Source organism: Embiotoca jacksoni, unplaced genomic scaffold (assembly GCF_022577435.1).
Source record: "Embiotoca jacksoni isolate LCO1_2020_lvr unplaced genomic scaffold, fEmbJac1.0.p SCAF_11, whole genome shotgun sequence".
Taxonomy (NCBI): domain Eukaryota; kingdom Metazoa; phylum Chordata; class Actinopteri; family Embiotocidae; genus Embiotoca; species Embiotoca jacksoni.
In genome coordinates, this window is record NW_027185241.1 from 1 (window position 1) to 235,000 (window position 235,000).

At 38.3% G+C, this 235,000-nt stretch overlaps 26 protein-coding genes and 12 long non-coding RNA genes across 49 annotated transcripts; 2 read left to right on the forward strand and 36 right to left on the reverse strand.

The window, feature by feature from the left end:
* Positions 1–4,202: 4,202 nt before the first annotated feature.
* On the reverse strand, positions 4,203–9,092 carry LOC138191735 (C-type lectin domain family 10 member A-like). Of its 3 annotated transcripts, none has more exons than XM_069138724.1 (6): positions 7,322–7,601; positions 6,954–7,148; positions 6,694–6,860; positions 6,454–6,566; positions 6,240–6,377; positions 4,203–4,336 (listed from the first exon to the last, which is right to left on the reverse strand). In XM_069138724.1, the coding sequence occupies exons 1-5, from the start codon at positions 7,434–7,436 to the stop codon at positions 6,254–6,256; spliced, it is 714 nt and encodes a 237-aa protein (XP_068994825.1). In that variant the 5' UTR covers positions 7,437–7,601; the 3' UTR covers positions 4,203–4,336; positions 6,240–6,253. The 3 variants fall into 3 exon arrangements, with proteins under 3 accessions (XP_068994825.1, XP_068994833.1, XP_068994817.1); XM_069138732.1 differs by lacking the exon at positions 4,203–4,336 and adding an exon at positions 8,716–9,092 and having other exon boundaries at positions 6,105–6,377; positions 7,520–7,588; XM_069138716.1 differs by lacking the exon at positions 4,203–4,336 and adding an exon at positions 8,716–9,092 and having other exon boundaries at positions 6,105–6,377; positions 7,322–7,588.
* A 2,412-nt stretch (positions 9,093–11,504) lies between these two features.
* On the reverse strand, positions 11,505–15,630 carry LOC138191754 (asialoglycoprotein receptor 1-like). Its single transcript, XM_069138744.1, has 7 exons — positions 15,158–15,630; positions 14,826–14,903; positions 13,748–13,852; positions 12,689–13,015; positions 12,432–12,598; positions 12,191–12,303; positions 11,505–12,114 (listed from the first exon to the last, which is right to left on the reverse strand). The coding sequence occupies exons 1-7, from the start codon at positions 15,219–15,221 to the stop codon at positions 11,991–11,993; spliced, it is 978 nt and encodes a 325-aa protein (XP_068994845.1). The 5' UTR covers positions 15,222–15,630; the 3' UTR covers positions 11,505–11,990.
* A 2,927-nt stretch (positions 15,631–18,557) lies between these two features.
* On the reverse strand, positions 18,558–21,215 carry LOC138194605 (C-type lectin domain family 10 member A-like). The gene is made up of 5 exons (XM_069143505.1): positions 21,196–21,215; positions 20,114–20,218; positions 19,060–19,383; positions 18,803–18,969; positions 18,558–18,674 (listed from the first exon to the last, which is right to left on the reverse strand). Exons 3-5 carry the CDS (start codon positions 19,337–19,339, stop codon positions 18,558–18,560), a joined length of 564 nt encoding a protein of 187 aa, XP_068999606.1. The 5' UTR covers positions 19,340–19,383; positions 20,114–20,218; positions 21,196–21,215.
* A 1,377-nt stretch (positions 21,216–22,592) lies between these two features.
* LOC138215902 (CD209 antigen-like protein A) lies at positions 22,593–26,332 on the reverse strand. The gene is made up of 6 exons (XM_069178387.1): positions 26,269–26,332; positions 25,922–25,999; positions 23,757–24,101; positions 23,500–23,666; positions 23,259–23,371; positions 22,593–23,181 (listed from the first exon to the last, which is right to left on the reverse strand). Exons 1-6 carry the CDS (start codon positions 26,330–26,332, stop codon positions 23,058–23,060), a joined length of 891 nt encoding a protein of 296 aa, XP_069034488.1. The 3' UTR covers positions 22,593–23,057.
* A 5,923-nt stretch (positions 26,333–32,255) lies between these two features.
* LOC138192768 (C-type lectin domain family 4 member C-like) lies at positions 32,256–33,958 on the reverse strand. The gene is made up of 7 exons (XM_069140416.1): positions 33,932–33,958; positions 33,661–33,729; positions 33,509–33,552; positions 33,014–33,289; positions 32,757–32,923; positions 32,516–32,628; positions 32,256–32,439 (listed from the first exon to the last, which is right to left on the reverse strand). The coding sequence occupies exons 2-7, from the start codon at positions 33,690–33,692 to the stop codon at positions 32,316–32,318; spliced, it is 756 nt and encodes a 251-aa protein (XP_068996517.1). The 5' UTR covers positions 33,693–33,729; positions 33,932–33,958; the 3' UTR covers positions 32,256–32,315.
* Positions 33,959–35,998: 2,040 nt separating this feature from the next.
* LOC138192762 (CD209 antigen-like protein A) lies at positions 35,999–48,914 on the reverse strand. The gene is made up of 7 exons (XM_069140403.1): positions 48,806–48,914; positions 48,472–48,549; positions 47,389–47,493; positions 37,121–37,291; positions 36,864–37,030; positions 36,623–36,735; positions 35,999–36,545 (listed from the first exon to the last, which is right to left on the reverse strand). Exons 1-7 carry the CDS (start codon positions 48,867–48,869, stop codon positions 36,422–36,424), a joined length of 822 nt encoding a protein of 273 aa, XP_068996504.1. The 5' UTR covers positions 48,870–48,914; the 3' UTR covers positions 35,999–36,421.
* A 3,028-nt stretch (positions 48,915–51,942) lies between these two features.
* On the reverse strand, positions 51,943–53,095 carry LOC138191764 (uncharacterized). Its single transcript, XR_011177748.1, has 2 exons — positions 52,821–53,095; positions 51,943–52,430 (listed from the first exon to the last, which is right to left on the reverse strand). It is a non-coding gene; the product is annotated as an uncharacterized lncRNA (long non-coding RNA).
* Positions 53,096–53,930: 835 nt separating this feature from the next.
* On the reverse strand, positions 53,931–57,296 carry LOC138215924 (C-type lectin domain family 4 member G-like). Its single transcript, XM_069178442.1, has 7 exons — positions 57,233–57,296; positions 56,895–56,972; positions 55,814–55,918; positions 54,794–55,078; positions 54,537–54,703; positions 54,296–54,408; positions 53,931–54,219 (listed from the first exon to the last, which is right to left on the reverse strand). The coding sequence occupies exons 1-7, from the start codon at positions 57,294–57,296 to the stop codon at positions 54,096–54,098; spliced, it is 936 nt and encodes a 311-aa protein (XP_069034543.1). The 3' UTR covers positions 53,931–54,095.
* Positions 57,297–61,734: 4,438 nt separating this feature from the next.
* On the reverse strand, positions 61,735–64,495 carry LOC138191768 (uncharacterized). The gene is made up of 3 exons (XR_011177751.1): positions 64,330–64,495; positions 62,005–62,149; positions 61,735–61,803 (listed from the first exon to the last, which is right to left on the reverse strand). It is a non-coding gene; the product is annotated as an uncharacterized lncRNA (long non-coding RNA).
* Positions 64,496–65,165: 670 nt separating this feature from the next.
* On the reverse strand, positions 65,166–66,652 carry LOC138191775 (C-type lectin lectoxin-Phi1-like). Its single transcript, XM_069138771.1, has 4 exons — positions 66,303–66,652; positions 66,046–66,212; positions 65,805–65,917; positions 65,166–65,727 (listed from the first exon to the last, which is right to left on the reverse strand). The coding sequence occupies exons 1-4, from the start codon at positions 66,598–66,600 to the stop codon at positions 65,604–65,606; spliced, it is 702 nt and encodes a 233-aa protein (XP_068994872.1). The 5' UTR covers positions 66,601–66,652; the 3' UTR covers positions 65,166–65,603.
* A 524-nt stretch (positions 66,653–67,176) lies between these two features.
* Positions 67,177–69,420, reverse strand: LOC138191783 (uncharacterized). The gene is made up of 3 exons (XR_011177752.1): positions 69,387–69,420; positions 68,466–68,543; positions 67,177–67,483 (listed from the first exon to the last, which is right to left on the reverse strand). It is a non-coding gene; the product is annotated as an uncharacterized lncRNA (long non-coding RNA).
* A 115-nt stretch (positions 69,421–69,535) lies between these two features.
* Positions 69,536–78,449, reverse strand: LOC138192775 (C-type lectin domain family 12 member B-like). 3 transcript variants are annotated; one of them, XM_069140438.1, is made up of 10 exons: positions 78,284–78,449; positions 73,066–73,210; positions 71,893–72,864; positions 71,588–71,656; positions 71,318–71,386; positions 71,115–71,204; positions 70,708–70,941; positions 70,451–70,617; positions 70,210–70,322; positions 69,536–70,132 (listed from the first exon to the last, which is right to left on the reverse strand). In XM_069140438.1, the coding sequence occupies exons 3-10, from the start codon at positions 71,954–71,956 to the stop codon at positions 70,009–70,011; spliced, it is 930 nt and encodes a 309-aa protein (XP_068996539.1). In that variant the 5' UTR covers positions 71,957–72,864; positions 73,066–73,210; positions 78,284–78,449; the 3' UTR covers positions 69,536–70,008. The 3 variants fall into 3 exon arrangements, with proteins under 3 accessions (XP_068996539.1, XP_068996549.1, XP_068996530.1); XM_069140448.1 differs by lacking the exon at positions 78,284–78,449 and adding an exon at positions 73,553–73,831 and having other exon boundaries at positions 73,066–73,207; XM_069140429.1 differs by lacking the exon at positions 78,284–78,449 and adding an exon at positions 73,553–73,831.
* A 670-nt stretch (positions 78,450–79,119) lies between these two features.
* Positions 79,120–80,606, reverse strand: LOC138192838 (C-type lectin lectoxin-Phi1-like). The gene is made up of 4 exons (XM_069140523.1): positions 80,257–80,606; positions 80,000–80,166; positions 79,759–79,871; positions 79,120–79,681 (listed from the first exon to the last, which is right to left on the reverse strand). The coding sequence occupies exons 1-4, from the start codon at positions 80,552–80,554 to the stop codon at positions 79,558–79,560; spliced, it is 702 nt and encodes a 233-aa protein (XP_068996624.1). The 5' UTR covers positions 80,555–80,606; the 3' UTR covers positions 79,120–79,557.
* A 524-nt stretch (positions 80,607–81,130) lies between these two features.
* LOC138192859 (uncharacterized) lies at positions 81,131–83,374 on the reverse strand. Its single transcript, XR_011177838.1, has 3 exons — positions 83,341–83,374; positions 82,420–82,497; positions 81,131–81,437 (listed from the first exon to the last, which is right to left on the reverse strand). It is a non-coding gene; the product is annotated as an uncharacterized lncRNA (long non-coding RNA).
* Positions 83,375–83,489: 115 nt separating this feature from the next.
* On the reverse strand, positions 83,490–98,787 carry LOC138192790 (C-type lectin domain family 12 member B-like). 5 transcript variants are annotated; one of them, XM_069140479.1, is made up of 11 exons: positions 89,343–89,617; positions 87,508–88,963; positions 87,021–87,162; positions 85,848–86,819; positions 85,543–85,611; positions 85,273–85,341; positions 85,070–85,159; positions 84,663–84,896; positions 84,406–84,572; positions 84,165–84,277; positions 83,490–84,087 (listed from the first exon to the last, which is right to left on the reverse strand). In XM_069140479.1, exons 4-11 carry the CDS (start codon positions 85,909–85,911, stop codon positions 83,964–83,966), a joined length of 930 nt encoding a protein of 309 aa, XP_068996580.1. In that variant the 5' UTR covers positions 85,912–86,819; positions 87,021–87,162; positions 87,508–88,963; positions 89,343–89,617; the 3' UTR covers positions 83,490–83,963. The 5 variants fall into 5 exon arrangements, with proteins under 5 accessions (XP_068996580.1, XP_068996571.1, XP_068996588.1 ...); XM_069140470.1 differs by having other exon boundaries at positions 87,021–87,165; XM_069140487.1 differs by lacking the exon at positions 87,508–88,963.
* Positions 90,149–91,169, reverse strand: LOC138192853 (uncharacterized). The gene is made up of 3 exons (XR_011177837.1): positions 91,050–91,169; positions 90,809–90,921; positions 90,149–90,732 (listed from the first exon to the last, which is right to left on the reverse strand). It is a non-coding gene; the product is annotated as an uncharacterized lncRNA (long non-coding RNA).
* A 723-nt stretch (positions 98,788–99,510) lies between the features above and the next one.
* LOC138192816 (asialoglycoprotein receptor 2-like) lies at positions 99,511–120,923 on the reverse strand. Its single transcript, XM_069140499.1, has 8 exons — positions 120,649–120,923; positions 117,597–117,665; positions 117,400–117,489; positions 116,990–117,226; positions 116,733–116,899; positions 116,492–116,604; positions 101,434–101,571; positions 99,511–99,530 (listed from the first exon to the last, which is right to left on the reverse strand). Exons 1-7 carry the CDS (start codon positions 120,734–120,736, stop codon positions 101,448–101,450), a joined length of 888 nt encoding a protein of 295 aa, XP_068996600.1. The 5' UTR covers positions 120,737–120,923; the 3' UTR covers positions 99,511–99,530; positions 101,434–101,447.
* On the reverse strand, positions 105,049–106,290 carry LOC138192862 (uncharacterized). Its single transcript, XR_011177839.1, has 2 exons — positions 105,932–106,290; positions 105,049–105,538 (listed from the first exon to the last, which is right to left on the reverse strand). It is a non-coding gene; the product is annotated as an uncharacterized lncRNA (long non-coding RNA).
* Positions 106,894–110,601, reverse strand: LOC138192825 (natural killer cells antigen CD94-like). 2 transcript variants are annotated; one of them, XM_069140515.1, is made up of 7 exons: positions 110,388–110,601; positions 110,045–110,122; positions 108,962–109,066; positions 107,905–108,057; positions 107,648–107,814; positions 107,407–107,519; positions 106,894–107,330 (listed from the first exon to the last, which is right to left on the reverse strand). In XM_069140515.1, exons 1-7 carry the CDS (start codon positions 110,449–110,451, stop codon positions 107,207–107,209), a joined length of 804 nt encoding a protein of 267 aa, XP_068996616.1. In that variant the 5' UTR covers positions 110,452–110,601; the 3' UTR covers positions 106,894–107,206. The 2 variants fall into 2 exon arrangements, with proteins under 2 accessions (XP_068996616.1, XP_068996608.1); XM_069140507.1 differs by having other exon boundaries at positions 107,905–108,084.
* LOC138192846 (uncharacterized) lies at positions 112,275–115,324 on the reverse strand. The gene is made up of 3 exons (XR_011177836.1): positions 115,027–115,324; positions 112,733–112,877; positions 112,275–112,531 (listed from the first exon to the last, which is right to left on the reverse strand). It is a non-coding gene; the product is annotated as an uncharacterized lncRNA (long non-coding RNA).
* Positions 120,924–127,078: 6,155 nt separating the features above from the next.
* On the reverse strand, positions 127,079–129,229 carry LOC138191787 (natural killer cells antigen CD94-like). The gene is made up of 6 exons (XM_069138792.1): positions 129,221–129,229; positions 128,202–128,486; positions 127,945–128,111; positions 127,704–127,816; positions 127,489–127,627; positions 127,079–127,213 (listed from the first exon to the last, which is right to left on the reverse strand). The coding sequence occupies exons 2-5, from the start codon at positions 128,446–128,448 to the stop codon at positions 127,504–127,506; spliced, it is 651 nt and encodes a 216-aa protein (XP_068994893.1). The 5' UTR covers positions 128,449–128,486; positions 129,221–129,229; the 3' UTR covers positions 127,079–127,213; positions 127,489–127,503.
* A 9,769-nt stretch (positions 129,230–138,998) lies between these two features.
* Positions 138,999–139,618, reverse strand: LOC138192899 (uncharacterized). The gene is made up of 3 exons (XR_011177842.1): positions 139,512–139,618; positions 139,271–139,383; positions 138,999–139,194 (listed from the first exon to the last, which is right to left on the reverse strand). It is a non-coding gene; the product is annotated as an uncharacterized lncRNA (long non-coding RNA).
* A 187-nt stretch (positions 139,619–139,805) lies between these two features.
* LOC138192888 (uncharacterized) lies at positions 139,806–148,395 on the reverse strand. Of its 2 annotated transcripts, XR_011177841.1 has the most exons (4): positions 148,172–148,395; positions 140,355–140,423; positions 140,159–140,248; positions 139,806–139,985 (listed from the first exon to the last, which is right to left on the reverse strand). It is a non-coding gene; the product is annotated as an uncharacterized lncRNA (long non-coding RNA). The 2 variants fall into 2 exon arrangements; XR_011177840.1 differs by lacking the exon at positions 148,172–148,395 and having other exon boundaries at positions 140,355–140,772.
* LOC138191798 (uncharacterized) lies at positions 141,544–144,424 on the reverse strand. Its single transcript, XR_011177753.1, has 3 exons — positions 144,150–144,424; positions 141,824–141,968; positions 141,544–141,622 (listed from the first exon to the last, which is right to left on the reverse strand). It is a non-coding gene; the product is annotated as an uncharacterized lncRNA (long non-coding RNA).
* LOC138192878 (natural killer cells antigen CD94-like) lies at positions 145,351–146,587 on the reverse strand. The gene is made up of 5 exons (XM_069140563.1): positions 146,552–146,587; positions 146,117–146,332; positions 145,859–146,025; positions 145,618–145,730; positions 145,351–145,541 (listed from the first exon to the last, which is right to left on the reverse strand). Exons 2-5 carry the CDS (start codon positions 146,283–146,285, stop codon positions 145,418–145,420), a joined length of 573 nt encoding a protein of 190 aa, XP_068996664.1. The 5' UTR covers positions 146,286–146,332; positions 146,552–146,587; the 3' UTR covers positions 145,351–145,417.
* A 2,613-nt stretch (positions 148,396–151,008) lies between the features above and the next one.
* LOC138192868 (C-type lectin domain family 10 member A-like) lies at positions 151,009–154,692 on the reverse strand. The gene is made up of 7 exons (XM_069140554.1): positions 154,590–154,692; positions 154,255–154,332; positions 153,179–153,283; positions 152,124–152,447; positions 151,867–152,033; positions 151,626–151,738; positions 151,009–151,549 (listed from the first exon to the last, which is right to left on the reverse strand). The coding sequence occupies exons 1-7, from the start codon at positions 154,651–154,653 to the stop codon at positions 151,426–151,428; spliced, it is 975 nt and encodes a 324-aa protein (XP_068996655.1). The 5' UTR covers positions 154,654–154,692; the 3' UTR covers positions 151,009–151,425.
* A 3,274-nt stretch (positions 154,693–157,966) lies between these two features.
* Positions 157,967–159,994, reverse strand: LOC138191807 (C-type lectin domain family 12 member B-like). Its single transcript, XM_069138838.1, has 8 exons — positions 159,887–159,994; positions 159,582–159,650; positions 159,311–159,379; positions 159,111–159,200; positions 158,725–158,937; positions 158,468–158,634; positions 158,227–158,339; positions 157,967–158,150 (listed from the first exon to the last, which is right to left on the reverse strand). Exons 1-8 carry the CDS (start codon positions 159,948–159,950, stop codon positions 158,027–158,029), a joined length of 909 nt encoding a protein of 302 aa, XP_068994939.1. The 5' UTR covers positions 159,951–159,994; the 3' UTR covers positions 157,967–158,026.
* A 2,157-nt stretch (positions 159,995–162,151) lies between these two features.
* LOC138215932 (C-type lectin domain family 1 member B-like) lies at positions 162,152–165,425 on the reverse strand. The gene is made up of 7 exons (XM_069178454.1): positions 165,362–165,425; positions 165,022–165,099; positions 163,927–164,031; positions 162,851–163,024; positions 162,593–162,759; positions 162,353–162,465; positions 162,152–162,275 (listed from the first exon to the last, which is right to left on the reverse strand). The coding sequence occupies exons 1-7, from the start codon at positions 165,423–165,425 to the stop codon at positions 162,152–162,154; spliced, it is 825 nt and encodes a 274-aa protein (XP_069034555.1).
* Positions 165,426–174,975: 9,550 nt separating this feature from the next.
* Positions 174,976–178,253, reverse strand: LOC138215941 (C-type lectin domain family 10 member A-like). The gene is made up of 7 exons (XM_069178466.1): positions 178,190–178,253; positions 177,850–177,927; positions 176,751–176,855; positions 175,675–175,848; positions 175,417–175,583; positions 175,177–175,289; positions 174,976–175,099 (listed from the first exon to the last, which is right to left on the reverse strand). The coding sequence occupies exons 1-7, from the start codon at positions 178,251–178,253 to the stop codon at positions 174,976–174,978; spliced, it is 825 nt and encodes a 274-aa protein (XP_069034567.1).
* A 5,427-nt stretch (positions 178,254–183,680) lies between these two features.
* On the reverse strand, positions 183,681–184,944 carry LOC138215948 (C-type lectin domain family 10 member A-like). Its single transcript, XM_069178479.1, has 6 exons — positions 184,935–184,944; positions 184,812–184,901; positions 184,404–184,640; positions 184,147–184,313; positions 183,906–184,018; positions 183,681–183,830 (listed from the first exon to the last, which is right to left on the reverse strand). The coding sequence occupies exons 1-6, from the start codon at positions 184,942–184,944 to the stop codon at positions 183,707–183,709; spliced, it is 741 nt and encodes a 246-aa protein (XP_069034580.1). The 3' UTR covers positions 183,681–183,706.
* Positions 184,945–188,870: 3,926 nt separating this feature from the next.
* LOC138215957 (asialoglycoprotein receptor 1-like) lies at positions 188,871–192,577 on the reverse strand. The gene is made up of 7 exons (XM_069178491.1): positions 192,514–192,577; positions 192,179–192,256; positions 191,096–191,200; positions 190,042–190,362; positions 189,785–189,951; positions 189,544–189,656; positions 188,871–189,467 (listed from the first exon to the last, which is right to left on the reverse strand). The coding sequence occupies exons 1-7, from the start codon at positions 192,575–192,577 to the stop codon at positions 189,344–189,346; spliced, it is 972 nt and encodes a 323-aa protein (XP_069034592.1). The 3' UTR covers positions 188,871–189,343.
* Positions 192,578–193,574: 997 nt separating this feature from the next.
* On the reverse strand, positions 193,575–197,974 carry LOC138192906 (asialoglycoprotein receptor 1-like). Its single transcript, XM_069140587.1, has 7 exons — positions 197,208–197,974; positions 196,862–196,939; positions 195,771–195,875; positions 194,737–195,033; positions 194,480–194,646; positions 194,240–194,352; positions 193,575–194,162 (listed from the first exon to the last, which is right to left on the reverse strand). Exons 1-7 carry the CDS (start codon positions 197,269–197,271, stop codon positions 194,039–194,041), a joined length of 948 nt encoding a protein of 315 aa, XP_068996688.1. The 5' UTR covers positions 197,272–197,974; the 3' UTR covers positions 193,575–194,038.
* A 907-nt stretch (positions 197,975–198,881) lies between these two features.
* On the reverse strand, positions 198,882–201,716 carry LOC138191817 (uncharacterized). The gene is made up of 3 exons (XR_011177754.1): positions 201,442–201,716; positions 199,124–199,268; positions 198,882–198,922 (listed from the first exon to the last, which is right to left on the reverse strand). It is a non-coding gene; the product is annotated as an uncharacterized lncRNA (long non-coding RNA).
* Positions 201,717–202,246: 530 nt separating this feature from the next.
* Positions 202,247–204,939, reverse strand: LOC138192928 (natural killer cells antigen CD94-like). 2 transcript variants are annotated; one of them, XM_069140625.1, is made up of 7 exons: positions 204,297–204,939; positions 203,992–204,060; positions 203,797–203,886; positions 203,408–203,623; positions 203,150–203,316; positions 202,917–203,029; positions 202,247–202,840 (listed from the first exon to the last, which is right to left on the reverse strand). In XM_069140625.1, exons 1-7 carry the CDS (start codon positions 204,358–204,360, stop codon positions 202,717–202,719), a joined length of 843 nt encoding a protein of 280 aa, XP_068996726.1. In that variant the 5' UTR covers positions 204,361–204,939; the 3' UTR covers positions 202,247–202,716. The 2 variants fall into 2 exon arrangements, with proteins under 2 accessions (XP_068996726.1, XP_068996734.1); XM_069140633.1 differs by lacking the exon at positions 203,992–204,060.
* Positions 204,940–205,195: 256 nt separating this feature from the next.
* Positions 205,196–207,979, reverse strand: LOC138192940 (uncharacterized). Its single transcript, XR_011177844.1, has 3 exons — positions 207,815–207,979; positions 205,479–205,623; positions 205,196–205,276 (listed from the first exon to the last, which is right to left on the reverse strand). It is a non-coding gene; the product is annotated as an uncharacterized lncRNA (long non-coding RNA).
* A 626-nt stretch (positions 207,980–208,605) lies between these two features.
* LOC138192920 (asialoglycoprotein receptor 1-like) lies at positions 208,606–214,571 on the reverse strand. The gene is made up of 8 exons (XM_069140614.1): positions 214,484–214,571; positions 213,510–213,587; positions 211,906–211,983; positions 210,828–210,932; positions 209,749–210,090; positions 209,492–209,658; positions 209,269–209,363; positions 208,606–209,191 (listed from the first exon to the last, which is right to left on the reverse strand). The coding sequence occupies exons 1-8, from the start codon at positions 214,545–214,547 to the stop codon at positions 209,068–209,070; spliced, it is 1,053 nt and encodes a 350-aa protein (XP_068996715.1). The 5' UTR covers positions 214,548–214,571; the 3' UTR covers positions 208,606–209,067.
* On the forward strand, positions 212,200–212,658 carry LOC138215914 (nestin-like). Its single transcript, XM_069178414.1, has one exon. It carries the CDS (start codon positions 212,200–212,202, stop codon positions 212,656–212,658), a length of 459 nt encoding a protein of 152 aa, XP_069034515.1.
* A 1,532-nt stretch (positions 214,572–216,103) lies between the features above and the next one.
* Positions 216,104–225,666, forward strand: nes (nestin). The gene is made up of 4 exons (XM_069140600.1): positions 216,104–217,089; positions 218,462–218,586; positions 221,474–221,547; positions 222,208–225,666. The coding sequence occupies exons 1-4, from the start codon at positions 216,259–216,261 to the stop codon at positions 224,946–224,948; spliced, it is 3,771 nt and encodes a 1,256-aa protein (XP_068996701.1). The 5' UTR covers positions 216,104–216,258; the 3' UTR covers positions 224,949–225,666.
* The last annotated feature ends 9,334 nt before the right edge of the window (positions 225,667–235,000 follow it).

Below are 235,000 nucleotides of genomic sequence, written 5' to 3' on the forward strand. Positions count from 1 at the left end.
GCATTACATCACATGTTAATTCATTACATCACGTTAATTCAAACTTTGAACCTGCTCAGGTTGAGAAGTAAGTCTTTCTCTTTCACTGATGTCCCTCCTCCTCCTCCTCGTCCTCCTCCTCCTCCTCCTCCTCCTCCACATGTAGTTGGGCTCATTTACCCCGACCGGTACCGGTACATGTAACCGAGAGGGTCGCTGATTGTAACGTTACACCGGAGTACAAAATCAACAACCCTCATTAATGGGGAGGACTAGATCTCCTCTGGTCCATGTTTACCATCACCCCGACATGTAAAATACAGAGTTACATATATTATAGTTCCTTATCGGAGCTATATTGACACGCGTAAAAAAAATCTGCTGTTTTCGGAGCATTTTCCTCTGAACTCTGCTACGAACTCAATAGAAGCTAATTAGCACATTAGCTCCCATTTCATGAAAATAAAGTTATTCTACACCGAGTAAAATCACGTTAGCGGTTTGCACCGAGGACTAAATGTAGCAGAGTCACTGTGGAAAAGTTATCTGGTATAATTATAACAAGCACACAGAACTTCCGCTGAGTGGTGGACTGCTGGCGGCGGCGGACGGTGCCGGTGCGACCGGAGGACGAACGGCCGGGAGGGTGAAGCTCGGTTCGGCTCCGAGCTGCAGGAGAAGCCGTGTGTCCGTGAACTGCATCCGTCTCCGGTCCAAGTTGAAACTGTCCTCTGTGAAACGGTCCCTGCAGAGGCGGCTGTTGGTGTCGATCCTAACGTCTCCTTTAGCGAGGCTCTTCACGAAATCAATCCGCCTCTTTTTCCTTTCTTCATCAGTAGGGAATTTAAACAGCGATGCGGCGCTGCTTTGGAGGTTCTTGCTTCCAGGAAAGATTCACTTGCGGGTGGAGGGAGACGTCCTGTAGCAGCCAGCTGATGGACAATAACAATCTGACTACGGCAGAGTGGGATGACCTCTTATGCAAATGAGCTCCAGGCTTTTATAGCCTTTCACCGTGAGAGGAGGAGCCATGCAGAAGGTTATATAAACCGTCTGTGCGGTAGATCGGTGACGTACTGAAGCGACCTTTTAGCCTCGCCTAAAAAAACATGAGCTGAAGACGGATGAGAAACTGTTTAAAGGTCCAACTTACAGCAACTTTAACTCAAATAACTGCGTAACAAAATTGGATAAACAACCATTGAATTGCATATTATGTCAAATAATGTCACTGAAATCAGGTATAAACCTCTGAACTCTGTTAAACCCAAAATAATTCAGTTGTTAGATCTTAATAGTCTGTTTTAGTCCTTTACAGTTGTCAGTCAAAGTAGGTCTCATTTATATCTTTGGAAGTTCCTTAACGTTCAACAGTTCACCATTAGTCTCTTCCAACGGATTTCCGGTTGTTTGTTTGAATCCAAAACAACTCTGAGATCTCAGAAAACAAAGTGCCAATAAAATTGGATCCTTTATATTTCTCGGTGAAGATCCAGACAGGATAGCAGATGAAGCAGCTCGTAGTCACTTGATGAATGTTTTGAACGGTTTTCTCTGTTGAATTTTACTTCTAAAATATACAGTTTTTTATTTCATCTAATCAGAACTCGATCAGTAATATGATTGTGTTGCATGTTGTTTTTCTGACCAATGATGATTGAATAAATGTCTGAATTCAGGTAAGCTGACCAGCCTGGATGGACTGCCATTTAAAATTCAGACACAGAACACATCCACACGCTGATCTCCAACGGCACCGATTAAACACAAATGTTTAAATATCTGCAGCAAATTAGTCCGTATTTATAGAATCACTCCCAATGTGCTCGGCAGCCTGGAAAAATCATGGTAATAAATGTAAAGATGAAAAGGATTTATTTTTTAACTCTTCAAATGTAATTGCTACCAAAGTTACACTGTGTTGTTGTGCTTTAAAAAGGCATCATGCATTACAGAAATATGATTCTGCTACACAAAAGAGTGTAGGTGAAAAGCGTGAGAAATGTTTACTCTCCTTGCAGATAGAGGAACGTCTGGACTTTTTAAAGTAAGTCTGAGTTGTGTAGCAAGTTTAAAATACCAGTTTTAATCTTGATAGAGAAGGATGTGGTTTTTAGTTCTGTTTTGAAGTTGCGACAGTTGGTGTTTGGTGAGAAACTAATGCCCAGTTGTGATGAGAAGTCTTATTTATAAATAGTTTGAACTCACACAGTGTGTCTCCAGCATCTTCTCAGGCTGCTGCAGTTCATCAGTGCTGGAAGAAGTATTCAGCTCCTTTACTTAAAGATGCTGTAAAGTAGAAATGAAAATGAGTTTTAAGCTCATCACACCACAGAAGGCTGCTTTGGAGGTTCTTGCTTCCAGGAAAGATTCACTTGCGGGTGGAGGGAGACGTCCTGTAGCAGCCAGCTGATGGACAATAACAATCTGGCTACGGCAGAGTGGGATGACCTCTTATGCAAATGAGCTCCAGGCTTTTATAGCCTTTCACCGTGAGAGGAGGAGCCATGCAGAAGGTTATATAAACCGTCTGTGCGGTAGATCGGTGACGTACTGAAGCGACCTTTTAGCCCCGCCTAAAAAAACCTGAGCTGAAGACGGATGAGAAACTGTTTAAAGGTCTAACTTACAGCAACTTTAACTCAAATAACTGCGTAACAAAATTGGATAAACAACCATTGAATTGCATATTATGTCAAATAATGTAACTAAAATCAGGTATAAACCTCTGAACTCTGTTAAACCCAAAATAATTCAGTTGTTAGATCTTAATAGTCTGTTTTAGTCCTTTACAGTTGTCAGTCAAAGTAGGTCTCATTTATATCTTTGGAAGTTCCTTAACGTTCAACAGTTCACCATTAGTCTCTTCCAACGGATTTCCGGTTGTTTGTTTGAATCCAAAACAACTCTGAGATCTCAGAAAACAAAGTGCCAATAAAATTGGATCCTTTATATTTCTCGGTGAAGATCCAGACAGGATAGCAGATGAAGCAGCTCGTAGTCACTTGATGAATCCCTAAAAAAAAAACAGCCTGTACACAAGTGTGCAGAACATCATCATATAGTCAGAGTTTCCTCTTTTTCCATCACCTTAGATTTACACAAAACTTTCACAACTTTAAACACTTGTGACTAAATTATCTCATTTGGCCTCAATTTCAAACAATACACTTGGCAATCAACATACTTTTACAACATATACAGAAACTTTAACAAAAATTCAACACACACACACACACACACACACACACACAGTTATGTGCTTCATTCACATCATCCAAAATGTTGTTATCCTGGCTGGTTTTGCTTCGCTATGTTCCTCAAAGTAAATTACTCCCAATTCTCTGACACAAACTTAGTTAACAAGATAACCTCAGGTAGCAACTCACCTGGATAATCCACTTCATTGAAGAAACGCCCGACGGAGTTCGTCCCGGTGAGAACTTCTCCCTCGACAGCTCCGCTGCAGCTCAGCATGTAACTCACTTACAATACTGTTAAATTCACTCGATATCTCTTGGGAATCTCAAAATATCTGACTTTGCTCCAAATCTTGTCTGCCTCCTGCACCTGTCTTAGCTGCGGGGTCTCCGGTAGGTGAGTGCGTGGTTCAGAGAGTGGGAGGGGGGGCTAAGGGCTCTGCTACGTTCAGACCACCAGCTGGTTTGGTGAGACGTTTAGGGAACGTCTGTAAATTGGGAAACTGAATGTTGCCTGGGTTACGTGAACATGGGAGAACACGTGACCTCGACGGTGAAGAGCTTCCATCACCCTCAAATCCAGGACCCCCGGTGTACAGTGACCACTGATCCTTTTTGATGACCAGGAAGAAAAATTAGTGCAAAACAGGTTTTGACTTGATCAGCATTTTAGGTAACAGCACTGAAAAAGATATTCAAACATGAAATCCCTCTTTGTAAAACACACAATATGTGCTTGGCTGATAAATTGAACTTCCTGTTGTAATCTGGAGATTTGTTGGACCTGATGTCGACGGTGTGATTGATTAATGAGGTCCAAACGAGGTGAACATACTGAGACCAGATCTGTTCCTGCCTCATACTGATTGAACTTGTTATATCATCCTGAAGAATGCAGTTCATCCTGACTTTATCAAAACTTAATGACATTTTTAATGAGAATGTTTTGAGATTAGAAAAAAAAAAAGAAAACAGAAATATTGCTGTTCAGTTTAACATTTTTATTCAACATAACAGGATAAAAACATGCATTTGCTTCTAAATAGATATCTAACATTATCTGCTGCCTCAACGTGTGAAGACTTATTTACATCAGAATACAAATGTTGAAGAAAACAGCTTTGGGAGCATTTTGTTGAGAAGTAATGCAGCGCCCTCTGTTGGCCAATTACAAAACAACAGTGTCAAAAATTACAGACAGGAAACAAATATTTTCTAATACAGATTACAGTGGGTACGGAAAGTATTCAGACCCCTTTAAATTTTTCACTCTTTGTTTCATTGCAGCCATTTGCTAAACTCAAAAAAGTTCATTTTATTTCTCATTAATGTACACTCAGCACCCCATCTTGACAGAAAAAAACAGAAATGTAGAAATTTGTGCAAATTTATTAAAAAAGAAAAACTGAAATATCACATGGTCATAAGTATTCAGACCCTTTGCTCAGTATTGAGTAGAAGCACCCTTTTGAGCTAGTACAGCCATGAGTCTTCTTGGGAATGATGCAACAAGCTTTTCACACCTGGATTTGGGGATCCTCTGCCATTCTTCCTTGCAGATCCTCTCCAGTTCCGTCAGGTTGGATGGTGAACGTTGGTGGACAGCCATTTTCAGGTCTCTCCAGAGATGCTCAATTGGGTTTAGGTCAGGGCTCTGGCTGGGCCAGTCAAGAATGGTCACAGAGTTGTTCCGAAGCCACTCCTTTGTTATTTTAGCTGTGTGCTTAGGGTCATTGTCTTGTTGGAAGGTGAACCTTCGGCCCAGTCTGAGGTCCAGAGCACTCTGGAAGAGGTTTTCTTCCAGGATATCGCTGTACTTGGCCGCATTCATCTTTCCTTCAATTGCAATCCCTGTAGCTGAAAAACACCCCCATAGCATGATGCTGCCACCACCATGTTTCACTGTTGGGATTGTATTGGGCAGGTGATGAGCAGTGCCTGGTTTTCTCCACACATACCACTTAGAATTAACGCCAAAAAGTTCAATCTTGGTCTCATCAGACCAGAGAATGTTATTTCTCATAGTCTGGGAGTCCTTCATGTGTTTTTTGGCAAACTCTATGCGGGCTTTCATATGTCTTGCACTGAGGAGAGGCTTCCGTCGGGCCACTCTGCCATAAAGCCCCGACTGGTGGAGGGCTGCACTGATAGTTGACTTTGTGGAACTTTCTCCCATCTCCCTACTGCATCTCTGGAGCTCAGCCACAGTGATCTTTGGGTTCTTCTTTACCTCTCTCACCAAGGCTCTTCTCCCATGATTGCTCAGTTTAGCTGGACGGCCAGGTCTAGGAAGAGTTCTGGTCGTACCAAACTTCTTCCATTTAAGGATTATGGAGGCCACTGTGCTCTTAGGAACCTTGAGTGCTGCAGAAATTATTTTGTAACCTTGGCCAGATCTGTGCCTTGCCACAATTCTGTCTCTGAGCTCCTTGGACAGTTCCTTCGACCTCATGATTCTCATTTGCTCTGACATGCACTGTGAGCTGTAAGGTCTTATATAGACAGGTGTGTGCCTTTCCTAATCAAGTCCAATCAGTTTAATTAAACACAGCTGGACTCCAATGAAGGAGTAGAACCATCTCAAGGAGGATCAGAAGAAATGGACAGCATGTGAGTTAAATATGAGTGTCACAGCAAAGGGTCTGAATACTTATGACCATGTGATATTTCAGTTCTTCTTTTTTAATAAATTTGCACAAATTTCTACATTTCTGTTTTTTTCTGTCAAGATGGGGTGCTGAGTGTACATTAATGAGAAATAAAATGAACTTTTTTGATTTTAGCAAATGGCTGCAATGAAACAAAGAGTGAAAAATTTAAAGGGGTCTGAATACTTTCCGTACCCACTGTATATGTGTTTGTTTTTGTTTTTTCCAAATATGTACACAAAGTACCTTAAACAAACAGCTATTAAAAGTAGCACGCTTTAATTTTACTTCTAAGTTTTTGTTTTTACAAAAATATTAAACGTGATATTTCAAGAAATCTTCATATTTTGACATTATTAAGCCAGTTGGCATTATCTTACATAAGATTAATCTTTGCAGACTATCAAGTTACCTTCTGAATTTGACTCAAACAGACAAAGACTTCTGTTCACAGATCCAATTGTTCCTGTTGGTGCAATTCACTGATTTCCATCCATCGTTAGTTACAGAAATTGCACAGTGACCATCAGTCGGGTTTTCTGTCCAGGAGCTGAGGAAAACAAAACATCAGTTAGATCCAGAGTCAAGATTTTATCATTCAAAGTGTTTAGAAATGTGTCTCTTACCTGTCAGCCAGATCACTTCCATCGACCCACTTCCATTTTCCACCATCAGCTTTCAGTCCAATCCAGTACCCTTCGTTTCCTGGACGGTTATAGCTGTTATCACGGACATATGTCTGAGGACAACAGAGGAAAAGGATCAGAGATATTTACTTACTTTAATAAACTCACTGTGACCAACAGACTCGGCGTGTTTTCAGATCTTCAGAAAATACATTTTCATTTAATATATGCTGTCATTACCTTTTCTTCTGCATTATCTACAACCACCAAATCAGAATTCCTTATTGTGCAGTTTTCTCGAGCTTCTTCCCAGGTTTTCCGATCGGTAGAAGACTGATAGTTTAAAACCACATAACAACTAGACTGGAACAGAATCCAGCCTGGCTGACAAGAGTTACAATGTCGTGCTGAAATAACAGAGATCAACTAATAATCAACTTTACTGTCTCGTTATATCAAGATTCAATATTTTTATAACTAATTGGATCCCAACATACCACCACCATCTTTTCTGGGACAGTAGGCATCAATGCTCCACTGAGCTCGACTGATGTTGAGCTCATTCCCCTTTGCCTCCATGTCCTTTATTTGATTTGTAAGGTTTCTCTTCTCCATCTCCAGCTCCTGGTTTTGTTTCTCCAGGTTCATCTTTTCTGCCGTCAGCTTGGCGTTGTTTTCAGAAATGACCGAGGTAACTAAAAGTCAAACGTACAGGAAGATAGTTGGCAGTGAGCTGATATTGGATAACAAATTAACAAAAATCAAACAACTTTGACTTACACTGAAAGTCAGATAAAATGCATTTTTGTTCAGAATTATTTCACAATAACGACATAGAAATATTTGTTTACGTATGAGTTATACTTACAATATATTTGAAGGGCTACAATAACAAACAGTATCAACCAACTCACTGCTATTGTTGGAAAAGAATAAGTGAAAGAGGAAGACTTCTTGTCTGACAAAGAAATAAACAAAAACATTTAGCTGAAAAAAAATCAACATGAAACTTTAAAAAAGTTCAATCTGCTGTTATAATATTTGTGCAGTAAATTGTGTTAATAACCTGCAGTGGCTGTTATTTTGTCCACAGTACAAACTGCTGCATTTTCAAAGTCACCTTCCTCAAGTTCCTCTGAAACAAATCAAACATAAGTTCTCAAAGATCTGCAGTAAATTAAACATTATTTCCAGAATCAGCAGACTGAGAAAATCATGATACAAATTAAAACAAAGTCAATCGTGACATCTGAAATTAATTTGACCAAAGTGTCGTGATGATCATCATTATGAAAATGAATAAAATAAGATTCTGCTTCACAAAAGATGAGACGCTTGTGAAGTTTGAATCTGTCAGAAAGCATCCTACCTGCAGATAAAGAAACATTTGGATTTCTAAAATTGACCGTCAGCGTCTGTGTTTTTCTGTTCATCCTGGAAAAAGCATCAAGTTCACCAGCGATCGAGCTGCATATGAAGGCTGAAATGGAAACGCTGGTGCAGTGATGTTAAACTTTACAAGGAAGTTTGTGGGTTTTTGGGTGTGTTTTGAAGTTGAGCCTTTTTTTAAAAACTTGTGGTCAGTTGTTGTGAGGGGAAGTTTTCTCAGTTGAATTTTACTTCTAAAATATACAGTTTTTTTGTTTCATCTAATCAGAACTCGATCAGTAATATGATTGTGTTACATGTTGTTTTTCTGACCAATGATGATTGAATAAATGTCTGAATTCAGGTAAGCTGACCAGCCTGGATGGACTGCCATTTAAAATTCAGACACAGAACACATCCACACGCTGATCTCCAACGGCACCGATTAAACACAAATGTTTAAATATCTGCAGCAAATTAGTCCGTATTTATAGAATCACTCCCAATGTGCTCGGCAGCCTGGAAAAATCATGGTAATAAATGTAAAGATGAAAAGGATTTTTTTTTTTAACTCTTCAAATGTATTTAATGCCAAAGTTACACTGTGTTGTTGTGCTTTAAAAAGGCATCATGCATTACAGAAATATGATTCTGCTACACAAAAGAGTGTCGGTGAAAAGCTCGTGAAATGTTTACTCTCCTTGCAGAAAGAGGAACATCTGGACTTTTTAAAGTAAGTCTGAGTCATGTACAAAGTTTAAAATACCAGTTTTAATCTTGATATAGAAGCGTGTGGTTTTTAGTTCTGTTTTGAAGGTGCGACAGTTGGTGTTTGGTGAGAAACTAATGCTCAGTTGTGATGAGAAGTCTTATTTATTAATAGTTTGAACTCACACAGTGTGTCTGCAGCATCTTCTCAGGCTGCTGCAGTTCATCAGTGCTGGAAGAAGTATTCAGGTCCTTTACTTATGTAAAAGTAGCAACACAACGTGTATCTACTTCACGACAGGTAAAAATCCTACATTCAAAACATTGCTTTAGTAAAAACATGAGTACTAACAGTTAAATTTACTTAACATATCAAACAGTAACAGTTTAGAAAAGACTCCCTGTTAGTGTTTTATGATGGGTTTGGATTAATATTACTGTTCTATCAATGTGCATTTTTAATGCTGCTGTTATTTAAACTTGAACTAATTTGTACTACTTTACTGTTGGGGAATTTAACGTACAGTTACGCATTCTTTTCTATATAGTCATCATGTGTTTGTAGTACCGCTGTCCTGTGAGAACCACTCATCTCTAAAAAAAACAATCTGAGGAAAAACATCCCTGTTTTCAACTTTGTGACGATGTGGTTTTTTTTAAATACTTTATTTAGAAGTAGGAACATATAATCCTTCACTTTTTCTGAAAAGTTCCAATTCGATTCACCAAAATTTGGAGAGACATGGTTTTCACTGGACAAGAAGGGTATGAAAAGTTGTAATCTTAAAAGTAATTAGTAACTAAAGCTGTCAAACCTCTGATATGTGGTCGAATAGAAGTATGAAGGTTCACAACAGGAAATACTAAATTAAAAGTACAAGTATCTCAAATTTGTACTTAAGTATTTGAGTAAATGTACTTGGTTACATTCCACCACCATCTTTTATCAAATGCAAGTGACTTTGATCATCAGAGTTTATCCCAGCATGCACTGCATAACAGGCAGGAAAAGAACAGCATCAACACGCAGACAAACTGACTCACCTGCAGACACATGTGAATGTAACCCTTGCTGTTGCAGCACGTAATCTTTTACTAAAGGGTAATCTATGATGCTAACCCTGGCACTACTATCTATGTAACATCAGTATCTGAGGTTCTTTAACAGTTCAGGCCAAGATTTTTTCAGGTTACCTTGGTTATGGTTCACTTCATTTCAATTACTCGGTTGGGTAAGGAGATTGGTGGTAGCAACTCTCTACAAGAGCAATGAGACCTCCAGCCCACAAAGCACACACACAACCAATGATTCAATGATGAGGGAATATATTTACAGAATTATTTAAACCATTTCACTTGAACAATACCTTTAAATCTCACATTAACTCAACTTCATCTCTTAACAACAAAATGAATTCCACTTAACTCAAATAACTGTGTAACAAAAATTGGATAAACAACCATTGAATTGCATATTATGACAAATAATCACTCAAATCAGGTATAAACCTCTGAACTCTGTTAAACCCAAAATAATTCAGTTGTTAGATCTTGATAGTCTGTTTTAGTCCTTTACAGTTGTCAGTCAAAGTAGGTCTCATTTATATCTTTGGAAGTTCCTTAACGTTCAACAGTTCACCATTAGTCTCTTCCAACGGATTTCCGGTTGTTTGTTTGAATCCAAAACAACTCTGAGATCTCAGAAAACAAAGTGACAATAAAACTGGATCCTTTATATTTCTCGGTGAAGATCCAGACTGGATAGCAGATGAAGCAGCTCGTAGTCACTTGATGAATCCCTAAAAAAAAAACAGCCTGTACACAAGTGTGCAGAACATCATCATATAGTCAGAGTTTCCTCTTTTTCCATCACATTAGATTTACACAAAACTTTCACAACTTTAAACACTTGTGACTAAATTATCTCATTTTCCCTCAATTTCAAACAATACACTTGGCAATCAACATACTTTTACAACATATACAGAAACTTTGACAAAAATTCAACACACACACACACACACACACACACACACACACACACACAGTTATGTGCTTCATTCACATCATCCAAAATGTTGTTATCCTGGCTGGTTTTGCTTCGCTATGTTCCTCAAAGTAAATTACTCCCAATTCTCTGACACAAACTTAGTTAACAAGATAACCTCAGGTAGCAACTCACCTGGATAATCCACTTCATTGAAGAAACGCCCGACGGAGTTCGTCCCGGTGAGAACTTCTCCCTCGACAGCTCCGCTGCAGCTCAGCATGTAACTCACTTACAATACTGTTAAATTCACTCGATATCTCTTGGGAATCTCAAAATATCTGACTTTGCTCCAAATCTTGTCTGCCTCCTGCACCTGTCTTAGCTGCGGGGTCTCCGGTAGGTGAGTGCGTGGTTCAGAGAGTGGGAGGGGGGGCTAAGGGCTCTGCTACGTTCAGACCACCAGCTGGTTTGGTGAGACGTTTAGGGAACGTCTGTAAATTGGGCGACTGAAAGTTACCCGGGTTACGTGAACATGGGAGAACACGTGACCTCGACAGAGAAGAGCTTCCCTCACCCTCAAATCCAGGACCCCCGGTGTACAGTGACCACTGATCCTTTTTTATGACCAGGAAGAAAAATGAACTCAAAATAGGTTTTGACTTGATCAGCATTTTAGGTAACAGCACTGAAAAAGATATTCAAACATGAAATCCCTCTTTGTAAAACACACAATATGTGCTTGGCTGATAAATTGAACTTCCTGTTGTAATCTGGAGATTTGTTGGATCTGATGTCGACGGTGTGATTGATTAATGAGGTCCAAACGTGGTGAACATACTGAGACCAGATCTGTTCCTGCCTCATACTGATTGAACTTGTTATATCATCCTGAAGAATGCAGTTCATCCTGACTTTATCAAAACTTACTGACATTTTTAATGAGAAGTTTTTGAGAGAGATTAGAAAAAAAACAAGAAAACAGAAATGTTGTTGTTCAGTATAGCATTTTTAGTCAACATAACAGGATAAAAAAAACACGCATTTGCTTCTAAATAGATATCTAACATTATCTGCTGCCTCAACGTGTGAAGACTTATTTACATCAGAATACAAATGTTGAAGAAAACAGCTTTGGAAGCATTTTGTAGAGAAGTAATGCAGCGCCCTCTGTTGGCCAATCACTGGCAACAGTGTTAAAAATTACATTCAGGAAACAAATATTTTCTAATATCTATTTATACATTACATCTGAAGTTTGTTTGTTTTTTTCCAAATATGTACACAAAGTACCTTAAACAAACAGCTGTTAAAAGAAGCAAACTTTAACTTTATTTCTAAGTTTTGTTTTTTCCAAAAATATTAAACGTGATATTACTAGAAATCTTCATATTTTGACATTATTTAGCCAGTTGGCATTATTTTACTTGTGATTAATCTTTGCAGACTATCAAGATACCTTCTGAAGTTTGACTCAAACAGACAAAGACTTCTGTTCACAGATCCATCTGTTCCTGTTGTTACAGTTCACTGATTTCCATCCGTCGTCAGTTACAGAAATTGCACAGTGACCATCAGTCGGGTTTTCTATCCAGGAGCTGAGGAAACAAAAACATCAGTTGGATCCAGAGTCAAGATTTAATCATTCAAAGTGTTTAGAAATGTGTCTCTTACCTGTCAGCCAGATCACTTCCATCGACCCACTTCCATTTTCCATCTTCAACTTTCAGTCCAATCCAGTACCCTTCGTTTCCTGAACTTCCCCAGCTGTTATCACTGACATATTTCTGAGGACAACAGAGGAAAAGGGAACAGATATATATACTTACTTTAATAAACTCACTGTGACCAACAGACTCAACGTGTGTTCAGATCTTCAGAAAATACATTTTCATTTAATATAAGCTGTCATTACCTTTTCTTCAGCATTATCTACAACCACCAAATCAGAACTCCTTATCGTGCAGTTTTCTCGAGCTTCTTCCCAGGTTTTCCGATTGGTAAAAGTCTTGTAGTCCAAAACCAGATAGCACCTGGACTGGAACAGAGTCCAGCCCGACTGACAAGATTTACAATGTCGCGCTGAAATAACAGAGATCAACGAATAATCAACTTTACTGTCTCGTTATATCAAGATTCGATATTTTTATAACTAATGGGATCCCAACATACCGCCACCATCTTTTCTGGGACAGTAGGCATCAATGCTCCACTGAGCTCGACTGATGTTGAGCTCATTCCCCTTTGCCTCCATGTCCTTTATTTGATTTGTAAGGTTTCTCTTCTCCATCTCCAGCTCCTGGTTTTGTGTCTCCAGCTCCTGGTTTTTCATCGTAAGGTTGTGCTTTTCTGCCGTGAGATTTGTGACCTTGCTCTCTAAGACAGCAGAGGCTCGTGTCAGATTGGTGTAGTCCTCCCTTAAATCGTTGTTGAGGTTTGTCAGGTTGCGATTCATTTCCAGAAGAGTCGTTTGGCTGTTTTCCTGACTGAATGTAGCAACTGCAAAATGAAAATGAGCATCTTAAAGTAGAGTAAGCAGTTTTGGTATTGTTGACTTTGCTTTTGTTATTTCATCACAGATCAAAGCTGCTTCCTGTCTGTTATACTTCAGGTTTGCCATCCTTTTGGGAGCTATAAGCTAAGATTGTGTTTGTTCTTTTTCAGAGAACAACAAAAAACCCACAAAAAGACCAACACTCACAATGTGTTAAGCCATCTTTCAATATTTCACAGCTTCCCCCATTGGTTCATACAAAATTCACTCAAAACAGCTTAACAATGAAATTTTAAGTAAAAATGACTGAAACAAAACTTAATGGTAAATATGTTGTGGACTTTTTGTTTATTTTAGCCAATGATTTCGTTTTCTAAAACTTTTCAATGTTACCAAGAAACCCAACAGCAGGTGTAGTTTTATTATTTGGCCTGATGTTTCCCAACATGGTGAATTACATGGCTATTATTAAGGCAAAATGTGCAATAATTGGTTACACAGTACTGAAAATATATATTGTATAAAAAAAACCTGTTATACTATCTTCATACATTTGACCATGAATTATTGTGTCTAGTAATTCACTTTGTTCTTGACAGATTTAGAAAACTAAAAGCAGAAACTTATAATATGTAAAACAATCTGATATCACATGATGGTAACAGAAGAAATATTATTCTATAAGGGCCTGCCTTGTGTCTAAGTTCGTGCATGGACTATCTGTTTTACATACTTACTGTAGACACAGATTGCTATGATGCCCAACAGCAAAATGACACAGAAAGTCACCAAGCAACAAGCCAAGAGCCGATAGTGGCGACGTCGTCCGTCTGCTTTCTTGTCTGGCAGGAATCGGATAGACAAACATATAAATACGTGGCTTTAGAAGTCGGAGTTCATGAAATAACGTGGGTAACCAAAGTTACAGTCTTTTTCAGTCCAACATTTCCTCTTTACCTTGCCATTACCAAAGAAGGTATTTTAAACTTAATAAGTTTAAAACAGGAAGTATAAAAACTTTTAAATCAGACTGTGAAAACCTCAAATTAACTTAAATTCAACATGAGATTGCATTTTTACACAAAACAATGTTTTGTAACAGAAAATCATCAGAAAGGAAACGCTTCATGGCCATTATGTATTATTAATGTTCACGTGGGACACTGAAAGGAAAGGTTTACAATTTCTCAAATGTTTGATATCAATTCTTTCAGACATTGTGCTACAGATGAACCAGGTTGTAGGCAGAAGTGGACATAGCCTCCATTCCTATTAGGCCAACCCAGTAATATTGACTAATATAACGCTGTAATGTATTTAAGCGTCTCATTGTTTGTTTATTTTTTGCGAAGTAATCTGTCCTTCAGATATGATAAGAATTGATAGATGTTGAAAATATAGTCATCAGTTGTCATTCAAGTAAAGGTGATAATCTTAAAAATATATATTTATAAGAACATTTGTAAAACTCTTAAATCATATTTCAATCGTATTTTGGGTTTCCGGTCGATAAGGGTTCACTAAAGTTTACAGATTGTGACCCGTCCAAACACATATTTTGGAGCTTGCCTGACTGAATGTTTAACAAATCAACTACTACACAATCATACACTTTTGACTTTTCTTAAATGATTTCTGTTGATTTAAATAAACCAATTTATTACAAACAACAATTATTCCACAACGTGGCGGTCAGTCAGAAGTTTTACATGTGTTTGTTTGTTTGTTTGTTTGTTTGACTTCACAAAGCCGATATCAGCACCAAATGTTCTCAGACTCACCTGTGTTTTGTTTTTGTGTTCTTTTACAACTTACCATTTGTGTCTGGACTTTGTTTGGTTGAGTTCTTTTTCACCTTCACTTCATCGTACACAGTTTCCTCTTTGTTTTTAGCTGAAAGGTTAAATAGTGTACAGTGGTTAAATATTAACAGTTCACTATAATCAACAATGAGATAAAAGAAAAAAAAAATCAAGAACAATGACAAACTGCTTGGTTTAGTGAGCTAAATATGTAACCTGCTCCTACACCAGAACAATAAATTAATATTTAATATGAGGAGGGCCACATAAACAAAGACTCTCTTCTGAAGACAAAGTCTGAGAATATCTTTTCTTGTCGCTCTGTACTTTTAAAAGTTGATTTACCTTCCGGTCGGGATCGGTTCTTATTTTTGAATACAACTGAAGCGTAGTTAACGTCCTCCGCCATCACTACAACCTTTCTGTTGAGTCTATCCGAATTGTAGTCAAAGAAGTACCACTGTAATTGAGCCACAGAGACTCACAAGAAGAGAAGTGGTTGTTTCTTCTGTTGAGGCGAATCTGTCACATTCTTGAAATATATCAACTTCTGCTTTTCCTGAGAAAGTCATTTGCATGCACGACAGTCCGGATGTCAACTTCAAGCCAACACTGTGTTCCTGTTCCATAATCAGCTTGATATAAAAGATATTATTACAATGAGTATATAACATGGTATAACAAGATTACTAATATGTAACTAGGACTTTGGAAGTTTGCTTGGTTTTGTGTAAAACACCAATAACCAAATGAATTTACCCATCTGCTGTGTTGTGTTTTTTTTTTTTTTTCTCTCTGCATCATTACTCACATGGTCTCACACCTTTACTGCAGATTGCTCCAGTCTGAACTCTTTTGTGGCCGTCAATGCACGTATAAATGTTCCTGTAATACTGAGTATAGCAGTGTTAAGAGATACACTCACCTCATCCCAACACGTGGAGGCAGATGGCCGCCCACCTCGACAGAGAAGAGCTTCCATCACCCTCAAATCCAGGACCCCCGGTGTACAGTGACCACTGATCCTTTTTGATGACCAGGAAGAACAATTAGTGCAAAACAGGTTTTGACTTGATCAGCATTTTAGGTAACAGCACTGAAAAACAGGAAGGGTATGAAAAATTGTAATCTTAAAAGTAACTAGTAACTAAAGCTGTCAAATCTCTGATACGTGGTCGAATAGAAGTATGAAGCTTCACAACAGGAAATACTAAAGTAAAAGTACAAGTATCTCAAATTTGTACTTAAGTATTTGAGTAAATGTACTTGGTTACATTTCACCACCATCTTTTATCAAATGCAAGTGACTTTGATCATCAGAGTTTATCCCAGCATGCACTGCATAACAGGCAGGAAAAGAACAGCATCAACACGCAGACAAACTGACTCACCTGCAGACACATGTGAATGTAACCCTTGCTGTTGCAGCACGTAATCTTTTACTAAAGGGTAATCTATGATGCTAACCCTGGCACTACTATCTATGTAACATCAGTATCTGAGGTTCTTTAACAGTTCAGGCCAAGCTTTTTTCAGGTTACCTTGGTTACGGTTCACTTCATTTCAATTACTCGGTTGAGTAAGGAGATTGGTGGTAGCAACTCTATACAAGAGCAATGAGACCTCCAGCCCACAAAGCACACACACAACCAATGATTCAATGATGAGGGAATATATTTACAGAATTATTTAAACCATTTCACTTGAACAATACCTTTAAATCTCACATTAACTCAACTTCAGCTCTTAACAACAATTAGTCTCTTCCAACGGATTTCTGGTTGTTTGTTTGAATCCAAAACAACTCTGAGATCTCAGAAAACAAAGTGCCAATAAAACTGGATCCTTTATATTTCTCGGTGAAGATCCAGACAGGATAGCAGATGAAGCAGCTTGTAGTCACTTGATGAATCCCTAAAAAAACCAAACAGCCTGTACACAAGTGTGCAGAACATCATCATATAGTCAGAGTTTCCTCTTTTTCCATCACATTAGATTTACACAAAACTTTCACAACTTTAAACACTTGTGACTAAATTATCTCATTTTGCCTCAATTTCAAACAATACACTTGGCAATCAACATACTTTTACAACATATACAGAAACTTTAACAAAAATTCAACACACACACACAGAGTTATGTGCTTCATTCACAACATCCAAAATGTTGTTATCATGGCTGGTTTTGCTTCGCTATGTTCCTCAAAGTAAATTACTCCCAACTCTCTGACACAAACTGAGTTAACAAGATAACCTCAGGTAGCAACTCACCTGGATAATCCACTTCATTGAAGAAACGCCCGACGGAGTTCGTCCCGGTGAGAACTTCTCCCTCGACAGCTCCGCTGCAGCTCAGCATGTAACTCACTTACAATACTGTTAAATTCACTCGATATCTCTTGGGAATCTCAAAATATCTGACTTTGCTCCAAATCTTGTCTGCCTCCTGCACCTGTCTTAGCTGCGGGGTCTCCGGTAGGTGAGTGCGTGGTTCAGAGAGTGGGAGGGGGGGCTCAGGGCTCTGCTACGTTCAGACCACCAGCTGGTTTGGTGAGACGTTTAGGGAACGTCTGTAAATTGGGCGACTGAACGTTACCCGGGTTACGTGAACATGGGAGAACACGTGACCTCGACGGTGAAGAGCTTCCATCACCCTCAAATCCAGGACCCCCGGTGTACAGTGACCACTGATCCTTTTTGATGACCGGGAAGAAAAATTAGTGCAAAACAGGTTTTGACTTGATCAGCATTTTAGGTAACAGCACTGAAAAAGATATTCAAACATGAAATCCCTTTGTAAAACACAACATGTGCTTCGCTGATAAATTGAACTTCCTGTTGTAATCTGGAGATTTGTTGGAGCTGATGTCGACGGTGTGATTGATTAATGAGGTCCAAACGTGGTGAACATACTGAGACCAGATCTGTTCCTGCCTCATACTGATTGAACTTGTTATATCATCCTGAAGAATGCAGTTCATCCTGACTTTATCAAAACTTACTGACATTTTTAATGAGAAGTTTTTGAGAGAGATTAGAAAAAAAACAAGAAAACAGAAATATTGTTGTTCAGTATAGCATTTTTAGTCAACATAACAGGATAAAAAAAACGCGCATTTGCTTCTAAATAGATATCTAACATTATCTGCTGCCTCAACGTGTGAAGACTTATTTACATCAGAATACAAATGTTGAAGAAAACAGCTTTGGAAGCATTTTGTAGAGAAGTAATGCAGCGCCCTCTGTTGGCCAATCAGCGGCAACAGTGTTAAAAATTACATTCAGGAAACAAATATTTTCGAATATCTATTTATACATTACATCTGAAGTTTGTTTGTTTTTTTTCCAAATATGTGCACAAAGTACCTTAAACAAACAGCTGTTAAAAGAAGCACACTTTAACTTAATTTCTAAGTTTTGTTTTTTCCAAAAATATTAAACGTGATATTACTAGAAATCTTCATATTTTGACATTATTAAGCCAGTTGGCATTATTTTACATGTGATAAATCTTTGCAGACTATCAAGATACCTTCTGAAGTTTGACTCAAACAGACAAAGACTTCTGTTCACAGATCCATCTGTTCCTGTTGTTACAGGTCACTGATTTCCATCCGTTGTTAGTTACAGAAATTGCACAGTGACCATCAGTCGGGTTTTCTATCCAGGAGCTGAGGAAACAAAAACATCAGTTGGATCCAGAGTCAAGATTTTATCATTCGAAGTGTTTAGAAATGTGTCTCTTACCTGTTAGCCAGATCACTTCCATCGACCCACTTCCATTTTCCATCTTCAACTTTCAGTCCAATCCAGTACCCTTCGTTTCCTGAACTTCCCCAGCTGTTAACACTGACAAGTGTCTGAGGACAACAGAGGAAAAGGGAACAGATATATATACTTACTTTAATAAACTCACTGTGACCAACAGACTCAACGTGTGTTCAGATCTTCAGAAAATACATTTTCATTTAATATAAGCTGTCATTACCTTTTCTTCTGCATTATCTACAACCACCAAATCAGAACTCCTTATCATGCAGTTTTCTCGAGCTTCTTCCCAGGTTTTCCGATTGGTAAAAGTCTTGTAGTCCAAAACCACATAGCACCTGGACTGGAACAGAGTCCAGCCCGGCTGACAAGAGTTACAATGTCGTGCTGAAATAACAGAGATCAACTAATAATCAACTTTACTGTCTCGTTATATCAAGATTCGATATTTTTGTAACTAATGGGATCCCAACATACCACCATCTTTTCTGGGACAGTAGGCATCAATGCTCCACTGAGCTCGACTGATGTTGAGCTCATTCCCCTTTGCCTCCATATCCTTTATTTGATTTGTAAGGTTTCTCTTCTCCATCTCCAGCTCCTGGCTTTGTGTCTCCAGCTCCTGGTTTTTCATCGTAAGGTTGTGCTTTTCTGCCGTGAGATTTGTTACCTTGCTCTCTAAGTCAGCATTGGCTCGTGTCAGATTGGTGTAGTCCTCCCTTAAATCGTTGTTGAGGTTTGTCAGGTTGCGATTCATTTCCAGAAGAGTCGTTTGGCTGTTTTCCTGACTGAATGTAGCAACTTCAAAATGAAAATGAGCATCTTAAAGTAGAGTAAGCAGTTTTGGTATTGTTGACTTTGCTTTTGTTATTTCATCACAGATCAAAGCTGCTTCCTGTCTGTTATACTTCAGGTTTGCCAGCCTTTTAGGAGCGATAAGCTAAGATTGTGTTTGTTCTTTTTCAGAGAACAACAAAAAACCCACAAAAAGACCAACACTCACAATGTGTTAAGCCATCTTTCAATATTTCACAGCTTCCCCCATTGGTTCATACAAAATTCACTCAGAACAGCTTAACAATGAAATTTTAAGTAAAAATGACTGAAACAAAACTTAATGGTAAATATTTTGTGGACTTTTTGTTTATTTTAGCCAATGATTTCGTTTTCTAAAACTTTTCAATGTTACCAAGAAACCCAACAGCAGGTGTAGTTTTATTATTTGGCCTGATGTTTCCCAACATGGTGAATTACATGGCTATTATTAAGGCAAAATGTGCAATTATTGGTTACACAGTACTGAAAATATATATTGTATAAAAAAAACCTGTTATACTATCTTCATACATTTGACCATGAATTATTGTGTCTAGTAATTCACTTTGTTCTTGACAGATTTAGAAAACTAAAAGCAGAAACTTATGGTATGTAAAACAATCTGACCTCATGATGGTAACAGAAGAAATATTATTCTATAAGGGTCTGCCTTGTGTCTAAGTTCGTGCATGGACTGTCTGTTTTACATACTTACTGTAGACACAGATTGCTATGATGCCCAACAGCAAAATGACACAGAAAGTCACCAAGCAACAAGCCAAGAGCCGATAGTGGCGACGTCGTCCGTCTGCTTTCTTGTCTGGCAGGAATCGGATAGACAAACATATAAATACGTGGCTTTAGAAGTCGGAGTTCATGAAATAACGTGGGTAACCAAAGTTACAGTCTTTTTCAGTCCAACATTTCCTCTTTACCTTGCCATTACCAAAGAAGGTATTTTAAACTTAATAAGTTTAAAACAGGAAGTATAAAAACTTTTAAATCAGACTGTGAAAACCTCAAATTAACTTAAATTCAACATGAGATTGCATTTTTACACAAAACAATGTTTTGTAACAGAAAATAATCAGAAAGGAAACGCTTCATGACCATTATGTATTATTAATGTTCACGTGGGACACTGAAAGGAAAGGTTTACAATTTCTAAAATGTTTGTTATCAATTCTTTCAGACATTGTGCTACAGATGAACCAGGTTGTAGGCAGAAGTGGACATAGCCTCCATTCCTATGAGGCCAACCCAGTAATATTGACTAATATAACGCTGTAATGTATTTAAGCGTCTCATTGTTTGTTTATTTTTTGCGAAGTAATCTGTCCTTCAGATATGATAAGAATTGATAGATGTTGAAAATATAGTCATCAGTTGTCATTCAAGTAAAGGTGATAATCTTAAAAATATATATTTATAAGAACATTTGTAAAACTCTTAAATCATATTTCAATCGTATTTTGGGTTTCCGGTCGATAAGGGTTCACTAAAGTTTACAGATTGTGACCCGTCCAAACACATATTTTGGGGCTTCCCTGACTGAATGTTTACCAAATCAACTACTACACAATCATACAATTTTGACTTTTCTTAAATGATTTCTGCTGATTTAAATAAACCAATTTATTACAAACAACAATTATTCCACAACGTGGCGGTCAGTCAGAAGTTTTTCATGTGTTTGTTTGTTTGTTTGTTTGTTTGTTTGATTTCACAAAGCCGATATCAGCACCAAATGTTCTCAGACTCACCTGTGTTTTATTTTTGTGTTCTTTTACAACTTACCATTTGTGTCTGGACTTTGTTCGGTTGATTTCTTTTTCTCCTTCACTTCATCGTACACAGTTTCCTCTTTGTTTTTAGCTGAAAGGTTAAATAGTGTACAGTGGTTAAATATTAACAGTTCACTATAATCAACAATGAGATAAAAGAAAAAAAAAATCAAGAAAAATGACAAACTGCTTGGTTTAGTTAGCTAAATATGTAACCTGCTCCTACACCAGAACAATAAATTAATATTTGATGTGAGGAGGGTCACATAAACAAAGACTCTCTTCTGAGGACAAAGTCTGAGAATATCTTTTCTTGTCGCTCTGTACTTTTAAAAGTTGACTTACCTTCCGGTCGGGATCGGTTCTTATTTTTGAATACAACTGAAGCGTAGTTAACGTCCTCCGCCATCACTACAACCTTTCTGTTGAGTCTATCCGACTTGTAGTCAAAGAAGTACCACTGTAATTGAGCCACAGTGACTCATAAGAAGAGAAGTGGTTGTTTTACTCTGTTGAGGCGAATCTGTCTCTCACGGCATTGAAATATATCAACTTCTGCTTTTCCTGAGAAAGTCATCTATATGCACAACAGTCCGGATATAAACTTCAAGCCAACACTGTGTTCCTGTTCCATAATCAGCTTGATATAAAAGATATTATTACAATGAGTATATAACATGGTATAACAAGATTACTAATATGTAACTAGGACTTTGGATGTTTTCTTGGTTTTGTGTAAAACACCAATAACCAATTGAATTTACCCATCTGCTGTGTTGTGTTTTTTTTTTGTTTTCTCTGCATCATTACTCACATGGTCTCACACCTTTACTGCAGATTGCTCCAGTCTGAACTCTTCTTTTGTGTCCGTCGATGCACGTATAAATGTTCCTGTAATACTGAGTACAGCAGTGTTAAGAGCTACACTCACCTCACCCCAACACGTGGAGGCAGATGGCCGCCCACCTTGACAGAGAAGAGCTTCCATCACCCTCAAATCCAGGACCCCCGGTGTACAGTGACCACTGATCCTTTTTGACGACCAGGAAGGAAAATTATTGCAAAACAGGTTTTGACTTGATCAGCATTTTTGGTAACAGCACTGAAAAAGATATTCAAACATGAAATCCCTCTTTGTAAAACACACAATATGTGCTTCGCTGATAAATTGAACTTCCTGTTGTAATCTGGAGATTTGTTGGATCTGATGTCGACGGTGTGATTGATTAATGAGGTCCAAACGTGGTGAACATACTGAGACCAGATCTGTTCCTGCCTCATACTGATTGAACTTGTTATATCATCCTGAAGATGCAGTTCATCCTGACTTTATCAAAACTTACTGACATTTTTAATGACACTGTTTTGAGATGAGAAAAAATAAAATAAAACAGAAATATTGTTGTTCAGTTTAACATTTTTATTCAACATAACAGGCTAAAAACACACATTTTCTTCTAAATAGATATCTAACATTGTCTGCTGCCTCAACGTGTGAAGACTTATTTACATCAGAATACAAATGTTGAAGAAAACAGCTTTGGAAGCATTTTGTTGAGATGTAATGCAGCGCCCTCTGTTGGCCAATCAGCGGCAACAGTGTTAAAAATTACAGACAGGAAACAAATATTTTCTAATATCTATTTATACATTAGATCTGTGTTTGTTTTTTTTCCAGATATAAACAAAAAGTACCAAAACAAATAGCTGTTAAAAGTAGCACATTTTAATTTTATTTCTAAGTTTTGGTTTTTACAAAAATATTAAATGTGATATTACTGTAAATCTTTATATTTTGACATTATTAAGCCAGTTGGCATTATTTTACATGTGATTAATCTTTGCAGACTATCAAGTTACCTTCTGAAGTTTGACTCAAACAGACAAAGACTTCTGTTCACAGATCCAATTGTTCCTGTTGTGACAGTTCACTGATTTCCATCCTTGAGTTTGGCGAGAAATTGCACAGTGACCATCAGTCGGGTTTTCTATCCAGAAGCTGAGGACAACAAAAACATCAGTTGAATCCAGAGTCAAGATTTTATCATTCAAAGTGTTTAGAAATGCGTCTTTTACCTGTTAGCCAGATCACTTCCATCGACCCACTTCCATTTTCCATCTTCAGCTTTCAGTCCAATCCAGTACCCTTCGTTTTCTGGACGGTTAAAGCTGTTGACACTGACATATGTCTGAGGACAACAGAGGAAAAGGGATCAGAGATATTTACTTACTTTAATAAACTCACTGTGACCAACAGACTCAGCGTGTGTTCAGATCTTCAGAAAATACATTCTAATTTAATAATAGCTGTCATTACCTTTTCTTCTGCATTATCTACAACCACCAAATCAGAACTCCTTATTTTGCAGAGTTCTTGAGCTTCTTCCCAGGTTTTCCGATCGGTAGAATTCTTGTAGTCCAAAACCACATAGCAACTGGGCTGAAACAGATTCCAGCCCGGCTGACAAGATTTACACCGTCTTCCTGAAATAACAGAGATCAACTAATAAACAACTTTACTGTCTCGTTATATTAGGATTCAATATTTTTATAACTAATTGGATACCAACATACCGCCATCTTTTCTGGGACAGTAGGCATCAATGCTCCACTGAGCTCGACTGATGTTGAGCTCATTCCCCTTTGCCTCCATGTCGTTTATTTGATTTATAAGGTTTCTCGTCTCCATTTCCAGCTCCTGGTTTTGTGTCTCCAGCTTCTGGTTTTGCATCGTGAGGTTCATCTTTTCTGCAGTGAGATTTATGACATTGCTCTCTAAGACAGCAAAGGCTCGCGTCAGGTTGTCAAACTGGACTTTCAGATTGGTGTAGTCCTCCCTTAAATTGTTGATGAGGTTTGTCAGGTTGCGATTCATTTCCAGAAGAGTCGTTTGGCTGTTTTCATGACTTAATGTAGCAACTGTAAAATGAAAAGTAGCTTCTTATGGGAAAGTAAGCAGTTTTTGTATTGTTCATTTTGCTTTTGTTATTTCATCACAGATCAAAACTGCTTCCTGTCTGTTGTACTTCAGGTTTGCCAGCCTTTTGGGAGCTATAAGCTAAGATTGTGTTTGTTCTATTTCAGAGAACAACAAAAAACCGGCAAAAAGACCAACACTCACAATGTGTTAAGCCATCTTTCAATATTTCACAGCTTCCCCCATTGGTTTACACAAAATTCGCTCAAAACAGTTTAACAATGTAGTTTTAAGTAAAAATGACTTCAACAAAACTTAATGGTAAATATTTTATAGATTTTTGTTTTTTTTAGCCAATGATTTCGTGTTCTAAACTTTTCCCTGTTACCAAGAAACCCAACAGCAGGTGTAGATTTATTATTTGGCCTGATGTTTCCCAACATGGTGAATTACATGGCTATTATTAAGGCAAAATGTGCAATAATTGGTTACACAGTACTGAAAATATATATTGTATAAAAAAAACCTGTGTTATACTATCTTCATACATTTGACCATGAATTATTGTGTCTAGTAATTCACTTTGTTCTTGACAGATTTAGAAAACTAGAAGCAGAAACTTATGGTATGTAAAACAATCTGACCTCATGATGGTAACAGAAGAAATATTATTCCATAAGGGTCTGCCTTGTGTCTAAGTTCGTGCATGGACTGTCTGTTTTACATACTTACTGTAGACACAGATTGCTGTGATGCCCAACAGCAAAATGACACAGAAAGTCACCAAGCAACAAGCCAAGAGCCGATAGTGGCGACGTCGTCCGTCTGCTTTCTTGTCTGGCAGGAATCGGATAGACAAACATATAAATACGTGGCTTTAGAAGTCGGAGCTCATGAAATAACGTGGGTAACCAAAGTTACAGTCTTTTTCAGTCCAACATTTCCTCTTTACCTTGACATCGCCAAAGAAGGTATTTTAAACTTAGTAAGTTAGAAACAGGAAGTATAAAAACTTTTAAATCAGACTGTGAAAACCTCAAATTAACTTAAATTCAACATGAGATTGCATTTTTAGACAAAACAATGTTTTGTAACAGAAAAACATGAGAAAGGAAACGCTTCATGGCCATTATGTATTATTAATGTTCACGTGGGAGACTAAAAGGAAAGATTTACAATTTCTAAAATGTTTGTTATCAATTCTTTCAGACATTGTGCTACAGATGAACCAGGTTGGAGGCAGAAGTGGACATAGCCTCCATTCCTATGAGGCCAACCAAGTAATGTCAACTAATACAACGCTGTAATGCATTTAAGCGTCTCATTGTTTGTTTATTTTTTGCTAAGTAATCTGTCCTTCAGATATGATAAGAATTGATAGATGTTGAAAATATAGTCATCAGTTGTCATTCAATTAAAGGTGATAATCTTAAAAATATATATTTATAAGAACATTTGTAAAACTCTTAAATCATGTTTCAATCGCATTTTGGGTTTCCGGTTGATAAGGGTTAACTAAAGTTTACAGATTGTGACCCGTCCAACCACATATTTTGGGGCTTGCCTGACTGAATGTTTAACAAATCAACTATTACACAATCATACACTTTTGACTTTTCTTAAATGATTTCTGCTGATTTAAATAAACCAATTTATTACAAACAACAATTATTCCACAACGTGGCGGTCAGTCAGGAGTTTTACACGTGTTGGTTTGTCTGTTTGTGTGTTTGTTTGTTTGTCTGATTTCACAAAGCCGATATCAGCACCAAATGTTCTCAGACTCACCTGTGTTTTGTTTTTGTGTTCTTTTACAACTTACCATTTGTGTCTGGACTTTGTTCGGTTGAGTTCTTTTTCACCTTCACTTCATCGTACACAGTTTCCTCTTTGTTTTCAGCTGAAAGGTTAAAAGTTAAAATAGTGTACAGTGTTTAAATATTAACAGTTCACTATAATCAACAATGAGATAAAAAAATTAAAAAACAATACAACAACAACAATGACAAACTGCTTGGTTTAGTTAGCTAAATATGTAACCTGCTCCTACATCAGTACAAGAAATTAATATTTAATATGAGGAGGGTCACATAAACAAAGACTCTGTTCTAAAGCCAAAGTCTGAGAATATCTTTTCTAGCCGCTCTGTACTTTTAAAATTTGACTTACCTTCTGGTCGGGATCGGTTCTTATTTTTGAATACAACTGAAGCGTAGTTAACGTCCTCCGCCATCGCTACAAACTTTCTGTTGAGTCTATCTGAGTTGTAGTCAAAGAAGTACCACTGTAATTGAGCCACAGTGACACACAAGAAGAGAAGTGGTTGTTTCCTCTGTTGAGGCGAATCTGTCTCTAACGGCTTTGAAATACATCAACTTCTGCTTTTCCAGAGAAAATCATTTGTATGCACGACAGTCCAGATATCAACTTCAAGCCAACACTGTGTTCCTGTTCCATAATCAGCTTGATATAAAAGATATTATTACAATGAGTATATAACATGGTATAACAAGATTACTAATATGTAACTAGGACTTTGGATGTTTTCTTGGTTTTGTGTAAAACACCAATAACCAAATGAATTTTGTTGAGAAGTCGTTTTTTTGTTGGCCAATCAGTAGCAAGAGTTTAAAACATTATACAGGAAACAAATATTTTCTAATATCTATTCATACGTTAGATCTGCGTGTTTTTTTTTCCAAATATGCACAAAAAGTACATAAACAGCTGTTAAAAGTTGCACACTAAGTTTACATCTCAGTTTTTGTTTGTACAAAAATATTAAAGGTGATATTACTTGAAATCTTCACATTTTGACATTATTAAGCCAGTTGGCATTATCTTAAATGTAATTAATCTTTTCAAACTATCATGTTACCTTCTGAAGTTTGACTCAAACAGACAAAGCCTTCATTTCACAGATCCAATTGTTCCTGTTGTTACAGTTCACTGATTTCCATCCTTCATTTTTTACAGAAATTGCACAGTGACCATCAGTCATCTCTTCTATCCTGAATATATGAAATGGAAACGCTGGTGCAGTGATGTTAAAATTTACAGGGAAGTTTGTGTTTTTTTGGGTCTGTTTCTAAGTTGAGCCTCTATTTCAAAACTTGTGGTCAGTTGTTGTGAGGGGAAGTTTTCTAATTTGTCCTTTTCCATCTAAAAATATATAGTTTCTTTGTTTCATCTAATCAGAACTCGATCAGTAATATGATTGTGTTACATGTTGTTTTTCTGACCAATGATGATTGAATAAATGTCTGAATTCAGGTAAGCTGACCAGCCTGGATGGACTGCCATTTAAAATTCAGACACAGAACACATCCACACGCTGATCTCCAACGGCACCGATCAAACACAAATGTTTAAATATCTGCAGCAAATTAGTCCGTATTTATAGAATCACTCCCAATGTGCTCGGCAGCCTGGAAAAATCATGGTAATAAATGTAAAGATGAAAAGGATTTTTTTTTTAACTCTTCAAATGTAATTGCTGCCAAACTTACACTGTGTTGTTGTGCTTTAAAAAGGCATCATGCATTACAGAAATATGATTCTGCTACACAAAAGAGTGTAGGTGAAAAGCGTGAGAAATGTTTACTCTCCTTGCAGATAGAGGAACATCTGGACTTTTTAAAGTAAGTCTGAGTTGTGTAGCAAGTTTAAAATACCAGTTTTAACCTTGATAGAGAAGCATGTGGTTTTTAGTTCTGTTTTGAAGTTGCGACAGTTGGTGTTTGGTGAGAAACTAATGCCCAGTTGTGATGAGAAGTCTTATTTATAAATAGTTTGAACTCACACAGTGTGTCTGCAGCATCTTCTCAGGCTGCTGCAGTTCATCAGTGCTGGAAGAAGTATTCAGGTCCTTTACTTAAGTAAAAGTACCAACACAACGTGTATCTACTTCACGACAAATAAAAGTCCGACGTTCAAAACATTGCTTCAGTAAAAACATGAGTATTAACAGTTAAATTTACTTAACATATCAAACAGTAACAGTTTAGAAAAGACTCCCTGTTAGTGTGTCATCATGTGTTTGTAGTACTGCTGTCCTGTGAGAACCGCTCATCTCTAAAAACAACAATCTGAGAAAAACATCCCTGTTTTCAGTTTTGTGACGATGTGTTTTCTTTTTTAAATAGTTTATTTAGAAATAGGAACATATAATCCTTCACTTTTTCAGAAAAGTTCCAATTCGATTCACCAAAATTTGGAGAGACATGGTTTTCACTGGACAAGAAGGGTATGAAAAATTGTAATCTTAAAAGTAACTAGTAACGAAAGCTGTCAAACCTCTGATACGTGGTCGAATAGAAGTATGAAGCTTCACAACAGGAAATACTAAAGTAAAAGTACAAGTATCTCAAATTTATACTTAAGTATTTGAGGAAATGTACTTGGTTACATTCCACCACCATCTTTTATCAAATGTAAGTGACTTTGATCATCAGAGTTTATCCCAGCATGCACTGCATAACAGGCAGGAAAAGAACAGCATCAACACGCAGACAAACTGACTCACCTGCAGACACATGTGAATGTAACCCTTGCTGTTGCAGCACGTAATCTTTTACTAAAGGGTAATCTATGATGCTAACCCTGGCACTACTATCTATGTAACATCAGTATCTGAGGTTCTTTAACAGTTCAGGCCAAGCTTTTTTCAGGTTACCTTGGTTACAGTTCACTTCATTTCAATTACTCGGTTGGGTAAGGAGATTGGTGGTAGCAACTCTATACAAGAGCAATGAGACCTCCAGCCCACAAAGCACACACACAACCAATGATTCAATGATGAGGGAATATATTTACAGAATTATTTAAACCATTTCACTTGAACAATACCTTTAAATCTCACATTAACTCAACTTCAGCTCTTAACAACAAAATGAATTCCACTTAACTCAAATAACTGTGTAATAAAAATTGGATAAACAACCATTGAATTGCATATCATGACAAATAATCACTCAAATCTGGTATAAACCTCTGAACTCTGTTAAACCCAAAATAATTCAGTTGTTAGATCTTGATAGTCTGTTTTAGTCCTTTACGGTTGTCAGTCAAAGTAGGTCTCATTTATATCTTTGGAAGTTCCTTAACATTCAACAGTTCACCATTAGTCTCTTCCAACGGATTTCCGGTTGTTTGTTTGAATCCAAAACAACTCTGAGATCTCAGAAAACAAAGTGCCAATAAAATTGGATCCTTTATATTTCTCGGTGAAGATCCAGACAGGATAGCAGATGAAGCAGCTCGTAGTCACTTGATGAATCCCTAAAAAAAAAACAGCCTGTACACAAGTGTGCAGAACATCATCATATAGTCAGAGTTTCCTCTTTTTCCATCACATTAGATTTACACAAAACTTTCACAACTTTAAACACTTGTGACTAAATTATCTCATTTTCCCTCAATTTCAAACAATACACTTGGCAATCAACATACTTTTACAACATATACAGAAACTTTGACAAAAATTCAACACACACACACACACACACACACACACACACACCGAGTAAAATCACGTTAGCGGTTTGCACCGAGGACTAAATGTAGCAGAGTCACTGTGGAAAAGTTATCTGGTATAATTATAACAAGCACACAGAACTTCCGCTGAGTGGTGGACTGCTGGCGGCGGCGGACGGTGCCGGTGCGACCGGAGGACGAACGGCCGGGAGGGTGAAGCTCGGTTCGGCTCCGAGCTGCAGGAGAAGCCGTGTGTCCGTGAACTGCATCCGTCTCCGGTCCAAGTTGAAACTGTCCTCTGTGAAACGGTCCCTGCAGAGGCGGCTGTTGGTGTCGATCCTAACGTCTCCTTTAGCGAGGCTCTTCACGAAATCAATCCGCCTCTTTTTCCTTTCTTCATCAGGAGGGAATTTAAATAGTGATGCGGCGCTGCTTTGGAGGTTCCTGCTTCCAGGAAAGATTCACTTGCGGGTGGAGGGAGACGTCCTGTAGCAGCCAGCTGATGGACAATAACAATCTGACTACGGCAGAGTGGGATGACCTCTTATGCAAATGAGCTCCAGGCTTTTATAGCCTTTCACCGTGAGAGGAGGAGCCATGCAGAAGGTTATATAAACCGTCTGTGTGGTAGATCGGTGACGTACTGAAGCGACCTTTTAGCCCCGCCTAAAAAAACATGAGCTGAAGACTGATGAGAAACTGTTTAAAGGTCGAACTTACAGCAACTTTAACTCAAATAACTGCGTAACAAAATTGGATAAACAACCATTGAATTGCATATTATGTCAAATAATGTCACTAAAATCTGGTATAAACCTCTGAACTCTGTTAAACCCAAAATAATTCAGTTGTTAGATCTTAATAGTCTGTTTTAGTCCTTTACAGTTGTCAGTCAAAGTAGGTCTCATTTATATCTTTGGAAGTTCCTTAACGTTCAACAGTTCACCATTAGTCTCTTCCAACGGATTTCTGGTTGTTTGTTTGAATCCAAAACAACTCTGAGATCTCAGAAAACAAAGTGCCAATAAAATTGGATCCTTTATATTTCTCGGTGAAGATCCAGACAGGATAGCAGATGAAGCAGCTCGTAGTCACTTGATGAATCCCTAAAAAAAAAAAAACAGCCTGTACACAAGTGTGCAGAACATCATCATATAGTCAGAGTTTCCTCTTTTTCCATCACATTAGATTTACACAAAACTTTCACAACTTTAAACACTTGTGACTAAATTATCTCATTTTGCCTCAATTTCAAACAATACACTTGGCAATCAACATACTTTTACAACATATACAGTAACTTTAGCAAAAATTCAACACACACACACACACACACAGTTATGTGCTTCATTCACATCATCCAAAATGTTGTTATCCTGGCTGGTTTTGCTTCGCTATGTTCCTCAAAGTAAATTACTCCCAATTCTCTGACACAAACTTAGTTAACAAGATAACCTCAGGTAGCAACTCACCTGGATAATCCACTTCATTGAAGAAACGCCCGACGGAGTTCGTCCCGGTGAGAACTTCTCCCTCGACAGCTCCGCTGCAGCTCAGCATGTAACTCACTTACAATACTGTTAAATTCACTCGATATCTCTTGGGAATCTCAAAATATCTGACTTTGCTCCAAATCTTGTCTGCCTCCTGCACCTGTCTTAGCTGCGGGGTCTCCGGTAGGTGAGTGCGTGGTTCAGAGAGTGGGAGGGGGGGCTACGGGCTCTGCTACGTTCAGACCACCAGCTGGTTTGGTGAGACGTTTAGGGAACGTCTGTAAATTGGGCAACTGAACGTTACAGAATTAAGCGAACATGTGAGAACACGTGACCTCGACAGAGAAGAGCTTCCATCACCCTCAAATCCAGGACCCCCGGTGTACAGTGACCACTGATCCTTTTTGATGACCAGGAAGAAAAATTAGTGCAAAACAGGTTTTGACTTGGTAAGCATTTTAGGTAACAGCACTGAAAAAGATATTCAAACATGAAATCCCTCTTTGTAAAACACACAATATGTACTTGGCTGATAAATTGAACTTCCTGTTGTAATCTGGAGATTTGTTGTATCTGATGTCGACGGTGTGATTGATTAATGAGGTCCAAACGTGGTGAACATACTGAGACCAGATCTGTTCCTGCCTCATACTGATTGAACTTGTTATATCATCCTGAAGAATGCAGTTCATCCTGACTTTATCAAAACTTACTGACATTTTTAATGACACTGTTTTGAGATTCGAAAAAACCCCAAAGAAAACAGAAATTTTGTTGTTCAACTTAACATTTTTATTCAACGTAACAGGATAAAAACATGCATTTGCTTCTAAACAGATATCTAACATTATCTGCTGCCTCAACGTGTGAAGACTTATTTACATCAGAATACAAATGTTGAAGAAAAGTTTTGGAAGCATTTTGTTGAGAAGTAATGCAGCGCCCTCTGTTGGCCAATCAGCGGCAACAGTGAAAAATTACAGACAGGAAACACATACTTTCTAATATCTAAATTAACACATTGTATCTGTGTTTGTTTTTATTTTTGCCAAATATGTACACAAAGTACCAAAACAAACAGCTGTTAAAAGTAGCATACTTTAATTTTATTTCTAAGTTTTGGTTTTTACAAAAATAGTAAATGTGATATTACTGTAAATCTTTATATTTTGACATTATTAAGCCAGTTGCATTATCTTACATAAGATTAATCTTTGCAGACTATCAAGTTACCTTCTGAAGTTTGACTCAAACAGACAAAGCCTTCTGTTCACAGATCCAATCGTTCCTGTTGTTACAGTTCACTGATTTCCATCCTTCATATTTTACAGAAATTGCAGAGTGACCATCAGTCGGGTTTTCTATCCAGGAGCTGAGAAAAACAAAAAATCAGTTGTATCAAGAGTCAAGATTTTATCATTCAAAGTGTTTAGAAATGTGTCTCTTACCTGTCAGCCAGATCACTTCCATCGACCCACTTCCATTTTCCACCATCAGCTTTCAGTCCAATCCAGTACCCTTTGTTTCCTGAACTTCTCCAGCTGTTATCACTGACATATTTCTGAGGACAACAGAGGAAAAGGGATCACAGATATTTACTTACTTTAATAAACTCACTGTGACCAACAGACTCAGCGTGTGTTCAGATCTTCAGAAAATACATTTCAATTTAATAATAGCTGTCATTACCTTTTCTTCTGCATTATCTACAACCACCAAATCAGAACTCCTTATCGTGCAGTTTTCTCGAGCTTCTTCCCAGGTTTTCCGATCGGTAGAAGTCTGGTAGTCAAAAAACACATAGCAACTGGACTGGAACAGAACCCAGCCCGGCTGACAAGATTTACACTGTCTTCCTGAAATAACATAGATCAACTAATAATCAACTTTACTGTCTCGTTATATCAGGATTGAATATTTTTATAACTAATGGGATCCCAACATACCATCTTTTCTGGGACAGTAGGCATCAATGCTCCACTGAGCTCGACTGATGTTGAGCTCATTCCCCTTTGACTTCATGTCGTTTATTTGATTTGTAAGGTTTCTCTTCTCCATCTCCAGCTCCTGGTTTTGTGTCTCCAGCTCCTGGTTTTGTGTCTCCAGCTCCTGGTTTTGTGTCTCCAGCTCCTGGTTTTGTTTCTCCAGCTCCTGGTTTTGTTTCTCCAGGTTCATCTTTTCTGCCGTCAGCTTGGCGTTGTTTTCAGAAATGAACGAGGTAACTTAAGGTCAAACGTACAGGAAGATAGTTGGCAGTGAGCTGATATTGGACAACAAATTAACAAAAATCAAACAAGTTTGACATAAATTGAAAGTCAGATAAAATGCATTTTTGTTCAGAATTATTTCACAACAACGACATCGAAATATTTGTTTACTTTTGAGTTATACTTACAATATATTCGAAGGGCCACAATAACAAACAGTATCAACCAACTCACTGTTATTGTTGGAAAAGAATGAGTGAAAGAGGGAGACTTCTTGTCTGAAAGAAAAAGGGATCTTTTTTTTTTTTTTTAAATAAATCAACACGAAACTTTAAAACAATTAAATATGCTTTTATAAAATTTGTGCAGTAAATTGTGAAAATAACCTGCAGTGGCTGGTTTTTGGTCCACAATGCATACTGCTGCATTTACATTCCTGCCTTTCTCAAGTTTGTCTGAAACCGTTCAGAACAAACACAAGTACTTAAGTAATGACAGTGAATTAGCCCAATCACTCCCGATATGAAAATTGGAAAAATAATAATGCAAGATAGAAAAATGAAAAAAGGTTAAAAAAAAGTTAAATTAAAGAAATGGCAAAAATTATTAATTTAAAATACCAATTTACACTTTTATCTTGATGAAGTAATAACATACCTGAGGTGGCTGTTATTTTGTCCACAGTATAAACTGGTGAATTTTCATAGTCACCTTCTTCAAGTTCCTCTGAAACAAATCAAACATAAGTTCTCAAAGATCTGCAGTAAATTAAACATTATTTCCAGAATCAGCAGACTGAGAAAATCATGATACAAATTAGAACATAAAGTCAATCGTGACATCTCAAATTAATTTGACCAAGGTGTCGTTATGCTCATCATTATGAAAATGAATAAAACAAGATTCTGCTTCACAAAAGATGAGACGCTTGTGAAGTTTGAATCTGTCAGAAAGCATCCTACCTGCAGAGAAAGAAACATTTGGATTTCTAACATTGACCGTCAGTGTCTGTGTTTTTCTGTTCATCCTGGAAAAAGCATTAAGTTCACCAGCGATTGAGCTGCATATGAAGGCTGAAATGGAAACGCTGGTGCAGTGATGTTAAACTGTACAGGGAAGTTTGTGGGTTTTTGTTCTGTTTTAAAGTTGTGACAATTGAGCCTCTGTTTTAAAGCTTATGGTGAGTTGTTGTGAGGGGAAGTTTTCTCTGTTAGAAGAAGTTGTTAGAACTTAATAGTCTGTTTTAGTCCTTTGCAGTTGTCAGTCAAAGTAGGTCTCATTTATATCTTTGGAAGTTCCTTAACGTTCAACAGTTCACCATTAGTCTCTTCCAACGGATTTCTGGTTGTTTGTTTGAATCCAAAACAACTCTGAGATCTCGGAAAACAAAGTGCCAATAAAATTGGATCCTTTATATTTCTCGGTGAAGATCCAGACAGGATAGCAGATGAAGCAGCTCGTAGTCACTTGATGAATCCCTAAAAAAAAAACAGCCTGTACACAAGTGTGCAGAACATCATCATATAGTCAGAGTTTCCTCTTTTTCCATCACATTAGATTTACACAAAACTTTCACAACTTTAAACACTTGTGACTAAATTATCTCATTTTGTCTCAATTTCAAACAATACACTTGGCAATCAACATACTTTTACAACATATACAGTAACTTTAACAAAAATTCAACACACACACACACACACACACACACACACACACACACACACACACAGACACACACAGTTATGTGCTTCATTCACATCATCCAAAATGTTGTTATCCTGGCTGGTTTTGCTTCGCTATGTTCCTCAAAGTAAATTACTCCCAATTCTCTGACACAAACTTAGTTAACAAGATAACCTCAGGTAGCAACTCACCTGGATAATCCACTTCATTGAAGAAACGCCCGACGGAGTTCGTCCCGGTGAGAACTTCTCCCTCGACAGCTCCGCTGCAGCTCAGCATGTAACTCACTTACAATACTGTTAAATTCACTCGATATCTCTTGGGAATCTCAAAATATCTGACTTTGCTCCAAATCTTGTCTGCCTCCTGCACCTGTCTTAGCTGCGGGGTCTCCGGTAGGTGAGTGCGTGGTTCAGAGAGTGGGAGGGGGGGCTAAGGGCTCTGCTACGTTCAGACCACCAGCTGGTTTGGTGAGACGTTTAGGGAACGTCTGTAAATTGGGTAACTGAACATTACCTGGGTTAATTGAACATCGGAGAACACGTGACCTCGATAGAGAAGAACTTCCATCACCCTCAAATCCAGGACCCCCGGTGTACAGTGACCACTGATCCTTTTTGATGACCAGGAAGAAAAAGTTGTGCAAAACAGGTTTTGACTTGATCAGCATTTTAGGTAACAGCACTGAAAAAGATATTCAAACATGAAATCCCTCTTTGTAAAACACACAATATGTACTTGGCTGATAAATTGAACTTCCTGTTGTAATCTGGAGATTTGTTGGAGCTGATGTCGACGGTGTGATTGATTAATGAGGTCCAAACGTGGTGAACATACTGAGACCAGATCTGTTCCTGCCTCATACTGATTGAACTTGTTATATCATCCTGAAGAATGCAGTTCATCCTGACTTTATCAAAACTTACTGACATTTTAAATGAGAAGTTTTTGAGAGGTTAGAAAAAAAACAAGAAAACAGAAATATTGTTGTTCAGTGTAACATTTTTATTCAACACAACAGGCTAAAAACATGCATGCTCTCCTAAATAGATATCTAACATTATCTGCTGCCTCAACGTGTGAAGACTTATTTACATCAGAATACAAATGTTGAAGAAAACAGCTTTGGAAGCATTTTGTTGAGAAGTAATGCAGCGCCCTCTGTTGGCCATTCAGCTGCAACAGTGTTAAAAATTACATACAGGAAACAAATATTTTCTAATATCTATTTATACATTAGATCTGTGTTTGTTTTTTTTCCAGATGTAAACAAAAAGTACCAAAACAAATAGCTGTTAAAAGTAGCACACATTTTATTTTATTTCTAAGTTTTGGTTTTTACAAAAATATTAAATGTGATATTACTGTAAATCTTTATATTTTGACATTATTAAGCCAGTTGGCATTATTTTACATGTAATTAATCTTTGCAGACTATCAAGTTACCTTCTGAAGTTTGACTCAAACAGACAAAGACTTCTGTTCACAGATCCAATTGTTCCTGTTGTTACATTTCACTGATTTCCATCCCTGAGTTTGGCGAGAAATTGCACAGTGACCATCAGTCGGGTTTTCTATCCAGGAGCTGAGGAAAACAAAAACATCAGTTGAATCCAGAGTCAAGATTTTATCATTCAAAGTGTTTAGAAATGCGTCTTTTACCTGTTAGCCAGATCACTTCCATCGACCCACTTCCATTTTCCATCTTCAACTTTCAGTCCAATCCAGTACCCTTCGTTTTCTGGACGGTCATAGCTGTTAACATGGACATATGTCTGAGGACAACAGAGGAAAAGGGATCAGAGATATTTACTTACTTTAATAAACTCAATGTGACCAACAGACTCAGCGTGTGTTCAGATCTTCAGAAAATACATTTTAATTTAATAATAGCTGTCATTACCTTTTCTTCTGCATTATCTGCAACCACCAAATCAGAACTCCTTATTTTGCAGAGTTCTCGAGCTTCTTCCCAGGTTTTCCGATCGGTAGAATTCTTGTAGTCCAAAACCACATAGCAACTGGGCTGAAACAGATTCCAGCCCGGCTGACAAGATTTACACCGTCTTCCTGAAATAACAGAGATCAACTAATAAACAACTTTACTGTCTCGTTATATCAGGATTCAATATTTTTATAACTAATTGGATCCCAACATACCGCCATCTTTGGGACAGTAGGCATCAATGCTCCACTGAGCTCGACTGATGTTGAGCTCATTCCCCTTTGCCTCCATGTCCTTTATTTGATTTATAAGGTTTCTCGTCTCCATTTCCAGCTCCTGGTTTTGTGTCTCCAGCTTCTGGTTTTGCATCGTGAGGTTCATCTTTTCTGCAGTGAGATTTATGACATTGCTCTCTTAGACAGCAAAGGCTCGCGTCAGGTTGTCAAACTGGACTGTCAGATTGATGTAGTCCTCCCTTAAATTGTTGATGAGGTTTGTCAGGTTGCGATTCATTTCCAGAAGAGTCGTTTGGCTGTTTTCATGACTTAATTTAGCAACTGTAAAATGAAAATTAGCTTCTTAAGGGAGAGTAAGAAGTTTTGATATCGTTCATTTTGCTTTTGTTATTTCATCACAGATCAAAGCTGCTTCCTGTCTGTTGTACTTCAGGTTTGCCAGCCTTTTGGGAGCTATAAGCTAAGATTGTGTTTGTTCTATTTCAGAGAACAACAAAAAAGCCACAAAAAAACCAACACTCACAATGTGTTAAGCCATCTTTCAATATTTCCCAGCTTCCCCCATTGGTTCACACAAAATTCGCTCAAAACAGTTTAACAATGTAGTTTGAAGTAAAAATGACTTAAACAACATTCAATGGTAAATATTTTGTAGATTTTTTTTTTTTTTTTAGCCAATGATTTCGTGTTCTAAACTTTTCAATGTTACCAAGAAACCCAACAGCAGGTGCAGATTTATTATTTGGCCTGATGTTTCCCAACATGGTGAATTACATGGCTATTATTAAGGCAAAATGTGCAATAATTGGTTACACAGTACTGAAAATATATATTGTATAAAAAAAAACCTGTGTTATACTATCTTCATACATTTGACCATGAATTATTGTGTCCAGTAATTCACTTTGTTCTTGACAGATTTAGAAAACTAAAAGCAGAAACTTATGGTATGTAAAACAATCTGATATCACATGATGGTAACAGAAGAAATATTATTCTATAAGGGTCTGCCTTGTGTCTAAGTTCGTGCATGGACTGTCTGTTTTACATACTTACCGTAGACACAGATTGCTATGATGCCCAACAGCAAAATGACACAGAAAGTCGCCAAGCAACAAGCCAAGAGCCGATAGTGGCGACGTCGTCCGTCTGCTTTCTTGTCTGGCAGGAATCGGATTGACAAACATATAAATACGTGGCTTTAGAAGTCGGAGTTCATGAAATAACGTGGGTAACCAAAGTTACAGTCTTTTTCAGTCCAACATTTCCTCTTTACCTTGCCATCGCCAAAGAAGGTATTTTAAACTTAGTAAGTTAGAAACAGGAAGTATAAAAACTTTTAAATCAGACTGTGAAAACCTCAAATTAACTTAAATTCAACATGAGATTGCATTTTTACACAAAACAATGTTTTGTAACAGAAAAACATGAGAAAGGAAACGCTTCATGACCATTATGTATTATTAATGTTCACGTGGGACACATAAAGGAAAGATTTACAATTTCTCAAATGTTTGATATCAATTCTTTCAGACATTGTGCTACAGATGAACCAGGTTGGAGGCAGAAGTGGACATAGCCTCCATTCCTATGAGGCCAACCCAGTAATATCGACTAATATAGCGCTGTAATGTATTTAAGCGTCTCATTGTTTGTTTATTTTTTGCTAAGTAATCTGTCCTTCAGATATGATAAGAATTGATAGATGTTGAAAATATAGTCATCAGTTGTCATTCAATTAAAGATGATAATCTTAAAAATATATATTTATAAGAACATTTGTAAAACTCTTAAATCATGTTTCAATCGCATTTTGGGTTTCCGGTCGATAAGGGTTCACTAAAGTTTACAGATTGTGACCCGTCCAAACACATATTTTGGAGCTTGCCTGACTGAATGTTTACCAAATCAACTACTATACAATCATATATTTTTGACTTTTCTTAAATGATTTCTGCTGATTTAAATAAACCAATTTATTACAAACAACAATTATTCCACAACATGGCGGTCAGTCAGAAGTTTTACACGTGTTTGTTTGTTTGTTTGTTTGTTTGTTTGTTTGATTTCACAAAGCCGATATCAGCACCAAATGTTCTCAGACTCACCTGTGTTTTGTTTTTGTGTTCTTTTACAACTTACCATTTGTGTCTGGACTTTGTTCGGTTGAGTTCTTTTTCTCCTTCACTTCATCGTACACAGTTTCCTCTTCGTTTTTAGCTGAAAGGTTAAAAGTTTAAATAGTGTACAGTGGTTAAATATTAACAGTTCACTATAATCAACAATGAGATTAAAAAAAAAAAAAAAAGAACAATGACAAACTGCTTGGTTAAGTTAGCTAAATATGTAACCTGCTCCGACACCAGTACAATAAATTAATATTTAATATGAGGAGGGTCACATAAACAAAGACTCTGTTCTAAAGCCAAAGTCTGAGAATATCTTTTCTAGTCGCTCTGTACTTTTAAAAGTTGACTTACCTTCCGGTCGGGATCGGTTCTTATTTTTGAATACAATTGAAGCGTAGTTAACGTCCTCCGCCATCACTACAACCTTTCTGTTGAGTCTATCTGACTTGTAGTCAAAGAAGTACCACTGTAATTGAGCTACAGAGACTCACAAGAAGAGAAGTGGCTGTTTCCTCTGTTGAGGTGAATCTGTCTCTCACGGCATTGAAATATATCAACTTCTGCTTTTCTTGAGAAAGTCATTTGTATGCACGACAGTCCGGATGTCAACTTCAAGCCAACACTGTGTTCCTGTTCCATAATCAGCTTGATATAAAATATATTATTACAATGAGTATATAACATGGTATAACAAGATTACTAAGATGTAACAAGGACTTTGGATGTTTTCTTGGTTTTGTGTAAAACACCAATAACCAATTGAATATACCCATCTGCTGTTGTGTTTTTTTTTTTTTTTCTCTGCACCATTACTCACATGGTCTCACACCTTTACTGCAGATTGCTCCGGTCTGAACTCTTCTTTTGTGGCCGTCGATGCACGTATAAATGTTCCTGTAATACTGAGTATAGCAGTGTTAAGAGATACACTCACCTCACCCCAACACATGGAGGAAGATGGCCGCCCACCTCGACAGAGAAGAGCTTCCATCACCCTCAAATCCAGGACCCCCGGTGTACAGTGACCACTGATCCTTTTTGCTGACCAGGAAGAACAATTAGTGCAAAACAGGTTTTGACTTGATCAGCATTTTCGGTAACAGCACTGAAAAAGATATACAAGCATGAAATCCCTCTTTGTAAAACACACAATACTGTATGTGCTGAGCTGATAAATTGAACTTCCTGTTGTAATCTGGAGATTTGTTGGAGCTGATGTCGACGGTGTGATTGATTAATGAGGTCCAAACGTGGTGAACATACTGGGACCAGATCTGTTCCTGCCTCATACTGATTGAACTTGTTATATCATCCTGAAGAATGCAGTTCATCCTGACTTCATCAAAACTTCCTGATATTTTTAATGAGACTGTTTTGAGATTCGAAAAAAAAACAAAGAAAACAGAAATATTGTTGTTCAGTTTAACATTTTTAAACAACATAACGGGATAAAAACACACATTTTCTTCTAAATAGATATCTAACATTATCTGCTGCCTCAACGTGTGAAGACTTATTTACATTAGAATACAAATGTTGAAGAAAACAGCTTTGGAAGCATTTTGTTGAGAAGTAGTTTTTTGTTGGCCAATCAGCAGCAAGAGTTTAAAACATTATACAGGAAACAAATATTTTCTAATATCTATTCATACGTTAGATCTGTGTTTGTTTTTTTTCCAAATATGGACAAAAAGTACGCAAGTTGAGCCTCTATTTCAAAACTTGTGGTCAGTTGTTGTGAGGGGAAGTTTTCTAATTTGTCCTTTTCCATCTAAAAATATACAGTTTCTTTGTTTGATCTAATCAGAACTCGATCAGTAATATGATTGTGTACATGTTGTTTTTCTGACCAATGATGATTGAATAAATGTCTGAATTCAGGTAAGCTGACCAGCCTGGATGGACTGCCATTTAAAATTCAGACACAGAACACATCCACACGCTGATCTCCAACGGCACCGATCAAACACAAATGTTTAAATATCTGCAGCAAATTAGTCCGTATTTATAGAATCACTCCCAATGTGCTCGGCAGCCTGGAAAAATCATGGAAATAAATGTAAAGATGAAAAGGATTTTTTTTTTTTACTCTTCAAATGTATTTAATGCCAAAGTTACACTGTGTTGTTGTGCTTTAAAAAGGCATCATGCATTACAGAAATATGATTCTGCTACACAAAAGAGTGTAGGTGAAAAGCGTGAGAAATGTTTACTCCCCTTGCAGATAGAGGAACGTCTGGACTTTTAAAAGTAAGTCTGAGTTGTGTAGCAAGTTTAAAATACCAGTTTTAATCTTGATAGAGAAGCATGTGGTTTTTAGTTCTGTTTTGAAGGTGTGACAGTTGGTGTTTGCTGAGAAACTAATGCTCAGTTGTGATGAGAAGTCTTATTTATAAATGGTTTGAACTCACAGTGTGTCTGCAGTATTTTCTCAGGCTGCTGCAGTTCATCAGTGCTGGAAGAAGTATTCAGGTCCTTTACTTAAAGATGCTGTAAAGTAGAAATGAAAATGAGTTTTAAGTTCATAACACCACAGAAGTATGGGTTGTTAACTACCCATCCAAATTTGAATGAAAAAAACACCGACAAGTATATTAAAGTAGGATTTGAAATCGTGAGAAAATCATCAGTCTTCTCTGCTCTGAGACTGGGGGGGCGTGTCCTGAAGGAGCTGAAGCTCCGCCCACTCACTGGGAGGTGTTCAGTGTCCTGTAGGACAGTCCTGTGGCTGCAGTTCTTTTCCCCACTAAGCGGTCCGTCTGACATCCAACCCCTCGGTGACTTTATGCATGATGTCCCACTGGTACTCTGTCTCTCTGCTGGATGGAGCAGCCTGCTTTGGGAAAACACAATAGAATCAGAATTTATATGTCCAATGAGTGAAACATACAGATGCATATAAATGAAGCTTGTCCCCCTGAGCTGTAACACAGGAGTCAAACTGGACACCAGAGACAGAAGACAGTGAGTCTCCAACTACTTCTAACGCACCTGCATTACAATAGTGGAGATAATAAGAATGGAGGAGTTGATTTAGTTCAGTAACGACTGTAACATGAACAACGCTGCATTACATCACACGTTAATTCATGACATCACATGTTAATTCATTACATCACATGTTAATTCATTACATCACATGTTAATTCATGACATCACATGTTAATTCATGACATCACATGTTAATTCATGACATCACATGTTAATTCATTACATCACGTTAATTCAAACTTTGAACCTGCTCAGGTTGAGAAGTAAGTCTTTCTCTTTCACTGATGTCCCTCCTCCTCCTCCTCGTCCTCCTCCTCCTCCTCCTCCTCCTCCACATGTAGTTGGGTTCCTTTATCCCGACCGGTACCGGTACATGTAACCGAGAGGGTCGCTGATTGTAACGTTACACCGGAGTACAAAATCAACAACCCTCATTAATCAGGAGGACTAGATCTCCTCTGGTCCATGTTTACCATCACCCCGACATGTAAAATACAGAGTTACATATATTATAGTTCCTTATCGGAGCTATATTGACACGCGTAAAAAAAATCTGCTGTTTTCGGAGCATTTTCCTCTGAACTCTGCTACGAACTCAATAGAAGCTAATTAGCACATCAGCTCCCATTTCATGAAAATAAAGTTATTCTACATCGAGTAAAATCACGTTAGCGGTTTGCACCGAGGACTAAATGTAGCAGAGTCACTGTGGAAAAGTTATCTGGTATAATTATAACAAGCACACAGAACTTCCGCTGAGTGGTGGACTGCTGGCGGCGGCGGACGGTGCCGGTGCGACCGGAGGACGAACGGCCGGGAGGGTGAAGCTCGGTTCGGCTCCGAGCTGCAGGAGAAGCCGTGTGTCCGTGAACTGCATCCGTCTCCGGTCCAAGTTGAAACTGTCCTCTGTGAAACGGTCCCTGGAGAGGCGGCTGTTGGTGTCGATCCTAACGTCTCCTTTAGCGAGGCTCTTCACGAAATCAATCCGCCTCTTTTTCCTTTCTTCATCAGTAGGGAATTTAAATAGCGATGCGGCGCTGCTTTGGAGGTTCTTGCTTCCAGGAAAGATTCACTTGCGGGTGGAGGGAGACGTCCTGCAGCAGCCAGCTGATGGACAATAACAATCTGACTACAGCAGAGTGGGATGACCTCTTATGCAAATGAGCTCCAGGCTTTTATAGCGTTTCACCGTGAGAGGAGGAGCCATGCAGAAGGTTATATAAACCGTCTGTGCGGTAGATCGGTGACGTACTGAAGCGACCTTTTAGCCCCGCCTAAAAAAACATGAGCTGAAGACTGATGAGAAACTGTTTAAAGGTCTAACTTGCAGCAACTTTAACTCAAATAACTGCGTAACAAAATTGGATAAACAACCATTGAATTGCATATTATGTCAAATAATGTAACTAAAATCAGGTATAAACCTCTGAACTCTGTTAAACCCAAAATAATTCAGTTGTTAGATCTTAATCGTCTGTTTTAGTCCTTTACAGTTGTCAGTCAAAGTAGGTCTCATTTATATCTTTGGAAGTTCCTTAACGTTCAACAGTTCACCATTAGTCTCTTCCAACGGATTTCCGGTTGTTTGTTTGAATCCAAAACAACTCTGAGATCTCGGAAAACAAAGTGCCAATAAAATTGGATCCTTTATATTTCTCGGTGAAGATCCAGACAGGATAGCAGATGAAGCAGCTCGTAGTCACTTGATGAATCCCTAAAAAAAAAAAAACAGCCTGTACACAAGTGTGCAGAACATCATCATATAGTCAGAGTTTCCTCTTTTTCCATCACATTAGATTTACACAAAACATTCACGACTTTAAACACTTGTGACTAAATTATCTCGTTTTACCTCAATTTCAAACAATACACTTGGCAATCAACATACTTTTACAACATATACAGTAACTTTAACAAAAATTCAACACACACACACACACAAACACACACAGCTATGTGCTTCATTCACATCATCCAAAATGTTGTTATCTTGGCTGGTTTTGCTTCGCTATGTTCCTCAAAGTAAATTACTCCCAATTCTCTGACACAAACTTAGTTAACAAGATAACCTCAGGTAGCAACTCACCTGGATAATCCACTTCATTGAAGAAACGCCCGACGGAGTTCGTCCCGGTGAGAACTTCTCCCTCGACAGCTCCGCTGCAGCTCAGCATGTAACTCACTTACAATACTGTTAAATTCACTCGATATCTCTTGGGAATCTCAAAATATCTGACTTTGCTCCAAATCTTGTCTGCCTCCTGCACCTGTCTTAGCTGCGGGGTCTCCGGTAGGTGAGTGCGTGGTTCAGAGAGTGGGAGGGGGGGCTAAGGGCTCTGCTACGTTCAGACCACCAGCTGGTTTGGTGAGACGTTTAGGGAACGTCTGTAAATTGGGCGACTGAAAGTTACCTTTTTCCATTAACATGGGAGAACACGTGACCTCGACGGTGAAGAGCTTCCATCACCCTCAAATCCAGGACCCCCGGTGTACAGTGACCACTGATCCTTTTTGATGACCAGGAAGAAAAATTAGTGCAAAACAGGTTTTGACTTGATCAGCATTTTAGGTAACAGCACTGAAAAAGATATTCAAACATGAAATCCCTCTTTGTAAAACACACAATATGTGCTTGGCTGATAAATTGAACTTCCTGTTGTAATCTGGAGATTTGTTGGATCTGATGTCGACGGTGTGATTGATTAATGAGGTCCAAACGTGGTGAACATACTGAGACCAGATCTGTTCCTGCCTCATACTGATTGAACTTGTTATATCATCCTGAAGAATGCAGTTCATCCTGACTTTATCAAAACTAACTGACATTTTTAATGAGAATGTTTTGAGAGATTAGAAAAAACAAGAAAACAGAAATATTGTTGTTCAGTTTAACATTTTTATTCAACATAACAGGATAAAAACATGCATTTTCTTCTAAACAGATACCTAACATTATCTGCTGCCTCAACCTGTGAAGACTTATTTACATCAGAATACAAATGTTGAAGAAAACAGCTTTGGAAGCATTTTGTTGAGAAGTAATGCAGCGCCCTCTGTTGGCCAATCAGCTGCAACAGTGTTAAAAATTACACAGGAAACACATACTTTCTAATATCTAAATTAACACATTATATCTGTGTTTGTTTTTATTTTTTCCAAATATGTACACAAAGTACCTTAAAACAAACAGCTGTTAATAGTAGCACACTTTAACTTTATTTCTATGTTTTGGTTTTTACAAAAATATCAAATGTGATATTACTAGAAATCTTCATATTTTGACATTATTAAGCCAGTTGGCATTATCTTACATAAGATTAATCTTTGCAGACTATCAAGTTACCTTCTGAAGTTTGACTCAAACAGACAAATACTTCTGTTCACAGATCCAATTGTTCCTGTTGTTACAGTTCACTGATTTCCATCCTTGAGTTTGGCGAGAAATTGCACAGTGACCATCAGTCGGGTTTTCTATCCAGGAGCTGAGGAAACAAAAACATCAGTTGGATCCAGAGTCAAGATTTTATCATTCAAAGTGTTTAGAAATGTGTCTCTTACCTGTTAGCCAGATCACTTCCATCGACCCACTTCCATTTTCCACCATCAGCTTTCAGTCCAATCCAGTACCCTTCGTTTCCTGAACTTCCCCAGCTGTTATCACTGACATTTTTCTGAGGACAACAGAGGAAAATGGAACAGAGATATTTACTTACTTTAATAAACTCAATGTGACCAACAGACTCAGCGTGTGTTCAGATCTTCAGAAAATACATTTTCATTTAATATAAGCTGTCATTACCTTTTCTTCTGCATTATCTACAACCACCAAATCAGAACTCCTTATTGTGCAGTTTTCTCGAGCTTCTTCCCAGGTTTTCCGATCGGTAGAATTCTTGTTGTTCAAAACCACACAGCAACTGGACTGAAACAGATTCCAGCCCGACTGACAAGAGTTACACTTTCTTCCTGAAATAACAGAGATCAACTAATAAACAACTTTACTGTCTCGTTATATCAAGATTCAATATTTTTATAACTAATGGGTTCCCAACATACCGCCATCTTTTCTGGGACAGTAGGCATCAATGCTCCACTGAGCTCGACTGATGTTGAGCTCATTCCCCTTTGCCTCCATGTCCTTTATTTGATTTGTAAGGTTTCTCTTCTCCATCTCCAGCTCCTGAATTTGTGTCTCCAGCTCCTGGTTTTGTGTCTTCAGCTCCTGGTTTTTCATCATAAGGTTGTGCTTTTCTGCAGTGAGATTTATGACATTGCTCTATAAGACAGAATTAGCTCATGTCAGGTTGGTGTTGTCCTCCCTTAAATTGTTGTTGAGGTTTGTCAGGTTGCGATTCATTTCCAGAAGAGTCGTTTGGCTGTTTTCCTGACTAACAACTGCAAAATGAAAATTAGCTTCTGAAAGGAGAGTAAGCAGTTTTGGTATTGTTCATTTTGCTTTTGTTATTTTATCACAGATCAAAACTGCTTCCTGTCTGTTATACTTCAGGTTTGCCAGCCTTTTGGGAGCTATAAGCTAAGATTGTGTTTTTTCTATTTCAGAGAACAACAAAAAAAGCCACAAAAAGACCAACACTCACAATGTGTTAAGCCATCTTTCAATATTTCCCAGCTTCCCCCATTGGTTCATACAAAATTCACTCAAAACAGTTTAACAATGTAGTTTTAAGTAAAAATGACTGAAACAACATTCAATGGTAAATATTTTGCAGATTTATTTTTTTTAGCCAATGATTTCGTGTTCTAAAATTTTCCCTGTTACCAAGAAACCCAACAGCAGGTGTAGATTTATTATTTGGCCTGATGTTTCCCAACATGGTGAATTACATGGCTATTATTAAGGCAAAATGTGCAATAATTGGTTACACAGAACTGAAAATATATATTGTACAAAAAAAACCCTGTGTTATACTATCTTCATACATTTGACCATGAATTATTGTGTCTAGTAATTCACTTTGTTCTTGACAGATTTAGAAAACTAGAAGCAGAAACTTATGGTATGTAAAACAATCTGATATCACATGATGGTAACAGAAGAAATATTATTCTATAAGGGTCTGCCTTGTGTCTAAGTTCGTGCATGGACTGTCTGTTTTACATACTTACTGTAGACACAGATTGCTATGATGCCCAACAGCAAAATGACACAGAAAGTCACCAAGCAACAAGCCAAGAGCCGATAGTGGCGACGTCGTCCGTCTGCTTTCTTGTCTGGCAGGAATCGGATAGACAAACATATAAATACGTGGCTTTAGAAGTCGGAGCTCATGAAATAATGTGGGTAACCAAAGTTACAGTCTTTTTCAGTCCAACATTTCCTCTTTACCTTGCCATCGCCAAAGAAGGTATTTTAAACTTAATAAGTTAGAAACAGGAAGTATAACAACTTTTAAATCAGACTGTGAAAACCTCAAATTAACTTAAATTCAACATGATATTGCATTTTTACACAAAACAATGTTTTGTAACAGAAAAACACGAGAAAGGAAACGCTTCATGGCCATTATGTATTATTAATGTTCACGTGGGAGACTAAAAGGAAAGATTTACAATTTCTCAAATGTTTGTTATCAATTCTTTCAGACATTGTGCTACAGATGAACCAGGTTGTAGGCAGAAGTGGACATAGCCTCCATTCCTATGAGGCCAACCCAGTAATATCGACTAATATAACGCTGTAACGTATTTAAGCGTCTCATTGTTTGTTTAGTTTTTTGCTAAGTAATCTGTCCTTCAGATATAATAAGAATTGATAGATGTTGAAAATATAGTCATCAGTTGTCATTCAATTAAAGGTGATAATCTTAAAAATATATATTTATAAGAACATTTGTAAAACTCTTAAATCATGTTTCAATCGTATTTTGGGTTTCCGGTCGATAAGGGTTCACTAAAGTTTACAGATTGTGACCCGTCCAAACACATATTTTGGAGCTTCCCTGACTGAATGTTTACCAAATCAACTACTACACAATCATACATTTTTGACTTTTCTTAAATGATTTCTGCTGATTTAAATAAACCATTTTATTACAAACAACAATTATTCCACAACGTGGCGGTCAGTCAGAAGTTTTACACGTGTTTGTCTGTTTGTTTGTTTGTCTGTTTGACTTCACAAAGCCGATATCAGCACCAAATGTTCTCAGACTCACCTGTGTTTTGTTTTTGTGTTCTTTTACAACTTACCATTTGTGTCTGGACTTTGTTCGGTTGAGTTCTTTTTCACCTTCACTTCATCGTACACAGTTTCCTCTTCGTTTTTAGCTGAAAGGTTAAAAGTTAAAATAGTGTACAGTGGTTAAATATTAACAGTTCACTATAATCAACAATGAGATAAAAAAAAAACAACAACAATGACAAACTGCTTGGTTAAGTTAGCTAAATATGTAACCTGCTCCTACACCAGTACAATAAATTAATATTTAATATGAGGAGGGTCACATAAACAAAGACTCTCTTCTAAAGCCAAAGTCTGAGAATATCTTTTCTAGTCGCTCTGTACTTTTAAAAGTTGACTTACCTTCCGGTCGGGATCGGTTCTTATTTTTGAATACAACTGAAGCGTAGTTAACGTCCTCCGCCATCGCTACAACCTTTCTGTTGAGTCTATCCGACTTGTAGTCAAAGAAGTACCACTGTAATTGAGCCACAGTGACTCATAAGAAGAGAAGTGGTTGTTTCCTCTGTTGAGGTGAATCTGTCTCTCACAGTTTTGAAATATACCAACGTCTGCTTTTCCTGAGAAAGTCATTTGTATGCACAACAGTCCAGAAATAAACTTCAAGCCAACACTGTGTTCCTGTTCCATAATCAGCTTGATATAAAATATATTATTACAATGAGTATATAACATGGTATAACAACATTACTAATATGTAACTAGGACTTTGGATGTTTTCTTGGTTTTGTGTAAAACACCGGTGTACAGTGACCACTGATCCTTTTTGATGACCAGGAAGAAAAATTAGTGCAAACCAGGTTTTGACTTGATCAGCATTTTAGGTAACAGCAATGAAAAAGATATTCAAACATGAAATCCCTCTTTGTAAAACACACAATATGTGCATGGCTGATAAACTGAACTTCCTGTTGTAATATGGAGATTTGTTGGAGCTGATGTCGACGGTGTGATTGATTAATGAGGTCCAAACGTGGTGAACATACTGAGACCAGATCTGTTCCTGCCTCATACTGATTGAACTTGTTATATCATCCTGAAGAATGCAGTTCATCCTGACTTTATCAAAATTTACTGACATTTTTAATGAGAATGTTTTGAGATATTAGAAAAAAAATAGAAAACAGAAATATTGTTCAGTTTAACATTTTTATTCAACATAACAGGATAAAAATATGCATTTTCTTCTAAATAGATATCTAACATTATCTGCTGCCTCAACGTGTGAAGACTTATTTACATCAGAATACAAATGTTGAAGAAAACAGATTTGGAAGCATTTTGTTGAGAAGTAGTTTTTTGTTGGCCAATCAGTAGCAAGAATTTAAAACATTATACAGGAAACAAATATTTTCTAATATCTATTCAGACATTAGATCTGCATTTGTTTTTATTTCCAAATATGCATAAAAAGTACGTAAACAGCTGTTAAAAGTTGCACACTAAGTTTACATCTAAGTTTTTGTTTATACAAAAATATTAAAGGTGATATTACTTGAAATCTACACATTTTGACATTATTAAGCCAGTTGGCATTATCTTAAATGTAATTAATCTTTTCAAACTATCATGTTACCTTCTGAAGTTTGACTCAAACAGACAAACCTTCTTTTCACAGATCCAATTGTTCCTGTTGTTACAGTTCACTGATTTCCATCCTTCATTTTTTACAGAAATTGCACAGTGACCAACAGTCGGGTTTTCTATCCAGAATATATGAAATGGAAACGCTGTTGCAGTGATGTTAAACTTTACAGGGAAGTTTGTGTTTTTTTGGGTCTGTTTCTAAGTTGAGCCTTTATTTCAAAACTTGTGGTCAGTTGTTGTGAGGGGAAGTTTTCTAATTTGTCCTTTTCCATCTAAAAATATACAGTTTCTTTGTTTCCTCTAATCAGAACTCGATCAGTAATATGATTGTGTTACATGTTGTTTTTCTGACCAATGATGATTGAATAAATGTCTGAATTCAGGTAAGCTGACCAGCCTGGATGGACTGCCATTTAAAATTCAGACACAGAACACATCCACACGCTGATCTCCAACGGCACCGATCAAACACAAATGTTTAAATATCTGCAGCAAATTAGTCCGTATTTATAGAATCATTCCCAATGTGCTCGGCAGCCTGGAAAAATCATGGTAATAAATGTAAAGATGAAAAGGATTTTTTTTTTTACTCTTCAAATGTATTTAATGCCAAAGTTACACTGTGTTGTTGTGCTTTAAAAAGGCATCATGCATTACAGAAACATGATTCTGCTACACAAAAGAGTGTCCGTGAAAAGCTCGCGAAATGTTTACTCTCCTTGCAGATAGAGGAACGACTGGACTTTTTAAAGTAAGTCTGAGTCATGTACAAAGTTTAAAATAACATTTTTAATCTTGATAGAGAAGGATGTGGTTTTTAGTTCTGTTTTGAAGGTGCGACAGTTGGTGTTAGGTGAGAAACTAATGCTCAGTTGTGATAAGAAGTCTTCACTATAAATAGTTTGAACTCACACAGTGTGTCTGCAGCATCTTCTCAGGCTGCTGCAGTTCATCAGTGCTGGAAGAAGTATTCAGGTCCTTTACTTAAGTAAAAGTACCAACACAACGTGTATCTACTTCACGACAGGTAAAAATCCTACATTCAAAACCTTGCATTAGTAAAAACATGAGTATTAACAGTTAAATTTACTTAACATATCAAACAGTAACAGTTTAGAAAAGACTCCCTGTTAGTGTGTCATCATGTGTTTGTAGTACCGCTGTCCTGTGAGAACCGCTCATCTCTAAAAACAACAATCTGACAAAAACATCCCTGTTTTCAGCTTTGTGACGATGTGGTTTTTTTAAAAATAGTTTATTTAGAAGTAGGAACATTTAATCCTTCACTTTTTCTGAAAAGTTCCAATTCGATTCACCAAAATTTGGAGAGACATGGTTTTCACTGGACAAGAAGGGTATGAAAAATTGTAATCTTAAAAGTAACTAAAGCTGTCAAACCTCTGAGATGTGGTCGAATAGAACAATGAAGCTTCACAACAGGAAATACTAAAGTAAAAGTACAAGTATCTCAAATTTGTACTTAAGTATTTGAGTAAATGTACTTGGTTACATTCCACCACCATCTTTTATCAAATGTAAGTGACTTTGATCATCAGAGTTTATCCCAGCATGCACTGCATAACAGGCAGGAAAAGAACAGCATCAACACGCAGACAAACTGACTCACCTGCAGACACATGTGAATGTAACCCTTGCTGTTGCAGCACGTAATCTTTTACTAAAGGGTAATCTATGATGCTAACCCTGGCACTACTATCTATGTAACATCAGTATCTGAGGTTCTTTAACAGTTCAGGCCAAGCTTTTTTCAGGTTACCTTGGTTACAGTTCACTTCATTTCAATTACTCGGTTGGGTAAGGAGATTGGTGGTAGCAACTCTATACAAGAGCAATGAGACCTCCAGCCCACAAAGCACACACACAACCAATGATTCAATGATGAGGGAATATATTTACAGAATTATTTAAACCATTTCACTTGAACAATACCTTTAAATCTCACATTAACTCAACTTCATCTCTTAACAATAAAATGAATTCCACTTAAATCAAATAACTGTAACAAAAATTGGATAAACAACCATTGAATTGCATATTATGACAAATAATCACTCAAATCAGGTATAAACCTCTGAACTCTGTTAAACCCAAAATAATTCAGTTGTTGGATCTTAATAGTCTGTTTTAGTCCTTTACAGTTGTCAGTCAAAGTAGGTCTCATTTATATCTTTGGAAGTTCCTTAACGTTCAACAGTTCACCATTAGTCTCTTCCAACGGATTTCCGGTTGTTTGTTTGAATCCAAAACAACTCTGAGATCTCAGAAAACAAAGTGCCAATAAAATTGGATCCTTTATATTTCTCGGTGAAGATCCAGACAGGATAGCAGATGAAGCAGCTCGTAGTCACTTGATGAATCCCTAAAAAAAAAAAAACAGCCTGTACACAAGTGTGCAGAACATCATCATATAGTCCGAGTTTCCTCTTTTTCCATCTCATTAGATTTACACAAAACTTTCACAACTTTAAACACTTGTGACTAAATTATCTCATTTGGCCTCAATTTCAAACAATACACTTGGCAATCAACATACTTTTACAACATATACAGTAACTTTAACAAAAATTCAACACACACACACACACACACACACACACACACACACACACACACAGTTATGTGCTTCATTCACATCATCCAAAATGTTGTTATCTTGGCTGGTTTTGCTTCGCTATGTTCCTCAAAGTAAATTACTCCCAATTCTCTGACACAAACTTAGTTAACAAGATAACCTCAGGTAGCAACTCACCTGGATAATCCACTTCATTGAAGAAACGCCCGACGGAGTTCGTCCCGGTGAGAACTTCTCCCTCGACAGCTCCGCTGCAGCTCAGCATGTAACTCACTTACAATACTGTTAAATTCACTCGATATCTCTTGGGAATCTCAAAATATCTGACTTTGCTCCAAATCTTGTCTGCCTCCTGCACCTGTCTTAGCTGCGGGGTCTCCGGTAGGTGAGTGCGTGGTTCAGAGAGTGGGAGGGGGGGCTAAGGGCTCTGCTACGTTCAGACCACCAGCTGGTTTGGTGAGACGTTTAGGGAACGTCTGTAAATTGGGCGACTGAAAGTTACCCGGGTTACGTGAACATGGGAGAACACGTGACCTCGACAGAGAAGAGCTTCCATCACCCTCAAATCCAGGACCCCCGGTGTACAGTGACCACTGATCCTTTTTGATGACCAGGAAGAAAAATGAACTCAAAACAGGTTTTGACTTGATCAGCATTTTAGGTAACAGCACTGAAAAAGATATTCAAACATGAAATCCCTCTTTGTAAAACACACAATATGTACTTGGCTGATAAATTGAACTTCCTGTTGTAATCTGGAGATTTGTTGGAGCTGATGTCGACGGTGTGATTGATTAATGAGGTCCAAACGTGGTGAACATACTGAGACCAGATCTGTTCCTGCCTCATACTGATTGAACTTGTTATATCATCCTGAAGAATACAGTTCATCCTGACTTTATCAAAACTTACAGACATTTTAAATGAGAAGTTTTTGAGAGACTAGAAAAAAAACATGAAAACAGAAATATTGTTGTTCAGTTTAACATTTTTATTCAACATAACAGGATAAAAACATGCATTTGCTTCTTAATAGATATCTAACATTATCTGCTGCCTCAACGTGTGAAGACTTATTTACATCAGAATACAAATGTTGAAGAAAACAGCTTTGGAAGCATTTTGTTGAGAAGTAATGCAGCGCCCTCTGTTGGCCAATCAGCTGCAACAGTGTTAAAAATTACACAGGAAACACATACTTTCTAATATCTAAATTAACACATTATATCTGTGTTTGTTTTTATTTTTTCCAAATATGTACACAAAGTACCTTAAAACAAACAGCTGTTAATAGTAGCACACTTTAACTTTATTTCTATGTTTTGGTTTTTACAAAAATATTAAAGGTGATATTACTAGAAATCTTCATATTTTGACATTATTAAGCCAGTTGGCATTATCTTACATAAGATTAATCTTTGCAGACTATCAAGTTACCTTCTGAAGTTTGACTCAAACAGACAAAGACTTCTGTTCACAGATCCAATTGTTCCTGTTGTTACAGTTCACTGATTTCCATCCTTGAGTTTGACGAGAAATTGCACAGTGACCATCAGTCGGGTTTTCTATCCAGGAGCTGAGGAATCAAAAACATCAGTTGGATCCACAGTCAATATTTTATCATTCAAAGTGTTTAGAAATGTGTCTCTTACCTGTCAGCCAGATCACTTCCATTGACCCACTTCCATTTTCCATCTTCAACTTTCAGTCCAATCCAGTACCCTTCGTTTCCTGAACTTTTCCAGCTCTTATCACTGACATTTTTCTGAGGACAACAGAGGAAAAGGGATCCGAGATATTTACTTACTTTAATAAACTCACTGTGACCAACAGACTCATCATGTGTTCAGATCTTCAGAAAATAGATTTTCATTTTCAATATGCTGTCATTACCTTTTCTTCTGCATTATCTACAACCACCAAATCAGAACTCCTTATTTTGCAGAGTTCGCGAGCTTCTTCCCAGTTTTTCCAATCGGTAGAAGACTTGTAGTCCAAAAACACATAGCAACTGGACTGGAACAGAATCCAGCCCGGCTGACAAGAGTTACAATGTCGTGCTGAAATAACAGAGATCAACTAATAATCAACTTTACTGTCTTGTTATATCAAGATTCAATATATTTGTAACTAATGGGATCCCAACATACCACCATCTTTTCTGGGACAGTAGGCATCAATGCTCCACTGAGCTCGACTGATGTTGAGCTCATTCCCCTTTGCCTCCATGTCCTTTATTTGATTTGTAAGGTTTCTCTTCTCCATCTCCAGCTCCTGGATTTTCATCGTTTCTGCAGTGAGATTTGTGACCTTGCTCTCTAAGACAGCGTTGGCTCGTGTCAGGTTGGTGTTGTCCTCCCTTAAATTGTTGTTGAGGTTTGTCAGGTTGCGATTCATTTCCAGAAGAGTCGTTTTGCTGGTTTCTTGACTAACAACTGAAAAAATGAAAATTAGCTTCTAAAGGGAGAGTAAGAAGTTTTGATATCGTTCATTTTGCTTTTGTTATTTAATCAAAGATCAAAGCTGCTTCCTGTCTGTTGTACTTCAGGTCTGCCAGCCTTTTGGGAGCTATAAGCTAAGATGGCATTTTTTCTATTTCTTTGAACAACAAAAAACCCATAAAAAGACCAACACTCACAATGTGTTAAGCCATCTTTCAATATTTCCCAGCTTCCTCCATTGGTTCATACAAAATTCACTCAAAAAAGCTTAATGTAGTTTTAAGTAAAAATATATTAAACAAAACTTAATGGTAAATATGTTGTAGATTTTTTTTTTTTTTTTCAGCCAATGATTTCGTTTTCTAAACTTTTCACTGTTACCAAGAAACCCAACAGCAGGTGTAGATTTATTATTTGGCCTGATGTTTCCCAACATGGTGAATTACATGGCTATTATTAAGGCAAAATGTGCAATAATTGGTTACACAGTACTGAAAATATATATTGTATAAAAAAAAAACCTGTGTTATACTATCTTCATACATTTGACCATGAATTATTGTGTCTCGTAATTCACTTTGTTCTTGACAGATTTAGAAAACTAAGAGCAGAAACTTATGGTATGTAAAACAATCTGATATCACATGATGGTAACAGAAGAAATATTATTCTATAAGGGTCTGCCTTGTGTCTAAGTTCGTGCATGGACTGTCTGTTTTACATACTTACCGTAGACACAGATTGCTATGATGCCCAACAGCAAAATGACACAGAAAGTCGCCAAGCAACAAGCCAAGAGCCGATAGTGGCGACGTCGTCCGTCTGCATTCTTGTCTGGCAGGAATCGGATAGACAAACATATAAATACGTGGCTTTAGAAGTCGGAGTTCATGAAATAACGTGGGTAACCAAAGTTACAGTCTTTTTCAGTCCAACATTTCCTCTTTAACTTGCCATCGCCAAAGAAGGTATTTTAAACTTAGTAAGTTAGAAACAGGAAGTATAACAACTTTTAAATCAGACTGTGAAAACCTCAAATTAACTTAAATTCAACATGAGATTGCATTTTTACACAAAACAATGTTTTGCAATGAAAAACATGAGAAAGGAAACGCTTCATGGCCATTATGTATTATTAATGTTCATTTGGGACACTAAAAGGAAAGATTTACAATTTCTAAAATGTTTGATATCAATTCTTTCAGACATTGTGCTACAGATGAACCAGGTTGTAGGCAGAAGTGGACATAGCCTCCATTCCTATGAGGCCAACCCAGTAATATTGACTAATATAACGCTGTAATGTATTTAAGCATCTCATTGTTTGTTTATTTTTTGCTAAGTAATCTGTCCTTCAGATATGATAAGAATTGATAGATGTTGAAAATATAGTCATCAGTTGTCATTCAATTAAAGGTGATAATCTTAAAAATATATATTTATAGGAACATTTATAAAACTCTTAAATCATGTTTCAATCGCATTTTGGGTTTCCGGTCGATAAGGGTTCACTAAAGTTTACAGATTGTGACCCGTCCAAACACATATTTTGGGGCTTGCCTGACTGAATGTTTACCAAATCAACTACTACACAATCATACATTTTTGACTTTTCTTAAATGATTTCTGCTGATTTAAATAAACCAATTTATTACAAACAACAATTATTCCACAACGTGGCGGTCAGTCAGAAGTTTTACACGTATTGGTTTGTCTGTTTGTTTGTTTGTCTGATTTCACAAAGCCGATATCAGCACCAAATGTTCTCAGACTCACCTGTGTTTTGTTTTTGTGTTCTTTTACAACTTACCATTTGTGTCTGGACTTTGTTCGGTTGAGTTCTTTTTCACCTTCACTTCATCGTACACAGTTTCCTCTTTGTTTTTAGCTGAAAGGTTAAAAGTTTAAATAGTGTACAGTGGTTAAATATTAACAGTTCACTATAATCAACAATGAGATAAAAAAAAAAACAACAAGAACAATGACAAACTGCTTGGTTTAGTTAGCTAAATATGTACCCTGCTCCTACACCAGTACAATAAATTAATATTTAATATGAGGAGGGTCACATAAACAAAGACTCTGTTCTAAAGCCAAAGTCTGAGAATATCTTTTCTAGCCGCTCTGTACTTTTAAAAGTTGACTTACCTTCCGGTCGGGATCGGTTCTTATTTTTGAATACAACTGAAGCATAGTTAACGTCCTCCGCCATCACTACAACCTTTCTGTTGACTCTATCCGACTTGTAGTCAAAGAAGTACCACTGTAATTGAGCCACAGAGACTCACAAGAAGAGAAGTGGTTGTTTCCTCTGTTGAGGCGAATCTGTCTCTAACGGCTTTGAAATATATCAACTTCTGCTTTTCCAGAGAAAATCATTTGTATGCACGACAGTCCGGATGTAAACTTCAAGCCAACACTGTGTTCCTGTTCCATAATCAGCTTGATATAAAAGATATTATTACAATGAGTATATAACATGGTATAACAAGATTACTAAGATGTAACTAGGACTTTGGATGTTTGCTTGGTTTTGTATAAAACACCAATAACCAATTGAATTTTGTTGAGAAGTTGTTTTTTGTTGGCCAATCAGTAGCAAGAGTTTAAAACATTATACAGGAAACAAATATTTTCTAATATCTATTCATACGTTAGATCTGCGTTTGTTTTTTTCCAAATATGCACAAAAAGTACGTAAACAGCTGTTAAAAGTTGCACACTAAGTTTACACAAGTTTTTGTTTGTACAAAAATATTAAAGGTGATATTACTTGAAATCTTCACATTTTGACATTATTAAGCCAGTTGGCATTATCTTAAATGTAATTAATCTTTTCAAACTATCATGTTACCTTCTGAAGTTTGACTCAAACAGACAAAGCCTTCTTTTCACAGATCCAATTGTTCCTGTTGTTAAAGTTCACTGATTTCCATCCTTCATTTTTTACAGAAATTGCACAGTGACCATCAGTCGGGTTTTCTATCCAGAATATATGAAATGGAAACGCTGGTGCAGTGATGTTAAACTTTACAGGGAAGTTTGTGTTTTTTTGGGTCTGTTTCTAAGTTGAGCCTCTATTTCAAAACTTGTGGTGAGTTGTTGTGAAGGGAAGTTTTCTAATTTGTCCTTTTCAATCTAAAATAAACAGTTTTATTTGTTTCATCTAATCAGAACTCGATCAGTAATATGATTGTGTACATGTTGTTTTTCTGACCAATGATGATTGAATAAATATCTGAATTCAGGTAAGCTGACCAGCCTGGATGGACTGCCATTTAAAATTCAGACACAGAACACATCCACACGCTGATCTCCAACGGCACCGATCAAACACAAATGTTTAAATATCTGCAGCAAATTAGTCCGTATTTATAGAATCACTCCCAATGTGCTCGGCAGCCTGGAAAAATCATGGTAATAAATGTAAAGATGAAAAGGATTTTTTTTTTACTCTTCAAATGTAATTGCTGCCAAAGTTACACTGTGTTGTTGTGCTTTAAAAAGGCATCATGCATTACAGAAATATGATTCTGCTACACAAAAGAATGTATGTGAAAAGCTTGTGAAATGTTTACTATCCTTGCAGATAGAGGAACGTCTGGACTTTTTAAAGTAAGTCTGAATCATGTACAAAGTTTAAAATACCAGTTTTAATCTTGATAGAGAAGCAAGTGGGTTTTAGTTCTGTTTTGAAGGTGTGACAGTTGGTGTTTGCTGAGAAACTAATGCCCAGTTGTGATGAGAAGTCTTATTTATAAATAGTTTGAACTCACACAGTGTGTCTGCAGCATCTTCTCAGGCTGCTGCAGTTTATCAGTGCTGGAAGAAGCATTCAGGTCCTTTACTTAAAGATGCTGTAAAGTACAAATGAAAATGAGTTTTAAGTTCATCACACCACAGAAGTATGGGTTGTTAACTACCCATCCAAATTTGAATGAAAAAAAACACCGACAAGTATATTAAAGTAGGCTTTGAACTCGTGAGAAAATCATCAGTCTTCTCTGCTCTGAGACTGGGGGGCGTGTCCTGAAGGAGCTGAAGCTCCGCCCACTCACTGGGAGGTGTTCAGTGTCCTGTAGGACAGTCCTGTGGATGCAGTTCTTTTCCCCACTAAGCGGTCCGTCTGACATCCAACCTCTCGGAGACTTTATGCATGATGTCCCACTGGTACTCTGTCTCTCTGCTGGATGGAGCAGCCTGCTTTGGGAAAACACAATAGAATCAGAATTTATTTGTCCAATGAGTGAAACATACAGATGCATATAAATGAAGCTTGTCCCCCTGAGCTGTAACACAGGAGTCAAACTGGTCACCAGAGACAGAAGACAGTGAGTCTCCAACTACTTCTAACGCACCTGCATTACAATAGTGGAGATAATAAGAATGGAGGAGTTGATTTAGTTCTGTAACGACTGTAACATGAACAACGCTGCATTACATCACATGTTAATTCATGACATCACATGTTAATTCATTACATCACGTTAATTCAAACTTTGAACCTGCTCAAGTTGAGAAGCAAGTCTTTCTCTTTCAGTGATGTCCCTCCACCTCCTCGTCCTCCTCCTCCTCCCTGCAGCCTCCTCCACATGTAGTTGGGCTCGTTTATCCCGACCGGTACCGGTACATGTAACCGAGAGGGTCGCTGATTGTAACGTTACACCGGAGTACAAAATCAACAACCCTCATTAATGGGGAGGACTAGATCTCCTCTGGTCCATGTTTACCATCACCCCGACATGTAAAATACAGAGTTACATATATTATAGTTCCTTATCGGAGCTATATTGACACGCGTAAAAAAAATCAGCTGTTTTCGGAGCATTTTCCTCTGAACTCTGCTACGAACTCAATAGAAGCTAATTAGCACATTAGCTCCCATTTCATGAAAATAAAGTTATTCTACACCGAGTAAAATCACGTTAGCGGTTTGCACCGAGGACTAAATGTAGCAGAGTCACTGTGGAAAAGTTATCTGGTATAATTATAACAAGCACACAGAACTTCCGCTGAGTGGTGGACTGCTGGCGGCGGCGGACGGTGCCGGTGCGACCGGAGGACGAACGGCCGGGAGGGTGAAGCTCGGTTCGGCTTCGAGCTGCAGAAGAAGCCGTGTGTCCGTGAACTGCATCCGTCTCCGGTCCAAGTTGAAACTGTCCTCTGTGAAACGGTCCCTGCAGAGGCGGCTGTTGGTGTCGATCCTAACGTCTCCTTTAGCGAGGCTCTTCACGAAATCAATCTGCCTCTTCTTCCTTTCTTCATCAGGAGGGAATTTAAACAGCGATGCGGCGCTGCTTTGGAGGTTCTTGCTTCCAGGAAAGATTCACTTGCGGGTGGAGGGAGACGTCCTGTAGCAGCCAGCTGATGGACAATAACAATCTGACTACGGCAGAGTGGGATGACCTCTTATGCAAATGAGCTCCAGGCTTTTATAGCCTTTCACCGTGAGAGGAGGAGCCATGCAGAAGGTTATATAAACCGTCTGTGTGGTAGATCGGTGACGTACTGAAGCGACCTTTTAGCCCCGCCTAAAAAAACCTGAGCTGAAGACGGATGAGAAACTGTTTAAAGGTCGAACTTATAGCAACTTTAACTCAAATAACTGTAAGAAAAATTGGATAAACAACCATTGAATTGCATATTATGACAAATAATCACTCAAATCAGGTATAAACCTCTGAACTCTGTTAAACCCAAAATAATTCAGTTGTTAGATCTTAATAGTCTGTTTTAGTCCTTTACAGTTGTCAGTCAAAGTAGGTCTCATTTATATCTTTGGAAGTTCCTTAACGTTCAACAGTTCACCATTAGTCTCTTCCAACGGACTTCCGGTTGTTTGTTTGAATCCAAAACAACTCTGAGATCTCAGAAAACAAAGTGCCAATAAAATTGGATCCTTTATATTTCTCGGTGACGATCCAGACAGGATAGCAGATGAAGCAGCTCGTAGTCACCTGATGAATGTTTTGAACGGTTTTCTCTGTTGAATTTTACTTCTAAAATATACAGTTTTTTATTTCATCTAATCAGAACTCGATCAGTAATATGATTGTGTTACATGTTGTTTTTCTGACCAATGAAGATTGAATAAATGTCTGAATTCAGGTAAGCTGACCAGCCTGGATGGACTGCCATTTAAAATTCAGACACAGAACACATCCACACGCTGATCTCCAACGACACCGATCAAACACAAATGTTTAAATATCTGCAGCAAATTAGTCCGTATTTATAGAATCATTCCCAATGTGCTCGGCAGCCTGGAAAAATCATGGTAATAAATGTAAAGATGAAAAGGATTTTTTTTTTCAACTCTTCAAATGTAATTGCTGCCAAAGTTACACTGTGTTGTTGTGCTTTAAAAAGGCATCATGCATTACAGAAATATGATTCTGCTACACAAAAGAGTGTAGGTGAAAAGCGTGAGAAATGTTTACTCTCCTTGCAGATAGAGGAACGTCTGGACTTTTTAAAGTAAGTCTGAGTTGTGTACCAAGTTTAAAATACCAGTTTTAATCTTGATAGAGAAGCATGTGGTTTTTAGTTCTGTTTTGAAGTTGCGACAGTTGGTGTTTGCTGAGAAACTAATGCCCAGTTGTGAGGAGAAGTCTTATTTATAAATGGTTTGAACTCACGCAGTGTGTCTGCAGTATTTTCTCAGGCTGCTGCAGTTCATCAGTGCTGGAAGAAGCATTCAGGTCCTTTACTTAAAGATGCTGTAAAGTAGAAATGAAAATGAGTTTTAAGTTCATCACACCACAGAAGTATGGGTTGTTAACTACCCATCCAAATTTGAATGAAAAAAAAACCGACAAGTATATTAAAGTAGGCTTTGAAATCGTGAGAAAATCAGCAGTCTTCTCTGCTCTGAGACTGGGGGGGCGTGTCCTGAAGGAGCTGAAGCTCCGCCCACTCACTGGGAGGTGTTCAGTGTCCTGTAGGACAGTCCTGTGGCTGCAGTTCTTTTCCCCACTAAGCGGTCCGTCTGACATCCAACCTCTCGGAGACTTTATGCATGATGTCCCACTGGTACTCTGTCTCTCTGCTGGATGGAGCAGCCTGCTTTGGGAAAACACAATAGAATCAGAATTTATTTGTCCAATGAGTGAAACATACAGATGCATATAAATGAAGCTTGTCCCCCTGAGCTGTAACACAGGAGTCAAACTGGACACCAGAGGCAGCAGACAGTGAGTCTCCAACTACTTCTAACGCACCTGCATTACAATAGTGGAGATAATAAGAATGGAGGAGTTGATTTAGTTCTGTAACGACTGTAACATGAACAACGCTGCATTACATCACATGTTAATTCATTACATCACATGTTAATTCATTATATCACGTCAATTCAAACTTTGAACCTGCTCAGGTTGAGATGTAAGTCTTTCTCTTTCACTGATGTCCCTCCACCTCCTCGTCCTCCTCCTCCTCCTCCTCTTCTCTGCAGCCTCCTCCACATGTAGTTGGGCTCATTTACCCCGACCGGTACCGGTACATGTAACCGAGAGGGTCGTTGATTGTAACGTTACACCGGAGTCCAAAATCAACAACCCTCATTAATGGGGAGGACTAGATCTCCTCTGGTCCATGTTTACCATCACCCCGACATGTAAAATACAGAGTTACATATATTATAGTTCCTTATCGGAGCTTTATTGACACGCGTAAAAAAAATCTGCTGTTTTCGGAGCATTTTCCTCTGAACTCTGCTACGAACTCAATAGAAGCTAATTAGCACATCAGCTCCCATTTCATGAAAATAAAGTTATTCTACACCGAGTAAAATCACGTTAGCGGTTTGCACCGAGGACTAAATGTAGCAGAGTCACTGTGGAAAAGTTATCTGGTATAATTACAACAAGCACACAGAACTTCCGCTGAGTGGTGGACTGCTGGCGGCGGCGGACGATGCCGGTGCGACCGGAGGACGAACGGCCGGGAGGGTGAAGCTCGGTTCGGCTCCGAGCTGCAGGAGAAGCCGTGTGTCCGTGAACTGCATCCGTCTCCGGTCCAAGTTGAAACTGTCCTCTGTGAAACGGTCCCTGCAGAGGCGGCTGTTGGTGTCGATCCTAACGTCTCCTTTAGCGAGGCTCTTCACGAAATCAATCTGCCTCTTTTTCCTTTCTTCATCAGGAGGGAATTTAAATAGCGATGCGGCGCTGCTTTGGAGGTTCTTGCTTCCAGGAAAGATTCACTTGCGGGTGGAGGGAGACGTCCTGTAGCAGCCAGCTGATGGACAATAACAATCTGGCTACGGCAGAGTGGGATGACCTCTTATGCAAATGAGCTCCAGGCTTTTATAGCGTTTCACCGTGAGAGGAGGAGCCATGCAGAAGGTTATATAAACCGTCTGTGCGGTAGATCGGTGACGTACTGAAGCGACCTTTTAGCCCCGCCTAAAAAAACCTGAGCTGAAGACGGATGAGAAACTGTTTAAAGGTCTAACTTACAGCAACTTTAACTCAAATAACTGCGTAACAAAATTGGATAAACAACCATTGAATTGCATATTATGTCAAATAATGTAACTAAAATCAGGTATAAACCTCTGAACTCTGTTAAACCCAAAATAATTCAGTTGTTAGATCTTAATAGTCTGTTTTAGTCCTTTACAGTTGTCAGTCAAAGTAGGTCTCATTTATATCTTTGGAAGTTCCTTAACGTTCAACAGTTCACCATTAGTCTCTTCCAACGGATTTCCGGTTGTTTGTTTGAATCCAAAACAACTCTGAGATCTCAGAAAACAAAGTGCCAATAAAATTGGATCCTTTATATTTCTCGGTGAAGATCCAGACAGGATAGCAGATGAAGCAGCTCGTAGTCACTTGATGAATCCCTAAAAAAAAAAAACAGCCTGTACACAAGTGTGCAGAACATCATCATATAGTCAGAGTTTCCTCTTTTTCCATCACATTAGATTTACACAAAACATTCACGACTTTAAACACTTGTGACTAAATTATCTCGTTTTACCTCAATTTCAAACAATACACTTGGCAATCAACATACTTTTACAACATATACAGTAACTTTAACAAAAATTCAACACACACACACACACACACACACACACACACACACACACACACTCACACACACACAGAGTTACGTGCTTCATTCACAACATCCAAAATGTTGTTATCCTGGCTGGTTTTGCTTCGCTATGTTCCTCAAAGTAAATTACTCCCAATTCTCTGACACAAACTTAGTTAACAAGATAACCTCAGGTAGCAACTCACCTGGATAATCCACTTCATTGAAGAAACGCCCGACGGAGTTCGTCCCGGTGAGAACTTCTCCCTCGACAGCTCCGCTGCAGCTCAGCATGTAACTCACTTACAATACTGTTAAATTCACTCGATATCTCTTGGGAATCTCAAAACATCTGACTTTGCTCCAAATCTTGTCTGCCTCCTGCACCTGTCTTAGCTGCGGGGTCTCCGGTAGGTGAGTGCGTGGTTCAGAGAGTGGGAGGGGGGGCTACGGGCTCTGCTACGTTCAGACCACCAGCTGGTTTGGTGAGACGTTTAGGGAACGTCTGTAAATTGGGAAACTGAATGTTACCCGGGTTACGTGAACAAGGGAGAACACGTGACCTCGACGGTGAAGAGCTTCCATCACCCTCAAATCCAGGACCCCCGGTGTACAGTGACCACTGATCCTTTTTGATGACCAGGAAGAAAAATTAGTTCAAAACAGATTTTGACTTGATCAGCATTTTAGGTAACAGCACTGAAAAAGATATTCAAACATGAAATCCCTCTTTGTAAAACACACAATATGTACTTGGCTGATAAATTGAACTTCCTGTTGTAATCTGGAGATTTGTTGGAGCTGATGTCGACGGTGTGATTGATTAATGAGGTCCAAACGTGGTGAACATACTGAGACCAGATCTGTTCCTGCCTCATACTGATTGAACTTGTTATATCATCCTGAAGAATGCAGTTCATCCTGACTTTATCAAAACATACTGACATTTTTAATGAGAAGTTTTGAGAGAGATTAGAATAAAACAAGAAAACAAAAATATTGTTGTTCATTTTAACATTTTTATTCAACATAACAGGATAAAAACATGCATTTGCTTCTAAATAGATATCTAACATTATCTGCTGCCTCAACGTGTGAAGACTTATTTACATCAGAATACAAATGTTGAAGAAAACAGCTTTGGAAGCATTTTGTTGAGAAGTAATGCAGCGCCCTCTGTTGGCCAATCAGCTGCAACAGTGTTAAAAATTACACAGGAAACACCTACTTTCTAATATATAAATTAACACATTATATCTGTGTTTGTTTTTATTTTTTCCAAATACGTACACAAAATACCTTAAACAAACAGCTGTTAAAAGTAGCACACTTTAATTTTACTTCTATGTTTTGGTTTTTACAAAAATATTAAATGTGATATTTCAAGAAATCTTTATATTTTGAAATTATGAAACCAGTTGGCATTATCTTACATAAGATTAATCTTTGCAGACTATCAAGTTATCTTCTGAAGTTTGACTCAAACAGACAAAGACTTCTGTTCACAGATCCAATTGTTCCTGTTGTTACATTTCACTGATTTCCATCCTTGAGTTTGGTGAGAAATTGCACAGTGACCATCAGTCGGGTTTTCTATCCAGGAGCTGAGGAAACAAAAAACATCAGTTAGATCCAGAGTCAAGATTTTATCATTCAAAGTGTTTAGAAATGTGTGTCTTACCTGTTAGCCAGATCACTTCCATCGACCCACTTCCATTTTCTACCATCAGCTTTCAGTCCAATCCAGTACCCTTCGTTTTCTGGACGGTCATAGCTGTTAACATGGACATGTGTCTGAGGACAACAGCTGAAAAGGGATCAGAGATATTTACTTACTTTAATAAACTCACTGTGACCAACAGACTCAGCGTGTGTTCAGATCTTCAGAAAATACATTTTCATTTTCAATATGCTGTCATTACCTTTTCTTCTGCATTATCTACAACCACCAAATCAGAACTCCTTGTTGTGCAGTTTTCTCGAGCTTCTTCCCAGGTTTTCCAATCGGTAGAATACGGATAGTTTAAAACCACATAGCAACTGGACTGTAACAGATCCCAGCCCGACTGACAAGATTTACACTTTCTTCCTGAAATAACAGAGATCAACTAATAATCAACTTTACTGTCTCGTTATATCAAGATTCAATATATTTATAACTAATGGGATCCCAACATACCGCCATCTTTTCTGGGACAGTAGGCATCAATGCTCCACTGAGCTCGACTGATGTTGAGCTCATTCCCCTTTGCCATGTCCTTTATTTGATTTGTAAGGTTTCTCTTCTCCATCTCCAGCTTCTGGTTTTGTGTCTCCAGCTTCTGGTTTTGCATCGTGAGGTTCATCTTTTCTGCCGTGAGATTTATGACATTGCTCTCTAAGACAGCAAAGGCTCGTGTCAGGTTGTCAAACTGGACTTTCAGATTGGTGTAGTCCTCCCTTAAATTGTTGTTGAGGTTTGTCAGGTTGCGATTCATTTCCAGAAGAGTATTTTCGTTGTTTTCCTGACTTAATGTAGCAACCGTAAAATGAAAAGTAGCTTCTTATGGGAAAGTAAGCAGTTTTTGTATTGTTCATTTTGCTTTTGTTATTTCATCACAGATCAAAGCTGCTTCCTTTTTGTTGTACTTCAGGTTTGCCAGCCTTTTGGGAGCTATAAGCTAAGATTGTGTTTTTTCTATTTCAGAGAACAACAAAAAAGCCGCAAAAAGACCAACACTCACAATGTGTTAAGCCATCTTTCAATATTTCACAGCTTCCCCCATTGATTCACACAAAATTCGCTCAAAACAGTTTAACAATGTAGTTTTAAGTAAAAATGACTTCAACAAAACTTAATGGTAAATATTTTGTGGACTTTTTTTTTTTTTTAGCCAATGATTTCGTGTTCTAAACTTTTCACTGTTACCAAGAAACCCAACAGCAGGTGTAGATTTTTTATTTGGCCTGATGTTTCCCAACATGGTGAATTACATGGCTATTATTAAGGCAAAATGTGCAATAATTGGTTACACAGTACTGAAAATATATATTGTATAAAAAAAAACCTGTGTTATACTATCTTCATACATTTGACCATGAATTATTGTGTCCAGTAATTCACTTTGTTCTTGACAGATTTAGAAAACTAAAAGCAGAAACTTATGGTATGTAAAACAATCTGATATCACATGATGGTAACAGAAGAAATATTATTCTATAAGGGTCTGCCTTGTGTCTAAGTTCGTGCATGGACTGTCTGTTTTACATACTTACTGTAGACACAGATTGCTATGATGCCCAACAGCAAAATGACACAGAAAGTCGCCAAGCAACAAGCCAAGAGCCGATAGTGGCGACGTCGTCCATCTGCTTTCTTGTCTGGCAGGAATCGGATAGACAAACATATAAATACGTGGCTTTAGAAGTCGGAGTTCATGAAATAACGTGGGTAACCAAAGTTACAGTCTTTTTCAGTCCAACATTTCCTCTTTACCTTGCCATCGCCAAAGAAGGTATTTTAAACTTAGTAAGTTAGAAACAGGAAGTATAAAAACTTTTAAATCAGACTGTGAAAACCTCAAATTAACTTAAATTCAACATGAGATTGCATTTTTACACAAAACAATGTTTTGTAACAGAAAAACATGAGAAAGGAAACGCTTCATGGCCATTATGTATTATTAATGTTCACGTGGGACACATAAAGGAAAGATTTACAATTTCTCAAATGTTTGATATCAATTCTTTCAGACATTGTGCTACAGATGAACCAGGTTGTAGGCAGAAGTGGACATAGCCTCCATTCCTATGAGGCCAACCCAGTAATATCGACTAATATAACGCTGTAATGTATTTAAGCGTCTCATTGTTTGTTTAGTTTTTTGCTGAGTAATCTGTCCTTCAGATATGATAAGAATTGATAGATGTTAAAAATATAGTCATCAGTTGTCATTCAATTAAAGATGATAATCTTAAAAATATATATTTGTAAGAACATTTGTAAAACTCTTAAATCATGTTTTAATCGCATTTTGGGTTTCCAGTCGATAAGGGTTCACTAAAGTTTACAGATTGTGACCCGTCCAAACACATATTTTGGAGCTTGCCTGACAGAACTTTTACCAAATCAACTACTATACAATCATACATTTTTGACTTTTCTAAAATGATTTCTGCTGATTTAAATAAACCAATTTATTACAAACAACAATTATTCCACAACGTGGCGGTCAGTCAGAAGTTTTACACGTGTTTGTTTGTTTGTTTGTTTGTTTGTTTGTTTGATTTCACAATGCCGATATCAGCACCAAATGTTCTCAGACTCACCTGTGTTTTGTTTTTGTGTTCTTTTACAACTTACCATTTGTGTCTGGACTTTGTTCGGTTGAGTTCTTTTTCACCTTCACTTCATCGTACACAGTTTCCTCTTTGTTTTTAGCTGAAAGGTTAAAAGTTTAAATAGTGTACAGTGGTTAAATATTAACAGTTCACTATAATCAACAATGAGATAAAAAAAAAAAACAACAACAACAAGAACAATGCCAAGCTGCTTGGTTTAGTTAGCTAAATATCTAACCTGCTCCTACACCAGTACAATAAATTAATATTTAATATGAGGAGGGTCACATAAACAAAGACTCTCTTCTGAAGCCAAAGTCTGAGAATATCTTTTCTAGTCGCTCTGTACTTTTAAAAGTTGATTTACCCTCCGGTCGGGATCGGTTCTTATTTTTGAATACAACTGAAGCGTAGTTAACGTCCTCCGCCATCGCTACAACCTTTCTGTTGAGTCTATCTGACTTGTAGTCAAAGAAGTACCACTGTAATTGAGCCACAGAGACTCACAAGAAGAGAAGTGGTTGTTTCCTCTGTTGAGGCGAATCTCACAGCCTTGAAATATATCAACTTCTGCTTTTCCTGAGAAAGTCATCTATATGCACAACAGTCCGGATGTAAACTTCAAGCCAACACTGTGTTCCTGTTCCATAATCAGCTTGATATAAAATATATTATTACAATGAGTATATAACATGGTATAACAAGATTACTAATATGTAACTAGGACTTTGGATGTTTGCTTGGTTTTGTGTAAAACACCAATAACCAATTGAATTTACCCATCTGCTGTGTTGTGTTGTTTTTTTTTTTTCTCTGCATCATTACTCACATGGTCTCACACCTTTACTGCAGATTGCTTCAGTCTGAACTCTTTTGTGGCTGTCGATGCACGTATAAATGTTCCTGTAATACTGAGTATAGCAGTGTTAAGAGATACACTCACCTCACCCCAACACGTGGAGGCAGATGGCCGCCCATGTTGATGTTATATCATCATGAAGAATGCAGTTCCTCCTGACTTCATCAAAACTTACTGACATTTTTAATGAGAATGTTTTGAGAGAATAAAAAAAAAAAAAGAAAACAGAAATATTGTTGTTCATTTTAACATTTTTATTCAACATAACAGGATAAAAACATGCATTTTCTTCTAAATAGATATCTAACATTATCTGCTGCCTCAACGTGTGAAGACTTATTTACATCAGAATACAAATGGTGAAGAAAACAGCTTTGGAAGCATTTTGTTGAGAAGTAATGCAGCGCCCTCTGTTGGCCAATCAGCGGCAACAGTGTTAAAAATTACAGACAAGAAACAAATATTTTGATATCTAAATTAATACATTATATATCTGGGCTTTTTTCCAAATATGTACACAAAGTACCAAAACAAACAGCTATTAAAAGTAACACACTTTAATTTTACTTCTAAGTTTTGGTTCTTATAAAAATATTAAATGTGATATTACTAGAAATCTTTATATTTTGACATTATTAAGCCAGTTGGCATTATTTTACACGTAATTAATCCTTGCAAACTATCAGGTTATCTTCTGAAGTTTGACTCAAACAGACAAAGGCTTCTGTTCACAGATCCAATTGTTCCTGTTGTTACAGTTCACTGATTTCCATCCTTGTGTTTCGCGAGAAATTGCACAGTGACCATCAGTCGGGTTTTCAATCCAGGAGCTGAGGAAAACAAAAACATCAGTTGGATCAAGAGTCAAGATTTTATCATTTAAAGTGTTTAGAAATGTGTCTCTTACCTGTCAGCCAGATCACTTCCATCGACCCACTTCCATTTTCCACCATCAGCTTTCAGTCCAATCCAGTACCCTTTGTTTCCTGAACTTCCCCCGCTGTTATCACTGACATATTTCTGAGGACAACAGAGGAAAAGGGATCAGAGATATTTACTTAATTTAATAAACTCACTGTGACCAACAGACTCATTGTGTGTTCAGATCTTCAGAAAATACATTTTCATTTAATATATGCTGTCATTACCTTTTCTTCTGAATTATCTACAACCACCAAATCAGAAATCCTTCTTTTGCAGTTTTCTCGAGCTTCTTCCCAGGTTTTCCGATCGGTAGAAGACTTGTAGTCCAAAACCACATAGCACCTGGACTGGAACAGATTCCAGCCCAGCTGACAAGATTTACACTGTCTTCCTGAAATAACAGAGATCAACTAATAAACAACTTTACTGTCTCGTTATATCAGGATTCAATATTTTTGTAACTAATGGGATCCCAACATACCGGCACCTCTTTTGGGACAGAAGGCATCAATGATCCACTGAGCTCGACTGATGGTGAGCTCATTCCTCTTTGCCATGTCCTTTATTTGATTTGTAAGGTTTCTCTTCTCCATCTCCAGCTCCTGGTTTTGTGTCTCCAGCTCCTGGTTTTGTGTCTCCAGCTCCTGGTTTTGTTTCTCCAGGTTCATCTTTTCTTCCGTCAGCTTGGCGTTGTTTTCAGAAATGACCGAGGTAACTTAAGGTCAAACGTACAGGAAGATAGTTGGCAGTGAGCTGATATTGGACAACTAATTAACAAAAATCAAACAACTTTGACTTAAACTGAAAGTCAGATAAAATGCATTTTTGTTCAGAATTATTTCACAATAACGACATCGAAATATTTGTTTACTTTTGAGTTATACTTACAATATATTCGAAGGGCCACAATAACAAACAGTGTCAACCAACTCACTGTTATTGTTGGAAAAGAATGAGTGAAAGAGGGAGACTTCTTGTCTGAAAGAAAAAATGATTTATTTTTTATTTTTTAGCTGAAATAAATCAACACGAAACATTAAAACAATTAAATATGCTTTTATAAAATTTGTGCAGTAAATTGTGAAAATAACCTGCAGTGGCTGGTTTTTGGTCCACAATGCATACTGCTGCATTTACATTCCTGCCTTTCTCAAGTTTGTCTGAAACCATTCAGAACAAACGCAAGTACTTAAGTAATGACAGTGAATTAGCCCAATCACTCCCGATATGAAAATTGGAAAAATAATAATGCAAGATAGAAAAAAGAAAAAAGGTAAAACAAAGTTAAATAAAAGAAATGGCAAAAATTATTCATTTAAAATACCAATTTACACTTTTATCTTGATGAAGTAATAACATACCTGAGGTGGCTGCAATTTTGTCCACAGTACAAACTGCTGCATTTTCATAGTCACCTTCCTCAAGTTTCTCTGAAAGAAATCAAACAAAACTTCTCAAAGATCTGCAGTAAATTAAACATTATTTCCAGAATCAGCAGACTGAGAAAATCATGATACAAATTAAAACATAAAGTCAATCGTGACATCTGAAATTAATTTGACCAAAGTGTCGTTATGTTCATCATTATGAAAATGAATAAAATAAGATTCTGCTTCACAAAAGATGAGACGCTTGTGAAGTTTGAATCTGTCAGAAAGCATCCTACCTGCAGAGAAAGAAACATTTGGATTTCTAAAATTGACCGTCAGCGTCTGTGTTTTTCTGTTCATCCTGGAAAAAGCATCAAGTTCACCAGCGATCGAACTGCATATGAAGGCTGAAATGGAAACGCTGGTGCAGTGATGTTAATCTTTACAGGGAAGTTTGTGGGTTTTTGTGTGTGTTTTGAAGTTGAGTCTCTATTTAAAAACTTGTGGTCAGTTGTTGAGGGGAAGTTTTCTCCGTTGAATTTTACTTCTAAAATATACAGTTTTTTATTTCATCAAAGCAGAACTCGATCAGTAATATGATTGTGTTACAAATTGTTTTTCTGACCAATGATGATTGAATAAATGTCTGAATTCAGGTCAGCTGACCAGCCTGGATGGACTGCCATTTAAAATTCAGACACAGAACACATCCACACGCTGATCTCCAACGACACCGATCAAACACAAAAGTTTAAATATCTGCAGCAAATTAGTCCGTATTTATAGAATCACTCCCAATGTGCTCGGCAGCCTGGAAAAATCATGGTAATAAATGTAAAGATGAAAAGGATTTTTTTTATTTAACTCTTCAAATATAATTGCTGCCAAAGTTACACTGTGTTGTTGTGCTTTAAAAAGGCATCATGCATTACAGAAATATGATTCTGCTACACAAAAGAGTGTAGGTGAAAAGCGTGAGAAATGTTTACTCTCCTTGCAGATAGAGGAACGTCTGGACTTTTTAAAGTAAGTCTGAGTTGTGTAGCAAGTTTAAAGTACCAGTTTTAACCTTGATAGAGAAGGATGTGGTTTTTAGTTCTGTTTTGAAGTTGCGACAGTTGGTGTTTGGTGAGAAACTAATGCCCAGTTGTGATGAGAAATCTTATTTATAAATAGTTTGAACTCACACAGTGTGTCTGCAGCATTTTCTCAGGCTGCTGCAGTTCATCAGTGCTGGAAGAAGTATTCAGGTCCTTTACTTAAAGATGCTGTAAAGTAGAAATGAAAATAAGTTTTAAGTTCATCACACCACAGAAGTATGGGTTGTTAACTACCCATCCAAATTTGAATGAAAAAAACACCGACAAGTATATTAAAGTAGGCTTTGAAATGGTGAGAAAATCATCAGTCTTCTCTGCTCTGAGACTGGGGGGGCGTGTCCTGAAGGAGCTGAAGCTCCGCCCACTCACTGGGAGGTGTTCAGTGTCCTGTAGGACAGTCCTGTGGCTGCAGTTCTTTTCCCCACTAAGCGGTCCGTCTGACATCCAACCTCTCGGTGACTTTATGCATGATGTCCCACTGGTCCTCTGTCTCTCTGCTGGATGGAGCAGCCTGCTTTGGGAAAACACAATAGAATCAGAATTTATTTGTCCAATGAGTGAAACATACAGATGCATATAAATGAAGCTTGTCCCCCTGAGCTGTAACACAGGAGTCAAACTGGACACCAGAGACAGAAGACAGTGAGTCTCCAACTACTTCTAACGCACCTGCATTACAATAGTGGAGATAATAAGAATGGAGGAGTTGATTTAGTTCTGTAACGACTGTAACATGAACAACGCTGCATTACATCACATGTTAATTCATGACATCACATGTTAATTCATTACATCACATGTTAATTCATTACATCACGTTAATTCATGACATCACATGTTAATTCAAACTTTGAACCTGCTCAGGTTGAGACGAAAGTCTTTCTCTTTCACTGATGTCCCTCGTCCTCCTCCTCCTCCCTGTAGCCTCCTCCACATGTAGTTGGGCTCCTTTATCCCGACCGGTACCGGTACATGTAACAGAGAGGGTCGCTGATTGTATCGTTACACCAGAGTACAAAATCAACAACCCTCATTAATCAGGAGGACTAGATCTCCTCTGGTCCATGTTTACCATCACCCCGACATGTAAAATACAGAGTTACATATATTATAGTTCCTTATCGGAGCTATATTGACATGCCTAAAAAAATCTGCTGTTTTCAGAGCATTTTCCTCTGAACTCTGCTACAAACTCAATAGAAGCTAATTAGCACATTAGCTCCCATTTCATGAAGATAAAGTTATTCTACACCGAGTAAAATCACGTTAGCAGTTTGCACCGAGGACTAAATGTAGCAGAGTCACTGTGGAAAAGTTATCTGGTATAATTATAACAAGCACACAGAACTTCCGCTGAGTGGTGGACTGCTGGCGGCGGCGGACGGTGCCGGTGCGACCGGAGGACGAACGGCCGGGAGGGTGAAGCTCGGTTCGGCTCCGAGCTGCAGGAGAAGCCGTGTGTCCGTGAACTGCATCCGTCTCCGGTCCAAGTTAAAACTGTCCTCTGTGAAATGGTCCCTGCAGAGGCGGCTGTTGGTGTCGATCCTAACGTCTCCTTTAGCGAGGCTCTTCACGAAATCAATCCGCCTCTTTTTCCTTTCTTCATCAGTAGGGAATTTAAATGGCGATGCGGCGCTGCTTTGGAGGTTCTTGCTTCCAGGAAAGATTCACTTGCGGGTGGAGGGAGACGTCCTGTAGCAGCCAGCTGATGGACAATAACAATCTGACTACGGCAGAGTGGGATGACCTCTTATGCAAATGAGCTCCAGGCTTTTATAGCCTTTCACCGTGAGAGGAGGAGCCATGCAGAAGGTTATATAAACCGTCTGTGCGGTAGATCGGTGACGTACTGAAGCGACCTTTTAGCCCCGCCTAAAAAAACATGAGCTGAAGACTGATGAGAAACTGTTTAAAGGTCGAACTTACAGCAACTTTAACTCAAATAACTGCGTAACAAAATTGGATAAACAACCATTGAATTGCATATTATGACAAATAATGTAACTAAAATCAGGTATAAACCTCTGAACTCTGTTAAACCCAAAATAATTCAGTTGTTAGATCTTAATAGTCTGTTTTAGTCCTTTACAGTTGTCAGTCAAAGTAGGTCTCATTTATATCTTTGGAAGTTCCTTAACGTTCAACAGTTCACCATTAGTCTCTTCCAACGGATTTCCGGTTGTTTGTTTGAATCCAAAACAACTCTGAGATCTCGGAAAACAAAGTGCCAATAAAATTGGATCCTTTATATTTCTCGGTGACGATCCAGACAGGATAGCAGATGAAGCAGCTCGTAGTCACCTGATGAATGTTTTGAACGGTTTTCTCTGTTGAATTTTACTTCTAAAATATACAGTTTTTTATTTCATCTAATCAGAACTCGATCAGTAATATGATTGTGTTACATGTTGTTTTTCTGACCAATGAAGATTGAATAAATGTCTGAATTCAGGTAAGCTGACCAGCCTGGATGGACTGCCATTTAAAATTCAGACACAGAACACATCCACACGCTGATCTCCAACGACACCGATCAAACACAAATGTTTAAATATCTGCAGCAAATTAGTCCGTATTTATAGAATCATTCCCAATGTGCTCGGCAGCCTGGAAAAATCATGGTAATAAATGTAAAGATGAAAAGGATTTTTTTTTTCAACTCTTCAAATGTAATTGCTGCCAAAGTTACACTGTGTTGTTGTGCTTTAAAAAGGCATCATGCATTACAGAAATATGATTCTGCTACACAAAAGAGTGTAGGTGAAAAGCGTGAGAAATGTTTACTCTCCTTGCAGATAGAGGAACGTCTGGACTTTTTAAAGTAAGTCTGAGTTGTGTACCAAGTTTAAAATACCAGTTTTAATCTTGATAGAGAAGCATGTGGTTTTTAGTTCTGTTTTGAAGTTGCGACAGTTGGTGTTTGCTGAGAAACTAATGCCCAGTTGTGAGGAGAAGTCTTATTTATAAATGGTTTGAACTCACGCAGTGTGTCTGCAGTATTTTCTCAGGCTGCTGCAGTTCATCAGTGCTGGAAGAAGCATTCAGGTCCTTTACTTAAAGATGCTGTAAAGTAGAAATGAAAATGAGTTTTAAGTTCATCACACCACAGAAGTATGGGTTGTTAACTACCCATCCAAATTTGAATGAAAAAAAAACCGACAAGTATATTAAAGTAGGCTTTGAAATCGTGAGAAAATCAGCAGTCTTCTCTGCTCTGAGACTGGGGGGGCGTGTCCTGAAGGAGCTGAAGCTCCGCCCACTCACTGGGAGGTGTTCAGTGTCCTGTAGGACAGTCCTGTGGCTGCAGTTCTTTTCCCCACTAAGCGGTCCGTCTGACATCCAACCTCTCGGAGACTTTATGCATGATGTCCCACTGGTACTCTGTCTCTCTGCTGGATGGAGCAGCCTGCTTTGGGAAAACACAATAGAATCAGAATTTATTTGTCCAATGAGTGAAACATACAGATGCATATAAATGAAGCTTGTCCCCCTGAGCTGTAACACAGGAGTCAAACTGGACACCAGAGGCAGCAGACAGTGAGTCTCCAACTACTTCTAACGCACCTGCATTACAATAGTGGAGATAATAAGAATGGAGGAGTTGATTTAGTTCTGTAACGACTGTAACATGAACAACGCTGCATTACATCACATGTTAATTCATTACATCACATGTTAATTCATTATATCACGTCAATTCAAACTTTGAACCTGCTCAGGTTGAGATGTAAGTCTTTCTCTTTCACTGATGTCCCTCCACCTCCTCGTCCTCCTCCTCCTCCTCCTCTTCTCTGCAGCCTCCTCCACATGTAGTTGGGCTCATTTACCCCGACCGGTACCGGTACATGTAACCGAGAGGGTCGTTGATTGTAACGTTACACCGGAGTCCAAAATCAACAACCCTCATTAATGGGGAGGACTAGATCTCCTCTGGTCCATGTTTACCATCACCCCGACATGTAAAATACAGAGTTACATATATTATAGTTCCTTATCGGAGCTTTATTGACACGCGTAAAAAAAATCTGCTGTTTTCGGAGCATTTTCCTCTGAACTCTGCTACGAACTCAATAGAAGCTAATTAGCACATCAGCTCCCATTTCATGAAAATAAAGTTATTCTACACCGAGTAAAATCACGTTAGCGGTTTGCACCGAGGACTAAATGTAGCAGAGTCACTGTGGAAAAGTTATCTGGTATAATTACAACAAGCACACAGAACTTCCGCTGAGTGGTGGACTGCTGGCGGCGGTGGACGGTGCCGGTGCGACCGGAGGACGAACGGCCGGGAGGGTGAAGCTCGGTTCGGCTCCGAGCTGCAGGAGAAGCCGTGTGTCCGTGAACTGCATCCGTCTCCGGTCCAAGTTGAAACTGTCCTCTGTGAAACGGTCCCTGCAGAGGCGGCTGTTGGTGTCGATCCTAACGTCTCCTTTAGCGAGGCTCTTCACGAAATCAATCTGCCTCTTTTTCCTTTCTTCATCAGGAGGGAATTTAAATAGCGATGCGGCGCTGCTTTGGAGGTTCTTGCTTCCAGGAAAGATTCACTTGCGGGTGGAGGGAGACGTCCTGTAGCAGCCAGCTGATGGACAATAACAATCTGGCTACGGCAGAGTGGGATGACCTCTTATGCAAATGAGCTCCAGGCTTTTATAGCGTTTCACCGTGAGAGGAGGAGCCATGCAGAAGGTTATATAAACCGTCTGTGCGGTAGATCGGTGACGTACTGAAGCGACCTTTTAGCCCCGCCTAAAAAAACCTGAGCTGAAGACGGATGAGAAACTGTTTAAAGGTCTAACTTACAGCAACTTTAACTCAAATAACTGCGTAACAAAATTGGATAAACAACCATTGAATTGCATATTATGTCAAATAATGTAACTAAAATCAGGTATAAACCTCTGAACTCTGTTAAACCCAAAATAATTCAGTTGTTAGATCTTAATAGTCTGTTTTAGTCCTTTACAGTTGTCAGTCAAAGTAGGTCTCATTTATATCTTTGGAAGTTCCTTAACGTTCAACAGTTCACCATTAGTCTCTTCCAACGGACTTCCGGTTGTTTGTTTGAATCCAAAACAACTCTGAGATCTCAGAAAACAAAGTGCCAATAAAATTGGATCCTTTATATTTCTCGGTGAAGATCCAGACAGGATAGCAGATGAAGCAGCTCGTAGTCACTTGATGAATCCCTAAAAAAAAAAAACAGCCTGTACACAAGTGTGCAGAACATCATCATATAGTCAGAGTTTCCTCTTTTTCCATCACATTAGATTTACACAAAACATTCACGACTTTAAACACTTGTGACTAAATTATCTCGTTTTACCTCAATTTCAAACAATACACTTGGCAATCAACATACTTTTACAACATATACAGTAACTTTAACAAAAATTCAACACACACACACACACACACACACACACACACACACACACACTCACACACACACAGAGTTACGTGCTTCATTCACAACATCCAAAATGTTGTTATCCTGGCTGGTTTTGCTTCGCTATGTTCCTCAAAGTAAATTACTCCCAATTCTCTGACACAAACTTAGTTAACAAGATAACCTCAGGTAGCAACTCACCTGGATAATCCACTTCATTGAAGAAACGCCCGACGGAGTTCGTCCCGGTGAGAACTTCTCCCTCGACAGCTCCGCTGCAGCTCAGCATGTAACTCACTTACAATACTGTTAAATTCACTCGATATCTCTTGGGAATCTCAAAACATCTGACTTTGCTCCAAATCTTGTCTGCCTCCTGCACCTGTCTTAGCTGCGGGGTCTCCGGTAGGTGAGTGCGTGGTTCAGAGAGTGGGAGGGGGGGCTACGGGCTCTGCTACGTTCAGACCACCAGCTGGTTTGGTGAGACGTTTAGGGAACGTCTGTAAATTGGGAAACTGAATGTTACCCGGGTTACGTGAACAAGGGAGAACACGTGACCTCGACGGTGAAGAGCTTCCATCACCCTCAAATCCAGGACCCCCGGTGTACAGTGACCACTGATCCTTTTTGATGACCAGGAAGAAAAATTAGTTCAAAACAGATTTTGACTTGATCAGCATTTTAGGTAACAGCACTGAAAAAGATATTCAAACATGAAATCCCTCTTTGTAAAACACACAATATGTACTTGGCTGATAAATTGAACTTCCTGTTGTAATCTGGAGATTTGTTGGAGCTGATGTCGACGGTGTGATTGATTAATGAGGTCCAAACGTGGTGAACATACTGAGACCAGATCTGTTCCTGCCTCATACTGATTGAACTTGTTATATCATCCTGAAGAATGCAGTTCATCCTGACTTTATCAAAACATACTGACATTTTTAATGAGAAGTTTTGAGAGAGATTAGAATAAAACAAGAAAACAAAAATATTGTTGTTCATTTTAACATTTTTATTCAACATAACAGGATAAAAACATGCATTTGCTTCTAAATAGATATCTAACATTATCTGCTGCCTCAACGTGTGAAGACTTATTTACATCAGAATACAAATGTTGAAGAAAACAGCTTTGGAAGCATTTTGTTGAGAAGTAATGCAGCGCCCTCTGTTGGCCAATCAGCTGCAACAGTGTTAAAAATTACACAGGAAACACCTACTTTCTAATATATAAATTAACACATTATATCTGTGTTTGTTTTTATTTTTTCCAAATACGTACACAAAATACCTTAAACAAACAGCTGTTAAAAGTAGCACACTTTAATTTTACTTCTATGTTTTGGTTTTTACAAAAATATTAAATGTGATATTTCAAGAAATCTTTATATTTTGAAATTATGAAACCAGTTGGCATTATCTTACATAAGATTAATCTTTGCAGACTATCAAGTTATCTTCTGAAGTTTGACTCAAACAGACAAAGACTTCTGTTCACAGATCCAATTGTTCCTGTTGTTACATTTCACTGATTTCCATCCTTGAGTTTGGTGAGAAATTGCACAGTGACCATCAGTCGGGTTTTCTATCCAGGAGCTGAGGAAACAAAAAACATCAGTTAGATCCAGAGTCAAGATTTTATCATTCAAAGTGTTTAGAAATGTGTGTCTTACCTGTTAGCCAGATCACTTCCATCGACCCACTTCCATTTTCTACCATCAGCTTTCAGTCCAATCCAGTACCCTTCGTTTTCTGGACGGTCATAGCTGTTAACATGGACATGTGTCTGAGGACAACAGCTGAAAAGGGATCAGAGATATTTACTTACTTTAATAAACTCACTGTGACCAACAGACTCAGCGTGTGTTCAGATCTTCAGAAAATACATTTTCATTTTCAATATGCTGTCATTACCTTTTCTTCTGCATTATCTACAACCACCAAATCAGAACTCCTTGTTGTGCAGTTTTCTCGAGCTTCTTCCCAGGTTTTCCAATCGGTAGAATACGGATAGTTTAAAACCACATAGCAACTGGACTGTAACAGATCCCAGCCCGACTGACAAGATTTACACTTTCTTCCTGAAATAACAGAGATCAACTAATAATCAACTTTACTGTCTCGTTATATCAAGATTCAATATATTTATAACTAATGGGATCCCAACATACCGCCATCTTTTCTGGGACAGTAGGCATCAATGCTCCACTGAGCTCGACTGATGTTGAGCTCATTCCCCTTTGCCATGTCCTTTATTTGATTTGTAAGGTTTCTCTTCTCCATCTCCAGCTTCTGGTTTTGTGTCTCCAGCTTCTGGTTTTGCATCGTGAGGTTCATCTTTTCTGCCGTGAGATTTATGACATTGCTCTCTAAGACAGCAAAGGCTCGTGTCAGGTTGTCAAACTGGACTTTCAGATTGGTGTAGTCCTCCCTTAAATTGTTGTTGAGGTTTGTCAGGTTGCGATTCATTTCCAGAAGAGTATTTTCGTTGTTTTCCTGACTTAATGTAGCAACCGTAAAATGAAAAGTAGCTTCTTATGGGAAAGTAAGCAGTTTTTGTATTGTTCATTTTGCTTTTGTTATTTCATCACAGATCAAAGCTGCTTCCTTTTTGTTGTACTTCAGGTTTGCCAGCCTTTTGGGAGCTATAAGCTAAGATTGTGTTTTTTCTATTTCAGAGAACAACAAAAAAGCCGCAAAAAGACCAACACTCACAATGTGTTAAGCCATCTTTCAATATTTCACAGCTTCCCCCATTGATTCACACAAAATTCGCTCAAAACAGTTTAACAATGTAGTTTTAAGTAAAAATGACTTCAACAAAACTTAATGGTAAATATTTTGTGGACTTTTTTTTTTTTTTAGCCAATGATTTCGTGTTCTAAACTTTTCACTGTTACCAAGAAACCCAACAGCAGGTGTAGATTTTTTATTTGGCCTGATGTTTCCCAACATGGTGAATTACATGGCTATTATTAAGGCAAAATGTGCAATAATTGGTTACACAGTACTGAAAATATATATTGTATAAAAAAAAACCTGTGTTATACTATCTTCATACATTTGACCATGAATTATTGTGTCCAGTAATTCACTTTGTTCTTGACAGATTTAGAAAACTAAAAGCAGAAACTTATGGTATGTAAAACAATCTGATATCACATGATGGTAACAGAAGAAATATTATTCTATAAGGGTCTGCCTTGTGTCTAAGTTCGTGCATGGACTGTCTGTTTTACATACTTACTGTAGACACAGATTGCTATGATGCCCAACAGCAAAATGACACAGAAAGTCGCCAAGCAACAAGCCAAGAGCCGATAGTGGCGACGTCGTCCATCTGCTTTCTTGTCTGGCAGGAATCGGATAGACAAACATATAAATACGTGGCTTTAGAAGTCGGAGTTCATGAAATAACGTGGGTAACCAAAGTTACAGTCTTTTTCAGTCCAACATTTCCTCTTTACCTTGCCATCGCCAAAGAAGGTATTTTAAACTTAGTAAGTTAGAAACAGGAAGTATAAAAACTTTTAAATCAGACTGTGAAAACCTCAAATTAACTTAAATTCAACATGAGATTGCATTTTTACACAAAACAATGTTTTGTAACAGAAAAACATGAGAAAGGAAACGCTTCATGACCATTATGTATTATTAATGTTCACGTGGGACACATAAAGGAAAGATTTACAATTTCTCAAATGTTTGATATCAATTCTTTCAGACATTGTGCTACAGATGAACCAGGTTGTAGGCAGAAGTGGACATAGCCTCCATTCCTATGAGGCCAACCCAGTAATATCGACTAATATAACGCTGTAATGTATTTAAGCGTCTCATTGTTTGTTTAGTTTTTTGCTGAGTAATCTGTCCTTCAGATATGATAAGAATTGATAGATGTTAAAAATATAGTCATCAGTTGTCATTCAATTAAAGATGATAATCTTAAAAATATATATTTGTAAGAACATTTGTAAAACTCTTAAATCATGTTTTAATCGCATTTTGGGTTTCCAGTCGATAAGGGTTCACTAAAGTTTACAGATTGTGACCCGTCCAAACACATATTTTGGAGCTTGCCTGACAGAACTTTTACCAAATCAACTACTATACAATCATACATTTTTGACTTTTCTAAAATGATTTCTGCTGATTTAAATAAACCAATTTATTACAAACAACAATTATTCCACAACGTGGCGGTCAGTCAGAAGTTTTACACGTGTTTGTTTGTTTGTTTGTTTGTTTGTTTGTTTGATTTCACAATGCCGATATCAGCACCAAATGTTCTCAGACTCACCTGTGTTTTGTTTTTGTGTTCTTTTACAACTTACCATTTGTGTCTGGACTTTGTTCGGTTGAGTTCTTTTTCACCTTCACTTCATCGTACACAGTTTCCTCTTTGTTTTTAGCTGAAAGGTTAAAAGTTTAAATAGTGTACAGTGGTTAAATATTAACAGTTCACTATAATCAACAATGAGATAAAAAAAAAAAACAACAACAACAAGAACAATGCCAAGCTGCTTGGTTTAGTTAGCTAAATATCTAACCTGCTCCTACACCAGTACAATAAATTAATATTTAATATGAGGAGGGTCACATAAACAAAGACTCTCTTCTGAAGCCAAAGTCTGAGAATATCTTTTCTAGTCGCTCTGTACTTTTAAAAGTTGATTTACCCTCCGGTCGGGATCGGTTCTTATTTTTGAATACAACTGAAGCGTAGTTAACGTCCTCCGCCATCGCTACAACCTTTCTGTTGAGTCTATCTGACTTGTAGTCAAAGAAGTACCACTGTAATTGAGCCACAGAGACTCACAAGAAGAGAAGTGGTTGTTTCCTCTGTTGAGGCGAATCTCACAGCCTTGAAATATATCAACTTCTGCTTTTCCTGAGAAAGTCATCTATATGCACAACAGTCCGGATGTAAACTTCAAGCCAACACTGTGTTCCTGTTCCATAATCAGCTTGATATAAAATATATTATTACAATGAGTATATAACATGGTATAACAAGATTACTAATATGTAACTAGGACTTTGGATGTTTGCTTGGTTTTGTGTAAAACACCAATAACCAATTGAATTTACCCATCTGCTGTGTTGTGTTGTTTTTTTTTTTTCTCTGCATCATTACTCACATGGTCTCACACCTTTACTGCAGATTGCTTCAGTCTGAACTCTTTTGTGGCTGTCGATGCACGTATAAATGTTCCTGTAATACTGAGTATAGCAGTGTTAAGAGATACACTCACCTCACCCCAACACGTGGAGGCAGATGGCCGCCCATGTTGATGTTATATCATCATGAAGAATGCAGTTCCTCCTGACTTCATCAAAACTTACTGACATTTTTAATGAGAATGTTTTGAGAGAATAAAAAAAAAAAAAGAAAACAGAAATATTGTTGTTCATTTTAACATTTTTATTCAACATAACAGGATAAAAACATGCATTTTCTTCTAAATAGATATCTAACATTATCTGCTGCCTCAACGTGTGAAGACTTATTTACATCAGAATACAAATGGTGAAGAAAACAGCTTTGGAAGCATTTTGTTGAGAAGTAATGCAGCGCCCTCTGTTGGCCAATCAGCGGCAACAGTGTTAAAAATTACAGACAAGAAACAAATATTTTGATATCTAAATTAATACATTATATATCTGGGCTTTTTTCCAAATATGTACACAAAGTACCAAAACAAACAGCTATTAAAAGTAACACACTTTAATTTTACTTCTAAGTTTTGGTTCTTATAAAAAATATTAAATGTGATATTACTAGAAATCTTTATATTTTGACATTATTAAGCCAGTTGGCATTATTTTACACGTAATTAATCCTTGCAAACTATCAGGTTATCTTCTGAAGTTTGACTCAAACAGACAAAGGCTTCTGTTCACAGATCCAATTGTTCCTGTTGTTACAGTTCACTGATTTCCATCCTTGTGTTTCGCGAGAAATTGCACAGTGACCATCAGTCGGGTTTTCAATCCAGGAGCTGAGGAAAACAAAAACATCAGTTGGATCAAGAGTCAAGATTTTATCATTTAAAGTGTTTAGAAATGTGTCTCTTACCTGTCAGCCAGATCACTTCCATCGACCCACTTCCATTTTCCACCATCAGCTTTCAGTCCAATCCAGTACCCTTTGTTTCCTGAACTTCCCCCGCTGTTATCACTGACATATTTCTGAGGACAACAGAGGAAAAGGGATCAGAGATATTTACTTAATTTAATAAACTCACTGTGACCAACAGACTCATTGTGTGTTCAGATCTTCAGAAAATACATTTTCATTTAATATATGCTGTCATTACCTTTTCTTCTGAATTATCTACAACCACCAAATCAGAAATCCTTCTTTTGCAGTTTTCTCGAGCTTCTTCCCAGGTTTTCCGATCGGTAGAAGACTTGTAGTCCAAAACCACATAGCACCTGGACTGGAACAGATTCCAGCCCAGCTGACAAGATTTACACTGTCTTCCTGAAATAACAGAGATCAACTAATAAACAACTTTACTGTCTCGTTATATCAGGATTCAATATTTTTGTAACTAATGGGATCCCAACATACCGGCACCTCTTTTGGGACAGAAGGCATCAATGATCCACTGAGCTCGACTGATGGTGAGCTCATTCCTCTTTGCCATGTCCTTTATTTGATTTGTAAGGTTTCTCTTCTCCATCTCCAGCTCCTGGTTTTGTGTCTCCAGCTCCTGGTTTTGTGTCTCCAGCTCCTGGTTTTGTTTCTCCAGGTTCATCTTTTCTTCCGTCAGCTTGGCGTTGTTTTCAGAAATGACCGAGGTAACTTAAGGTCAAACGTACAGGAAGATAGTTGGCAGTGAGCTGATATTGGACAACTAATTAACAAAAATCAAACAACTTTGACTTAAACTGAAAGTCAGATAAAATGCATTTTTGTTCAGAATTATTTCACAATAACGACATCGAAATATTTGTTTACTTTTGAGTTATACTTACAATATATTCGAAGGGCCACAATAACAAACAGTGTCAACCAACTCACTGTTATTGTTGGAAAAGAATGAGTGAAAGAGGGAGACTTCTTGTCTGAAAGAAAAAATGATTTATTTTTTATTTTTTAGCTGAAATAAATCAACACGAAACATTAAAACAATTAAATATGCTTTTATAAAATTTGTGCAGTAAATTGTGAAAATAACCTGCAGTGGCTGGTTTTTGGTCCACAATGCATACTGCTGCATTTACATTCCTGCCTTTCTCAAGTTTGTCTGAAACCATTCAGAACAAACGCAAGTACTTAAGTAATGACAGTGAATTAGCCCAATCACTCCCGATATGAAAATTGGAAAAATAATAATGCAAGATAGAAAAAAGAAAAAAGGTAAAACAAAGTTAAATAAAAGAAATGGCAAAAATTATTCATTTAAAATACCAATTTACACTTTTATCTTGATGAAGTAATAACATACCTGAGGTGGCTGCAATTTTGTCCACAGTACAAACTGCTGCATTTTCATAGTCACCTTCCTCAAGTTTCTCTGAAAGAAATCAAACAAAACTTCTCAAAGATCTGCAGTAAATTAAACATTATTTCCAGAATCAGCAGACTGAGAAAATCATGATACAAATTAAAACATAAAGTCAATCGTGACATCTGAAATTAATTTGACCAAAGTGTCGTTATGTTCATCATTATGAAAATGAATAAAATAAGATTCTGCTTCACAAAAGATGAGACGCTTGTGAAGTTTGAATCTGTCAGAAAGCATCCTACCTGCAGAGAAAGAAACATTTGGATTTCTAAAATTGACCGTCAGCGTCTGTGTTTTTCTGTTCATCCTGGAAAAAGCATCAAGTTCACCAGCGATCGAACTGCATATGAAGGCTGAAATGGAAACGCTGGTGCAGTGATGTTAATCTTTACAGGGAAGTTTGTGGGTTTTTGTGTGTGTTTTGAAGTTGAGTCTCTATTTAAAAACTTGTGGTCAGTTGTTGAGGGGAAGTTTTCTCCGTTGAATTTTACTTCTAAAATATACAGTTTTTTATTTCATCAAAGCAGAACTCGATCAGTAATATGATTGTGTTACAAATTGTTTTTCTGACCAATGATGATTGAATAAATGTCTGAATTCAGGTCAGCTGACCAGCCTGGATGGACTGCCATTTAAAATTCAGACACAGAACACATCCACACGCTGATCTCCAACGACACCGATCAAACACAAAAGTTTAAATATCTGCAGCAAATTAGTCCGTATTTATAGAATCACTCCCAATGTGCTCGGCAGCCTGGAAAAATCATGGTAATAAATGTAAAGATGAAAAGGATTTTTTTTATTTAACTCTTCAAATATAATTGCTGCCAAAGTTACACTGTGTTGTTGTGCTTTAAAAAGGCATCATGCATTACAGAAATATGATTCTGCTACACAAAAGAGTGTAGGTGAAAAGCGTGAGAAATGTTTACTCTCCTTGCAGATAGAGGAACGTCTGGACTTTTTAAAGTAAGTCTGAGTTGTGTAGCAAGTTTAAAGTACCAGTTTTAACCTTGATAGAGAAGGATGTGGTTTTTAGTTCTGTTTTGAAGTTGCGACAGTTGGTGTTTGGTGAGAAACTAATGCCCAGTTGTGATGAGAAATCTTATTTATAAATAGTTTGAACTCACACAGTGTGTCTGCAGCATTTTCTCAGGCTGCTGCAGTTCATCAGTGCTGGAAGAAGTATTCAGGTCCTTTACTTAAAGATGCTGTAAAGTAGAAATGAAAATAAGTTTTAAGTTCATCACACCACAGAAGTATGGGTTGTTAACTACCCATCCAAATTTGAATGAAAAAAACACCGACAAGTATATTAAAGTAGGCTTTGAAATGGTGAGAAAATCATCAGTCTTCTCTGCTCTGAGACTGGGGGGGCGTGTCCTGAAGGAGCTGAAGCTCCGCCCACTCACTGGGAGGTGTTCAGTGTCCTGTAGGACAGTCCTGTGGCTGCAGTTCTTTTCCCCACTAAGCGGTCCGTCTGACATCCAACCTCTCGGTGACTTTATGCATGATGTCCCACTGGTCCTCTGTCTCTCTGCTGGATGGAGCAGCCTGCTTTGGGAAAACACAATAGAATCAGAATTTATTTGTCCAATGAGTGAAACATACAGATGCATATAAATGAAGCTTGTCCCCCTGAGCTGTAACACAGGAGTCAAACTGGACACCAGAGGCAGCAGACAGTGAGTCTCCAACTACTTCTAACGCACCTGCATTACAATAGTGGAGATAATAAGAATGGAGGAGTTGATTTAGTTCTGTAACGACTGTAACATGAACAACGCTGCATTACATCACATGTTAATTCATGACATCACATGTTAATTCATTACATCACATGTTAATTCATTACATCACGTTAATTCATGACATCACATGTTAATTCAAACTTTGAACCTGCTCAGGTTGAGACGAAAGTCTTTCTCTTTCACTGATGTCCCTCGTCCTCCTCCTCCTCCCTGTAGCCTCCTCCACATGTAGTTGGGCTCCTTTATCCCGACCGGTACCGGTACATGTAACAGAGAGGGTCGCTGATTGTATCGTTACACCAGAGTACAAAATCAACAACCCTCATTAATCAGGAGGACTAGATCTCCTCTGGTCCATGTTTACCATCACCCCGACATGTAAAATACAGAGTTACATATATTATAGTTCCTTATCGGAGCTATATTGACATGCCTAAAAAATTCTGCTGTTTTCGGAGCATTTTCCTCTGAACTCTGCTACAAACTCAATAGAAGCTAATTAGCACATTAGCTCCCATTTCATGAAGATAAAGTTATTCTACACCGAGTAAAATCACGTTAGCAGTTTGCACCGAGGACTAAATGTAGCAGAGTCACTGTGGAAAAGTTATCTGGTATAATTACAACAAGCACACAGAACTTCCGCTGAGTGGTGGACTGCTGGCGGCGGCGGACGGTGCCGGTGCGACCGGAGGACGAACGGCCGGGAGGGTGAAGCTCGGTTCGGCTCCGAGCTGCAGGAGAAGCCGTGTGTCCGTGAACTGCATCCGTCTCCGGTCCAAGTTAAAACTGTCCTCTGTGAAATGGTCCCTGCAGAGGCGGCTGTTGGTGTCGATCCTAACGTCTCCTTTAGCGAGGCTCTTCACGAAATCAATCCGCCTCTTTTTCCTTTCTTCATCAGTAGGGAATTTAAATGGCGATGCGGCGCTGCTTTGGAGGTTCTTGCTTCCAGGAAAGATTCACTTGCGGGTGGAGGGAGACGTCCTGTAGCAGCCAGCTGATGGACAATAACAATCTGACTACGGCAGAGTGGGATGACCTCTTATGCAAATGAGCTCCAGGCTTTTATAGCCTTTCACCGTGAGAGGAGGAGCCATGCAGAAGGTTATATAAACCGTCTGTGCGGTAGATCGGTGACGTACTGAAGCGACCTTTTAGCCCCGCCTAAAAAAACATGAGCTGAAGACTGATGAGAAACTGTTTAAAGGTCGAACTTACAGCAACTTTAACTCAAATAACTGCGTAACAAAATTGGATAAACAACCATTGAATTGCATATTATGACAAATAATGTAACTAAAATCAGGTATAAACCTCTGAACTCTGTTAAACCCAAAATAATTCAGTTGTTAGATCTTAATAGTCTGTTTTAGTCCTTTACAGTTGTCAGTCAAAGTAGGTCTCATTTATATCTTTGGAAGTTCCTTAACGTTCAACAGTTCACCATTAGTCTCTTCCAACGGATTTCCGGTTGTTTGTTTGAATCCAAAACAACTCTGAGATCTCAGAAAACAAAGTGCCAATAAAATTGGATCCTTTATATTTCTCGGTGAAGATCCAGACAGGATAGCAGATGAAGCAGCTCGTAGTCACTTGATGAATCCCTAAAAAAAAAAAACAGCCTGTACACAAGTGTGCAGAACATCATCATATAGTCAGAGTTTCCTCTTTTTCCATCACATTAGATTTACACAAAACATTCACGACTTTAAACACTTGTGACTAAATTATCTCGTTTTACCTCAATTTCAAACAATACACTTGGCAATCAACATACTTTTACAACATATACAGTAACTTTAACAAAAATTCAACACACACACACACACACACACACACACACACACAGTTATGTGCTTCATTCACAACATCCAAAATGTTGTTATCATGGCTGGTTTTGCTTCGCTATGTTCCTCAAAGTAAATTACTCCCAATTCTCTGACACAAACTTAGTTAACAAGATAACCTCAGGTAGCAACTCACCTGGATAATCCACTTCATTGAAGAAACGCCCGACGGAGTTCGTCCCGGTGAGAACTTCTCCCTCGACAGCTCCGCTGCAGCTCAGCATGTAACTCACTTACAATACTGTTAAATTCACTCGATATCTCTTGGGAATCTCAAAATATCTGACTTTGCTCCAAATCTTGTCTGCCTCCTGCACCTGTCTTAGCTGCGGGGTCTCCGGTAGGTGAGTGCGTGGTTCAGAGAGTGGGAGGGGGGGCTAAGGGCTCTGCTACGTTCAGACCACCAGCTGGTTTGGTGAGACGTTTAGGGAACGTCTGTAAATTGGGCGACTGAAAGTTACCCGGGTTACGTGAACATGGGAGAACACGTGACCTCGACAGAGAAGAGCTTCCATCACCCTCAAATCCAGGACCCCCGGTGTACAGTGACCACTGATCCTTTTTGATGACCAGGAAGAAAAATTAGTGCAAAACAGGTTTTGACTTGATCAGCATTTTAGGTAACAGCACTGAAAAAGATATTCAAACATGAAATCCCTCTTTGTAAAACACACAATATGTGCTTGGCTGATAAATTGAACTTCCTGTTGTAATCTGGAGATTTGTTGGAGCTGATGTCGACGGTGTGATTGATTAATGAGGTCCAAACGTGGTGAACATACTGAGACCAGATCTGTTCCTGCCTCATACTGATTGAACTTGTTATATCATCCTGAAGAATGCAGTTCATCCTGACTTTATCAAAACTTACTGACATTTTTAATGAGAAGTTTTGAGATATTAGAAAAAAAAAAAAAAAAAAAGAAATATTGTTCAGTATAACATTTTTATTCAACATAACAGGATAAAAACATGCATTTGCTTCTAAATAGATATCTAACATTATCTGCTGCCTCAACGTGTGAAGACTTATTTACATCAGAATACAAAAGTTGAAGAAAACAGCTTTGGAAGCATTTTGTTGAGAAGTAATGCAGCGCCCTCTGTTGGCCAATCAGCGGCAACAGTGTTAAAAATTACATGCAGGAAACAAATATTTTCTAATATCTATTTATACATTACATCTGAGTTTCTTTTCTTCCAAATATGTACACAAAGTACCTTAAACAAACAGCTGTTAATAGTAGCACACTTTAACTTTATTCCTAAGTTTTGGTTTTTACAAAAATATTAAACGTGATATGACTTTAAATCTTTATATTTTGACATTATTAAGCCAGTTGGCATTATTTTACATGTGATTAATCTTTGCAGACTATCAAGTAACCTTCTGAAGTTTGACTCAAACAGACAAAGCCTTCTGTTCACAGATCCATCTGTTCCTGTCGTTACAGTTCACTGATTTCCATCCATCATTAGTTACAGAAATTGCACAGTGACCATCAGTCGGGTTTTCTGTCCAGGAGCTGAGGAAACAAAAACAACAGTTGGATCCAGAGTCAAGATTTTATCATTCAAAGTGTTTAGAAATGTGTCTCTTACCTGTCAGCCAGATCACTTCCATCGACCCACTTCCATTTTCTACCATCAGCTTTCAGTCCAATCCAGTACCCTTCGTTTCCTGAACTTCCCCAGCTGTTATCACTGACATATTTCTGAGGACAACAGAGGAAAAGGGAACAGATATATATACTTACTTTAATAAACTCACTGTGACCAACAGACTCAACGTGTGTTCAGATCTTCAGAAAATACATTTTCATTTAATATAAGCTGTCATTACCTTTTCTTCAGCATTATCTACAACCACCAAATCAGAACTCCTTATCGTGCAGTTTTCTCGAGCTTCTTCCCAGGTTTTCCGATTGGTAGAAGTCTTGTAGTCCAAAACCATATAGCAACTGGACTGGAACAGAAACCTGCCCGGCTGACAAGATTTACAGTCTTCCTGAAACAACAGAGATCAACTAATAATCAACTTTACTGTTTCATTATGTCAGAATTCAATATTTTTTATAACTAATGGGATCCCAACATACTGGCATCTCTTTTGGGACAGTAGGCATCAATGCTCCACTGAGCTCGACTGATGTTGAGCTCATTCCCCTTTGCCTCCATGTCCTTTATTTGATTTGTAAGGTTTCTCTTCTCCATCTCCAGCTCCTGGTTTTGTGTCTCCAGCTCCTGGTTTTGTTTCTCCAGGTTCATCTTTTCTGCCGTCAGCTTGGCGTTGTTTTCAGAAATGACCGAGGTAACTTAAGGTCAAACGTACAGGAAGATAGTTGGCAGTGAGCTGATATTGGACAACAAATTAACAAAAATCAAACAACTTTGACATAAATTGAAAGTCAGATAAAATGCATTTTTGTTCAGAATTATTTCACAATAACGACATCGAAATATTTGTTTACTTTTGAGTTATACTTACAATATATTCGAAGGGCCACAATAACAAACAGTATCAACCAACTCACTGTTATTGTTGGAAAAGAATGAGTGAAAGAGGGAGACTTCTTGTCTGAAAGAAAAAGTAATTTTTTTTTTAGCTGAAACGAATCAACATGAAACTTTAAAACAGTTCAATCTGCTGTTATAATAGTTCAGCAGTAAATTGTGTTAATAACCTGCAGTGGCTGTTATTTTGTCCACAGTATAAACTGGTGAATTTTCATAGTCACCTTCTTCAAGTTCCTCTGAAACAAATCAAACATAAGTTCTCAAAGATCTGCAGTAAATTAAACATTATTTCCAGAATCAGCAGACTGAGAAAATCATGATACAAATTAGAACATAAAGTCAATCGTGACATCTCAAATTAATTTGACCAAAGTGTCGTTATGCTCATCATTATGAAAATGAATAAAACAAGATTCTGCTTCACAAAAGATGAGACGCTTGTGAAGTTTGAATCTGTCAGAAAGCATCCTACCTGCAGATAAAGAAACATTTGGATTTCTAAAATTGACCGTCAGCGTCTGTGTTTTTCTGTTCATCCTGGAAAAAGCATCAAGTTCACCACCGATCGAGCTGCATATGAAGGCTGAAATGGAAATGCTGGTGCAGTGATGTTAAACTTTACAGGGAAGTTTGTGGGTTTTTGAAGTTGAGTCTCTATTTTAAAACTTGTGGTCAGTTGTTGCGAGGGGAAGTTTTCTCTGTTGAATTTTATTTCTAAAATATACAGTTTTTTATTTCATCGAAGCAGAAATCAATCAGTAATATGATTGTGTTACATGTTGTTTTTCTGACCAATGATGATTGAATAAATGTCTGAATTCAGGTAAGCTGACCAGCCTGGATGGACTGCCATTTAAAATTCAGATACAGAACACATCCACACGCTGATCTCCAACGGCACCGATCAAACACAAATGTTTAAATATCTGCAGCAAATTAGTCCGTATTTATAGAATCACTCCCAATGTGCTCGGCAGCCTGGAAAAATCATGGAAATAAATGTAAAGATGAAAAGGATTTTTTTTTTTTTACTCTTCAAATGTATTTAATGCCAAAGTTACACTGTGTTGTTGTGCTTTAAAAAGGCATCATGCATTACAGAAATATGATTCTGCTACACAAAAGAGTGTAGGTGAAAAGCGTGAGAAATGTTTACTCTCCTTGCAGATAGAGGAACGTCTGGACTTTTTAAAGTAAGTCTGAGTTGTGTAGCAAGTTTAAAATACCAGTTTTAATCTTGATAGAGAAGCATGTGGTTTTTAGTTCTGTTTTGAAGTTGCGACAGTTGGTGTTTGCTGAGAAACTAATGCCCAGTTGTGATGAGAAGTCTTATTTATAAATGGTTTGAACTCACACAGTGTGTCTGCAGCATTTTCTCAGGCTGCTGCAGTTCATCAGTGCTGGAAGAAGCATTCAGGTCCTTTACTTAAAGATGCTGTAAAGTAGAAATGAAAATGAGTTTTAAGTTCATCACACCACAGAAGTATGGGTTGTTAACTACCCATCCAAATTTGAATGAAAAAAACACCGACAAGTATATTAAAGTAGGCTTTGAAATCGTGAGAAAATCATCAGTCTTCTCTGCTCTGAGACTGGGGGGGCGTGTCCTGAAGGAGCTGAAGCTCCGCCCACTCACTGGGAGGTGTTCAGTGTCCTGTAGGACAGTCCTGTGGCTGCAGTTCTTTTCCCCACTAAGCGGTCAGTCTGACATCCAACCTCTCGGAGACTTTATGCATGATGTCCCACTGGTACTCTGTCTCTCTGCTGGATGGAGCAGCCTGCTTTGGGAAAACACAATAGAATCAGAATTTATTTGTCCAATGAGTGAAACATACAGATGCATATAAATGAAGCTTGTCCCCCTGAGCTGTAACACAGGAGTCAAACTGGACACCAGAGACAGAAGACAGTGAGTCTCCAACTACTTCTAACGCACCTGCATTACAATAGTGGAGATAATAAGAATGGAGTAGATTTAGTTCTGTAACGACTGTAACATGAACAACGCTGCATTACATCACATGTTAATTCATTACATCACATGTTAATTCATTACATCACATGTTAATTCATTACATCACGTCAATTCAAACTTTGAACCTGCTCAGGTTGAGATGCAAGTCTTTCTCTTTCACTGATGTCCCTCCACCTCCTCGTCCTCCTCCTCTTCCTCCTCCTCTCTGCAGCCTCCTCCACATGTAGTTGGGCTCATTTACCCCGACCGGTACCGGTACATGTAACCGAGAGGGTCGCTGATTGTAACGTTACACCGGAGTCCAAAATCAACAACCCTCATTAATGGGGAGGACTAGATCTCCTCTGGTCCATGTTTACCATCACCCCGACATGTAAAATACAGAGTTACATATATTATAGTTCCTTATCGGAGCTATATTGACACGCCTAAAAAAAATCTGCTGTTTTCGGAGCATTTTCTTCTGAACTCTGCTACGAACTCAATAGAAGCTAATTAGCACATTAGCTCCCATTTCATGAAAATAAAGTTATTCTACATCGAGTAAAATCACGTTAGCGGTTTGCACCGAGGACTAAATGTAGCAGAGTCACTGTGGAAAAGTTATCTGGTATAATTACAACAAGCACACAGAACTTCCGCTGAGTGGTGGACTGCTGGCGGCGGCGGACGGTGCCGGTGCGACCGGAGGACGAACGGCCGGGAGGGTGAAGCTCGGTTCGGCTCCGAGCTGCAGGAGAAGCCGTGTGTCCGTGAACTGCATCCGTCTCCGGTCCAAGTTGAAACTGTCCTCTGTGAAACGGTCCCTGCAGAGGCGGCTGTTGGTGTCGATCCTAACGTCTCCTTTAGCGAGGCTCTTCACGAAATCAATCCGCCTCTTTTTCCTTTCTTCATCAGTAGGGAATTTAAATAGCGATGCGGCGCTGCTTTGGAGGTTCTTGCTTCCAGGAAAGATTCACTTGCGGGTGGAGGGAGACGTCCTGTAGCAGCCAGCTGATGGACAATAACAATCTGACTACGGCAGAGTGGGATGACCTCTTATGCAAATGAGCTCCAGGCTTTTATAGCGTTTCACCGTGAGAGGAGGAGCCATGCAGAAGGTTATATAAACCGTCTGTGTGGTAGATCGGTGACGTACTGAAGCGACCTTTTAGCCTCGCCTAAAAAAACCTGAGCTGAAGACGGATGAGCAACTGTTTAAAGGTCGAACTTATAGCAACTTTAACTCAAATAACTGTAAGAAAAATTGGATAAACAACCATTGAATTGCATATTATGACAAATAATCACTCAAATCAGGTATAAACCTCTGAACTCTGTTAAACCCAAAATAATTCAGTTGTTAGATCTTAATAGTCTGTTTTAGTCCTTTACAGTTGTCAGTCAAAGTAGGTCTCATTTATATCTTTGGAAGTTCCTTAACGTTCAACAGTTCACCATTAGTCTCTTCCAACGGATTTCCGGTTGTTTGTTTGAATCCAAAACAACTCTGAGATCTCAGAAAACAAAGTGCCAATAAAATTGGATCCTTTATATTTCTCGGTGACGATCCAGACAGGATAGCAGATGAAGCAGCTCGTAGTCACCTGATGAATGTTTTGAACGGTTTTCTCTGTTGAATTTTACTTCTAAAATATACAGTTTTTTATTTCATCTAATCAGAACTCGATCAGTAATATGATTGTGTTACATGTTGTTTTTCTGACCAATGAAGATTGAATAAATGTCTGAATTCAGGTAAGCTGACCAGCCTGGATGGACTGCCATTTAAAATTCAGACACAGAACACATCCACACGCTGATCTCCAACGGCACCGATCAAACACAAATGTTTAAATATCTGCAGCAAATTAGTCCGTATTTATAGAATCATTCCCAATGTGCTCGGCAGCCTGGAAAAATCATGGTAATAAATGTAAAGATGAAAAGGATTTTTTTTTTAACTCTTCAAATGTAATTGCTGCCAAAGTTACACTGTGTTGTTGTGCTTTAAAAAGGCATCATGCATTACAGAAATATGATTCTGCTACACAAAAGAGTGTAGGTGAAAAGCGTGAGAAATGTTTACTCTCCTTGCAGATAGAGGAACGTCTGGACTTTTTAAAGTAAGTCTGAGTTGTGTACCAAGTTTAAAATACCAGTTTTAATCTTGATAGAGAAGCATGTGGTTTTTAGTTCTGTTTTGAAGTTGCGACAGTTGGTGTTTGGTGAGAAACTAATGCCCAGTTGTGATGAGAAGTCTTATTTATAAATGGTTTGAACTCACACAGTGTGTCTGCAGTATTTTCTCAGGCTGCTGCAGTTCATCAGTGCTGGAAGAAGTATTCAGGTCCTTTACTTAAAGATGCTGTAAAGTAGAAATGAAAATGAGTTTTAAGTTCATCACACCACAGAAGTATGGGTTGTTAACTACCCATCCAAATTTGAATGAAAAAAACACCGACAAGTATATTAAAGTAGGATTTGAACTCGTGAGAAAATCATCAGTCTTCTCTGCTCTGAGACTGGGGGGGCGTGTCCTGAAGGAGCTGAAGCTCCGCCCACTCACTGGGAGGTGTTCAGTGTCCTGTAGGACAGTCCTGTGGCTGCAGTTCTTTTCCCCCACTAAGCGGTCCGTCTGACATCCAACCTCTCGGAGACTTTATGCATGATGTCCCACTGGTCCTCTGTCTCTCTGCTGGATGGAGCAGCCTGCTTTGGGAAAACACAATAGAATCAGAATTTATTTGTCCAATGAGTGAAACATACAGATGCATATAAATGAAGCTTGTCCCCCTGAGCTGTAACACAGGAGTCAAACTGGACACCAGAGACAGAAGACAGTGAGTCTCCAACTACTTCTAACGCACCTGCATTACAATAGTGGAGATAATAAGAATGGAGGAGTTGATTTAGTTCTGTAACGACTGTAACATGAACAACGCTGCATTACATCACATGTTAATTCATGACATCACATGTTAATTCATGACATCACGTGTTAATTCATTACATCACGTTAATTCAAACTTTGAACCTGCTGAGGTTGAGAAGTAAGTCTTTCTCTTTCACTGATGTCCCTCCACCTCTTCCTCCTCCTCCTCCTCCTCCTCCTCCACATGTAGTTGGGCTCGTTTATCCCAACCGGTACCGGTACATGTAACCGAGAGGGTCGCTGATTGTAACGTTACACCGGAGTACAAAATCAACAACCCTCATTAATGGGGAGGACTAGATCTCCTCTGGTCCATGTTTACCATCACCCCGACATGTAAAATACAGAGTTACATATATTATAGTTCCTTATCGGAGCTATATTGACACGCCTAAAAAAAATCAGCTGTTTTCGGAGCATTTTCCTCTGAACTCTGCTACAAACTCAATAGAAGCTAATTAGCACATTAGCTCCCATTTCATGAAAATAAAGTTATTCTACACCGAGTAAAATCACGTTAGCGGTTTGCACCGAGGACTAAATGTAGCAGAGTCACTGTGGAAAAGTTATCTGGTATAATTACAACAAGCACACAGAACTTCCGCTGAGTGGTGGACTGCTGGCGGCGGCGGACGATGCCGGTGCGACCGGAGGACGAACGGCCGGGAGGGTGAAGCTCGGTTCGGCTCCGAGCTGCAGGAGAAGCCGTGTGTCCGTGAACTGCATCCGTCTCCGGTCCAAGTTGAAACTGTCCTCTGTGAAATGGTCCCTGCAGAGGCGGCTGTTGGTGTCGATCCTAACGTCTCCTTTAGCGAGGCTCTTCACGAAATCAATCCGCCTCTTTTTCCTTTCTTCACCAGTAGTGAATTTAAATAGCGATGCGGCGCTGCTTTGGAGGTTCTTGCTTCCAGGAAAGATTCACTTGCGGGTGGAGGGAGACGTCCTGTAGCAGCCAGCTGATGGACAATAACAATCTGACTACGGCAGAGTGGGATGACCTCTTATGCAAATGAGCTCCAGGCTTTTATAGCGTTTCACCGTGAGAGGAGGAGCCATGCAGAAGGTTATATAAACCGTCTGTGTGGTAGATCGGTGACGTACTGAAGCGACCTTTTAGCCCCGCCTAAAAAAACCTGAGCTGAAGACGGATGAGAAACTGTTTAAAGGTCGAACTTACAGCAACTTTGACTCAAATAACTGCGTAACAAAATTGGATAAACAACCATTGAATTGCATATTATGTCAAATAATGTAACTAAAATCAGGTATAAACCTCTGAACTCTGTTAAACCCAAAATAATTCAGTTGTTAGATCTTAATAGTCTGTTTTAGTCCTTTACAGTTGTCAGTCAAAGTAGGTCTCATTTATATCTTTGGAAGTTCCTTAACGTTCAACAGTTCACCATTAGTCTCTTCCAACGGATTTCCGGTTGTTTGTTTGAATCCAAAACAACTCTGAGATCTCAGAAAACAAAGTGCCAATAAAATTGGATCCTTTATATTTCTCGGTGAAGATCCAGACAGGATAGCAGATGAAGCAGCTCGTAGTCACTTGATGAATCCCTAAAAAAAAAAAAACAGCCTGTACACAAGTGTGCAGAACATCATCATATAGTCAGAGTTTCCTCTTTTTCCATCACATTAGATTTACACAAAACTTTCACAACTTTAAACACTTGTGACTAAATTATCTCATTTTGCCTCAATTTCAAACAATACACTTGGCAGTCAACATACTTTTACAACATATACAGAAACTTTGACAAAAATTCAACACACACACACACAAACACACACACACAGACACACACAGTTATGTGCTTCATTCACATCATCCAAAATGTTGTTATCCTGGCTGGTTTTGCTTCGCTATGTTCCTCAAAGTAAATTACTCCCAATTCTCTGACACAAACTTAGTTAACAAGATAACCTCAGGTAGCAACTCACCTGGATAATCCACTTCATTGAAGAAACGCCCGACGGAGTTCGTCCCGGTGAGAACTTCTCCCTCGACAGCTCCGCTGCAGCTCAGCATGTAACTCACTTACAATACTGTTAAATTCACTCGATATCTCTTGGGAATCTCAAAATATCTGACTTTGCTCCAAATCTTGTCTGCCTCCTGCACCTGTCTTAGCTGCGGGGTCTCCGGTAGGTGAGTGCGTGGTTCAGAGAGTGGGAGGGGGGGGCTAAGGGCTCTGCTACGTTCAGACCACCAGCTGGTTTGGTGAGACGTTTAGGGAACGTCTGTAAATTGGGAAACTGTACGTTACCTGGGTTACGTGAACATGGGAGAACACGTGACCTCGACGGTGAAGAGCTTCCATCACCCTCAAATCCAGGACCCCCGGTGTACAGTGACCACTGATCCTTTTTGATGACCAGGAAGAAAAATTAGTGCAAAACAGGTTTTGACTTGATCAGCATTTTAGGTAACAGCACTGAAAAAGATATTCAAACATGAAATCCCTCTTTGTAAAACACACAATATGTGCTTGGCTGATAAATTGAACTTCCTGTTGTAATCTGGAGATTTGTTGGACCTGATGTCGACGGTGTGATTGATTAATGAGGTCCAAACGAGGTGAACATACTGAGACCAGATCTGTTCCTGCCTCATACTGATTGAACTTGTTATATCATCCTGAAGAATGCAGTTCCTCCTGACTTTATCAAAACTTACTGACATTTTTAATGAGAATGTTTTGAGAGAATAGAAAAAAAACAAGAAAACAGAAATATAGTTGTTCAGTATAACATTTTTATTCAACATAACAGGATAAAAACATGCATTTGCTTCTAAATAGATATCTAACATTATCTGCTGCCTCAACGTGTGAAGACTTATTTACATCAGAACACAAATGTTGAAGAAAACAGCTTTGGGAGCATTTTGTTGAGAAGTAATGCAGCGCCCTCTGTTGGCCAATTACAAAACAACAGTGTCAAAAATTACAGACAGGAAACAAATATTTTCTAATACAGATTACAGTGGGTACGGAAAGTATTCAGACCCCTTTAAATTTTTCACTCTTTGTTTCATTGCAGCCATTTGCTAAACTCAAAAAAGTTCATTTTATTTCTCATTAATGTACACTCAGCACCCCATCTTGACAGAAAAAAACAGAAATGTAGAAATTTGTGCAAATTTATTAAAAAAGAAAAACTGAAATATCACATGGTCATAAGTATTCAGACCCTTTGCTCAGTATTGAGTAGAAGCACCCTTTTGAGCTAGTACAGCCATGAGTCTTCTTGGGAATGATGCAACAAGCTTTTCACACCTGGATTTGGGGATCCTCTGCCATTCTTCCTTGCAGATCCTCTCCAGTTCCGTCAGTTTGGATGGTGAACGTTGGTGGACAGCCATTTTCAGGTCTCTCCAGAGATGCTCAATTGGGTTTAGGTCAGGGCTCTGGCTGGGCCAGTCAAGAATGGTCACAGAGTTGTTCCGAAGCCACTCCTTTGTTATTTTAGCTGTGTGCTTAGGGTCATTGTCTTGTTGGAAGGTGAACCTTCGGCCCAGTCTGAGGTCCAGAGCACTCTGGAAGAGGTTTTCTTCCAGGATATCGCTGTACTTGGCCGCATTCATCTTTCCTTCAATTGCAATCCCTGTAGCTGAAAAACACCCCCATAGCATGATGCTGCCACCACCATGTTTCACTGTTGGGATTGTATTGGGCAGGTGATGAGCAGTGCCTGGTTTTCTCCACACATACCACTTAGAATTAACGCCAAAAAGTTCAATCTTGGTCTCATCAGACCAGAGAATGTTATTTCTCATAGTCTGGGAGTCCTTCATGTGTTTTTTGGCAAACTCTATGCGGGCTTTCATATGTCTTGCACTGAGGAGAGGCTTCCGTCGGGCCACTCTGCCATAAAGCCCCGACTGGTGGAGGGCTGCACTGATAGTTGACTTTGTGGAACTTTCTCCCATCTCCCTACTGCATCTCTGGAGCTCAGCCACAGTGATCTTTGGGTTCTTCTTTACCTCTCTCACCAAGGCTCTTCTCCCACGATTGCTCAGTTTAGCTGGACGGCCAGGTCTAGGAAGAGTTCTGGTCGTACCAAACTTCTTCCATTTAAGGATTATGGAGGCCACTGTGCTCTTAGGAACCTTGAGTGCTGCAGAAATTATTTTGTAACCTTGGCCAGATCTGTGCCTTGCCACAATTCTGTCTCTGAGCTCCTTGGACAGTTCCTTCGACCTCATGATTCTCATTTGCTCTGACATGCACTGTGAGCTGTAAGGTCTTATATAGACAGGTGTGTGCCTTTCCTAATCAAGTCCAATCAGTTTAATTAAACACAGCTGGACTCCAATGAAGGAGTAGAACCATCTCAAGGAGGATCAGAAGAAATGGACAGCATGTGAGTTAAATATGAGTGTCACAGCAAAGGGTCTGAATACTTATGACCATGTGATATTTCAGTTCTTCTTTTTTAATAAATTTGCACAAATTTCTACATTTCTGTTTTTTTCTGTCAAGATGGGGTGCTGAGTGTACATTAATGAGAAATAAAATGAACTTTTTTGATTTTAGCAAATGGCTGCAATGAAACAAAGAGTGAAAAATTTAAAGGGGTCTGAATACTTTCCGTACCCACTGTATATGTGTTTGTTTTTGTTTTTTCCAAATATGTACACAAAGTACCTTAAACAAACAGCTATTAAAAGTAGCACGCTTTAATTTTACTTCTAAGTTTTTGTTTTTACAAAAATATTAAACGTGATATTTCAAGAAATCTTCATATTTTGACATTATTAAGCCAGTTGGCATTATCTTACATAAGATTAATCTTTGCAGACTATCAAGTTACCTTCTGAATTTGACTCAAACAGACAAAGACTTCTGTTCACAGATCCAATTGTTCCTGTTGGTGCAATTCACTGATTTCCATCCATCGTTAGTTACAGAAATTGCACAGTGACCATCAGTCGGGTTTTCTATCCAGGAGCTGAGGAAAACAAAACATCAGTTAGATCCAGAGTCAAGATTTTATCATTCAAAGTGTTTAGAAATGCGTCTCTTACCTGTCAGCCAGATCACTTCCATCGACCCACTTCCATTTTCCACCATCAGCTTTCAGTCCAATCCAGTACCCTTCGTTTCCTGGACGGTTATAGCTGTTATCACGGACATATGTCTGAGGACAACAGAGGAAAAGGATCAGAGATATTTACTTACTTTAATAAACTCACTGTGACCAACAGACTCGGCGTGTTTTCAGATCTTCAGAAAATACATTTTCATTTAATATAAGCTGTCATTACCTTTTCTTCTGCATTATCTACAACCACCAAATCAGAATTCCTTATTGTGCAGTTTTCTCGAGCTTCTTCCCAGGTTTTCCGATCGGTAGAAGACTGATAGTTTAAAACCACATAACAACTGGACTGGAACAGAATCCAGCCCGGCTGACAAGAGTTACAATGTCGTGCTGAAATAACAGAGATCAACTAATAATCAACTTTACTGTCTCGTTATATCAAGATTCAATATTTTTATAACTAATGGGATCCCAACATACCACCATCTTTTCTGGGACAGTAGGCATCAATGCTCCACTGAGCTCGACTGATGTTGAGCTCATTCCCCTTTGCCTCCATGTCCTTTATTTGATTTGTAAGGTTTCTATTCTCCATCTCCAGCTCCTGGTTTTGTGTCTCCAGCTCCTGGTTTTGTTTCTCCAGGTTCATCTTTTCTGCTGTCAGCTTGGCGTTGTTTTCAGAAATGACCGAGGTAACTTAAAGTCAAACGTACAGGAAGATAGTTGGCAGTGAGCTGATATTGGATAACAAATTAACAAAAATCAAACAACTTTGACTTAAACTGAAAGTCAGATAAAATGCATCTTTGTTCAGAACTATTTCACAATAACGACATAGAAATATTTGTTTACGTATGAGTTATACTTACAATATATTTGAAGGGCTACAATAACAAACAGTATCAACCAACTCACTGCTATTGTTGGAAAAGAATAAGTGAAAGAGGAAGACTTCTTGTCTGACAAAGAAATAAACAAAAACATTTAGCTGAAAAAAAATCAACATGAAACTTTAAAAAAGTTCAATCTGCTGTTATAATATTTGTGCAGTAAATTGTGTTAATAACCTGCAGTGGCTGTTATTTTGTCCACAGTACAAACTGCTGCATTTTCAAAGTCACCTTCCTCAAGTTCCTCTGAAACAAATCAAACATAAGTTCTCAAAGATCTGCAGTAAATTAAACATTATTTCCAGAATCAGCAGACTGAGAAAATCATGATACAAATTAAAACATAAAGTCAATCGTGACATCTGAAATTAATTTGACCAAAGTGTTGTGATGATCATCATTATGAAAATGAATAAAATAAGATTCTGCTTCACAAAAGATGAGACGCTTGTGAAGTTTGAATCTGTCAGAAAGCATCCTACCTGCAGATAAAGAAACATTTGGATTTCTAAAATTGACCGTCAGCGTCTGTGTTTTTCTGTTCATCCTGGAAAAAGCATCAAGTTCACCAGCGATTGAGCTGCATATGAAGGCTGAAATGGAAACGCTGGTGCAGTGATGTTAAACTTTACAAGGAAGTTTGTGGGTTTTTGGGTGTGTTTTGAAGTTGAGCCTTTTTTTAAAAACTTGTGGTCAGTTGTTGTGAGGGGAAGTTTTCTCAGTTGAATTTTACTTCTAAAATACACAGTTTTTTGTTTCATCAAAGCAGAACTCGATCAGTAATATGATTGTGTTACATGTTGTTTTTCTGACCAATGATGATTGAATAAATGTCTGAATTCAGGTAAGCTGACCAGCCTGGATGGACTGCCATTTAAAATTCAGACACAGAACACATCCACACGCTGATCTCCAACGGCACCGATTAAACACAAATGTTTAAATATCTGCAGCAAATTAGTCCGTATTTATAGAATCACTCCCAATGTGCTCGGCAGCCTGGAAAAATCATGGTAATAAATGTAAAGATGAAAAGGATTTTTTTTTTTAACTCTTCAAATGTATTTAATGCCAAAGTTACACTGTGTTGTTGTGCTTTAAAAAGGCATCATGCATTACAGAAATATGATTCTGCTACACAAAAGAGTGTCCGTGAAAAGCTCGTGAAATGTTTACTCTCCTTGCAGAAAGAGGAACATCTGGACTTTTTAAAGTAAGTCTGAGTCATGTACAAAGTTTAAAATACCAGTTTTAATCTTGATATAGAAGCGTGTGGTTTTTAGTTCTGTTTTGAAGGTGTGACAGTTGGTGTTTGCTGAGAAACTAACGCTCAGTTGTGATGAGAAGTCTTATTTATTAATAGTTTGAACTCACACAGTGTGTCTGCAGCATCTTCTCAGGCTGCTGCAGTTCATCAGTGCTGGAAGAAGTATTCAGGTCCTTTACTTATGTAAAAGTAGCAACACAACGTGTATCTACTTCACGACAGGTAAAAATCCTACATTCAAAACATTGCTTTAGTAAAAACATGAGTATTAACAGTTAAATTTACTTAACATATCAAACAGCAACAGTTTAGAAAAGATTCCCTGTTAGTGTTTTATGATGGGTTTGGATTAATATTACTGTTCTATCAATGTGCATTTTTAATGCTGCTGTTATTTAAAGTTAAACTAATTTGTACCACTTGACTGTTCAGCAATTTAACGTACAGTTATGCGTTATATTCTATATAGTCATCATGTGTTTGTAGTACTGCTGTCCTGTGAGAACCACTCATCTCTAAAAACAACAATCTGAGAAAAACATCCCTGTTTTCAGCTTTGTGACGATGTGTTTTTTTTTTTAAATACTTTATTTAGAAGTAGGAACATATAATCCTTCACTTTTTCTGAAAAGTTCCAATTCGATTCACCAAAATTTGGAGAGACATGGTTTTCACTGGACAAGAAGGATATGAAAAATTGTAATCTTAAAAGTAACTTGTAACTAAAGCTGTCAAACCTCTGAGATGTGGTCGAATAGAAGTATGAAGCTTCACAACAGGAAATACTAAAGTAAAAGTACAAGTATCTCAAATTTGTACTTAAGTATTTGAGTAAATGTACTTGGTTACATTCCACCACCATCTTTTATCAAATGCAAGTGACTTTGATCATCAGAGTTTATCCCAGCATGCACTGCATAACAGGCAGGAAAAGAACAGCATCAACACGCAAACTGACTCACCTGCAGACACATGTGAATGTAACCCTTGCTGTTGCAGCACGTAATCTTTTACTAAAGGGTAATCTATGATGCTAACCCTGGCACTACTATCTATGTAACATCAGTATCTGAGGTTCTTTAACAGTTCAGGCCAAGCTTTTTTCAGGTTACCTTGGTTACGGTTCACTTCATTTCAATTACTCGGTTGGGTAAGGAGATTGGTGGTAGCAACTCTATACAAGAGCAATGAGACCTCCAGCCCACAAAGCACACACACAACCAATGATTCAATGATGAGGGAATATATTTACAGAATTATTTAAACCATTTCACTTGAACAATACCTTTAAATCTCACATTAACTCAACTTCAGCTCTTAACAACAAAATGAATTCCACTGAACTCAAATAACTGTGTAACAAAAATTGGATAAACAACCATTGAATTGCATATTATGACAAATAATCACTCAAATCAGGTATAAACCTCTGAACTCTGTTAAACCCAAAATAATTCAGTTGTTAGATCTTAATAGTCTGTTTTAGTCCTTTACAGTTGTCAGTCAAAGTAGGTCTCATTTATATCTTTGGAAGTTCCTTAACGTTCAACAGTTCACCATTAGTCTCTTCCAACGGATTTCTGGTTGTTTGTTTGAATCCAAAACAACTCTGAGATCTCAGAAAACAAAGTGCCAATAAAATTGGATCCTTTATATTTCTCGGTGAAGATCCAGACAGGATAGCAGATGAAGCAGCTCGTAGTCACTTGATGAATCCCTAAAAAAAAAAAAAACAGCCTGCACACAAGTGTGCAGAACATCATCATATAGTCCGAGTTTCCTCTTTTTCCATCACATTAGATTTACACAAAACTTTCACAACTTTAAACACTTGTGACTAAATTATCTCATTTTGCCTCAATTTCAAGCAATACACTTGGCAATCAACATACTTTTACAACATATGCAGTAACTTTAACAAAAATTCAACACACACACACACACACACACACACACACACACACACACACACACAGTTATGTGCTTCATTCACATCATCCAAAATGTTGTTATCCTGGCTGGTTTTGCTTCGCTATGTTCCTCAAAGTAAATTACTCCCAATTCTCTGACACAAACTTAGTTAACAAGATAACCTCAGGTAGCAACTCACCTGGATAATCCACTTCATTGAAGAAACGCCCGACGGAGTTCGTCCCGGTGAGAACTTCTCCCTCGACAGCTCCGCTGCAGCTCAGCATGTAACTCACTTACAATACTGTTAAATTCACTCGATATCTCTTGGGAATCTCAAAATATCTGACTTTGCTCCAAATCTTGTCTGCCTCCTGCACCTGTCTTAGCTGCGGGGTCTCCGGTAGGTGAGTGCGTGGTTCAGAGAGTGGGAGGGGGGGCTAAGGGCTCTGCTACGTTCAGACCACCAGCTGGTTTGGTGAGACGTTTAGGGAACGTCTGTAAATTGGGAAACTGAATGTTACCCGGGTTACGTGAACATGGGAGAACACGTGACCTCGACAGAGAAGAGCTTCCATCACCCTCAAATCCAGGACCCCCGGTGTACAGTGACCACTGATCCTTTTTGATGACCAGGAAGAAAAATTAGTGCAAAACAGGTTTTGACTTGATCAGCATTTTAGGTAACAGCACTGAAAAAGATATTCAAACATGAAATCCCTCTTTGTAAAACACACAATATGTACTTGGCTGATAAATTGAACTTCCTGTTGTAATCTGGAGATTTGTTGGAGCTGATGTCGACGGTGTGATTGATTAATGAGGTCCAAACGTGGTGAACATACTGAGACCAGATCTGTTCCTGCCTCATACTGATTGAACTTGTTATATCATCCTGAAGAATGCAGTTCATCCTGACTTTATCAAAACTTAATGACATTTTTAATGAGAAGTTTTGAGAGAGATTAGAAAAAAAACAAGAAAACAGAAATATTGTTGTTCAGTTTAACATTTTTATTCAACATAACAGGATAAAAACATGCATGCTCTCCTAAATAGATATCTAACATTATCTGCTGCCTCAACGTGTGAAGACTTATTTACATCAGAATACAAATGTTGAAGAAAACAGCTTTGGTAGCATTTTGTTGAGAAGTAATGCAGCGCCCTCTGTTGGCCAATCACCGGCAACAGTGTTAAAAATTACACAAGAAACAAATATTTTCTAATATCTAAATTAATACATAATATCTGTTTTTGTTTTTATTTTTTTCAAATACGTACACAAAATACCTTAAACAAACAGCTGTTAAAAGTAGCACACTTTAATTTTACTTCTATGTTTTGGTTTTTACAAAAATATTAAATGTGATATTTCAAGAAATCTTTATATTTTGAAATTATTAAACCAGTTGGCATTATCTTACATAAGATTAATCTTTGCAGACTATCAAGTTATCTTCTGAAGTTTGACTCAAACAGACAAAGCTTTCTGTTCACAGATCCAATTGTTCCTGTTGTTACATTTCACTGATTTCCATCCTTGAGTTTGGTGAGAAATTGCACAGTGACCATCAGTCGGGGTTTCTATCCAGGAGCTGAGGAAACAAAAACATCAGTTGTATCCAGAGTCAAGATTTTATCATTCAAAGTGTTTAGAAATGCGTCTCTTACCTGTCAGCCAGATCACTTCCATCGACCCACTTCCATTTTCTACCATCAGCTTTCAGTCCAATCCAGTACCCTTCGTTTCCTGGACGGTGATAGCTGTTATCACTGACATTTTTCTGAGGACAACAGAGGAAAATGGATCAGAGATATTTACTTACTTTAATAAACTCACTGTGACCAACAGACTCAGCGTGTGTTCAGATCTTCAGAAAATACATTTTCATTTTCAATATGCTGTCATTACCTTTTCTTCTGCATTATCTACAACCACCAAATCAGAACTCATTATTTTGCAGTTTTCTCGAGCTTCTTCCCAGGTTTTCCGATCGGTAGAAGTCTTGTAGTCCAAAACCACATAGCAACTGGACTGGAACAGAATCCAGCCCGGCTGACAAGATTTACACTGTCTTCCTGAAATAACAGAGATCAACTAATAATCAACTTTACTGTCTCGTTATATCAAGATGCAACATATTTGTAACTAATGGGATCCCAACATACCGCCATCTTTTCTGGGACAGTAGGCATCAATGCTCCACTGAGCTCGACTGATGTTGAGCTCATTCCCCTTTGTCGTCATGTCGTTTATTTGATTTGTAAGGTTTCTCTTCTCCATCTCCAGCTCCTGGTTTTGCATCGTGAGGTTCATCTTTTCTGCCGTGAGATTTATGACATTGCTCTCTAAGACAGCAAAGGCTCGTGTCAGGTTGTCAAACTGGACTTTCAGATTGATGTAGTCCTCCCTTAAATTGTTGTTGAGGTTTGTCAGGTTGCGATTCATTTCCAGAAGAGTATTTTCGTTGTTTTCCTGACTTAATGTAGCAACCGTAAAATGAAAAGTAGCTTCTTATGGGAAAGTAAGCAGTTTTTGTATTGTTCATTTTGCTTTTGTTATTTCATCACAGATCAAAGCTGCTTCCTGTCTGTTGTACTTCAGGTTTGCCAGCCTTTTGGGAGCTATAAGCTAAGATTGTGTTTTTTCTATTTCAGAGAACAACAAAAAAGCCGCAAAAAGACCAACACTCACAATGTGTTAAGCCATCTTTCAATATTTCCCAGCTTCCCCCATTGGTTTACACAAAATTCGCTCAAAACAGTTTAACAATGTAGTTTTAAGTAAAAATGACTGAAACAACATTCAATGGTAAATATTTTGTGGACTTTTTTTTTTTTTAGCCAATGATTTCGTGTTCTAAACTTTTCCCTGTTACCAAGAAACCCAACAGCAGGTGTAGATTTATTATTTGGCCTGATGTTTCCCAACATGGTGAATTACATGGCTATTATTAAGGCAAAATGTGCAATAATTGGTTACACAGTACTGAAAATATATATTGTATGAAAAAAAACCTGTGTTATACTATCTTCATACATTTGACCATGAATTATTGTGTCCAGTAATTCACTTTGTTCTTGACAGATTTAGAAAACTAAAAGCAGAAACTTATGGTATGTAAAACAATCTGATATCACATGACGGTAACAGAAGAAATATTATTCTATAAGGGTCTGCCTTGTGTCTAAGTTCGTGCATGGACTGTCTGTTTTACATACTTACTGTAGACACAGATTGCTATGATGCCCAACAGCAAAATGACACAGAAAGTCACCAAGCAACAAGCCAAGAGCCGATAGTGGCGACGTCGTCCGTCTGCTTTCTTGTCTGGCAGGAATCGGATAGACAAACATATAAATACGTGGCTTTAGAAGTCGGAGTTCATGAAATAACGTGGGTAACCAAAGTTACAGTCTTTTTCAGTCCAACATTTCCTCTTTACCTTGCCATCGCCAAAGAAGGTATTTTAAACTTAGTAAGTTAGAAACAGGAAGTATAAAAACTTTTAAATCAGACTGTGAAAACCTCAAATTAACTTAAATTCAACATGAGATTGCATTTGTACACAAAACAATGTTTTGCAATGAAACACATGAGAAAGGAAACGCTTCATGACCATTATGTATTATTAATGTTCACGTGGGACACTTAAAGGAAAGATTTACAATTTCTCAAATGTTTTAGAGATAAATTCTTTCAGACATTGTGCTACAGATGAACCAGGTTGTAGGCAGAAGTGGACATAGCCTCCATTCCTATTAGGCCAACCCAGTAATATCGACAAATATAACGCTGTAATGTATTTAAGCATCTCATTGTTTGTTTATTTTTTGCTAAGTAATCTGTCCTTCAGATATGATAAGAATTGATAGATGTTGAAAATATAGTCATCAGTTGTCATTCAATTAAAGGTGATAATCTTAAAAATATATATTTATAAGAACATTTGTAAAACTCTTAAATCATGTTTCAATCGCATTTTGGGTTTCCGGTCGATAAGGGTTCACTAAAGTTTACAGATTGTGACCCGTCCAAACACATATTTTGGAGCTTGCCTGACTGAATGTTTACCAAATCAACTACTATACAATCATATATTTTTGACTTTTCTTAAATGATTTCTGCTGATTTAAATAAACCAATTTATTACAAACAACAATTATTCCACAACATGGCGGTCAGTCAGAAGTTTTACACGTGTTGGTTTGTGTGTTTGTTTGTTTGTTTGATATCACAAAGCCGATATCAGCACCAAATGTTCTCAGACTCACCTGTGTTTTGTTTTTGTGTTCTTTTACAACTTACCATTTGTGTCTGGACTTTGTTCGGTTGAGTTCTTTTTCTCCTTCACTTCATCGTACACAGTTTCCTCTTCGTTTTTAGCTGAAAGGTTAAAAGTTTAAATAGTGTACAGTGGTTAAATATTAACAGTTCACTATAATCAACAATGAGATAAAAAAAAAAAAAAAAAAAAAAGAACAATGACAAACTGCTTGGTTAAGTTAGCTAAATATGTAACCTGATCCGACACCAGTACAATAAATTAATATTTAATACGAGGAGGGTCACATAAACAAAGACTCTGTTCTGAAGCCAAAGTCTGAGAATATCTTTTCTAGTCGCTCTGTACTTTTAAAAGTTGACTTACCTTCCGGTCGGGATCGGTTCTTATTTTTGAATACAACTGAAGCGTAGTTAACGTCCTCCGCCATCGCGACAACCTTTCTGTTGAGTCTATCTGACTTGTAGTCAAAGAAGTACCACTGTAATTGAGCCACAGAGACTCACAAGAAGAGAAGTGGTTGTTTCCTCTGTTGAGGTGAATCTGTCTCTCACGGCATTGAAATATATCAACTTCTGCTTTTCTTGAGAAAGTCATTTGTATGCACGACAGTCCGGATGTCAACTTCAACCCAACACTGTGTTCCTGTTCCATAATCAGCTTGATATAAAATATATTATTACAATGAGTATATAACATGGTATAACAAGATTACTAAGATGTAACAAGGACTTTGGATGTTTTCTTGGTTTTGTGTAAAACACCAATAACCAATTGAATTTACCCATCTGCTGTTGTGTTTTTTTTTTTGTTTTCTCTGCATCATTACTCACATGGTCTCACACCTTTACTGCAGATTGCTCCGGTCTGAACTCTTCTTTTGTGGCCGTCGATGCACGTATAAATGTTCCTGTAATACTGAGTATAGCATTGTTAAGAGATACACTCACCTCACCCCAACACGTGGAGGCAGATGGCCGCCCACCTCGACAGAGAAGAGCTTCCATCACCCTCAAAACCAGGACCCCCGGTGTACAGTGACCACTGATCCTTTTTGCTGACCAGGAAGAACAATTAGTGCAAAACAGGTTTTGACTTGATCAGCATTTTAGGCAACAGCACTGAAAAAGATATACAAGCATGAAATCCCTCTTTGTAAAACACACAATACTGTATGTGCTGAGCTGATAAATTGAACTTCCTGTTGAAATCTGGAGATTTGTTGGAGCTGATGTTGACGGTGTGATTGATTAATGAGGTCCAAACGTGGTGAACATACTGGGACCAGATCTGTTCCTGCCTCATACTGATTGAACTTGTTATATCATCCTGAAGAATGCAGTTCATCCTGACTTCATCAAAACTTCCTGATATTTTTAATGAGACTGTTTTGAGATTCGAAAAAAAAACAAAGAAAACAGAAATATTGTTGTTCAGTTTAACATTTTTAAACAACATAACGGGATAAAAACACACATTTTCTTCTAAATAGATATCTAACATTATCTGCTGCCTCAACCTGTGAAGACTTATTTACATCAGAATACAAATGTTGAAGAAAACAGCTTTGGAAGCATTTTGTTGAGAAGTAGTTTTTTGTTGGCCAATCAGCAGCAAGAGTTTAAAACATTATACAGGAAACAAATATTTTCTAATATCTATTCATACGTTAGATCTGTGTTTGTTTTTTTTCCAAATATGGACAAAAAGTACGCAAGTTGAGCCTCTATTTCAAAACTTGTGGTCAGTTGTTGTGAGGGGAAGTTTTCTAATTTGTCCTTTTCCATCTAAAAATACACAGTTTCTTTGTTTCATCTAATCAGAACTCGATCAGTAATATGATTGTGTTACATGTTGTTTTTCTGACCAATGATGATTGAATAAATGTCTGAATTCAGGTCAGCTGACCAGCCTGGATGGACTGCCATTTAAAATTCAGACACAGAACACATCCACACGCTGATCTCCAACGGCACCGATCAAACACAAATGTTTAAATATCTGCAGCAAATTAGTCCGTATTTATAGAATCATTCCCAATGTGCTCGGCAGCCTGGAAAAATCATGGTAATAAATGTAAAGATGAAAAGGATTTTTTTTTTTAAACTCTTCAAATGTATTTACTGCCAAAGTTACACTGTGTTGTTGTGCTTTAAAAAGGCATCATGCATTACAGAAATATGATTCTGCTACACAAAAGAGTGTAGGTGAAAAGCGTGAGAAATGTTTACTCTCCTTGCAGATAGAGGAACGTCTGGACTTTTAAAAGTAAGTCTGAGTTGTGTAGCAAGTTTAAAATACCAGTTTTAATCTTGATAGAGAAGCATGTGGTTTTTAGTTCTGTTTTGAAGGTGTGACAGTTGGTGTTTGCTGAGAAACTAATGCTCAGTTGTGATGAGAAGTCTTATTTATAAATGGTTTGAACTCACACAGTGTGTCTGCAGTATTTTCTCAGGCTGCTGCAGTTCATCAGTGCTGGAAGAAGTATTCAGGTCCTTTACTTAAAGATGCTGTAAAGTAGAAATGAAAATGAGTTTTAAGTTCATCACACCACAGAAGTATGGGTTGTTAACTACCCATCCAAATTTGAATGAAAAAAACACCGACAAGTATATTAAAGTAGGCTTTGAAATCGTGAGAAAATCATCAGTCTTCTCTGCTCTGAGACTGGGGGGGCGTGTCCTGAAGGAGCTGAAGCTCCGCCCACTCACTGGGAGGTGTTCAGTGTCCTGTAGGACAGTCCTGTGGCTGCAGTTCTTTTCCCCACTAAGCGGTCCGTCTGACATCCAACCTCTCGGAGACTTTATGCATGATGTCCCACTGGTACTCTGTCTCTCTGCTGGATGGAGCAGCCTGCTTTGGGAAAACACAATAGAATCAGAATTTATTTGTCCAATGAGTGAAACATACAGATGCATATAAATGAAGCTTGTCCCCCTGAGCTGTAACACAGGAGTCAAACTGGACACCAGAGACAGAAGACAGTGAGTCTCCAACTACTTCTAACGCACCTGCATTACAATAGTGGAGATAATAAGAATGGAGGAGTTGATTTAGTTCTGTAACGACTGTAACATGAACAACGCTGCATTACATCACATGTTAATTCATGACATCACATGTTAATTCATTACATCACGTTAATTCAAACTTTGAACCTGCTCAGGTTGAGAAGTAAGTCTTTCTCTTTCACTGATGTCCCTCCTCCTCCTCCTCGTCCTCCTCCTCCTCCTCCACATGTAGTTGGGCTCGTTTACCCCGATCGGTACCGGTACATGTAACCGAGAGGGTCGCTGATTGTAACGTTACACCGGAGTACAAAATCAACAACCCTCATTAATCAGGAGGACTAGATCTCCTCTGGTCCATGTTTACCATCACCCCCACATGTAAAATACAGAGTTACATATATTATAGTTCCTTATCGGAGCTATATTGACAAGCATAAAAAAAAATCTGCTGTTTTCGGAGCATTTTCCTCTGAACTCTGCTACGAACTCAATAGAAGCTAATTAGCACATTAGCTCCCATTTCATGAAAATAAAGTTATTCTACACCGAGTAAAATCACGTTAGCGGTTTGCACCGAGGACTAAATGTAGCAGAGTCACTGTGGAAAAGTTATCTGGTATAATTATAACAAGCACACAGAACTTCCGCTGAGTGGTGGACTGCTGGCGGCGGCGGACGGTGCCGGTGCGACCGGAGGACGAACGGCCGGGAGGGTGAAGCTCGGTTCGGCTCCGAGCTGCAGGAGAAGCCGTGTGTCCGTGAACTGCATCCGTCTCCGGTCCAAGTTGAAACTGTCCTCTGTGAAACGGTCCCTGCAGAGGCGGCTGTTGGTGTCGATCCTAACGTCTCCTTTAGCGAGGCTCTTCACGAAATCAATCCGCCTCTTTTTCCTTTCTTCATCAGGAGGGAATTTAAATAGTGATGCGGCGCTGCTTTGGAGGTTCTTGCTTCCAGGAAAGATTCACTTGCGGGTGGAGGGAGAAGTCCTGTAGCAGCCAGCTGATGGACAATAACAATCTGACTACAGCAGAGTGGGATGACCTCTTATGCAAATGAGCTCCAGGCTTTTATAGCGTTTCACCGTGAGAGGAGGAGCCATGCAGAAGGTTATATAAACCGTCTGTGCGGTAGATCGGTGACGTACTGAAGCGACCTTTTAGCCTCGCCTAAAAAAACCTGAGCTGAAGACGGATGAGAAACTGTTTAAAGGTCTAACTTACAGAGCAACTTTAACTCAAATAACTGTAAGAAAAATTGGATAAACAACCATTGAATTGCATATTATGACAAATAATCACTCAAATCAGGTATAAACCTCTGAACTCTGTTAAACCCAAAATAATTCAGTTGTTAGATCTTAATAGTCTGTTTTAGTCCTTTACAGTTGTCAGTCAAAGTAGGTCATTTATATCTTTGGAAGTTCCTTAACGTTCAACAGTTCACCATTAGTCTCTTCCAACGGATTTCTGGTTGTTTGTTTGAATCCAAAACAACTCTGAGATCTCAGAAAACAAAGTGCCAATAAAATTGGATCCTTTATATTTCTCGGTGAAGATCCAGACAGGATAGCAGATGAAGCAGCTCGTAGTCACTTGATGAATCCCTAAAAAAAAAAAACAGCCTGTACACAAGTGTGCAGAACATCATCATATAGTCAGAGTTTCCTCTTTTTCCATCACATTAGATTTACACAAAACTTTCACGACTTTAAACACTTGTGACAAAATTATCTCATTTTGCCTCAATTTCAAACAATACACTTGGCAATCAACATACTTTTACAACATATACAGTAACTTTAACAAAAATTCAACACACACACACACACACACACACACACACACACACACACACACACAGTTATGTGCTTCATTCACATCATCCAAAATGTTGTTATCCTGGCTGGTTTTGCTTCGCTATGTTCCTCAAAGTAAATTACTCCCAATTCTCTGACACAAACTTAGTTAACAAGATAACCTCAGGTAGCAACTCACCTGGATAATCCACTTCATTGAAGAAACGCCCGACGGAGTTCGTCCCGGTGAGAACTTCTCCCTCGACAGCTCCGCTGCAGCTCAGCATGTAACTCACTTACAATACTGTTAAATTCACTCGATATCTCTTGGGAATCTCAAAATATCTGACTTTGCTCCAAATCTTGTCTGCCTCCTGCACCTGTCTTAGCTGCGGGGTCTCCGGTAGGTGAGTGCGTGGTTCAGAGAGTGGGAGGGGGGGCTAAGGGCTCTGCTACGTTCAGACCACCAGCTGGTTTGGTGAGACGTTTAGGGAACGTCTGTAAATTGCGTAACTGAACATGACCTGGGTTACGTGAACATGGGAGAACACGTGACCTCGACAGAGAAGAGCTTCCATCACCCTCAAATTCAGGACCCCCGGTGTACAGTGACCACTGATCCTTTTTGATGACCAGGAAGAAAAATTAGTGCAAAACAGGTTTTGACTTGATCAGCATTTTAGGTAACAGCACTGAAAAAGATATTCAAACATGAAATCCCTCTTTGTAAAACACACAATATGTACTTGGCTGATAAATTGAACTTCCTGTTGTAATCTGGAGATTTGTTGGAGCTGATGTCGACGGTGTGATTGATTAATGAGGTCCAAACGAGGTGAACATTCTGAGACCAGATCTGTTCCTGCCTCATACTGATTGAACTTGTTATATCATCCTGAAGAATGCAGTTCATCCTGACTTTATCAAAACTTACTGACATTTTTAATGAGAATGTTTTGAGAGATTAGAAAAAAAACAAGAAAACAGAAATATTGTTGTTCAGTTTAACATTTTTATTCAACACAACAGGCTAAAAACACACATTTTCTTCTAAATAGATATCTAACATTATCTGCTGCCTCAACGTGTGAAGACTTATTTACATCAGAATACAAATGTTGAAGAAAACAGCTTTGGAAGCATTTTGTTGAGAAGCAATGCAGCGCCCTCTGTTGGCCAATCAGCTGCAACAGTGTTAAAAATTACATGCAGGAAACAAATATTTTCTAAGACAGATTAGATCTGTGTTTGTTTTTGTTTTTTCCAAATATATACACAAAGTACCTTAAACAAACAGCTGTTAATGGTAGCACACATTACTTTTACTTCTAAGTTTTGGTTCTTACAAAAATATGAAATGTGATATTACTGTAAATCTTTATATTTTGACATTATTAAGCCAGTTGGCATCATTTTATAGGTCATTAATCTTTTCAAACTATCAAGTTACCTTCTGAAGTTTGACTCAAACAGACAAAGCCTTCTGTTCACAGATCCATTTGTTCCTGTTGGTACAGTTCACTGATTTCAATCCTTCATTTTTTACAGAAATTTCACAGTGACCATCAGTCGGGTTTTCTATCCAGGAGCTGAGAAAAAAAAAAACATCAGTCGGATCAAGAGTAAAGATTTTATCATTCAGTGTTTCGAAATGTGTCTTTTACCTGTCAGCCAGATCACTTCCATTGACCCACTTCCATTTTCCATCTTCAGCTTTCAGTCCAATCCAGTACCCTTTGTTTCCTGAACTTTTCCAGCTGTTATCACTGACATATTTCTGAGGACAACAGAGGAAAAGGGATCAGAGATATTTACTTAATTTAATAAACTCACTGTGACCAACAGACTCAGCGTGTGTTCAGATCTTCAGAAAATACATTTTCATTTAATATAAGCAGTCATTACCTTTTCTTCTGCATTATCTACAACCACCAAATCAGAACTCCTTATTTTGCAGAGTTCTCGAGCTTCTTCCCAGGTTTTCCAATCGGTAGAATTCTTGTAGTCAAAAACCACATAGCAACTGGACTGGAACAGTTTCCAGCCCGGCTGACAAGAGTTACAATGTCGTGCTGAAATAACAGAGATCAACTAATAAACAACTTTACTGTCTCGTTATATCAAGATTCAATATTTTTATAACTAATGGGATCCCAACATACCACCATCTTTTCTGGGACAGTAGGCATCAATGCTCCACTGAGCTCGACTGATGTTGAGCTCATTCCCCTTTGCCTCCATGTCCTTTATTTGATTTGTAAGGTTTCTCTTCTCCATCTCCAGCTCCTGGTATTGTGTCTCCAGCTCCTGGTTTTGTGTCTCCAGCTCCTGGTTTTGTTTCTCCAGGTTCATCTTTTCTGCCGTCAGCTCAGCGTTGTTTTCAGAAATGACCGAGGTAACTTAAAGTCAAACGTACAGGAAGATAGTTGGCAGTGAGCTGATATTGGACAACAAATTAACAAAAATCAAACAAGTTTGACTTAAACTGAAAGTCAGATAAAATGCATCTTTGTTCAGAACTATTTCACAATAACGACATAGAAATATTTGTTTACTTTTGAGTTATACTTACAATATATTCGGAGGGCCACAATAACAAACAGTATCAACCAACTCACTGTTATTGTTGGAAAAGAATGAGTGAAAGAGGGAGACTTCTTGTCTGATAAAAAAATAAATAAAAACATTTAGCTGAAACAAATCAACATGAAACTTTAAAACAGTTCAATCTGCTGTTATAATATTTGCGCAGTAAATTGTGTTAATAACCTGCAGTGGCTGTTATTTTGCCCACAGTACAAACTGCTGCATTTTCATAGTCACCTTCTTCAAGTTCCTCTGAAACAAATCAAACATAAGTTCTCAATGATCTGCAGTAAATTAAACATTATTTCCAGAATCAGCAGACTGAGAAAATCATGATACAAATTAGAACATAAAGTCAATCGTCACATCTCAAATTAATTTGACCAAAGTGTCGTTATGCTCATCATTATGAAAATGAATAAAATAAGATTCTGCTTCACAAAAGATGAGACGCTTGTGAAGTTTGAATCTGTCAGAAAGCATCCTACCCGCAGAGAAAGAAACATTTGGATTTCTAAAATTGACCGTCAGCGTCTGTGTTTTTCTGTTCATCCTGGAAAAAGCATCAAGTTCACCAGCGATCGAGCTGCATATGAAGGCTGAAATGGAAACGCTGGTGCAGTGATGTTCAACTTTACAGGGAAGTTTGTGGGTTTTTGGGTGTGTTTTGAAGTTGAGTATCTATTCAAAAATTTGTGGTCAGTTGTTGTGAGGGGAAGTTTTCTCTGTTGAATTTTACTTCTAAAATATACAGTTTTTTGTTTCATCTAATCAGAACTCGATCAGTAATATGATTGTGTTACATGTTGTTTTTCTGACCAATGATGATTGAATAAATGTCTGAATTCAGGTCAGCTGACCAGCCTGGATGGACTGCCATTTAAAATTCAGACACAGAACACATCCACACGCTGATCTCCAACGGCACCGATCAAACACAAATGTTTAAATATCTGCAGCAAATTAGTCCGTATTTATAGAATCACTCCCAATGTGCTCGGCAGCCTGGAAAAATCATGGAAATAAATGTAAAGATGAAAAGGATTTTTTTTTTTAACTCTTCAAATGTATTTAATGCCAAAGTTACACTGTGTTGTTGTGCTTTAAAAAGGCATCATGCATTACAGAAATATGATTCTGCTACACAAAAGAGTGTAGGTGAAAAGCTCGTGAAATGTTTACTCTCCTTGCAGATGGAGGAACATCTGGACTTTTTAAAGTAAGTCTGAATCATGTACAAAGTTTAAAATACCAGTTTCAATCTTGATAGAGAAGGATGTGGTTTTTAGTTTCGTTTTGAAGTTGCGACAGTTGGTGTTTGGTGAGAAACTAATGTTCAGTTGTGATGAGAAGTCTTATTTATAAATAGTTTGAACTCACACAGTGTGTCTGCAGCATCTTCTCAGGCTGCTGCAGTTCATCAGTGCTGGAAGAAGTATTCAGGTCCTTTACTTAAGTAAAAGTACCAACACAACGTGTATCTACTTCACGACAAATAAAAGTCCGACGTTCAAAACATTGCTTCAGTAAAAACATGAGTATTAACAGTTAAATTTACTTAACATATCAAACAGTAACAGTTTAGAAAAGACTCCCTGTTAGTGTGTCATCATGTGTTTGTAGTACTGCTGTCCTGTGAGAACCACTCATCTCTAAAAACAACAATCTGAGAAAAACATCCCTGTTTTCAGCTTTGTGACGATGTGTTTTTTTTTTAAATAGTTTATTTAGAAGTAGGAACATATAATCCTTCACTTTTTCTGAAAAGTTCCAATTCGATTCACCAAAATTTGGAGAGACATGGTTTTCACTGGACAAGAAGGGTATGAAAAATTGTAATCTTAAAAGTAACTAAAGCTGTCAAACCTCTGATATGTGGTCGAATAGAACAATGAAGCTTCACAACAGGAAATACTAAAGTAAAAGTACATGTATCTCAAATTTGTACTTAAGTATTTGAGTAAATGTACTTGGTTACATTCCACCACCGTCTTTTATCAAATGCAAGTGACTTTGATCATCAGAGTTTATCCCAGCATGCACTGCATAACAGGCAGGAAAAGAACAGCATCAACACGCAGACAAACTGACTCACCTGCAGACACATGTGAATGTAACCCTTGCTGTTGCAGCACGTAATCTTTTACTAAAGGGTAATCTATGATGCTAACCCTGGCACTACTATCTATGTAACATCAGTATCTGAGGTTCTTTAACAGTTCAGGCCAAGCTTTTTTCAGGTTACCTTGGTTACAGTTCACTTCATTTCAATTACTCGGTTGGGTAAGGACATTGGTGGTAGCAACTCTATACAAGAGCAATGAGACCTCCAGCCCACAAAGCACACACACAACCAATGATTCAATGATGAGGGAATATATTTACAGAATTATTTAAACCATTTCACTTGAACAATACCTTTAAATCTCACATTAACTCAACTTCAGCTCTTAACAACAAAATGAATTCCACTGAACTCAAATAACTGTGTAACAAAAATTGGATAAACAACCATTGAATTGCATATTATGACAAATAATCACTCAAATCTGGTATAAACCTCTGAACTCTGTTAAACCCAAAGCAATTCAGTTGTTAGATCTTAATAGTCTGTTTTAGACCTTTACAGTTGTCAGTCAAAGTAGGTCTCATTTATATCTTTGGAAGTTCCTTAACGTTCAACAGTTCACCATTAGTCTCTTCCAACGGATTTCCGGTTGTTTGTTTGAATCCAAAACAACTCTGAGATCTCAGAAAACAAAGTGCCAATAAAATTGGATCCTTTATATTTCTCGGTGAAGATCCAGACAGGATAGCAGATGAAGCAGCTCGTCGTCACTTGATGAATCCCTAAACAAAAAAAACAGCCTGTACACAAGTGTGCAGAACATCATCATATAGTCAGAGTTTCCTCTTTTTCCATCACATTAGATTTACACAAAACTTTCACAACTTTAAACACTAGTGACTAAATTATCTCATTTTGCCTCAATTTCAAACAATACACTTGGCAATCAACATACTTTTACAACATATACAGTAACTTTAACAAAAATTCAACACACACGTACACACACACACACACACACACACACACACAGTTATGTGCTTCATTCACATCATCCAAAATGTTGTTATCATGGCTGGTTTTGCTTCGCTATGTTCCTCAAAGTAAATTACTCCCAATTCTCTGACACAAACTTAGTTAACAAGATAACCTCAGGTAGCAACTCACCTGGATAATCCACTTCATTGAAGAAACGCCCGACGGAGTTCGTCCCGGTGAGAACTTCTCCCTCGACAGCTCCGCTGCAGCTCAGCATGTAACTCACTTACAATACTGTTAAATTCACTCGATATCTCTTGGGAATCTCAAAATATCTGACTTTGCTCCAAATCTTGTCTGCCTCCTGCACCTGTCTTAGCTGCGGGGTCTCCGGTAGGTGAGTGCGTGGTTCAGAGAGTGGGAGGGGGGGCTAAGGGCTCTGCTACGTTCAGACCACCAGCTGGTTTGGTGAGACGTTTAGGGAACGTCTGTAAATTGGGCGACTGAAAGTTACCCGGGTTACGTGAACATGGGAGAACACGTGACCTCGACAGAGAAGAGCTTCCATCACCCTCAAATCCAGGACCCCCGGTGTGCAGTGACCACTGATCCTTTTTGATGACCAGGAAGAAAAATTAGTGCAAAACAGATTTTGACTTGATCAGCATTTTAGGTAACAGCACTGAAAAAGATATTCAAACATGAAATCCCTCTTTGTAAAACACACAATATGTACTTGGCTGATAAATTGAACTTCCTGTTGTAATCTGGAGATTTGTTGGAGCTGATGTCGACGGTGTGATTGATTAATGAGGTCCAAACGTGGTGAACATACTGAGACCAGATCTGTTCCTGCCTCATACTGATTGAACTTGTTATATCATCCTGAAGAATGCAGTTCATCCTGACTTTATCAAAACTTACTGACATTTTAAATGAGAAGTTTTTGAGAGACTAGAAAAAAAACATGAAAACAGAAATATTGTTGTTCAGTTTAACATTTTTATTCAACATAACAGGCTAAAAACACAAATTTTCTTCTAAACAGATATCTAACATTATCTGCTGCCTCAACGTGTGAAGACTTATTTACATCAGAATACAAATGTTGAAGAAAACAGCTTTGGAAGATTTTTGTTGAGAAGTAATGCAGCGCCCTCTGTTGGCCAATCAGCTGCAACAGTGTTAAAAATTACAGACAGGAAACAAATATTTTCTAATAACTATTTATACATTAGATCTGTGTTTTTCTTTTTTTCCGAATATAAACAAAAAGTACCAAAACAAACAGCTGTTAAAAGTAGCATACTTTAATTTTATTTCTAAGTTTTGGTTTTTACAAAAATATTAAATGTGATATTACTGTAAATCTTCATATTTTCACATTATTAAGCCAGTTGGCATTATCTTACATGAGATTAATCATTGCAGACTATCATGTTACCTTCTGAACTTTGACTCAAACAGACAAATACTTCTGTTCACAGATCCAATTGTTCCTGTCGTTACAGTTCACTGATTTCCATCCTTGAGTTTGGTGAGAAATTGCACAGTGACCATCAGTCGGGTTTTCTATCCAGGAGCTGTGAAAAAAAAACATCAGTTGGATCCACAGTCAAGATTTTATCATTCAAAGTGTTTAGAAATGCGTCTCTTACCTGTCAGCCAGATCACTTCCATCGACCCACTTCCATTTTCCACCATCAGCTTTCAGTCCAATCCAGTACCCTTCGTTTCCTGGACGGTCATAGCTGTTAACATGGACATGTGTCTGAGGACAACAGATGAAAAGGGATCAGAGGTATTTACTTACTTTAATAAACTCACTGTGACCAACAGACTCAGCGTGTGTTCAGATCTTCAGAAAATACATTTTCATTTAATATAAGCTGTCATTACCTTTTCTTCTGCATTATCTACAACCACCAAATCAGAACTCCTTATTTTGCAGTTTTCTCGAGCTTCTTCCCAGGTTTTCCGATCGGTAGAAGACTGGTAGTCAAAAAACACGTAGCAACTAGACTGGAACAGATTCCAGCCCGGCTGATAAGAGTTACAATGTCGTGCTGAAATAACAGAGATCAACTAATAATCAACTTTACTGTCTCGTTATATCAGGATTGAATATTTTTATAACTAATGGGATCCCAACATACCACCATCTTTTCTGGGACAGTAGGCATCAATGCTCCACTGAGCTCGACTGATGTTGAGCTCATTCCCCTTTGCCTCCATGTCGTTTATTTGATTTGTAAGGTTTCTCTTCTCCAGCTCCAGCTCCTGGTTTTGTTTCTCCAGGTTCATCTTTTCTGCCGTCAGCTCAGCGTTGTTTTCAGAAATGACCGAGGTAACTTAAAGTCAAACGTACAGGAAGATAGTTGGCAGTGAGCTGATATTGGACAACAAATTAACAAAAATCAAACAACTTTGACTTATACTGAAAGTCAGATAAAATGCATTTTTGGTCAGAATTATTTCACAATAAAAATAAAAATATTTGTTTACTTTTGAGTTACACTTACAATATATTCGAAGGGCCACAATAACAAACAGTATCAACCAACTCACTGTTATTGTTGGAAAAGAATGAGTGAAAGAGGGAGACTTCTTGTGTGAAAGAAAAAATGTAAAAACATTTAGCTTAAACAAATCAACATGAAACTTTCAAACAGTTCAATCTGCTGTTGTAATATTTGTGCAGTAAATTGTGTTAATAACCTGCAGTGGCTGTTATTTTGTCCACAGCACAAACTGCTGCATTTTCATAGTCACCTTCTTCAAGTTCCTCTGAAACAAATAAAACATAAGTTCTCAAAGATCTGCAGTAAATTAAACATTATTTCCAGAATCAGCAGACTGAGAAAATCATGATACAAATTAGAACATAAAGTCAATCGTGATATCTCAAATTAATTTGACCAAAGTGTCGTTATGTTCATCATTATGAAAATAAATAAAATAAGATTCTGTTTCACAAAAGATGAGACGCTTGTGAAGTTTGAATCTGTCAGAAAGCATCCTACCTGCAGAGAAAGAAACATTTGGATTTCTAAAATTGACCGTCAGCGTCTGTGTTTTTCTGTTCATCCTGGAAAAAGCATCAAGTTCACCAGCGATCGAGCTGCATATGAAGGCTGAAATGGAAACGCTGGTGCAGTGATGTTAAACTTTACAGGGAAGTTTGTGGGTTTTTGGGTGTGTTTTGAAGTTGTGACATTTGAGCCTCTGTTTTGAAATTTATGGTCAGTTGTTGTGAGGGGAAATTTTCTACTTTGTTCTTTTCCATCTAAAATACAAGTTTTTTTGTTTCATCTAATCAGAACTCGATCAGTAATATGATTGTGTTACATGTTGTTTTTCTGACCAATGATGATTGAATAAATGTCTGAATTCAGGTAAGCTGACCAGCCTGGATGGACTGCCATTTAAAATTCAGACACAGAACACATCCACACGCTGATCTCCAACGGCACCGATTAAACACAAATGTTTAAATATCTGCAGCAAATTAGTCCGTATTTATAGAATCACTCCCAATGTGCTCGGCAGCCTGGAAAAATCATGGTAATAAATGTAAAGATGAAAAGGATTTTTTTTTTTAACTCTTCAAATCTAATTGCTGCCAAAGTTACACTGTGTTGTTGTGCTTTAAAAAGGCATCATGCATTACAGAAATATGATTCTGCTACACAAAAGAGTGTCGGTGAAAAGCTCGTGAAATGTTTACTCTCCTTGCAGATAGAGGAACGTCTGGACTTTTTAAAGTAAGTCTGAGTTGTGTAGCAAGATTAAAGTACCAGTTTTATTCTTGATAGAGAAGCATGTGGTTTTGAGTTCCATTTTGAAGTTGCGACAGTTGGTGTTTGGTGAGAAACTAATGCTCAGTTGTGATAAGAAGTCTTCACTATAAATAGTTTGAACTCACACAGTGTGTCTGCAGCATCTTCTCAGGCTGCTGCAGTTCATCAGTGCTGGAAGAAGTATTCAGGTCCTTTACTTAAGTAAAAGTACCAACACAACGTGTATCTAATTCACGACAAGTAAAAGTTCGACGTTCAAAACATTGCTTCAGTAAAAACATGAGTATGAACAGTAAAATTGACTTAACATATCAAACAGTAACAGTTTAGAAAAGACTCCCTGTTAGTGTGTCATCATGTGTTTGTAGTACTGCTGTCCTATGAGAACCATTCATCTCTAAAAACAACAATCTGAGAAAAACATCTCTGTTTTCAGCTTTGTTACGATGTGTTTTTTTTTTTTTTTTTTAAATAGTTTATTTAGAAGTAGGAACATATAATCCTTCACTTTTTCTGAAAAGTTCCAATTCGATTCACCAAAATTTGGAGAGACATGGTTTTCACTGGACAAGAAGGGTATGAAAAGTTGTAATCTTAAAAGTAACTAGTAACTAAAGCTGTCAAACCTCTGAGATGTGGTCGAATAGAAGTATGAAGCTTCACAACAGGAAATACTAAAGTAAAAGTACAAGTATCTCAAATTTGTACTTAAGTATTTGAGTAAATGTACTTGGTTACATTCCACCACCGTCTTTTATCAAATGCAAGTGACTTTGATCATCAGAGTTTATCCCAGCATGCACTGCATAACAGGCAGGAAAAGAACAGCATCAACACGCAGACAAACTGACTCACCTGCAGACACATGTGAATGTAACCCTTGCTGTTGCAGCACATAATCTTTTACTAAAGGGTAATCTATGATGCTAACCCTGGCACTACTATCTATGTAACATCAGTATCTGAGGTTCTTTAACAGTTCAGGCCAAGCTTTTTTCAGGTTACCTTGGTTACAGTTCACTTCATTTCAATTACTCGGTTGGGTAAGGACATTGGTGGTAGCAACTCTATACAAGAGCAATGAGACCTCCAGCCCACAAAGCACACACACAACCAATGATTCAATGATGAGGGAATATATTTACAGAATTATTTAAACCATTTCACTTGAACAATACCTTTAAATCTCACATTAACTCAACTTCAGCTCTTAACAACAAAATGAATTCCACTTAACTCAAATAACTGTGTAATAAAAATTGGATAAACAACCATTGAATTGCATATTATGACAAATAATCACTCAAATCAGGTATAAACCTCTGAACTCTGTTAAACCCAAAATAATTCAGTTGTTAGATCTTAATAGTCTGTTTTAGTCCTTTACAGTTGTCAGTCAAAGTAGGTCTCATTTATATCTTTGGAAGTTCCTTAACGTTCAACAGTTCACCATTAGCCTCTTCCAACGGATTTCTGGTTGTTTGTTTGAATCCAAAACAACTCTGAGATCTCAGAAAACAAAGTGCCAATAAAACTGGATCCTTTATATTTCTCAGTGAAGATCCAGACAGGATAGCAGATGAAGCAGCTCGTAGTCACTTGATGAATCCCTAAAAAAAAAAACAACAGCCTGTACACAAGTGTGCAGAACATCATCATATAGTCAGAGTTTCCTCTTTTTCCATCACATTAGATTTACACAAAACTTTCACAACTTTAAACACTTGTGACTAAATTATCTCATTTTGCCTCAATTTCAAACAATACACTTGGCAATCAACATACTTTTACAACATATACAGTAACTTTAACAAAAATTCAACACACACACACACAGTTATGTGCTTCATTCACATCATACAAAATGTTGTTATCCTGGCTGGTTTTGCTTCGCTATGTTCCTCAAAGTAAATTACTCCCAATTCTCTGACACAAACTTAGTTAACAAGATAACCTCAGGTAGCAACTCACCTGGATAATCCACTTCATTGAAGAAACGCCCGACGGAGTTCGTCCCGGTGAGAACTTCTCCCTCGACAGCTCCGCTGCAGCTCAGCATGTAACTCACTTACAATACTGTTAAATTCACTCGATATCTCTTGGGAATCTCAAAATATCTGACTTTGCTCCAAATCTTGTCTGCCTCCTGCACCTGTCTTAGCTGCGGGGTCTCCGGTAGGTGAGTGCGTGGTTCAGAGAGTGGGAGGGGGGGCTAAGGGCTCTGCTACGTTCAGACCACCAGCTGGTTTGGTGAGACGTTTAGGGAACGTCTGTAAATTGGGCGACTGAAAGTTACCCGGGTTACGTGAACATGGGAGAACACGTGACCTCGACAGAGAAGAGCTTCCATCACCCTCAAATCCAGGACCCCCGGTGTACAGTGACCACTGATCCTTTTTGATGACCAGGAAGAAAAATGAACTCAAAACAGGTTTTGACTTGATCAGCATTTTAGGTAACAGCACTGAAAAAGATATTCAAACATGAAATCCCTCTTTGTAAAACACACAATATGTGCTTGGCTGATAAATTGAATTTCCTGTTGTAATCTGGAGATTTGTTGGATCTGATGTCGACGGTGTGATTGATTAATGAGGTCCAAACGTGGTGAACATACTGAGACCAGATCTGTTCCTGCCTCATACTGATTGAACTTGTTATATCATCCTGAAGAATGCAGTTCATCCTGACTTCATCAAAACTTACTGACATTTTTAATGAGAAGGTTTTGAGAGATTAGAAAAAACAAGAAAACAGAAATATTGTTGTTCAGTTTAACATTTTTATTCAACATAACAGGATAAAAACATGCATTTTCCTCTAAACAGATATCTAACATTATCTGCTGCCTCAACCTGTGAAGACTTATTTACATCAGAATACAAATGTTGAAGAAAACAGCTTTGGAAGCATTTTGTTGAGAAGTAATGCAGCGCCCTCTGTTGGCCAATCAGCTGCAACAGTGTTAAAAATTACACAGGAAACACATACTTTCTAATATCTAAATTAACACATTATATCTGTGTTTGTTTTTATTTTTTCCAAATATGTACACAAAGTACCTTAAAACAAACAGCTGTTATTAGTAGCACACTTTAACTTTATTTCTATGTTTTGGTTTTTACAAAAATATTAAATGTGATATTACTAGAAATCTTCATATTTTGACATTATTAAGCCAGTTGGCAATATCTTACATAAGATTAATCTTTGCAGACTATCAAGTTACCTTCTGAAGTTTGACTCAAACAGACAAAGACTTCTGTTCACAGATCCAATTGTTCCTGTTGTTACAGTTCACTGATTTCCATCCTTGAGTTTGGCGAGAAATTGCACAGTGACCATCAGTCGCCTTTTCTATCCAGAAGCTGAGGAATCAAAAACATCAGTTGGATCCACAGTCAAGATTTTATCATTCAAAGTGTTTAGAAATGTGTCTCTTACCTGTCAGCCAGATCACTTCCATTGACCCACTTCCATTTTCCATCTTCAACTTTCAGTCCAATCCAGTACCCTTCGTTTCCTGAACTTTTCCAGCTCTTATCACTGACATTTTTCTGAGGACAACAGAGGAAAAGGGATCCGAGATATTTACTTACTTTAATAAACTCACTGTGACCAACAGACTCATCATGTGTTCAGATCTTCAGAAAATAGATTTTCATTTTCAATATGCTGTCATTACCTTTTCTTCTGCATTATCTACAACCACCAAATCAGAACTCCTTATTTTGCAGAGTTCGCGAGCTTCTTCCCAGGTTTTCCGATCGGTAGAAGTCTGGTAGTCCAAAAACACATAGCAACTGGACTGGAACAGAATCCAGCCCGGCTGACAAGAGTTACAATGTCGTGCTGAAATAACAGAGATCAACTAATAATCAACTTTACTGTCTCGTTATATCAAGATTCAGTATGTTTGTAACTAATGGGATCCCAACATACCACCATCTTTTCTGGGACAGTAGGCATCAATGCTCCACTGAGCTCGACTGATGTTGAGCTCATTCCCCTTTGCCTCCATGTCCTTTATTTGATTTGTAAGGTTTCTCTTCTCCATCTCCAGCTCCTGGATTTTCATCGTTTCTGCAGTGAGATTTGTGACCTTGCTCTCTAAGACAGCATTGGCTCGTGTCAGGTTGGTGTTGTCCTCCCTTAAATTGTTGTTGAGGTTTGTCAGGTTGCGATTCATTTCCAGAAGAGTCGTTTTGCTGGTTTCTTGACTAACAACTGAAAAAATGAAAATTAGCTTCCAAAGGGAGAGTAAGAAGTTTTGATATCGTTCATTTTGCTTTTGTTATTTCATCACAGATCAAAGCTGCTTCCTGTCTGTTGTACTTCAGGTCTGCCAGCCTTTTGGGAGCTATAAGCTAAGATGGCATTTTTTCTATTTCTTTGAACAACAAAAAACCCAAAAAAAGACCAACACTCACAATGTGTTAAGCCATCTTTCAATATTTCACAGCTTCCTCCATTGGTTCATACAAAATTCACTCAAAAAAGCTTAATGTAGTTTTAAGTAAAAATATATTAAACAAAACTTAATGGTAAATATGTTGTAGATTTTTTTTTTTTTTTTTCAGCCAATGACTTCGTGTTCTAAACTTTTCACTGTTACCAAGAAACCCAACAGCAGGTGTAGATTTATTATTTGGCCTGATGTTTCCCAACATGGTGAATTACATGGCTATTATTAAGGCAAAATGTGCAATAATTGGTTACACAGTACTGAAAATATATATTATATAAAAAAAACCTGTGTTATACTATCTTCATACATTTGACCATGAATTATTGTGTCGAGTAATTCACTTTGTTCTTGACAGATTTAGAAAACTAAAAGCAGAAACTTATGGTATGTAAAACAATCTGATATCACATGATGGTAACAGAAGAAATATTATTCTATAAGGGTCTGCCTTGTGTCTAAGTTCGTGCATGGACTGTCTGTTTTACATACTTACTGTAGACACAGATTGATATGATGCCCAACAGCAAAATGACACAGAAAGTCGCCAAGCAACAAGCCAAGAGCCGATAGTGGCGACGTCGTCCGTCTGCATTCTTGTCTGGCAGGAATCGGATAGACAAACATATAAATACGTGGCTTTAGAAGTCGGAGTTCATGAAATAACGTGGGTAACCAAAGTTACAGTCTTTTTCAGTCCAACATTTCCTCTTTAACTTGCCATCGCCAAAGAAGGTATTTTAAACTTAGTAAGTTAGAAACAGGAAGTATAACAACTTTTAAATCAGACTGTGAAAACCTCAAATTAACTTAAATTCAACATGAGATTGCATTTTTACACAAAACAATGTTTTGCAATGAAAAACATGAGAAAGGAAACGCTTCATGGCCATTATGTATTATTAATGTTCATGTGGGACACTAAAAGGAAAGATTTACAATTTCTAAAATGTTTGATATCAATTCTTTCAGACATTGTGCTACAGATGAACCAGGTTGTAGGCAGAAGTGGACATAGCCTCCATTCCTATGAGGCCAACCCAGTAATATTGACTAATATAACGCTGTAATGCATTTAAGCGTCTCATTGTTTGTTTATTTTTTGCTAAGTAATCTGTCCTTCAGATATGATAAGAATTGATAGATGTTGAAAATATAGTCATCAGTTGTCATTCAATTAAAGGTGATAATCTTAAAAATATATATTTATAGGAACATTTATAAAACTCTTAAATCATGTTTCAATCGCATTTTGGGTTTCTGGTCGATAAGGGTTCACTAAAGTTTACAGATTGTGACCCGTCCAAACACATATTTTGGAGCTTGCCTGACTGAATGTTTACCAAATCAACTACTACACAATCATACATTTTTGACTTTTCTTAAATGATTTCTGCTGATTTAAATAAACCAATTTATTACAAACAACAATTATTCCACAACGTGGCGGTCAGTCAGAAGTTTTACACGTGTTTGTCTGTTTGTTTGTTTGTCTGTTTGACTTCACAAAGCCGATATCAGCACCAAATGTTCTCAGATTCACCTGTTTTGTTTTTGTGTTCTTTTACAACTTACCATTTGTGTCTGGACTTTGTTCGGTTGAGTTCTTTTTCACCTTCACTTCATCGTACACAGTTTCCTCTTTGTTTTTAGCTGAAAGGTTAAAAGTTTAAATAGTGTACAGTGGTTAAATATTAACAGTTCACTATAATCAACAATGAGATAAAAAAAAAAAAAAACAAGAACAATGACAAACTGCTTGGTTTAGTTAGCTAAATATGTACCCTGCTCCTACACCAGTACAATAAATTAATATTTAATATGAGGAGGGTCACATAAACAAAGACTCTGTTCTAAAGCCAAAGTCTGAGAATATCTTTTCTAGCCGCTCTGTACTTTTAAAAGTTGACTTACCTTCCGGTCGGGATCGGTTCTTATTTTTGAATACAACTGAAGCGTAGTTAACGTCCTCCGCCATCACTACAACCTTTCTGTTGACTCTATCCGACTTGTAGTCAAAGAAGTACCACTGTAATTGAGCCACAGAGACTCACAAGAAGAGAAGTGGTTGTTTCCTCTGTTGAGGCGAATCTGTCTCTAACGGCTTTGAAATATATCAACTTCTGCTTTTCCAGAGAAAATCATTTGTATGCACGACAGTCCGGATGTCAACTTCAAGCCAACACTGTGTTCCTGTTCCATAATCAGCTTGATATAAAAGATATTATTACAATGAGTATATAACATGGTATAACAAGATTACTAATATGTAACTAGGACTTTGGATGTTTGCTTGGTTTTGTATAAAACACCAATAACCAATTGAATTTTGTTGAGAAGTTGTTTTTTGTTGGCCAATCAGTAGCAAGAGTTTAAAACATTATACAGGAAACAAATATTTTCTAATATCTATTCATACGTTAGATCTGCGTTTGTTTTTTTCCAAATATGCACAAAAAGTACGTAAACAGCTGTTAAAAGTTGCACACTAAGTTTACACAAGTTTTTGTTTGTACAAAAATATTAAAGGTGATATTACTTGAAATCTTCACATTTTGACATTATTAAGCCAGTTGGCATTATCTTAAATGTAATTAATCTTTTCAAACTATCATGTTACCTTCTGAAGTTTGACTCAAACAGACAAAGCCTTCTTTTCACAGATCCAATTGTTCCTGTTGTTACAGTTCACTGATTTCCATCCTTCATTTTTTACAGAAATTGCACAGTGACCATCAGTCGGGTTTTCTATCCAGAATATATGAAATGGAAACGCTGGTGCAGTGATGTTAAACTTTACAGGGAAGTTTGTGTTTTTTTGGGTCTGTTTCTAAGTTGAGCCTCTATTTCAAAACTTGTGGTGAGTTGTTGTGAAGGGAAGTTTTCTAATTTGTCCTTTTCAATCTAAAATAAACAGTTTTATTTGTTTCATCTAATCAGAACTCGATCAGTAATATGATTGTGTTACATGTTGTTTTTCTGACCAATGATGATTGAATAAATATCTGAATTCAGGTAAGCTGACCAGCCTGGATGGACTGCCATTTAAAATTCAGACACAGAACACATCCACACGCTGATCTCCAACGGCACCGATCAAACACAAATGTTTAAATATCTGCAGCAAATTAGTCCGTATTTATAGAATCATTCCCAATGTGCTCGGCAGCCTGGAAAAATCATGGAAATAAATGTAAAGATGAAAAGGATTTTTTTTTTTTAACTCTTCAAATGTAATTGCTGCCAAAGTTACACTGTGTTGTTGTGCTTTAAAAAGGCATCATGCATTACAGAAATATGATTCTGCTACACAAAAGAGTGTCGGTGAAAAGCTTGTGAAATGTTTACTATCCTTGCAGATAGAGGAACATCTGGACTTTTTAAAGTAAGTCTGAATCATGTACAAAGTTTAAAATACCAGTTTTAATCTTGATAGAGAAGCAAGTGGGTTTTAGTTCTGTTTTGAAGGTGTGACAGTTGGTGTTTGGTGAGAAACTAATGCCCAGTTGTGATGAGAAGTCTTATTTATAAATAGTTTGAACTCACACAGTGTGTCTGCAGCATCTTCTCAGGCTGCTGCAGTTTATCAGTGCTGGAAGAAGTATTCAGGTCCTTTACTTAAAGATGCTGTAAAGTACAAATGAAAATGAGTTTTAAGTTCATCACACCACAGAAGTATGGGTTGTTAACTACCCATCCAAATTTGAATGAAAAAAACACCGACAAGTATATTAAAGTAGGCTTTGAACTCGTGAGAAAATCATCAGTCTTCTCTGCTCTGAGACTGGGGGGGCGTGTCCTGAAGGAGCTGAAGCTCCGCCCACTCACTGGGAGGTGTTCAGTGTCCTGTAGGACAGTCCTGTGGCTGCAGTTCTTTTCCCCACTAAGCGGTCCGTCTGACATCCAACCTCTCGGTGACTTTATGCATGATGTCCCACTGGTACTCTGTCTCTCTGCTGGATGGAGCAGCCTGCTTTGGGAAAACACAATAGAATCAGAATTTATTTGTCCAATGAGTGAAACATACAGATGCATATAAATGAAGCTTGTCCCCCTGAGCTGTAACACAGGAGTCAAACTGGACACCAGAGACAGAAGACAGTGAGTCTCCAACTACTTCTAATGCACCTGCATTACAATAGTGGAGATAATAAGAATGGAGGAGTTGATTTAGTTCTGTAACGACTGTAACATGAACAACGCTGCATTACATCACATGTTAATTCATTACATCACGTTAATTCATGACATCACATGTTAATTCATTACATCACATTTTAATTCATTACATCACATCAATTCAAACTTTGAACCTGCTCAGGTTGAGAAGTAAGTCTTTCTCTTTCACTGATGTCCCTCCTCCTCCTCCTCGTCCTCCTCCTCCTCGTCCTCCTCCTCCACATGTAGTTGGGCTCATTTACCCCGACCGGTACCGGTACATGTAACCGAGAGGGTCGCTGATTGTAACGTTACACCGGAGTACAAAATCAACAACCCTCATTAATCAGGAGGACTAGATCTCCTCTGGTCCATGTTTACCATCACCCCGACATGTAAAATACAGAGTTACATATATTATAGTTCCTTATCGGAGCTATATTGACAAGCATAAAAAAAATCTGCTGTTTTCGGAGCATTTTCCTCTGAACTCTGCTACGAACTCAATAGAAACTAATTAGCACATTAGCTCCCATTTCATGAAAATAAAGTTATTCTACACCGAGTAAAATCACGTTAGCGGTTTGCACCGAGGACTAAATGTAGCAGAGTCACTGTGGAAAAGTTATCTGGTATAATTATAACAAGCACACAGAACTTCCGCTGAGTGGTGGACTGCTGGCGGCGGCGGACGGTGCCGGTGCGACCGGAGGACGAACGGCCGGGAGGGTGAAGCTCGGTTCGGCTCCGAGCTGCAGGAGAAGCCGTGTGTCCGTGAACTGCATCCGTCTCCGGTCCAAGTTGAAACTGTCCTCTGTGAAACGGTCCCTGCAGAGGCGGCTGTTGGTGTCGATCCTAACGTCTCCTTTAGCGAGGCTCTTCACGAAATCAATCCGCCTCTTTTTCCTTTCTTCATCAGGAGGGAATTTAAATAGCGATGCGGCGCTGCTTTGGAGGTTCTTGCTTCCAGGAAAGATTCACTTGCGGGTGGAGGGAGACGTCCTGTAGCAGCCAGCTGATGGACAATAACAATCTGACTACGGCAGAGTGGGATGACCTCTTATGCAAATGAGCTCCAGGCTTTTATAGCGTTTCACCGTGAGAGGAGGAGCCATGCAGAAGGTTATATAAACCGTCTGTGCGGTCGATCGGTGACGTACTGAAGCGACCTTTTAGCCTCGCCTAAAAAAACCTGAGCTGAAGACGGATGAGAAACTGTTTAAAGGTCGAACTTATAGCAACTTTAACTCAAATAACTGTAAGAAAAATTGGATAAACAACCATTGAATTGCATATTATGACAAATAATCACTCAAATCAGGTATAAACCTCTGAACTCTGTTAAACCCAAAATAATTCAGTTGTTAGATCTTAATAGTCTGTTTTAGTCCTTTACAGTTGTCAGTCAAAGTAGGTCTCATTTATATCTTTGGAAGTTCCTTAACGTTCAACAGTTCACCATTAGTCTCTTCCAACGGATTTCCGGTTGTTTGTTTGAATCCAAAACAACTCTGAGATCTCAGAAAACAAAGTGCCAATAAAATTGGATCCTTTATATTTCTCGGTGACGATCCAGACAGGATAGCAGATGAAGCAGCTCGTAGTCACCTGATGAATGTTTTGAACGGTTTTCTCTGTTGAATTTTACTTCTAAAATATACAGTTTTTTATTTCATCTAATCAGAACTCGATCAGTAATATGATTGTGTTACATGTTGTTTTTCTGACCAATGAAGATTGAATAAATGTCTGAATTCAGGTAAGCTGACCAGCCTGGATGGACTGCCATTTAAAATTCAGACACAGAACACATCCACACGCTGATCTCCAACGGCACCGATCAAACACAAATGTTTAAATATCTGCAGCAAATTAGTCCGTATTTTTAGAATCATTCCCAATGTGCTCGGCAGCCTGGAAAAATCATGGTAATAAATGTAAAGATGAAAAGGATTTTTTTTTTAACTCTTCAAATGTAATTGCTGCCAAAGTTACACTGTGTTGTTGTGCTTTAAAAAGGCATCATGCATTACAGAAATATGATTCTGCTACACAAAAGAGTGTAGGTGAAAAGCGTGAGAAATGTTTACTCTCCTTGCAGATAGAGGAACGTCTGGACTTTTTAAAGTAAGTCTGAGTTGTGTACCAAGTTTAAAATACCAGTTTTAATCTTGATAGAGAAGCATGTGGTTTTTAGTTCTGTTTGAAGGTGTGACAGTTGGTGTTTGGTGAGAAACTAATGCCCAGTTGTGATGAGAAGTCTTCTCTATAAATAGTTTGGACTCACACAGTGTGTCTGCAGTATTTTCTCAGGCTGCTGCAGTTCATCAGTGCTGGAAGAAGTATTCAGGTCCTTTACTTAAAGATGCTGTAAAGTAGAAATGAAAATGAGTTTTACGTTCATCACACCACAGAAGTATGGGTTGTTAACTACCCATCCAAATTTGAATGAAAAAAACACCGACAAGTATATTAAAGTAGGATTTGAACTCGTGAGAAAATCATCAGTCTTCTCTGCTCTGAGACTGGGGGGGCGTGTCCTGAAGGAGCTGAAGCTCCGCCCACTCACTGGGAGGTGTTCAGTGTCCTGTAGGACATTCCTGTGGCTGCAGTTCTTTTCCCCCACTAAGCGGTCCGTCTGACATCCAACCTCTAGGAGACTTTATGCATGATGTCCCACTGGTACTCTGTCTCTCTGCTGGATGGAGCAGCCTGCTTTGGGAAAACACAATAGAATCAGAATTTATTTGTCCAATGAGTGAAACATACAGATGCATATAAATGAAGCTTGTCCCCCTGAGCTGTAACACAGGAGTCAAACTGGACACCAGAGACAGAAGTCAGTGAGTCTCCAACTACTTCTAACGCACCTGCATTACAATAGTGGAGATAATAAGAATGGAGTTGATTTAGTTCTGTAACGACTGTAACATGAACAACGCTGCATTACATCACATGTTAATTCATGACATCACATGTTAATTCATGACATCACATGTTAATTCATTATATTACATGTTAATTCATGACATCACGTGTTAATTCATTACATCACGTTAATTCAAACTTTGAACCTGCTGAGGTTGAGAAGTAAGTCTTTCTCTTTCACTGATGTCCCTCCACCTCTTCCTCCTCCTCCTCCTCCTCCTCCTCCACATGTAGTTGGGCTCCTTTATCCCGACCGGTACCGGTACATGTAACCGAGAGGGTCGGTGATTGTAACGTTACACCGGAGTCCAAAATCAACAACCCTCATTAATCAGGAGGACTAGATCTCCTCTGGTCCATGTTTACCATCACCCCGACATGTAAAATACAGAGTCACATATATTATAGTTCCTTATCGGAGCTTTATTGACATGCCTAAAAAAAATCAGCTGTTTTCGGAGCATTTTCCTCTGAACTCTGCTACAAACTCAATAGAAGCTAATTAGCACATTAGCTCCCATTTCATGAAAATAAAGTTATTCTACACCGAGTAAAATCACGTTAGCGGTTTGCACCGAGGACTAAATGTAGCAGAGTCACTGTGGAAAAGTTATCTGGTATAATTATAACAAGCACACAGAACTTCCGCTGAGTGGTGGACTGCTGGCGGCGGCGGACGGTGCCGGTGCGACCGGAGGACGAACGGCCGGGAGGGTGAAGCTCGGTTCGGCTTCGAGCTGCAGGAGAAGCCGTGTGTCCGTGAACTGCATCCGTCTCCGGTCCAAGTTGAAACTGTCTTCTGTGAAATGGTCCCTGCAGAGGCGGCTGTTGGTGTCGATCCTAACGTCTCCTTTAGCGAGGCTCTTCACGAAATCAATCCGCCTCTTTTTCCTTTCTTCATCAGGAGGGAATTTAAATAGCGATGCGGCGCTGCTTTGGAGGTTCCTGCTTCCAGGAAAGATTCACTTGCGGGTGGAGGGAGACGTCCTGTAGCAGCCAGCTGATGGACAATAACAATCTGACTACGGCAGAGTGGGACGACCTCTTATGCAAATGAGCTCCAGGCTTTTATAGCGTTTCACCGTGAGAGGAGGAGCCATGCAGAAGGTTATATAAACCGTCTGTGCGGTAGATCGGTGACGTACTGAAGCGACCTTTTAGCCCCGCCTAAAAAAACCTGAGCTGAAGACGGATGAGAAACTGTTTAAAGGTCGAACTTACAGCAACTTTGACTCAAATAACTGCGTAACAAAATTGGATAAACAACCATTGAATTGCATATTATGTCAAATAATGTAACTAAAATCAGGTATAAACCTCTGAACTCTGTTAAACCCAAAATAATTCAGTTGTTAGATCTTAATAGTCTGTTTTAGTCCTTTACAGTTGTCAGTCAAAGTAGGTCTCATTTATATCTTTGGAAGTTCCTTAACGTTCAACAGTTCACCATTAGTCTCTTCCAACGGATTTCCGGTTGTTTGTTTGAATCCAAAACAACTCTGAGATCTCAGAAAACAAAGTGCCAATAAAATTGGATCCTTTATATTTCTCGGTGAAGATCCAGACAGGATAGCAGATGAAGCAGCTCGTAGTCACTTGATGAATCCCTAAAAAAAAAAGAACAGCCTGTACACAAGTGTGCAGAACATCATCATATAGTCAGAGTTTCCTCTTTTTCCATCACATTAGATTTACACAAAACTTTCACAACTTTAAACACTTGTGACTAAATTATCTCATTTTGCCTCAATTTCAAACAATACACTTGGCAATCAACATACTTTTACAACATATACAGAAACTTTGACAAAAATTCAACACACACACACACACACACACACACACACACACACACAGTTATGTGCTTCATTCACATCATCCAAAATGTTGTTATCCTGGCTGGTTTTGCTTCGCTATGTTCCTCAAAGTAAATTACTCCCAATTCTCTGACACAAACTTAGTTAACAAGATAACCTCAGGTAGCAACTCACCTGGATAATCCACTTCATTGAAGAAACGCCCGACGGAGTTCGTCCCGGTGAGAACTTCTCCCTCGACAGCTCCGCTGCAGCTCAGCATGTAACTCACTTACAATACTGTTAAATTCACTCGATATCTCTTGGGAATCTCAAAATATCTGACTTTGCTCCAAATCTTGTCTGCCTCCTGCATCTGTCTTAGCTGCGGGGTCTCCGGTAGGTGAGTGCGTGGTTCAGAGAGTGGGAGGGGGGGCTAAGGGCTCTGCTACGTTCAGACCACCAGCTGGTTTGGTGAGACGTTTAGGGAACGTCTGTAAATTGGGTGACTGAACATGACCTGGGTTACGTGAACACGGGAGAACACGTGACCTCGACGGTGAAGCGCTTCCATCACCCTCAAATCCAGGACCCCCGGTGTACAGTGACCACTGATCCTTTTTGATGACCAGGAAGAAAAAATTAGTGCAAAACAGGTTTTGACTTGATCAGCATTTTAGGTGACAGCACTGAAAAAGATATTCAAACATGAAATCCCTCTTTGTAAAACACACAATATGTGCTTCGCTGATAAATTGAACTTCCTGTTGTAATCTGGAGATTTGTTGGAGCTGATGTCGACGGTGTGATTGATTAATGAGGTCCAAACGTGGTGAACATACTGAGACCAGATCTGTTCCTGCCTCATACTGATTGAACTTGTTATATCATCCTGAAGAATGCAGTTCATCCTGACTTTATCAAAACTTACTAACATTTTTAATGAGAAGTTTTGAGATATTAGAAAAAAAGAAAAAAAAAAAAAGAAATATTGTTCAGTATAACATTTTTATTCAACATAACAGGATAAAAACATGCATTTGCTTCTAAATAGATATCTAACATTATCTGCTGCCTCAACGTGTGAAGACTTATTTACATCAGAATACCAATGTTGAAGAAAACAGCTTTGGAAGCATTTTGTTGAGAAGTAATGCAGCGCCCTCTGTTGGCCAATCAGCGGCAACAGTGTTAAAAATTACATGCAGGAAACAAATATTTTCTAATATCTATTTATACATTACATCTGAGTTTCTTTTCTTCCAAATATGTACACAAAGTACCTTAAACAAACAGCTGTTAATAGTAGCACATTTTAACTTTATTCCTAAGTTTTGGTTTTTACAAAAATATTAAACGTGATATGACTTTAAATCTTTATATTTTGACATTATTAAGCCAGTTGGCATTATTTTACATGTGATTAATCTTTGCAGACTATCAAGTAACCTTCTGAAGTTTGACTCAAACAGACAAAGCCTTCTGTTCACAGATCCATCTGTTCCTGTCGTTACAGTTCACTGATTTCCATCCATCATTAGTTACAGAAATTGCACAGTGACCATCAGTCGGGTTTTCTGTCCAGGAGCTGAGGAAACAAAAACAACAGTTGGATCCAGAGTCAAGATTTTATCATTCAAAGTGTTTAGAAATGTGTCTCTTACCTGTCAGCCAGATCACTTCCATCGACCCACTTCCATTTTCTACCATCAGCTTTCAGTCCAATCCAGTACCCTTCGTTTCCTGAACTTCCCCAGCTGTTATCACTGACATATTTCTGAGGACAACAGAGGAAAAGGGAACAGATATATATACTTACTTTAATAAACTCACTGTGACCAACAGACTCAACGTGTGTTCAGATCTTCAGAAAATACATTTTCATGTAATATAAGCTGTCATTACCTTTTCTTCAGCATTATCTACAACCACCAAATCAGAACTCCTTATCGTGCAGTTTTCTCGAGCTTCTTCCCAGGTTTTCCGATTGGTAAAAGTCTTGTAGTCCAAAACCAGATAGCAACTGGACTGAAACAGAATCCTGCCCGGCTGACAAGATTTACACTGTCTTCCTGAAACAACAGAGATCAACTAATAATCAACTTTACTGTTTCATTATGTCAGAATTCAATATTTTTTATAACTAATGGGATCCCAACATACTGGCATCTCTTTTGGGACAGTAGGCATCGATGCTCCACTGAGCTCGACTGATGTTGAGCTCATTCCCCTTTGCCTCCATGTCCTTTATTTGATTTGTAAGGTTTCTCTTCTCCATCTCCAGCTCCTGGTTTTGTGTCTCCAGCTCCTGGTTTTGTTTCTCCAGGTTCATCTTTTCTGCCGTCAGCTTGGCGTTGTTTTCAGAAATGACCGAGGTAACTTAAGGTCAAACGTACAGGAAGATAGTTGGCAGTGAGCTGATATTGGACAACAACTTAACAAAAATCAAACAAGTTTGACATAAATTGAAAGTCAGACAAAATGCATTTTTGTTCAGAATTATTTCACAATAACGACATCGAAATATTTGTTTACTTTTGAGTTATACTTACAATATATTCGAAGGGCCACAATAACAAACAGTATCAACCAACTCACTGTTATTGTTGGAAAAGAATGAGTGAAAGAGGGAGACTTCTTGTCTGAAAGAAAAAGTAATTTTTTTTTTAGCTGAAACGAATCAACATGAAACTTTAAAACAGTTCAATCTGCTGTTATAATAGTTCAGCAGTAAATTGTGTTAATAACCTGCAGTGGCTGTTATTTTGTCCACAGTATAAACTGGTGAATTTTCATAGTCACCTTCTTCAAGTTCCTCTGAAACAAATCAAACATAAGTTCTCAAAGATCTGCAGTAAATTAAACATTATTTCCAGAATCAGCAGACTGAGAAAATCATGATACAAATTAGAACATAAAGTCAATCGTGACATCTCAAATTAATTTGACCAAAGTGTCGTTATGCTCATCATTATGAAAATGAATAAAACAAGATTCTGCTTCACAAAAGATGAGACGCTTGTGAAGTTTGAATCTGTCAGAAAGCATCCTACCTGCAGAGAAAGAAACATTTGGATTTCTAAAATTGACCGTCAGCGTCTGTGTTTTTCTGTTCATCCTGGAAAAAGCATCAAGTTCACCAGCGATCGAGCTGCATATGAAGGCTGAAATGGAAACACTGGTGCAGTGACGTTAAACTTTACAGGGAAGTTTGTGGGTTTTTGAAGTTGAGTCTCTATTTTAAAACTTGTGGTCAGTTGTTGTGAGGGGAAGTTTTCTCTGTTGAATTTTATTTCTAAAATATACAGTTTTTTATTTCATCGAAGCAGAAATCAATCAGTAATATGATTGTGTTACATGTTGTTTTTCTGACCAATGATGATTGAATAAATGTCTGAATTCAGGTAAGCTGACCAGCCTGGATGGACTGCCATTTAAAATTCAGACACAGAACACATCCACACGCTGATCTCCAACGGCACCGATCAAACACAAATGTTTAAATATCTGCAGCAAATTAGTCCGTATTTATAGAATCACTCCCAATGTGCTCGGCAGCCTGGAAAAATCATGGAAATAAATGTAAAGATGAAAAGGATTTTTTTTTTTTTACTCTTCAAATGTATTTAATGCCAAAGTTACACTGTGTTGTTGTGCTTTAAAAAGGCATCATGCATTACAGAAATATGATTCTGCTACACAAAAGAGTGTAGGTGAAAAGCGTGAGAAATGTTTACTCTCCTTGCAGATAGAGGAACGTCTGGACTTTTTAAAGTAAGTCTGAGTTGTGTACCAAGTTTAAAATACCAGTTTTAATCTTGATAGAGAAGCATGTGGTTTTTAGTTCTGTTTTGAAGTTGCGACAGTTGGTGTTTGCTGAGAAACTAATGCCCAGTTGTGATGAGAAGTCTTATTTATAAATGGTTTGAACTCACACAGTGTGTCTGCAGTATTTTCTCAGGCTGCTGCAGTTCATCAGTGCTGGAAGAAGTATTCAGGTCCTTTACTTAAAGATGCTGTAAAGTAGAAATGAAAATGAGTTTTAAGTTCATCACACCACAGAACTATGGGTTGTTAACTACCCATCCAAATTTGAATGAAAAAAACACCGACAAGTATATTAAAGTAGGCTTTGAAATCGTGAGAAAATCATCAGTCTTCTCTGCTCTGAGACTGGGGGGGCGTGTCCTGAAGGAGCTGAAGCTCCGCCCACTCACTGGGAGGTGTTCAGTGTCCTGTAGGACAGTCCTGTGGCTGCAGTTCTTTTCCCCACTAAGCGGTCCGTCTGACATCCAACCTCTCGGAGACTTTATGCATGATGTCCCACTGGTCCTCTGTCTCTCTGCTGGATGGAGCAGCCTGCTTTGGGAAAACACAATAGAATCAGAATTTATTTGTCCAATGAGTGAAACATACAGATGCATATAAATGAAGCTTGTCCCCCTGAGCTGTAACACAGGAGTCAAACTGGACACCAGAGACAGAAGACAGTGAGTCTCCAACTACTTCTAACGCACCTGCATTACAATAGTGGAGATAATAAGAATGGAGTTGATTTAGTTCTGTAACGACTGTAACATGAACAACGCTGCATTACATCACATGTTAATTCATTACATCACATGTTAATTCATTATATTACATGTTAATTCATGACATCACGTGTTAATTCATTACATCACTTTAATTCAAACTTTGAACCTGCTGAGGTTGAGAAGTAAGTCTTTCTCTTTCACTGATGTCCCTCCACCTCTTCCTCCTCCTCCTCCTCCTCCTCCTCCACATGTAGTTGGGCTCGTTTATCCCGACCGGTACCGGTACATGTAACCAAGAGGGTCGCTGATTGTAACGTTACACCGGAGTACAAAATCAACAACCCTCATTAATCAGGAGGACTAGATCTCCTCTGGTCCATGTTTACCATCACCCGACATGTAAAATACAGAGTTACATATATTATAGTTCCTTATCGGAGCTATATTGACACGCGTAAAAAAAATCTGCTGTTTTCGGAGCATTTTCTTCTGAACTCTGCTACGAACTCAATAGAAGCTAATTAGCACATTAGCTCCCATTTCATGAAAATAAAGTTATTCTACATCGAGTAAAATCACGTTAGCGGTTTGCACCGAGGACTAAATGTAGCAGAGTCACTGTGGAAAAGTTATCTGGTATAATTATAACAAGCACACAGAACTTCCGCTGAGTGGTGGACTGCTGGCGGCGGCGGACGGTGCCGGTGCGACCGGAGGACGAACGGCCGGGAGGGTGAAGCTCGGTTCGGCTCCGAGCTGCAGGAGAAGCCGTGTGTCCGTGAACTGCATCCGTCTCCGGTCCAAGTTGAAACTGTCCTCTGTGAAACGGTCCCTGCAGAGGCGGCTGTTGGTGTCGATCCTAACGTCTCCTTTAGCGAGGCTCTTCACGAAATCAATCCGCCTCTTTTTCCTTTCTTCATCAGGAGGGAATTTAAATAGCGATGCGGTGCTGCTTTGGAGGTTCCTGCTTCCAGGAAAGATTCACTTGCGGGTGGAGGGAGACGTCCTGTAGCAGCCAGCTGATGGACAATAACAATCTGGCTACGGCAGAGTGGGATGACCTCTTATGCAAATGAGCTCCAGGCTTTTATAGCCTTTCACCGTGAGAGGAGGAGCCATGCAGAAGGTTATATAAACCGTCTGTGTGGTAGATCGGTGACGTACTGAAGCGACCTTTTAGCCCCGCCTAAAAAAACCTGAGCTGAAGACGGATGAGAAACTGTTTAAAGGTCCAACTTACAGCAACTTTAACTCAAATAACTGTAAGAAAAATTGGATAAACAACCATTGAATTGCATATCATGACAAATAATGTCACTAAAATCAGGTATAAACCTCTGAACTCTGTTAAACCCAAAATAATTCAGTTGTTAGATCTTAATAGTCTGTTTTAGTCCTTTACAGTTGTCAGTTAAAGTAGGTCTCATTTATATCTTTGGAAGTTCCTTAACGTTCAACAGTTCACCATTAGTCTCTTCCAACGGATTTCCGGTTGTTTGTTTGAATCCAAAACAACTCTGAGATCTCAGAAAACAAAGTGCCAATAAAATTGGATCCTTTATATTTCTCGGTGAAGATCCAGACAGGATAGCAGATGAAGCAGCTCGTAGTCACTTGATGAATCCCTAAAAAAAAAAAACAGCCTGTATACAAGTGTGCAGAACATCATCATGTAGTCAGAGTTTCCTCTTTTTCCATCACATTAGATTTACACAAAACCTTCACAACTTTAAACACTTGTGACTAAATTATCTCATTTTGTCTCAATTTCAAACAATACACTTGGCAATCAACATACTTTTACAACATATGCAGTAACTTTAACAAAAATTCAACACACACACACACACACACACACACACACACACACACAGTTATGTGCTTCATTCACATCATCCAAAATGTTGTTATCCTGGCTGGTTTTGCTTCGCTATGTTCCTCAAAGTAAATTACTCCCAATTCTCTGACACAAACTGAGTTAACAAGATAACCTCAGGTAGCAACTCACCTGGATAATCCACTTCATTGAAGAAACGCCCGACGGAGTTCGTCCCGGTGAGAACTTCTCCCTCGACAGCTCCGCTGCAGCTCAGCATGTAACTCACTTACAATACTGTTAAATTCACTCGATATCTCTTGGGAATCTCAAAATATCTGACTTTGCTCCAAATCTTGTCTGCCTCCTGCACCTGTCTTAGCTGCGGGGTCTCCGGTAGGTGAGTGCGTGGTTCAGAGAGTGGGAGGGGGGGCTAAGGGCTCTGCTACGTTCAGACCACCAGCTGGTTTGGTGAGACGTTTAGGGAACGTCTGTAAATTGGGAAACTGAATGTTGCCTGGGTTACGTGAACATGGGAGAACACGTGACCTCGACGGTGAAGAGCTTCCATCACCCTCAAATCCAGGACCCCCGGTGTACAGTGACCACTGATCCTTTTTGATGACCAGGAAGAAAAATTAGTGCGAAACAGATTTTGACTTGATCAGCATTTTAGGTAACAGCACTGAAAAAGATATTCAAACATGAAATCCCTCTTTGTAAAACACACAATATGTGCTTCGCTGATAAATTGAACTTCCTGTTGTAATCTGGAGATTTGTTGGATCTGATGTCGACGGTGTGATTGATTAATGAGGTCCAAACGTGGTGAACATACTGAGACCAGATCTGTTCCTGCCTCATACTGATTGAACTTGTTATATCATCCTGAAGAATGCAGTTCATCCTGACTTTATCAAAACTTACTAACATTTTTAATGAGAAGTTTTGAGATATTAGAAAAAAAAAAAAAAAAAAAAAGAAATATTGTTCAGTATAACATTTTTATTCAACATAACAGGATAAAAACATGCATTTGCTTCTAAATAGATATCTAACATTATCTGCTGCCTCAACGTGTGAAGACTTATTTACATCAGAATACAAATGTTGAAGAAAACAGCTTTGGAAGCATTTTGTTGAGAAGTAATGCAGCGCCCTCTGTTGGCCAATCAGCGGCAACAGTGTTAAAAATTACATGCAGGAAACAAATATTTTCTAATATCTATTTATACATTACATCTGAGTTTCTTTTCTTCCAAATATGTACACAAAGTACCTTAAACAAACAGCTGTTAATAGTAGCACACTTTAACTTTATTCCTAAGTTTTGGTTTTTACAAAAATATTAAACGTAATATGACTTTAAATCTTTATATTTTGACATTATTAAGCCAGTTGGCATTATTTTACATGTGATTAATCTTTGCAGACTATCAAGTAACCTTCTGAAGTTTGACTCAAACAGACAAAGCCTTCTGTTCACAGATCCATCTGTTCCTGTCGTTACAGTTCACTGATTTCCATCCATCATTAGTTACAGAAATTGCACAGTGACCATCAGTCGGGTTTTCTGTCCAGGAGCTGAGGAAACAAAAACAACAGTTGGATCCAGAGTCAAGATTTTATCATTCAAAGTGTTTAGAAATGTGTCTCTTACCTGTCAGCCAGATCACTTCCATCGACCCACTTCCATTTTCTACCATCAGCTTTCAGTCCAATCCAGTACCCTTCGTTTCCTGAACTTCCCCAGCTGTTATCACTGACATATTTCTGAGGACAACAGAGGAAAAGGGAACAGATATATATACTTACTTTAATAAACTCACTGTGACCAACAGACTCAACGTGTGTTCAGATCTTCAGAAAATACATTTTCATTTAATATAAGCTGTCATTACCTTTTCTTCAGCATTATCTACAACCACCAAATCAGAACTCCTTATTGTGCAGTTTTCTCGAGCTTCTTCCCAGGTTTTCCGATTGGTAGAAGTCTTGTAGTCCAAAACCATATAGCAACTGGACTGGAACAGAATCCTGCCCGGCTGACAAGATTTACACTGTCTTCCTGAAATAACAGAGATCCACTAATAATCAACTTTACTGTTTCATTATGTCAGAATTCAATATTTTTTATAACTAATGGGATCCCAACATACTGGCATCTCTTTTGGGACAGTAGGCATCGATGCTCCACTGAGCTCGACTGATGTTGAGCTCATTCCCCTTTGCCTCCATGTCCTTTATTTGATTTGTAAGGTTTCTCTTCTCCATCTCCAGCTCCTGGTTTTGTGTCTCCAGCTCCTGGTTTTGTTTCTCCAGGTTCATCTTTTCTGCCGTCAGCTTGGCGTTGTTTTCAGAAATGACCGAGGTAACTTAAGGTCAAACGTACAGGAAGATAGTTGGCAGTGAGCTGATATTGGACAACAACTTAACAAAAATCAAACAAGTTTGACATAAATTGAAAGTCAGACAAAATGCATTTTTGTTCAGAATTATTTCACAATAACGACATCGAAATATTTGTTTACTTTTGAGTTATACTTACAATATATTCGAAGGGCCACAATAACAAACAGTATCAACCAACTCACTGTTATTGTTGGAAAAGAATGAGTGAAAGAGGGAGACTTCTTGTCTGAAAGAAAAAAATGATTTAAAAAAAAAAAAAAAAAAAATTTATTTGAAATAAATCAACACGAAACTTTAAAACAATTAAATATGCTTTTATAAAATGTGTGCAGTAAATTGTGAAAATAACCTGCAGTGGCTGGTTTTGGTCCACAATGCATACTGCTGCATTTACATTCCTGCCTTTCTCAAGTTTGTCTGAAACCGTTCAGAACAAACACAAGTACTTAAGTAATGACAGTGAATTAGCCCAATCACTCCCGATATGAAAATTGGAAAAATAATAATGCAAGATAGAAAAAAGGTTTAAAAAAAAAAAGTTAAATAAAAGAAATGGCAAAAATTATTCATTTAAAACACCAATTTACACTTTTATCTTGACGAAGTAATAACATACCTGAGGTGGATGCAATTTTGTCCACAGTACAAACTGCTGCATTTTCATAGTCACCTTCTTCAAGTTCCTCTGAAACAAATCAAACATAAGTTCTCAAAGATCTGCAGTAAATTAAACATTATTTCCAGAATCAGCAGACTGAGAAAATCATGATACAAATTAGAACATAAAGTCAATCGTGACATCTGAAATTAATTTGACCAAAGTGTCGTTATGCTCATCATTATGAAAATGAATAAAACAAGATTCTGCTTCACAAAAGATGAGACGCTTGTGAAGTTTGAATCTGTCAGAAAGCATCCTACCTGCAGAGAAAGAAACATTTGGATTTCTAAAATTGACCGTCAGCGTCTGTGTTTTTCTGTTCATCCTGGAAAAAGCATCAAGTTCACCAGCGATCGAGCTGCATATGAAGGCTGAAATGGAAACACTGGTGCAGTGACGTTAAACTTTACAGGGAAGTTTGTGGGTTTTTGAAGTTGAGTCTCTATTTTAAAACTTGTGGTCAGTTGTTGTGAGGGGAAGTTTTCTCCTTTGAATTTTACTTCTAAAATACACAGTTTTTTGTTTCATCAAAGCAGAACTCGATCAGTAATATGATTGTGTTACATGTTGTTTTTCTGACCAATGATGATTGAATAAATGTCTGAATTCAGGTAAGCTGACCAGCCTGGATGGACTGCCATTTAAAATTCAGACACAGAACACATCCACACGCTGATCTCCAACGGCACCGATTAAACACAAATGTTTAAATATCTGCAGCAAATTAGTCCGTATTTATAGAATCACTCCCAATGTGCTCGGCAGCCTGGAAAAATCATGGAAATAAATGTAAAGATGAAAAGGATTTTTTTTTTTAACTCTTCAAATGTATTTAATGCCAAAGTTACACTGTGTTGTTGTGCTTTAAAAAGGCATCATGCATTACAGAAATATGATTCTGCTACACAAAAGAGTGTCGGTGAAAAGCTCGTGAAATGTTTACTCTCCTTGCAGAAAGAGGAACGTCTGGACTTTTTAAAGTAAGTCTGAGTCATGTACAAAGTTTAAAGTACCTGTTTTAATCTTGATATAGAAGCGTGTGGTTTTTAGTTCTGTTTTGAAGGTGTGACAGTTGGTGTTTGCTGAGAAACTAACGCTCAGTTGTGATGAGAAGTCTTATTTATAAATAGTTTGAACTCACACAGTGTGTCTGCAGCATCTTCTCAGGCTGCTGCAGTTCATCAGTGCTGGAAGAAGTATTCAGGTCCTTTACTTAAGTAAAAGTAGCAACACAACGTGTATCTACTTCACGACAGGTAAAAATCCTACATTCAAAACCTTGCTTTAGTAAAAACATGAGTATTAACAGTTAAATTTACTTAACATATCAAACAGTAACAGTTTAGAAAAGATTCCCTGTTAGTGTTTTATGATGGGTTTGGATTAATATTACTGTTCTATCAATGTGCATTTTTAATGCTGCTGTTATTTAAACTTGAACTAATTTGTACCACTTGACTGTTCAGCAATTTAACGTACAGTTATGCGTTATATTCTATATAGTCATCTTTTGTTTGCAGTACTTCTGTCCTGTGAGAACCACTCATCTCTAAAAACAACAATCCGAGAAAAACATCCCTGTTTTCAGTTTTGTGACGATGTGTTTTTTTTTTTAAATACTTTATTTAGAAGTAGGAACATATAATCCTTAACTTTTTCTGAAAAGTTCCAATTCGATTCACCAAAATTTGGAGAGACATGGTTTTCACTGGACAAGAAGGGTATGAAAAGTTGTAATCTTAAAAGTAACTTGTAACTAAAGCTGTCAAACCTCTGAGATGTGGTCGAATAGAAGTATGAAGCTTCACAACAGGAAATACTAATGTAAAAGTACAAGTATCTCAAATTTGTACTTAAGTATTTGAGTAAATGTACTTGGTTACATTCCATCACCATCTTTTATCAAATGTAAGTGACTTTGATCATCAGAGTTTATCCCAGCATGCACTGCATAACAGGCAGGAAAAGAACAGCATCAACACGCAGACAAACTGACTCACCTGCAGACACATGTGAATGTAACCCTTGCTGTTGCAGCACGTAATCTTTTACTAAAGGGTAATCTATGATGCTAACCCTGGCACTACTATCTATGTAACATCAGTATCTGAGGTTCTTTAACAGTTCAGGCCAAGATTTTTTCAGGTTACCTTGGTTACGGTTAACTTCATTTCAATTACTCGGTTGGGTAAGGAGATTGGTGGTAGCAACTCTCTACAAGAGCAATGAGACCTCCAGCCCACAAAGCACACACACAACCAATGATTCAATGATGAGGGAATATATTTACAGAATTATTTAAACCATTTCACTTGAACAATACCTTTAAATCTCACATTAACTCAACTTCAGTTCTTAACAACAAAATGAATTCCACTTAACTCAAATAACTGTGTAACAAAAATTGGATAAACAACCATTGAATTGCATATTATGACAAATAATCACTCAAATCTGGTATAAACCTCTGAACTCTGTTAAACCCAAAATAATTCAGTTGTTAGATTTTGATAGTCTGTTTTAGTCCTTTACAGTTGTCAGTCAAAGTAGGTCTCATTTATATCTTTGGAAGTTCCTTAACGTTCAACAGTTCACCATTAGTCTCTTCCAACGGATTTCCGGTTGTTTGTTTGAATCCAAAACAACTCTGAGATCTCAGAAAACAAAGTGCCAATAAAACTGGATCCTTTATATTTCTCGGTGAAGATCCAGACAGGATAGCAGATGAAGCAGCTCGTAGTCACTTGATGAATCCCTAAAAAAAAAACAGCCTGTACACAAGTGTGCAGAACATCATCATATAGTCAGAGTTTCCTCTTTTTCCATCACATTAGATTTGCACAAAACATTCACGACTTTAAACACTTGTGACTAAATTATCTCATTTTCCCTCAATTTCAAACAATACACTTGGCAATCAACATACTTTTACAACATATACAGAAACTTTAACAAAAATTCAACACACACACACACACACACACACACACACACAGTTATGTGCTTCATTCACATCATCCAAAATGTTGTTATCCTGGCTGGTTTTGCTTCGCTATGTTCCTCAAAGTAAATTACTCCCAATTCTCTGACACAAACTTAGTTAACAAGATAACCTCAGGTAGCAACTCACCTGGATAATCCACTTCATTGAAGAAACGCCCGACGGAGTTCGTCCCGGTGAGAACTTCTCCCTCGACAGCTCCGCTGCAGCTCAGCATGTAACTCACTTACAATACTGTTAAATTCACTCGATATCTCTTGGGAATCTCAAAATATCTGACTTTGCTCCAAATCTTGTCTGCCTCCTGCACCTGTCTTAGCTGCGGGGTCTCCGGTAGGTGAGTGCGTGGTTCAGAGAGTGGGAGGGGGGGCTAAGGGCTCTGCTACGTTCAGACCACCAGCTGGTTTGGTGAGACGTTTAGGGAACGTCTGTAAATTGGGATACTGAACGTTACAGAATTAAGTGAACATGGGAGAACACGTGATCTCGACGGTGAAGAGCTTCCATCACCCTCAAATCCAGGACCCCCGGTGTACAGTGACCACTGATCCTTTTTGATGACCGGGAAGAAAAATTAGTGCAAAACAGGTTTTGACTTGATCAGCATTTTAGGTAACAGCACTCATAAAGATATTCAAACATGAAATCCCTCTTTGTAAAACACAACATGTGCTTCGCTGATAAATTGAACTTCCTGTTGTAATCTGGAGATTTGTTGGATCTGATGTCGACGGTGTGATTGATTAATGAGGTCCAAACGTGGTGAACATACTGAGACCAGATCTGTTCCTGCCTCATACTGATTGAACTTGTTATATCATCCTGAAGAATGCAGTTCATCCTGACTTTATCAAAACTTACAGACATTTTTAATGAGAAGTTTTGAGAGATTAGAAAAAGAAAACAGAAATATTGTTGTTCTGTATAGCATTTTTATTCAACATAACAGGATAAAAAACACGCATTTTTTTCTAAATAGATATCTAACATTATCTGCTGCCTCAACGTGTGAAGACTTATTTACATCCGAATACAAATGTTGAAGAAAACAGCTTTGGAAGCATTTTGTAGAGAAGTAATGCAGCGCCCTCTGTTGGCCAATCAGCGGCAACAGTGTTAAAAATTACATTCAGGAAACAAATATTTTCGAATATCTATTTATACATTACATCTGAAGTTTGTTTGTTTTTTTCCAAATATGTACACAAAGTACCTTAAACAAACAGCTGTTAAAAGAAGCACACTTTAACTTAATTTCTAAGTTTTGTTTTTTCCAAAAATATTAAACGTGATATTACTAGAAATCTTCATATTTTGACATTATTTAGCCAGTTGGCATTATTTTACATGTGATTAATCTTTGCAGACTATCAAGTTACTTTCTGAAGTTTGACTCAAACAGACAAAGACTTCTGTTCACAGATCCATCTGTTCCTGTTGGTACAGGTCACTGATTTCCATCCGTTGTTAGTTACAGAAATTGCACAGTGACCATCAGTCGGGTTTTCTATCCAGGAGCTGAGGAAACAAAAACATCAGTTGGATCCAGAGTCAAGATTTAATCATTTAAAGTGTTTAGAAATGTGTCTCTTACCTGTCAGCCAGATCACTTCCATCGACCCACTTCCATTTTCCATCTTCAACTTTCAGTCCAATCCAGTACCCTTCGTTTCCTGAACTTCCCCAGCTGTTAACACTGACAAGTGTCTGAGGACAACAGAGGAAAATGGATCAGAGATATTTACTTACTTTAATAAACTCACTGTGACCAACAGACTCAACGTGTGTTCAGATCTTCAGAAAATACATTTTCATTTAATATAAGCTGTTATTACCTTTTCTTCTGCATTATCTACAACCACCAAATCAGAACTCCTTATTTTGCAGTTTTCTCGAGCTTCTTTCCAGGTTTTCCGATTGGTAAAAGTCTTGTAGTCCAAAACCACATAGCAACTGGACTGGAACAGAGTCCAGCGCGGCTGACAAGAGTTACAATGTCGCGCTGAAATAACAGAGATCAACTAATAATCAACTTTACTGTCTCGTTATATCAAGATTCAATATTTTTATAACTAATGGGATCCCAACATACCACCATCTTTTCTGGGACAGTAGGCATCAATGCTCCACTGAGCTCGACTGATGTTGAGCTCATTCCCCTTTGCCTCCATGTCCTTTATTTGATTTGTAAGGTTTCTCTTCTCCATCTCCAGCTCCTGGTTTTGTGTCTCCAGCTCCTGGTTTTTCATCGTAAGGTTGTGCTTTTCTGCCGTGAGATTTGTGACCTTGCTCTCTAAGACAGCAGAGGCTTGTGTCAGGTTGGTGTTGTCCTCCCTTAAATTGTTGTTGAGATTTGTCAGGTTGCGATTCATTTCCAGAAGAGTCGTTTGGCTGTTTTCCTGACTGAATGTAGCAACTGCAAAATGAAAATGAGCATCTTAAAGTAGAGTAAGCAGTTTTGGTATTGTTGACTTTGCTTTTGTTATTTCATCACAGATCAAAGCTGCTTCCTGTCTGTTGTACTTCAGGTTTGCCAGCCTTTTAGGAGCGATAAGCTAAGATTGTGTTTTTTCTTTTTCAGAGAACAACAAAAAACCCACAAAAAGACCAACACTCACAATGTGTTAAGCCATCTTTCAATATTTCACAGCTTCCCCCATTGGTTCATACAAAATTCACTCAAAACAGCTTAACAATGAAATTTTAAGTAAAAATGACTGAAACAAAACTTAATGGTAAATATGTTGTGGACTTTTTGTTTATTTTAGCCAATGATTTCGTGTTCTAAACTTTTCAATGTTACCAAGAAACCCAACAGCAGGTGTAGATTTATTATTTGGCCTGATGTTTCCCAACATGGTGAATTACATGGCTATTATTAAGGCAAAATGTGCAATAATTGGTTACACAGTACTGAAAATATATATTGTATAAAAAAAACCTGTTATACTATCTTCATACATTTGACCATGAATTATTGTGTCTAGTAATTCACTTTGTTCTTAACAGATTTAGAAAACTAGAAGCAGAAACTTATGATATGTAAAACAATCTGATATCACATGATGGTAACAGAAGAAATATTATTCTATAAGGGTCTGCCTTGTGTCTAAGTTCGTGCATGGACTGTCTGTTTTACATACTTACTGTAGACACAGATTGCTGTGATGCCCAACAGCAAAATGACACAGAAAGTCGCCAAGCAACAAGCCAAGAGCCGATAGTGGCGACGTCGTCCGTCTGCATTCTTGTCTGGCAGGAATCGGATAGACAAACATATAAATACGTGGCTTTAGAAGTCGGAGTTCATGAAATAATGTGGGTAACCAAAGTTACAGTCTTTTTTAGTCCAACATTTCCTCTTTACCTTGCCATTACCAAAGAAGGTATTTTAAACTTAATAAGTTTAAAACAGGAAGTAAAAAAACTTTTAAATCAAACTGTGAAAACCTCAAATTAACTTAAATTCAACATGAGATTGCATTTTTACACAAAACAATGTTTTGTAACAGAAAATCATCAGAAAGGAAACGCTTCATGGCCATTATGTATTATTAATGTTCACGTGGGACACTTAAAGGAAAGGTTTACAATTTCTCAAATGTTTGATGTCAATTCTTTCAGACATTGTGCTACAGATGAACCAGGTTGGAGGCAGAAGTGGACATAGCCTCCATTCCTATGAGGCCAACCCAGTAATATTGACTAATATAACGCTGTAATGTATTTAAGCGTCTCATTGTTTGTTTATTTTTTGCGAAGTAATCTGTCCTTCAGATATGATAAGAATTGATAGATGTTGAAAATATAGTCATCAGTTGTCATTCAAGTAAAGGTGATAATCTTAAAAATATATATTTATAAGAACATTTGTAAAACTCTTAAATCATATTTCAATCGTATTTTGGGTTTCCGGTCGATAAGGGTTCACTAAAGTTTACAGATTGTGACCCGTCCAAACACATATTTTGGGTCTTGCCTGACTGAATGTTTACCAAATCAAGTACTACACAATCATACACTTTTGACTTTTCTTAAATGATTTCTGTTGATTTAAAGAAACCAATTTATTACAAACAACAATTATTCCACAACGTGGCGGTCAGTCAGAAGTTTTACATGTGTTTGTTTGTTTGTTTGTTTGTTTGACTTCACAAAGCCGATATCAGCACCAAATGTTCTCAGATTCACCTGTTTTGTTTTTGTGTTCTTTTACAACTTACCATTTGTGTCTGGACTTTGTTCGGTTGAGTTCTTTTTCACCTTCACTTCATCGTACACAGTTTCCTCTTTGTTTTTAGCTGAAAGGTTAAATAGTGTACAGTGGTTAAATATTAACAGTTCACTATAATCAACAATGAGATAAAAGAAAAAAAAAAAAATCAAGAACAATGACAAACTGCTTGGTTTAGTGAGCTAAACATGTAACCTGCTCCTACACCAGAACAATAAATTAATATTTAATATGAGGAGGGCCACATAAACAAAGACTCTCTTCTGAGGACAAAGTCTGAGAATATCTTTTCTAGTCGCTCTGTACTTTTAAAAGTTGACTTACCTTCCGGTCGGGATCGGTTCTTATTTTTGAATACAACTGAAGCGTAGTTAACGTCCTCCGCCATCACTACAACCTTTCTGTTGAGTCTATCCGAATTGTAGTCAAAGAAGTACCTCTGTAATTGAGCCACAGAGACTCACAAGAAGAGAAGTGGTTGTTTCCTCTGTTGAGGCGAATCTGTCACATTTTTGAAATATATCAACTTCTGCTTTTCCTGAGAAAGTCATTTGCATGCACGACAGTCCGGATGTCAACTTCAAGCCAACACTGTGTTCCTGTTCTATAATCAGCTTGATATAAAAGATATTATTACAATGAGTATATAACATGGTATAACAAGATTACTAATATGTAACTAGGACTTTGGAAGTTTGCTTGGTTTTGTGTAAAACACCAATAACCAATTGAATTTACCCATCTGCTGTGTTGTGTTTTTTTTTTTTTTCTCTCTGCATCATTACTCACATGGTCTCACACCTTTACTGCAGATTGCTCTAGTCTGAACTCTTTTGTGGCCGTCGATGCACGTATAAATGTTCCTGTAATACTGAGTATAGCAGTGTTAAGAGATACACTCACCTCACCCCAACACGTGGAGGCAGATGGCCGCCCACCTCGACAGAGAAGAGCTTCCATCACCCTCAAATCCAGGACCCCCGGTGTACAGTGACCACTGATCCTTTTTGATCACCAGGAAGGAAAATTATTGCAAAACAGGTTTTGACTTGATCAGCATTTTAGGTAACAGCACTGAAAAACAGGAAGGGTATGAAAAATTGTAATCTTAAAAGTAACTAGTAACTAAAGCTGTCAAATCTCTGATACGTGGTCGAATAGAAGTATGAAGCTTCACAACAGGAAATACTAAAGTAAAAGTACAAGTATCTCAAATTTGTACTTAAGTATTTGAGTAAATGTACTTGGTTACATTCCACCACCATCTTTTATCAAATGCAAGTGACTTTGATCATCAGAGTTTATCCCAGCATGCACTGCATAACAGGCAGGAAAAGAACAGCATCAACACGCAGACAAACTGACTCACCTGCAGACACATGTGAATGTAACCCTTGCTGTTGCAGCACATAATCTTTTACTAAAGGGTAATCTATGATGCTAACCCTGGCACTACTATCTATGTAACATCAGTATCTGAGGTTCTTTAACAGTTCAGGCCAAGCTTTTTTCAGGTTACCTTGGTTACAGTTCACTTCATTTCAATTACTCGGTTGGGTAAGGAAATTGGTGGTAGCAACTCTATACAAGAGCAATGAGACCTCCAGCCCACAAAGCACACACACAACCAATGATTCAATGATGAGGGAATATATTTACAGAATTATTTAAACCATTTCACTTGAACAATACCTTTAAATCTCACATTAACTCAACTTCAGCTCTTAACAACAAAATGAATTCCACTTAACTCAAATAACTGTGTAACAAAAATTGGATAAACAACCATTGAATTGCATATTATGACAAATAATCACTCAAATCTGGTATAAACCTCTGAACTCTGTTAAACCCAAAATAATTCAGTTGTTAGATTTTGATAGTCTGTTTTAGTCCTTTACAGTTGTCAGTCAAAGTAGGTCTCATTTATATCTTTGGAAATTCCTTAACGTTCAACAGTTCACCATTAGTCTCTTCCAACGGATTTCCGGTTGTTTGTTTGAATCCAAAACAACTCTGAGATCTCAGAAAACAAAGTGCCAATAAAATTGGATCCTTTATATTTCTCGGTGAAGATCCAGACAGGATAGCAGATGAAGCAGCTCGTAGTCACTTGATGAATCCCTAAAAAAAAAAACAGCCTGTACACAAGTGTGCAGAACATCATCATATAGTCAGAGTTTCCTCTTTTTCCATCACATTAGATTTACACAAAACATTCACGACTTTAAACACTTGTGACTAAATTATCTCATTTTGCCTCAATTTCAAACAATACACTTGGCAATCAACATACTTTCACAACATATACAGTAACTTTAACAAAAATTCAACACACACACACACACACACACACAGTTATGTGCTTCATTCGCATCATCCAAAATGTTGTTATCATGGCTGGTTTTGCTTCGCTATGTTCCTCAAAGTAAATTACTCCCAATTCTCTGACACAAACTTAGTTAACAAGATAACCTCAGGTAGCAACTCACCTGGATAATCCACTTCATTGAAGAAACGCCCGACGGAGTTCGTCCCGGTGAGAACTTCTCCCTCGACAGCTCCGCTGCAGCTCAGCATGTAACTCACTTACAATACTGTTAAATTCACTCGATATCTCTTGGGAATCTCAAAATATCTGACTTTGCTCCAAATCTTGTCTGCCTCCTGCACCTGTCTTAGCTGCGGGGTCTCCGGTAGGTGAGTGCGTGGTTCAGAGAGTGGGAGGGGGGGCTAAGGGCTCTGCTACGTTCAGACCACCAGCTGGTTTGGTGAGACGTTTAGGGAACGTCTGTAAATTGGGTAACTGAACGTTACCGAATTAAGCGAACACGTGAGAACACGTGATCTCGACGGTGAAGAGCTTCCATCACCCTCAAATCCAGGACCCCCGGTGTACAGTGACCAATGATCCTTTTTGATGACCAGGAAGAAAAATTATTGCAAAACAGGTTTTGACTTGGTAAGCATTTTAGGTAACAGCACTGAAAAAGATATTCAAACATGAAATCCCTCTTTGTAAAACACACAATATGTACTTGGCTGATAAATTGAACTTCCTGTTGTAATCTGGAGATTTGTTGGAGCTGATGTCGACGGTGTGATTGATTAATGAGGTCCAAACGTGGTGAACATACTGAGACCAGATCTGTTCCTGCCTCATACTGATTGAACTTGTTATATCATCCTGAAGAATGCAGTTCATCCTGACTTTATCAAAACTTACTGACATTTTTAATGACACTGTTTTGAGATTCGAAAAAACCCCAAAGAAAACAGAAATATTGTTGTTCAGTTTAACATTTTTATTCAACATAACAGGATAAAAACATGCATTTGCTTCTAAACAGATATCTAACATTATCTGCTGCCTCAACGTGTGAAGACTTATTTACATCAGAATACAAATGTTGAAGAAAAGTTTTGGAAGCATTTTGTTGAGAAGTAATGCAGCGCCCTCTGTTGGCCAATCAGCGGCAACAGTGAAAAATTACAGACAGGAAACACATACTTTCTAATATCTAAATTAACACATTGTATCTGTGTTTGTTTTTATTTTTGCCAAATATGTACACAAAGTACCAAAACAAACAACTGTTAAAAGTAGCACACTTTATTTTTATTTCTAAGTTTTGGTTTTTACAAAAATAGTAAATGTGATATTACTGTAAATCTTTATATTTTGACATTATTAAGCCAGTTGCATTATCTTACATAAGATTAATCTTTGCAGACTATCAAGTTACCTTCTGAAGTTTGACTCAAACAGACAAAGCCTTCTGTTCACAGATCCAATCGTTCCTGTTGTTACAGTTCACTGATTTCCATCCTTCATATTTTACAGAAATTGCACAGTGACCATCAGTCGGGTTTTCTATCCAGGAGCTGAGAAAAACAAAAAATCAGTTGTATCAAGAGTCAAGATTTTATCATTCAAAGTGTTTAGAAATGTGTCTCTTACCTGTCAGCCAGATCACTTCCATCGACCCACTTCCATTTTCCACCATCAACTTTCAGTCCAATCCAGTACCCTTCGTTTCCTGAACTTCTCCAGCTGTTATCACTGACATATTTCTGAGGACAACAGAGGAAAAGGGATCACAGATATTTACTTACTTTAATAAACTCACTGTGACCAACAGACTCAGCGTGTGTTCAGATCTTCAGAAAATACATTTTCATTTAATATAAGCTGTCATTACCTTTTCTTCTGCATTATCTACAACCACCAAATCAGAACTCCTTATTGTGCAGTTTTCTCGAGCTTCTTCCCAGGTTTTCCGATCGGTAGAAGTCTTGTAGTCCAAAACCACATAGCACCTGGACTGGAACAGATTCCAGCCCGGCTGACAAGATTTACACTGTCTTCCTGAAATAACAGAGATCAACTAATAATCAACTTTACTGTCTCGTTATATCAGGATTGAATATTTTTATAACTAATGGGATCCCAACATACCATCTTTTCTGGGACAGTAGGCATCAATGCTCCACTGAGCTCGACTGATGGTGAGCTCATTCCCCTTTGCCTCCATGTCCTTTATTTGATTTGTAAGGTTTCTCTTCTCCATCTCCAGCTCCTGGTTTTGTGTCTCCAGCTCCTGGTTTTGTTTCTCCAGGTTCATCTTTTCTGCCGTCAGCTTGGCGTTGTTTTCAGAAATGAACGAGGTAACTTAAAGTCAAACGTACAGGAAGATAGTTGGCAGTGAGCTGATATTGGACAACAAATTAACAAAAATCAAACAAGTTTGACATAAACTGAAAGTCAGATAAAATGCATTTTTGTTCAGAATTATTTCACAACAACGACATCGAAATATTTGTTTACTTTTGAGTTATACTTACAATATATTCGAAGGGCCACAATAACAAACAGTATCAACCAACTCACTGTTATTGTTGGAAAAGAATGAGTGAAAGAGGGAGACTTCTTGTCTGAAAGAAAAAGGGATCTTTTTTTTTTTTTTTTGAAATAAATCAACACGAAAATTTAAAACAATTAAATATGCTTTTATAAAATTTGTGCAGTAAATTGTGAAAATAACCTGCAGTGGCTGGTTTTTGGTCCACAATGCATACTGCTGCATTTACATTCCTGCCTTTCTCAAGTTTGTCTGAAACCGTTCAGAACAAACACAAGTACTTAAGTAATGACAGTGAATTAGCCCAATCACTCCCGATATGAAAATTGGAAAAATAATAATGCAAGATAGAAAAATGAAAAAAGGTAAAAAAAAAGTTAAATTAAAGAAATGGCAAAAATTATTAATTTAAAATACCAATTTACACTTTTATCTTGATGAAGTAATAACATACCTGAGGTGGCTGCAATTTTGTCCACAGTACAAACTGCTGCATTTTCATAGTCACCTTCCTCAAGTTCCTCTGAAACAAATCAAACATAAGTTCTCAAAGATCTGCAGTAAATTAAACATTATTTCCAGAATCAGCAGACTGAGAAAATCATGATACAAATTAGAACATAAAGTCAATCGTGACATCTCAAATTAATTTGACCAAAGTGTCGTTATGCTCATCATTATGAAAATGAATAAAACAAGATTCTGCTTCACAAAAGATGAGACGCTTGTGAAGTTTGAATCTGTCAGAAAGCATCCTACCTGCAGAGAAAGAAACATTTGGAATTCTAAAATTGACCGTCAGCGTCTGTGTTTTTCTGTTCATCCTGGAAAAAGCATCAAGTTCACCAGCGATCGAGCTGCATATGAAGGCTGAAATGGAAATGCTGGTGCAGTGACCTTAAACTTTACAGGGAAGTTTGTGGGTTTTTGTTCTGTTTTAAAGTTGTGACAATTGAGCCTCTGTGCCAATAAAATTGGATCCTTTATATTTCTCGGTGAAGATCCAGACAGGATAGCAGATGAAGCAGCTCGTAGTCACTTGATGAATCCCTAAAAAACAAAAACAGCCTGTACACAAGTGTGCAGAACATCATCATATAGTCAGAGTTTCCTCTTTTTCCATCACATTAGATTTACACAAAACTTTCACAACTTTAAATACTTGTGACTAAATTATCTCATTTTGCCTCAATTTCAAACAATACACTTGGCAATCAACATACTTTTACAACATATACAGTAACTTTAACAAAAATTCAACACACACACACACACACACACACACACACACACACACACACACACACACACAGTTATGTGCTTCATTCACATCATCCAAAATGTTGTTATCATGGCTGGTTTTGCTTCGCTATGTTCCTCAAAGTAAATTACTCCCAATTCTCTGACACAAACTTAGTTAACAAGATAACCTCAGGTAGCAACTCACCTGGATAATCCACTTCATTGAAGAAACGCCCGACGGAGTTCGTCCCGGTGAGAACTTCTCCCTCGACAGCTCCGCTGCAGCTCAGCATGTAACTCACTTACAATACTGTTAAATTCACTCGATATCTCTTGGGAATCTCAAAATATCTGACTTTGCTCCAAATCTTGTCTGCCTCCTGCACCTGTCTTAGCTGCGGGGTCTCCGGTAGGTGAGTGCGTGGTTCAGAGAGTGGGAGGGGGGGCTAAGGGCTCTGCTACGTTCAGACCACCAGCTGGTTTGGTGAGACGTTTAGGGAACGTCTGTAAATTGGGTAACTGAACATTACCTGGGTTAATTGAACATCGGAGAACACGTGACCTCGACGGTGAAGAGCTTCCATCACCCTCAAATCCAGGACCCCCGGTGTACAGTGACCACTGATCCTTTTTGATGACCAGGAAGAAAAATTAGTGCAAAACAGGTTTTGACTTGATCAGCATTTTAGGTAACAGCACTGAAAAAGATATTCAAACATGAAATCCCTCTTTATAAAACACACAATATGTACTTGGCTGATAAATTGAACTTCCGTTTGTAATCTGGAGATTTGTTGGAGCTGATGTCGACGGTGTGATTGATTAATGAGGTCCAAACGTGGTGAACATACTGAGACCAGATCTGTTCCTGCCTCATACGGATTGAACTTGTTAAATCTTCCTGAAGAATGCAGTTCATCCTGACTTTATCGAAACTTACTGACATTTTTAATGAGAAGTTTTGAGAGATTAGAAATAAACAAGAAAACAGAAATATAGTTGTTCAGTATAACATTTTTACTCAACACAACAGGCTAAAAACACACATTTTCCTCTAAATAGATATGTAACATTATCTGTTTCCTCAACGTGTGAAGACTTATTTACATCAGAATACAAATGTTGAAGAAAACAGCTTTGGAAGCATTTTGTTGAGAAGCAATGCAGCGCCCTCTGTTGGCCAATCAGCTGCAACAGTGTTAAAAATTACAGACAGGAAACAAATATTTTCTAATATCTATTTATACATTAGATCTGTGTTTTTTTTTTCTTCCAAATATAAACAAAAAGTACCAAAAGAAACAGCTGTTAAAAGTAGCAGTAGCAACACTTTAATTTTACTTCTAAGTTTTGGTTTTTACAAAAAAAAAATATATATATATTTTTTATTTTATACACTTTATTAATCCCCAAGGGGAAATTTCTTCACTACAGCAGGGGGGCTCTCAGGGGGGAGATGCTGCAGCAGGCTGCCACTAGCGCGGTGCCAGGTAACCTGACCTGAGGTGCATGTTTTTGGATGATGGGAGGAAGCCAGAGAACCCGGAGAGAACCCACGCAAGCACAGGGAGAACATGCAAACTCCGCACAGAAAGATTCGAACCCGGAACCTTTTTTTTTTGCTGTGAGGTGACAGTGCTAACCACTGCACCACCGTGCCGCCCAAAATATGAAACGCGATATTACTGTAAATCTTTATATTTTGACATTATTAAGCCAGTTGGCATTATCTTACATGAGATTAATCTTTGCAGACTATCAAGTTACTTTCTGAAGTTTGACTCAAACAGACAAAGCCTTCTGTTCACAGATCCAATTGTTCCTGTTGTTACAGTTCACTGATTTCCATCCTTGAGTTTGGCGAGAAATTACACAGTGACCATCAGTCGGGTTTTCTATCCAGGAGCTGAGGAAAACAAAAACATCAGTTGTATCCAGAGTCAAGATTTTATCATTCAAAGTGTTTAGAAATGCGTCTCTTACCTGTCAGCCAGATCACTTCCATCGACCCACTTCCATTTTCCATCTTCAGCTTTCAGTCCAATCCAGTACCCTTCGTTTTCTGGACGGTCATAGTTGTTATCACGGACATATTTCTGAGGACAACAGAGGAAAAGGATCAGAGATATTTACTTACTTTAATAAACTCACTGTGACCAACAGACTCAGCGTGTGTTCAGATCTTCAGAAAATACATTTTCATGTAATATAAGCTGTCATTACCTTTTCTTCTGCATTATCTACAACCACCAAATCAGAACTCCTTATTTTGCAGTGTTCTTGAGCTTCTTCCCAGGTTTTCCGATCTGTAGAAGTCTTGTAGTCCAAAACCACATAGCAACTGGACTTGAACAGTTTCCAGCCCAGCTGACAAGATGTACACTGTCTTCCTGAAATAACAGAGATCAACTAATAATCAACTTTACTGTCTCGTTATATCAAGATTCGATATTTTTTATAACTAATTGGATCCCAACATACCAGCACCTTTTCTGGGACAGTAGGCATCAATGCTCCACTGAGCTCGACTGATGTTGAGCTCATTCCCCTTTGTCGTCTTGTCGTTTATTTGATTTGTAAGGTTTCTCTTCTCCATCTCCAGCTCCTGGTTTTGTGTCTCCAGCTTCTGGTTTTGCATCGTGAGGTTCATCTTTTCTGCAGTGAGATTTATGACATTGCTCTCTTAGACAGCAAAGGCTCGCGTCAGGTTGTCAAACTGGACTGTCAGATTGATGTAGTCCTCCCTTAAATTGTTGATGAGGTTTGTCAGGTTGCGATTCATTTCCAGAAGAGTCGTTTGGCTGTTTTCATGACTTAATGTAGCAACTGTAAAATGAAAATTAGCTTCTTAAGGGAGAGTAAGCAGTTTTGGTATTATTCATTTTGCTTTTGTTATTTCATCACAGATCAAAGCTGCTTCCTGTCTGTTGCACTTCAGCTTTGCCAGCCTTTTGGGAGCTATAAGCTAAGACTGTGTTTTTTCTATTTGTTTGAACAACAGAAAACCCACAAAAAGACCAACACTCACAATGTGTTAAGCCATCTTTCAATATTTCACAGCTTCCCCCATTGATTCACGCAAAATTCACTCAAAACAGCTTAACAATGAAATTTTAAGTAAAAATGACTTAAACAAAAGTTAATGGTAAATATTTTGTAGATTTTTTGTTTTTTTTAGCCAATGATTTTGTTTTCTAAACTTTTCCCTGTTACCAAGAAACCCAACAGCAGGTATAGCTTTATTATTTGGCCTGATGTTTCCCAACATGGTGAATTACATGGCTATTATTAAGGCAAAATGTGCAATAATTGGTTACACAGAACTGAAAATATATATTGTATAAAAAAAACCTGTTATACTATCTTCATACATTTGACCATGAATTATTGTGTCTCGTAATTCACTTTGTTCTTGACAGATTTAGAAAATTAGAAGCAGAAACTTATGGTATGTAAAACAATCTGATATCACATGATGGTAACAGAAGAAACATTATTCTATAAGGGTCTGCTTTGTGTCTAAGTTCGTGCATGGACTATCTGTTTTACATACTTACTGTAGACACAGATTGCTATGATGCCCAACAGCAAAATGACACAGAAAGTCGCCAAGCAACAAGCCAAGAGCCGATAGTGGCGACGTCGTCCGTCTGCTTTCTTGTCTGGCAGGAATCAGATAGACAAACATATAAATACGTGGCTTTAGAAGTCGGAGTTCATGAAACAATGTGGGTAACCAAAGTTACAGTCTTTTTCAGTCCAACATTTCCACTTTACCTTGCCATCGCCAAAGAAGGTATTTTAAACTTAGTAAGTTAGAAAAGGGAAGTATAAAAACTTTTAAATCAGACTGTGAAAACCTCAAATTAACTTAAATTCAACATGAGATTGCATTTTTACACAAAACAATGTTTTGTAAAAGAAAAACATGAGAAAGGAAACGCTTCATGGCCATTATGTATTATTAATGTTCACGTGGGAGACTAAAAGGAAAGATTTACAATTTCTCAAATGTTTGATATCAATTCTTTCAGACATTGTGCTACAGATGAACCAGGTTGTAGGCAGAAGTGGACATAGCCTCCATTCCTATGAGGCCAACCCAGTAATATCGACTAATATAACGCTGTAATGTATTTAAGCGTCTCATTGTTTGTTTAGTTTTTTGCTAAGTAATCTGTCCTTCAGATAAGATAAGAATTTATAGATGTTGAAAATATAGTCAATAGTTGTCATTCAATTAAAGGTGATAATCTTAAAAATATATATTTATAAGAACATCTGTAAAACTCTTAAATCACGTTTCAATCGCAATTTGGGTTTCCGGTCGATAAGGGTTCACTAAAGTTTACAGATTGTGACCCGTCCAAACACATATTTTGGAGCTTGCCTGACTGAATGTTTACCAAATCAACTACTACACAATCATACATTTTTGACTTTTCTTAAATGATTTCTGCTCATTTAAATGAACCAATTTATTACAAACAACAATTATTCCACAACGTGGCGGTCAGTCAGAAGTTTTACACCTGTTTGTTTGTGTGTTTGTTTGCTTGTTTGTTTGTTTGTTTGATTTCACAAAGCCGATATCAGCACCAAATGTTCTCAGACTCACCTGTGTTTTGTTTTTGTGTTCTTTTACAACTTACCATTTGTGTCTGGACTTTGTTCGGTTGAGTTCTTTTTCTCCTTCACTTCATCGTACACAGTTTCCTCTTTGTTTTTAGCTGAAAGGTTAAAAGTTTAAATAGTGTACAGTGGTTAAATATTAACAGTTCACTATGATCAACAATGAGATAAAAGAAAAAAAAAACCAAAAACAATGACAAACTGCTTGGTTTAGTTAGCTAAATATCTAACCTGCTCCTACACCAGTACAATAAATTAATATTTAATATGAGGAGGGTCACATAAACAAAGACTCTGTTCTAAAGCCAAAGTCTGAGAATATCTTTTCTAGTCGCTCTGTACTTTTAAAAGTTGATTTACTTTCCGGTCGGGATCGGTTCTTATTTTTGAATACAACTGAAGCGTAGTTAACGTCCTCCGCCATCGCTACAACCTTTCTGTTGAGTCAATCCGACTTGTAGTCACAGAAGTACCACTGTAATTGAGCCACAGTGACTCATAAGAAGAGAAGTGGTTGTTTCCTCTGTTGAGGTGAATCTGTGTCTCACGGCTTTGAAATATATCAACGTCTGCTTTTCCTGAGAAAATCATTTGTATGCACGACAGTCCGGATATAAACTTCAAGCCAACACTGTGTTCCTGTTCCATAATCAGCTTGATATAAAAGATATTATTACAATGAGTATATAACATGGTATAACAAGATTACTAATATGTAACTAGGACTTTGGATGTTTTCTTGGTTTTGTGTAAAACACTAATAACCAATTGAATTTACCCATCTGCTGTGTTGTGTTTTTTTGTTTTCTCTGCATCATTACTCACATGGTCTCACACCTTTACTGCAGATTGCTCCAGTCTGAACTCTTTTGTGTCCGTCGATGCACGTATAAATGTTCCTGTAATACTGAGTATAGCATTGTTAAGAGATACACTCACATCACCCCAACACATGGAGGCAGATGGCCGCCCACCTCGACAGAGAAGAGCTTCCATCACCCTCAAATCCAGGACCCCCGGTGTACAGTGACCACTGATCCTTTTTGATGACCATGAAGAAAAATTATTGCAAAACAGGTTTTGACTTGATCAGCATTTTAGGTAACAGCACTGAAAAAGATATTCAAACATGAAATCCCTCTTTGTAAAATACACAATATGTGCTTGGCTGATAAATTGAACTTCCTGTTGTAATCTGGAGATTTGTTGGAGCTGATGTCGACGGTGTGATTGATTAATGAGGTCCAAACGTGGTGAACATACAGAGACCAGATCTGTTCCTGCCTCATACTGATTGAACTTGTTATATCATCCTGAAGAATGCAGTTCATCCTGACTTCATCAAAACTTAATGACATTTTTAATGAGAATGTTTTGAGATATTAGAAAAAACAAGAAAACAGAAATATTGTTTTTCAGTTTAACATTTTTATTCAACATAACAAGATAAAAACACGCATTTTCTTCTAAATAGATATCTAACATTATCTGCTGCCTCAACGTGTGAAGACTTATTCACATCAGAATACAAATGTTGAAGAAAACAGCTTTGGAAGCATTTTGTTGAGAAGTAGTTTTTTGTTGGCCAATCAGCAGCAACAGTTTAAAACATTATACAGGAAACAAATATTTTTGAATATCTATTCATACATTAGATGTTTGTTTTTTTCCAAATATGCACAAAAAGTACGTAAACAGCTGTTAAAAGTTGCACACGAAGTTTACATCTAAGTTTTTGTACAAAAATATTAAAGGTGATATTATGAGTAATCTTCACATTTTGACATTATTAAGCCAGTTGGCATTATCTTAAATGTAATTAATCTTTTCAAACTATCATATTACTTTCTGAAGTTTGACTCAAACAGACAAAGCCTTCTTTTCACAGATCCAATTGTTCCTGTTGTTACAGTTCACTGATTTCCATCCTTCATTTTTTACAGAAATTGCGTGAAATTATATGAAATGGAAACGCTGGTGCAGTGATGTTAAACTTTACAGGGAAGTTTGTGTTTTTTTGGGTCTGTTTCTAAGTTGAGCCTCTCTTTCAAAACTTGTGGTGAGTTGTTGTGAGGGGAAGTTTTCTAATTTGTCCTTTTCCATCTAAAAATAAACAGTTTCTTTGTTTCATCTAATCAGAACTCGATCAGTAATATGATTGTGTACATGTTGTTTTTCTGACCAATGAAGATTGAATAAATGTCTGAATTCAGGTCAGCTGACCAGCCTGGATGGACTGCCATTTAAAATTCAGACACAGAACACATCCACACGCTGATCTCCAACGGCACCGATCAAACACAAATGTTTAAATATCTGCAGCAAATTAGTCCGTATTTATAGAATCACTCCCAATGTGCTCGGCAGCCTGGAAAAATCATGGTAATAAATGTAAAGATGAAAAGGATTTTTTTTTTTACTTTTCAAATGTATTTAATGCCAAAGTTACACTGTGTTGTTGTGCTTTAAAAAGGCATCATGCATTACAGAAACATGATTCTGATACACAAGAGTGTAGGTGAAAAGCTCGTGAAATGTTTACTCTCCTTGCAGATAGAGGAACGTCTGGACTTTTTGAAGTAAGTCTGAGTTGTGTAGCAAGTTTAAAGTACCAGTTTTATTCTTGATAGAGAAGGATGTGGTTTTTAGTTCTGTTTTGAAGGTGTGACAGTTGGTGTTTGGTGAGAAACTAATGCTCAGTTGTGATGAGAAGTCTTCTCTATAAATAGTTTGAACTCACACAGTGTGTCTGCAGCATCTTCTCAGGCTGCTGCAGTTCATCAGTGCTGGAAGAAGTATTCAGGTCCTTTACTTAAGTAAAAGTACCAACACAACGTGTATCTACTTCACGACAAATAAAAGTCCGACGTTCAAAACATTGCTTCAGTAAAAATATGAGTATTAACAGTAAAATTTACTTAACATATCAAACAGTAACAGTTTAGAAAAGACTCCCTGTTAGTGTGTCATCATGTGTTTGTAGTACTGCTGTCCTGTGAGAACCACTCATCTCTAAAAACAACAATCTGAGAAAAACATCCCTGTTTTCAGTTGTGTGACGATGTGTGTGTTTTTTTTTTAAATAGTTTATTTAGAAATAGGAACATATAATCCTTCACTTTTTCTGAAAAGTTCCAATTCGATTCACCAAAATTTGGAGAGACATGGTTTTCACTGGACAAGAAGGGTATGAAAAATTGTAATCTTAAAAGTAACTAGTAACTAAAGCTGTCAAACCTCTGAGATGTGGTCGAAGAGAAGTATGAAGCTTCACAACAGGAAATACTAAAGTAAAAGTACAAGTATCTCAAATTTATACTTCAGTATTTGAGTAAATGTACTTGGTTACATTCCACCACCGTCTTTTATCAAATGTAAGTGACTTTGATCATCAGAGTTTATCCCAGCATGCACTGCATAACAGGCAGGAAAAGAACAGCATCAACACGCAGATAAACTGACTCACCTGCAGACATATGTGAATGTAACCCTTGCTGTTGCAGCACGTAATCTTTTACTAAAGGGTAATCTATGATGCTAACCCTGGCACTACTATCTATGTAACATCAGTATCTGAGGTTCTTTAACAGTTCAGGCCAAGCTTTTTTCAGGTTACCTTGGTTACAGTTCACTTCATTTCAATTACTCGGTTGGGTAAGGAAATTGGTGGTAGCAACTCTATACAAGAGCAATGAGACCTCCAGCCCACAAAGCACACACACAACCAATGATTCAATGATGAGGGAATATATTTACAGAATTATTTAAACCATTTCACTTGAACAATACCTTTAAATCTCACATTAACTCAACTTCAGCTCTTAACAACAAAATGAATTCCACTTAAATCAAATAACTGTGCAACAAAAATTGGATAAACAACCATTGAATTGCATATTATGACAAATAATGTCACTAAAATCAGGTATAAACCTCTGAACTCTGTTAAACCCAAAATAATTCAGTTGTTAGATCTTAATAGTCTGTTTTAGTCCTTTACAGTTGTCAGTCAAAGTAGGTCTCATTTATATCTTTGGAAGTTCCTTAACGTTCAACAGTTCACCATTAGTCTCTTCCAACGGATTTCCGGTTGTTTGTTTGAATCCAAAACAACTCTGAGATCTCAGAAAACAAAGTGCCAATAAAATTGGATCCTTTATATTTCTCGGTGAAGATCCAGACAGGATAGCAGATGAAGCATCTTGTAGTCACTTGATGAATCCCTAAAAAAAAAAAACAGCCTGTACACAAGTGTGCAGAACATCATCATATAGTCAGAGTTTCCTCTTTTTCCATCACATTAGATTTACACAAAACTTTCACAACTTTAAACACTTGTGACTAAATTATCTCATTTTGCCTCAATTTCAAACAATACACTTGGCAATCAACATACTTTTACAACATATACAGTAACTTTAACAAAAATTCAACACACACACACACAGAGTTATGTGCTTCATTCACATCATCCAAAATGTTGTTATCATGGCTGGTTTTGCTTCGCTATGTTCCTCAAAGTAAATTACTCCCAATTCTCTGACACAAACTTAGTTAACAAGATAACCTCAGGTAGCAACTCACCTGGATAATCCACTTCATTGAAGAAACGCCCGACGGAGTTCGTCCCGGTGAGAACTTCTCCCTCGACAGCTCCGCTGCAGCTCAGCATGTAACTCACTTACAATACTGTTAAATTCACTCGATATCTCTTGGGAATCTCAAAATATCTGACTTTGCTCCAAATCTTGTCTGCCTCCTGCACCTGTCTTAGCTGCGGGGTCTCCGGTAGGTGAGTGCGTGGTTCAGAGAGTGGGAGGGGGGGCTAAGGGCTCTGCTACGTTCAGACCACCAGCTGGTTTGGTGAGACGTTTAGGGAACGTCTGTAAATTGCGAAACTGAACATGACCTGGGTTACGTGAACATGGGAGAACACGTGACCTCGACAGAGAAGAGCTTCCATCACCCTCAAATCCAGGACCCCCGGTGTACAGTGACCACTGATCCTTTTTGATGACCAGGAAGAAAAATTAGTGCAAAACAGATTTTGACTTGATCAGCATTTTAGGTAACAGCACTGAAAAAGATATTCAAACATGAAATCCCTCTTTGTAAAACACACAATATGTACTTGGCTGATAAATTGAACTTCCTGTTGTAATCTGGAGATTTGTTGGAGCTGATGTCGACGGTGTGATTGATTAATGAGGTCCAAACGTGGTGAACATACTGAGACCAGATCTGTTCCTGCCTCATACTGATTGAACTTGTTATATCATCCTGAAGAATGCAGTTCATCCTGACTTTATCAAAACTTACTGACATTTTTAACGAGTATGTTTTGAGAGAGATTAGAAAAAAACAAGAAAACAAAAATATTGTTGTTCATTTTAACATTTTTATTCAACATAACAGGATAAAAACATGCATTTTCTTCTAAATAGATATCTAACATTATCTGCTGCCTCAACGTGTGAAGACTTATTTACATCAGCATACAAATGTTGAAGAAAACAGCTTTGGAAGCATTTTGTTGAGAAGTAATGCAGCGCCCTGTGTTGGCCAATCAGCTGCAACAGTGTTAAAAATTACACAGGAAACACCTACTTTCTAATATATAAATTAACACATTATATCTGTGTTTGTTTTTATTTTTTCCAAATACGTACACAAAATACCTTAAACAAACAGCTGTTAAAAGTAGCACACTTTAATTTTACTTCTATGTTTTGGTTTTTACAAAAATATTAAATGTGATATTTCAAGAAATCTTTATATTTTGAAATTATTAAACCAGTTGGCATTATCTTACATAAGATTAATCTTTGCAGACTATCAAGTTATCTTCTGAAGTTTGACTCAAACAGACAAAGCTTTCTGTTCACAGATCCAATTGTTCCTGTTGGTACAGTTCACTGATTTCCATCCTTGAGTTTGGTGAGAAATTGCACAGTGACCATAAGTCGGGTTTTCTATCCAGGAGCTGAGGAAACAAAAACATCAGTTAGATCCAGAGTCAAGATTTTATCATTCAAAGTGTTTAGAAATGCGTCTCTTACCTGTCAGCCAGATCACTTCCATCGACCCACTTCCATTTTCTACCATCAGCTTTCAGTCCAATCCAGTACCCTTCGTTTTCTGGACGGTCATAGCTGTTATCACTGACATTTTTCTGAGGACAACAGAGGAAAATGGATCAGAGATATTTACTTACTTTAATAAACTCACTGTGACCAACAGACTCAGCGTGTGTTCAGATCTTCAGAAAATACATTTTCAGTTAATATAAGCTGTCATTACCTTTTCTTCTGCATTATCTACAACCACCAAATCAGAACTCCTTGTTGTGCAGTTTTCTCGAGCTTCTTCCCAGGTTTTCCGATCGGTAGAAGTCTTGTAGTCCAAAACCACATAGCACCTGGACTGGAACAGATTCCAGCCCGGCTGACAAGATTTACACTGTCTTCCTGAAATAACAGAGATCAACTAATAATCAACTTTACTGTCTCGTTATATCAGGATTGAATATTTTTATAACTAATGGGATCCCAACATACCATCTTTTCTGGGACAGTAGGCATCAATGCTCCACTGAGCTCGACTGATGTTGAGCTCATTCCCCTTTGCCTCCATGTCCTTTATTTGATTTGTAAGGTTTCTCTTCTCCATCTCCAGCTCCTGGTTTTGTGTCTCCAGCTCCTGGTTTTGTTTCTCCAGGTTCATCTTTTCTGCCGTCAGCTTGGCGTTGTTTTCAGAAATGAACGAGGTAACTTAAAGTCAAACGTACAGGAAGATAGTTGGCAGTGAGCTGATATTGGACAACAAATTAACAAAAATCAAACAAGTTTGACATAAACTGAAAGTCAGATAAAATGCATTTTTGTTCAGAATTATTTCACAACAACGACATCGAAATATTTGTTTACTTTTGAGTTATACTTACAATATATTCGAAGGGCCACAATAACAAACAGTATCAACCAACTCACTGTTATTGTTGGAAAAGAATGAGTGAAAGAGGGAGACTTCTTGTCTGAAAGAAAAAGGGATCTTTTTTTTTTTTTTTTGAAATAAATCAACACGAAAATTTAAAACAATTAAATATGCTTTTATAAAATTTGTGCAGTAAATTGTGAAAATAACCTGCAGTGGCTGGTTTTTGGTCCACAATGCATACTGCTGCATTTACATTCCTGCCTTTCTCAAGTTTGTCTGAAACCGTTCAGAACAAACACAAGTACTTAAGTAATGACAGTGAATTAGCCCAATCACTCCCGATATGAAAATTGGAAAAATAATAATGCAAGATAGAAAAATGAAAAAAGGTAAAAAAAAAGTTAAATTAAAGAAATGGCAAAAATTATTAATTTAAAATACCAATTTACACTTTTATCTTGATGAAGTAATAACATACCTGAGGTGGCTGCAATTTTGTCCACAGTACAAACTGCTGCATTTTCATAGTCACCTTCCTCAAGTTCCTCTGAAACAAATCAAACATAAGTTCTCAAAGATCTGCAGTAAATTAAACATTATTTCCAGAATCAGCAGACTGAGAAAATCATGATACAAATTAGAACATAAAGTCAATCGTGACATCTCAAATTAATTTGACCAAAGTGTCGTTATGCTCATCATTATGAAAATGAATAAAACAAGATTCTGCTTCACAAAAGATGAGACGCTTGTGAAGTTTGAATCTGTCAGAAAGCATCCTACCTGCAGAGAAAGAAACATTTGGAATTCTAAAATTGACCGTCAGCGTCTGTGTTTTTCTGTTCATCCTGGAAAAAGCATCAAGTTCACCAGCGATCGAGCTGCATATGAAGGCTGAAATGGAAACGCTGGTGCAGTGACCTTAAACTTTACAGGGAAGTTTGTGGGTTTTTGTTCTGTTTTAAAGTTGTGACAATTGAGCCTCTGTGCCAATAAAATTGGATCCTTTATATTTCTCGGTGAAGATCCAGACAGGATAGCAGATGAAGCAGCTCGTAGTCACTTGATGAATCCCTAAAAAAAAAAAACAGCCTGTACACAAGTGTGCAGAACATCATCATATAGTCAGAGTTTCCTCTTTTTCCATCACATTAGATTTACACAAAACTTTCACAACTTTAAACACTTGTGACTAAATTATCTCATTTTGCCTCAATTTCAAACAATACACTTGGCAATCAACATACTTTTACAACATATACAGTAACTTTAACAAAAATTCAACACACACACACACACACACACACACACACACACACACACACAGTTATGTGCTTCATTCACATCATCCAAAATGTTGTTATCATGGCTGGTTTTGCTTCGCTATGTTCCTCAAAGTAAATTACTCCCAATTCTCTGACACAAACTTAGTTAACAAGATAACCTCAGGTAGCAACTCACCTGGATAATCCACTTCATTGAAGAAACGCCCGACGGAGTTCGTCCCGGTGAGAACTTCTCCCTCGACAGCTCCGCTGCAGCTCAGCATGTAACTCACTTACAATACTGTTAAATTCACTCGATATCTCTTGGGAATCTCAAAATATCTGACTTTGCTCCAAATCTTGTCTGCCTCCTGCACCTGTCTTAGCTGCGGGGTCTCCGGTAGGTGAGTGCGTGGTTCAGAGAGTGGGAGGGGGGGCTAAGGGCTCTGCTACGTTCAGACCACCAGCTGGTTTGGTGAGACGTTTAGGGAACGTCTGTAAATTGGGTAACTGAACATTACCTGGGTTAATTGAACATCGGAGAACACGTGACCTCGACGGTGAAGAGCTTCCATCACCCTCAAATCCAGGACCCCCGGTGTACAGTGACCACTGATCCTTTTTGATGACCAGGAAGAAAAATTAGTGCAAAACAGGTTTTGACTTGATCAGCATTTTAGGTAACAGCACTGAAAAAGATATTCAAACATGAAATCCCTCTTTATAAAACACACAATATGTACTTGGCTGATAAATTGAACTTCCGTTTGTAATCTGGAGATTTGTTGGAGCTGATGTCGACGGTGTGATTGATTAATGAGGTCCAAACGTGGTGAACATACTGAGACCAGATCTGTTCCTGCCTCATACGGATTGAACTTGTTAAATCTTCCTGAAGAATGCAGTTCATCCTGACTTTATCGAAACTTACTGACATTTTTAATGAGAAGTTTTGAGAGATTAGAAATAAACAAGAAAACAGAAATATAGTTGTTCAGTATAACATTTTTACTCAACACAACAGGCTAAAAACACACATTTTCCTCTAAATAGATATGTAACATTATCTGTTTCCTCAACGTGTGAAGACTTATTTACATCAGAATACAAATGTTGAAGAAAACAGCTTTGGAAGCATTTTGTTGAGAAGCAATGCAGCGCCCTCTGTTGGCCAATCAGCTGCAACAGTGTTAAAAATTACAGACAGGAAACAAATATTTTCTAATATCTATTTATACATTAGATCTGTGTTTTTTTTTTCTTCCAAATATAAACAAAAAGTACCAAAAGAAACAGCTGTTAAAAGTAGCAGTAGCAACACTTTAATTTTACTTCTAAGTTTTGGTTTTTACAAAAAAAAAATATATATATATTTTTTATTTTATACACTTTATTAATCCCCAAGGGGAAATTTCTTCACTACAGCAGGGGGGCTCTCAGGGGGGAGATGCTGCAGCAGGCTGCCACTAGCGCGGTGCCAGGTAACCTGACCTGAGGTGCATGTTTTTGGATGATGGGAGGAAGCCAGAGAACCCGGAGAGAACCCACGCAAGCACAGGGAGAACATGCAAACTCCGCACAGAAAGATTCGAACCCGGAACCTTTTTTTTTTGCTGTGAGGTGACAGTGCTAACCACTGCACCACCGTGCCGCCCAAAATATGAAACGCGATATTACTGTAAATCTTTATATTTTGACATTATTAAGCCAGTTGGCATTATCTTACATGAGATTAATCTTTGCAGACTATCAAGTTACTTTCTGAAGTTTGACTCAAACAGACAAAGCCTTCTGTTCACAGATCCAATTGTTCCTGTTGTTACAGTTCACTGATTTCCATCCTTGAGTTTGGCGAGAAATTACACAGTGACCATCAGTCGGGTTTTCTATCCAGGAGCTGAGGAAAACAAAAACATCAGTTGTATCCAGAGTCAAGATTTTATCATTCAAAGTGTTTAGAAATGCGTCTCTTACCTGTCAGCCAGATCACTTCCATCGACCCACTTCCATTTTCCATCTTCAGCTTTCAGTCCAATCCAGTACCCTTCGTTTTCTGGACGGTCATAGTTGTTATCACGGACATATTTCTGAGGACAACAGAGGAAAAGGATCAGAGATATTTACTTACTTTAATAAACTCACTGTGACCAACAGACTCAGCGTGTGTTCAGATCTTCAGAAAATACATTTTCATGTAATATAAGCTGTCATTACCTTTTCTTCTGCATTATCTACAACCACCAAATCAGAACTCCTTATTTTGCAGTGTTCTTGAGCTTCTTCCCAGGTTTTCCGATCTGTAGAAGTCTGGTAGTCCAAAACCACACAGCAACTGGACTTGAACAGTTTCCAGCCCAGCTGACAAGATGTACACTGTCTTCCTGAAATAACAGAGATCAACTAATAATCAACTTTACTGTCTCGTTATATCAAGATTCGATATTTTTTATAACTAATTGGATCCCAACATACCAGCACCTTTTCTGGGACAGTAGGCATCAATGCTCCACTGAGCTCGACTGATGTTGAGCTCATTCCCCTTTGTCGTCTTGTCGTTTATTTGATTTGTAAGGTTTCTCTTCTCCATCTCCAGCTCCTGGTTTTGTGTCTCCAGCTTCTGGTTTTGCATCGTGAGGTTCATCTTTTCTGCAGTGAGATTTATGACATTGCTCTCTTAGACAGCAAAGGCTCGCGTCAGGTTGTCAAACTGGACTGTCAGATTGGTGTAGTCCTCCCTTAAATTGTTGATGAGGTTTGTCAGGTTGCGATTCATTTCCAGAAGAGTCGTTTGGCTGTTTTCATGACTTAATGTAGCAACTGTAAAATGAAAATTAGCTTCTTAAGGGAGAGTAAGCAGTTTTGGTATTATTCATTTTGCTTTTGTTATTTCATCACAGGTCAAAGCTGCTTCCTGTCTGTTGCACTTCAGCTTTGCCAGCCTTTTGGGAGCTATAAGCTAAGACTGTGTTTTTTCTATTTGTTTGAACAACAGAAAACCCACAAAAAGACCAACACTCACAATGTGTTAAGCCATCTTTCAATATTTCACAGCTTCCCCCATTGATTCACGCAAAATTCACTCAAAACAGCTTAACAATGAAATTTTAAGTAAAAATGACTTAAACAAAAGTTAATGGTAAATATTTTGTAGATTTTTTGTTTTTTTTAGCCAATGATTTTGTTTTCTAAACTTTTCCCTGTTACCAAGAAACCCAACAGCAGGTATAGCTTTATTATTTGGCCTGATGTTTCCCAACATGGTGAATTACATGGCTATTATTAAGGCAAAATGTGCAATAATTGGTTACACAGAACTGAAAATATATATTGTATAAAAAAAACCTGTTATACTATCTTCATACATTTGACCATGAATTATTGTGTCTCGTAATTCACTTTGTTCTTGACAGATTTAGAAAATTAGAAGCAGAAACTTATGGTATGTAAAACAATCTGATATCACATGATGGTAACAGAAGAAACATTATTCTATAAGGGTCTGCTTTGTGTCTAAGTTCGTGCATGGACTATCTGTTTTACATACTTACTGTAGACACAGATTGCTATGATGCCCAACAGCAAAATGACACAGAAAGTCGCCAAGCAACAAGCCAAGAGCCGATAGTGGCGACGTCGTCCGTCTGCTTTCTTGTCTGGCAGGAATCAGATAGACAAACATATAAATACGTGGCTTTAGAAGTCGGAGTTCATGAAACAATGTGGGTAACCAAAGTTACAGTCTTTTTCAGTCCAACATTTCCACTTTACCTTGCCATCGCCAAAGAAGGTATTTTAAACTTAGTAAGTTAGAAAAGGGAAGTATAAAAACTTTTAAATCAGACTGTGAAAACCTCAAATTAACTTAAATTCAACATGAGATTGCATTTTTACACAAAACAATGTTTTGTAAAAGAAAAACATGAGAAAGGAAACGCTTCATGGCCATTATGTATTATTAATGTTCACGTGGGAGACTAAAAGGAAAGATTTACAATTTCTCAAATGTTTGATATCAATTCTTTCAGACATTGTGCTACAGATGAACCAGGTTGTAGGCAGAAGTGGACATAGCCTCCATTCCTATGAGGCCAACCCAGTAATATCGACTAATATAACGCTGTAATGTATTTAAGCGTCTCATTGTTTGTTTAGTTTTTTGCTAAGTAATCTGTCCTTCAGATAAGATAAGAATTTATAGATGTTGAAAATATAGTCAATAGTTGTCATTCAATTAAAGGTGATAATCTTAAAAATATATATTTATAAGAACATCTGTAAAACTCTTAAATCACGTTTCAATCGCAATTTGGGTTTCCGGTCGATAAGGGTTCACTAAAGTTTACAGATTGTGACCCGTCCAAACACATATTTTGGAGCTTGCCTGACTGAATGTTTACCAAATCAACTACTACACAATCATACATTTTTGACTTTTCTTAAATGATTTCTGCTCATTTAAATGAACCAATTTATTACAAACAACAATTATTCCACAACGTGGCGGTCAGTCAGAAGTTTTACACCTGTTTGTTTGTGTGTTTGTTTGTTTGTTTGTTTGTTTGTTTGTTTGATTTCACAAAGCCGATATCAGCACCAAATGTTCTCAGACTCACCTGTGTTTTGTTTTTGTGTTCTTTTACAACTTACCATTTGTGTCTGGACTTTGTTCGGTTGAGTTCTTTTTCTCCTTCACTTCATCGTACACAGTTTCCTCTTTGTTTTTAGCTGAAAGGTTAAAAGTTTAAATAGTGTACAGTGGTTAAATATTAACAGTTCACTATGATCAACAATGAGATAAAAGAAAAAAAAAACCAAAAACAATGACAAACTGCTTGGTTTAGTTAGCTAAATATCTAACCTGCTCCTACACCAGTACAATAAATTAATATTTAATATGAGGAGGGTCACATAAACAAAGACTCTGTTCTAAAGCCAAAGTCTGAGAATATCATTTCTAGTCGCTCTGTACTTTTAAAAGTTGATTTACTTTCCGGTCGGGATCGGTTCTTATTTTTGAATACAACTGAAGTGTAGTTAACGTCCTCCGCCATCGCTACAACCTTTCTGTTGAGTCAATCCGACTTGTAGTCACAGAAGTACCACTGTAATTGAGCCACAGTGACTCATAAGAAGAGAAGTGGTTGTTTCCTCTGTTGAGGTGAATCTGTGTCTCACGGCTTTGAAATATATCAACGTCTGCTTTTCCTGAGAAAATCATTTGTATGCACGACAGTCCGGATATAAACTTCAAGCCAACACTGTGTTCCTGTTCCATAATCAGCTTGATATAAAAGATATTATTACAATGAGTATATAACATGGTATAACAAGATTACTAATATGTAACTAGGACTTTGGATGTTTTCTTGGTTTTGTGTAAAACACTAATAACCAATTGAATTTACCCATCTGCTGTGTTGTGTTTTTTTGTTTTCTCTGCATCATTACTCACATGGTCTCACACCTTTACTGCAGATTGCTCCAGTCTGAACTCTTTTGTGTCCGTCGATGCACGTATAAATGTTCCTGTAATACTGAGTATAGCATTGTTAAGAGATACACTCACATCACCCCAACACATGGAGGCAGATGGCCGCCCACCTCGACAGAGAAGAGCTTCCATCACCCTCAAATCCAGGACCCCCGGTGTACAGTGACCACTGATCCTTTTTGATGACCATGAAGAAAAATTATTGCAAAACAGGTTTTGACTTGATCAGCATTTTAGGTAACAGCACTGAAAAAGATATTCAAACATGAAATCCCTCTTTGTAAAATACACAATATGTGCTTGGCTGATAAATTGAACTTCCTGTTGTAATCTGGAGATTTGTTGGAGCTGATGTCGACGGTGTGATTGATTAATGAGGTCCAAACGTGGTGAACATACAGAGACCAGATCTGTTCCTGCCTCATACTGATTGAACTTGTTATATCATCCTGAAGAATGCAGTTCATCCTGACTTCATCAAAACTTAATGACATTTTTAATGAGAATGTTTTGAGATATTAGAAAAAACAAGAAAACAGAAATATTGTTTTTCAGTTTAACATTTTTATTCAACATAACAAGATAAAAACACGCATTTTCTTCTAAATAGATATCTAACATTATCTGCTGCCTCAACGTGTGAAGACTTATTCACATCAGAATACAAATGTTGAAGAAAACAGCTTTGGAAGCATTTTGTTGAGAAGTAGTTTTTTGTTGGCCAATCAGCAGCAACAGTTTAAAACATTATACAGGAAACAAATATTTTTGAATATCTATTCATACATTAGATGTTTGTTTTTTTCCAAATATGCACAAAAAGTACGTAAACAGCTGTTAAAAGTTGCACACGAAGTTTACATCTAAGTTTTTGTACAAAAATATTAAAGGTGATATTATGAGTAATCTTCACATTTTGACATTATTAAGCCAGTTGGCATTATCTTAAATGTAATTAATCTTTTCAAACTATCATATTACTTTCTGAAGTTTGACTCAAACAGACAAAGCCTTCTTTTCACAGATCCAATTGTTCCTGTTGTTACAGTTCACTGATTTCCATCCTTCATTTTTTACAGAAATTGCGTGAAATTATATGAAATGGAAACGCTGGTGCAGTGATGTTAAACTTTACAGGGAAGTTTGTGTTTTTTTGGGTCTGTTTCTAAGTTGAGCCTCTCTTTCAAAACTTGTGGTGAGTTGTTGTGAGGGGAAGTTTTCTAATTTGTCCTTTTCCATCTAAAAATAAACAGTTTCTTTGTTTCATCTAATCAGAACTCGATCAGTAATATGATTGTGTACATGTTGTTTTTCTGACCAATGAAGATTGAATAAATGTCTGAATTCAGGTCAGCTGACCAGCCTGGATGGACTGCCATTTAAAATTCAGACACAGAACACATCCACACGCTGATCTCCAACGGCACCGATCAAACACAAATGTTTAAATATCTGCAGCAAATTAGTCCGTATTTATAGAATCACTCCCAATGTGCTCGGCAGCCTGGAAAAATCATGGTAATAAATGTAAAGATGAAAAGGATTTTTTTTTTTACTTTTCAAATGTATTTAATGCCAAAGTTACACTGTGTTGTTGTGCTTTAAAAAGGCATCATGCATTACAGAAACATGATTCTGATACACAAGAGTGTAGGTGAAAAGCTCGTGAAATGTTTACTCTCCTTGCAGATAGAGGAACGTCTGGACTTTTTGAAGTAAGTCTGAGTTGTGTAGCAAGTTTAAAGTACCAGTTTTATTCTTGATAGAGAAGGATGTGGTTTTTAGTTCTGTTTTGAAGGTGTGACAGTTGGTGTTTGGTGAGAAACTAATGCTCAGTTGTGATGAGAAGTCTTCTCTATAAATAGTTTGAACTCACACAGTGTGTCTGCAGCATCTTCTCAGGCTGCTGCAGTTCATCAGTGCTGGAAGAAGTATTCAGGTCCTTTACTTAAGTAAAAGTACCAACACAACGTGTATCTACTTCACGACAAATAAAAGTCCGACGTTCAAAACATTGCTTCAGTAAAAATATGAGTATTAACAGTAAAATTTACTTAACATATCAAACAGTAACAGTTTAGAAAAGACTCCCTGTTAGTGTGTCATCATGTGTTTGTAGTACTGCTGTCCTGTGAGAACCACTCATCTCTAAAAACAACAATCTGAGAAAAACATCCCTGTTTTCAGTTGTGTGACGATGTGTGTGTTTTTTTTTTAAATAGTTTATTTAGAAATAGGAACATATAATCCTTCACTTTTTCTGAAAAGTTCCAATTCGATTCACCAAAATTTGGAGAGACATGGTTTTCACTGGACAAGAAGGGTATGAAAAATTGTAATCTTAAAAGTAACTAGTAACTAAAGCTGTCAAACCTCTGAGATGTGGTCGAAGAGAAGTATGAAGCTTCACAACAGGAAATACTAAAGTAAAAGTACAAGTATCTCAAATTTATACTTCAGTATTTGAGTAAATGTACTTGGTTACATTCCACCACCGTCTTTTATCAAATGTAAGTGACTTTGATCATCAGAGTTTATCCCAGCATGCACTGCATAACAGGCAGGAAAAGAACAGCATCAACACGCAGATAAACTGACTCACCTGCAGACATATGTGAATGTAACCCTTGCTGTTGCAGCACGTAATCTTTTACTAAAGGGTAATCTATGATGCTAACCCTGGCACTACTATCTATGTAACATCAGTATCTGAGGTTCTTTAACAGTTCAGGCCAAGCTTTTTTCAGGTTACCTTGGTTACAGTTCACTTCATTTCAATTACTCGGTTGGGTAAGGAAATTGGTGGTAGCAACTCTATACAAGAGCAATGAGACCTCCAGCCCACAAAGCACACACACAACCAATGATTCAATGATGAGGGAATATATTTACAGAATTATTTAAACCATTTCACTTGAACAATACCTTTAAATCTCACATTAACTCAACTTCAGCTCTTAACAACAAAATGAATTCCACTTAAATCAAATAACTGTGCAACAAAAATTGGATAAACAACCATTGAATTGCATATCATGACAAATAATGTCACTAAAATCAGGTATAAACCTCTGAACTCTGTTAAACCCAAAATAATTCAGTTGTTAGATCTTAATAGTCTGTTTTAGTCCTTTACAGTTGTCAGTCAAAGTAGGTCTCATTTATATCTTTGGAAGTTCCTTAACGTTCAACAGTTCACCATTAGTCTCTTCCAACGGATTTCTGGTTGTTTGTTTGAATCCAAAACAACTCTGAGATCTCAGAAAACAAAGTGCCAATAAAATTGGATCCTTTATATTTCTCGGTGAAGATCCAGACAGGATAGCAGATGAAGCAGCTCGTAGTCACTTGATGAATCCCTAAAAAAAAAAGAACAGCCTGTACACAAGTGTGCAGAACATCATCATGTAGTCAGAGTTTCCTCTTTTTCCATCACATTAGATTTACACAAAACATTCACGACTTTAAACACTTGTGACTAAATTATCTCGTTTTACCTCAATTTCAAACAATACACTTGGCAATCAACATACTTTTACAACATATACAGTAACTTTAACAAAAATTCAACACACACACACACACACACACACACACACACACACACAGTTATGTGCTTCATTCACATCATCCAAAATGTTGTTATCCTGGCTGGTTTTGCTTCGCTATGTTCCTCAAAGTAAATTACTCCCAATTCTCTGACACAAACTTAGTTAACAAGATAACCTCAGGTAGCAACTCACCTGGATAATCCACTTCATTGAAGAAACGCCCGACGGAGTTCGTCCCGGTGAGAACTTCTCCCTCGACAGCTCCGCTGCAGCTCAGCATGTAACTCACTTACAATACTGTTAAATTCACTCGATATCTCTTGGGAATCTCAAAATATCTGACTTTGCTCCAAATCTTGTCTGCCTCCTGCACCTGTCTTAGCTGCGGGGTCTCCGGTAGGTGAGTGCGTGGTTCAGAGAGTGGGAGGGGGGGCTAAGGGCTCTGCTACGTTCAGACCACCAGCTGGTTTGGTGAGACGTTTAGGGAACGTCTGTAAATTGGGAAACTGAATGTTGCCTGGGTTACGTGAACATGGGAGAACACGTGACCTCGACGGTGAAGAGCTTCCATCACCCTCAAATCCAGGACCCCCGGTGTACAGTGACCACTGATCCTTTTTGATGACCAGGAAGAAAAATTAGTGCAAAACAGATTTTGACTTGATCAGCATTTTAGGTAACAACACTGAAAAAGATATTCAAACATGAAATCCCTCTTTGTAAAACACACAATATGTGCTTGGCTGATAAATTGAACTTCCTGTTTTAATCTGGAGATTTGTTGGAGCTGATGTCGACGGTGTGATTGATTAATGAGGTCCAAACGTGGTGAACATACTGAGACCAGATCTGTTCCTGCCTCATACTGATTGAACTTGTTATATCATCCTGAAGAATGCAGTTCATCCTGACTTTATCAAAACTTACTGACATTTTAAATGAGAAGTTTTTGAGAGACTAGAAAAAAAACAAGAAAACAGAAATATTGTTGTTCAGTTTAACATTTTTATTCAACATAACAGGCTAAAAACACACATTTTCTTCTAAATAGATATCTAACATTATCTGCTGCCTCAACGTGTGAAGACTTATTTACATCAGAATACAAATGTTGAAGAAAACAGCTTTGGAAGCATTTTGTTGAGAAGTAATGCAGCGCCCTCTGTTGGCCAATCAGCGGCAACAGTGTTAAAAATTACTTGCAGGAAACAAATATTTTCTAATATCTATTTATACATTACATCTGTGTTTTTCTTTTTTTCCGAATATAAACAAAAAGTACCAAAACAAACAGCTGTTAAAAGTAGCATACTTTAATTTTATTTCTAAGTTTTGGTTTTTACAAAAATATTAAATGTGATATTACTGTAAATCTTCATATTTTCACATTATTAAGCCAGTTGGCATTATCTTACATGAGATTAATCTTTGCAGACTATCAAGTTACCTTCTGAAGTTTGACTCAAACAGACAAAGCTTTCTGTTCACAGATCCAATTGTTCCTGTCGTTACAGTTCACTGATTTCCATCCTTGAGTTTGGCGAGAAATTGCACAGTGACCATCAGTCGGGTTTTCTATCCAGGAGCTGTGAAAAAAAAACATCAGTTGGATCCAGACTCAAGATTTTATCATTCAAAGTGTTTAGAAATGCATCTCTTACCTGTCAGCCAGATCACTTCCATCGACCCACTTCCATTTTCCACCATCAGCTTTCAGTCCAATCCAGTACCCTTCGTTTCCTGGACGGTTATAGCTGTTAACATGGACATGTGTCTGACGACAACAGATGAAAAGGGATCAGAGGTATTTACTTACTTTAATAAACTCACTGTGACCAACAGACTCAGCGTGTGTTCAGATCTTCAGAAAATACATTTTCATTTAATATAAGCTGTCATTACCTTTTCTTCTGCATTATCTACCACCACCAAATCAGAACTCCTTCTTTTGCAGTTTTCTCGAGCTTCTTCCCAGTTTTTCCAATCGGTAGAAGACTTGTAGTCCAAAACCACATAGCAACTGGACTGGAACAGTTTCCAGCCCGGCTGACAAGAGTTACAATGTCGTGCTGAAATAACAGAGATCAACTAATAATCAACTTTACTGTCTCGTTATATCAGAATTCAATATCTTTGTAACTAATGGGATCCCAACATACCGCCATCTTTTCTGGGACAGTAGACATCAATGATCCACTGAGCTCGACTGATGTTGAGCTCATTTCCCTTTGTGGTCATGTTGTTTATTTGATTTGTAAGGTTTCTCTTCTCCATCTCCAACTCCTGGTTTTGTGTCTCCAGCTCCTGGTTTCGTGTCTCCAGCTCCTGGTTTTGTTTCTCCAGGTTCATCTTTTCTGCCGTCAGTATGGCGTTGTTTTCAGAAATGACCGAGGTAACTTAAAGTCAAACGTACAGGAAGATAGTTGGCAGTGAGCTGATATTGGACAACAAATTAACAAAAATCAAACAACTTTGACTTAAACTGAAAGTCAGATAAAATGCATTTTTGGTCAGAATTATTTCGCGATAAAAAGAAAAATATTTGTTTACTTTTGAGTTATACTTACAATATATTCGAAGGGCCACAATAACAAACAGTATCAACCAACTCACTGCTAATGTTGGAAAAGAATGAGTGAAAGAGGGAGACTTCTTGTCTGAAAGAAAAAGTAATTTTTTTTAGCTGAAACGAATCAACATGAAACTTTAAAACAGTTCAATCTGCTGTTATAATATTTGTGCAGTAAATTGTGTTAATAACCTGCAGTGGCTGTTATTTTGTCCACAGTACAAACTGCTGCATTTTCATAGTCACCTTCTTCAAGTTCCTCTGAAACAAATCAAACATAAGTTCTCAAAGATCTGCAGTAAATTAAACATTATTTCCAGAATCAGCAGACTGAGAAAATCATGATACAAATTAGAACATAAAGTCAATCGTGACATCTCAAATTAATTTGACCAAAGTGTCGTTATGCTCATCATTATTAAAATGAATAAAATAAGATTCTGCTTCACAAAAGATGAGACGCTTGTGAAGTTTGAATCTGTCAGAAAGCATCCTACCTGCAGAGAAAGAAACATTTGGATTTCTAAAATTGACCGTCAGCGTCTGTGTTTTTCTGTTCATCATGGAAAAAGCATCAAGTTCACCAGCGATCGAGCTGCATATGAAGGCTGAAATGGAAACACTGGTGCAGTGACCTTAAACTTTACAGGGAAGTTTGAGGGTTTTTGGGTGTGTTTTGAAGTTGTGACATTTGAGGCTCTGTTTTGAAATTTATGGTGAGTTGTTGTGAGGGGAAATTTTCTACTTTGTTCTTTTCCATCTAAAATAAACAGTTTTATTTGTTTCATCTAATCAGAACTCGATCAGTAATATGATTGTGTTACATGTTGTTTTTCTGACCAATGATGATTGAATAAATGTCTGAATTCAGGTAAGCTGACCAGCCTGGATGGACTGCCATGTAAAATTCAGACACAGAACACATCCACACGCTGATCTCCAACGGCACCGATTAAACACAAATGTTTAAATATCTGCTGCAAATTAGTCCGTATTTATAGAATCACTCCCAATGTGCTCGGCAGCCTGGAAAAATCATGGTAATAAATGTAAAGATGAAAAGGATTTTTTTTTTTAACTCTTCAAATCTAATTGCTGCCAAAGTTACACTGTGTTGTTGTGCTTTAAAAAGGCATCATGCATTACAGAAACATGATTCTGATACACAAGAGTGTAGGTGAAAAGCTCGTGAAATGTTTACTCTCCTTGCAGATAGAGGAACGTCTGGACTTTTTAAAGTAAGTCTGAGTTGTGTAGCAAGTTTAAAGTACCAGTTTTATTCTTGATAGAGAAGGATGTGGTTTTTAGTTCCATTTTGAAGTTGCGACAGTTGGTGTTTGGTGAGAAACTAATGCTCAGTTGTGATGAGAAGTCTTATTTATAAATAGTTTGAACTCACACAGTGTGTCTGCAGCATCTTCTCAGGCTGCTGCAGTTCATCAGTGCTGGAAGAAGTATTCAGGTCCTTTACTTAAGTAAAAGTACCAACACAACGTGTATCTAATTCACGACAAGTAAAAGTTCTACGTTCAAAACATTGCTTCAGTAAAAACATGAGTATTAACAGTTAAATTTACTTAACATATCAAACAGTAACAGTTTAGAAAAGACTCCCTGTTAGTGTGTCATCATGTGTTTGTAGTACTGCTGTCCTATGAGAACCATTCATCTCTAAAAACAACAATCTGAGAAAAACATCCCTGTTTTCAGCTTTGTTACGATGTGTTTTTTTTTTTAAATAGTTTATTTAGAAGTAGGAACATATAATCCTTCACTTTTTCTGAAAAGTTCCAATTCGATTCACCAAAATTTGGAGAGACATGGTTTTCACTGGACAAGAAGGGTATGAAAAATTATAATCTTAAAAGTAACTAAAGCTGTCAAACCTCTGAGATGTGGTCGAATAGAAGTATGAAGCTTCACAACAGGAAATACTAAAGTAAAAGTACAAGTATCTCAAATTTGTACTTAAGTATTTGAGTAAATGTACTTGGTTACATTCCACCACCATCTTTTATCAAATGTAAGTGACTTTGATCATCAGAGTTTATCCCAGCATGCACTGCATAACAGGCAGGAAAAGAACAGCATCAACACGCAGACAAACTGACTCACCTGCAGACACATGTGAATGTAACCCTTGCTGTTGCAGCACGTAATCTTTTACTAAAGGGTAATCTATGATGCTAACCCTGGCACTACTATCTATGTAACATCAGTATCTGAGGTTCTTTAACAGTTCAGGCCAAGCTTTTTTCAGGTTACCTTGGTTACAGTTCACTTCATTTCAATTACCCGGTTGGGTAAGGACATTGGTGGTAGCAAATCTATACAAGAGCAATGAGACCTCCAGCCCACAAAGCACACACACAACCAATGATTCAATGATGAGGGAATATATTTACAGAATTATTTAAACCATTTTACTTGAACAATACCTTTAAATCTCACATTAACTCAACTTCATCTCTTAACAATAAAATGAATTCCACTTAAATCAAATAACTGTAACAAAAATTGGATAAACAACCATTGAATTGCATATTATGACAAATAATCACTCAAATCTGGTATAAACCTCTGAACTCTGTTAAACCCAAAATAATTCAGTTGTTAGATCTTAATAGTCTGTTTTAGTCCTTTACAGTTGTCAGTCAAAGTAGGTCTCATTTATATCTTTGGAAGTTCCTTAACGTTCAACAGTTCACCATTAGTCTCTTCCAACGGATTTCCGGTTGTTTGTTTGAATCCAAAACAACTCTGAGATCTCAGAAAACAAAGTGCCAATAAAATTGGATCCTTTATATTTCTCGGTGAAGATCCAGACAGGATAGCAGATGAAGCAGCTCGTAGTCACTTGATGAATCCCTAAAAAAAAAAAAAAACAGCCTGTACACAAGTGTGCAGAACATCATCATATAGTCAGAGTTTCCTCTTTTTCCATCACATTAGATTTACACAAAACTTTCACAACTTTAAACACTTGTGACTAAATTATCTCATTTTGTCTCAATTTCAAACAATACACTTGGCAATCAACATACTTTTACAACATATACAGTAACTTTAACAAAAATTCAACACACACACACACAAACACACACACACACACACACAGTTATGTGCTTCATTCACATCATCCAAAATGTTGTTATCCTGGCTGGTTTTGCTTCGCTATGTTCCTCAAAGTAAATTACTCCCAATTCTCTGACACAAACTGAGTTAACAAGATAACCTCAGGTAGCAACTCACCTGGATAATCCACTTCATTGAAGAAACGCCCGACGGAGTTCGTCCCGGTGAGAACTTCTCCCTCGACAGCTCCGCTGCAGCTCAGCATGTAACTCACTTACAATACTGTTAAATTCACTCGATATCTCTTGGGAATCTCAAAATATCTGACTTTGCTCCAAATCTTGTCTGCCTCCTGCACCTGTCTTAGCTGCGGGGTCTCCGGTAGGTGAGTGCGTGGTTCAGAGAGTGGGAGGGGGGGCTACGGGCTCTGCTACGTTCACACCACCAGCTGGTTTGGTGAGACGTTTAGGGAACGTCTGTAAATTGGGATAGTGAACGTTACAGAATTAAGTGAACATGGGAGAACACGTGACCTCGACAGAGAAGAGCTTCCATCACCCTCAAATCCAGGACCCCCGGTGTACAGTGACCACTGATCCTTTTTGATGACCGGGAAGAAAAATTAGTGCAAAACAGGTTTTGACTTGATCAGCATTTTAGGTAACAGCACTGAAAAAGATATTCAAACATGAAATCCCTCTTTGTAAAACACACAATATGTGCTTCGCTGATAAATTGAACTTCCTGTTGTAATCTGGAGATTTGTTGGAGCTGATGTCGACGGTGTGATTGATTAATGAGGTCCAAACGTGGTGAACATACTGAGACCAGATCTGTTCCTGCCTCATACTGATTGAACTTGTTATATCATCCTGAAGAATGCAGTTCATCCTGACTTTATCAAAACTAACTGACATTTTTAATGAGAAGTTTTTGAGAGAGATTAGAAAAAAAACAAGAAAACAGAAATATTGTTGTTCAGTATAGCATTTTTAGTCAACATAACAGGATAAAAAAAACACGCATTTGCTTCTTAATAGATATCTAACATTATCTGCTGCCTCAACGTGTGAAGACTTATTTACATCAGAATACAAATGTTGAAGAAAACAGCTTTGGAAGCATTTTGTTGAGAAGTAATGCAGCGCCCTCTGTTGGCCAATCAGCGGCAACAGTGTTAAAAATTACATTCAGGAAACAAATATTTTCGAATATCTATTTATACATTACATCTGAAGTTTGTTTGTTTTTTTCCAAATATGTACACAAAGTACCTTAAACAAACAGCTGTTAAAAGAAGCACACTTTAACTTAATTTCTAAGTTTTGTTTTTTCCAAAAATATTAAACGTGATATTACTAGAAATCTTCATATTTTGACATTATTTAGCCAGTTGGCATTATCTTACATAAGATTAATCTTTGCAGACTATCAAGTTACTTTCTGAAGTTTGACTCAAACAGACAAAGACTTCTGTTCACAGATCCATCTGTTCCTGTTGTTACAGTTCACTGATTTCCACCCGCCGTTAGTTACAGAAATTGCACAGTGACCATCAGTCGGGTTTTCTATCCAGGAGCTGAGGAAACAAAAACATCAGTTGGATCCAGAGTCAAGATTTTATCATTCAAAGTGTTTAGAAATGCGTCTCTTACCTGTCAGCCAGATCACTTCCATCGACCCACTTCCATTTTCCACCATCAGCTTTCAGTCCAATCCAGTACCCTTTGTTTCCTGAACTTCCCCAGCTGTTATCACTGACATATTTCTGAGGACAACAGAGGAAAAGCGATCAGAGATATTTACTTACTTTAATAAACTCACTGTGACCAACAGACTCAGCGTGTGTTCAGATCTTCAGAAAATACATTTTCATTTAATATAAGCTGTCATTACCTTTTCTTCTGCATTATCTACAACCACCAAATCAGAACTCCTTATTGTGCAGTTTTCTCGAGCTTCTTCCCAGGTTTTCCAATCGGTAGAGAACTGATAGTTTAAAACCACATAGCAACTGGACTGGAACTGATTCCAGCCCGGCTGACAAGATTTACACTGTCTTCCTGAAATAACAGAGATCAACTAATGAACAACTTTACTGTCTCGTTATATCAAGATTCAATATATTTATAACTAATTGGATCCCAACATACCGCCATCTTTGGGACAGTAGGCATCAATGCTCCACTGAGCTCGACTGATGTTGAGCTCATTCCCCTTTGCCTCCATGTCCTTTATTTGATTTGTAAGGTTTCTCTTCTCCATCTCCAGCTTCTGGTTTTGCATCGTGAGGTTCATCTTTTCTGCCGTGAGATTTGTGACCTTGCTCTCTAAGACAGCAAAGGCTCGTGTCAGGTTGTCAAACTGGATTGTCAGATTGATGTAGTCCTCCCTTAAGTTGTTGTTGAGGTTTGTCAGGTTGCGATTCATTTCCAGAAGAGTATTTTCGTTGTTTTCATGACTTAATGTAGCAACTGCAAAATGAAAATTAGCTTGTTAAGGGAAAGTAAGCAGTTTTGGTATTATTCATTTTGCTTTTGTTATTTCATCACAGATCAAAGCTGCTTCCTGTCTGTTGTACTTCAGGTTTGCCAGCCTTTTGGGAGCTATAAGCTAAGATTGTGTTTTTTCTATTTGTTTGAACAACAGAAAACCCACAAAAAGACCAACACTCACAATATGTTAAGCCATCTTTCAATATTTCACAGCTTCCCCCATTGATTCATACAAAATTCACTCAAAACAGTTTAACAATGTAGTTTCAAGTAAAAATGACTTAAACAAAACTTAATGGTAAATATGTTGTAGATTTTTGTTTTATTTTAGCCAATGATTTTGTGTTCTAAACTTTTCCCTGTTACCAAGAAACCCAACAGCAGGTGTAGATTTATTATTTAGCCTGATGTTTCCCAACATGGTGAATTACATGGCTATTATTAAGGCAAAATGTGCAATAATTGGTTACACAGTACTGAAAATATATATTGTATAAAAAACCCCTGTGTTATACTATCTTCATACATTTGACCATGAATTATTGTGTCTAGTAATTCACTTTGTTCTTAACAGATTTAGAAAACTAAAAGCAGAAACTTATGGTATGTAAAACAATCTGATATCACATGATGGTAACAGAAGAAATATTATTCTATAAGGGTCTGCCTTGTGTCTAAGTTCGTGCATGGACTTTCTGTTTTACATACTTACTGTAGACACAGATTGCTATGATGCCCAACAGCAAAATGACACAGACAGTCGCCAAGCAACAAGCCAAGAGCCGATAGTGGCGACGTCGTCCGTCTGCTTTCTTGTCTGGCAGGAATCGGATAGACAAACATATAAATACGTGGCTTTAGAAGTCGGAGTTCATGAAATAACGTGGGTAACCAAAGTTACAGTCTTTTTCAGTCCAACATTTCCTCTTTAACTTGCCATCGCCAAAGAAGGTATTTTAAACTTAGTAAGTTAGAAACAGGAAGTATAACAACTTTTAAATCAGACTGTGAAAACCTCAAATTAACTTAAATTCAACATGAGATTGCATTTTTACACAAAACAATGTTTTGTAACAGAAAAACACGAGAAAGGAAACGCTTCATGACCATTATGTATTATTAATGTTCACGTGGGAGACTAAAAGGAAAGATTTACAATTTCTCAAATGTTTGATATCAATTCTTTCAGACATTGTGCTACAGATGAACCAGGTTGTAGGCAGAAGTGGACATAGCCTCCATTCCTATGAGGCCAACCCAGTAATATCGACTAATATAACGCTGTAACGTATTTAAGCGTCTCATTGTTTGTTTAGTTTTTTGCTAAGTAATCTGTCCTTCAGATATGATAAGAATTGATAGATGTTGAAAATATAGTCATCAGTTGTCATTCAATTAAAGGTGATAATCTTAAAAATATATATTTATAAGAACATTTATAAAACTCTTAAATCATGTTTCAATCGTATTTTGGGTTTCCGGTCGATAAGGGTTCACTAAAGTTTACAGATTGTGACCCGTCCAAACACATATTTTGGAGCTTGCCTGACTGAATGTTTACCAAATCAACTACTACACAATCATACATTTTTGACTTTTCTTAAATGATTTCTGCTGATTTAAATAAACCAATTTATTACAAACAACAATTATTCCACAACGTGGCGGTCAGTCAGAAGTTTTACACGTGTTTGTCTGTTTGTTTGTTTGTCTGTTTGACTTCACAAAGCCGATATCAGCACCAAATGTTCTCAGACTCACCTGTGTTTGAGTTTTGTGTTCTTTTACAACTTACCATTTGTGTCTGGACTTTGTTTGGTTGAGTTCTTTTTCACCTTCACTTCATCGTACACAGTTTCCTCTTTGTTTTTAGCTGAAAGGTTAAAAGTTAAAATAGTGTACAGTGGTTAAATATTAACAGTTCACTATAATCAACAATGAGATAAAAAAAAAAACAACAACAATGACAAACTGCTTGGTTTAGTTAGCTAAATATGTAACCTGCTCCTACACCAGTACAATAAATTAATATTTAATATGAGGAGGGTCACATAAACAAAGACTCTGTTCTAAAGCCAAAGTCTGAGAATATCTTTTCTAGTCGCTCTGTACTTTTAAAAGTTGACTTACCTTCCGGTCGGGATCGGTTCTTATTTTTGAATACAATTGAAGCGTAGTTAACGTCCTCCGCCATCGCTACAACCTTTCTGTTGAGTCTATCCGACTTGTAGTCAAAGAAGTACCACTGTAATTGAGCCACAGTGACTCATAAGAAGAGAAGTGGTTGTTTCCTCTGTTGAGGTGAATCTGTCTCTCACGGCTTTGAAATATACCAACTTCTGCTTTTCCTGAGAAAATCATTTGTATGCACGACAGTCCGGATGTCAACTTCAAGCCAACACTGTGTTCCTGTTCCATAATCAGCTTGATATAAAAGATATTATTACAATGAGTATATAACATGGTATAACAAGATTACTAAAATGTAACGAGGACTTTGGATGTTTGCTTGGTTTTGTGTAAAACACCAATAACCAAATGAATTTACCCATCTGCTGTGTTTTTTTTTTTTGTTTTCTCTGCATCATTACTCACATGGTCTCACACCTTTACTGCAGATTGCTTCAGTCTGAACTCTTTTGTGGCCTTCGATGCACGTATAAATGTTCCTGTAATACTGAGTATAGCAGTGTTAAGAGATACACTCACCTCACCCCAACACGTGGAGTCAGATGGCCGCCCACCTCGACAGAGAAGAGCTTCCATCACCCTCAAATCCAGGACCCCCGGTGTACAGTGACCACTGATCCTTTTTGATGACCAGGTAGAACAATTAGTGCGAAACAGGTTTTGACTTGATCAGCATTTTAGGTAACAGCATTGAAAAAGATATTCAAACATGAAATCCCTCTTTGTAAAACACACAATATGTACTTGGCTGATAAATTGAACTTCCTGTTGTAATCTGGAGATTTGTTGGAGCTGATGTCGACGGTGTGATTGATTAATGAGGTCCAAACGTGGTGAACATACTGAGACCAGATCTGTTCCTGCCTCATACTGATTGAACTTGTTATATCATCCTGAAGAATGCAGTTCATCCTGACTTTATCAAAACTTAATGACATTTTTAATGAGAATGTTTTGAGAGATTAGAAAAAAAAAAGAAAACAGAAATATTGTTGTTCAGTTTAACATTTTTATTCAACATAACAGGATAAAAACACGCATTTGCTTCTAAATAGATGTCTAACATTATCTGCTGCCTCAACGTGTGAAGACTTATTTACATCAGAATACAAATGTTGAAGAAAACAGCTTTGGAAGCATTTTGTTGAGAAGTAATGCAGCGCCCTCTGTTGGCCAATCAGCTGCAACAGTGTTAAAAATTACATACAGGAAACAAATATTTTGTAATATCTATTTATACATTAGATCTGTGTTGTTTTTTTTTCCAAATATAAATAAAAAGTACCAAAACAAACAGCTATTAAAAGTAGCACACTTTAATTTTATTTCTAAGTTTTGGTTTTTACAAAAATGTGAAATGTGATATTACTGTAAATCTTTATATTTTGACATTATTAAGCCAGTTGGCATTATCTAACATGACATTAATCTTTGCAGACTATCAAGTTACCTTCTGAAGTTTGACTCAAACAGACAAAGACTTCTGTTCACAGATCCAATTGTTCCTGTTGTTACAGTTCACTGATTTCCATCTTAGAGTTTGGCGAGAAATTGCGCAGTGACCATCAGTCGGGTTTTCTATCCAGGAGCTGAGGAAAACAAAAACATCAGTTGGATCCAGAGTCAAGATTTCATCATTCAAAGTGTTTAGAAATGTGTCTCTTACCTGTCAGCCAGATCACTTCCATCGACCCACTTCCATTTTCCATCTTCAGCTTTCAGTCCAATCCAGTACCCTTCGTTTTCTGGACGGTCATAGTTGTTAACACTGACATATTTCTGAGGACAACAGAGGAAAAGGATCAGAGATATTTACTTACTTTAATAAACTCACTGTGACCAACAGACTCATCGTGTGTTCAGATCTTCAGAAAATACATTTTCAGTTAATATATGCTGTCATTACCTTTTCTTCTGCATTATCTACAACCACCAAATCAGAACTCCTTATTTTGCAGAGTTCTCGAGCTTCTTCCCAGGTTTTCCGATCGGTAGAATTCTTGTAGTCCAAAACCACATAGCAACTGGATTGGAACAGAATCCAGCCCAGCTGACAAGATTTACACTGTCTTCCTGAAATAATAGAGATCAACTAATAATCAACTTTACTGTCTCGTTATATCAAGACTCAGTATGTTTGTAACTAATGGGATCCCAACATACCGCCATCTTTTCTGGGACAGTAGACATCAATGCTCCACTGAGCTCGACTGATGTTGAGCTCATTCCCCTTTGCCTCCATGTCCTTTATTTGATTTGTAAGGTTTCTCTTCTCCATCTCCAGCTTCTGGTTTTGCATCGTGAGGTTCATCGTTTCTGCAGTGAGATTTGTGACCTTGCTCTCTAAGACAGCAAAGGCTCGTGTCAGGTTGGTGTTGTCCTCCCTTAAGTTGTTGTTGAGGTTTGTCAGGTTGCGATTCATTTCCAGAAGAGTCGTTTTGCTGGTTTCTTGACTAACAACTGAAAAAATGAAAATTAGCTTCTGAAAGGAGACTAAGCAGTTTTGGTATTGTTCATTTTGCTTTTGTTGTTTCATCACAGATCAAAGCAGCTTCCTGTCTGTTGTACTTCAGGTTTGCCAGCCTTTTGGGAGCTATAAGCTAAGATTGTGTTTTTTCTATTTCTTTGAACAACAAAAAAGCCACAAAAAGACCAACACTCACAATGTGTTAAGCCATCTTTCAATATTTCACAGCTTCCCCTTTTGGTTCACACAAAATTCACTCAAAACAGTTTAACAATTTAGTTTCAAGTAAAAATGACTGAAACAACATTCAATGGTAAATATGTTGTAGATTTTTGTTTTATTTTAGCCAATGATTTCGTGTTCTAAAATTTTCCCTGTTACCAAGAAACCCAACAGCAGGTGTAGATTTATTATTTGGCCTGATGTTTCCCAACATGGTGAATTACATGGCTATTATTAAGGCAAAATGTGCAATAATTGGTTACACAGTACTAAAAATATATATTGTATAAAAAAAAACAACTGTGTTATACTATCTTCATACATTTGACCATGAATTATTGTGTCTAGTAATTCCCTTTGTTCTTAACAGATTTAGAAAACTAGAAGCAGAAACTTATGGTATGTAAAACAATCTGATATCACATGATGGTAACAGAAGAAATATTATTCTATAAGGGTCTGCCTTGTGTCTAAGTTCGTGCATGGACTATCTGTTTTACATACTTACCGTAGACACAGATTGCTGTGATGCCCAACAGCAAAATGACACAGAAAGTCGCCAAGCAACAAGCCAAGAGCCGATAGTGGCGACGTCGTCCGTCTGCTTTCTTGTCTGGCAGGAATCGGATAGACAAACATATAAATACGTGGCTTTAGAAGTCGGAGTTCATGAAATAATGTGGGTAACCAAAGTTACAGTCTTTTTCAGTCCAACATTTCCTCTTTACCTTGCCATCGCCAAAGAAGGTATTTTAAACATAGTAAGTTAGAAACAGGAAGTATAACAACTTTTAAATCAGACTGTGAAAGCCTCAAATTAACTTAAATTCAACATGAGATTGCATTTTTACACAAAACAATGTTTTGTAACAGAAAAACATGAGAAAGGAAACGCTTCATGGCCATTATGTATTATTAATGTTCACGTGGGACACTTAAAGGAAAGGTTTACAATTTCTAAAAGGTTTGATATCAATTCTTTCAGACATTGTGCTACAGATGAACCCGGTTGTAGGCAGAAGTGGACATAGCCTCCATTCCTATGAGGCCAACCCAGTAATATCGACTAATATAACGCTGCAATGTATTTAAGCATCTCATTGTTTGTTTAGTTTTTTGCTAAGTAATCTGTCCTTCAGATATGATAAGAATTAATAGATGTTGAAAATATAGTCATCAGTTGTCATTCAATTAAAGGTGATAATCTTAAAAATATATATTTATAAGAACATTTGTAAAACTCTTAAATCATGTTTCAATCGCATTTTGGGTTTCCGGTCGATAAGGGTTCACTAAAGTTTACAGATTGTGACCCGTCCAAACACATATTTTGGAGCTTGCCTAACTGAATGTTTACCAAATCAACTACTACACAATCATACATTTTTGACTTTTCTTAAATGATTTCTGCTGATTTAAATAAACCAATTTATTACAAACAACAATTATTCCACAACGTGGCGGTCAGTCAGAAGTTTTACACCTGTTTGTTTGTGTGTTTGTTTGTTTGTTTGTTTGTTTGATTTCACAAAGCTGATATCAGCACCAAATGTTCTCAGACTCACCTGTGTTTTGTTTTTGTGTTCTTTTACAACTTACCATTTGTGTCTGGACTTTGTTCGGTTGAGTTCTTTTTCTCCTTCACTTCATCGTACACAGTTTCCTCTTCGTTTTTAGCTGAAAGGTTAAAAGTTAAAATAGTGTACAGTGGTTAAATATTAACAGTTCACTATAATCAACAATGAGATAAAAACAAAAAAAACAAAACAACAACAACAATGCCAAACAGCTTGGTTTAGTTAGCTAAATATGTAACCTGCTCCTACACCAGTACAATAAATTAATATTTAATATGAGGAGGGTCACATAAACAAAGACTCTGTTCTAAAGCCAAAGTCTGAGAATATCTTTTCTAGTCGCTCTGTACTTTTAAATGTTGACTTACCTTCCGGTCGGGATCGGTTCTTATTTTTGAATACAACTGAAGCGTAGTTAACGTCCTCCGCCATCGCTACAACCTTTCTGTTGAGTCGATCCGACTTGTAGTCACAGAAGTACCACTGTAATTGAGCCACAGTGACTCACAAGAAGAGAAGTGGTTGTTTCCTCTGTTGAGGTGAATCTGTCTCTAACGGCTTTGAAATACATCAACTTCTGCTTTTCCAGAGAAAATCATTTGTATGCACGACAGTCCGGATATCAACTTCAAGCCAACACTGTGTTCCTGTTCCATAATCAGCTTGATATAAAATATATTATTACAATGAGTATATAACATGGTATAACAAGATTATTAATATGTAACAAGGACTTTGGATGTTTGCTTGGTTTTGTGTAAAACACCAATAACCAATTGAATTTTGTTGAGAAGTCGTTTTTTGTTGGCCAATCAGTAGCAAGAGTTTAAAACATTATACAGGAAACAAATATTTTCTAATATCTATTCATACATTAGATCTGCGTTTGTTTTGTTTTTTCCAAATATGCACAAAAAGTACATAAACAGCTGTTAAAAGTTGCACACTAAGTTTACATCTCAGTTTTTGTTTGTACAAAAATATTAAAGGTGATATTACTTGAAATCTTCACATTTTGACATTATTAAGCCAGTTGGCATTATCTTAAATGTAATTAATCTTTTCAAACTATCATGTTACCTTCTGAAGTTTGACTCAAACAGACAAAGCCTTCATTTCACAGATCCAATTGTTCCTGTTGTTACAGTTCACTGATTTCCATCCTTCATTTTTTACAAAAATTGCACAGTGACCATCAGTCGTCTCTTCTATCCAGAATATATGAAATGGAAACGCTGGTGCAGTGATGTTAAAATTTACAGGGAAGTTTGTGTTTTTTTGGGTCTGTTTCTAAGTTGAGCCTCTATTTCAAAACTTGTGGTGAGTTGTTGTGAGGGGAAGTTTTCTAATTTGTCCTTTTCCATCTAAAAATATACAGTTTCTTTGTTTCATCTAATCAGAACTCGATCAGTAATATGATTGTGTTACATGTTGTTTTTCTGACCAATGATGATTGAATAAATGTCTGAATTCAGGTAAGCTGACCAGCCTGGATGGACTGCCATTTAAAATTCAGACACAGAACACATCCACACGCTGATCTCCAACGGCACCGATCAAACACAAATGTTTAAATATCTGCAGCAAATTAGTCCGTATTTATAGAATCACTCCCAATGTGCTCGGCAGCCTGGAAAAATCATGGTAATAAATGTAAAGATGAAAAGGATTTTTTTTTTTACTTTTCAAATGTATTTAATGCCAAAGTTACACTGTGTTGTTGTGCTTTAAAAAGACATCATGCATTACAGAAACATGATTCTGATACACAAGAGTGTAGGTGAAAAGCTCGTGAAATGTTTACTCTCCTTGCAGAAAGAGGAACATCTGGACTTTTTAAAGTAAGTCTGAGTTGTGTAGCAAGTTTAAAGTACCAGTTTTATTCTTGATAGAGAAGGATGTGGTTTTTAGTTCTGTTTTGAAGTTGTGACAGTTGGTGTTTGGTGAGAAACTAATGCTCAGTTGTGATGAGAAGTCTTCTCTATAAATAGTTTGAACTCACACAGTGTGTCTGCAGCATCTTCTCAGGCTGCTGCATTTCATCAGTGCTGGAAGAAGTATTCAGGTCCTTTACTTAAAGATGCTGTAAAGTAGAAATGAAAATGAGTTTTAAGTTCATCACACCACAGAAGTATGGGTTGTTAACTACCCATCCAAATTTGAATGAAAAAAACACCGACAAGTATATTAAAGTAGGATTTGAACTCGTAAGAAAATCATCAGTCTTCTCTGCTCTGAGACTGGGGGGGCGTGTCCTGAAGGAGCTGAAGCTCCGCCCACTCACTGGGAGGTGTTCAGTGTCCTGTAGGACAGTCCTGTGGCTGCAGTTCTTTTCCCCACTAAGCGGTCCGTCTGACATCCAACCTCTCGGTGACTTTGTGCATGATGTCCCACTGGTACTCTGTCTCTCTGCTGGATGGAGCAGCCTGCTTTTGGAAAACACAATAGAATCAGAATTTATTTGTCCAATGAGTGAAACATACAGATGCATATAAATGAAGCTTGTCCCCCTGAGCTGTAACACAGGAGTCAAACTGGACACCAGAGACAGAAGACAGTGAGTCTCCAACTACTTCTAACGCACCTGCATTACAATAGTGGAGATAATAAGAATGGAGGAGTTGATTTAGTTCTGTAACGACTGTAACATGAACAACGCTGCATTACATCACATGTTAATTCATGACATCACATGTTAATTCATGACATCACATGTTAATTCATTACATCACGTTAATTCAAACTTTGAACCTGCTCAGGTTGAGAAGTAAGTCTTTCTCTTTCACTGATGTCCCTCCTCCTCCTCCTCGTCCTCCTCCTCCTCCACATGTAGTTGGGCTCGTTTATCCCGACCGGTACCGGTACATGTAACCGAGAGGGTCGCTGATTGTAACGTTACACCGGAGTACAAAATCAACAACCCTCATTAATCAGGAGGACTAGATCTCCTCTGGTCCATGTTTACCATCACCCCGACATGTAAAATACAGAGTTACATATATTATAGTTCCTTATCGGAGCTATATTGACACGTGTAAAAAAAAATCTGCTGTTTTCGGAGCATTTTCCTCTGAACTCTGCTACGAGCTCAATAGAAGCTAATTAGCACATTAGCTCCCATTTCATGAAAATAAAGTTATTCTACACCGAGTAAAATCACGTTAGCGGTTTGCACCGAGGACTAAATGTAGCAGAGTCACTGTGGAAAAGTTATCTGGTATAATTATAACAAGCACACAGAACTTCCGCTTAGTGGTGGACTGCTGGCGGCGGCGGACGGTGCCGGTGCGACCGGAGGACGAACGGCCGGGAGGGTGAAGCTCGGTTCGGCTCCGAGCTGCAGGAGAAGCCGTGTGTCCGTGAACTGCATCCGTCTCCGGTCCAAGTTGAAACTGTCCTCTGTGAAACGGTCCCTGCAGAGGCGGCTGTTGGTGTCGATCCTAACGTCTCCTTTAGCGAGGCTCTTCACGAAATCAATCCGCCTCTTTTTCCTTTCTTCATCAGGAGGGAATTTAAACAGCGATGCGGCGCTGCTTTGGAGGTTCTTGCTTCCAGGAAAGATTCACTTGCGGGTGGAGGGAGACGTCCTGTAGCAGCCAGCTGATGGACAATAACAATCTGACTACGGCAGAGTGGGATGACCTCTTATGCAAATGAGCTGCAGGCTTTTATAGCCTTTCACCGTGAGAGGAGGAGCCATGCAGAAGGTTATATAAACCGTCTGTGCGGTAGATCGGTGACGTACTGAAGCGACCTTTTAGCCCCGCCTAAAAAAACATGAGCTGAAGACTGATGAGAAACTGTTTAAAGGTCGAACTTATAGCAACTTTAACTCAAATAACTATAAGAAAAATTGGATAAACAACCATTGAATTGCATATTATGACAAATAATGTCACTAAAATCAGGTATAAACCTCTGAACTCTGTTAAACCCAAAATAATTCAGTTGTTAGATCTTAATCGTCTGTTTTAGTCCTTTACAGTTGTCAGTCAAAGTAGGTCTCATTTATATCTTTGGAAGTTCCTTAACGTTCAACAGTTCACCATTAGTCTCTTCCAACGGATTTCTGGTTGTTTGTTTGAATCCAAAACAACTCTGAGATCTCAGAAAACAAAGTGCCAATAAAATTGGATCCTTTATATTTCTCGGTGAAGATCCAGACAGGATAGCAGATGAAGCAGCTCGTAGTCACTTGATGAATCCCTAAAAAAAAAAGAACAGCCTGTACACAAGTGTGCAGAACATCATCATATAGTCCGAGTTTCATCTTTTTCCATCACATTAGATTTACACAAAACCTTCACAACTTTAAACACTTGTGACTAAATTATCTCATTTTGTCTCAATTTCAAACAATACACTTGGCAATCAACATACTTTTACAACATATACAGTAACTTTAACAAAAATTACACACACACTCACACACACACACACACACACACACACACACACACACACACAGTTATGTGCTTCATTCACATCATCCAAAATGTTGTTATCCTGGCTGGTTTTGCTTCGCTATGTTCCTCAAAGTAAATTACTCCCAATTCTCTGACACAAACTTAGTTAACAAGATAACCTCAGGTAGCAACTCACCTGGATAATCCACTTCATTGAAGAAACGCCCGACGGAGTTCGTCCCGGTGAGAACTTCTCCCTCGACAGCTCCGCTGCAGCTCAGCATGTAACTCACTTACAATACTGTTAAATTCACTCGATATCTCTTGGGAATCTCAAAATATCTGACTTTGCTCCAAATCTTGTCTGCCTCCTGCACCTGTCTTAGCTGCGGGGTCTCCGGTAGGTGAGTGCGTGGTTCAGAGAGTGGGAGGGGGGGCTAAGGGCTCTGCTACGTTCAGACCACCAGCTGGTTTGGTGAGACGTTTAGGGAACGTCTGTAAATTGGGCAAATGAACGTTACCTGAATTAAGCGAACATGGGAGAACACGTGATCTCGACGGTGAAGAGCTTCCATCACCCTCAAATCCAGGACCCCCGGTGTACAGAGACCACTGATCCTTTTTGATGACCAGGAATAAAAATTATTGCAAAACAGGTTTTGACTTGATCAGCATTTTAGGTAACAGCACTGAAAAAGATATTCAAACATGAAATCCCTCTTTGTAAAACACACAATATGTACTTGGCTGATAAATTGAACTTCCTGTTGTAATCTGGAGATTTGTTGGAGCTGATGTCGACGGTGTGATTGATTAATGAGGTCCAAACGTGGTGAACATACTGAGACCAGATCTGTTCCTGCCTCATACTGATTGAACTTGTTATATCATCCTGAAGAATGCAGTTCATCCTGACTTTATCAAAACTTACTAACATTTTTAATGAGAATGTTTTGAGAGAGATTAGAAAAAAACAAGAAAACAGAAATATTGTTGTTCATTTTAACATTTTTATTCAACATAACAGGATAAAAACATGCATTTTCTTCAAAATAGATATCTAACATTATCTGCTGCCTCAACGTGTGAAGACTTATTTACATCAGAATACAAATGTTGAAGAAAACAGCTTTGGAAGCATTTTGTTGAGAAGTAATGCAGCGCCCTCTGTTGACCAATCAGCTGCAACAGTGTTAAAAATTACACAGGAAACAAATATTTTCTAATATCTAAATTAATACATAATATCTGTGTTTGTTTTTATTTTTTCCAAATACGTACACAAAATACCTTAAACAAACAGCTGTTAAAAGTAGCACACTTTAATTTTACTTCTATGTTTTGGTTTTTACAAAAATATTAAAAGTGATATTTCAAGAAATCTTTACATTTTGAAATTATTAAACCAGTTGGCATTATCTTACATGAGATTAATCTTTGCAGACTATCAAGTTATCTTCTGAAGTTTGACTCAAACAGACAAAGCTTTCTGTTCACAGATCCAATTGTTCCTGTTGTTACAGTTCACTGATTTCCATCCTTGAGTTTGGTGAGAAATTGCACAGTGACCATCAGTCGGGTTTTCTATCCAGGAGCTGAGGAAACAAAAACATCAGTTGGATCCAGAGTCGAGATTTTATCATTCAAAGTGTTTAGAAATGTGTCTCTTACCTGTTAGCCAGATCACTTCCATCGACCCACTTCCATTTTCTACCATCAGCTTTCAGTCCAATCCAGTACCCTTCGTTTTCTGGACGGTTATAGCTGTTATCACGGACATATTTCTGAGGACAACAGAGGAAAATGGATCAGAGATATTTACTTACTTTAATAAACTCACTGTGACCAACAGACTCAGTGTGTGTTCTGAAAATACATTTTCATTTAATATAAGCTGCCATTACCTTTTCTTCTGCATTATCTACAACCACCAAATCAGAACTCCTTATTTTGCAGAGTTCTCGAGCTTCTTCCCAGGTTTTCCGATCGGTAGAAGTCTGGTAGTCCAAAACCACATAGCACCTGGACTGGAACAGAATCCTGCCCGGCTGACAAGATTTACACTGTCTTCCTGAAATAACAGAGATCAACTAATAATCAACTTTACTGTTTCATTATGTCAGAATTCAATATTTTTTATAACTAATGGGATCCCAACATACTGGCATCTCTTTTGGGACAGTAGGCATCAATGCTCCACTGAGCTCGACTGATGTTGAGCTCATTCCCCTTTGCCTCCATGTCCTTTATTTGATTTGTAAGGTTTCTCTTCTCCATCTCCAGCTTCTGGTTTTGTGTCTCCAGCTCCTGGTTTTGTTTCTCCAGGTTCATCTTTTCTGCCGTCAGCTTGGCGTTGTTTTCAGAAATGACCGAGGTAACTTAAGGTCAAACGTACAGGAAGATAGTTGGCAGTGAGCTGATATTGTACAACAACTTAACAAAAATCAAACAAGTTTGACATAAATTGAAAGTCAGACAAAATGCATTTTTGTTCAGAATTATTTCACAATAACGACATCGAAATATTTGTTTACTTTTGAGTTATACTTACAATATATTCGAAGGGCCACAATAACAAACAGTATCAACCAACTCACTGCTAATGTTGGAAAAGAACGAGTGAAAAAGGGAGGCTTCTTGTCTGAAAGAAAAAGTCATTTTTTTTTAGCTGAAACGAATCAATATGAAACTTTAAAACAGTTCAATCTGCTGTTATAATATTTGCGCAGTAAATTGTGTTAATAACCTGCAGTGGCTGTTATTTTGTACACAGAATAAACTGGTGAATTTTCATAGTCACCTTCTTCAAGTTCCTCTGAAACAAATCAAACATAAGTTCTCAAAGATCTGCAGTAAATTAAACATTATTTCCAGAATCAGCAGACTGAGAAGATCATGATACAAATTAGAACATAAAGTCAATCGTGACATCTCAAATTAATTTGACCAAAGTGTCGTTATGCTCATCATTATGAAAATGAATAAAATAAGATTCTGTTTCACAAAAGATGAGACGCTTGTGAAGTTTGAATCTGTCAGAAAGCATCCTACCTGCAGAGAAAGAAACATTTGGATTTCTAAAATTGACCGTCAGCGTCTGTGTTTTTCTGTTCATCCTGGAAAAAGCATCAAGTTCACCAGCGATCGAGCTGCATATGAAGGCTGAAATGGAAACGCTGGTGCAGTGACCTTAAACTTTACAGGGAAGTTTGTGGGTTTTTGGGTGTTTTGAAGTTGTGACATTTAAGCCTCTGTTTTGAAATTCATGGTGAGTTGTTGTGAGGGGAAATTTTCTAATTTTTTCTTTTCCATCTAAAATATCGTTTTTTTTGTTTCATCTAATCAGAACTCGATCAGTAATATGATTGTGTTACATGTTGTTTTTCTGACCAATGATGATTGAATAAATGTCTGAATTCATGTAAGCTGACCAGCTTGGATGGACTGCCATTTAAAATTCAGACACAGAACACATCCACACGCTGATCTCCAACGGCACCGATTAAACACAAATGTTTAAATATCTGCAGCAAATTAGTCCGTATTTATAGAATCACTCCCAATGTGCTCGGCAGCCTGGAAAAATCATGGTAATAAATGTAAAGATGAAAAGGATTTTTTTTTTTACTCTTCAAATGTAATTGCTGCCAAAGTTACACTGTGTTGTTGTGCTTTAAAAAGGCATCATGCATTACAGAAACATGATTCTGCTACACAAAAGAATGTAGGTGAAAAGCGTGAGAAATGTTTACCCTCCTTGCAGATAGAGGAACGTCTGGACTTTTTAAAGTAAGTCTGAGTTGTGTAGCAAGTTTAAAATACCAGTTTTAACCTTGATAGAGAAGCATGTGGTTTTTAGTTCTGTTTTGAAGTTGCGACAGTTGGTGTTTGGTGAGAAACTAATGCCCAGTTGTGATGAGAAGTCTTATTTATAATTGGTTTGAACTCACGCAGTGTGTCTGCAGCATCTTCTCAGGCTGCTGCAGTTCATCAGTGCTGGAAGAAGTATTCAGCTCCTTTACTTAAAGATGCTGTAAAGTAGAAATGAAAATGAGTTTTAAGTTCATCACACCACAGAAGTATGGGTTGTTAACTACCCATCCAAATTTGAATGAAAAAAACACCGACAAGTATATTAAAGTAGGCTTTGAACTCGTGAGAAAATCATCAGTCTTCTCTGCTCTGAGACTGGGGGGGGCGTGTCCTGAAGGAGCTGAAGCTCCACCCACTCACTGGGAGGTGTTCAGTGTCCTGCAGGACAGTCCTGTGACTGCAGTTCTTTTCCCCACTAAGCGGTCCGTCTGACATCCAAACTCTCGGTGACTTTATGCATGATGTCCCACTGGTACTCTGTCTCTCTGCTGGATGGAGCAGCCTGCTTTGGGAAAACACAATAGAATCAGAATTTATTTGTCCAATGAGTGAAACATACAGATGCATATAAATGAAGCTTGTCCCCCTGAGCTGTAACACAGGAGTCAAACTGGACACCAGAGACAGAAGACAGTGAGTCTCCAACTACTTCTAACGCACCTGCATTACAATAGTGGAGATAATAAGAATGGAGGAGTTGATTTAGTTCTGTAACGACTGTAACATGAACAACGCTGCATTACATCACATGTTAATTCATGACATCACATGTTAATTCATTATATTACATGTTAATTCATGACATCACGTGTTAATTCATTACATCACGTTAATTCAAACTTTGAACCTGCTTAGGTTGAGAAGTAAGTCTTTCTCTTTCACTGATGTCCCTCCACCTCTTCCTCCTCCTCCTCCTCCTCCTCCTCTTCCTCCTGCTCTCTGCAGCCTCCTCCACATGTAGTTGGGCTCGTTTATCCCGACCGGTACCGGTAAATGTAACCGAGAGGGTCGCTGATTGTAACGTTACACCGGAGTACAAAATCAACAACCCTCATTAATCAGGAGGACTAGATCTCCTCTGGTCCATGTTTACCATCACCCCGACATGTAAAATACAGAGTCACATATATTATAGTTCCTTATCGGAGCTATATTGACATGCCTAAAAAATTCTGCTGTTTTCGGAGCATTTTCCTCTGAACTCTGCTACGAACTCAATAGAAGCTAATTAGCACATTAGCTCCCATTTCATGAAAATAAAGTTATTCTACACCGAGTAAAATCACGTTAGCGGTTTGCACCGAGGACTAAATGTAGCAGAGTCACTGTGGAAAAGTTATCTGGTATAATTATAACAAGCACACAGAACTTCCGCTGAGTGGTGGACTGCTGGCGGCGGCGGACGGTGCCGGTGCGACCGGAGGACGAACGGCCGGGAGGGTGAAGCTCGGTTCGGCTCCGAGCTGCAGGAGAAGCCGTGTGTCCGTGAACTGCATCCGTCTCCGGTCCAAGTTAAAACTGTCCTCTGTGAAACGGTCCCTGCAGAGGCGGCTGTTGGTGTCGATCCTAACGTCTCCTTTAGCGAGGCTCTTCACGAAATCAATCCGCCTCTTTTTCCTTTCTTCATCAGGAGGGAATTTAAATAGTGATGCGGCGCTGCTTTGGAGGTTCTTGCTTCCAGGAAAGATTCACTTGCGGGTGGAGGGAGACGTCCTGCAGCAGCCAGCTGATGGACAATAACAATCTGACTACGGCAGAGTGGGATGACCTCTTATGCAAATGAGCTCCAGGTTTTTATCGCGTTTCACCGTGAGAGGAGGAGCCATGCAGAAGGTTATATAAACCGTCTGTGCGGTAGATCGGTGACGTACTGAAGCGACCTTTTAGCCTCGCCTAAAAAAACCTGAGCTGAAGACGGATGAGAAACTGTTTAAAGGTCGAACTTACAGCAACTTTAACTCAAATAACTGCGTAACAAAATTGGATAAACAACCATTGAATTGCATATTATGACAAATAATGTCACTAAAATCAGGTATAAACCTCTGAACTCTGTTAAACCCAAAATAATTCAGTTGTTAGATCTTAATAGTCTGTTTTAGTCCTTTACAGTTGTCAGTCAAAGTAGGTCTCATTTATATCTTTGGAAGTTCCTTAACGTTCAACAGTTCACCATTAGTCTCTTCCAACGGATTTCCGGTTGTTTGTTTGAATCCAAAACAACTCTGAGATCTCAGAAAACAAAGTGCCAATAAAATTGGATCCTTTATATTTCTCGGTGACGATCCAGACAGGATAGCAGATGAAGCAGCTCGTAGTCACTTGATGAATCCCTAAAAAAAAACCAGCCTGTACACAAGCGTGCAGAACATCATCATATAGTCCGAGTTTCATCTTTTTCCATCACATTAGATTTACACAAAACTTTCACGACTTTAAACACTTGTGACTAAATTATCTCGTTTTACCTCAATTTCAAACAATACACTTGGCAATCAACATACTTTTACAACATATACAGTAACTTTAACAAAAATTCAACACACACACACACACACACAGTTATGTGCTTCATTCACATCATCCAAAATGTTGTTATCCTGGCTGGTTTTGCTTCGCTATGTTCCTCAAAGTAAATTACTCCCAATTCTCTGACACAAACTTAGTTAACAAGATAACCTCAGGTAGCAACTCACCTGGATAATCCACTTCATTGAAGAAACGCCCGACGGAGTTCGTCCCGGTGAGAACTTCTCCCTCGACAGCTCCGCTGCAGCTCAGCATGTAACTCACTTACAATACTGTTAAATTCACTCGATATCTCTTGGGAATCTCAAAATATCTGACTTTGCTCCAGATCTTGTCTGCCTCCTGCACCTGTCTTAGCTGCGGGGTCTCCGGTAGGTGAGTGCGTGGTTCAGAGAGTGGGAGGGGGGGCTAAGGGCTCTGCTACGTTCAGACCACCAGCTGGTTTGGTGAGACGTTTAGGGAACGTCTGTAAATTGGGGAACTGAATGTTACCCGGGTTACGTGAACAAGGGAGAACACGTGACCTCGACCGAGAAGAGCTTCCATCACCCTCAAATCCAGGACCCCCGGTGTACAGTGACCACTGATCCTTTTTGATGACCAGGAAGAAAAATGAACTCAAAACAGGTTTTGACTTGATCAGCATTTTAGGTAACAGCACTGAAAAAGATATTCAAACATGAAATCCCTCTTTGTAAAACACACAATATGTACTTGGCTGATAAATTGAACTTCCTGTTGTAATCTGGAGATTTGTTGGAGCTGATGTCGACGGTGTGATTGATTAATGAGGTCCAAACGTGGTGAACATACTGAGACCAGATCTGTTCCTGCCTCATACTGATTGAACTTGTTATATCATCCTGAAGAATGCAGTTCATCCTGACTTTATCAAAACTTAATGACATTTTTAATGAGAATGTTTTGAGATTAGAAAAAAAAAAAGAAAACAGAAATATTGTTGTTCAGTTTAACATTTTTATTGAACATAACAGGATAAAAACATGCATTTTCTTCTAAATAGTTATCTAACATTATCTGCTGCCTCAACGTGTGAAGACTTATTTACATCAGAATACAAATGTTGAAGAAAACAGCTTTGGAAGCATTTTGTTGAGAAGTAATGCAGCGCCCTCTGTTGGCCAATCAGCGGCAACAGTGTTAAAAATTACAGACAGGAAACAAATATTTTCTAAAACAGATTAGATCTGTGTTTGTTTTTATTTTTTCCAAATATGTACACAAAATACCTTAAACAAACAGCTGTTAAAAGTAGCACACTTTAACTTTATTTCTATGTTTTGGCTATTAAACGTGATATTACTAGAAATCTTCATATTTTGACATTATTAAGCCAGTTGGCATTATCTTACATAAGATTAATCTTTGCAGACTATCAAGTTACTTTCTGAAGTTTGACTCAAACAGACAAAGACTTCTGTTCACAGATCCATCTGTTCCTGTCGTTACAGTTCACTGATTTCCATCCTTCGTTAGTTACAGAAATTGCACAGTGACCATCAGTCGGGTTTTCTATCCAGGAGCTGAGGAAAACAAAAACATCAGTTGAATCCAGAGTCAAGATTTTATCATTCAAAGTGTTTAGAAATGTGTCTCTTACCTGTCAGCCAGATCACTTCCATCGACCCACTTCCATTTTCTATCTTCAGCTTTCAGTCCAATCCAGTACCGTCCGTTCCATTTGTTGACATATGTCTGAGGACAACAGAGTAAAAGGGATCAGAGATATTTACTTACTTTAATAAACTCACTGTGACCAACAGACTCGGCGTGTATTCAGATCTTCAGAAAATAGATTTTCATTTTCAATATGCTGTCATTACCTTTTCTTCTGCATTATCTACAACCACCAAATCAGAACTCCTTATTTTGCAGTTTTCTCGAGCTTCTTCCCAGGTTTTCCAATCGGTAGAAGTCTGATAGTTTAAAACCACATAGCAACTGGACTGTAACAGATCCCAGCCCGACTGACAAGATTTACACTGTCTTCCTGAAACAACAGAGATCAACTAATAATCAACTTTCCTGTCTCGTTATATCAGGATTGAATATTTTTATAACTAATTGGATCCCAACATACCGCCATCTTTGGGACAGTAGGCATCAATGCTCCACTGTGTTCGACTGATGTTGAGCTCATTCCCCTTTGCCTCCATGTCCTTTATTTGATTTGCAAGGTTTCTCTTCTCCATCTCCAGCTCCTGGTTTTGTGTCTCCAGCTTCTGGTTTTGCATCGTGAGGTTCATCTTTTCTGCCGTGAGATTTATGACATTGCGCTCTAAGACAGCAAAGGCTCGTGTCAGGTTGTCAAACTGGACTGTCAGATTGATGTAGTCCTCCCTTAAATTGTTGTTGAGGTTTGTCAGGTTGCGATTCATTTCCAGAAGAGTCGTTTGGCTGTTTTCCTGACTGAATGCAGCAACTGCAAAATGAAAATGAGCTTCTTAAGGGAGAGTAAGCAGTTTTGGTATTGTTCATTTTGCTTTTGTTATTTCATCACAGATCAAAGCTGCTTCCTTTCTGTTGTACTTCAGGTTTGCCAGCCTTTTGGGAGCTATAAGCTAAGATTGTGTTTGTTCTATTTCAGAGAACAACAAAAAAGCCACAAAAAGACCAACACTCACAATGTGTTAAGCCATCTTTCAATATTTCACAGCTTCCCCCATTGGTTCATACAAAATTCACTCAAAACAGCTTAACAATGACATTTTTAGTAAAAATGACTGAAACAAAACTTAATGGTAAATATGTTGTGGACTTTTTTTTTTTTAGCCAATGATTTCATTTTCTAAACTTTTCCCTGTTACCAAGAAACCCAACAGCAGGTGTAGCTTTATTATTTGGCCTGATGTTTCCCAACATGGTGAATTACATGGCTATTATTAAGGCAAAATGTGCAATAATTGGTTACACAGTACTGAAAATATATATTGTATAAAAAAAACAAAAACCTGTGTTATTCTATCTTCATACATTTGACCATGAATTATTGTGTCTAGTAATTCACTTTGTTCTCAACCGATTTAGAAAAGTAGAAGCAGAAACTTATGGTATGTAAAACAATCTGATATCACATGATGGTAACAGAAGAAATATTATTCTATAAGGGTCTGCCTTGTGTCTAAGTTCGTGCATGGACTATCTGTTTTACATACTTACCGTAGACACAGATTGCTATGATGCCCAACAGCAAAATGACACAGAAAGTCGCCAAGCAACAAGCCAAGAGCCGATAGTGGCGACGTCGTCCATCTGCTTTCTTGTCTGGCAGGAATCGGATAGACAAACATATAAATACGTGGCTTTAGAAGTCGGAGTTCATGAAATAACGTGGGTAACCAAAGTTACAGTCTTTTTCAGTCCAACATTTCCTCTTTACCTTGCCATCGCCAAAGAAGGTATTTTAAACTTAGTAAGTTAGAAACAGGAAGTATAAAAACTTTTAAATCAGACTGTGAAAACCTGAAATTAACTTAAATTCAACTTGAGATTGCATTTTTATACAAAACAATGTTCTGTAACAGAAAAACATGAGAAAGGAAACGCTTCGTGGCCATTATGTATTATTAATGTTCACGTGGGAGACTAAAAGGAAAGATTTACAATTTCGCAAATGTTTGATATCAATTCTTTCAGACATTGTGCTACAGATGAACCAGGTTGTAGGCAGAAGTGGACATAGCCTCCATTCCTATGAGGCCAACCCAGTAATATCGACTAATATAGCGCTGTAATGTATTTAAGCATCTCATTGTTTGTTTATTTTTTGCATAGTAATCTGTCCTTCAGATATGATAAGAATTGATAGATGTTGAAAATATAGTCATCAGTTGTCATTCAATTAAAGGTGATAATCTTAAAAATATATATTTATAAGAACATTTGTAAAACTCTTAAATCATGTTTCAATCGCATTTTGGGTTTCCGGTCGATAAGGGTTCACTAAAGTTTACAGATTGTGACCCGTCCAAACACATATTTTGGAGCTTGCCTGACTGAATGTTTACCAAATCAACTACTACACAATCATACATTTTTGACTTTTCTTAAATGATTTCTGCTGATTTAAATAAACCATTTTATTACAAACAACAATTATTCCACAACGTGGCGGTCAGTCAGAAGATTTACACGTGTTTGCTTGTGTGTTTGTTTGTTTGATTTCACAAAGCCGATATCAGCATCAAATGTTCTCAGACTCACCTGTGTTTTGTTTTTGTGTTCTTTTACAACTTACCATTTGTGTCTGGACTTTGTTCGGTTGAGTTCTTTTTCTCCTTCACTTCATCGTACACGGCTTCCTCTTCGTTTTTAGCTGAAAGGTTAAAAGTTGAAATACTTTACAGTGGTTATATATTACGGATTTGCTAAAGCTCAATTTATTATAAAAATTCAGAGCCTCACTCACATACACGGAAAAAATAACACTGACTCAGGCCTGGACACAGAGATACAGTTGGCTGCCAAATCCTAATCAGTGTACCTCTGAGTGAGGCCTCGCTTTGTCAGATCTCTGTTTTCTAATACCAACATGGCGCTCCGCAGTGTGCATAAAATCTTCCACCCCAACCACCCGGGTGAGGAGAAGCAGCAGATGCTGAACCTGAACCGACGCCTGGAGACCTATCTGAGCAGGGTCAAAGTCCTGGAGGAGGAAAACGTGCTGCTCCCGAAGGAGATCCAAGTTACGAGGTGTAATAATCACGGAGCCCTGACCCGCAGGAAGGGCATGGAGGAAGAGCTGCGGCAGGCGAGGCTGGAGGTGGACGCAGCCGTGAGGGACAGATTCCTCACGCAGCTGGAAGTTGGCAAGCTGACTGAGGAGCTCGAAGCCCTGGACATGCAGAGACAGAGGGAGGCTCAGGCCCAAGTGAAAGCCAAGACGATGCTGGAGCAAAGCAGGAGGGAGCTGGAGGAGGAACACAGGGTGCAGATCTGGCTGAGGGAACAGGTCAACCAGCTGGATCACGAGATGAGACTCCTAGTTTAAACCCATCAGGAGGATGTGGCCCACCTGGAGGCCACGTCGACCCGGTCCAGAACCACAACGCAGTACACATTCGCTCAAAGGGGCAACCGGGAGCCGAACCTCCTCCAGCTGGGGGAACAGTACTCCCAGAGCACCACCAGAGTGTGGCAGGAGGCGGCGGAGGCTTACCAGGACCATTATGTATTATTAATGTTCATGTGGGACACTTAAAAGAAAGGTTTACAATTTCTCAAATGTTTTAGAGATAAATTCTTTCAGACATTGTGCTACAGATGAACCAGGTTGTAGGCAGAAGTGGACATAGCCTCCATTCCTATGAGGCCAACCCAGTAATATCGACTGATATAACGCTGCAATGTATTTAAGCATCTCATTGTTTGTTTATTTTTTGCTAAGTAATCTGTCCTTCAGATATGATAAGAATTGATAGATGTTGAAAATATAGTCATCAGTTGTCATTCAATTAAAGGTGATAATCTTAAAGATATATATTTATAAGAACATTTGTAAAACTCTTAAATCATGTTTCAATCGCATTTTGGGTTTCCGGTCGATAAGGGTTCACTAAAGTTTACAGATTGTGACCCGTCCAAACACATATTTTGGAGCTTGCCTGACTGAATGTTTACCAAATCAACTACTACACAATCATACACTTTTGACTTTTCTTAAATGATTTCTGCTGATTTAAATAAACCAATTTATTACAAACAACAACTATTCCACAACATGGCGGTCAGTCAGAAACGTTACATGTGTTTGTTTGTTTGTCTGATTTCACAAAGCCGATATCAGCACCAAATGTTCTCAGACTCACCTGTGTTTTATTTTTGTGTTCTTTTACAACTTACCATTTGTGTCTGGACTTTGTTCGGGCAAGTTATTGTTCACCTTCACTTCATCGTACACAGTTTCCTCTTCGTTTCTAGCTGAAAGGTTAAAAGTTGAAATAGTGTACAGTGGCTAAATATTAAGGTTTTCCTAAGGATCTTTTTATTAATGAAATTCATCTACATTTTTTGTTTGACGTTGAAAAGATTCTGTATCTTATTATCAATAAAAGCATTCAGTGTTTTTACTCAGAATTGTGTTCTGTAGAGCCGCTGGTGCATTTGAACTAAAACCCAAGACGCTTTCTCTCAGATCATTTAAGAAAGGGGAAACTGCGTTTCATGGGGAAATAACTATTTCATTACACACTTTCCTCACTGGTTTTTCGTAACTGCAGTGTAATCTACAGTGAGTTTCATAAAAGGGAAATGCTAAACAAAAGACCATTATTTTACATCGAAGACACCTCCATTGAAAATCTAGGCTGTAAATTTTGGGAGCATCAGATTACAACAGTTTGAACTTCAACCCTCTAAAAAAATGTAAAATGTTGGAATTAGGATCCTATCTGATGAGTCTAACGTTACACTGTTAAACAAACAGCCTGAGTTAGATGTAGTTAAAGCAGTGAACTGAACATCATCCAGTGAATTTGAGGGTTTAAAATTCAAAAGTGAAATTCTCGAAACAGGAAAACACCGTCATTCTTGACAGTTAAACCTTTCACAACCTAATTTGAATGTAAAAGCTTTTCTTTGTTAATTTATAGTGAACAGTTCACTATAATCAACAATGAGATAAAAAACAAAACAACAACAACAACAACAATGACAAACTGCTTGGTTTAGTTAGCTAAATATGTAACCTGCTCCTACACCAGTACAATAAATTAATATTTAATATGAGGAGGGTCACATAAACAAAGACTCTGTTCTAAAGCCAAAGTCTGAGAATATCTTTTCTAGCTGCTCTGTACTTTTAAAAGTTGACTTACCTTCCGGTCGGGATCGGTTCTTATTTTTGAATACAACTGAAGCGTAGTTAACGTCCTCCGCCATCGCTACAACCTTTCTGTTGAGTCGATCTGACTTGTAGAAAGAGAAGTGCCACTGTAATTGAGCCACAGAGACTCATAAGAAGAGAAGTGGTTGTTTCCTCTGTTGAGGTGAATCTGTCTCTCACAGCCTTGAAATATATCAACTTCTGCTTTTCCTGAGAAAGTCATTTGCATGCATGACAGTCCAGATATGAACTTCAAGCCAACACTGTGTTCCTGTTCTATAATCAGCTTGATATAAAATATATTATTACAATGAGTATATAACATGGTATAACAAGATTACTAATATGTAACTAGGACTTTGGATGTTTGCTTGGTTTTGTGTAAAACACCAATAACCAATTGAATTTACCCATCTGCTGTGTTGTGGGTTTTTGTTTTCTCTGCATCATTACTCACATGGTCTCACACCTTTACTGCAGATTGCTCCAGTCTGAACTCTTGTTTTGTGGCCGTCGATGCATGTATAAATGTTCTTGTAATACTGAGTGTAGCAGTGTTAAGAGATACACTCACCACACCCCAACACATGGAGGCAGATGTCTGAGACCTCTGAACCTCGGAGGTTTCTTCTTGTTCAAATTGAGTTTTTTTTCTTCCCTTCTGGATGAGGGTTTTTGTTTTATCCCAGAGGGAGATTTTTTTCCTCCTAGCTTACATGGGAATTGTTGAATTGTTGAATTGTTGAATTGTTGATTTCTTCTGTATAATGTTGGAAAGTTCTTTTGTAAGGACTTTACTGTGTCAAGTGCTTTGAAATAACCTGTGCTGTGATTTGGTGCTATATTAAGGAAATTGAATTGAGAGAAACTGGCATCACTGAATACTCAAACTTCCAATCCAAGGCCTATAAAACATGCTAACATGTTGGTGTTTGAACTCATTCCCTTAACTGTGCAGATAAACCCAGTGTGCTGAGGTTTATATAAAACTGAACGTAGCTTCCGGTTCTGAAAAAATGAAGGTGATTTTGGGTCAATGTTAATCCATTTATTTCCCCCAGATACATAAAAGTTATCCTGTGGTGTTTTATTTTTCAAATGCCAACAAAAGGACGAGGAACTCCTGTTCAATATCAGTTTCAATCTGTTCATCATTCTTGAGTCAAAGCTCATCGGTTATAACCCGGTATCCTGGCAAAACGTGAAATAGACACACTTTGCGCCGTCTTGGCGTGACAGTTACACGTTGGCTACTTCTGAATGGAGGTTAGAGAGGACTAAGAGCGACACAGATCTCCTGCTGAACTCCAATGGGAGGGGATGGGCAGCAACTCAAATGCCAGTTGTGAAAGAGTTAATCTTGGAAATGACATCATTGCTTTCTGTCTGCCCTTTCCCATCTGTTCCACCCCTCCTACTCTACTCCACCTCATCTCATCTCTAATGTCCTTCATCCCACTCTCTCCCCCTCCGTCCTTCTTCATCTCCTCTCCCCTCCCTCTTGAGACATCAGTCTCCTCCCTCTCTATAGCCCTCCCTCCCTTTCTGTCCATGTATCCGGCCCCTTCATTAAGTCTAGTATGAAAGGGAAGCCTCTTTCTGGCAGTCACACTTCCAGAGCCTCACAGGAGCCTCACTCACATACACACAGAAAAAATAACACTGACTCAGGCCTGGACACAGAGATACAGTTGGCTGCCAAATCCTAATCAGTGTACCTCTGAGTGAGGCCTCGCTTTGTCAGATCTCTGTTTTTCTAATACCGACATGGCGCTCCACAGTGTGCATAAAATCTTCCACCCCAACCACCCGGGTGAGGAGAAGCAGCAGATGCTGAACCTGAACCGACGCCTGGAGACCTATCTGAGCAGGGTCAAAGTCCTGGAGGAGGAAAACGCACTGCTCGCGAAGGAGATCCAAGTTACGAGGTGCAATAATCACGGAGCCCTGACCCGCAGGAAGGGCATGGAGGAAGAGCTGCGGCAGGCGAGGCTGGAGGTGGACGCAGCCGTGAGGGACAGATTCCTCACGCAGCTGGAAGTTGGCAAGCTGACTGAGGAGCTCGAAGCCCTGGACATGCAGAGACAGAGGGAGGCTCAGGCCCAAGTGAAAGCCAAGACGATGCTGGAGCAAAGCAGGAGGGAGCTGGAGGAGGAACACAGGGTGCAGATCTGGCTGAGGGAACAGGTCAACCAGCTGGAGCACGAGATGAGACTCCTTGTTCAAACCCATCAGGAGGATGTGGCCCACCTGGAGGCCACGTCGACCCGGTCCAGAACCACAACGCAGTACACATTCGCTCAAAGGGGCAACCGGGAGCCGAACCTCCTCCAGCTGGGGGAACAGTACTCCCAGAGCACCTCCAGAGCGTGGCAGGAGGCGGCGGAGGCTTACCAGGACCAGTTGGCTCGGCTGGAGGAGTCGCTCAGCCAGGCCAGGAGCCGTCTGACCCAAGTGGGCCAGGAGAAGAGCGAGAGCCAGCTGAAGCTCCGAGCCCTGGAGAAGGAGATGGCCTCGGCTCAGGTTGTCAGGTTGCATCTGGAGAAGACCGCGGCCCAACAGCGAGACGGACACGGCCGGGAGATCCAGCAGCTGCATGTAAGTGGGATGCAACAATTACTCATCGTGTATGTTAACATTCTTCTATAATGCCAAATGTTTGAGCTTTTCCTTTGGCTGTGTGTTTTCGATCAATTATATTTTACTATATCAGCAGATGGAAAATGATATTCAGCTTGAATTTAGTTGAGGAAGTGAGGAACATAATATGAAATGTACAAGAGATGTGTCCATTTCGGTTCAAATTGAACATAATGTGTTACTGCAGACTGCTTTAGCATTAGTCATGAAATATTATAGTTTGATTGCATTCTGATTTATTTTTTAGGTATTATAATCCAACTCGTATATGGTGTTGTGTATCTGGATTTATTAAAGAGAAGGGAAAGTGGCTTAAAAACTGATTATCACAGTTGATTCATTCACATATTGATCAAAAAGATAATTTTCGCATTATAAAAAATTTCATATTTACACATGTGTCGGGATAATGTCAGTCTTTTCTCATATTCTTCTTTAGAGGAGATAGATTTTTTTAAACATTTGCAACAAAAAAAATAAAAATTCAGCAAATTGGGAAACTGAGCAACTTTTGACTGATGTGACAACAATTCCCATACAAGGTCGGACGCTTGTTGCTTGTGAAATGTGCAATCAGATGCGATGGTTGATGTCTTTGTTGTGGCTTCACATGGCACAAATAAAGCCAGTCTAAAATAATGAAGTGACAAATCACAGGGGAATGCGAAACACTTGATATTCTGCAGCTGCATGACTCAGACAAAATGGAGTTGAGACAAGTCTACTATTGCATGTCAATACAAATGACTGGTGAAGTTTGAAGAGATCAAATAATTAATCACCAGAAGATCTTACATGTAATATTGTGATTTTGCATTCAAGGCCTTTAGTAAAATGCAGGATGTCCCGTTGAAGGTTTTATGGGGAGCATTGTGAGCTCTTCTCCCAGGGGCTTTGCTCCCTCAGCCGATTTAATATTCTGATGGAATGAAAAACATTTGGGTATGAAAGGGACTGGGGGCTACATATTTATTGGTCGGGGCTGTCTGGATTAGTTCTGGGTCACAGTCAGGTCTGAGGGGTGAAACATCCAAACTGAGGACTTTTACCATGGAGGACTGAAAACAGTTGGGTGGATGGCAACAATTTGCAAGTCTAATACCGAACAAGTGTGGTGAATCAGACCTGCAGTACTAACTTGTGCCAATATTACAACACGACTTTAGATCAGTACAGTGGCAGTAAATTCTTAACAGCCTTTTAACAGAAATGGAACAGAGAATATGAGTCGAACAGAGGATGTTTATTTTTACTTAATATAGTAGAGAACTTTTACACGCCTGTTTTTTTTAAGCACTTCCTCCTCCTTTTTCACTTCCTGGTTTGCCAGGAGCACTTAGAGGGCCTGGAGGCGGAGAGAGAGGAGCTGGGCCAGCAGATCGATCATCTCCTGTTGGAGAATCGAAGCCTGCTGCAGATGAAGATGTCTCTGGGCCTGGAGGTAGCAACCTACAGGTACGCTGCTCTGACAGCAGCTGGGAAATGTTATTTCTAAACCTCCCTTCATTTAAAAAAAAAAATTAAAAAAAAAAAAATGTTTTTTATATAGCTGATCATCCTGTGCCGGGATAGCCAGGTTGGAGCCTCTCCTAGCATGCACTGGCAGAGAGGAGTGTTTATTTTGCCCACAATAATAATATTGCAAAATAAATATTTAATCCATTATATCAATGAAAAGAGAAAAATAAACTGTAGGTCACTTCAAAAGAATTTAAATATTTTTTTTTCTCTATTTTCTATAAAGGAGTAATAAGTCATATGATTCATTTGTTCACTGGGACATAAAAAGACTCAGTTTTAGAATTATACAGGCAGCTAGAAGTAAGTTTTTATAAACACAGTAACATTACAGGAGGCAGCATAATGTCAAAGTGAAACTCTCAAAGGCCAACGTTTGTTTTTTTGTGTGGTTTTTTTATGTGCTTCAGTAACAACAGAAAATACCATGATTACTGATGCCAAAGTATTAACAGTGCAACACTAAATGATATTATTTATCCCACCCGCCCCTAAGGATTGTTTGGGGCTGTTATTTCAGTTGTAGTCTCATCAGATTGGGCAAAAGAAGACATGATTTGATTGAATTTGGAAAGTTTCTACAAACTGATTTGACCTTTCAAGGTAAACCAAGATTCTTACAACATGTTCAGCTTACATTGCATTGCTATACTATTTCTTCACTGTATTGTAACATACTGTATCTGTTGCTTGTACAATCAGGGGAGAATATCATCTCAGGTGTATATATCTATTTATGAAAAGCAGTTTCCTCTTTACATATTTCTTAAATCTCAATTGACTGTCTACACTGACATGTTAACTTTGTATCTGTTCATCTTCGTCAAACATTTTCTAAGCAATGGGAAAAAGCACTTATTATAATATGATTTTTTTGGGGGTATTATTTATTGTTGTCATTTAAAATGAAACAGTATCAGATCAGAAAGAAGGTTTCTATTTCAGAAGTCAGACTTTGTGTTGACTTTCACTTTTCATGATGGGGTGGATTTCCAGAATGTCAGTCATTCTGTTGTGAGAAAGAAGAAACTAGTTTTGCACTGTGATGTTGTAAACGCATTGAACCTTCACTGGGGACGACGATCTGAGGCACTGACCTGTTTGATGCCAGGCAGGTGTGGGATGAATGTAGCATTTAATGTTGATTTCAGCATGCTCAAAAGGCAAGTGCTGCTTCACATATTTGTGTTGCTTGTTAAAAGCCACCTCACTCTGGGAGCTGACTGAAATCATGTGTACTCCTAAATCTGTCTTCAACAACTTTCTTTGTCTCAAAAAGACATTATTAACTTATTTTAGGGTCTCACATACGCACTGGCAAGGCAATCCTTAATATTCAGCTCAAATTTGTTGTTCTATCTATTCATCCTTAAACATATGAACCATCTTTAATTTGTGGATCAGTGTTCACACTCCTCTACGGCTCAAACAAGCTGCTGCTATCACAAGAAAACCATAACATCTTTCAGCTGATTGAAATAATATGATTTATGCAAATGTATACTCTTACCATGAATGAAAATTCATATTTGGATATTTCTAACTCGATCTGACTGCAAACTCGAAGATGCTACGTCCCGCTCACCGATAGTCGCAACCTGACTTCACCACAGGCCTGTCAAGCAAACAGACACGCCCCGAAAACACAGCTTTTTGAAGCTTAGTTTCTAATTAATGACGGGATTATTTTCAGATGGACCCCAGAAAACGAACAAGAGGGAGCGACTATGGCTGACAAAACCGGCATTTTATTGACCTAGTGACGAATCAAATGGGAGTTCATGGTGCTGGAGGCTTTTTGGAGCCGACCTTTAGTGGCACTCCGTGGTATTACAGCACTTCCGCATTGGCCTAATTTTTCAGACCCGGAAGCCACGTCCACTTTTTATATACAGTCAATGTATAGGATGCAGGACAAAGGAGAAAACTACTGTGCAGTCCCACATGAAGTGGACGATTAGTCGTGATATACGTAAATAAGACAGTTTTAGGGTTGCAAGCCGTGTAAATCGCAATGCGTCCAGCCCAGTCATCATCCTCTCCATGTCAGCTGTGATTTAGATAATTAGTTTAACCCATTCAAAAGTTGCTGCTCAGTAGACAAACACTCTTCAATCAGTGAGAGAAGCTGACGAATAAAAGAGCTGTCCTGCAGCCGTCTGGTCCAAAGGTCACTTCATTAAAACAGCAGCCTCTGTTCTCTTTGACGCCAAGAGCTCTATAGTGGCGTCTCCTTTCTCCCTCTTCTCCCCACCCTCTCCTCAAAATATTGACCCCTCACCCTTCAGTGAGAAGCTCCCGATGGGAGTCTAGAATAACAGCGCAGGGGGGCAGGTGGTGGTGGTGGTGGTGGTCAGTAAAACAGATTTTTATACCTTGTTCTATTGTCTTTTAAAGAGGCATTCATATTTTAAGCCAACTGGATTTTGAAAGGAAATGAAGACAAAAAAAAAATATTTGTTTCTGTTAGTGATGGAGCTAATTCTAGAAGTATGTGTTGGAACGCCGACTAGACTACTGTGATCCAGATGTGAATGGTGTGCGTCTGAGGAATTGATGGCAAAAGGTTAGAGTGCTCCAGATGGCTCCTCAATGGCGGGGTCTTTTCTTCATTACCATAACAACAGACCTCTGTCCGTTCCTGCTTGCTGAAGAGCAGCAAAAGTGTCCCTGTGCTGCTCCTCCCACCCACGACTCGGTGCGTGCAGCACCATGTCAGCGCTCATACCCCTTAAAGGCGCCTTCAAATCCTTAACATCACAATATTCATGCATGTAAATGGCGTGCAACTTGTGTAATCTTATCTTGTTGTCGGTCTCTACAGAGCTCTGCTGGATAACGAGAGCCTCAGGGGAGACGTCTCCTTGTCAAATCAGCCGAGAAACATTTCCATCACAGGTAATTAAAATAAACAATATTCATACATCATTATATGTGTCAGGGACTTTACTGTTGCCTTCTTTACAACCACAACGAGACATAAATCTTTTCCTTTATGTCCACTCTGCTTACTACTTTAATCACCCCTTCCCCCTTTCTAATTTCTCTTAGTCAAAGTAAAAGCCCCTCAGAAGGGGGCAGAGTGGGGGTTGGGAGGCGGGAGGGGGGGGGGGGCAGTTGATGCAATTTGAAATCTCATTATTGTTACTGGAGAGGGTTGGTGGTCGTTGGGGGTTACTTGGCTCAGGGGGCTGAGGTAGGCACTTTGGCTCCTGTAATGGAAGCCACCGATACGACAGCCCCCCCCAAAGGTTATTGAGCCATATGGCTTTGCTTTTCCGGTAACTTAGACAACAGGGAAAGGAAATGACGATCAATATCTCTCCATTAGTGTCCAACCTTCATTGAGATTATACGTTTTAATAATGCTTTGGTGTGGCAGCTTCTCTGCCATTTATCCCCAGACACTGGTCAGTGTTGTGTGGGGATATCAAATATGTCAGTATACAGAATATTATAAAGAATACAGTTGGTTTCATTTAAACTGTGTTCAAGTCATTAATGTTACAGTAGCTGACTTCATTGTGTATTCATGAGCACTGCTCTTGTATTCCACAGATGCCGTTTTCAGTTCTCAGAATTACCAGAGGCAGCCGTCTACTAGCCACAAGACGACTTCCCTCTCGTCTGTCCGTGGCGTAACCGGACCAACGGCGATGACTGCAACACCGATCTGGAGTAGAAAATCTGTAACTTTAAATGAAACTCCAAACATTTTGGGGAAACCTGCTAATACAGAAACAGCAATCTGGGAAACCCCTTATCCAAAGATACTGCAGGATGGAGCTGTTGAAAATTTCAGACCACAGGAGGTTCACGAGAAAGTCACCTATGCTGAGCCTTTGTCGCCTCCTAATGAGCGAGAGTCTTTTGGTAAAACGTCAGGGGACATCGAAGGGGAGGAGGACTGGATCAATGCTGACGTTGAACAAGTTGTTGAGTCAGTCGTCAGTGACCAAGCAGAGTCTGGCCTCAGCAGGGAGCCATCCTTTATTAATAGAGTCGGCCACAATGAGTTTACAACTCCCGGCCTAACATCATACCATGTCAGAGTGACAGAGGAGCCATGCAGTTTGTCAGACGAGTCTGATAAAGATGTGGCTTTTGAAGAGCCAGCTGAAAAAGAAGATGTGCAACAATCGCACGCTCCAGTCGAAGCATGGGTGAAGAAAGAGTGTACAGACAAAGAGGAAGAGCGTGTGCAAGAGGAAACCTCAGACTCCAAAACTGAGGCGGTGCTGCAACCATCCTTTGAATCCCGGCCGAGCAGCCCAGACTCTCAATGCGAGCCTGAGGAAAGTGCGTTTAACCAAGAGACAGATTACAACAGAGATGAAAACATTTCAAACGATGACGCAGTAGAGAGAAGACATGAAACAAGCTGCTCTTTGGTGGGAACAAATGAAACGGATGTTGAGGATAAGTTGTACCCTGATGGGGAAGAGATGGATACTTGGGATAGTGTAATAGAAAGGAAGGTCGATCTAAAGACAGATGATGGCGTAAAAAACGAAGGAAAAAGACAACACGCTGAACCAGAGGAGGACATATCAGGAAAAGAACCAGTGCATGAAAAGAGAGAAATTATACAGGGTTTTGTTAGAGGTGTAGCGCAAGATGACAAGGTGGCCTCTTCACTGATGATCACACACGTAGATGATGGCCAGCAAGACGATGTTCCGATTTCTGACAATGATGACGATGACGAAGACTCTCAAAATGTCTCTGTGTCATGGCGGACTGAGCTAGAGGGCGACAGCTACGCTCAGGAAAACACTCTTGCCGACACCCGTCCTCTGATTCGATACAAAAGCGACGAGACCGACGCCAACACTCAGGCATCGCACATGGACGAGAGCGAGTCCAGCGAAGGTGAACAGGAAAAAAAGATCGGCGAGACAGGAACTGGAACGTGGAGCGAAGGCAAGTCAAAGAAATTCGGAACTATGGAAGATCTGTGCGAGGAAGTCGAAGCGGAAACGGTGGATGAGGACTATAATCTGGGATACACTCAGGCTGAAGACAGGGACGTCGACCATGGTACGATTGAAAGTGCTACACCGGGGAATGATCCAGAAAATGTAGAAAGAATGATCAGCGAGGGACGTTCAGACGAAGAAACCGAAGAATTTCCTAAACCCATGGTACACGCAAATGTAGACTATGACGTGGAGTTGGAGACGGACAGACTCGTGGAACAGGAATTAGAAGGTCTGTCCACAGACCGCTACAGTGCTCACTTTGCACAGCAGCAGGTCAGTGAGGAGATGCTACATCTGACGGACAAGTCCGATGACGAAATGACAGAGGGCTGTGTTGAGCCTGGAATGGCGGTAAACCATGAACTCATATCTTCTGCTACAACTGTAGATCACACTTTTGGGGACCCTTTTTTGAGTGATTGGTCCGTGGTAATGTCTCAAACAGACTCCGAGGCCGAGGAGGAAATCCAGCACGAAGATCAAGAAGCTATACATGCCCCGGAGAAAAGAGAGGAAGAGGAGGAACACAACGTGTCCATGGCGACACATGCTGATGCAACAGAAGATCACTCTGGCTTTGGCGACTTCATCAACAGGCCTGACATGGAAGAAATCAACAACTCGGAGGTTCCAAACTTGTCGGTGACAGCAGATCAGAAAAACCTGCAGGATGCGGCCGCTCCCTCTGAGGTGAAAGAGGCCGTCCTTGTTGAAGCATCCCACGAGTCTCAAGAACGGGAAATTGGGGATGAAGCAGATAGTCAGGAGCTTCCTGAAGGTCCAGGAACAGCTGAATGGGAGGACCTGGAAAACCCAGAAGAGGACTTTAAAAGGAATGATCAAAAATGTGATCGTGCTCCTGATTCAGTTGATGAAGGTGCTATGACACATGAAGAGGAGCCCCTCGAGATTTCCCCTGACAATGCACCGGATGAAAGCGATATCTTTAAGGTGAAGGATTCAACAGACAGTGGTCTCCATGGTTACTTCCCCTCTGGCGTAAAGAATGACTTCTGGGCGTCGTCCCTGGAGAGCGGTGCCACTTATCAACCAGATGATGCCTGCAATGAGGCAGCTGAGCAAACCAATCAGGATCTAGGGTTTGCTGACCAAGTAGTTTGGCCAAATTTGGAAAACCCGAATGTGGTCAACGGAAACTCAAGGGTCGGTATTGACTCATCTAAAGTTAAGAAGGAGCAGGAACAGATGCGTGCGGAAGTGAAACAGGTGTTGTGTAGAAATGAGGAAGAACTGGTCCATTCTGAGGAGTCGGAAGTTGAGGGTGAATCGTGGTCATCTGGGGACGAACCAGTTTAAAAATGTAGTGAGGAGTTTAAGTAAAACCGGTTGTTGTTTTTTTTAGATGTGATCAGTGTTAGTCGGGGGCAAATTGCATCTTCTCTGCAATGCTTGTACCATGAAAACCAAAGTCGTGCCTCGGTGTGCTCTTCAGTGACGCCAACCACCAATGTGCCAATTCTTACTACGAAGATACTGAGCACTTGTCTCGTTTCCTCAGACTGACAATTGACTAACAACGTTTTCGTCTTTCCTAATTGTTCAAACCTTTCAGTGTTTCAGTGTGCATGTTATGGAGGAGGATTAGCAGCTTCTGCATGAGGGAACAGCATGAAGACAGAACAAAGAATGCCATTTGAAAGTCAAAGCAGTTATTGATTGTTACCTAATCTGATTTTACTGACTGATGGGAATCAATAAGACCAGAAGGGTAGAATTCCTTGTCGAGCTGCTATTTCATAGCGTATTGAACAGACAGCTAGTATTGCTTTCAGCGAGTTATTACAATTCAATAGACGGTAATTGACTCATCCTTGCATGTTTTACACATGTAGAATGAATGGTTAGTTGTAAAGGGTTTATGTTGGTGATAGCATAAGTCAGTTTAGATGAGCAAACTGTTGTGTTTGGGTTCAGTTGGCCTGTACGAACATTTGTTTAACTCCTTTTTGTTTGCACCCCTAAAGTTTAATTATACTATGGTACAATTACAGTTCAAAATAAACTGTAGATTCACTATGTGCGCTGTGTCTTATTATTCAAAATCTCATCTCATTTGTCTCTACAGTGCACTTCACCCATGCATTTGATTCCTCGTAAAATTGACATTCTAGAATCAAACAGATATTCAGCAAATATTAGATTTTTTTTTTTTCTTTTAGACTGCGGTGGAAACTGGTAGCCTCATGGAAAACTAAATGAAACTTTTTTTTTTTAAACCCTGCTGATCACCAATGCAGCTCAAGGAGACATTTTTTAATACTGACGTTTACGTTTTGCCTAAATTTGCATTAGCATCCTGTTAGCTCTTCTTTTTGAAACAGAAACTTTTGTGGCTCATTGAGTGCCTGAAATAATGAACTTTTATAGTCTTATACAAGACCTTAACTGCCATTTTATTGTACCAGAACAAAGGTAAGACTTTATCTATTTTGGCCGATAAGGCAACAACATTTCCTTGTCCTTTCAATGCGCATTGCCGAGAAATGAAATTACTGAACCACAAAATACATTATCTCATGCAAAACCTTTGCCAACAAATATCAGGAGGAGCTAACTGGGAGACTTGGTAAGTGATCGACAGGGTTTTAAAACTATGAACCTTGTCTTTAAGTCAGAATACAGTCGCATCCTTAAGAGAAGGTCAAGAAACCAGCTGCTTGCTGCCTTCCAGCAACATCCATCTTCGTTTCCTTTGGGGTTTGCTTTGAGGAAGGCTGGGCAGCTCTCTCTGTTCTGTGTGTGTGTGTGTTGTGCCTGGATTTGGCAACATCCCAGCTTCACTGACCTCAAAGCAGGCAAGTCAACAAAGCAGCACCGGGGTCCTCCGCAAGCAAACAAGCCATCCCATGAAACAAGTACGAAAGGGAGAACAATGTGCGTGACCTCGCCTCCTCTCCTTCCCATCCCCGTCCCCATTCCCCCTGCCCACCCCTCCACCCCACCCCACCCCAACCTTGTCTTTCATTAGTCAGTTTACCGAACAATGATGGCTATTTTAGTGGGCGCCCGCCTCCGCTGCTGGCCAAATTTGACCAGCGAGAGACTCTGAGGAAGGAAACCGCACATGTTTGCATTCACTGCGACTAGGCTGAAATGCTGGAATGGTATTACGGCAGCTGTCTGGCATGCCGCTATTCTCCACCCATCAATAGAGCAGTCCTACTCAAGACACTCAGTGGAAAATCCCTAATTGTGATTGATTCCTTGAGGGAGAGCTACAAACAAAACAAGTTTCAAATAGTAACTGATTCCCTGGAGGAAGCCGTTTCATCTGTTATAAATAAATAACTTGGTTGTTACAGTGTCAAGCAGCCTTCATATGAATACATGTTGGATGTTGAAAAAAACCAAAAAAAACCAGCATCTGTCCCGTGTGGACTTTTTAGTTTTTGTACATTGAAGAAAAATGTTTGTCTACAGTAAACGCAATTCATTTGGAATTTAGGCCCGTCTTCCCAGCAACAACCGGTCCTGTCTTTTATTGTTTCAATGGGTTTATTCAATCAATTAAAGCCTATTTACTAATGAAACTGTTCAAAGTGATGTTGATTTAAGATGATTTCACATTGCAGCTTTACAGATGCCGTTGCAAAAGCGATGATCTGAGATGTGATCAGATAGTATGCTGATGATGTAGTTCTTTCTATAAAGTATTTCTGTCCATTTTTTGTAAACCTGTTTTTCCTTCTTATTTATCTATTTGACAAACAAGTTGTCTCATTTTTATTATACAGCACAAAATGTTTCATGCTTTAGTTCAGAATTGGACAATAACTAACATAGTTTCATTTAAAATGATGTCCAGCTTCTGGGAATCAAGGGAACCCGTCATGTTTAAAATGTGCAAGTGTTTGTGTAGTTAAAACGGTTCAGTGTTCAAATTTGGTGACATTTGGCAGAAATTAAGGGTTGCCATTAAATCATTTTGGAGTTTGGATGTATCTTTTTATGACAGCTTGAACCATTATATTCCTCGGCAACCTAACAGTAAATCACTGTTGCTTAGGGACTTTTGCAATAATTTTGCCTCCCAAAGACATCCATGTCACAGCAATAAACACAGTTTAAGTAAAACAAATGCTGCAGAAGTTAAGATATTCCAGCCATGACCAATGGATGTCGGTCACTGCTGATTAACGTGGGGGAGGGCTATTTGTACGAGTCCATTAAGAGAGACATAAACCCCTTTTAGCTCCTGCGGTAGATAGTGTGCACGTGTGTGTTCTGATAGGCATCCGTTATACCCCATCCATCTTCATTGATTTACTCTTGATGTTATTGGTGTGGATAATGGAGGAGGGCTGGACTGAGGAGACGTCACCACTGGTTTCTCCCACTTTAGATCCCCATTACATCAGAGAAGGCATGAAGACGCGTACGAGCTGGAAGAGAACAACACAATAAGCATATGGGGCCAAGTTGGAAATCCTGCCACACACCGAATTACACTCATTTAATGTGCTGCATTAAGCTATTCTTTGAATTTCATTAGAAGAGGGACTAAAAATTTAAATGAACTTTTTTTTAAAATAGAAGATAAATGATACGTCTCCAAAATGTAAATGTCGCTCCTCTGGGGAACATGAGATTTAATGTCTTGGTATTAAAATGTTGAGTTTAATTCTGACTAAGAAAATTCCTCAAAGCTTGTGTTGTGTATTCAACCAGTTCCTCTACACTTCAATTCCTTTGTCACCATCAGTCTTATGAGGTCAGGTAATTTACCTCATTACTGTGCTTTAGGAATATGCTACGCTAATGTAGGAACTGAAGCATACTTCCCCTTTATGCTCAGTCAAAGGTGCCTTTCATACAAACAAGCCACATGCTTATCTTTGGGACATTGTAGTGATGACTTCTCACATGAGCTGACTTCACATGAAGCGAATGGAAGAAACAAATCAAATTTCCTCATGGAAATGAGGAGTTGTTTTTTTTTCTCCCCCTAACATAAATCAGTAAACTGAACACAGTTTTGTACTTCACTACATTTAGACTCACGTCTGGAACAAAGTAGGAATATTTCAACCAGGGACTTTTTGATGCAATATTTATCGAGATAAATAACTTCCTGGTTGATATATTTGTCTTGTGCATGTTGATTCATGCTGCACTTTGTACTAAACTTCAGGTAGAACAGAAAATATTAATAAAAAACAGAAGCCCACTTTTAATTTTCAAACATCTTGTCTTGTTTGCTGTGCAGATGAATACCTGTGCAGCATTTCTGCAACTCTTAAGTACCCAAACTGTTTTATTCTGATTGTGAGAAGCTAAATCACCAGAGATTGGAAAGTTTCCTTTAATTGTTGCACTTGAAGATGGTTGATCGCGCGAGTAGGAAAAATGGACGAGTATGCGAGCCTTGATTTTCTTCTTCAAATGTACCAAAAGACCAGTTAAAAAAAAAAAAAAAAAAAACACAACAGCACAACAAAACACTGGCCTCTCATTTTTCTTGACCAACCTGTTTCCTGTCTTCTGAAACCTGTTATACTCTGTCACCTGATCTCTGCAGCCAATCAGGGAGGACCTCTGGAGTCAGTGCCACTTTTAATTTTTTTTAAATTAGCACGGTGCTCATTTGTACTTTTACAGAAAAAAAAAAAAAAAAAAAAAAATAATCACATTTACACTCTCGAGAGGCAGAATCTGAACATGCATATTGTCAGTGAAACTGCTGAACAAATAAACGTTCTCATCTTTGGAACTAATTAACTGTACAGCAGAATTTTTTTTTTTTTTAAATCACCCACAAAGACATCTTAAAGGGGAAAATGCACTCCATCTTAAATAGTCAGGGTATTAAAGTCGTCCTACAGAAAACCTGTAGGAGCAAAACAACAAGCATTTCCTAAATATCACAAATTTAGCAGTGTTACCAAAAGAAAATTACATATGAATGGGGGAAAAAAAAAAAAAAAAAAAAGATTTATTAGAAGAAGAGAAGATAAATAGATGTTTATCAAGTAGGTGGGATGACGTTGGTTTTCCCCTTCGCGGGTCATTAGTTGCTTGTTACAGAGCGGTGATCTATTCAACATCTCCTCCAGAGTGGAAAATAATTTCCAACTTTCTTCCCCTTGAGCTGTCAAAGGAAAAGAATTGCAACTGCGTCACAGCGCTCGTCTGTCTCTGGACAGAGCGGAAATCATCCGACTGTATTCCTGCTCCAGCAAATCCTGCCTATCAAAGCCATCAGTCACCAGACGGTATTAAAATAGAACAGGAGTTGCACCGCGGCGTGCAATCTGCTAATGACAGCTGCGGGTCGCTTCAGTAATCCAGGATGAGTGAGAGTGCAGGAATAGCGCATGAAATAACAAAAACGGTCCCCCATGAGAGCAAAATTAGAAAAAGGTGTGACCCAGATATGCGCGGTCATACCGACTCACACTTATTAATATGGACACATTCAGACATTTATATGGTTTGACTTGAAGATAAAAACTGACCGCCAGTCTTTGATAAAAGAGGAGGAAGTTAAGTCTTCAAACACAAACACCAGCGCAAATATACGGCCCATTATCGCGAGAAATAACTTCTCCACAAAATGAGCCCGCAGCTCACGTTTTACTTCTGCCGTCAACGTGATCACGCCGATGGATCAGCACCATCTACGACAGGACCTCACGCAGCCTCTCCGCCGTGTGGGTGGTTTGTGGGTTTTTTTTTTTCTCCCCGAGAGTTCAAAATCATACGACTTCAAAGTAAAAACAAAGGTCTTCAAAAATAGAAAGAATTTTTCACAAGAACGGTCATCAACATAGAAATAAAAAAATAAATTCAGAGGTAAATGTGACTCAAACAAAGCAGAGGCGGCTCGGTTCCTCTTTCTGTGTGTGTGCGTGTGTGCGCGCGCGCGTGTGCATGTGCGCCTGCAAGCAGATGCCCACACAGTAATTTCATCAGCGCGCAGAAATGAAGTTAGACGTGCGCTGGCAGACAAGGCCGCGAGCACACAGGGACGGTAAAGAGGAAGCCGATGAGTCACGACAGATGCCTCACTTCTTTGTTTCCATGCAGCCCTCGTCAAACAAATACACTACAAATGTCAAACTTTCTGCACCTGTATTCGCACCGATCGCTAATTCGGACCCTTTCGATGCCCGCCCGCCCGCCCACCGCCCTCGTACATCTCCACTTATTTGAGTCATTGAGTCAGAGTGAAAACACTTTAACCCGTGAAGTGGGACAAAGATAGAATCAGCCTTCCCAGCTCAGCTGCAGGAAACGGGGTCGGGCCGTCATGGCGAACAATGCCCGGACTGTCCGGTTTGACTTTGGATGTATGCGTGTGTGTGTGTGTGTGTGTGTGTGTGTATGTATGTGTGTGTATATGTATATATATGTGTGTGTGTGTGTGTGTGTGTGTGTGTGTGGTTATAGTTAGCGGCCCTGTTGAGCCAGGAGAGTGTGTGTCTGTCTGAGACATGAGCCCAACGGCTGCTGCGGACAAACCAGCTGACCACGCCAGATGACAGCCATGCGGGCAGCTCCGTCAGGCCTGGGTCTGGTCTGGTCTGGTCTGGTCTGGTCGGCAATCAACTGCTCATCACCCTCTTTGTCACACATTTGTAGCTCACTTTCCTCCTCCAAAAAAAAAAAAAAAAAAAAAATGGGGGACACCAAAGCTTATGAAGTTTGGCAGCTCTGCACTTTCACAAATCATAAAAGAACATAAGGTATGTTGATCAGTCCTTTTCCTCTTTAACATTGGACCCACTGCTTAAGTTTTTCAATGTTATTATAATTGATGGAATTGGACTATTATGAAGGAGAATGGTTGCAGTTGCGCCAACTTGAACTATTGGTTGCTTTTTTTTTGTTTTGTATTTTAGATGCTTTTATTAGGTTTTAAAACTCTTAATCTGCAAAGTAACTAATAACAATAACTGTAGATGTTGTCTGAATGTAATGGGGGTAAAAAGCCCAATATTTCCCTCTGAAATGTGTAGAAATATAGTATAGCATTAAACTAAAAAAAATGGTTTTCACTTTGCCAAACAGCCTACATCTTAAATATTTATTTTTGATTACATTTTAACAAATAGATGTTACACCTTACTCACTGGTTGCCTTAGCAACAATTTTGAGAGTAAAATGAAAATAGACTTCAACTAATTGGCAGGTATAAAAAGCCAGCGAGGGTGTGCCCGTGTGAGCTTTTCTTCAGTTTAAAAATTTTTTTTTTTTGTCTTGAGATCATTAAAGTTGACATACATTGTTTTTTTTTCCCCCCCGGTGATCACAGTAATTATTCTTGATTGCCAGACACGGTAAAACTCCGTTTACCCGTTATCACAAAAAACCCGTATTATCTGATTCTGACGCCTCGTGTTGAGATGAAGTAATAATTGGGCTGCTGGCAGTAGCCTCGAGCCCTCCATGGATCGGCCTCGTGTTTTTTTTCCCCCCCCAGCACATCCCACTGATGCCCGATAGGATTTCGATTTGAGGAATTCAGAGGCCGACTCAACACTTTGAACTCTTTGTCACGTTTTGGCGGAGCAGATTTGACACATCGACAGCGAGCGCTCCAACAGAAAGGGAAAGGGATGGCTGGTTGGTTGGCAGAGGGTTTTGTGGGGCTTACCTTCGGTCAACAACAGCAGTTCGCTCCAACAGAAAGCTCCTCGCAAGCTGTCGGCCCAGTTGGCGTCCGTAGACGGTGTTCACTCGAGCCGTTTTTTTTTTTTTTTTTTTTTTTTTAATGGTAGTTGTTACAAAAATTAAGAAACAAAGTTAAGAGGTAGTCGGCGTTTGATTCTCAAGGCGAACCCAAAAAGTCGCTCCGGTGTCACGTCTCTCGTTTCTCACAGCCGCTCCGTGCTGAGTCTACCACACACCGGGTGTTGTAGTCAAGCAGTCTCTTCACACCTGGGAAACCAGGTTAGTTGATAAGCCCCGCCCACCAGTTTTTTTTGTGTTTTTTTTTTGCAGTGACGGTGCAAATTATGCCATCAGGGAATACTGGTATCATGAAGAAGGGGTGTGCGCGGTCTGCAACATGGCCCAGACCATCACGCATACATCCTGCTGCTGTCTCTTCCCCTTTAAACAGGCACCCGGTGTAAAAGAAAACCTGACAAATCCACCTTCTTCTGCTGCTCCAAGGTCCAAGATGGTAGCTGCAGTGACGTTGGCACGACGACCAGTCCGTGGCTACTCGCCGGTTGTCCCTCCTTCGGACGACTCCTGGTAGGCACTAATGAAAACACCATCAACGCCCCCGCAGGACCTGTTTTGGAAATGCTTTGACCCAGTTTGTTATTTATTTACAGCATGTCAAAGACACCCAGATCCACACAGTCTGCCCATTTTCCTACTTCCCACAAAGTCCTGTGTATCCACGTCCTCTCTCGGTTTAGCATGTACGTAGGTTGTGTTTGTATGTGGAAGCCAGCGTTAGTTTTTTTTTTTTAAAATTTTTGTTTATTTTAGCTTGGAACCACTCTGTTCTTGAGCAGAATCATGAAGCCGTTCACAGTGGGAACAAAACATCCCTCCCAAGAAACTCTTGCTCTTTCCGTCACTGACCTTTGACCCCCCCCCCCCCCCCTCTCCCATGTGTAAAGAACAAGGAGGAGGCGGGGAGCATTTCTCCTTCGAGGATCAATAAAGTATCACGTTTCATTGATCTGCAGTTAAAGTGGCTCCATGTTTCAGCGTCGGCTAAATAACACATACTGTACGCGATTGTCCCGATACAGCAAGTTAACCATCAATATGTTTATTAGACATCTTTGTTGTTATTGTTTTGAGCAAGAATGTAGTTGTTTAAGGTTGGCAGAGGGGCCATCAATGAAAACTACACATTAATCTCTGAAAATACTCCAAAATGACCGGCACTGAAAAGTCAATTTCACGGCATCAGTCAAATAACTTTAGAACCACAGAAATACACATTAAAAACTCACCGTAGAATAATCATTTAGAAATACATCATGGAGAATACTGTTTGGATGAAAACAAAAATATATTTGCATTAAAGTAAATGATACATATATTTACCATCACATGTCAAATGGAGACCTGTTGCTCTTCAAAAAAGAGGGAAAAAAAGCAAGACATCTTGGAAACATGAGCTTCATGTGAGCAGTTTTCACTACAGCGCAGCCTCTAATACCAAACATTGCACTGCCCTCTAGTGGCGACAACGTGGTGTTACAACCACATCAGATCAGAAGCAGAAAATAAATGACACCAACTCAAACTTGTTCTGTAGGTCAACTTGTCTATTTAATATATAAAATACGGTAAAACATACGCAAAAAGGGGAGGAGGGTAAGAGGGGACCAATGGATACTTTGGTACAATAACAAACACTTTTTTTTTGTAAAAGCAGTATAGAATTTGTAATAACATATCAGTGCATACTTTATTTATGAAAATATACACAAATTGTATATCATTCTCCAAAAACAACGAAAAAAAATTATCTTTACAACAAAAAAGCAGACTAGCCGAACACAATATATTAGCTATAATTTATCTTAAAACTTTTTTCTTCAATTTCATTTTTTTTTTAATTTTTTTTTAATTTTTTTTAATCTTAATGTAATCCTGTGTGATGTGTATTTGTGTCAATATTACATTTGATTTCCTATAACATGATTCACTCTCGTCTTGTTTTTGAAACTCCCATGCATTGACATCATTGTGTCTGGCCAGAAATAAGTTATGACATGTCACGCTGCCCCCCCCCCCACACACACAATCCCCCCTCCCCTTCCCCTCTGTGTCACCAAGTGTGGGCTGAGAGGTTTTGTACATTGGACTCGAAAAACAAACAAAAAAACAAACAAACGAAAAAAAATTGCAGCATCGAAAGCGGTCCGTCGCGGTCGACTCGCTCAGCGCCTCCACGCGTGTACTAACATCACTAAACGCTTGTGTTGTTTTGCTTCGTGTTCATTAAAATCGTGCAACATTAGTAACACCCTTTTTTTTTTTGAAGAAAAAAAGAAAACAATTGCCCAAAAAAAAAAAAAAAAAAAAAGTTAAAGAAAAAATATATTTATAGAATATTTTTATATAATAAAATAAAATCAAAATTCCAAATAAAACGAGATGCCTAACCTACACAAAAAAAAAACAAAAAACAACGCAGATTTCTATATCATCATCATGACAGCTACCATCAGTCAAGGCTGTGGTAATATTGATGATAATAATAATAATAATAATATCAATTCTCAGAGAACAATTAAAAACAGACTGTCACCAGCACAAATTAACACTGGAAAGTGAGTGAGACTTCTAAACATCAGTATACAGGAGCATGTATCGCTTTTTCGAGGGGGTGTGGGGTGGGGTGGTGGGGGTGCGGTGGTGGTGGTGGTGGT

Excerpts from the sequence above, each read along its gene's own strand:
- LOC138191807 (XM_069138838.1), bottom strand. The coding sequence starts at position 159,950 with ATGAACAGAAAAACACAGACGCTGACGGTCAATTTTAGAATTCCAAAT. Across the intron at positions 159,380-159,581 it reads CAAAATTGCAGCCACCTCAG|ACAAACTTGAGAAAGGCAGG; the intron begins GTATGTTATTAC and ends GAACGGTTTCAG. Across the intron at positions 158,938-159,110 it reads TGTGGCCCTTCGAATATATT|TTACCTCGTTCATTTCTGAA; the intron begins GTAAGTATAACT and ends TTTGACTTTAAG.
- LOC138215941 (XM_069178466.1), bottom strand. The coding sequence starts at position 178,253 with ATGGCGGAGGACGTTAACTACACTTCAGTTGTATTCAAAAATAAGAAC. Across the intron at positions 175,849-176,750 it reads CATAGCAATCTGTGTCTACA|AAAAGATGAACCTCACGATG; the intron begins GTAAGTATGTAA and ends ATCTCACTGCAG. Across the intron at positions 175,100-175,176 it reads GGAAGTGATCTGGCTGACAG|CTCCTGGATAGAAAACCCGA; the intron begins GTAAGAGACGCA and ends TGTTTTCCTCAG.
- LOC138192816 (XM_069140499.1), bottom strand. The coding sequence starts at position 120,736 with ATGCTGAGCTGCAGCGGAGCTGTCGAGGGAGAAGTTCTCACCGGGACG. Across the intron at positions 116,900-116,989 it reads CTGTCCCAGAAAAGATGGTG|CACGACATTGTAACTCTTGT; the intron begins GTATGTTGGGAT and ends CTGTTATTTCAG. Across the intron at positions 101,572-116,491 it reads GGAAGTGATCTGGCTGACAG|CTCCTGGATAGAAAACCCGA; the intron begins GTAAAAGACACA and ends TGTTTTCCTCAG.
- LOC138192920 (XM_069140614.1), bottom strand. The coding sequence starts at position 214,547 with ATGGCGGAGGACGTTAACTACGCTTCAGTTGTATTCAAAAATAAGAAC. Across the intron at positions 209,659-209,748 it reads CTACTGTCCCAAAGATGGCG|GAAGACAGTGTAAATCTTGT; the intron begins GTATGTTGGGAT and ends CTGTTGTTTCAG. Across the intron at positions 209,364-209,491 it reads TAGATAATGCAGAAGAAAAG|ACATATGTCAACAAATGGAA; the intron begins GTAATGACAGCA and ends TGTTGTCCTCAG.
- LOC138191735 (XM_069138724.1), bottom strand. The coding sequence starts at position 7,436 with ATGTTTTTGTTTATTTCTTTGTCAGACAAGAAGTCTTCCTCTTTCACT. Across the intron at positions 6,861-6,953 it reads CTGTCCCAGAAAAGATGGTG|CACGACATTGTAACTCTTGT; the intron begins GTGGTATGTTGG and ends CTGTTATTTCAG. Across the intron at positions 6,378-6,453 it reads GGAAGTGATCTGGCTGACAG|CTCCTGGACAGAAAACCCGA; the intron begins GTAAGAGACACA and ends TGTTTTCCTCAG.
- LOC138192928 (XM_069140625.1), bottom strand. The coding sequence starts at position 204,360 with ATGAACAGAAAAACACAGACGCTGACGGTCAATTTTAGAAATCCAAAT. Across the intron at positions 203,624-203,796 it reads TGTGGCCCTTCGAATATATT|TTACCTCGGTCATTTCTGAA; the intron begins GTAAGTATAACT and ends TTTGACCTTAAG. Across the intron at positions 202,841-202,916 it reads GGAAGTGATCTGGCTAACAG|CTCCTGGATAGAAAACCCGA; the intron begins GTAAGAGACACA and ends TTGTTTCCTCAG.
- LOC138215902 (XM_069178387.1), bottom strand. The coding sequence starts at position 26,332 with ATGGCGGAGGACGTTAACTACGCTTCAGTTGTATTCAAAAATAAGAAC. Across the intron at positions 23,372-23,499 it reads TAGATAATGCAGAAGAAAAG|ACATATGTCAGTGTCAACAG; the intron begins GTAATGACAGCT and ends TGTTGTCCTCAG. Across the intron at positions 23,182-23,258 it reads GGAAGTGATCTGGCTAACAG|CTTCTGGATAGAAAACCCGA; the intron begins GTAAAAGACGCA and ends TGTTGTCCTCAG.
- LOC138215957 (XM_069178491.1), bottom strand. The coding sequence starts at position 192,577 with ATGGCGGAGGACGTTAACTACGCTTCAATTGTATTCAAAAATAAGAAC. Across the intron at positions 192,257-192,513 it reads GAACCGATCCCGACCGGAAG|CTAAAAACAAAGAGGAAACT; the intron begins GTAAGTCAACTT and ends TTAACCTTTCAG. Across the intron at positions 189,468-189,543 it reads GGAAGTGATCTGGCTGACAG|CTCCTGGATAGAAAACCCGA; the intron begins GTAAGAGACGCA and ends TTGTTTCCTCAG.
- LOC138191775 (XM_069138771.1), bottom strand. The coding sequence starts at position 66,600 with ATGAATCGCAACCTGACAAACCTCAACAACAATTTAAGGGAGGACTAC. Across the intron at positions 66,213-66,302 it reads CTGTCCCAGAAAAGATGGCG|GAAGAAAGTGTAAATCTTGT; the intron begins GTATGTTGGGAT and ends CTGTTATTTCAG. Across the intron at positions 65,728-65,804 it reads GGAAGTGATCTGGCTAACAG|CTCCTGGATAGAAAACCCGA; the intron begins GTAAGACACACA and ends TTGTTTCCTCAG.
- LOC138192868 (XM_069140554.1), bottom strand. The coding sequence starts at position 154,653 with ATGGCGGAGGACGTTAACTACGCTTCAGTTGTATTCAAAAATAAGAAC. Across the intron at positions 154,333-154,589 it reads GAACCGATCCCGACCGGAAG|CTAAAAACAAAGAGGAAACT; the intron begins GTAAGTCAACTT and ends TTAACCTTTCAG. Across the intron at positions 151,550-151,625 it reads GGAAGTGATCTGGCTGACAG|CTCCTGGATAGAAAACCCGA; the intron begins GTAAGAGACACA and ends TTGTTTCCTCAG.
- LOC138192762 (XM_069140403.1), bottom strand. The coding sequence starts at position 48,869 with ATGGCGGAGGACGTTAACTACGCTTCAGTTGTATTCAAAAATAAGAAC. Across the intron at positions 47,494-48,471 it reads ACAAAGTCCAGACACAAATG|ACAAGAAAGCAGACGGACGA; the intron begins GTAAGTTGTAAA and ends GATTCCTGCCAG. Across the intron at positions 36,736-36,863 it reads CAGATAATGCAGAAGAAAAG|ACATATGTCCATGTTAACAG; the intron begins GTAATGACAGCT and ends TGTTGTCCTCAG.
- LOC138192790 (XM_069140458.1), bottom strand. The coding sequence starts at position 98,647 with ATGCTGAGCTGCAGCGGAGCTGTCGAGGGAGAAGTTCTCACCGGGACG. Across the intron at positions 85,342-85,542 it reads CAAAATTGCAGCCACCTCAG|ACAAACTTGAGAAAGGCAGG; the intron begins GTATGTTATTAC and ends GAATGGTTTCAG. Across the intron at positions 84,088-84,164 it reads GGAAGTGATCTGGCTGACAG|CTCCTGGATTGAAAACCCGA; the intron begins GTAAGAGACACA and ends TGTTTTCCTCAG.
- nes (XM_069140600.1), top strand. The coding sequence starts at position 216,259 with ATGGCGCTCCACAGTGTGCATAAAATCTTCCACCCCAACCACCCGGGT. Across the intron at positions 218,587-221,473 it reads CTGGAGGTAGCAACCTACAG|AGCTCTGCTGGATAACGAGA; the intron begins GTACGCTGCTCT and ends CGGTCTCTACAG. Across the intron at positions 221,548-222,207 it reads GAGAAACATTTCCATCACAG|ATGCCGTTTTCAGTTCTCAG; the intron begins GTAATTAAAATA and ends TGTATTCCACAG.
- LOC138191754 (XM_069138744.1), bottom strand. The coding sequence starts at position 15,221 with ATGGCGGAGGACGTTAACTACGCTTCAGTTGTATTCAAAAATAAGAAC. Across the intron at positions 14,904-15,157 it reads GAACCGATCCCGACCGGAAG|CTAAAAACAAAGAGGAAACT; the intron begins GTAAATCAACTT and ends TTAACCTTTCAG. Across the intron at positions 12,599-12,688 it reads TCCCAGAAAAGATGGTGGCG|CGCGACATTGTAAATCTTGT; the intron begins GTATGTTGGGAT and ends CTGTTATTTCAG.
- LOC138215932 (XM_069178454.1), bottom strand. The coding sequence starts at position 165,425 with ATGGCGGAGGACGTTAACTACGCTTCAGTTGTATTCAAAAATAAGAAC. Across the intron at positions 165,100-165,361 it reads GAACCGATCCCGACCGGAAA|CTAAAAACAAAGAGGAAACT; the intron begins GTAAATCAACTT and ends TTAACCTTTCAG. Across the intron at positions 162,466-162,592 it reads TAGATAATGCAGAAGAAAAG|AAATATGTCCGTGATAACAA; the intron begins GTAATGACAGCT and ends TGTTGTCCTCAG.
- LOC138215924 (XM_069178442.1), bottom strand. The coding sequence starts at position 57,296 with ATGGCGGAGGACGTTAACTATGCTTCAGTTGTATTCAAAAATAAGAAC. Across the intron at positions 55,919-56,894 it reads ACAAAGTCCAGACACAAATG|ACAAGAATGCAGACGGACGA; the intron begins GTAAGTTGTAAA and ends GATTCCTGCCAG. Across the intron at positions 54,220-54,295 it reads GGAAGTGATCTGGCTGACAG|CTCCTGGATAGAAAACCCGA; the intron begins GTAAGAGACACA and ends TTGATTCCTCAG.
- LOC138215914 (XM_069178414.1), top strand. The coding sequence starts at position 212,200 with ATGGCGCTCCGCAGTGTGCATAAAATCTTCCACCCCAACCACCCGGGT.
- LOC138192838 (XM_069140523.1), bottom strand. The coding sequence starts at position 80,554 with ATGAATCGCAACCTGACAAACCTCAACAACAATTTAAGGGAGGACTAC. Across the intron at positions 79,872-79,999 it reads TAGATAATGCAGAAGAAAAG|ACACATGTCCATGTTAACAG; the intron begins GTAATGACAGCA and ends TGTTGTCCTCAG. Across the intron at positions 79,682-79,758 it reads GGAAGTGATCTGGCTAACAG|CTCCTGGATAGAAAACCCGA; the intron begins GTAAGACACACA and ends TTGTTTCCTCAG.
- LOC138191787 (XM_069138792.1), bottom strand. The coding sequence starts at position 128,448 with ATGAATCGCAACCTGACAAACCTCAACAACAATTTAAGGGAGGACAAC. Across the intron at positions 128,112-128,201 it reads CTGTCCCAGAAAAGATGGTG|CACGACATTGTAACTCTTGT; the intron begins GTATGTTGGGAT and ends CTGTTATTTCAG. Across the intron at positions 127,817-127,944 it reads TAGATAATGCAGAAGAAAAG|AAAAATGTCAGTGATAAGAG; the intron begins GTAATGACAGCA and ends TGTTGTCCTCAG.
- LOC138192906 (XM_069140587.1), bottom strand. The coding sequence starts at position 197,271 with ATGGCGGAGGACGTTAACTACGCTTCAGTTGTATTCAAAAATAAGAAC. Across the intron at positions 196,940-197,207 it reads GAACCGATCCCGACCGGAAG|CTAAAAACGAAGAGGAAACT; the intron begins GTAAGTCAACAT and ends TTAACCTTTCAG. Across the intron at positions 194,353-194,479 it reads TAGATAATGCAGAAGAAAAG|AAATATGTCAGTGTTAACAA; the intron begins GTAATGACAGCA and ends TGTTGTCCTCAG.
- LOC138194605 (XM_069143505.1), bottom strand. The coding sequence starts at position 19,339 with ATGAATCGCAACCTGACAAACCTCAACAACGATTTAAGGGAGGACTAC. Across the intron at positions 18,970-19,059 it reads CTGTCCCAGAAAAGATGGTG|CACGACATTGTAACTCTTGT; the intron begins GTATGTTGGGAT and ends CTGTTATTTCAG. Across the intron at positions 18,675-18,802 it reads TAGATAATGCAGAAGAAAAG|ACACTTGTCAGTGTTAACAG; the intron begins GTAATGACAGCT and ends TGTTGTCCTCAG.
- LOC138192775 (XM_069140438.1), bottom strand. The coding sequence starts at position 71,956 with ATGAACAGAAAAACACAGACGCTGACGGTCAATTTTAGAAATCCAAAT. Across the intron at positions 71,387-71,587 it reads CAAAATTGCAGCCACCTCAG|ACAAACTTGAGAAAGGCAGG; the intron begins GTATGTTATTAC and ends GAATGGTTTCAG. Across the intron at positions 71,205-71,317 it reads CCAAAAACCAGCCACTGCAG|ACAAGAAGTCTCCCTCTTTC; the intron begins GTTATTTTCACA and ends TTTTTCTTTCAG.
- LOC138215948 (XM_069178479.1), bottom strand. Across the intron at positions 184,019-184,146 it reads TAGATAATGCAGAAGAAAAG|ACACATGTCCATGTTAACAG; the intron begins GTAATGACAGCT and ends TGTTGTCGTCAG. Across the intron at positions 183,831-183,905 it reads GGAAGTGATCTGGCTGACAG|CTCCTGGATAGAAAACCCGA; the intron begins GTAAGAGATGCA and ends TTTTTTTCACAG.
- LOC138192878 (XM_069140563.1), bottom strand. The coding sequence starts at position 146,285 with ATGAACCTGGAGAAACAAAACCAGGAGCTGGAGACACAAAACCAGGAG. Across the intron at positions 146,026-146,116 it reads CTGTCCCAAAAGAGATGCCA|GAAGACAGTGTAAATCTTGT; the intron begins GTATGTTGGGAT and ends CTGTTATTTCAG. Across the intron at positions 145,542-145,617 it reads GGAAGTGATCTGGCTGACAG|CTCCTGGACAGAAAACCCGA; the intron begins GTAAGAGACACA and ends TTGTTTCCTCAG.
- LOC138192768 (XM_069140416.1), bottom strand. The coding sequence starts at position 33,692 with ATGCATTGTGGACCAAAAACCAGCCACTGCAG. Across the intron at positions 33,290-33,508 it reads ATTCTTTTCCAACAATAACA|TTACCTCGTTCATTTCTGAA; the intron begins GTGAGTTGGTTG and ends TTTGACCTTAAG. Across the intron at positions 32,440-32,515 it reads GGAAGTGATCTGGCTGACAG|CTCCTGGATAGAAAACCCGA; the intron begins GTAAGAGACACA and ends TGTTTTTCTCAG.
- LOC138192825 (XM_069140507.1), bottom strand. The coding sequence starts at position 110,451 with ATGGCGGAGGACGTTAACTACGCTTCAGTTGTATTCAAAAATAAGAAC. Across the intron at positions 107,815-107,904 it reads CTGTCCCAGAAAAGATGGCG|GAAGACAGTGTAAATCTTGT; the intron begins GTATGTTGGGAT and ends CTGTTATTTCAG. Across the intron at positions 107,331-107,406 it reads GGAAGTGATCTGGCTGACAG|CTCCTGGATAGAAACCCCGA; the intron begins GTAAGAGACGCA and ends TTGTTTCCTCAG.